Source organism: Dipodomys merriami, unplaced genomic scaffold (assembly GCF_024711535.1).
Source record: "Dipodomys merriami isolate MVZ:Mamm:240054 unplaced genomic scaffold, mDipMer1.0.p SCAF_151, whole genome shotgun sequence".
Taxonomy (NCBI): Eukaryota; Metazoa; Chordata; class Mammalia; order Rodentia; family Heteromyidae; genus Dipodomys; species Dipodomys merriami.
In genome coordinates, this window is record NW_027202838.1 from 2,975,601 (window position 1) to 3,177,800 (window position 202,200).

At 44.2% G+C, this 202,200-nt stretch overlaps 3 protein-coding genes and 1 pseudogene across 9 annotated transcripts; 1 reads left to right on the plus strand and 3 right to left on the minus strand.

Moving 5' to 3' along the window:
- Positions 1 to 735: 735 nt before the first annotated feature.
- Positions 736 to 51,324, minus strand: LOC138827148 (meiosis-specific kinetochore protein-like). Of its 5 annotated transcripts, XR_011371998.1 has the most exons (15): positions 51,260 to 51,324; positions 50,798 to 51,024; positions 50,526 to 50,622; positions 49,226 to 49,313; positions 42,701 to 42,761; positions 35,508 to 35,648; positions 30,293 to 30,412; positions 29,150 to 29,189; positions 24,895 to 24,959; positions 21,322 to 21,392; positions 18,337 to 18,417; positions 10,638 to 10,754; positions 8,307 to 8,430; positions 2,303 to 2,384; positions 736 to 757 (listed from the first exon to the last, which is right to left on the minus strand). XR_011371998.1 is itself a non-coding variant. In XM_070022626.1 (14 exons), the coding sequence occupies exons 1-14, from the start codon at positions 51,286 to 51,288 to the stop codon at positions 2,353 to 2,355; spliced, it is 1,293 nt and encodes a 430-aa protein (XP_069878727.1). In that variant the 5' UTR covers positions 51,289 to 51,324; the 3' UTR covers positions 2,146 to 2,352. The 5 variants fall into 5 exon arrangements, 3 of the variants coding, with proteins under 3 accessions (XP_069878727.1, XP_069878728.1, XP_069878730.1); XM_070022626.1 differs by lacking the exon at positions 736 to 757 and having other exon boundaries at positions 2,146 to 2,384; XR_011371999.1 differs by lacking the exons at positions 8,307 to 8,430; positions 10,638 to 10,754 and having other exon boundaries at positions 747 to 757.
- Positions 51,325 to 60,033: 8,709 nt separating this feature from the next.
- Positions 60,034 to 121,945, minus strand: LOC138827201 (long-chain-fatty-acid--CoA ligase 6). 3 transcript variants are annotated; one of them, XM_070022710.1, is made up of 21 exons: positions 121,855 to 121,945; positions 103,330 to 103,550; positions 99,455 to 99,569; positions 98,712 to 98,776; positions 98,363 to 98,464; positions 97,770 to 97,869; positions 97,103 to 97,281; positions 95,993 to 96,025; positions 94,218 to 94,269; positions 86,162 to 86,235; positions 83,832 to 83,909; positions 82,034 to 82,168; positions 81,262 to 81,396; positions 80,253 to 80,348; positions 78,692 to 78,764; positions 75,243 to 75,331; positions 74,234 to 74,350; positions 70,723 to 70,866; positions 69,440 to 69,541; positions 68,101 to 68,172; positions 60,034 to 60,489 (listed from the first exon to the last, which is right to left on the minus strand). In XM_070022710.1, the coding sequence occupies exons 1-21, from the start codon at positions 121,901 to 121,903 to the stop codon at positions 60,352 to 60,354; spliced, it is 2,169 nt and encodes a 722-aa protein (XP_069878811.1). In that variant the 5' UTR covers positions 121,904 to 121,945; the 3' UTR covers positions 60,034 to 60,351. The 3 variants fall into 3 exon arrangements, with proteins under 3 accessions (XP_069878811.1, XP_069878810.1, XP_069878808.1); XM_070022709.1 differs by lacking the exons at positions 83,832 to 83,909; positions 121,855 to 121,945 and adding exons at positions 83,697 to 83,774; positions 108,956 to 109,204; XM_070022707.1 differs by lacking the exon at positions 121,855 to 121,945 and adding an exon at positions 108,956 to 109,203.
- Positions 121,946 to 174,741: 52,796 nt separating this feature from the next.
- On the plus strand, positions 174,742 to 177,228 carry LOC138827149 (granulocyte-macrophage colony-stimulating factor-like). Its single transcript, XM_070022630.1, has 4 exons — positions 174,742 to 174,900; positions 174,990 to 175,031; positions 176,043 to 176,168; positions 176,931 to 177,228. The coding sequence occupies exons 1-4, from the start codon at positions 174,742 to 174,744 to the stop codon at positions 177,036 to 177,038; spliced, it is 435 nt and encodes a 144-aa protein (XP_069878731.1). The 3' UTR covers positions 177,039 to 177,228.
- A 15,653-nt stretch (positions 177,229 to 192,881) lies between these two features.
- On the minus strand, positions 192,882 to 193,094 carry LOC138827150 (protein kish-A pseudogene; annotated as a pseudogene).
- Between the last annotated feature and the right edge of the window lie 9,106 nt (positions 193,095 to 202,200).

Consider the following 202,200-nt stretch of genomic DNA (forward strand, 5'->3'; position numbering starts at 1 on the left):
GTAACAGTAAAAGATTGTCTCAAAAACAAAATCACAAGGTCTAGATCAAATGGTAAAACGCTTGCCTAGCATATATAAGGCCCTGCATTTAATTCCTAGAACTGAAAAAAGAAAGTAATATCCTGATTCTGAAACCTTGAATGCCTCTTTTAACTTCTTCCTCTGTCTCATTCTCCCCTGTATTATATAGATTTACACAAGTCAATTAAGACAAAATTACTACACTCTAGTAGTTTTGTCTTCAAATCCTATTTTTCTCTATCGTTTTCTAACCTCTATCATTATGGCCAAGTGTTTATGTCTCATATATTTTCCTTATTAGTAACATGAAACTATCAAATGTTATGTCCTCTTATGTGACCAGTCCCAATCCAAGAACCCAATTCAGGAATCCACTATCGGATCAGCAACTATCAAATAATTCATTCTCATTCTTTCCCTTGGATTGTTAACTCCTTCAAGGCAGGCAACAAACTTTCTATATAATTTCTTAGTCTCCTATTGCCTATCACAGCTCTACTTTATTATACAAGTTTCTCACTAAGTTGAATACTGATTTGAAATACAGGTCTAAATTTCTGTGTAAGCTCTGCTATTAATGTTCTTTTCTACATTCCTCACCATACATACCAGTGTTAAAAATAACTTCAGTTGTGGTTTAAGGTCTTATTCAATCATTTACGATGGGTTGGAGATTTAGCTCAGTGGAAGAGCCCTTGGCCTGCCAAGTGCAAGGTCCTGAGTTCGGTCTTCAGCTCTAGAAAAAAAAAAAAAAAGCTAAATCATTTACAAGAACATCTTCCTAAGGCTCACTTAAAAATAAATATTATGGGCCAGGCACTGGTGGCTCATGCCTGTAATTCTAGCTACTCAGGAGGCTGAAATCTGAGGATCATGGTTCAAAGCCAGCCTGGGCAGGAAAGTCCATGAAACTCTTATCTCCAATAAACCACCAGAAAAACGGAAGTGGCATTGTAGCTCAAGTGGTAGAGTGCTAGCCTTGAGTTGAAGAGCTCAGGGACAGCAGTCAGGCCCAGAGTTCAAGCCCCACAACCAACAAAAAAAAATATTATGGAACTGGGAAAATGGCTTAGTGGTAGAATGCTTGCCTCGCATGCATGAAGCCTTGGGTTCCATTCCTTAGTACCATATAAATATAACAAGCCAGAAGTGGGGCTGGGAAGGTGGCTTAGTGGTAGAGTGTTTGCGTTGCATGCATGAGGCCCTGGGTTCAAATCCTCAGCACCACATAAGCAGAAAAAGCTGAAAGTGGCACTGTGGCTCATGTGGTAGAGAACTAGCCTTGAGTAAAAAGAACCTCAGGGACAGTGCCCAGGTCCTGAGTTCAAGCCACAGGACTGGCACAAAAAATGAAAAAAAAAATTATACAGGTTACTTAACCTCAAATTACCTCTACATATTATGATTTTCCTTGATAATGAAGCAGCTTTGAAACTTTCTTACTTTTATGTATAATGTAAGTAAAACCATCAGAAAACAAAACTCAACAATTTTATAACTTCCACTCACTGACAATAGAATTACTCCGTGTGTGTGTGTGTGTGTGTGTGTGTGTGTGTGTGTGTGTGTGTGTGTGTGTGTGTGTGTGTGTGTGTGTTAAGAGGAAGGGCAATGTCTAGATGCCACGAGTTTTATTACCAAACTACTACTAATATTATTCCTATAGATAGTAATAGCTAAAGAAGGCTGGTTGGGATGAGATAATATAGCAAATGCTTAGTGTATGATTGACTGTACATATTGTATATTCCCTTACTTCAGCAAATCCTGAGTATAGAGTTTCTTTTAGTCACACTTGGAATTATGTCTCTCACTCATGTGGTTTCAATTAAGTTCTGTTAAAAATAGCTTGTAACATAAGCATTTTCACTTTTAGCACTTCAACAACTTTAATACTTTTAGTCTACACAAAGAATAGACATTAGGGGAAAAAAACAATCCAAGGAAGTTACAAGTACACTTGTGCTGTCTCTTTCTGAACAGTTAAACCATTTTAGTATATACTCTTCTACTATCAGCTATTAGGTTATTTTACAATACAAATACATATATTTATGAAGTATATTTAGACATATATTTAAGAAGAATTTCTTTTTTTAACAAAGAAAAAATCTCTTATCTCCCTTTCCTTAAGTTCATAACAATATTTTTTAACTAATTAAAAGAAAGAAAAAGAACATTAATACATTTTTTCACATAGAGATATAGCAGAAGTAATTAGAGAATTTTAATTCTTCATTTCATATAATTTCAGGTAGGCATTCTGCTTGTACAGACTGACTTCATATTCATATCTTCAAAGCAGTGAAAATTCAAATTCAGACACAGCTGTTAAGTACCGCCATTCGTTTGCGTTATAATATCTGGAGAAAGATATAACAATAGGTTACTTCATTCAGAAGCAAGTGCTGAACAATTTTGAATAACTAGTCCCTGGAAATGAGAGCTCTTGTCCAGGTCACTGTAGTTCAACTGCATCATGCCTTTAGGCAACAAATCCAGAGACTACTAAAAAAAAGAAAAGAGTCAGATGCCTGTGGCTCATGCCTAGCTACTCAGGAGGCTGAGATCTGAAGACTGCAGTTCAAAGCCAGCCCAGGCAGGAAAGGCTGTGAGACTCTCATCTCCAATAAATCACCAGAAAACTGGAAGTGGCACTGTGGCTCAAGTGGTAGAGCGCTAGCCATGAGCTGAAGAGCCCAGGGACAGCACTCGGGCCCAGAGTTCAAGCCCCATGACCACCACCACCACCACCACCAACAAAAAGGATTACCTGGCTCACCCTTTATTGAACACATGGAGATTTTATATGTGTATATATATATATATATATATATATATATACACACATATGTATATATATATACACATATGTATACATATAATATATAATATATATAATATATAATATACACATATATGTATACATATGTATATACACATATATACATTTTTTTAAATGTAAGGAAGTCTTCTCAATAATATTCAAAAGGAAAGCCAACAACAATTGTCAGTTGCAATTGCAGAGCCTGTAATCTCAGTTTTGTAACCTGAAAGACTGGATCCAGCTGTGCGTTCATCCTTGTCCTCTTCAGTACCCCTAGGCAAAAGCCCCCACATTCTATCCTTTGCCTTCTATTCTTTGTTGAATCCAAATTTGTCCCCCCAGGTCTTGTACCAGGAGATTCACAGAGCTAGTTTTACCTATTGTCCACTTTCACATTAAGATACATCTTACTCCTTTACCTAATCAGCCACTACCCATGGTACTGAAATTTTGTTGCACCTCGGAATTACATGAGATTAAAAAAAAAACAACCCTGAATCTTGGTTACACTTCATGCCAACTGGATCAGAATCTTTGAGCGAGGGGTCCAAGTACTAGACAACCAAGACAGTGTGGGGTGCACACTCTATCTTTGATCTTCTAGGATCTGTGGACATTAGCATCACTTAGAATATTGTTAGGAAGCCGGGCGCTGGTGGCTCACGCCTGTAATCCTAGCTACTCAGGAGGCTGAGATCTGAGGATCGCGGTTCAAAGCCCGCCTGGGCAGGAAAGACCGTGAGACTCCTATCTCCAATAAACCACCAGAAAACCGGAAGTGGCGCTGTGGCTCAAGTGGTAGAGTGCTAGCCTTGAGCTGAAGAGCTGAGGGACAGCGCCCAGGCCCAGAGTTCAAGCCCTACGACCGACAAAAAAAAAAAAAAAAAAAAAAAAAGAATATTGTTAGGAATGTAGAATGTCTCATTCTAAATCTAATTATCAAAATCTCCATCTGAACATGATCTTCAAATGATTCATAAGTACACTAGGACGTTTTCCCTCTCTTACTCTCTAGTCTTTTCTAAGTTCAGACACCATTTATTTATTAAAGGCTTTGTCCGTATCAGTGCTGGCTAATTTTCCAAGTGGGTGCCATCAGTTCACTCAACTATCTAGACTTCACATTCCCTTTAACTTCTCAATGTCCATATGTACAGCCTTTATTTTGCCACCATATTATAGCATGCTAATTTCCAACTTGATAATACTAAGGACTTATAAATCTCCTAATCATCCTTCTTTACACTACCCTGCTCAGTTAGTGACGAAGGTTTGTAAACTATAGGGCATACATGCATATATGTGTGTGATTATATATTAAATGTTACATATATTTTAGACTTTAGTTTAGACTTGTTCTCAAACTTCAGAACTCCTGAATCAGATTGCTGAGGCAATGTCCTGGTAATTTTCATTATAAATTCCTCAGGTGGTGTGAATACCACTCTGTGAGATACTCTATCCTATGTGTGCATTTCTCAATTTTGTTCATACAGACTTTTTCAAAGCTCACACCTAGCCTTTCTACTTTCAGTTCTTTTCTTTTCAAATCACCTCCACACTTCTTGCCAAAGTGACCAAATAAAAAAAGAAAATTTTACCAGAATAAAATGAAAAGTTAACATGTCATAGGAGGTTCTCCAATCATCTGCTCCCAATTACTACTTGACTCAGTAGCACCTATTGTACTACTCCAATCTCCATTCAAGCCCAATATTCTTTAGCTGAGATGTCTTTAAGCCATTGAAGCTTTGTTGTTGATTGTTTTGATGTTTCTACCCTCATAGCTGACATTCTACTACTTGAGCCATGCCTCCAGCCTAGTACTCTGGCTGGTTAATTGGATATAGAACTTTCAGATACATGGTGGCTTTGAACCACAATTGTTAGATCTCCGTCTCAAGAGTAACTAGGATCACAGGTGTAAGCCCATGGCACCCAGCTAGCCACAGTGGTTTTAAGTTGACTCCTCTTCCTAGAAAGTCTATCCCAAAGATGTCCCTGTGGGCCTGAGATGATCTTCTAGAAGATGCCCACATTCACTGTGAATGCCAACAGATTCCTGCATATATCGCTGTTAAAGCCCTTTGGACCTTTTTTTATCTATCTGACTACCTTAAGAAAGTATAAACATTCTGAAGAGGGTAGCTATGTCATTATCTTAATATTACCAACAACTATTTGCATGTATTTAGCATGTGACAGCCACTTAATAATTTTTTACTGGATAAATCACTTGTGCTAATTTTCCTTTAATTAGCTTAAGGCCAGTTATTAAAAATCAGCCTACTGCACAGGGTCTTAGACCATCAAAGTGAGCTTCACCTTATAACTCTGATTAGATTACTGCCAAACTAGCTAAAACATTAAATGCCAGGACTAAAAATATATATATTTAAAACAACATGATCACAAGTTAGCTTGGGTCTTGGCTATTTTTACTAAAGGAAGGCAGAGACAAGTGGCCAGTAGTTGAAAGGGAATTACTTAGGTGAGGAGGCTACTGTTAGGGTGAGAGCCTAGAAAGAAGCCAGGAGGTGGCAGCATTAGCTCAACATTCAAAAAACATTGGGGGGGGGGCTGGAAAGGTGGCTCAGTGGTAGAGTGCTTGCCTTGCATGCATGAGGCCCTGGGTTCGATTCCTCAGCACCACATAAGCAAAAAGAAAAAAGCCAGAAGTGGCGCTGTGGCTCAAGTAGTAGAGCGCTAGCCTTGAGCTGAAAAGCTGAGGGACAGTGTTCAGGCCCCACAACCGGACCCCCCCCCAAAAAAAAAACAAAACAACAAAAAAAACATTGGGAACCCCCCCTGCCCCCTCCCCTCCCACTACATTTTGATTTAGATTTGTTGCACACTGAAACCCAGAATTTTGGCAAGATCTGACATCATAAACTAATCAGACAGATCAAATTAGGGGTTTTATATTTTGACTTGTGAACATTGTGTGTGTGTGTGTGTGTGTGTGTGTGTGTGTGTGTGTGTGTGTGTGTGTGTGTGTGTGTGTGCGCACTCAAGGTTAGTGCTACCACTTGAACCACAGCTTCATTTATCCATTTTATTCTGCTTAATCAGAGATAAGAGTATCACAGATTTTTCTGCTCTGTCTGGCTTTGAATCATAATCCTCAAATCTCAGCCTCCTAATTTGCTAGGATTATAGGTGTAAGACACTGACACTTGTCACTTGTTAACATTCTAACACATCATACACACACATATCAGATGTTCTGCTAGTTGCATTAAATGGCCCATCACACCCACTAGTGTCTGAAGAGTCAGTGACAGAGATGTTATTTAGAACCTTTGACAGGTCCCTTATAGGTGAATCACAATATGGACTCAGGATTTTGGAATAAAGCTGTCATTCTCAGAGGATAAATAATCTTTTCTAAAAATATCATCGGGTCTATTACTAGCCTTAACGGCTAACCAATATGATAGTGGTGTATATAAGAATGGACTTGAACATGTACTGCCAGCACAAACAAACTATATGAAGAAATAGCCTGAGCCAGGCACTGGTAACTCATGTCTGTAATCCTAGCTACTGAGGAGGCTGAGATCTGAGGATCATGATTCAAAGCCAACCTCGGCAGGAAAGTCTGTGAGACTCTTATCTAATTAACTACCAAAAAACTGGAAGTGGTGCTATGGCACCCAAAACTGACCAAAAAAAAAAAAAAAAGCCTAAATGTCACAGACACCATTTTATCTAGACTACTATCTCTCAGCCTGCACTTATGATGAATTTTTCTCTACAATCAGTAGAGAAAAATATGGAAGAGAAAGCTCAGGTTTGGTTTACATATTGTTCTGACAGATCCCTGAAGGAGACTGATGAAAAGAAATCCTTCAGGTGAGAACTTTGAGTAGTGTACCTGTTTGCTTTATTGGAAAGAGAAATGGCCAACTGTTGGATTATATTGATTCACAGATGGTATAGCCAAAAGTTTCAGCAGATAGGATGAAAAAACAGAAGAAAGGTAAAATGACCCTAATGCAATTAAGTGTCAAATGAAGAGTACTGAGTTAAATATTCTAGGAACTTATTTAAGAAGAGGTCTCTGTGGACATAAAGAGTGTTCAGGGCAGGCAAGATGGAGGAAATGAGAACATAAGATAACATAAATGATAACATAAGACAGCTTGGAGACATCAAAGTTATATAAAAATCTCAATCTCAGTTTTACTGGTTGCTTCCTCATAAAAAGGTTTCAAAGCTCCACTAAAGAATCAGATTGGGGGGCTGGGAAGTTGGCTCAGTGGTAGAGCGCTTGCCTTGCATGCCTGAGGCCCTGGGTTCGATTCCTCAGCACCACATAAGCAAAAAGAAAAAAACCTGGAAGTGGTGCTGTGGCTCAAGTGGCAGAGCGCTAGCCTTGAGCTGAAGAGCTGAGGGACAGCACCCAGGCCCAGAGTTCAGGCCCATGACCGGACCCCCCCCAAAAAAAAAAAAAAAAAAAAGAATCAGATTGGGGCTGGGAAGGTGGCTTAGTGGTAGAGCGCTTGCCTTGCATGCCTGAGGCCCTAGGTTCAATTCCTCAGCACCACATAAGCAAAAAAAAAAATAATCCAGAAGTGGCGCTGTGGCTCAAGTGGTAGAGTGCTAGCCTTGAGCTGAAGAGCTGAGGGACAGCGCCCAGGCCCAGAGTTCAGGCCCCATGACTGGACCCCCCCCCCCCCAAAAAAAAAATCAGATATTCAGGGTAATTAAAAATACACAAGAAAAGCACATTATTTTGAATTTAGAAGCTTTGAAAGAGTGAACTTCTTTCCACTACCTAGTAGGTGTTAGATAAACTGTGGAGCTCTTTAGCCTTTAGTATTAATATATAAAATGGAGATGAGAGTACACATCCTATCTATTATGAAAAAGTAAATAGGATAAGGGCTAGGCACAGTGGTTCATACCTGTAATTCCAGCTACTTACCAAGACCCTATCTCAATTAGTAAGCCAACAGGTAGGCTGGAGCATGTCTCTTGTCCTAGCTACACATGAAACCCAAACTGAAAAATAACTAAAGCAGAAAAGGGCTGGTGACCCAGGCCCAGAGTGCAAGCCCCACGACTGACAAAGAAAGAAAGAAAGAAAGAAAGCCTTGGGTTCGATTCCTCAGCACCACATAAGCAGGAAAAAAAAAAGTTGGAAGTGGCGCTGTGGCTCAAGTGGTAGAGTGCTAGCCTTGAGCTGAAGAGCTGAGGGACAGCGCCCAGGCCCAGAGTTCAGGCCCCATGACTGGACCCCCCAAAAAAAAGAAAAGGAAAGAAAAAAAGGGCTGGTGACATTGGCTCAGATGATACAGTACCTGATGAGATGTTTACAACTTTATCATCATTTCTATTTTGTGCAAGAACTCAAAATGTAATTTATAAACCAAATTTTCTGTGTAGATAAGGATTTACAATGGAAAAAATACACATAATCCAAAGAATAAGCTCTGTATTCATGTTACTATACCTTGAGGAACATCCTTAGGAGGGGAATATTTCTTCTTCTTTATAATAACATCTTTATTTTTAATTTGTCTAGTTCCAGGTGATGCCCTAATAATGTAACACATTTCTGGTTCATCTAAAGGAAACTAAAAAAAAAAGAAAAGAAAAGCAGTGATTGAATTAACTCAGGGCTATGTTTTTATTCTATTTTGTTTCCAATGTCATAGATATTAATAGTTGAGTGTTTTTTAAATGCTTACTCCATTCCAGACACTAGCTGGCATGTGTTCACCCGATTTAATATGGGTTCTGCATTCAATAGAGAATGACTATAAAACACATGATATACTGTAGGTTGGTATTGGGTTCTGATACTTTCCTGAGATAAATAATATTACAAGTGTTTGTGTGTTCATGGGTGCCTTTGTGTATGTAGATTCATTCAGTTTGAAATCTGAAACTGTCCATGCTCACTTCAATATTAAAGACTTCTTGTGTGTATGTGCATGCATGCATGGGCGTGTCTAATTTATAATGCCCTGCTTTCTTTTTTTTTTTTTTTTTTTTGGTGTGGTCGTGAGGCCTGAACTCTGGGCCTGGGCGCTGTCCCTCAGCTCTTCAGCTCAAGGCTAGCGCTCTACCACTTGAGCCACAGTGCCACTTCCGGCTTTTTTCTTTTTGCTTATGTGGTGCTGAGGAATTGAACCCAGGGCCTCAGGCATGCAAGGCAAGCGCTCTACCACTGAGCCACCTTCCCAGCCCCTATTTTCTATTGTTTGCATACAACTTTTTCTTTCATAGGTATGGTATCTTTTCCTGCATCTATATACACTTTCATCCTATCACAGAAATTGAGAAAGTGGAGCTGAAGCTAAAGTTTATAGGAGACAAGGTGCAGAGAAGATAAGGGCAAAGGAAACAGGGGTTATCAGCAATGAAAGGCTGATAAGTAGTTCATCAAAGTACTTTGTTTGAATTGTGGCTTAAAGTAGAAGTTACAAAATGCAATAGAAATGCAGGAGGTGGCTTCCAACTACATATATGTGTATGTGATGACTGTGTACCTGTCTCCCAGGGCCACAGTGACATTTATATTTTGTTTTACATGTTCCCTTAAAATAATTTCCAATTGTGGAAATCTGAAAGTTATATTTAAAAAATACAAACTGAAGGATTTCAAAATGAGAAATCCAGTATCCAGATCCTTGAAATTCATGTTGGACAGTTGGAAATGGGTTGTGGTTGGGAGCAATGTCATGCTCAAGTCAGTTTCACATCACAAGTAATAAACTATAGTTAATTTCAATTGGCAAATTGTCCTAAAGATCACTAGAGACTACTTGTGTTATTCTCAACTGTGTGACAACTGTCTTATTGCTAAATTATACAAAATACATTTTCTTTGGAAACTTTTGTCAGTTTATACAACAGGACAACAAAGGTTTAGATAAACTTAGTATTTAAAATGTCATTGTTACTATTTAAATGTAATTTCTAATAGATGCTAGAATAAGAAAGCCTCCAAACAGGACTAATGACCTCTCTCTCCTACTCCTCTCCCAAGAAAGAACTTTGCTGTCGGGTGCCAGTGGCTCATGCCTGTAATTCTAGCTACTCAGGAGGCTGAGATCTGAGGATCACAGTTCAAAGCCAGCCTGGACAAGAAAATCCATGAGACTCTTATCTCCAATAAAGCACTAGAAAACTGGAAGTGGCGCTGTGGCTCATGTGGTAGAGCGCTCACCTTGAGCTGAAGAGCGTTAAGTACAACGCTCAAGCCCAGAGTTCAAGCCCCATGACCAATAAATAAAACAAAACAAAACCTTTGCTAAATATTCACTATTAAAAGCTTTTCATCGCAGAGATGGTGGCTCATGCTTGTAATCCTCGCTACTCAGAAGACTGAGATCTGAGGATGACAGTTCAAAGCCAGCCCAGGCAGGAAAGTCCATGACACTTTTGTCTTAAATTATTCATCAAAAAATAGAAGTAGAGCTGTGGCTCATCTGTTACATTCCCTTTATTCTTTATTGTTATTGAGTAATCTTCTCAAACTTATAATAGTTTATGTGTCAATTTATGTAAGTATGCCTACTCTTACTTTCTTTTGGTTATCATTTGTTATTGACCACGAAAAAAATAGATAATTAGACTTCATGTAAATTTAAAAGTTTCGTGCATCAAAAGACCGTATCAATAGTGGAAAGGCAGTCCACAGAGTTAGAGTAAATATTTACAAATCATATATCTGATTCTTCATCCCACATAAATGATGTTAGCCTCAACTGAGTTAGACTTCTCAGAGTATCTAATACAACTATTTCAGTAGTTACAGGTAAATTGAAAATGCTACCTCATTTGAATTTTCTTGTGAACTTGATATAGGAGTGACTTCATCTGAATTAACATAATTGCTGACATTTGGAAACAGTTCTTCAAAAGTTGCTTTTCGCACTGAGGACAATTCAACCTATAAAAGAATAGGTTACGGATGGTAGGGGGAAAACAATGGAGGGGGTAACAATGTTCAAGAGGAAGTGGAAGTGTACTCATTACCTCACTCATGTAACTGTAACCCTCTGTATAGTATCTTTACAATAAAAAAATTAAAAAAAAAAAAAAAGAATAGGTTACTCTTTTGTACAAGTTTCAAAAGCAATTATTTTTTAAGTAATTAAGCTAAAGTTAAAAATACTATAAGCTGGGCGCTGGTGGCTCACGCCTGTAATCCTAGCTACTCAGGAGGCTGAGATCTGAGGATCGCGGTTCAAAGCCAGCCCGGGCAGGAGAGACCGTGAGACTCCTATCTCCAATAAAACCACCAGAAAACCGGAAGTGGCGCTGTAGCTCAAGTGGTAGAGCGCTCGCCTTGAGCTGAAGAGCTGAGGCCCCACAACCGGACCCAAAAAAAAAAAAAAAAAATACTATATTATTGGAAGCATTTTCTTGTGAATTTGAGTTATGAACAATTTCATATGAATGAATATAATTATGGATGTTAGGAAATAATTTTCCAAAAATGTTTACCTGTGTACAAATCAATGTAAAGAAAGATCCTAATGATTTTTTATCTTAAAGTTACTTCTCTTTTTTGGGGGTCTGGTCGTGGGGCCTGAACTCTGGGCCTGGGCGCTGTCCCTCAGCTCTTCAGCTCAAGGCTAGCGCTCTACACTTGAGCCACAACGCCACTTCCGGCTTTTTTTTCTTTTTTCTTATGTGGTGCTGAGGAATTGAACCCAGGGCCTCTAGAGCATGCAAGGCAAGTGCTCTACCACTGAGCTACCTTCCCAGCCCCTTAAAGTTACTTCTCAAACAGAATTTTTTGCCTTAGTATAAATCTATTTTAATTCATCCATCCATTATATTTACTGATTCTTACTAATGAAATTTGACTACCTGGCAACCATGTCTCCCACCGTGTGTGTGTGTGTGTGTGTGTGTGTGTGTGTGTGTGTGTGTGTGTGTGTGTGTGTGTGTGTGTGTGTGTGTGTGTGTGTGTGTGTGTGTGTGTGTGTGTGTGTGTGTGTGTGTGTGTGTGTGTGTGTGTGTGTGTGTGTGTGTGTGTGTGTGTGTGTGCGCGCGCTTGTGTCTTGACCTCAGGACCTGAGTGCTGTCCCTTAGCTTTTTTTCCCTGAATGCTGGAACTCTACAACTTGAGCCACAGTTTCATTTCCAGCTTTTCTGTGTGTATATGTGTGATTGACTGGAGATAGGAATCTCATGGACTTTTCTTTGCCAGTGTAGCTTTGAACCTTGAACCTCAATTCTCAGACTGCAGCCTTCTGAGTAGCTAGGATTACACACGTATGAGCCACCCTGTACCTGGCTTCCTTGTGTTTAAGTATAAACATACTCCAGTGTTTTGTTCTTTCCTCTTCTTATCTACCTAGGTGAATTTTTAAAAAATATTTTTTATTGAGATTAAGTGATTACATAAATTTCACAGTATTATGAGATAGTGATACTTAAAATCACAAACACATTTTAACTTCATAAGGAAAATTGTCATTATCATGGTCTCTGATGTTTGTGAATTCTATGAGATTTAATAATATAACTATTAGCCGGGCGCTGGTGACTCATGCCTGTAATCCTAGCTACTCAGGAGGCTGAGATCTGAGGAACGCGGTTCAAAGCCAGCCCGGGCAGGAGAGACCGTGAGACTCCTATCTCCAGTAAACCACCAGAAAACCGGAAGTGGCGCTGTAGCTCAAGTGGTAGAGCGCTCGCCTTGAGCTGAAGAGCTGAGGGACAGCGCCCAGGCCCAGAGTTCAAGCCCCACGGCCGACAAAAAAACAAAAAAAAAACAAAACAAAAACCTATTTCTTCCATATTGGGTAGTATGTACATTTCTTTCCTTTTGCTTAAGCTGTTCCCTCTTTCCTTCTCCTTCCCTCCTTCCCATCACTGCCCTTGAGTTGCTTCATTCGTTTTCATCAATGTCTAGTGCAGTTGATGCGCCCCTCTGTTGTATATTTTCCCATTTCCCTCTGATTCTGTGCCCTCCTCCTAGCTCCCCTCAGATGTGCTCATATCTATACCATATATGTGTTCAAAAACATGGAGTCACTTAGAAATGATATGACAAATTGAGTGTAAGTCCTTTGTTTCTTGAGTACTCTTTACTTTGTCATATCTCCTTGCATTTTGGGGAGACCATGTGCCACTTGTTTCTCTGCTCTTAAATAATATTTCTCTCTCTCTTTTTTTTTTTTTATCAGTCATGGAGCTTGAACTCTAGGCACCACCCTCAGCTCTTTAGCTCAAGGTTAGAGCTCTACCACTTGAGCCACAGCACCACTTCCCAAGGTGAGTTTTTTTAAATGTCTATCTCCAGAAATAGAACTGTCTTCTGAGTGCTATATTTGTCTATCTATCTATCTATCTATCTATCTATCTATCTATCTATCTATCTATCCATCCATCTATCTATCATATTACTGAAATCACCATGTATTTATGAATCAAAGTTAAAAATACCTAAAAGTATGTTCAGGATCTATAAACTTTAGCTTTAAGAGGATTAAGCATGTTGACAAGCTAGATCTGACTAGGGTAATCTGGTCTCAACCTAGGCTACACCACTTTCATAGATGCCTAGAATAGATTATCAGACACACTGGGTGGAAGCTAAGAGATAGCTACTCTTACTTACATTCTCTTGCTCTTAGGAGAACAGAAAATTTTCATGCTTCTCCATGTGTGCCTTAGATACTCTTACCACTGTCATACTAAAATGATATCCTAGAGAATTAAGTTGTCCATAGGTCCTTAACAACTAGCCGTCTTTAGAGTGGGTACCTAAGGCTGAGAGCTTATATATGAAGGGTATTTGTGTGTGTGTGTGTGTGTGTGTGTGTGTGTGTGTGTGTGTGTGTGTGTGTGTGTTACTGCAATCTGTGGTTGAGCTTATATATGAAGGGTATTTGTGTGTGTGTGTGTGTGTGTGTGTGTGTGTGTGTGTGTGTGTGTGTGTTACTTCAATCTGTGGTTCAACCCAAAAGCAATTATTAGTAGATTAAGTTGGTAATAATATTTGGGCCAAAGTGGGGCACCAGTGGTTCAGGCCTGTAATCTTAGCTACTCAGGAGGCTGAGATCTGAGGATCACAGTTCAAAGCCAGCCCAGGCAGGAAAGTACGTGAGGCTCTTAGCTCCAATAAACCACTAGAAGACCGGAAGGGGCGATGTGGCTCAAGTGGTAAAGCACTTGCCTTGAGCTGAAGAGTGCAGGGACAGCGCCCAAGCCCAGAGTTCAAGCCTCATGACTGACAAAAAAAAAAAAAAAAAAAAAATGGGGCCTAAAAATGCCAAGTCATTGAATATTCTCAAGGAATTTTCTGGGCCTGGGTGCTGTCCATCAGCTCTTCAGCTCAAGGCTAGCACTCTACCACTTGAGCCACAGCACCACTTCCAGCTTTTTCTGCTAATATGGTGCTGAGGAATCAAACCCAGGACCTCATGCATGCAAGGCAAGCACTCTACCACTGAGCCACCTTCCTAGCCCTTTTCAAAGTATTTTTAAATACTTTCCTAGTATGTGCCCACAGAATGGGAGAAAAGAGGTGCATCTTGCTGCATTGGAAGCAGCTGCCAAGGCACAAACAGGAGGGAGAGACTGGAGGGGAAGAGGGGAAAGCAGGTGGGCAGGAGGCATTGGGAAGAAAGGGAGTGGAAGGCCAGGAGAGAAGAACCAGGGAAGAACATGGAGACGGGGAGGAAGCCGAGACCTGGCTGCAGCACCAGGAGCCCCAGGCTTTCTGGGCAGTGGGTAGGACTCAGAAAGTAGATTAAAAAAAATAAAAGAATGGGAGAAAAGATTTGCAGATAAATAAGGATCTAGTATCCAGAATACATAAATATGCTGGTGGTTCAGGCCTATAATTATAGCTACTCAGGAGGCTGAAGTCTAAGGATCACATCAAAGCCAGCTAGGGCAGGAAAGTTTGTAAGACTATCTCCAATTAAGTAAGATATGCAAGATCACAATCACAAAGAGCTATCATTTCACATCCCAAAGAATGGATGATGATAGGAGAAATCAGAACACTCATATGCTGTTGTTGGGAATGCTTTTGTTTTGTTATAGGGCTTGAATGTTTTTGTTTCAAAATAAGGATTATCTGTATATAGCCCAGGCTAGCCTCAAATGCAAACTTGTTCAGACACATTTTGGAGAAAGTCTGGAAGTTACTGAAATCAGTTTTCATATAATATAGAAGTTCCATTTTTAGGTAAATATCAAAGACAAACAAAAACATCCATCCACATAAAGTTGGTAAACAAATGAGATGTTTATAGCAATGTTATAATAATTATAAATGGAAATAACTGAAATTTCCATCAACATATTACGCAGTCTTAAGAAGGAATGATGTATTGAAGCATGATGCTATAGGTAAATCTTTTTTTTTTATTGTGAAAATACTGTTACAATTACATGGGCAAGATAATGAGTACATTTCTTATCAAGCATTGTAGCCTCCTCCTTTGTTTCCCCTTCCCAACCCTTCCCATACCCCCCTCCACCAAAGTTGTAAAGTTCGTTTTTGACATAATGACTTGTACATCTCATTGTTGCAATGGGTCCACCTGTATCCCTATTTAAACAATTTGTTTTTTCCCTTCCCCTCCACAAATTATACCAACATCAAATACAGTGAAAGCAGGGGTTATACTGTGGGGGAGGGACATACAAAGCAACAAAGAAATAATCTTATAAATGTGTTAGAAACAATTGCCTGAAAGAAAAAAACATTTGAATACATATCTTAGGGTTCATTTCCCTAACATCAACTTATCTGACCTTTTCTGCTTGAGCTATAGGTAAATCTTAGCAACATTGTACTAGGGCTTGGGTAGCTTAGTGGTACACAGCTTACCTGGCTCACATAAATCCCTGTGTTTAATTACCAGGACCATAAAAACATTATGTGAAGTGAGAGAAGTTAGTCATAAAAGAGACTATAATATTTTATTCCATTTGTGTGAAATGTCCAGAACAGAACTGAAGGAAGAGCAGGGTGAAGAAGCAAGGGGTGTAAGATGTTAAGGATGTGGAGATTTTTTTCAGTGGTAATTAAAAATATTCTAAAATTAAATATGATGACAGCACATATGCAAGACTAAGCTACAAAACATGGAATAGTACACTTTAAGTTGAATGCGCATTATATCACTTAAAAAAGTAAAACTTGGGCTGGGAAGGTGGCTCAGTGGTAGAGCACTTGCCTTGCATACTCGAGGCCCTGGGTTTGATTCCTCAGCACCACATAAGAAAAAAGCCGGAAGTGGTGCTGTGGCCCAAGTGGTAGAGTGCTAGCCTTGAGCTGAAGAGCTGAGGGTCAGCGCCCAGGCCCAGAGTTCAGGCCCCACAACTGGACCCCCCCCCAAAAAAAGTAAAACTTTATTGGGCACCAGTGGCTCATGACTGTAATCCTAGCTACTCAGGATACTAAGATCTGAGGATAGAGGTTCAGGAAAGATCGTGAGATTCTGATTTTCAATTCACTATCAAAAAGCTGGAAGTGGAGCTGTGGCTGAAGTGGTAAAGTGCTCACCTTGAGTAAAAAAAGCTCAGGGATAGTACCTAGGACAGGCACCAAAAAGAAAAGAATAAACAAAAATTTTAAAAGCCCACTTCAAAAAGTTATTAAACCTATATAGTTAGTTATATGAACCAGCAATTCAACTACTACTCCTAGGTATATACTAAAGAAACCAACATGTTTTCACACAAAAACTTACACACAAACTTTTATAGCAATCAAAATAGATAACAAGAAGAAACAAACACCATAAACTGAGTTGGTAAAAAAATGTGGTAGATCCATATAGTAGAATATTATTTAATCAAGGAAAAGTAATGAAGTCCTGGTGATGCTACACAACATGAATTTTAAAAATATTATGTCAAGTGAAAGAAGCCAGGCACAGTAAGCCACAAGTTACTTACATAAAATATCTAGGAAGAGCAAACCTATAAGGATAAACTAATCTATTAGCTTTAGAGGCTGGAGGGTGGGATAGGGAATAAGGAGTGACTGTTAATGAGATGATAAAGTGTTCTTGAATTTGATTATGGTGATGGTTACACAATCTTGTGAGTGTACAAAAAACACAGTTTTACATATACTGTCGCATTGTACATTATACAAAATGTGAATTAGAGTTCAAGTTAGAAAATGATAGCCTGTAACCCCAGCTATGCTGGAAGCTGAGATCAGGAGGATAGAGGCTCAAGACTAGTTGTAGGGCTGGGAAGGTGGTGGCTCAGTGGTAGAGTGCTTGCTTTGCATGCAGGAGGCCCTGGGTTTGATTCCTCAGTACCATGTAAGCAGAAAAAGCTGGAAGTGGCGCTGTGGCTCAAGTGGTAGAGTGCTAGCCTTGACCTGAAGAGCTCAGGGATAGCGCCCAGGCCTAGGGATCAGGCCCCATGACTAGCAAAAAACAAAAAACAACTAGTTGTAGCAAACAGTTAATGAGACTCCCTAGGTCAACCAATTTCTGGGTTTGATGGTATGGGCCTGTCATCTCAGATATGTGGGAAGCTGCAATTAGAAGGATTGCAGTTCCATGTCAAGGCAAGAATGTCTAAGAAACCCCAAAACAGCAGAAAAAGCTAGCATTCATCTATCATCCCTGCTACTGTGGGAAATGTAAATAAAAAGATGACAGTCTAGGCTGGCCTGGGCAAAATCTCAAAAATAGCTACAATAAAAAGGGCTAAAGCAACTGCCTTAGCAAGCATAAAGCCCTGAGTTCAACCCTCCAGGACTGCCAACAAACAAATTAACAAATCAAAGGACAAATAATACAGCTTCCTGAGCAAAAGAAGCTCAGGGACAGGGACAGTGCCCAGGCCCTGAGTTCAAGCCCCACGGCTGGCAAAAAAAAAAAAAAAAAAAAGAATGGTAGTTACAAGAGGCTGAATGAGGGAAGAGGCTGGGGAAGAAAAGAATAGGGAGTTACCACTTAATAGGTTACCATTTAATAGGAGTTTCAGTTTTACAAGATAGAAAATGTTCTAGAATTGGATTGTGGTGATGGCTGAATGACCATGTGAATATACTTGAACTATGCTCTTCAACAGCTAGGATTTTAAATTTTATATTACATATATTTTGGGATAAAAAGAACAGTGGTGGGCTGGGAAGGTGGCTCAGTGGTAGAGCGCTTGCCCTGCATGCCTGAGGCCCTGGGTTCGATTCCTCAGCACCACATAAGCAAAAAGAAAAAAGCCAGAAGTGGCGCTGTGGCTCATGTGGTAGAGCGCTAGCCTTGAGCTGAAGAGCTGAGGGACAGCGCCCAGGCCCAGAGTTCAGGCCCCACGACTGGACCAAAAAAAAAAAAGAACAGTGGTTGGTGATACAATGTACTAATTTCTTCACATATGTAAAGCATATAAAGTACTTTTAATGCAAGTATGTTTATGCCTAATGAACATACAGATGTTTTTATCTTCAAGCAATATGTCCTTGGTATGACAGAAACAGAAGAACGGGGAGAGGAGTTAGAAAACAGATACCATAAATGCCAAAGGCTAACACTCACCACAAAATCGACTTTCTTTGAAGATGGAGTACTTGTTAACAGGCATCTGTTCTTCTCATCAAGAATAACAGCATTTGTTTTCTATAAATGTTTATAAAATAGGGGTTGGGTGGCAGAAAAATACTTTAAACTACAATTAAAGTTAGTTGACTGGATCATAATAAACCAATAAAATCTTCAATCTGTTAATTTTAAGCCACTGGACAGGAAACTAAAGAATTTTCTGGTATGAGCTAGGTGAAACAGCTCCCAAGAAAACTGTAAGGGGCCTAACAACTATATGAAAATATTCTGGTTGAAATTACTATTTTTTTTTTTTTGCCAGTTGTGGGGCTTGAACTCTGGGCCTGAGCACTGTCCCTGAGCTGCTTTTGCTCAAGGCTAGTGCTCTACCACTTGAGCACAGCACCACTTCTGGCATTTTGTGCTTATGTGGTGCTGAGGAATCGAATGCAGGGCCTCATGCATGCAAGGCAAGCACTCAGTGGAGCCACCTTCCCAGCCCCAATGCCTAAATCTTTATTATTTCTTTCTGCCTGCTTGCTTTGGAATTGGCTTGTTCTTGGCTTTTTTCTCTCTCTCTCTTTGGCATTTTCTTATTACCATACAAGAGTGTTTCATTGTGACATTGCCATATACTCATATAAGGCATCTTGGTCAAATTCATCCCCTCCAACACACCCTCAAATACACCTTGTCTCTTCTTAAAACAATTTAAATAGGTTTCATTATCCTATTTTCATAAAAGCAAATAAACTACTTAGACACTAGTCATCCTCATTCACCCTGTTAGCCTTTCCCCCTCCTGATGGTACCCACATCATCAACACTGTTCGTGTTTTTCTCAGAGCTTAAGGTACATCATTAGGTTATTTGAGATTGCTCTGTTATTTTGATCTAAGTGCTCATAGCGATAAATGTTTCTCTTGGCATTGCCTTTGCAGTAGTATCCTTGTGATTTCAGCATGTTGTGTTTTCACTTTCATTAGATTCTAGGGACTTTGGATTTCCTCCTTGAATGACTCACTGGTCATTGAAGTAATGTACTGTTACTGTTCAGTCTCCATGTTTGACCACAATTCTCCTGATGCCTGTCTCTATACCTGAGATGACAGGTTAATGCTATTATACTCACCTTTTTCTTTTGAGATGGTGTCTTATGAACTTTTTACCCAAATGGCCGGGACCATAAAACTATCAGCCTCCCATGAAGCTTGGATGACAGGTGTTTACCATTAGACCTAGCTATTGGTTGGAGGTATGTCTTAGAAATGTTTGCCTGGCATATGCAGGGAAATGGATGGAGCTAGAAGGAATCATGTTGAGCGAGGTAAGCCAAGAGCAAAGAGACAAACAGTACATGGTCTCCCTGATAAGTGGATGCTAAATCCAAAATGCTAGGTGATACGACAAAATTAACAGGACTTAAGGAACAAAGAACTCCCACTCATCTGGTCGAACCACTACCAAATATCCCCATGCTGCTGATCACATGTATGGTGTATAACATGTGTACACCGTTATATGTTATAGACTGTGATAGACAATTTGCTCCAGGAAAGTTAGAATGAACTTGTAACTTTAAATGAGCATCATTATTCCACAATACTGTGAAATTTGGGAAATTATGTAATCACTTAATCACAATTAAAAAAAAGAAAAGAACCTCGGGGAAGGTAGGGAGGATAGGGTTGGTAGGGGAAAAACAATGGAGGGGGTAACAATGCTCAATAGGAAGTGTACTCATTACCTTGCTCATGTAACTGTAACCCTCTGTATAGTATCTTTACAATAAAAAATTAAAATTAAAAAAAAAGAAATGTTTGCCTAGGCTGGCCTTGAACCACAAGACTCCTGAGCTCCATCTCCCAAGTAATTAGGATTATAGGCATAAAACACTAGCAGTTGGCTTTGTTTGCTTTCTTGATGTTAGCCACTCAACTGGGATGAGATGAAATCTCAGTATAGTTTGATTTATATTTCCCAGATGGCTAAAAATGTTGAACATTTTTATTGGTTATTTGTACTTCTTTTGAAAAGTGTCTGGTGAGTTCATTTGTCCACTTAATGATGAGTTACCTATTTTTTGGTGTTTAACCTTTTTATTTCTTCATATATTTGAGTTCTTTATATATTCTGGATAATATTCTTGTCAGGTGACTGTTTCACAAAGACTCTCTCCTGTTCTGTGGATAGTATATTCACTTTGTTGATTGTGAAACTTGGAAGCTTTTCTTAGCACTTCTTACTCCTTTTCCTCTCCATCTATGGACTCTGCAGGCATATCTATCTACAATCCATGTATGTCTTCCTAGCTCTCCTATAAAATGTCCTGATCAAAGCCAATACAAACCCTCACCAGAAAATCCTTGTAACTTCTTACTAACGGGTCTCCTTGCTAACATTTTTGCTCTTTCTGTTCCCTAATCTATACAATGTATGTTGAAATGGGAAAAGTATGGTTTTAGATCAAGAAAGTCTTGCCACAAGCTCCTAAATACATGATGAGAATCTAAGCTTCAGTTTTCTTGGCTATCTATCAGTTAAATAAGTTACTATTTATCTCACTGAAATGGTACAAAGAAAAGATAGAATTAATGAAAAGCCATTCAAAGTTCAGAGATCTTCAGATTCTAACATATTGCCTAACATTGACTCACAAGTAATCTTCAGCATAAAATGATGCTCTGGATACATACTAAATTTCTCATTTACAACTTAAATTAATGATTAATGGAATCCAATCATTCAAAGAAGAGTTGAAAAAATGTAAAATACATGCTATTTCTTTCATTAATTTTACAAGCAGTACATATGCATGTGTATACTGCAGTTTTTCATAAAATAGAATAATCTAATTGCCAAATTTTTAAATGCTTTTAATTATTGTCTTACATATTTAGAATTCCTATAAAGCATTACTTAAATGTATATACTTTATTAATGTAATTATGATTTATATGGTTATTCTACTTCAATACTTGCTTTTTGCTTTGTATTTTGAAGGGTTGGAAGGCAAGTTTTCTCAGCAAGTAAAGCCTCACAAGCTGCATTACCTATAAATAAAAGAATAGTTTAATACTTTATTAACATGTCCCTATAAATAAAGACAAAGCAAAATAAAAACCATTATTTTAATAACTGTACTTTTGTAATTGTTTAGGCAAAAATAACAACACGTGTTAGATAAACTCACTTGCCTCAGATAGGAGAAAATATCCTTAAAATACTTTTTTTTTTTTTTTTTTTTTTTGGGTCCGGTCGTGGGGCCTGAACTCTGGGCCTGGGCGCTGTCCCTCAGCTCTTCAGCTCAAGGCTAGCACTCTACCACTATGAGCCACAGCGCCACTTCTGGCTTTTTTCTTTTTGCTTATGTGGTGCTGAGGAATCGAACCCAGGGCCTTGAGCATGCAAGGCAAGCGCTCTACCACTGAGCCACCTTCCCAGCCCTCCTTAAAATACTTTTATCTCCAGAGCTTCAGGTTTCAGAGAAGCAATACGTGAAGTTCTTTTTTCCTCTCATTTAGTAGAAATGTATAATTAAAATTCTTTGTTCATTATTCTATCATTTCCTCTTTCCTGTGTTTCAGGCTTTCCCTTCTACTGCAACTTTTCTGTCAGTGTTTGTTTGTTTAATATTTGAGACAGGGTCTTGTTCTACTGCCCAGGCTGGGCTCAAGTCATCATCTTGGCTCACACCTCCTTGAGTAGCAGCGACTATTGATATTTTCCACTATACCTGGTTCTATACTCATTTAATGCATACTCAGGCCTTGCTTATCTTATCCAAACCTTTTATCTCCTATCCTGCTATAGCCCTTCTTTTGTCAATAGTCAAAAAACTGTCTGTCTGTCTTTGTTATAGACCACAGGAATCTTGAGGGCAGGAAAACCATCATTTCCTAATGCCCTAACATTTAGTAAATAGTCTGGTACACAAAGAAAACACAGTTGAGTTTGCTGACTTAATATGTAAAAAGAGGGAAAAAACAGGGAGAGTGTGAGGGAAGGGGTAACATTATTTAAAAAAAAAATACACTCTTTACCTGACTCATGTAACTGTAACCCCTCTGTATATCACCTCTGTATCTAACAATAAAAAAAAATTTAATATGTAAAAAATACCTAGGAAGGGTTGGGAAGGTGGCTCAGTGGTAGAGCGCTTGCCATGCATGCCTGAGGCCCTGGGTTCGATTCCTCAGCACCACATAAGCAAAAAGAAAAAAGCTGGAAGTGGCGCTGTGGCTCAAGTGGTAGAGCGCTAGCCTTGAGCTGAAGAGCGCCCAGGAGTTCAGGCCCCATGGCCGGACCCCCCCAAAAAAAAATACCTAGGAAGTCAGGCTCTGGTGGGTCATGCCTGTAATCCTAGCTACTCAGGAGACTGAGATCTGAGCATCACGGTTCAAAGCGCAGGAATGTCCCTGAGACTCGTATCTCCAATAAACTACCAGGAAACCAAAAGTGGTGCTGTGGCTCAAATGGTAGAGTGCTAGCTTTGAGTTGAAGAGCTCATGGACAGTGCCCAGGCCCAGAGTTCAAGACCTATGACTGACAAAAATAAAACAAAAACCTTGGAGTAAAACATGATTTAATTTTAAATTTCAGGAAAATCAATATATAAAAGAAAACAAAAGCATGCATAATTCTAGATGATCCTAGATGCTTTATAAATAGTACTTCCATCAGAAGCAAAACTTTCAATTTGGCAAGACTTAAGTGAAAAGATCATGGCTTTTATATACCTTTACCATGTTTCCTTTCTTTTTCTTTTTTTTTTTTTCAGGAGCAATTATAAAAATTTATTATACTCTTTTTAATAGAAAAATCTAAATTAGAATTTCTTTTTACAAAGAAGTTCAATCATTTAGCCTAATTTTGTTAAACATCAGTAAAACAATTATGTTAACTACAGTGATCCAATTAGATAAAGTAGATGGAGGTTTCAAAACAAAACATTATTTACTAAAAAATATGCTAGACAACACACACTCCTTATTCAAAAGGGATCCAGACCATTGGAGAGGTATTCATAAAAGTCCAATTCCTCATCTACAAGGCATCTTTAGTTCAAATCTAAGGAAAGCAGTGCACACGAGTCATCATCCTGGCATGTTTCCTTTCATTTCTCATCTTTTCTTGCAGTCCCTTTATTAGTTGATCTATAAAACAAAGCCTCCTAATGTTTACCCTCTAAAGTTGAAGGTACTTTAGTCCCTCCAAGGATTAGTGATTTTGCAAGTTCAATTTTGGTCCTGAGGCTTGAACTTGGGGCCTCTTGCTTTGTTTAAGGCTGAAGCTCTACTGCTTGAACAACACTCCCACTTCCAGCTTTTGGCAGGTTAATTGGAGATAAGAGTCTCATATTTGCCTGGTGCTGGTGGCTCACGCCTGTAATCCTAGCTACTCAGGAGGCTGAGATCTGAGGATCACGGTTCAAAGCCAGCCTGGGCAGGAGAGACCGTGAGACTCCTATCTCCAATAAACCACCAGAAAACCGGAAGTGGCGCTGTAGCTCAAGTGGTAGAGCGCTCGCCTTGAGCTGAAGAGCTGAGGGACAGCGCCCAGGCCCAGAGTTCAAGCCCCACCACCGACCAAAAAAAAAAAAAAAAAGAGTCTCATATTTGTCTGCTCAGGCTGGCTTCAAATTCAGCCTCAGTCACTAGGATTATAGATGTGAGCCATCAGCACTGAATATGACCATCATTTCTATACTCAGCTCCTAAAGCCTGGCATTTAGTAAATGTTTAATGGAACTCTTTCTTAAAGATTGTGTATGTGTACATTTATATACTAGTTCATGCAAACATTTTAAACCATTTAATGTCCCTTGAAATAGCAATTTATTATTCCCAAATAGCACAAAACTTGGAGGAAATTTAAAAAAAAGAAATGTGAGATGTAGCAGAAGTTAAAAAGGATATAAATATCTTATTAAATTTATTCAAATAATAAAACAAATGAAAGAATGATAATAATGCAAGATACTTTGTTGATCCTATTAGTTTTCAATCATCACATATGACCATAATATATCTATTTGCATATTATCCTCTCCTACTATTGAAATCTACAAGCGAAGAAAAGGGTTTCATTTCCTAGTATACATAACAATGCCTAGTGTAGATATTCAGTAAATATTCAATAAATAAATAAATGAGGCATGTTATAGGAATAATTAAGATCCACTTTCTAACCCATACATCTTTTTTTTTTTTTGTTGGTCGTGGGGCTTGAAGTTGGCCTGGATGCTGTCCCTTATCTCTTCAGCTTAAGCCACAGCACCACTTCCAGTTTTCTGGTGGTTTATTGGAGATAAGAGTTTCATGGACTTTCCTGCCCAGGCTGGCTTTGAACCGTGATCCTCAGATCTCAGCCTCCTGAGTAGTTAGGATTACAGGCGTAAGCCACTGGCAGCCAGGTAACCCATACAGCTTTATTTCTCAAATACAACCAAGGTTAAAAAGTCAGTTTCCTGGAGTACCTAGTTTATTAATACATGCTATACTGTAGTAGAAATAAATACATAATAATGAAAATAATAGTGTTATTATCTATTACCTGATGCTGGCTTTGAAGTACACTTTGAATTTGGAGAAATATCTTGATCTGCTAATGTCATCAATCTATAATCAAAACAAATTAGTGGTATTTACTTAACTCTCAATCACTTTTCAGAATCCTTAGGTCATATTTTTAAAAATAAATTCATAAAAATGATATTTATATGGAACTGATATGGAATATAGTGAGTTAGAGAAATTATCTGAAACATGTAAACATACAAATAATCTTTCATCTTTAGGGACAAATAGTTTAATAAAGGACAGTATATTCATAATTTATCAATGTGAGACAACATGTATAGAAGACAAGGCATAGTATTTAGAATCATACAAACTTGAGTATAAACCCTACCTTTGCTACTCACACTTGAAGGTCCTTGAGAAAGCTACTTAACTTATCTTGGGTCTTGTTTATCTCATTAATACAAAAAATATCTGAGAATGTGGCTTAGTGGTAGAGTGCTTTCCTAGCATGAAGCCTTGGGTTCAATTCCTCAGTACTACATAAACAGTAAAAGCTTGAAGTGGCGCTGTGGTTCAAGTGGTACAGTGCTAATCTTGAGCAAAAGAAGGTCAGAGGCAGTGCTCAGACCCTAAATTCAAGCCCCAGGACTAGCAAAAAAACCCCTCTCAATCCTGTTTCTAGGATTATTGTAAGGATTTCATATATAAGAAACAATTTTTGAAATGAGTATCTTATTCTCTCTCAATTGCCCTTGATTTTTATCTAAGTGTGCATGAGAGGATTAAAGAGAGAATTAGTATTTGTCCATCAAAACAAGATCTGAGCTGGGTGCCAGTGGCTTATGGTGGTAGCTACTCAAGAGGCTGAGATCTGAGGATCCCAGTTTGAAGCCAGCCTAGGCAGAAAAGTTCTGTGAGGCTCTTTTCTTCAATTAGCCACTGAAAAACTAGAAGTAGAACTATGGCTCAAAGTGCAGAAGGCTATCCTTGAGCAAAATAGCTCAGTGACAGTTCAGAGTTCAAGCCCCATGACAGAAAAAAAAAAAAATCTGAGCAAAACAACAAATTTCTGAGAAAGACAATGAATTGAAAACAAACTGTGAGAAGAGAATTTTCCAGATTAGTGACTGATTAAATTCAGTTATTCAGTAAACAGAATAGTTTTACTCTTTCATATTTCACTTTAAATTTATACTGTCCAAATACTTTCTTGCTTTTGTTGTTGTTGTTGGTTGTCGGGGTTGAACTCTGGGCCTGGGCGCTGTCCCTCAGCTTTTCAGCTCAAGGCTAGCGCTCTACCACTTGAATCACAATGCCACTTCCCTGTCCCTTTTATCCCTGTCCTGGGGCTTGAACTTAACCCTCGGTGCTGTCCATTTGTGCTCAAGGCTAGTACTCTACCACTTTGAGCTACAGTGCCACTTCCAGCTTTTTCTGAGTAATTTATTGTAGATGAGAATCTCACAAATTTTTTCTGCCCAGGCTGGCTTTGAACTGCAATCCTTAGGTCTCAGCCTCCATCCTCAGGTCTCAGCCTCCTGAGTAGCAAGCGAGGATTACAGGTATGAGCCACCAATACCTGACATTTTTTTCTTATTATTTACAGAACTGAGGATTGAAGTTGGGGCCTTGCTTTGGCCAGACAAGCACTTATACCAACCATGCCTTCAGTCCCTTTTTGTGCTGGTTATTTTCTGTAGGGCCTCACTTCGTGCCTGGGTAGCCTTGTGCTTCCCCTAGTCACTGGGGAGATAGGCAAGAGCCACTTCACACAGGCATTGTGTGTGCCCAACTATTAATTGAGATGGGGTCTCAAACTCTTTTTGGGGGGGGTTGATCACGGGGCCTGAACTCTGGGCCTGGGCGCTGTCCCTCAGCTCTTCGAGTCTCAAACTTTTATGCCTGGGGTAGCACCCTCCCCAACCTTTGCTTCCCACATAACTAGGATTGTAGGTTTGAGCCACTCTGCTTGGCTTTATTACTTTTCAAATAACCTGGAGAAAGATATAGATGCTTTATTTTTAGTATATTTTACTCCTACAAAGAAATAGCATTTGGACTACAGTTTACACTCATGCCAATGATATCTATGTCAGGGATGCTAAATCAGTGGGAAATGTTCCTATTCCCCTGATAACTCAGAAACACCAATGTAGAATTAAGAAATTACATAATTAGTTGCTTAATTGAAGAAATAAAGCAATCAATGCAGAAAACTGTTAATATGATAAGAACTATTTCTCAGACAGTTAACAGAAACTTTCAGAAAATATAGTATCATTCCAGATTCATCAGGACAAATGCTCTGAGGATGTTTTTTTATTAGGCAATCAATACCAGATACCCTTTAAGCTACAGAAATAGAAAATAGGTCCCTATTAGTAAATCTGGCCTTTGACATTTTCAACAACTAGGTTTTAATGGAAGATTAAGGGAGGTCAACTACATGCAGAGAAGCAGGCCTAATTATTTGCTAAATAGCAAGGTCAGGTACTGGCTATGATTATAGAATTTCCCTCTAAAGGATAACCCAGAGAAATTCTAAATGGTAGGTAGAATTTTCCTCAAAGAATAACCCAGGGAAATTCTAAATGGTAGGTTGGTTCTAGTAATCCAAAGAGGAAATATTATAGATGTGGAGAATCAGGGCATTGCAAAGCCAAATGCTCTATCTAAGAAGGGGCCACAATATCCAGGCACATGCACCCTCTGCAATGAGGGAACATACTAGCTATCCTGCTAGTTCTACTTTCAAAATATATCCAAAATCTGACCATGTGTTACCATATCTGCTGTTACCACATCTGCTGTTACCACATCTGCTGTTAACACTCTGGTCCATACTCTAATATCTCTTATTTAGATTAGTAAGATAGTATCCTAGCTATCATCTTCCTAATTCCTTCCCTCCCTATATTTTGTTCTCATCGCAGTAGTTAAGGTGATTCCTTGAAAACACAAGTCATTGCACTCTTCAAGAGTCCTAGAATCCTTTTTTTTTGTTGTTGTTGGTTGTGAGGCTTGAACTCTGGGCCTGAGTGCTGTCCCTCAGCTCTTCAGCTCAAGGCTAGCACTCTACCACTTGAGCTACAGTGTCACTTCCGGTTTTCTGGAAGTGACATAAGAGAGATATGAGAGAAGATATAAGAGATAAGAGATGAGAAGAGAGATAAGAGTTTAATGGACTTTCCTGCCTGGGCTGGCTTTGAACCGTGATCCTCAGATCTCAGCCTCCTGAGTAGCTAGGATTACAGGCATGAGCCAATGGCACCTGGCTGAGTCCTAGAATCTTTACTCTCATTTCTTATATGGGGAGCAGAAAATATTTCACCCCTATTCCACTTATCTCTTCTTTATCCTGTTAGACTAAAATAGATCCTTGTAAAAACTTAAATGGGGGCGGGGGGGAAGGCTTTATCTATTCTTTCTACCTAGAATGATCTTTCACTAGTTTCTATGAATCTTTTTTTTTTTGTCAGTTGTGGGGCTTGATCTCTGGGCCTGGCTGTTGACCCTCACCTCTTCAGCTCAAGGCGAGTACTCTACCATGTAAGCCACAGTGCCACTTCTGGTTTTCTGGTGCTTAATTGGAGCTAAGAGTCTGACAGACTTTCCTGCCCTGGCTTTGAACTGCGATCCTCAGATCTCAGCCTCCTGAGTAACTAGGATTACAGACATGAGCCATGGGCGCCCAGCTTGAATCAATCTTTATACAACTGTTCAAATAATGCTTTTTCAGTGAAGATTTTCCTGAACAGACTTCTTAAAATAGCAAACTACCACTCCCATACTCCTTCAGTCCCTCAAGCTTTATTATTTATTTATACCATTCAAGACTAAATAATACAGTATAAATTTACTTGTTTGTTTACTATTCATGTATTCCAACTAGAATGTGGTCTCAGAAAGGGTGGAGAATTTGTGATCATTTTTTTTTTTTTTTTGCCAGTTCTGGGGCTTGAACTCAGGGCCTGGGTACTATTCCTGAGCTTCTTTTGCTCAAGACTAGCACTCTACCACTTGAGCCACAGCGTCACTTTTGGCTTTTTCTGTGTATGTGGTACTGGGGAATCAAACTCAGGGCATTGGGCATGCTAGGCATGCCAACATGTACCAAGCTAACTTCCCAGACCCGTGATCAATTTTGTTTACATGCAGTGATTAGAACAGCTCTTACACATACTTTTTAAGTCCTAAACAAATGAAGGAACAATCCTACTTGCTATATAAATTTTTGAATACAGAGTTTTCAAAGGCACAATTACTTTGAAATTCTTAGCTCTTACATTTTTCTATGGCTTTTCTGAGAGTTTTCCAAAAAGGTACCTAGGAAAGGAAAAAAAATCTATTAGAAGTAGAAACAATTCAAAGAGGCTAAAAGTACTATAGGTAAAAATAAGTATTTCCAGAACATATATAGTAGCAGTACAGTTTTTTATTGTTTTGTTATTTTTTTGTCTGCTAGTTTAATTAAAAATATTTTCAAAATACCAAAGTAAAACTAAGTGTTTAAACTGTTGAGAGTTACAATAATGTGACACTGAACAGTCTTCACAATTTGAAATCTTTACAACTATTAGTCTTGAAATTCTGAGTCTTAGGGTTCTTATAATAATCCTGTCAGTCAGCTATGCTAATTTATTATCCCCATTTTACATAAGAGAAAATAATAACTGACCAAATTATGAAATTAAACCTAGATACCTGGACCTTAAACTTAGATCATCTGGTACTGACTTAGTCCAGGAACAAACATCTAGATATGCATTGGTTGATTAGTCAGGAGACATTCCCTTTCAGCACTATACTGCCTAAGCACACTAGGATATTACTAGGAATATAAAGAACCATGAAAGTATTCTTCTGAGGAAGTTAATATTCTTCAGCAACCAGAGCACCTTGCTTATGTCAGATTAAGATTTTAAAATCATAACAGTTAATCAGAGGCAATGTACATTTGTACCTTCCAAGCATTTTCTTGGGAAGGGAGGTCCTCAAAACATAGGGCTCCAAACAGTTAACATCTAGCATCATTCATTCTCTGCTCTTGCTGATAGCACTCCCCTAGTCCAATTCCCAATAAGGGTCTTGTTCCCATCTGAAACCTCATGAGGCTGGCCTTCAATATCAACATTTTGGTCTCTGAGCTCTCATTAGAATCACTCATTCATTTCTGCTCACAATTTCTTGGCTTTCTCTAGCCCACTCTTCAAACTCTTTTAAGCACCTGTCAAATACCAGTTCCAAAGCCTTACGGATTGCATGATCAGGTTTAGTTACAACAGGCCTTGACATGATGGCCAACTAATACACTTAGCTTAGGAATTATTCAGGACACACACAAAAAATACTGTTTTTTTTCTAACAGTATTTTCCAACAGACAAAGAATTCGTCCCGCAATAAAAGGAAAATATATATGAAAACTCACCCACAATTGCAGAAAAGTTTGAAAACTGTGTGACATTCTCTATCGCTACTGCTTTACTGATATCCAGAAGAGTGGAATTCTTGCACTGTCTATGTTCTTTTGAGTTGGGACATTCCCAGTCTAAAAAAGCAGGCATAAAAGAATGGCAAAATTTGTGAACAGCCTACAAGTGGCAGGTTTCCTTTTCCCTCCCAAGTCCATTTGAAATCATGATAGTTAAAGTTTGGGATATATAGAACAAAAAAATAAGCCATGAAAGAATCAAGTTAAGAAATAATCTATGTCCATTTCCAGTTCTTCTCTTCCTTCCTAGGAATGATCTAGCCAGGGGCTGTTGGCTCATACCTGTAATCCTAGCTACTCAGTAATCTGAGAACTGAGGACTATGGTTCAAAGACAGCCTGGGAATGAAAGTGCATGAGACTCTTAATTCAAATTAACCACCAAAAAGCCAGAAGTGGAGCTGTGGCTCAAGTAGTAGGGTACTAGTGTTGAGCAAAAAAGCTCAGGGACAGCACCCAGGCCCAGAGTTCAAGTCCCAGGACTGATACATATAGAAAAAAACCTGATCTGGCCAGGCACCAGTGGTTAACACCTGTAATCTTAGCTACTCAGGAGGCTGAGATCTGAGAATCTCCATTTGAAGCCAGCCTGGGCAGAAGAGTCCCTGTGAGACTTTTATCTCCAATAAACCACTCAAAAAAGGCAGAAGTGGCACTGTGGCTCAAGTGGTAGAGTGCTAGCCTTAAGCACAAAGAGGCTCAGGGATAGCACCCAGTTCCTGAGTTCAAGCCCCAGGACAAACAAAAAAAAGTTTAACCTAAGGGACAGACAACATACAAATAACTGAATGACTCTTATATTTTATAGATTCCATATCTCTATATCCTGTTAAGTATATTACTAAGTACATAGTTATACTACTTTTACCTGATATGTTTTAAGCTTTCTATTGACTTACACTGTGGAAGAATGGAGCTATTCCCTCTTTCATCCCTGGTCCCCATCTTTCTCACTGTTTCTACTTTCTTCACACTGTTATATCACATTTAGTATAGACATTATGATAAAATGCTAGATAAATAATATTCTTACGATATGCCATTATCGTATTTTTTCCTGAAATCAATCTCTCCCTGCTTCAATGGCTTAGTTTTCTATTTTTCATCTATTTCATTTCAAACTTTACCAAGTTATATAAACCCATTCAATTTGGACCCTTATGATCTAAATTTTCAGTGCTGAATATCACATTATCATTGTCCTTTCAATCTGGACACTCATATCCTTTAGTTCTAGAAAAAGTTGGGTTTTTGTTGTTGGTGATGGGGCTTGAACTCTGGGCCTGAATGCTATCCCTCAGCTCTTCAGCTCAGGGCTAGCTCTCTACCACTTGAGCCACTGCACCATTTTCGATTTTCTGAGTGGTTTATTGGAGGTAAGTTGTCTCACTGACTTTCCTGCCTGGGCTGGCTTTGAATGGTAATCCTCAGATCTCAGCCTCCTGAGTAGCTAGGATTACAGGCATGAGCCACTGGTGCCTGACAAAACGTTTTTTTTTTTAAATTAGTTGACTTTATTGTTATTATAAAGGTGATATACAGATGGATTACATGAGTCAGGTCATGAGTACATTTCTTTTCATACAGTATCTTGTTTAGCAAATGTTCTTGGATTCTTTCCCTGGTATTTTTATTCCCTCTGTTTTTTTCTCAACTTTATCTGGAACATCTATTTTGTAATGTTGTCTTAATACATATTGTTCTCAAAATTTCTCTATTTTCCTTTTTCTTCTTTCTGGTTTGCTTTTTATTCTTTTTGGGAAGTTTGCCTCAACTTTGTTTTCCAGTCTTCCCAGTTTTCCATGTCTTATTCTATCTCATTTAACAAAATCTTCCCTTTTTATAGCATAATATTTAATAGAGGTAATATGTATTTTCTTATCTCCACTGAGGCTTAAAAAATATTGTTTTCATGTTGCTTCTTGTAATACTAGTATTTCTGCTGGAGTCCTTTTTGTTTCTTTTTTTCTTCAATTCCATGTGGTTTTGTACTTTAATAAGCTTTCATGTTGCCGTTTTAGTTTTGGGTTGTAACTTGAAGTGTTTCTTTTAGCATTTCTTCTAGGAAGATCTATGATGCTGAGCTCCCTTAGCTTTTATTTTGGAAAATTGTTTCCTCATATTTGAAAGACAAGTTTAGCTGGATATAATATTCTTGGGTGATAACTTTTTTTTCACTGCTCTGAATATACATATATTCCAAGTCACTTTTTTCTTGCTACTTTCAAAGTTTTTTTACTTCTTGACAACGTGATCATAGGGTATCTTGGTGTTGACTTCTTGATTCATTCTTGATTTTTCTGGGATTCTTAGATATGGATGTTCATTTCCCAGATCGGGAACATTTTTAGCCATTATTTAAGTTTACTGTCTAGCTTTTTCTTCATTCCTAGATGTCTTAAAATACATTCATTGTTCTACTTCACAGTATCACACAAGACTTGCTTTCTTCATTCTTTTTGTTCTCATTTATTTCCCTGATTGTATAATTTTAAATGTCTTTGAGTTCACTTATTCTTTATTCAATACATACCTCCTTACTGAATTCTTTTGGTAGTACTGGGGTTTGAGCTAAAGAACACAGGGACAGCACTCAAGCCCAGAGTTCAAGCCCCATGACCCACAAAAAAGAAAAGAAACAGGAGGGGAGAAAAAAGAATGAAGAGCTTCCCCCCTAATATCTTGTTAATGTAATTCATATATTTTGTTCTCTATTTTTAAATTTGAGATGCTTTTCTGGCATTAAAGTATGAGCCGGGGTTCCTGACTCATATTTAAAAAGGAGCCCCAGTACTAGAGATGTAGCTCAATGGCAGAAACCTTGGGTTTCATCCCCAAGACTGCAAAACAATGGGAACCCTAAAAGGCTAAGTGCAATAATCCTTATAGCCCATTTGGTGCTTGTCACATAGTTGGCTTCATTACAGTATGTTCTGACTGGTAATTTTCCACTGTAGCAATCGTAAGGTCAGTATCTTTAGATACTTTATTCTGGCTTGTTCAGGTTCCACAGTAGCTTAGTGGTAAAGCACTTGCCTAGTATGAATAACACCCTGAATTTACTCTCCAGCATTACAAAAAATACTTTTAATTCTCCTGCCTAGAAGATTCATGTTAGGGAAACAATATTCCAAAAGTTGAGCAGAGAAATGGAATGTTGGGTTGGGACAGGAACAGGGATTTGGTGAACTGATTTCACAATTTAGGATGAATACTTCCATTTAATTTTTTTCTCCTTTGTATTTAGTATAATACATGTAAGTAGTCAATTTCTGCTTTATAGTGAACAACCCCCAAATCCAAGTAACAGAACACAAGTAGTATTTATACACTCTTCCCACATCTGTTGGTTTAATCAGGAGTCTCTGCTTCAGATTACAGGTGTTAAGATCAGCGAAAGCAGTTCTCTGTACAGTTTTCTTGCTTTGGGCTGATCTGCTTTGTACCCACCATTCCAGAATCACTTAGTAGAAGCTAAGATATATATATGTTTCTCATGATGGTAAGATTACAAGAAGATATATCTAACCATTTTAGGTACATTCTTAAGTTTTTTTGTTTGTTTGTTTGTTTCTTTACGGATAGCCTATGACCCAAAGCAAGCTACACAATCTGCCCCAAAGTTAAACAGTGGAAAATTTAGTAATGAGTAATTGGGACCAACATTTCAAACTATCACCCTATCTCTACTATTATGTTCAGAATGTTCAAAACTCTGTTTTGAATCAGAGGGACTTGGCTGACAATCCCAGCACTCAGGAGGTAGAAGCAGGACTACCATGGATTCAAGGATAGCATGAAACACATAGCAACTTCCAGGCCAGCCTGGTCTATAGAGCAAGACTCTGCCTCAAAATAAATAAATAATCTTCAGGCTCTTTTAGGTAGAAAAAGACTAATCACCATATTTGCCATTACTAATTGTATACATCAATAGGTTTCATTGTGACAGCTCCATGCTTGTGTATATTGTGCTTTGATCGTGTTCATTCTCCCTATAAGTAGTTCTTGCAATTTAGGATGAACATTATAATTTCTTTTTTATACACACTATAGTACATGCCTCTCTTGCTCCTTCCTCCCATCTCCCCTCAATTCCTTTCCCATTCCTTAATAGTCCTTCATCTACTTTCAAGTCCTCGCCCTCCCCCGCCCTCTCTCTCCCTCCATAGTTTCTACAAATTAAGAGAAAATATTTAACATTTGTCTTTCTGCATCTGACTTATTTTGCTTAACATGATATCCTCAAGTTTCACCCATTTCCTGGAAACCATGTAATTTTCTTTTATTTCTTCTTTTTTTCCAGGACTGAGGACCTTGCGCTTGCCAGGAGGGCGCCCTTCTGCTGAGCCAGCCCCTCATTTTTTTTTTTTTTACAGATGAACAGAACTCAATATATATGCCCTTATTTTCTTTACCCATTCAACTCTGACAGGCACTTAGGCCAATTCCAGTTCTTGGCTATTGTGAACAATGCTTCAATAAACATGGGTATTCTGCTATATTTCTGACATCTTTTTACAAAGATTTGGTGCAGCAGAACTGTAAAAGAGTTTAGGGTATATTGTATAAATTGACTTATTTCAGTGTTGTTCACATTGTTGATTTAGGACTCAAGTGTCCTTAGGCCTTTGTGTCAGACCATCTGATTTCTAGCGTCTCAAACTTTATGCATTCTTCTTTCCAATTCACTTTGTCCTTATGGGTTTTTTTAAAGGACAGTTTGTACAATGGCAAAGCTATATAGGAGAGCATGCATTCCATTAGCCATCACCAACCAAAGGCTCTATTTGTAAGCATAAATAAATGTAACTATTAATTAGTAAAGAAAATTCAAGAAGGGACTTGGTACAGTGAACATGTATTATGTGCTACAAGGGTATAAAATAAATAGGTAGCATATCAGACCAGAGAACAGACATACAGTGATTATATGATTGGATGTACTGCTTGACATTTTTTCATTCTTCCTGACCTGAAGGCTTTATCTCTGTAATACTATGTGACTAAGCAAAGGAATAAAATAGGAGAGGAAGGTGCTGGTGAAGAATGAAAGTATTTCTTCTCAAAAGAAGCATCTATTTATTGGAAAATTTGTGGACAAATGAAAAATTCTACAGTGGAGAAAATTAAGAATGAAATTATATTCTCACCCAAACAATCAGACCTTCTAAACTGCTCAGGTGATGAGAAGTTACTTATACTCTCTTCAGTATTGCTTCTGAATTCTGTATAAAAGTCCGTAACTGAAGAGCTCAGGAAAGAACTGGGAGTATCATGTAGCAAACTTTGTCCTATAGAAAACAAATCCAAACAAAATAATAAACTTTGAATAGATGACAAAAGTGAACTCCTCAAATTTGTAGGAATATTCATACAGATGCTCTGCATGCAAAATTGATTCCACATACAACAGAAAGGTATATTACAGAACATTTTAATATGAATCTTAGAAAATAATTGTCATAAATGTTGAAAAATACACTATTATGTTCCCATTGTTTTTCAGTTTTAGTGTCATAACTTAACTCCTTTCTTTGGTTCACTTGTGATTCTTGGCTCAAAAATTCAGGTTCTAAAGTCCAGGTGTAAGGTTACATGACTGTAATTTTAGCTACAAAGAAGACATAATTAGAAGGATCACAGTCTGAAGCCAGGCCAGGCAAAAAAGAGACATTATATCTGAAAAATTAAGCTAAAGCAAAAGGGGCTTAAAGACATTGATTAAGTGGTAGAGTGCTTGCCTGACAAGCATGAGGCTCTGAGTTTAATCCACAGTACAATAAAATAAAATAAATAAAATGACTACAATTTTTAAAAAATTTAAAATTTAAAATATTTAAAAATTGTAAATAAAAGCCGGGCGCTGGTGGCTCATGCCTGTAATCCTAGCTACTCAGGAGGCTGAGATCTGAGGATCGCGGTTCAAAGCCAGCCTGGGCAGGAGAGACCATGAGACTCCTATCTCCAATAAACCACCAGAAAACCGGAAGTGGCGCTGTAGCTCAAGTGGTAGAGCGCTCGCCTTGAGCTGAAGAGCTGAGGGACAGCACCCATGCCTGGAGTTCAAGCCCCATGACCGACAAAAAAAAAAAAAAAAAAAAATTGTAAATAAAAATAAAAGGCCAAGTCCAGTGGCTCATGGCTTTAATCCTAGCAACTCTCAGTAGGCTGAGATTTGAAGATTGTAGTTCAAAGCCAGCCCACGCAGGAAAGTATATGAGGTGCATATCTCTGATTAACAAGAAATTAACTTTAAGTGAAACTGAGGTTCAAATGGTAAAGCTCTAGCTTTGAGTAGTAAAGTTTAAGGACAGTACCTAGACCCTAAGTCCAAGCCCCAAGACAACACAAAAATAAATAAATAAATAGACTTTTTTTTTTGTCTGTCCTGGGGCTTGAACTCTGGGCCTGAACACTGCCCCTCAGCTCTTCAGCTCAAGGCTAGCACTCTACCACTTGAGTCACTCACTGCACCACTTCTGGTTTTCGGAGTGTATTACTGGATATAACAGTCTCACAGACTTTCCTGCCTAGGCTGGCTTTGAACTGTGATCCTCAGATCTCAGCCTCCTGAGTAAGATTACAGGTGTGAGCCACTGCACCTGGCTAAACAGACATATTCTAAACATAATTCTTTAGCAAATGAGAGAAAAGGTAAGTCTAATTATTATGGCTATCTAAAAAATAATCAGCTAGCCAGGCACCGGTGGACTCATGCCTGTAATCCTAGCTGTTCAACCACCAAAAAACCAGAAGTGCATGTGGCTCAAGTGGTAGAGCGCTTGTCTTGAGCTGAAGAGTTGAGGGACAGTGCCCAGACCCAGAGTTCAAGCCCGATGACCTACCAAAAAAAAAGAAAGAAAGAAAATGAGCCTACATGTTGACAAACAGAACCAAAGAACTGAACAAACAGCCCAGAAATAACTCTTTTTGAACATAGACTCCATGAAGCCAACAGATATAAAATTCATTTAAGATCTAGACAGAACTTTCTAATCCATAATGAGGATAAAAAATAGTACTGGGGCTGAGAAGGTGGCTCAGTGGTAGAGTGCTTGCCTAGCATGTATGAGGACCTGGGTTCGATTTCCACATACACAGAAAAAGCCAGAAGTGATGCTTGGCTCAGGTGGTAAAGCAATAGCCTTGAGCAAGAAGAAGCTCAGAGACAGTACCCAGGCCCTGAGTTCAAGTCCCAGGACTGGCAAAAAAATAGTACTAACAGCTAAGTAAAACCAAAAGATTTAGTAAGAAAAAGGTAACTGCACAATTCAGGAGCCAGTGGCTCCTGCCTGTAACTCTGTCTACTTAGGAGGCTGAAACTGGAAAGATGGAGGTTGAGAGGCCAGTCAAGGCAGAAAAATTTGTGAAATTTGTGCTACCAATAGCTGGTAGCACAGGCTTATAGAAAGCTGAGATGTAGAAGAACCTGGGGGGGAAAAGTCTACAAGACTCTATCTCAGTGGATAAAGCTGGGCATGCACAGTGAATGCCTATTGGCCAAGCTGTTAGAGGAAGCCTAAAATTGGCAGACTGAGGTCCAAGTATGCACCTGGCTTGGAAGTAAGACTGTATCTTAAAAACTGGTGCAAAAAATAGTATCAAGTACCTGCCTAACAAATACAAGGCCCTCAGTACTGTCCCTTAAAAGAAGGGGAAAAGGGGGTTGGGAAGGTGGCTCAGTGGTAGAATGCTTGCCTTGCATGCATGAGGCCCTGGGTTCAATTCCTCAGCACCACATAAGCAGAAAAAGCCAGCAGTAGTGTTGTGGCTCACGTGGTAGAGCCTTGAGCTGAAGAGCTCAGGGGCAGTTCCCAGGCCCAGAGTTCAGGCCCCACAACTGACCAAAAAAAAAAAGGGGGGTGAGAGGGAAAGATACTATTCTGTCTTTCCTTACATTTCTCAAAATTTCATGAATACCACACGTAACAGAACTATTCCAGGACTCAAGCTCAGAAATAAGGAAAACCCTGCATTCATCACCTGGACAGATGTATTAAAAAATAATAAGGATTCATGCTGTATCAGTGGCTATTTCTTACTAGTGAGAAATATAAATACATTAACAATTATATTTTTAATTATTCTTTATATATTTTAAAAGCTAAATATCTCTAAGAGGCTTAAAACAAAAACTGTAATCTCTTATTTCACACCTCCACATAATTTCCAACTCTAGCGACAACTCCTTTTAACTCTACTGCTTCTTTTGATGCCACAAAACTCATCCCTTTAAAGGGTATAATTCATAGGCTTCTGTATATAATCAGAGTTGCACCATCATTGCCAATATTTTATTATCTTTTCTTCAATGTTTGTTCAATTTTCTAAAACACTTCCTTAAATTTATCATCTAATTCTACAGAATGTTTCAATTTTTATACCAAAAATTCATTTTCTAGCCGGGCGCTGGTGGCTCACGCCTGTAATCCTAGCTACTCAGGAGGCTGAGATCTGAGGAACGCGGTTCAAAGCCAGCCCGGGCAGGAGAGACCGTGAGACTCCTATCTCCAATAAACCACCAGAAAACCGGAAGTGGCGCTGTAGCTCAAGTGGTAGAGCGCTCGCCTTGAGCTGAAGAGCTGAGGGACAGCGCCCAGGCCCAGAGTTCAAGCCCCACGACCGACAAAAAAAAAAAAAATTCATTTTCTCTGCTTAATTTACAGTAGTCTGCACTTGTTTTATGTAAACATTTTTCATAATTGAGTATACTGACACTATGTTTTTTGTTGATTTGTTTTCCTTTGTCTTGAGATAGGGTACCATGTAGCCCAGGCTGTCCTTAAACTTACAATTCTTCTGCCTCATTTCCCAAATACTTTGATTATAGGCATATGCCACCATACCCAGCTCAAAATGATGATTTTAAAAAGAGATTGTCCTTTGTTGTCTGTATGCTTCTAGTTTCTTTTTGTTATCTATCTGTTCATTTAGATGTTTTCTTCAAATACCAATAATTTTTGCATGTTCAAGAATGAAGCAGTTAGAAATTCTTATCTACAATCCTACTACTAGAGGCTGAAACCTAGAGGATCACAGGATTTGAAATCAGTCTGAACACAAATCTTCAATTAACCAGCAGAAATGCCAGAATGGAGATGTGGCACAAATAATACTGTGCCAGCTGAGTAAAAAAGCCAAGTGAGAGCTCTAGACCCTGAGTTCAAGTGCAGGTACCAACACACAATACAAATAAAATAAGGCACTAAAATGACATTCTGAACAGAACTATACCACTGTAGGCTCTTACTGAGGGTATTTAAACAAGAACCAGATCACAATTCATAAAATATAGGTCTCCTGGGCAGAAGCTTTCAGACGACAAATCCTCCAATGTCCTACCTAGGGTATATGTGCCTGAGTGGGAGTAGACAGCAGGGGTTTTACCAGTAGGTATACAGACCTATTCCTGTCCCCCTTGCTTCCCTGCCACTGCTAGATTTCAGTTTAAAACCCCTGCCCTGAGTAGTACTTAGCATGTGAGATCAGTCTTTCCATTTTCTTGTCTCTAGACTGCAAGGATGGGTAGAAGAGCAGTTGTCTCATCACAAGTGTGGATTGAAACACCTAATTGCCACTTTAAAAATTTTCCAAAGTAGGGGCTGGGAAGGTGGCTCAGTAGTAGAGCGCTTGTCTGGCATGCATGAGGCCCTGGGTTCGATTCCTCAGCACCATAAGCAAAAAGAAAAAAAGCCAGAAGTGGCGCTGTGGCTCAAGTGGTAGAGCGCTAGTCTTGAGCTAAAGAGCTAAGGGACAGTGCCCAGGCTCAGAGTTCAGGCCCCACGACTGGACCAAAAAAAAAAAAAAAGAAAGAAAGAAATCTTCTAAAATAGGGCTGGGAAGGTGGCTCAGTGGCGGAGTGCTTGCTTTGCATGCATGAAGCCCTGAGTTGGATTCCTCAGCACTATATAAGCAGCAAAGGCCAGAAGTGGTACTGTAGCTCAAGAGCTAGAGCACTAGCCTTGAGCTGCCCAGGCCCAGAGTTCAGGCTCCCTGACCAACCAAAAAAAAAAATTTCCCAAACCTCTATTTTCAACAAAATCAACACCTATTCCTTTAGGGATATGTGATGCCTCCAATTCCTAAACCTACAGCCTGAAGTCAATTTACTTCTCAGTCTGTCTCTACTCTAAGAACCTAGTTTTCAGCACTTTTTTTCCTTCTATTGTAGGAGTTGAACTCAGGGCTGGGTGCTGTCCCTGAGGCTAGTGCTTTACCACTTTGAGCCACGGTTCCACATCTAGTTTTCTGGTGATTAATTGGAGATAAGAGCCTCACAGACTTTCCTGCCTGGGTTGGCTTCAAACCTTGATCTGCAGCTCTCAGCTTCCTGAACAGTTAGGATTACAGGCATAAGCCACTAGTGCCCAGCTTCAGTATTTTTTCTAAAGATCTTTAAGTCAATTATAATTCTTTCATTTAACTTCCAGATTCTGAGGTCTCTTTTCTGCCCAAAAGCTTCATGCCTTTACTATTCCTTTATGCTTTGTGAGATTTGTGAGATTTCAGTAAGAAGTAAATGCATTATGGCCAGTCTTACAATAAATATGAAATCTTGAAATTATTTTTCTAAACGAACATGTTCATGTAGACAGATGCCATTTTTCTTGGGGAGCAGTTTTCAGGGTTTTATCAGACATAGTTTTAGCAGACACCGGAGCCATCAGTATTTCCAATGTAAGAGGGTGATAAAAAGAAAGGAGCCAACTTTTTCAAATTGTGTGTGTGTGTGGTATTTGGACTTCAACTCAGGACCTCATGATCTCATGCTCTCATTTGACTTTTTCACTCAAGGCTGGTGTTCTAAGTTTGTTAAACCTCTACTTCTGACTTTTGCTGATTAAGAGTTTTAGGATTTGTCTGCCTGAGTTGGTTTTGAACCACAGTCATCAGATCTCAGCCTCCTGAGTTACCAGGATTTCAGGTGTGAGCCACTGATGGCTGTCTTCTCTACTCTTGATCTACTCATCACTTTGATCTCATCTTCCATGCTTTAAATAATCCCTTTATACTTCTAGTATGCTAATAGCATCCTTTCTTATTTTAAAAATAAATTTAATTGTACCAATATTTATATTAGTCACAAATTTTTATCTCCATCTCTCCATGTCCTTGTTTGACATTGCTAGGGACCTCAAAAGACATACATAACTTTACCACCTCCCCAAATTAATATCAATACTTGGACATGGAGTACCAGGCTTCCAGATGATTACCTACTTTTGTCCTGTAATCACATTCTTGTTATTCTCTCAACTGCCCAGTCACACTGGCCTTCTTTTAATTCATTGAACATATAAGATTGGTTCCATGGTAATTCTGTGTGTGTGTGTGTGTATGCATGTGTCATAATGAAGTTTAAACCCAGAGCCTTACACCTTCAAGGCAGGCATTCTACTATTTGAACCATATCCCCTGTTCTTTCTGCTTTATTTCTGAGACCGGGTTTCTCATTTATGCCCAATTTAGCCTGGACCTCTCATTTAGCCTGGACCTTGATCCTATTTTCCTGTGTAATTGGGATAGATAACAGGGATCTAGGCCATGCCTAGCTGTTTTACTGGATGAAATGGACTGTTGCAAACTTTTTGCCTGGGCTTCCCTTGAACAACGATTCTCCTGATCCCCACTCTCCTGAGTAGCTTGGATTACAGGTGTGATCAAACACAGCCAGATCCCATGGTAAGGTCTTTATTTGTCTCCTTGTATAGTTCATTTCTAGTCACTTTTGAATTTCAGTTCATTTGATAATCCCTCATGGAAGCATTTCCTAATCTAAATTCAATTAATTAAACTGAACTGTCTCTCTTTTGTAATATTTATTAAAATTATAATTTCATATTTACTGATGTGTACTTATAAACTCTGAAAATGAGGTCTAGAGTACTCTATATCAGAAGGACTCAAGTTAGACTAGAGGGAGACACTTCTTCATTGAAATAAGAACACATGTATGGTGTATATGTGTACACCGTTATATGTTATAGACTGTGATAGACAATTTGCTCCAGGAAAGTTAGAATGAACTTGTGACTTTAAATGAGCATCATTATTCCACAATACTGTGAAATTTGGGAAATTATGTAATCAATCACAACTAAAAAAAAAAGAACCTCGGGGAAGGTAGGGAGGGAAGGGATAATAGGGGGAAAACAATGGAGGGGGTAACAATGCGCAATAGGAAGTGTACTCATTACCTTGCTCATTTAACTGTAACCCTCTGTATAGTATCTTTACAATAAAAATTTAAAAAAAAGAAAAAAAAAGAAATAAGAGACACAATGGTTGCTTATTTTTGAAGGAAAGGCAGAAAAGCTGAGGAAGTTGAATATGATAGTCTTACCTGACACTAGATCACTATTTGATGAACTACTGTCAACCTGGAAGTCATCAGTCACTGATTCCTATGTGAAATAAGAATTAAAGATACAAAACAAATGATGTGATTGGATATTTTCATATCATATTGATTTGGTTTTTCTGAAAATAAAAAACTGATGTTTACTTTGTATATCAGTTTCATAATTATGATATTTTTTCAACTTATTTGTCAGAAATGTAATTTATTTAATATTGAATCCAAAATATTCTAATACTATGAACATATCTAGGGAATTGACCATGTAATCAACACACTATTATAAAACAAAATAGTAAATAAAAGATAAAGGTGAACATTTTTCTAGTTAGCTAAGAAAGATTAGTTTTTGTCCTCTAAATATAAATGCAATTAAATAAAAATAAAATAAAAAATTGATAGATAAATCTAAAATACTAAAATTCAGGACAAAAAATTGAAATTATTTGTAAAACTATCTTTAATATATCAGCTATATTACAATCTGTAATCCTAGCTACTCAGGAGGTTGAGATCCAAGGTTTGCAGTTCAAAGCCAGCCTGGGCAGGAAAGTCCATGAAAATTCTTATCTCCAATAAACCACCAGAAAACTGGAAGTGGCACTGTGGCTCAAATGGTAGAGCACTAGCCTTGAGCTGAAGAGCTCAGGTGCAGTGCCCTGGCCCAGAGTTCAAGCTCCGTGACTAACCAAAAAAAAAAAAAAAAAAAAAAAGATATATTACACTAAAAAATACAAATGACAGTAAGGAAAGAAGTACAAACTATATTAACATTCAAAAAATGCAAAATAAGCTGGGTGCCAATGGCTCATACCTATAGCCCTAGCTACTCAGGAGGCTGAGAGCTGAGGACCACAGTTCAAAGCCAGCCCAGGCAGGAAAGTTCGTGAGACTCTTATCTCCAATTAACCACCAGAAAGCCAGAAGTCGTGCTGTGGCTCAAGTGGTAGAGCACTAGCTTTAAGCTGAAGAGCTGAGGGAAAGTGCCCAGGCCCAGAGTTGAAGCCCCATGACTGACAAAAAAAAAAAAAAAAGAAAAAGAAAAAAGAAATGCAAAATAAACATGATACATGTAAAGCTAGACCAGACAGGAAAATCTGTGAGGCTATTATCTCCAGTTAAACACAAAAAAAGAGGCAGAAGTGGAACTATGGCTCAAGTGGTAAAATGCTAGCCTTGAGCACAAAAGCTCAGGGGCAGCTGTGTTTAAGTCCCAGAACTGGCACTAAAAAAAAAAATCTGAAAAGAGAAAGTAAGTTACACACAACAGCAAGCCCATCAGAACAACAGATTTCTCAACACAAGCTCTAAATGCAAAAATAGAGAGATAGCATGGAAAGACATAATCCAAGCCCTGAAAGATATAACAATTGTCAACCTAAATTAGTATACTAAATAAAGCTGTCCTTAATAACTGGAAGAGAAAGAAATTCCACAATAAACAAAAACTAAAGGAATCATGACTACTGAACCAGCAATATAAAAGACAGTAAAAGGAATTCTAGCCACAAAAGAAGACAATTAAAAACAGGAAATATATTGGGTGGCCAGTGGCTCATGCCTGAAGTCCTAGCTACTTACGAGGCTGAGATCTGAGGATTATGGTTCAAAGCCAGCCCAGACAGAAATGTCCATGAGACTCATCTCCAATTAACCACCAGAAAACCAGAAGTGATGGCATGGGTCAAGTGGTAGAGTGCTCGCCTTGAGCTGAAATGCTCAGTAACAGCTACCAGGCCCAGAGTTCAAACCCCACAACAACGACAACAATAACAACAATAAAACTAAACCAAGAAATGTAGGAAACAATAAATCCCAGTCAACGAAATTACCAAAGGAATAGGAAAGAAGCAACCATCCTAAAAACAACAAAATTTAAGGAAATATAACATACTTTTCAATATTACTATTGAATAATAATGGTCTTAACTCTCCAATCAGAAAACAGAATGGCAACTTGAATTAAAAATCAAGATCCAGGGCTGGGAAGGTGGTTCAGTGGTAGAGTGCTTGCCTTGCATGCATGAGGCCTGGGTTTGATTTCTCAGCACTACATAAGCAGAAAAAAATGGAAGTAGCACTGTGGCTCAAGTGTAGAGCACTAGTCTCAAGCTGAAGAGCTGAGGGACAGAGCCCAGGCCCAGAGTTCAAGCCCCACGACCGACCAAAAAAAAAAAAAAAAAAGATCCAACCACCTGCTGCAGGCAAGAAACACAAAGACAAAGATAAATACCGGTCTAAGTAAGAGGATAGAAAAAAATCTTACCAAATAGTGAACCCTAAAATGACATTAGTAGAAAATAATTGGTTTTTCTCTCTTTTTGTGGGTGTGTTTGTCCAGATTTTTGTTATTTGTGGCCTGGCTCAAGTGGTACAGCACCAGTCAAACAAGTTCAAGGCAATGAGTACTGGTAAAAGAATCCACTCCAGTACTGACAAAAAAAAATCTGTACATTTTCTCTGTTTTGTTTTGTTTTTTTGTTTTTTTTGTCAGTCGTGGGGCTTGAACTCTGGGCTTAGGCACTGTCCCTCAGCTCTTCAGCCCAAGGTTAGCGCTCTACTGCTTGAGCCACAGCACCACTTCCAATCTGTACGTTTTCTATGTACCAATAATGAACAGGCTGAAAAATAAAATCAGAATAACAATTCCATTGATATTAAGATTGAAAACAATAAAGCACATAAGTATTAATCAAGGAAGTAAATGATTTCTATAAAACATAAAACCTTTAAGAAATGGTAGGAGACACAAGATGGACTGGCAGAATATTATGAAAATGGCTCTACTGCCAAAAACAACCTACAGAATCAAAGCAACACTCATCAATGTGTCAATATCAGTTTTTACAGAAATAGAAAAATCTCAATCTAAAATTCCATATGTAAACAAAACAGACTCCAAATAGCAAAAGCAATTCTGAGTAAAACCAGCAATCTGGTCTTCAAATTATACTACATAGCCATAGTAACAAAAATAGCATGACACCAAAACAGACCTCAAGTTCAATGGAATAGAAGACCTAGAAATAAAGGCACAAAACTACAGTCATATAATTTGATAAAGGAGCCAAAAATACACACTAGAAAGACAGCCTTTTTCAACAAATGATGGTGACAAAACTGGTTACTTGCAAGAGTCAACAACTTGGCCCTATCACCTACCCTGTACAAAGATCAATTACCAGTGTCTTAATGTATTAAAAGTAAACTCTGAAACTTTAAATCTACTATAGGAAAGCACAGGAAAACTATGGAAGTTCTACATATAGGTACTTACTACTAAATACCACTCTGATTGCCTGGTAAATGAGAACAAGCATTGACAAATGAGAAATCAAATTTAAAATATTCTTGGATGGATGCTGTTGACCCACACCTGGAATCCTAGCCACTCAAGAGGCTGAGCTGAAGTTCAAAACCAGCCAGAGCATGAAAGTTTGTGAGACTTGTATCTCCAGTTAACCACCAAGGAGACAAAAGGGGAGCTGTGACTCAAGTGGTAGAACATCACCCTTGAGCAAAAAGGGAAGGGACAGTGCCCAGGCACTGAACTCAAGCTGCAGTAGCACTGACAAAAAAAATTAGATAAAAATAAAAAGAGTCTACACAGAAAAACAAACAATTATCAAAATTGAGAGACAATCTATGGGAATTGGGAGAAAATGTTCAACAGCTATTCAACAGATAAAGGATTAATTTACAGACCACACAAAGAATTAAAAAAATTAAACAGCAAAAGAACAAGGGATTTAATTAATAAATTAGCAAGCAAATTGAATACAGAAGAAATAAAAATGGATTACAGATACCATGAAGAAATGTGGTACATCATCCTTAAACATAAAGATGAAAATTAAAACTATACTGAGATTCTCTCTTATTCCAATCAGAATGGCAATCATCAAGACAGTAGACAAGTTCTGGTGAGGATTTGAGGGGAAAAGGAGTCCCCCATGTAGTATTAGTAAGAATGTAAACTAATTCAGCCACCACGGAAATAAGAATGGAGGTTTCTCAAAAAAGTTAAAACAGATCTACCATATGACTCTATCAAACTTCTACTGGGCTATACAGTGTTTATTGCAGTACTGTTCACAACAGCCAAACTGTAGAGATTGCATAAGCACCAAATAACAGATAAGTGGATATAGTATGGAATAATACCTAGCTAAGAGAGAAAAGTGAAACCACATCATTTGAGGAAAAAAAAGAAAAATAGAGGACATCATATTAAATGAGATAATGCTCAATAAGTCAAATATTGAGCATTTTTGCTCATTTCTGGAAGTTGGATCTAAAAGACATACAAATTCATGGCCATGTAAATCTACTACATACATACATATACATATAGGTGTACACATGGAACATGATTCTATTTATGAGGCTGTTTGGGCTCAAAATTTAGGGGGGGGGTGAAGATAATGAAGAAGGGAAAAACATGGACAATGAATAATTTTAAAATAATTGCAACTATGTATGTAGATTGCAAACAAAATAATCTTAAAAACTAATACAGAAGAATAGAAAACAGCTTGTAAATGTTTTCCATTTCACAAAGGAAAATGAGCAAAAAACATACAAAAATGTGAAGAAAAATTTCAACTTTATTTTTAATAGTATAAGAGAAAACATTACCATATATTATTAAGGCCAAAGCCTTTTTTGTTGTTGTTGTTCATGAGGCGTGAACTCTGGGCCTAGGCACTGTCCCTGAGCTCTTCAGCTCAAGGCAAGTGCTCTACCACCTGAGCCAAAGCACCACTTTTGGTTTTTCAGGTGGTTAACTGGAGATAAGAGTCTCACAGACTTTCCTGTTCAGACTGGCATTGATCCAAGATCCTCAGATCTCAGCCCCCTGAGTAGCTACAACTACAAGGCATGAGCCACTGGCTCCCAGTTGAGGTCAAAACCTTTTCTTTTTTTTAAATTTTTTTTTTGGGGTCCGGTCGTGGGGCCTTAACTCTGGGCTGGGTGCTGTCCCTCAGCTCTTCAGCTCAAGGCTAACGCTCTACCACTTGAGCCACAGCGCCACTTCCGGCTTTTTTCTTTTTTGCTTATGTGGTGCTGAGGAATTGAGCCACCTTCCCAACCCCTTTTAAATTATTTTATGTTGAAACTGTCATTCCTTAATAACACTGTAGAGAAATATAAGCCAAATTGAGAATTTGATTGTCAAGCTTAATATTAACGTCAGATGAATCAGGTTTTTTTTTTTTTTTGGGGTCTGGTTGTGGGGCCTGAACTCTGGGCCTGGGCACTGTCCCTCAGCTCTTCAGCTCAAGGCTAGCACTCTACCACTTGAGCCACAACGCCACTTCCAGCTTTTTGCTTATGTGGTGCTGAGGAATCGAACCCAGGGCCTCAGGCATGCAAGGCAAGCGCTCTACCACTGAGCCAACTTCCCAGCCCAGATGAATCAGTTTTTAAATCCTAGTTTCCCCAAATTACTGCTCAACATCTTTAAAATATTGTAGAAAATCCCTATGAAATACAATACACTGAGGATATATCTTAATTCTTCATTGTTAGTGCAAGCGTGCAATCCCAGCACTCGTGAAGCAGGGAAATGTAGCCTCAGCTACATAGTGAGGCCCTATGCGAAAGAAAGAAAGGAAAAAAAGAAAGAAAGAGAGGGAGGAAGGGAGAGGAAGAAAGAAAAAGGAAAGAGGGAGAGAGAGAAAGAAGAAAGAGAGGAAGGAAGGAGAAAGGAAGGAAGGAGAAAGAAAGAAGAAGAAAGGAAGGATAAAGAACAAAAGAAAGAAGGTGGAAGGAGGGAGGGAGAGAAGGAGAAAGGGAAGGAGAGAGGGAGGGAGGGAGAAAGGGATGGAGAGAGGAAGGGAGGGAGAAAGAGAAGGAAAGAGGGAGGGAGGGAAAAAGAGAGAGAGGGAGGGAGGAGAGGGAAGAAAGGAAGGAAGGAAGATAAGTTTCTTTCTAATAAAAGTAGTAGATTCCTCTGTAACACAGCATGTTTCTAGTTGTTAATGGAAATCAAATGGAAATTGTGAAAATGAGCCAGTTGCTAGTGGCTCAAGCCTGTAACCCTGAATACTCAGGAGTATTCTAGATCATGGCATTTCAAAGCCAATATGGGCAGAAAAGTTCAAGAGACTCTATCTCCAACTAACAAGCAAAAAGCTGGGCTGGAGGTATTGCTTAAGTGGTAGAGTGCAAGTTAGGCATGCACAAGGCCCTGAGGTCAAACCCCAGTACCAGTGCAAAAAAAAAAAAAAAAAAAAAGTTGAAGTACTACCAGAATATAAACAAGATAAATAAGGTTTTCATAGCTAAAATTAATGACACACATCTCCAATATTTGTTAGAGACACATAGATGCATGGCTATGAACCTTTCTGAGTCAGGAACTTAAGACCCTAAAGACACAAGTGTTTACAAAAATACTAGAAATCTATGTAATTGCTGTGGAAGAAAGACTATTTTATTCTTTCATCAGCTACTGCAGGTCTGTTTCCTAAGTCTATCCAGAGACTACAGGAGACACATACATACACTCAGTGGCAGGATCATCTCATTTGGGGTCGCTTCTCTCATGCTATTTTCTTTTCGAGTATCTTCTCCTGTAGCTTGTAACTGAGCACTAACAAACAAACAACACAATTAATTTGCACCATCTGAGCCTGACTCTCCATATATGTGTGTGGGCTCTAAAGAGTTCTTTAGGGGCATCCTCAAGAAAGTGATGATTTGCATCAATACCCAAATGGTGATAAGTTTTATCTCACTTTTTTTTTTTTTTGTCGGTCGTGGGGCTTGAACTCTGGGCCTGGGCGTTGTCCCTTAGCTCTTCAGCTCAAGGCCTGGGCGTTGTCCCTTAGCTCTTCAGCTCAAGGCGAGCGCTCTACCACTTGAGCTACAGCGCCACTTCCGGTTTTCTGGTGGTTTTATTGGAGAAAGGAGTCTCACGGTCTCTCCTGCCCTGGCTGGCTTTGAACCGCGATCCTCAGATCTCAGCCTCCTGAGTAGCTAGGATTACAGGCATGAGCCACCAGCGCCCGGCTTATCTCACTTTTAATAACCTTCCCCCTTCTTTTTTTTTTTTTTTTTTTTGGTTGTTGTTGGTGGTGGTGGTGGTTGGGCTTTAACTCAGGGGCTGGGCACTGTCCCTGAGCTTTTGTGTTCAAGACTAATACTTTTTCACTTTGAGCCACAGCTCTACTTTTTTATTTTTTTTTTGTCGGTCATGGGGCTTGAACTGGGCCTGAGCGCTGTCCCTCAGCTTTTCAGTTCAGGGCTAGCACTCTATCACTTGAGCCACAGTGCCACTTATGGTTTTCTGATGGTTAATTGGAGATGAGTCTCACAGACTTTCCTGCCTGGGCCAGCTTTGAACCGCGGTCCTCAGATTTAAGCCTCCTGATTAGCTAGAATTACAGACATGAGCCATCAGTGTCAGCCGTCTTTTCTTTCTTTTTTCTTTTTTAAAGAAAACCAAATTTGAGCTGAGCACTGGTGTCTCACGCTATTTAGGAAGAAGATCTGAGGATGGAAGCCAGCTCCAGCAGGAAAGTCCATGAGACTTATCTCCAATTAACCAGCCAAAAGCCAGAAGTAGAGGTGTGGTTGGAGCTGAACATGTTAAGGGACAGCTCCCAAGGCCCCGAGTTCAAGCTCCAGTACCTACACAAAATAACAGAAAACTAAATTTGTCTGAAGTCAGTTTTCTGGATCTTGGTTAGGAAAAAGGAGAAACCGAGAGTAATCCATTTTCTTCGTGCACACATAGCAGAACAGGAGAGTTGACGTTTTCTAAGAAGCCAGGTAGCTCAGAGCCCGGAGTCCAGGCACGCACCTTGGCCCCGCAGAGCCACCACCTCCGCCTAGCCTGCTCTGTTCCTCTTTCTCGGCAATCTTTAGCAAACCATTCTCTTTGACTTTGTCTTCCAAGCCTGCAAGGAAGTGGGGGAGGAAAAGGGGGACGGGCAGCAGTGTCAGAGCAAACGACAGGGAATGGTGGGGTAGGTTGTCCCTAGGCCAGGCCCGGCCCACCCTCCTGTCACCCGGCCATGCCGCCCCTCCCGGGGCGCCTGCGCGTCAGTCCTCAATCAACCGGGCATCGCTTACAGCGCGGGCCCCGCCTTGGGCCTGGTGGGGCTTCGGTGGTCTTGACGGGGAGGCCTTGGTCTAGCGCCGGGGTGAGGTTGAGCCTCTGGCCCACCCGCTTCTTGCGTGTGTAGACGCGGAGTGGCCACAGGGCCATCCTACTCCCTTCGCGGCCCTCCGGGGGGGCCTTTCGGGTCACCTTCCTGAGGAGCCGCCCAGTGAGGCCTGGGCGCGTCCTACGCCACAGCCTGAGGAGACAAAGAGACAAAAGAGCCCAGGGCGGCCCGAACGGGAGGCCCCGCCCGCTCCCGCCCTTTTATACCAGCTGGGTGCGCAGTGGTTTCTGGGAAGGCAGCGGAACATGGCCCCGCCTCCTCCAGGGGAATCTCGCGAGACTTACGTGCTTCCCTCAGGCCTGGCCACACCCAGGCTCGCTGGAAACTCGAAGCCCACGAAATGGAAGGCCTAGAATAGGCAACACACCTGCCACCCTGGGCCTCCTGGGCCTCCATTGCTCTCCTTATCAGTTCCTCTGCGGAAGGCTTTAGTAATGGAGTTTCTCAGCACAGAGGCAAACTGGGGATCAACCTCAATGCAGGAAGGCCAAAGGGGAACGAATGCAGTTTAAGGCAACAAGGAGTATATAGTTGAGAAGTCAACTTAATACCCACTGCCTCCCCACTTCCTCCGAATCCGAGGGGTGGGCACTTCAGAGAGGAGCCAGGCCTTCCAAGATCCTGGGCTCCAAGAGATGCCTCAAGGAAAAGCAGGGTCCCTTAGCCTCTGCCTGGGAGTCATCTCCTAGACCTGTTTTCTAGGTAAAGGATGCTACAGGGGTTTCCTTTGTGTTGGGGTCAAATGGAGATAGCATAGGAATGATTTTCCACTCTGTTTGCCTCGGTTGAACTATCTGGCTACATCTGATCATGAAATAAGGATCTTGGATTTAACCGGTGCCATCTTGGCTACACGGTGGATGATAGGGAATTGGGTTTAACTGGTGCCATCTTGTCTTCATGGTAGAGGCAGGGAAGTTCCACCCTCAGGTGATAGGTGTGCTTGGATTCCCAGAGCCCAGGGGGTGGGGACTTGGCTGATAGATTACTGGACCTGTCAGTCCTGTGATTTGAACTGAGACTCTGGAGTTTTCCTGTGACCTTGCCCCCTGACCTTGACCTTATTTAGGCCCAGATGAGCTCAGGCGTCAGGACACCATGCGTCATGTCTTGTGTCTCCTGGTTCTTCTCTGGTCACCATGGTGTCTCATGCCAGCTGTCTATTGGAGGTGATCTGATTTGTTGGTATTTTCTGCTTTTTCTTTCCTCTCCTGTTCTTAGGGCACAGGTTTCTATCAGTGTTGAGTATTCAAGGGGTTACAGGTCTTTGAGACAGGAGTCTACCCGCAGTCACTGGCTCTCCAATAAAGACTCCCAATTTGACTTCTGAAAATGTCGCTTCTCTGTTTCCTCGAGACTGAGTTCCTGTACAATATTCATTTTAAACACATAACAGTAACCATCTTCTTCTAAAGGAAAAAAAAATTAGCATTTCACACATTGAAAAGGACAGTCTTTAGAGATGAAATTACAGGAGCGTGCCAAGATTTTCCTGAGACTCCAGTATTACATGTGTATATAAGCGCCTACATATGCACAGTATTTCCATAGTAAAATGTACTTAATTTTTAAAAGCTTAAACTCAGCTCATGACAACAGACTTAATATATCATCAACCGTCAAAACATGACTTTGTAAAGGAGAAAAGGGTAGGCCTCCTTGCCGATACTTTGTCTATATCTATCTACACTGGTAGATATACCAGTGCTTTTGTCACAATCTAGCTGGTTAGGAGATATATATATATATATATATATATATATATATATATATATATTCTCTACTTAGCTAGAAATCCTGGTTAGACAAGAAGCCAATTGTTTAAGTTCTTGGTGGTGGATGTTTGCAAGCAACTGAAGTGAATGACACCAGTCAGCAGCAGGTGGCTATCTCTACAGTCACAGCTCTTGTGCATCACATTTGAGAGGTCTTTGACAACTGTGGCAGAAGCCCCAAGGTTCCAGGGCTAGGATCCTGCCCAAAGCCAAAAGTGTTAAAGGTCTTAATCACCTAGGTTGGGACAATGGTGGGAGGTGGCTCTCCCACAGCTTACCCATGGTTGTTACTCATTTCCTCCTAAACTACTTCAGCCTCCTTTTTTACCTTGTTGGAGGCAAACCCAGTTTCTGCTGATGGGGCAATCCAGGATAATTGCACCCACCAGGAGGCCAGAGTCTGCCTCAGAGATTTCTGCAATACAAAGGATCCTGGCCTAGCTGGGCTCTTCTTGCTGAAAGGCCTCTGGACACCCACTGCTTCTTTCCTTTTTTTGTCGTGTTATCAGCTTGGCCCACAGTACTAAAGGTGAGAACCAATAGTAGGCAAGACAGACAACTCAAGAGAGGTCTTTATTGGGCCTGCTGTTGCAGTGGAAGGGGGTGGTAAGAGAGCACACAGAAGGGTATCTCCAGCCATGTTAGGAGAGATGGGAGCAGTTTCCTCAGCTGCAAAACAAGGGGGCTAGAACATCTTTAATGATTTTTTTCTTAAATTTATTTTTATTTTTAGTTGGTCATGGGGCTTGAACTCTGGGCCCAAGGTGCTGTTGCTTAGCTTTTCAGCTCAAGCTTAGCACTCTACCACTTGAACCACAGTGCCATTTCTGCCTTTTTCTGCTTATGTGGTGCTGAGGAATCAAACCCAGGGCCTCATGCATGTGAGACAAGCACTCTACCACTGAGCCACCTTCCCAGCCCTGAAGGATTTCTTTAAATGTGTTGTATATGTGTTGGTATTGGGACAAAATCAAGGCTTCACACTCTTACTTGGCTCTGGTGATCTAACAATTGAACTACAACTCCACTTGGAGCTTTTTGCTGGCCATTTGGAGAGAAGAGTCTCAGATTTCAGCCTACTGGGCTTATGGGTGTGAGTTATTAGTGCCTGGCTGAAGGACCCTTATGGCTAAAGAAAAAATATCAAAGTTTTCAAACCAGGTTTCAACCTTATGCAGTCATTCCCACAAATCTTCACTTGATGATACTTCAGTGGATCTAATTCAGTACAGTAGGGCAGAGTTTTAGAGAACAAGACGATTAAAGAGCAGGTCAGCTTTTAGTTTAATTTGTTTTTATTTTCGATGTTTCTTCCATTTCTGGGCCAAGTGCCTCTGGGATCCAGACCTTCCAAAAGTAAAAGTAAGTAATTTTTAGTTCTTGGTGGCAAGGGGAAGGGAAAGGACTAGAGTCACAAAAGGAAATCTATTTAAACTTCACCTAAAGCCAGTCTATAAAAGGAAATGTGGCCGGGTGCTGGTAGCTAATGAATGTAATCCTAGTTACTCAGGAGGCTGAGATCCGAGGATCATGGTTCAAAGCCAGTCCAGACAGAAAAGTCCATGAGACTCTTATTTCCAATAAACCACTAGAAAACTGGAAGTGGTGCTGTGGCTCAAGTGGTAGAGTACTAGCCTTGATCTAAAGAGCTGAGGGATAGCGCCTAAGCCCAGTTCAAGCCCCATGACTGGAAAGACAAAAAAAAGGAAATGTGTGTCCCATGAGGTTGATGTCACTCCTGCCCATCTCCCAAACTTTAGAGTGGTGAAAGCACCAGATATGAAGGATACATCAAATGTCTTCCACTTCCTTCACTGGACTAATCCCACACCCACACCCAGTACTCTAGTACCAGTGTCATAACTTAACACATTGTGCCTTAGAAAGGGCCAGAAGAGCTGCTGGTCCTTGTGTATGCAACTGGATAGACTGAACTTTATCTTGGAAACTGGAAAGTCATCAAAAGGAAATGAATTGCTTGGCTAAAATGTGCTGGTGAAATCTGAGGAAACTGAGGTAAGAACCTGAAGATAGCTTAACAAAGCACTGTAATTTCCAGACACAAGATGAAGGTAGCCAAGTGCCCATGGTCCTGTCCCATCTGCCTGAGAAGCTGAGATTGGGAGAATCATAAATTCTAGGCCAGCCTGGGTAGAAAAGTTTTCCAGACTCCATCTCAAAGGAAAAAGAAGGTAGGTGTTGCTGTGTGCTAGTCATCCTAGCTATAACAGGAAGCCTAAAATAGACAGATATGAGTCTAAGCACAGGCCTGGGGAGGAACTGAGATATTCTCTCAAAAAATAACTAGTGCACAATAGGACTAGAGGTATGGCTTCGCAGGGTGAGTGCCTGCCTAGCAATCATGAGGCTCTTAGTTCAAATCCAGTACTCACCTGCCTTTGCCCCACACTCCATGAGGGTGGCTCCAACAGCTGTGAGGAGAGAGGAGCAAATGATAGCAAGGATGTAAAGGGAGAATCTACAGACCTTAGAACATAGTAGACTATGCAATTATGAGAAAGTCTACCCTTTAGTTTGCATAGGATTAGAAGACATGGAGTAGTTTTCAAAGGCCATCATGATGGAATATTTGAAGTTATTTGTTCCTTTGTGTATGTGTCTATGTGTGTGTGTGTGCACTAGTCTTGGGACTTGAAGTCAAGGCCTAATCCTCTTACTTGGTGTTTTCCTCTTAAGGCTCTGCAATTTCAGCCATACCTCTACTTTCAGCTTTTTGCTGGTTAATTGGGGACTCTCATAGATTGGTTTGCTCAGACTGGCTCTGACTGAATGTGATCCTCAGATCTCAAGTCTCCTGAGAAGCTAGGATTATAGACATGAGCCACCAGCACCCTGTTATTTGTTCTTTTGAAAGTATGAAAATGATCTAAATCCAGGACACATCTGGAGATGAAGAATTCCGAGAGCCTTCCTGGGTACACCAGAAAATTTGGATTTATGGGGGAACATACAGAGAGTGACAACAATGTAGAGTTGAGCTGGTGATACAGCTCAATACTCTGCTACCAAACATACCACAATGGATGATTATCCAACATAGTTGTAGGATTATGTTGTATAAATAGGTAAAATAGCCATTATAAGCAACTTTGAGAAATAATCCTTTATTTTTTACAAAAGTCTTCATAAATGCATTTTATATTTTACATGCACGCTATTATAACAAAGCAAATGAAAATATAATTAACAGTTAAGATACATTTAGGCATATGTAAAAAGTAATGTTTTAATCCCCTCAATTTTTTAAAAATTGAAAGTAGAAGCAATTCTTCAAAAATAGCCAGTTTTTTTCTTCCATGCAATCACTGTGATGATTTAACAAGGAAACTTAATCAATCAAATGGATATTGAAATGCTGATGTTACTTCATGTAAACCCTTCTTGTTTGGGACCAGATTAAGAAAAGCTTGTATTCCAAGTATTTATCTATTGCCTCTGTATTAGAACCATTAAGAGTTCTCACGAAAGAGTATCTCATTTAGGGTCCTCTCTTGGATATGAATCCCATTCTTATTGTAGTTAAATGCAAATTCAGGCAGGCTATTGCAGCATACTTAAGAAAAAATTTAGACTAGCAGGATCCTTTGTACTTTCATTTAAATGCTTCCTTAAAATAAAAACTGGCAAGAAAATACAGTCAACAACTTAAAGTTTACTGATTTTACACATGATTATTCATTTTTTCCTGAGATATTAAGCAAGTTTGTGAAGTAGCCTGTTTTCATGCAAAAATACATCTCTTCTCATTCTTTACATTCATTTTTGTAGTATTTTGTATCTTAAGGAATTATATCACATTTGTGCTGTGTACATTTGGAACATTGAGAACCATTCATTTCCTTCCCGTCCTCATCAAAATTAAAGATCACTGGTTCTTGGATGGGTTTTTACAATCAAATTAAGTGCTCATTTCAACTTGCTAAAACATTTCCTGATTTTAAAAAATCCCATTTGGAACTCCTGTTTTTTTTTTCCCCCCCTCTTCTCATGCTTGTAATTTTACCTAAATTTACAGTGGAAGTGATTTTTGTATGTGTGTGTGTGTGATTCAAAGTTTGGTTTATCCTGGGATTTCTGAGTTTCAGTTCTAACACATGGCTTAGGCCTGTATAATACACCTGGCTTGGAAGTGGCGCTGTAGCTCATGTGGTAGAGCCCTAGCCTTGAGCTGAAGAGCTGAGGGACAGCGCTCAAGCCCAGAGTTCAAGCCCCAGAACCAACAACAACAACAACAACAACAATAAAGTAATACACCTGGCTAGAGTAATTTCTCCCAACCAGAGGGAAATATCAGTACTATATGAAGGTATTGTCCATGGCAAAAGGAAAAAAAACCCCAAAACAATATAGGTATATATCCTATTGTATATTGTACACAACAGGTTTTGTACGAGAATTAATAACCCTTCAGGTTAAAAGGCCAAACATTAAAAAATGTATTTATGCTTAAGAAACTGATTCCTTGTAATACATCAACACTTAAACAGGATTTCATTCCCAATGTGACCATGACTCTTACATACAAATCCTTTCATTATATTGGTTAAAGAGGAATAGACACCCTCTCCCCCACTCCAAAAAAAAAAGCACAAAGGAACCTAAGACTAGGAAATCTGAAGCAACAGTATTTTCTCATTACTAATACATATTGTTTAAATTCTCCTTTATTACAAAATTATATGGAGTTAGAGGAATAAATTGGACATGCAATGCATTTAGGGCTTATCATTTAATTTCTCAGCACATTTGTTGGCTCCAAGGTGAAGCTTTCCATATAATTCTGGAAGTCCAGTGGAAATGTAAAGAATTCTCTGTCAGTACTGAAGATTAAATTCGAGGCTTTATGCTTATTAGTCAGGCATACTAGTGCTTCAGCTACATCTCTAGCCTTTTTTTTTTTTTTTTTTTCTGGATAGTCTTTGAGATAGTCTTTTTTATTTTTGCCCAGGCCAGTCTGGACCATGATCTTCCTATTCCATGCTTTTATGCTGTTGCTGGGATGACAGGTACACCACTACACCCAGATTTTTCCTTTTTTTTCTTTTTTTTGTCAGTCGTTGGGCTTGAACTCTGGATCTGGGTGCTGTCCCTCAGCTCTTCACCTCAAGGCCAGTGCTCTACCACTTGAGCCACAGCGCCACTTCTGGATTTTTCTATTTATGTAGTGCTGTGGAATCAAACCCAGGGCCTCATGCATGCAAGGCAAGCACTCTACCACTGAGCCACCTTCCCAGCCCACAGCTTTTCTTTTGACCTGGGGTTGCATGATGTTTTCAGTCAGGTTGGTCTCAAAATGTGATTCTCCTCATCACTGCCCTGCAAGTAGCTAAGATGTCCAGGTGAGACAAAGTCTTTTTGAGTGACAAAAAGAAGAAACTTGAAGTTGTCCATAGTTACTCATTTCTAAGTGCTATATAAACAGAATCCAAATAAGTTTAAAATAATTTGTTTATATTGTTCAACATTCTTTTGGAAGCCAGGCACAGTGGTGCATACCAGAAATCACAACACTCAGGAGGCTGAGGCAGGCAGGAGGTTTGTGAACTGAAGGCCAGTCTTGGCCACATAGTGAGACTCTATCTCAAAACAAGGGTTGGGGATGTAGCTGAGTGATAGTATACCTGCTTAGCATGTGCACGGCCCTGGATTTAATCCTCAGGACTTAAAAAAAAAATCACCAGTCATCCTTCTAAAATTATAGCCACAGATGGACTGTAGGGAGGTGGGGGGAGCTTCCTTTACTTAGTTTTTTTTTTTTAATAATTATATTTTTTATTTATTGTGTTTATGTGGTGCCAAGGAATCGAACCCAGGGCCTCATGCATGCTAGGCAAGCACTCTACCACTAAGCCACATTCCTTGCCTTTACTTAGTTTTTTGAAATGTGAAGCTACTTGCCCTTCAAGTACTATGAATGACCCATTCCGGTATGCTGATGACATTAAATGAAAAGCCAGAGCTATACAGATATAGCCTTGGACACTAAGTCAGAAAGACCTTTAACAATGTATATAGGGCCAAGTGTGCTCTGGGGTAGAGCATTTGCCTAACATGGGAAAGATCCTGTGTTCAATCTTCCAGCACCACAGAAAACAATTAATGCACACAGAATTAGCTCATTTACTAACTGTCAAATTTGTAAGTTCAACAGTGGGTCTTCAGATACTATGCTCAAGGAATACATTAAAAAAAAAGAATAAATGCACCAAATGAAGTTGTGGTCCATTTTTTGCTGACTGATAATCACTGATAATAGCCCAAAGGATGGGGCAAATTTTAATGGACAGAATTCATTGAGAAACAGCTGGACCCAACTGTGTGTTCATGTGAATGGACACATGAATCACTCATGAATTGTTCATGTGCTCTCTCCTATCCCTACAGGAAAAAACAAACAAATAAACACCAGTCTATGGATCATGCCTTCTTTGGATGCTTGGAACTGAATTGCTCTCCATGGAACCAGAGCTTTAGTTATATCAAATTCTTGGCACTCAGGTGTATGTGACCTTGGCACCTATAGTGCAAGAAATGAGTTTTTATTCTACAAATGGCATCAAGCCATTAGCAGGTATTTCTATACACTGGGATCTGTAAAGTTTTCTAGGGCATGGTAAGAAGGTTCTCCAAAGTGATGTCTTTGGAAATAACATCTACTCTTCCCCACAGGCTGTCTTGATAATCTTATTGAAAGAAAGTGAAATGGTTCAGAATGACAGCCATATTGTTTCTTCCATGTTCAGCATGGACATATTGAAAATGGAAGAGGGAAAGACATTGGCAAATAACATAGGTACATTGATTGCTTCCCACCCTGAGAAATTACGGAGTTTCTCCCTCTGGGCCTTCACTAAGATCCATTCACTGTACAGTCCAAGGACATCACTTAAAATTCATTATAGTAATAAATCCATGAACATAATCATCCTATCCTTAAATAGTTTTACATTACATTTTTATAGGTAGTTCTTGAACATTTCAGTGCACATAATAAATGAGAAAACTTACTAAAAGATCTTTGTAAGTTGTTATAGAAATATAACATTTGCTTTTAAGAATATTTGAATTTAATGAATTCATTTTCCATGAATAAAAGGAAAAAATCAGAAGAAAAAATCCTACATCAGTAGGACTGTTATATTTAAGGAACCTGAAGCCATGTATGAAGCCATGTATAAAGCGAGTTATGTTTTGTTCTAGCATGATTTTGTATACCTAGTTTTCATTTTAACTCATTTAATTGTAATGTTGACATCAGTTATTGAATGAGGTAGTCCACAATTTGCCTATATTTTTCTCTATCTGGTTATTATTCCACAAATAATTAAGTACAATATATCAGTGATGGTTTTCTCCTTTATGTTTAATAGGAATTTGTGAACATCGAGAATATATTACTTTTAGTGGTACACAGTTCTTGATTTTTACATTGCCATTTGAGACCTTTTTAGCAGCGTGCTACAATATCATTTTAATAAAAAATAAAGTGTACTCAGTGATGATAGCGAAAATATTGTTAAAGACCTCTTGGGACAGAAAAGGCTCAGTCATAAAAATCAGGTGCTTATTCATTTTCAGCTGTATCATTTTGATTCATTACTTTCAAGGATTACTATAATATTGCTGCACAGTCCGTTATACTGAGAAGAACTTTCCTTGACCTTCACATGGGGATGGAATAAAGCTCTTCTATTTGTGTTTTGAAGTACTCTTTCAGTTCAGGTCTCTTAGCCTTTAGTGTTGGTGTCAGTAAGCCATTCTGAACTGAGAACATTTCACAATGGATGTAAATGGCTTTAACCTACAAAAAACCAAAATGCAGAAAACATCTTTTAACAGGAACAAAACACAGCATTCAATAGATACAAGGTAAGAGCATGTGTATTGTGTAAGAGAATGGGATACCAGAAGAACAAAGATTCCTATAGGAATAGATACACAGGTCATGTTAAATCCACATTATGTTAATAATACTTTAGCCCATTTGACATGCCTCAAGGCCATCCAAGTATTTCTCTTCCTACTTATTCAGTTAATAAGTCAATAAATGGAAACAAACTGTTCGTTAATATTCAGTGCCAAGCACTGAGATTACAAAAAGGAATCAGGAATAGACCTGTTTTCAGGAAGAGCATATCTGTATCCAGTACACAGAGAGACACTGGACAAGTATTAGCAAGCTGTATGAAGGACAAAGGGAATCAGTGGAGCTATTTGTGTGCCGAGGGAGAAGCAGTCGGAAAGACTTTCCAAACCAGGCAAGTGTTAAAAAACCAAAAACAAACAAACAAAAAACCAAAAAATGTCAGTGGCTCACATCTCAGGTGGCTGAGATCTAAGGATCATGGTTCAAAGACAGCCTGGGCAGGGAAGTCCATGAGACTCTTTATGTTCAATCAACCACCAAATAAAACCAGAGGTGGAGTTGTGGCTCAAGTGGTAGAGCGCTACCCTTGAGCAAAAGAAGCTCAGGGATAGTGCCCAGGCTCTGAGTTCAAGCTCCAGGACTGGCCCCCCCCCTCCAAAAAAAAAGTCAATGTGTCAATCAATGGTTGTTCAAAACCACTGATGTTAGTTAACAAGCTAGTATCCTGTCTGGTGAATAAAGATGACCAGGAATTCTTTGTTAGAAAAACTATCACATTCGCCGGGTGCTGGTGGCTCACGCCTGTAATCCTAGCTACTCAGGAGGCTGAGATCTGAGGATCGCGGTTCAAAGCCAGCCCGGGCAGGAGAGACCGTGAGACTCCTATCTCCAATAAACCACCAGAAAACCGGAGGTGGCACTGTAGCTTAAGTGGTAGAGCGCTAGCCTTGAGCTGAAGAGCTGAGGGACAGCGCCCAGGCCCAGAGTTCAAGCCCCACGACTGACAAAAAAAAAAAAGAAAGAAAAACTATCACATTCACTTGATTTTTCTTTTTGAATACTCGATATAAAATAAGGAACCCTAAGACAGCGATATTTGCAACTTCAACAATTAAAAAGCTTCTAAGAAAAACAGTCTAATAAATTCTAGCATTTTACCCATATGTTTTATTTATTTATTTTGGGTCCGGTCGTGGAGCCTTGAACTCTGGGCCTGGGCGCTGTCCCTCAGCTCTTCAGCTCAAGGCTAGCACTCTACAACTTGAGCCACAGCGCCACTTCCGGCTTTTTTTCTTTTTGCTTATGTTGGTGCTGAGGAATTGAACCCAGGGACTCATGCATGCAAGGCAAGCGCTCTACCACTGAACCACCTTCCCAGCCCTTTACCCATATTTATAATTAGAGAATGGAAACATTTTCAAAGGAGCTCAGAATTAATAAATCATATTCATTCGAAGACACAGACACTTGTCCAAATAGAGGGTTGGAAGATCGCTAGCCAATGAGCAAAAGCAGCAGGTCCTGAGTTCAAGTACTAGTCTCGAACCAAAAAACCCACAAAAAACCCAAAACTTGTTGAAATGAAGGGTTGACTGTTGCCTTAGCAACAGCACGTAAGGGAAGTAGGGGTGTGGGATTCTGTGCTAACTCTACAGCCAGTGTTCTAGCTGCCAAAGTTTCCACACATCTTGGGAGAATTGCTACTTGGATACCCAATCTAAATACCTGGAATTCCGAGGCTCTTGGCTAAAGATGAGTCTGACAAAGCATTTCAAAATTAAGTTCTTATGAAAAAAATGTGAGGTACTTGGTCAGGAATAGGAATTACTTTTTTTTTTTTTTTGGTTGTGAGGCCTGAACTCTTGGCTTGTGTACTGTTCCTCAGCTCTTCAGCTCAAGGATAGCTTTGACCTACAGCACCACTTCTGGTTTTCTGAGTGGCTTATTGGAGATAAGAGCCTCCTGCCTGGGCTGGCATTGAACCATGATCCTCAGATCTCAGCCTACTGAGTAGCTAGGATTACAGGCCTGAGAACCACTGGTGCCCGGCTACTTCTGGCTTTTTCTGCATATGTGGTACTGAGGAATTGAACTGAGGGCTTCATGCATGCTAGGCAAGTGCTCTACCACTAAGCCACATTCCCAGCCCTACCCTGCCCTTTTTATATGGAATTAATAACAATTTTAGAAGGGTAATGCAAATGCTAGGATGCCATTTCTACAGTCCTTACAGCTTAGGTCTCAGCTCAGCTGGATTTCTAACAGCATGAGAACACTGTGATTAGGATAAGAGTCTATGTCCAGTCCCAAATCTGAAAGAACCTGATCTTGGGATGAAATAAACAAAAATATTTTGAACTTCTGTCAAACCTGCTCCCTGCAGCAAACTGAAAGCGCTCGAGTGTGTGTGTGTGTGTGTGGAGGGGGGGGGACAGGTGGGAAGGGGAGAGGAAAAGGATGTATAGGTCACATGACTGTCTTTCCCCACAGTCCTGAGAAGAGACTGTCTCATCAAATTCAGCCTTGTAGAAGGCCAGAACACAGCTCCCTTGAAAATCCTTTAGTGAGAAGATCAGAGTGACACGGCTGCTAGGCTGTCAGTCCATGCTGTAGTCTGACCTACAGCCTTGGGTCCATTTAAATTCTGCCCCAAAATATCCTGAATGGCTGACTTGAATGAATAAAAGTCGAAGCAGTAAATGGAAAAAAAAAATGAGTTGCTTAACACTGACCTCAACTGCAGGCCCCAAATCTCTATTTTTTCCCCTAGAAGTAAAGCAACAATAAAATGCATTTGTATGTTCTATAATTGTTTTCTCATACATAACCAGTGTCTAAATGTGAACCAGCAAAGAGCATGGGAATCCTTATTCTCTACTTTTTCCATTTACACCATGAAACTGGCTTTCTAATTGTGTGTGTGTGTGTGTGTGTGTGTGTGTGTGTGTGTGTGTGTGTGTGTGTGTGTGTGTGTGTGTGTGTGTGTGTGTGTGTGTGTGTGTGTGTGTGTGTGTGTGTGTGTGTGTGTGTGTGTGTGTGTGTGTGTGTGTGTGTGTGTGTGTGTGGTGGGGCTTGAACTCGTCCTGAGTGCTGTCCCTCAGCTCTTCAGCTCAAGGCTAGCACTCTACCACTTGAGCTACATAGCGCCACTTTGAGTTTTCTGGTTGTTTATTGGAGATAGGAGTTTCATTGACTTTCCTGCCTGGGCTGGCTTTGAACAGCAATCCTCAGATCTCAGCCTCCTGAGGATTACAGCCGTGAGCCACCGGCGCCCAGCTTGGCTTTCTAATTTTTTTTTTTTATTTTTAGTATTTAAGTATTTTTTTTTTGGGGGGGTCAGTCGTGGGGCCTGAACTCTGGTCAGTCGTGGGGCCTGAAATCTGGGCTTGGGCATTGTCCCTGCGCTCTTCAGCTCAAGGCAAGTGCTCTACTGCTTGAGTCATAGCGCCACTTCCTGGCTTTCTAATTTTTAATGTTTTTTTTTTTTTTTTTTTTTTTTTTTTGCCACACCAGGGGCTTGAACTCAGGGCCTAGGCACTGTCTCTGAGCTTCTTTTGCTCAAGGGTAGCAGTCTACGTCTTGAGCAACAGCGCCACTTTTGTTTTTTTCTGTGTATGTGGTACAGAGGAATCGAACCCAGAGCTTCATGCATGCTAGGCAAGCACTCTACCATTAAGCCCACATTCCCAGTCCCTTTAATAAGTTTTGTTTTGTTTTTGTTTTTTTCCCCAGTCATGGGGCTAGAACTCTGGGCCTGGGTGCTGTCCCTCAGCTCTTTAGTTCAAAGTGGGCGGCTCTTCAGCCACAGCGCCACTTCTGGTTTTCTAGTGGTTTACTGGCAATAAGAGTCTGTTCACAGACTTTCCTGCCTGGGCTGGCTTTGAACCACGATCCTCAGATCTCAGTCTCCTGAGTAGCTAGGATTACAGGCGTGAGCTTTTAATAAGTTTTTGTGGAAGAAAGAAGAAAGGAAATGTTTTTATCTTAGCTTCCTTCTAGAAACCACACACTTGTCACTGAGAAGAGATTGTACAGACCTTTTTCTTAATTTTGAAATACTGTAGTATTTAAATATATTAGAGTAAAAGACCTCAGAAGTCTCCATTTGTGCCAATTCATAAAAGCATTAACTTTTCATAAATTTGAAGTTATGTAATATTTTATGGTTTTCGGAGGTATTAATGAGTGAAATATATTTAATTCAGTATTGCTTATAGGTAATATCCACCAAATGAATAATTTAGGAAGAAGAGATACAGAAAAAACCCCACACATTTTAGGGAAATTATCACATTTAGTCCTGACCAGGCAGAATTTGGAAAACATCAAGTGTCCAAGTTCATTTTACACTGCCTATGAAATTAGGCAATGCAATTATCAAAAATATTATGATGTTATAGTTAAATGTGCTCAAATGCTTACAAGGTACCTACCTATTTTAATTATGATAGAAAAATGCTTCCTATTGCCAGGTGTCAGTGGCTCACACCAGTAATCCTAGCTACTCAGGAGACCTGAGGATCAGAGTTTGAAGCCAGCCTATATAAAAGCCTATGAGGGGGCTGGGAATGTGGCTTAGTGGTAGAGTGCTTGCCTAGCATGCATGAAGCCCTGGTGCCTAGCATGCATGAAGCCCTGGGCTCGATTCCTCAGTACCACATAAGAAAAAGCCCAAAGTGGTGCTGTGGCTCAAGTGGGAGAGTGCTAGCCTGGAGCAAAAGAAGCTCAGGGACAGCGCCCAGGCCCTAAATTTAAAACCCATTACACACACACACACACACACACACACACACACACACACACACACACACACACACACACACACACACACACACACACACACACACACACACACACACACACACACACACACACACACACTCACTCACACACACTCTGTCCCTGAGCTTCTTTTGCTCCAGGCAAGCATTCTACCACTTGAGCCACAGCACCACTTCTGGCTTTTCTGGTAGTTTACTGGAGATAGGAGTATCAAGGATTTTCCTGCCCAGGCTGGCTTCGAAGTGAGGTCTGTAGATCTCAGCCTCCTGGGTAGCTGGGATTACAGGTGTGAGCCACCAGCACCTGACAAACAATTCATCTTTGAGGAAGGAAAGGACAAGCTGACAATAGAGTGCTGATTAACTGGAAAAACGTATGTTGCACTCTGGCTTCCAGCTGGGAGCACACGCTCCTCAGGCACAAGCCCTGCTTGTTCGCTCTCCTGTGGTTGCTGAGGGCACACGTTACCGTGGTGGGACAGATGCTACATAGAAAGGAAGAGAATGAGACAGAGAGAAAATCAAGTGGTGATAATCCTAGTAATAAAATTAAAGACTCCTGGCTCACCACATGGCTTCCTTGTATTTGAGGTTACCATGGTGAGGGAAACTCACTGGAGTAGACAATGTGTAAGGAATGGGAAAAGTCCAGATCTATATCTGGTCTCATTAGAAAGCAACAGGTAACGCTGGAAACTGTCCTTTCCCCAGCACATCCCAAGGAGAAGGATCTGAATGTTACCAATCTTTTCTTGTCCTGGGGTTGGTAATACACGCTAGCATCAGCAGAGGGCGTGCAGGCCTTAGGAATACACAAGGGTATGGACACATGTTCCCAGGCTATTGACAGCCAGCCCTTGGCCTTGGCCTGGGGACTATACAGGGTCACAGAGGATTTAGTCACACAACTCCCCATTAAGGAAGGGAATGGAATCAGTTCTAGCATAGACTTAAGTAATAATGTGCCAAAAAGGACCCCGCATTCAGATACATATATGTTTGTCCCCTGAATGTTTCAGATTTGATTGTTTTAAAAAATAAAGACTCAGGCTTTAACTGCTGTGAAATATACTGACAAATGAGGGTAAAGCCGAGTTTCTTTCAAACTGGATTAATATAAATATCTAATTCAAAAGAAAAATGATAGTCTTAGATCCTGATACTACGTTTAATTTTCCTCAGTTCGAAATTTAAAAATTTTAAAATCAATTTATGAAAATTTTGTATGTGTGTTATGTTGTAAGTACTGGGGTTTGAACTTGAGGTCTGGCTGCCGTCCCTGAGCTTCTGCTCTCCTGCTGTTTTCTGCTTTTTCTGAGTAGTTTACTGAAGATAAGAGCCTGGTGCAGGTGGCTCATGACTGTAATCCTAGCTACTCAGGAGGCTGAGATCTGAGGATTGTGGTTCAAAGCCAGCCCAGGCAGGAAAGTCTGTGAGACTCTTATCTCCAATTAACCACCAGAAACCAGAAGTGGCCCGGTGGCTCAAGTGGTAGAGTGTTTGCCTTGAGCTGAAGAGCTCAGGGACAGCACCCAGGCTCAGAGTTCAAGCCCCACAACCGGCAAAATAAAAAAAGTAAAAAAAAAGAATGTCACAGACTTTCCTGCTGGGGTAGCATACATAGAACCACAATCTTCAGCCTCCTGAGCAGCTAGGATTACAGGCATGAGCAAATAGCACCCGATGAGAAATGGTAATTAAATGTTGCAAAATTTTAGGAGGATTACAGGCGTGAGCCACTGGCACCCTGGAAATGTTTTAAATTCCCAATTAAAACATTACAAGAATTTTGTGTTTAAGTGATTTTAAATATTCTTAGGTTACCAAATATACATATAACATTTCGTGAGTGTTTTCTTTTAATTTTTTTTTTTTTTGTGCTACTGGAGTTCAAACTCAGGGCCTCTTGCTGCTCTACCACTTGAAATATATCTCAAGCCCTTGAACATATAAAAATTTTAAATTTCCCTATGCTGACTACTCATCTTATTATTCAGGGGAACAAAATGTTATGAGAAACAATTATTTTCAATAAAGACAAACATTTAAGTCTATATTGCTATTTTCTGTGTGCAGAATTTTAAATATATTTTAATATATTGACATTTTTCTTTCAATGTTCATTAGGGAAGATGTGTAGACCACACATGTAAGAATTTTTTCTTTCAATGTTCATTAAGGAAGATGTGTAGACCGCACATGTAAGTGGGCCATGTGTGCTTGTGCAGTAAGAATCCCAGTTCTGCAGGGTCTGAGAGGGCTTGGAGGTCTTTGTCCTCTCCCTGTGAGCTCATTCTTTGCTCCATGTTGAAGAAAGCATGCTGGGCTGACAGATCCCTGGCCCGAGAGGAACTGAGTTTTCCCATGTCCCACTAGCAAGCAAACTCCCTGCTGCAAGCCAAGAAAACTGTCCCTCATAAAAGTAAAAATAAGGTAGGGCTCTAGTCTGTAGCACTGCAGGCAGCTTGGGAGATGGATAGTGTTCACATGATCTACTAGTAACCGTGAGGCTAGTATTTCAGCTTTAGGGAAGTCTGTGATTCTTAGAACGGCGAATGCAGGCTCACTTATCCAATGACCTATTTTAGTTCAGGGGCAGGCTGCTGAAGCCAGTCTGAAACAGGCCTTTAGGGGGGGTCTGTCGGCACCCAGCCTTCTGGCTGGCTGTGCCATGGAGAGGAAGGAATCTAGGTCAGGGGCACCATGGTTGAAGTTAATTTTCATCACGAAGAGCTGTAACTAGTATAGGGAAGATAGCAATTACCTGTTCAAAAGAATAGAGTCCACTTTCTTTTCCTAACCTCACCATATCGTCCAAAATGGCTTTCTTCAACTCCTGAAGGGAATGACAGAAGTGAAATTACAACAAGAAGACATTTCAGAATGGGGGAGGGGGAAGGGAAGAAAACAACATGCTTCAAGTAAAGTGTTAAGCAGTGATTGTGCAGATAGGTGTTCCCTCCTCTGCTCAGGCTGACATTTCTACACACCAATAACCACCTCCCAGCAGGCAAGATAGGGCTGCAGACGCCCAAAGGAGTCATTGTGAGCAGGCTAAGGAATCACAAGGTTTTGTTTTGCTTTTTTCTTCTTGTTTTTGCACAGCAATGAAAGTTAACGTTCAAATCACAAGATAAAATATTTTCATTTATGTGTCTTTTACACTCCCTGTATAGTCAAAGTTACAGTATCTTCATGAGTGCTTTTTTTTTTTTTTGCTTTTTTGTTGGTCATAGGACTTGAACTCTGCGTCTAGGTACTGTCCCTGAGCTCTTCAGCTCAATGAGAGAGCTCTACCACTTGAGCCACAGTGCTACTTCCAGTTTACTAGTGGTTCACTGGAGGTAAGAGTCTCATAGACTTTCCTGCCTGGGCTAGCTTTGAACCATGATCCTCAGATCTTAGCCTCCTAAGTAAGTAGGATTACAGGAGTGAGCCACCAATGCCCAGCTGTGGGTGCTTTTCTTATATGGTGTATCCCTCTGTTTTGGTTTTTTGGCCTGGTGACTCTAGCATTGCCAGCTGAGCCCACAGCCCTGTGGGAGTGATGGGGTCTATGGCTCCTGCAGAGAAATAGACCGTGAAATAGGGGCTGCTGCTGAGCCAGAAAATAGCAATTCTCCTGTGTGTCACATGAGGTTTCCCAAAGCGGGGAACATGAGTCCCTCTGCATAGGAAGAGGTGTTACTGCCTCAGTTCCATCACTATCTTTGTGAAGCCAGTGGTACAGCCAATCCATCTTTCCCTTGGAAAGAGTGTGTGGCCTGGGATTGAGTCTGAAAGCCTGAGCTCATATGTGACTCTACTGGGAATCAGCTTGTGTGGCCTTGGCCAAGTTACCTCCTTCCTTTGACTACTCTACTCCAAACTGCAAGAAAATAGGGCTGGAAAATAAACTTTCTGTGATCTCCCCTGGCTGGCTCTAAAAAAAAAAAATCTAACAGTGTATCAAATTGCTAAGAAGAAATAGGGATTTTTTTCAACAATAACAAGATAAATCTCTGGTATCGGAGTCTCACCGTGGACAAAGTAATATTACAAATTCCCTCTGGGTGCCTCTCATTTTGGATTCTCCTCTGGGGAAACAGCCTCATGATACTGACCTTTCTTGTGCAGAGCTCTGCATACTCCCCTTCAATTCCTCTTTTCTGGGCCCACGAAGGCATGACTTCAGGGTCAGGCACTACAATGCCCACCAAAAAGGCCTACAATGTTCACCAAAGGAAAACATAATTGTGGTCAAGCTTTTAAAATGGTTGGTCATGATCCCATATTAAAAATAATCTCTTGGTAGTCTCAGACTCCACCCTTTTCTAAAAATAAATACATGCTTATGAAACATGTTCACAGGCTATAAAACTTTTCCACCAAAAGATCACCCATTCTTGGCTGTAACTTTTCTGATAATCCCTGCTACCTCTATGGGAAGGAATTTACCGATGTCAAGTCATTAAAATGAGATAGATGTGACCTTGGATTCTCATGCCAATCTTAAATCTGCACATCTTTTGGATGTGCAAATAACTCTGTGACCAAATTCTATAAATCACTATACATTTTCCAAAATTTCCAGGCCATTTTGAAATTCTTACATCAATGTAGTCTTCATGCACGAAGAACTCTTTTAATCTTTGTGGCATTTTCTTCCAAAATAATTTAACATTCAGTTATATAAATGAAATAATTAGCAGAATAGATTCAACATTTTTGATATCATAGAATATATTCATAACATATATGACCTCTAATCTAAATGATGTTGACAGCAAAATAAATCCAATCTTCTCAAAATAATATAACCATAAGCAATATTACAATCGGTATCATTGTCTGCAATACTTATACCCATTTATCTGAAAAATTCATCTGCATAATAAGAATCAAATCGTATATTTGTGGGTATATTTCAGTGGCAGACAGCTAGCCTAGCACACACAAAGCCCTGGCTTCAGTCTCCAGCAAGACACACATATGCATATACACACATAATAGTAGAAATTCTAAAGTTTGATTTAGCACTTTACCCTAAAAATTCTTCTTGGAAGTGAGTGGAACATAAGTTGAAAGTAGCAGAAATGTTTATTACTACTACTTTAAAGCAACTAGTTTGACCTAACTATAACTTGAAAATGGATGAGAAGGAAGTGGTGCTATGGCTCACAGTAGTAGAGTGCTAGCCTTGAGCAAAACAGCTCAGGGACAGTGCCCAGGCCCTGCATTCAAGACCCATGAATAACAAAAATAAAAATAAAAATGAAAATTTCAAAAAAAAGTTTTTTTTTTAAAGGATGGGATATCCTGGTGTTTGACTGGAGAACCATATTGAATCTGGATATTTTAGCAGGCTAGTTCCATGTCGGAGGGTTTAGGGCATGGAGGGCCTCACCTTTAAGCTGTCCCCATGAACATAGATTTGTGCCACAGGTTCACTTCGGATATAGATGTTCTCAATCTTCTCTGGGGCCACGTATTCTCCCTGAGCAAGTTTAAATATGTGTTTTTTCCGATCAATAATTTTAAGAGTTCCTTCCTGTGGAGTTAAGACAGACAAGATCCTATGAAAATGTCATTCCAAGCCTCAGCCCCTTGCCCTGCCCACAGAGAAGTCCTTCAATCACAGCACCTTGTGACTCCCACCTGACCACCTACCAAACAGTGCCTGGAGCCCTGGCCCACCCCCCTCCAAGGACCTCTACAGGGCAGGGCAGAGTGTGTGTGTGGGAGGTGGACAGTGAGGACTGATGTCATGGGCCTCCAGAACCTCTACTCACTTCCTGGACCCCAGGACTCTGATTATCTGGATGGGCGGGGGGAGTGCTCCCTCTTTTGGCTCCATACTGGGAACATTGCTCTCTCCTGGCTCCACTAACATATCTGCCAGACTGTACCTCTCAGGCATCACGGCCCTCAGCATGCTGCAAAAACTGAGTTGCTTGTCCTCAAAAATGCAACCCACCCCGAATGAGGCTTGGAGCTGTCCTCTCTCTGTCCCTGTTCCAAAGCCCCAACATCTGGCCTTGCTGTTTACTGCTTCTGAGGTCTTGAGTGGTCAACCTCCCCCAACCATCCTCACTCACTCTCAAATCCTTCTCTCACCCTCCTCCTCCTCCCATCAGAACGACATCCCCAGCAGACTTCTGCCTAAGCTTGGTCCCCACTCCATCCATCTGATCCAAAGCAATCTCTCCAGAATTAAAAAAACAACACATAAGCAGGCCTATTGTGTTCAAAACCTAAGGTGGATATTAGATATTTTTTCAACATTAACTCCTTAGGCCTTCATGATAATCCCCCCCAAATTGGGTCTTGTCACCCCTATTTCACTGATTGGGAAAATAAAACCAGAGAATTTAGTGAACTCTTCTCTCCCAAAGCCAGATAAGAAATAAGGTACTCAGAATTTGAATCTAGGTTCTTCTGAATGATAAGACTATGCCTTTTCCTTAGTCTATATAATAGAATAAAATAACAATAATAATTTGTGAAAGTGCAAATATATTCGAAGATGACTTCTACCTAAATTTCAGGAATAGATCATTGGAATCTTGCACATGGTCCTCCAGAAAACAGGGAAAATAACCAATCATTCACAACCCATTCAATAAGCTGACACCAAAACTGTAACAGAGTTGAACACCAAAAGGAAATTATAGATCAATCTTAGTCAGTTATGAAAAAAATTAATCCCATTATTAAGGTTAAGGTGGGCTTGTGCCAGGAATGGACCATTTCATCTTACACGAGAGAAACAGGAAAAATAAACATAGCTGTAAAGTATTTCTAATTATAATCCAACAATGGTGTACAAATGACAGTGCCCTTGGGGATTGCTCTCCATTGAAGTATGATATATCAGTGGCAGATCTAGGGTTTATGGGCTTCAAGATTTTACTACTTTTTCAAGCCTTAAGAAAAAGAGTACAAAATGAAGTGTAGGGTCTTGGAAGGAGCGCAGGCAAAGAAGAGGCCCTGAATTCTCCCCGTGAAGTGTCCAGGGACTGCTGCTTTTCTGGCTTTTTTCCCTATACAACGGGCCTGTCACTGGAAGCCCTTGCCTTAAACCCCTAACATCTGTACTCCGCTTGTGCTGTTACCCTGGCCTGAATGCCTTTCCCAGTCTTCTGTGTGTTCACAGGAATGGGATTCATCCTGAGATTCAGGTCCAGGATGAGCCAAGGCACATAGGCTCACACCTTATTTTTCCCCAGGTAGGCATGCCCCAGCGCATGCCCATCACATTGGGTAAGGAACTGCCTAAAGATGTATGTCTTCCCTGACCAGAGTTCTTGGCCCAGGGTAACACTGGGGACACAGGATATCCTTGTGTGCCACAGGCCTGAGGGTTTCTCAAAAGGAAACACATAGATGTAAGTGGAGGTGAATTATAGTCCACAGAGTGTCTGGGAGAGCTCAGCATCATTCATATGCCTGATAACTTAATGCTTCAAATTCCATGCAAACTGTAGAAATTTTACAGAGATGCAGAAGTTCCCTGAAGGCAGGGGCTTTCTGTGTCTGTGACAGAGGCTTTTTCTGGTCAGAGCATTCACCTAAGTATCTCTTACAGACCAGGCGCCGTGCTAAGTGCTTTACATACATAACCTCATTCATTCCTCCGGACAATAACTAGAGAGGCAAGTAACATTATCGTCCCTAGTTTAAAAATAAGAGAATGGACAGACACGTCTAGAGATGTGTTTTGCTAATCTGCTAGGCATCTCTCAATCCAATAAATTCCACAAGATTAACTGCTACAAATAATATGTTTAAAAAAATTACTATGTACCAGGAAAAAGTATACAAAGGAACTTTTGAGGTGTTCTATGTCTTGATTGAGGTTTTGTTTGTTTTTTTGTCGGTCGTGGGGCTTGAACTCTGGGCCTGGGTCCTATCTTTCAGCTCTTCAGCTCAAGGCGAGTGCTCTACTACTTGACCTATAGCACCACTTTGGGTTTTCTGAGTGGTTTATTGGAGATTAAGAGTCTCATGGCCTTTCCTGCCTGGGCTGGCTTTGAATGGCCATCCTTAAGTTTCAGCCTCCTGAGTAGCTAGGATTATAGGCATGAGCCACTGACATCCAGCTTGGTTGAAGTTCTTACACAATTTGTGTACAGAAATTCTATATCCTACTGCCCATGTAATTGACTCCTCTGTACAGTATGTTCACAAATAAAATAAAATTAAATTAAAAAAAAAGAAATTCTATATCCTTGGGTGAGTAATGTGGCTTAGTGGTAGAGTGCTTGCCTAGCATGCATAAAGCCCCAGGTTCAATTCCTCAGTACCACACACACAGAAAAAGCCAGAAATGGTGCTGTGGCTCAAGTGGTAGAGTGCTAGCCTTGGAGCAAAAGAAAGCTCAGGGACAGTGTCCAGGCCCTGAGTTCAAGCCCCAGGAGTGGCAAAAAATAAAAAATAAAAATAAGAGAATAAGGCAAATTAGTTGGGAGCTAAAAGCTGAGGGCTATAGTCCAAAATACACTCTGAGGGCTTGCTCTGTTATTTTACAAGTGCATCAATGTGGAAACCAAGAGAAGGGCCAGGCTTCGCTCAAGGTAATGAGAGCAACTATTGGCAGAGCCAAAAGGACTGAAGTATACTCCCAGCTCTGAGATTTTCCCCTTCTCTCAGCGGAGAGCCTATATCTATGCCCTTCTCAGGTCTCTCAGAGGTATGCACCTCCTTCTACTCCATCAGACTCCAAACACTAGCAGATCTGTTTCTGGCAGACTGCGAAGAATGGGGAGATGGTCTCCAGCTCTCCCCTCTAATAGGCTCATGGTCTTCACTAGGAGGGAAGGAAGAGGAAGCTGGTGATTCCCATCTTACTTAACTGGATCACATCCCTTCCCACTGCCAGAACATCTGGGACACATCAAGGTTCCCAACACACATACCGGCAACCATTTCCCAATATCTCCAGTATGAAGCCAGCCATCGCTGTCCAGAGCCTCCTTTGTCCTGTCTTCATCTTTCAAGTAGCCTTTGAACACGTTTGGTCCTCTCACGCATATCTGTGGGAATGAACACCACATTTTCTCTCAGTCACAGCCTAAAGGAGACAGCTGGGGGAGACTAAAGAATTGAGTACACTACCTCTCATGAAAGCCACTGGGGATACCGTGGGGCTGGATCCCGAGGACAAGGAATGGTTCCTGTTTTTTCTGAAGCAGTATCTTCCCTATCTGCCTTTTCACCCTGTCCTTCTTCTTTGCCCCTCAGTCTTGGCCACGCACTATTTTTTGATATGCATAGGTCTCAGCACAGAATTGTTTTTCTTTTGCCAGTCCTGGGGCTTGAACTCAGAGCATGAGCACTGTCCTTGAGCTTCTTTTGCTCAAGGCTAGAACTCTCTACCACTTCAGCCACAGGTCCACTTCTGGCTTTTTCTGTGATTCATTGGAAAAGAGTCTCTTGGACTTTCCTGCCCAGTCTGGCTTCCAACTATGATCCTAGATCTCAGCCTCCTAAGTAGCTAGCATTATAGGTGTGAGCCACTGGTACCCAGCTTTCATCATTGGTGCTGCTCAAGTCTCTTGCTTCTAACACCAGGAGGTCAGTTTCCCATCTACTATCAAGGGATGACCTGGCTTCCTCACCTCATCAGGTCTATTTGTACATGGCTGTTTCCTTGCTGGAGCAGATTATACATAAGTAGACCATGTCATGATTAGGAAAAAAAAAAAACCTCTATAGATTTTTATTTGTTTTCAGTTAGGGAATTAAAAATCTTTACTTAGATCCAGTGAGTTTCAGCATAAAGGGCTGGTTGAATCAAATGAATAAGTTACTTAGAATTACTTTACACACAGGTGAAAGGAAAATAATTCCACTCTGTCTTTGTTCATTCATTTTCACTTACTACACCGAGGATCCAGACATGAATGGCCACATCCTTAAGTTTACCTCTCCCTCTCCTTTGTGGGTCCAATAGTTTAGTTCTTCCACATCCACAAGCTTGATAAGATTGCAGGGCAGAGGTGCCCCTACATGTCCTAGAACACACAGCAAGATGGCACTTGGTTTCTGACACACCTTTACCATGAATAGGCACTAATAACAAAACAAAAGTCAGGCCAACCTCTGCTAGGCCTTTGTTTTACATTTGATCTTTTTGTTTGTTTGTTTTTTGGTTGGTCCCAGGGCTTGAACTCAGGGCCTAGGCACTCTCCCTAAGCTTCTTCTTTTCAAGGCTAGTGCTCTACCACTTGAACCACAGCTCCACTTTCAGGTTTTTCTGAGTAGTTTGTTGGAGATGAGTCTCATGGACTTTCCTGCCCTGGCTGGCTTCAAATGGTGATCCTCAGATCTAGGTCTCCTGAGTAGCTAGGATTATAGGCACAAGCCACCAGCACCTGGCTACATTTGATTCCTAAAGAGTAATACTGGCACACACACACAACCCAGTACTGATCTGTACAGGAGTCCTGGGCAATATGGGAGTCTTGCATTCAGATCAACCACCTGGTCAAGATTACTTTTTTTTTTGGTCAGTTGTGGGGCTTGAACTTTGGGCCTGGGCACTGTCCCTCAGCGCTTCAGTTCAAGGCGAGCGCTCTACCACTTGAGCCACAATGCCACTTTTGGTTTTCTAGTGGTTTAATGGAGATAAGAGTCTCCTGGACTTTCCTGCCCGGGCTGGCTTTGAACTGCAATCCTCAGATCTCAGCCTCCTGAGTAACTAGGATTATAGGCATTAGCCACCAGCACCAGTCAGGATTACTTTTTACAATGGTACCCACATTAAAACCTTTTTCTACTATAGTCAGATCAGATCACATGTCTTGCCTTGGGATCATAAAATACAAACATCATTTTCCTTTAGTCACCAGACTGTGGATTAATGAGTATAGAACTGATCTAGAAATCTTGTTAAATTGTAGACTCTGCTGTAGTGGGTCTGGGAGAAGGCACACGATTCTATTTTTCTTATAGGTACCTGGATGATACTGATCTACACATTAAACTTAAGAGTAACAAAGGAACAAAAAACTGGGACAAGGTAACTTGATTCTCCCTTTCCCATAAGAGTTTATATGTTCTTGGTCTTATATACTTGTGTGTGTGAGTGTGAGTGAGTGTGTGTGTATGTGTGTACATGCTGTTCTGGGGCTTGAACTCAGGGCCTGAGCACTGTCCTTCAGTCATTTTGCTCAAGGCTAGTGCTCTACCAATTGAGCTACAGTTTCACTTTCAGCATTTTTTGGTGCTTAATTGGAGATGAAGAAGCTCATGGACATGCCCAGGCTACAGTGATCCTCAGATCTCAGTCTCCTGAGTAGCTAGAGTTGTTACAGGAATGAGCCATCAGCACCCTGCCTTTATGTACTTTAAACACTAAATTATATCTAAGTAATTTTCCAGTCATTGTTTGTGGTTATTAATCCAATTCATTGGCAAGTAGAAGGGCTTTTTAAACAGGAGCTGGCCAAAGTCCTGAAATAATAACAAAAACTAAAGCTATGACATTTTGGTTTAAGACATGTTGCCAACTCTTACAATATTGTACAGAGATACCAATCCTCTCATTTCCAATAACCTTAAATGCTTTGGGTTTTTTTTTTTTTTGTCAGTTGTGGGGCCTGAACTCTGGGCCTGGTGCTGTCCCTCAGGTCTTCTGCTGAGGAATTGAACCCAGGACCTCATGCATGAGAGACAAGCACTCTACCACTGAGCCACCTTCCCAGCCCAATGTTTTTTTTTATAGTAAAGATGAATAAACACTCAACAGTTTTCTATAGGAAAATGCAGGAGATGATCTAAGAGGGAGAAAGGGGAGTGTCCAGAAGGAACCTGAGAATGGAGGCCAATATGATGGCTGCAATAAAGAGAAAAGTAGTGTGGAAGGACCTCAAAAATGGTTACTAAAGGACAGTCGGCAATGGCAGAGTGACTCAAGAGTTTATATACAGAACAGGCTTTATTCAGCTAAAGTTTAAGGAGATAAGAATCACACTACACACCAAAAAAGGTCTATCCTTGGCCAAATGCAATTCCAACTTAGAATCTACCTATCATATTTCTCCTGACTATACTGACTACCTCAAGGTGCTCTGAAAATAGTACTGCATGAAGGAGTATGTAATTTTTTTGCATGCACATCATCCCAAAATTTCCATTTAGTGTTGCACAAACTTAAACCCAAAGAGTGGCCCAAGAGGAAGTTGGCTCACAACTGGAACTATTTACTCAGCAAAAGGCTTCTTCTGCTGAGTGTGTTTCAGACTCTTTGCAATCTCTGTTCTGAGTCTCATGAAGGATAAGCCATGGGCTCCCCACCCCAGGCCTGTTCCCCCCACCCTCAAGGATGCGTTTTCTCAGAATGAAAGTGTGATTGGGAACTGCGTCGTTCTGAGGTTGTCACTAGACACAGAAGACCACTGCTTCCAAAAGGCATCTAAAATGGCCCTGTATGAAACAATATATTGGCCAGGTGTGGTAGTACAACGTTGTCATTCCAGCTACTCAGAAACTGGAGGCAACAGAATCAAGAGTTCCAAGACAGTTTAGGCAAAGTTAAGGAGACTTCAAAAACAAAATACAAAACTAAAAAGGTTGGAGAATGTGGCTCACAGGGGCAAAATACAAAACTAAAAGAGTTGGAGAATGTGGCTCAAAGGGGTAAGCTAGCATGCATGAGGTCCTGGGTTCAGTCCTCAGTACCTATAATCCATGTAAACTTTCCTCTCCTTTACATGTCATATCCAATTCACAACTTGCTTTTTTTTAATCCAAAATTTTGGGTAAAAAAAACCTATAGGCAAGGTTGTTCAATATCTACAATCTATAAAACTCATCACACACTGGTATTTTAAGGATTTTACCACCTGAAGCTCTATGTTGTGATCTAGTTTTTGTGTATCTTCTATCTATCTATAAAAGAAATAGGAAAACAGGAAAAACCCCACAAACATTTCTAACAAACATCAGATCCAAAAATAACACAATTCAGACATAACCACCATTAATTTTTTCATTTTTCTCTCTCTCACTTTTTTTTTCTAGTTGTGAGGCTTGAACTCTGGACTTGGACACTGTCCCTCAGCTCTTCAGCTCAAGTCAAGTACACTACCACTTGAGCTACAGTGCCATTTCTGGTTTTCTGATGGTTAACTGGCGATGAGAGTCTCAAAGACTTTCCTGCTCAGGCTGGCTTTGAATGGAGATCTCAGATCTCAGCCTCTTGAGTAGCTAGGATTACAGGTGTGACCCACGAGCGTTGGGCATCTTTTTTCATTACTTTGACTTTTTCCTCTAAGTGTCCATGCAAATTCACTCCCAGGATGGAGCTGCACAGCCAGCTGTTTTAACTTGGTGTGGCTGGGGAGCATTTCTGTATCTGCAGCCCATCTTACCTGAGGTCCAGTCCCCGGGTGTGGTGAAGGTGCATCCAGCTGTGCACTCAGTTTGGCCATAACCTTCATAAACCTTCAAGCAGAACACAGAAATCACACTGGCACCCACAACTTCCAAGAGCTGAATGACTGTCATTTTCAGTTACCTAACTTCTCACTGGACATCTGGCTATTCCCCAGGGAGGATGGGTGGGGTAGTGCTCTGAGGGTAGCTAATTCCAGGTGAAGCTGAACATTGTGTAGCCATATGTGCTTGGAAAAATGGGCTGTTTTCTTTTTGTTTTATCACAGACAATTGGCAGATAAGATTATGTAGTAAGAGTTCAGGCCTATTCTCAACCACGGGCTCAATTTTTCCATTGGAATAATATGGATTAAAGATAAGCATTTTCAAATCTTCTAAAAGATTTCTTCTCCAGAGTCCCTCTTGCCTACCTCACTGCAAATGTGGGAGAATCTGCCTTGAAAACTAGTCAAAGGTTGGGAATGTGGCTTAGTAGTAAAGTGCTTCTCCAGTATGCATGAAGCCCTCGGTTCCATTCCTCAGTACCACATAAACAGAAAAAGCCAGAAGTGGTACTGTGGCTCTAGTGGCAGAGTACTAGCCTTGAGCAAAAGAAGCTCAGGGACATGCCCAGGTCCTGAATTCAAGCCCCAGGACTGGCAAAACAGATAAACAAAAAACTGGACAAGCCATGTCAGTCTCTAATAGCAGAATAGTGTGAGAAGCTATGGGTTCTATAGCATAAAAATTTAAGCATGCACAATTATGAAACTGACATATTTATTTAATGCCCATGCCCATAACCACGTCACAATACCCTGCCTATGAAGGAACTGACTATATTTTCATGGACTGGATAAATGGAAGAATGATTTTTTTTTTTGGTTGTGGGTCTTGAACTCTGGGCCTGGGTGCTATCCCTCAGCTCTTCAGCTCAAGGCGACCACTCTAACACTTGAGCCACAGCACCACTTCCAGTTTCCTAGTGGTTTATTGGAGACAAGAGTCTCATGGAGTTTCCTGCCTGGGCTGTCCTTCAACTGCTATCCTCAGATCTCAGCTTCCTGAGTAGCTAGGACTACAGGCATGAGCCACCATTGCCCGGCCAGAATTGTTTTTAATGATAGTAAAATCTGTTGAATTAAATAACACAGAACTGGGTTTTAGTCCTCTCTCAGCACTCCATTTCCACATCAGGAGGTACTTTGCAGGCTGGAGAAGGTATAGCTGTAAGACATTATATACAGGTTCTCCAGCATACTGAGGATGTGAATATAGTGTATGGGGTCTGTTTGCCTTTTGCTAAAAACTTCCATGGGCCCAGGTAAAGGAATCGCTCAGAGCGGAAATACCTGGGCTTCCCAGAATGTGGGTGGCAAAGCCATCCTAGCTTTCAATGGCTCTGGATTTTCTTTTTTCAATCCTCAGATGAGGAGGCTTTTATGCCAAAGAAGTCTTGGCTCTAGGATCCTTTCCTATACAGTCAAGAATATAATCGCTTACCTGCCTAATGCATCCCTGTTGTCCGCCCCTATGGAAGGCCATGTGCATTAATACCTGGCATCCCAGAGCTGCCCGGAGGAATCCTAGAACTGTTGGTGATGCGGGGGCTGCTCCAGTAACAATCATCCGCACCCGGCCGCCAAGACTGGCCTGTGGAAAGAGACAAGAACCTGCCAACGTTTGTGATGGTCTTCATTCAAGGGCAACATTCACCAATGCTAGGACGCAGGTTAAGAAACAAGACCCTGAGCTGAGAAAGTCCCTTCCTCTTATAAATGAAGAGCCCTATCAGTCTGCAACTCAAGCCACACAATGACCAACTCTTTTATGTCTTTTTAGATAAGTGTCATTAGTTTGTACAGAATGCTATGATTATGATTCCTCTCCTTCCATAAATTATAAAGCGGTTCCCTCACTCTTCCATCATTCATAAGCATCCAAAACAATTACTTAGGACAATTTCTTCCAGCTCTCATTTTAATGGCATTGCCTTTTTTTCATGTACAAATCAATACTCTGCTTTATTTACTATGCATTGCAGAGGGTAAAAGATACTTGAAACATTTTGTTTCTGTAAGTTGAGCCAAGAGAGTTTAAATATTAATTTTTCACAGCTAAAAATAGAATAGCAAGAAAATTAGTAATGCCACTAATCAACTACATATTTCTTGGGCAATGCAGGGTCTGAAGATTTCAGTGGAGATTCAGAAATATGGAATTCTGGGCTGGCCTGCTTTAGGAGAGGCTGCAAAGACAGAAGAAAAGAGGAAAAGATTGCTAGTCATCTGGATAGAACCTGATGCTAATGGAAAGCCACTGTGTCCAGGCCCTGGGAGCCATAGGAATATCTTGTGAAGCATCCACTCAAGGGCAAAGCTACTATGATGGTCAAGGAACCTATTTTCTTGCTGGTTGCCCTTTGGCAAATACACATTTCCAATTTCTTTTAAAGACCATTTTCAACTTACACTTTGATCTGATGAGCAAATGTTACTATTTCACAAGATCGCAGGCCACTAGATACAGATATTACTCTACAATCACCTGTTGTCCTTGTTCTCACCTGAATCTTATTAAAGAAGAGTTCATCCCAGATACTATTATTCCTGATGATTCCACTCCGGACCTCAGCCTGCTTGCGCTTAGCTGCAAACTCCAGGAGCCAACGTTTTAATGGAGTGTCCGCCTGAGAGAAGATCTGAGGAACACAAGTTGGAAATAGCGGTCAGGATCTGAATGTATCACTTCTAAACATGTGTCTTACAGGAAGACAGCCAGCAGAGAAGCCATTGTACCCTGTCATGGATTATGTGACATCCAAATGAAGGCTATGGCCAGGAGCCAGTGGTTCATGCCTGAAATCCTAGCTACTTACGACTGAGATCTAAGAATCACAGTTTGAAGCCAACCCCGGGCAGGAAAGTCCGTGAGACTCTTAACTCCAATTAACCACCAAAAAGCTGAAAGTGGGGATGTGGTTCAAATGGTAGAACACTAGCTCTGAACAACAACAAAAATCTGCTCAGGGACAGTACCCAAGCCCAGAGTTCAAGCCCCAGTACCATGGGAAACAAAAAAGCACTAACACTGCCAGGGTCCAGGGACATTGTATAGATGTAGGTTTCTTTCTTTTTTTTTTAAGTCTTCTCAACCAGGCTTTTGGAAACTAGGGAGAAAACAGAAAGAATCAGAGGATACAAGAAAGGAGGCAACTTTCTGGTCATGGTGTGAAAGTGTGGAAAACCTATATGAGGTTTCTGCCTAATAAACGGATTCTGTCCAAATGAGCTGATACACAGCCCCTCACTCTGGCCAGAGACCCCCTTGGACTTCACCTTGTCATACATCCGGTTCAGCAGTCGCGGGACCACAGGGAAAATGGTGGGTTGCAGAGCCTTCATGTCATCTGAGAGGAGGCGGATGTCCCCCTGGAAGAAGCCAACACGTCCCCCGTGGCAGTAGACAACAGACTGGAGAGAGAGGGTAAGAAGGTCCTTTAGTCTAGGCAGCCCTGGGCTTCAGGTGAGAGCTATCCAAAGTTCTACCCTCAGTGACCCCACCCCTACCCGAGCCCAGTTATAGCTGCTGTTGGGAGACACTGAAGAATACTATGTGAGCTATCTCTCACCCCTGACTCCCCCCCGAATGATTGCACTAAGTTTCACTCCATCACAGGGAGAAGAAATGGGGACAGAGTTCTGAGCTCTTAGAAGAGACTAAGATAGGCATTCTCATCGATGCCTGTCCCTCACACCCACTCTAAAACCCTGGACATGAGCCTACCTGGGAGCTCAGCTCTCTGAAAAGCACTGCATCCTTGAATGGGTCTGCTTCAAGTCTAGATAGTCTATCAGTTTCCCCAGGAACATCTCGACAACTATGAAAGGAAACCTCCATCCCCATGGGTACTGGAGCTGTTACCAAATTTGGCTGTGGGTCATGGTTGGTGAGAGGCCATAAGGCCTTTCAGGACTAGGAGTACACTGGGAGCCTTAGATCTAATCCTTTAATGCTCACAGAACCCTATAAGGAAGGCAGTATTCCTAACAACCCTTTCCTTAATGAAAAATTTAAAAATCAGAGAGGTAAAGCAACTTGCCTAGTGCCACAAAACAATTGCCAGTAATTGCTGGCATTCAAAGCCAAGCTTGAAAAGCATGCCCTGAGGCAAAATAGGTAAAATTTAAAAGGTGAAGTTTATGAGCCACGGCACCATTGGCTCATGCTATAATCCTAGCTACTCAGGAGGCTGAGGATCGTGGTTCAAATGCAGCTCAGCCAGGGAAAATATCCAAGACTCTGATTTCCAATTAACCAGAAAAAGATGGAAGAGGAACAGTGGCTCAAGTGTTAGAACACCAACCGTGAGTTAAAAAAAAAAAAAAAAGCTAAGGGACAAGTGCCTAGGCCCTGAGTTCAAACCCTAGTGTTGGCACAAACATGTAACAACAAAATGCTGCTTATTCAAAATGGTTCTTTGCGTGACACAGGAACAGCGAATCCTTTGTTCCAATAATCAGATATGGATTCCGCCCTTCACTCACTCTGTACTACCACAAGGCCTGTCTCTGAGTCAACATACCATCAGCCCCCACCTGCAGCCTGAGGAGCCATGACAATCTGATGCCCTGACTTTACTGCTCTCTTATGAGTTACAAAACAGAAGCCTATTGGCTGTACATAGAGAAGTACTTACTGCACAGAGCTTGGATGGCAAAGCACTTGTGCAAAGTTGCAAGGCTCTTAGAGCAGTTGCCACTAGCAGGGGTCGCTACCAGCTGAGTGTGTCCTTCAGCAAGACACAGCAGGCCTGTGGGGTCTTCCCTGAACGATGCTGCCAGGAGGGACAAGTGCCAAGGTCCTTGGATTCCCCCTGGCTTCTGTGGTACTTTCTGAAGAGAGGGTATTTTAGTCTTCACGCTACTAGCGGTAAGTGACACCCTAACAGGATTATGGGTTCTAGGCATGGCTTGTGCCTCCTGGATGCCAGGGCCTTACCTGCACCATTCGCTCAAACATGTGTGCTAAAGGCAAATAGGAAAAGTGCACATCCGCACAAGTGGGAGCCCACTGACTCTGCAAGAAAACAGAAGGAGCCCAGGCAAGTCCCAATCAGTCAGGTGGGCGTCTTACCTGAATCACTCTCTCAAACATGTGAGCCAGAGGCAGGAAGGAGATGAGCACATCGTCCTGTCTCGGAAAGATCACTTTCTGCAGGTGATGGGCATGGGAGACAGAAAGGAAAGAAACACTGACAGGAAGACAACAAGAGAGTCATAAAACAATAAAGAGAAAAATGATCCTGGATGGGCGAACAGGAAGAGGGGGGGATGGGGAGTGGGAGGGAGGGTGGGACAGAAAGGTGAGATGAGAGGGGAAAAAATAAAATGAGAGCCAGAGAGGGATGGGGAGAGGGAGAGGATGGTGCAGAGAGAAAGGGAGGGCAGCATAGGAAGCGGAGTGTTAGGTCGCAGCGCCAGTGGGTCTGAGTTATCTGCAGAAGCAAAGAGCCACATGAAGCACATATAAACCAGCAGAGCCGAGCTCCGCAGGGAAGTCTCCTTTCAGGAGGGGCCTGCACCTCACTTGCAGTCAGTCGGCGCCAGCCTGGCTCCCCTCCCTGCCTCCCCACAATGGTAGAACCCCAGTCTCTTGGGGCCACTTGAGCAGAAAAGTCAGAGGGTCCTAGACTATCAGCACTTTCTAGTGCTTCCGGAGAAGGAGGCCCATAGAGCCCCACGCCTATGTCAACTGTGGGTGGTGGTGAGACAGGGAGACCCAAGCCCCAGACAAAAGTAGCTGAACCTGGCCTCACAAGCCACAGCCGGGAATCAGGGCTTTTAAAGGAGAATGCCAGCCAGGTGCTGGTGGCTCACACCTGTAATCCTAGCTACTCAGGAGGCTCAGATCTGAGAATCATGGTTCGAAGCCAGCCTGGGCAGCAAAGTTCTCAAGAGACTCTTTATCTCCAATTAACCACTCAAAAACGGAAAGTGGAACTTTGGCTCAAAATGGTAGAGCACTAGCCTTGAACAAAAGAGTTCAGGGACAGTGCACAGGCCCTGAGTGCAAGTCCCATGGCTGACAAAAAAAAGAAAAAAGAAAAAAAAGAACACGAAAACAAGGCCAGCTACACCCACCAGCCTGGGCAGAATGCCAGCCCAATCAGTCTTACAATTGGGTCTGACCCTAGAAACGGGTTGCTCTGACCAGGCAGAGGCCTGCACAAGGAGGCTCAGCTTTTGTGAGCCTGCCTGCTTTTTTACTTTGTCACAGAAGTGTGCTCTCTTGGTCTGTCCTGTTTTGGTCCTGTTTGGACAAAGCCTGGAAACATGGCTCATGGTTCATAATCTGAACCATGAATCTAAGCATCTGAGGGTGTATCTTTTATAATGTCATGTAGCATGCAAGAGGGGGTCTCTACTAGGGAGAAAAGGCCTGGTTTCAATGGAAAGATAATTTGTTTTCTCCTGAAGGCAACTTCAGAATCTACTTACCAGTCCCGGGGAGATCCTTCTTTCTTAGCCTGTTATAAACACTAATGTACTTTTGTCAGGCCAAGATATATGGCTTTTTTGACTTTACATTTACCTGTAAGTATAACCTTATAAATCAGCAGCTGCCACTGTTTCTCAGACTCTAGTAGTCCTTATACACAAAATGACTGAATTAAACCCTGGCCTCCTTAAAGAACAAGTTAACAAGGATTACTTGTTTTAATTAAAGGGACCCATGCAAAAGCAAAGGGATCTCAATTTTTGAAGTTAAAAAAAAGGAAATCAAGCCGGGCGCTGGTGGCTCACGCCTGTAATCCTAGCTACTCAGGAGGCTGAGATCTGAGGATCGTGGTTCAAAGCCAGCCCGGGCAGGAAAGACCGTGAGACTCCTATCTCCAATAAACCACCAGAAAACCGGAAGTGGCGCTGTAGCTCAAGTGGTAGAGCGCTCGCCTTGAGCTGAAGAGCTGAGGGACAGCACCCAGGCCCAGAGTTCAAGCCCCACGACCAACAAAAAAAAAAAAAAAAAAAAAAAAAAGGAAATCAGGTTCACATGCTTTTCTGCGATCTCAGCTCTCTAAATCAACTGAATGTTTGTTGAGTATTGGTCATTTCACTGTTTGGGGTTAAAAGCCATGCATGGTGGTGCATGACTTAATCACAGCACTTGGGAGGCTGAGGCAGGAGAATCATGAGTTCAAAGCCAACCTTGGTGACATTATGAGATGTGTGTCAACTGAAAATCAGACAAGCAGAAAACTCAACCAGTGTCTGAGGTTAGAAGTGGCTGTCAGATGCAATTGCTCTATTGAGTACAGAAACTCCTGCCTCTTATTGGCAGCCCAGATTTGATCAGGGGAGGAGAAAAAAAAAGAAAAGAAAAGAAGAAACAGCATTTAAAACCCCTCTAAGACTTGAGGTTGTCCTCAAAGAGACACCTGCATGTAGTAAGTTTACTTTATTCACCTCTGTCACTTTCAGAAAGCCGGAGAAATCAGCAACCACATTCCCATGGGTAAGCATCACACCTTTAGGGTTCCCTGAAAACAGATGGAAAGAAGGGACATTAGTTGGGAGGTAAAGGGCCACTCCCTGAGAACTGTGCCAGAGGCCAACAGTACCAGACATCAGGCTGGCCTCCAAGTCTCTGGTACCTGGCCTCAGTTACCCTGGAGATCCAAGAAGATGAATGCTACATCTAGGAACCTCCACTTGATAGACCCTTTAAGACCACCAGGAGGCTCTTGACAGGTGGCTAAACAGGAGGACTGTCTTAAAGGCTGAAGCGTTTACCATTTGTTGCACTTTAGCCTTTCCTGCCTCCTTCAGAGCCCAACCCTGGGCCTCCAGTTCCTTCAACATACATCGCTGCTCTAGGCTGCTTTGTGTCTGCTTGGATACATCTGATTCACTGAAAACCTCCAGGTTCAGGCTCAGGCCCGGCCAGAGAGGCAGCAATTTCTGTCTGCTCATTCACAGAGATGGGACATACTCTTGCTTTGTTGAATGTGACTTTTCAAGGGTGATCATGAGGCCTGGTCTTTGGGAACCTTGAGGAAGCGAGGTCATTGACCATGACTCACAGGATAGAGACTGGTTGGGGTCGGGACAAAGATGGGCACAAGGCCAGAGGGAGCACCATTTCACATCTGGCTGAACACAGCCCTGATACTGCTTCTGTATGTCTGATAAGGCTCAAATCCTAGTCTTCTAGCCAGCATGTCAGCAAGCCATTGCTCCCCACCCCCTTCTCTGTTTCCTTACCTCTAAATCAAGGACAATCGTGCCCACTTCACAGGGGTGCCTGCTATAAGGATTAGGGACATGATCTCAGTACAACAGATGTTAAACTAGATGTTCCCACTGAGGCAGCAGATACAGTAGATATGAAACTCCAAAAGGAGGGGATCAGATTCACCTGCAGAACTTACCGGGGAAATATTAAATCAATCAGCAATGTGGGGAGGCAGAAACAGGCAGATCACAACCAGGCCAACCCAGGTAGAAAATGAGACCTTATCTTAAAAATCAAAGTAAGCCAGACACTGGTAGCACACACTGTCATCTTAGCTACTTAAGAGGCTGAGATCCAAGCACTGCAATTTGAAAGCAGGTCCGGGCAGGAAACTCTGAGACTTTTATCTCCAATTAACCAGCAAAAAGTTGGGAGTAGAGCTGTGGCCCAAATGGTAGAGCACAAACCTTTAGTAAAAAATCTAAGGGACAACTGGGCACTGATGGCTTGTACCTGTAATCCTAACTACTCCGGAGGCTGAAATTTGAGATCCGAGGATTGAGGCTGAAGCCACCTGGGACAGAAAAGTCTATGAGACTCTTATCTCCAACTCATCACCAAAAAATCAAATTTTCTTTTTTTCTTTTTTCTTTTTTTGTTGGTCGTGGGCTTGAACTCTGGGCTTGGGCATTATCCCTCAGCTCTTCAGCTCAAGATGAGCACACTACTGCTTGAGCCACAGCACCACTTCCGGTTTTCTTGTGGTTTATTGGAGATAAGAGTCTCACAGACTTTCCTGCCTGGGCTGGCTTTGAACCGTGATCCTCATATCTCAGCCTCCTGAGTAGCTAGGATTACAGGCTTAAGCCATCAGCACCCGGCCTCAAATATTATTTTTTTAAAAACAAGCTGGAGATGGAGCTTGGTTCAAGCGGTAAAGTGCCAGTTGCTGAGAACAAAAGAGCTCAGGGACAGGCCCTGAGTTCAAACCTCAGGATTGACACACACGCGTGTGCATGTACACACACACATACACGTAACAGACAAAACCTAGGCCTTGAGTTTAAGTTCTAGTATCGGCACATACAAACAAAAAATAACCAAAGCAGAAATGCTGGCAGAGTGGCTCAAGAGGTAGAGCATCTGCCTAGCAAGAATGAGGCTTTGAGTATGTGGGGGAGGAGAACTGACAGATATTTTCCTTAAACCATCTCCCTGTAAGGCCATTTACTTCAAATGTGACAGAAGGCTCTTCTAGCAAGCTGGAGGAGGAGGAGAAACAGCAATGCAGAAAAGAGGAAAGGGATACCACTTCCTCACTGTTAAGCTCCCAACAGGACCTGCTGCGGGGAGAGAGAGGTCTCAATGAAGACCATAGATTCCTAGGTTTGGATCAGCACTTGATTCTGAAATAAGACTATGATGTATACCATGGGACTTTTTTATTGCCTAAAACTGATCAGGGGCTGGGAAGGTGGCTCAGTGGTAGAGCGCTTGCCTTGCATGCAGGAGGCCCTGGGTTCGATTGCTCAGCACCAGCACCACATAAGCAAAAAGAAAAAAGCTGGAAGTGGCGCTGTGGCTCAAGTGGTAGAGTGTTAGCCTTGAGCTGAAGAGCTGAGGGACAGCGCCCAGGCCCAGAGTTCAGGCCCCATGACCAGACCCCCCAAAAAACAAAAACAAAAACAAAAATCAAACACAGCCTGGACAGGAAAGTCTGTGACACTCTTTTTTTTTTTTGGGTCCGGTCATGGGGCCTGAACTCTGGGCCTGGGCGCTGTCCCTCAGCTCTTCAGCTCAAGGCTAGCACTCTACCACTTGAGCCACAGCGCCACTTCCAGCTTTTTTCTTTTTGCTTATGTGGTGCTGAGGAATCGAACCCAGGGCCTCAGGCATGCAAAGGCAAGCGCTCTACCACTGAGCCACCTTCCCAGCCCAGTCTGTGACACTCTTATCTCCAATTATCCACCAAAAAAAAAGGCTGGAAGTGGAGTTGTGGCTCAAGTGGTAAGAGTGCTAGCCTTGAGCACAAAAGCTCAGAGACAGTACCCAGGCCCCGAATTCAAGCCCCAGGACCAAACACAAAAATAGACCTCCCTAAACTGCCAAAACATAGGAAGTGATTCTGGGAGTAAAGAGGACACATAATTTTAAAAGGTCATATTTTTATAATAGGTAGTTATTAAAGTACCTTCATTTTGGAAAGACTATCTTACCTCTACCTGTCCTTTAATTCTAGCACTTCCTCAAACCCTGGCCCTTATTAAGACATTTCCACCAATTGTCTCTTAAGATCCAAAATTCCTGGGGCCCACAAAATATTTTCAGTGTTGTCTCATAAGTTTTACCTATGAATTCTCAGGTTTCTAGAAGTTTCTAAAGAACGCCCCACACACAGGGAAAGGGATAGAACTAGAACAAATCATTTTGACTGAGGTAAGCCAAAAGCAGAGAGACAAACGGCACATGGTCTCCCTGATACGTGGATGTTATGACAAAGTAAACAGGACTCAAGAAACAAAGGACCTACACTCAATTTGTCATATCATTTCTAAATGACTCCATATTCCTGACCTCATATATGGTATTATACATATATATGTATATATATTTATATTTTTATATATGTATATATATATTTACATATTTACACATGTATATATTTATATATATGTGTGTATATATATAGGCACATCTGAGGGAAGCTAGGAGGGGGACACAGAATCAGAGGGAAACAGGAAAATATACAACAGAGGGGCCCATCAGCTGTACTGGACACTGATTTAAACAAACTAAGCAACTCAAGGGCAGCGATGGATGGGATGGAGGGAATGAGAGGGAAAGAGGGAACAGCTTATATACTAAGCGAAAGGAAAGAAATGTACATACCACCTGATGTGGAAGAAATAGCTCATAGAATTCACATACATTATAGACCATGATGATGACAATTTGCCTTGTGAAGGTTAAAATGTGTTTATGACTTTAACTAAGTATCACTATCCCACAATACTGTGAAATTTGTGAAATTTATGTAATCAATCTCAGTAATTTTTTTAAATGAACACTCCTCCCCTCCCACCCCAGATAGCAGATATGGAATCAGGATTGTCACAAAACAGGAGCCCACTGCCATACACAGAACTTTAGATCTGTGAGGCTGGCTGGCTTCCTCACACCTAACATAACCTCAGTGTGGAGGGTCTGAGGATCTTGAGAGAAAGTTGTCTTTATTGATTAAAAAAAAAAAAGCTCAATTCAGTTCCTGCCCAAACAATGACTGATGGCAGCAATTATTCAATTATACTGAGTTTCGGTAAGCCTTTCCTTCTCCAGCATGATGCAGAATGTTCACACATCCTCTGGATACAACTTAGCCGCACAGTGCTGACAGCGTCTGTCCTGTGTTCTCTTGACTGCTTCTGCTCTGGCTCTTTTTGGAACTCTTGTGCCATCATTCTTCACATACAGCACTTCCAGGCTGGGCCGGCTCCTGGCCCCTGCTTTTCCTCACTCAATCTGCCTTCACAGCAATATTCTGTCTTGCTGTGGATTATTTGGGCATGCTGTCATTGTTATGCTGTTCCCTCTCTTAGGAACCCCCTTTTCTCTCTTTATCTTTTATTCCAACTACTGACCCTTTAGTAATCTGCTAGATTGGAATTCTATAGGAATCCTTTGTGTCCTGCTGATCCGACATCTCACTGGCAGGGTACCCTATGCAGCCTGCATGCAGACCCTCAAGTAATAACCAAATTGTACTGCAACTGCCTGATGATGTGGGCTGTGAGCTTGTGAACACATACATGTCATGTGGGCTTTCTCTTATCCATTGCTCGACGGTAGGTCTAATGCACAGTGGGTGCTCAGAAGAACAAGCAAAGGCTGGGAGCTGGTGACTCACGCCTGTAATCCTAGCTACTCAAGAGGCTGGGATCTGAGGATCTCGGTTTAAAGCCAGCCCAGACAGGAAGGTCCCTGAGACTCTTACCTCCAAATAATCACCAAAACAAAAGCCAGAATTAGAGCTGTGGTTCAGGTGGCAGAGCACTAGCCTTAAAAAACTCAGTGACAGTGCCCAGGCCCTGAGTTTAAGGCCTGGGACCCCCCCCCCCCCACACACACAGAATGAACACATACAAACTAGAAAAAATGTCAAAGACACAAAATGAGGAGAAAGTGCTTCACAAGACCACTGCTTTTCATCTTTGGAAGGAAGACGACAAAACTCCTAAGGATACAGCATCTTAACTAGCATTTAAGGAATCTAGTTTCTTAAAATGTTTGGAGAGATAGGTTCAGATTCATTGCTGGCTAATGGTTACTTTGAAATGCATAATTAACCATATATCTGCCCTAGATACAAAGAACAATCTCTCTCCTCCTCCTGGGTCTTTTTTTTTTTTTGTCAGTTGTAGGGTTGGAACTCTAGGCCTGGGTGCTGTCCCTCAGCTCTTCAACTCAAGGCTAGTGCTCTAGCTTTTGAACCACATTGCTACTTCCGGTCTTCTGAGTGGCTTATTGGAGAGAAGAGCCTCATGGACTTTCCTGTCCGAGCTGGCTCTGAACCACAATCCTCAGATCTCAGCCTCCTGAGTAGCTAGGATTACAGGCATGAACCACTGGCACCCAGCCCTCCTGAGTCTTCCTGGCATGGCTAAGGGATCCAAAACACTAGCTTATTTTAGGTTTCCTCAGATGTATATACCACATGCTAGAAGGAAACTTTCTTAGAATAATTCCACCAGAATCGAGGGCCAATGTCAGATTGAGATCATAATTTCCATCTTTGCTCATCAGAAGAACAATGTGGCCTGATCAGGCTAAAAGCCAGCATGAAACCTCAGCTATGATGCCAAGGACACATGTGGCTGACAAGCTGACATCAGAATGAATATAAGAAGCACAGCCCAGGCTTACTCTAAAGCCAAGGAAATCCACTGGCAGGGTGATATTGGGCCAAAGATCTAGTTACTGCCCTAGCTCTGTCCCAGCAACAGCCACAGCAGGATTGGGACTCTAAATCACAACTCATTTTCCAGGCTCCATGCATTCCGTTCCACTGCACGGAGCTTGCGTAGGACAGCTCAGCGTTTGACTGGCAATCAGTCTGGAAGATACTGGACATGACGTCTGTCCTATCTAGCCAGACCAGCACATTTCTACTTCCGGAAGTCCTTTCCTAGGTGTAGGGCATCATGACCAAGTATCATGGTAAAAGCCTTGAAGGCACTCGTAGAAGGCAGAGGTCCAAAGCTAAAGGTCACAGCAGTGAAATACTCCCCCAAATATTGTCACTATGAAACTCATACCAAAAACAAAACAAACAACAACAACAAAAAACCTGCCGGTGGCTCATGCCTATAATCCTACTTACTCAGGAGGCTGAGGTTTGAGGATCATGGTTTAAAGCCAGCCTGGGCATAAAAAATCCCTGTAAGACTCTTATCTCCAATTAATCACTCATAAACTGGAAGTGGAGCTATGGCTCCAATGGTAGAGTGCTAGCCTTGAGTAAAAAGAGTTCAGGGACAGCGCCCAGGCACTAAGTTCAAACCTCATAACTGGAAAAAAATAAAAAAACAAAAGCCAGGCACTGGTGGCTCACACCTGTAATCCTAGCTACTCAAGAGGCTGAGAGCTGAGGATCGTGGTTCAAAGCCAGCCAGGGTAGGAAAGTCCATGAGACTCTTATCTTCAATACACCACCAGAAAACCAGAAGTAGCAACCGTGGCTCAAGTGATAGAGCACTAGCCTTGAGCTGAAGAGCTGAGGGACAGTGCCCAGACCCAGAGTTCAAGCCCCACGAGCAACAACAGAAACGTTGGAAAGCTTTATTTAAAGTGCAATGTAAGCCTGAAGGGTATTTTTAAACTGGACTACCTCTGGATATATCAACTTCTAGTAAGTTTTATTTCTTTTCTGAGTATGGTAAAAAATCCTTAAGCCAACCTGAATAAATAACAAAAATCCATTTCCATTCAATAAAGCCATGTTTCTCATGATCCATTGACATGGAGAATCTGGGTTCTGGAGCTGGGTAAAGGTCAGCCAAATGTCTTAGAAGCTCTTTTTATAGCGGGGGGAAGCAGGGGGGGAGGTGTGGACCTCCAGAACTGTTGTCAGGCAGGCCAGTCCTTAGTCTGGAGAAAGTCTGGAAACCTTTCGCTCATTCAGGACAAAGCAAATAACTTCCCAAGTCATCAGATAAGACAAGAGTGACAGACAGTGGCAGACAGACTGGGTGGGGAGTTCTGAGAACAAGGCACAACTCTTTTTTTTTTTTTTTTTTGTCACTTGTGGGGCTTGAACTCTGGGCTTGGGCACTGTCCCTGCACAATTCAGCTCAAGGTGAGCGCTCTACCACTTACAGCGCCACTTCCGGTTTTCTAGTGGTTTTTTGGAGATAAGAGTTTCACAGACTTTCCTGCCCCGGCTGGCTTTGAACTGTGATCCTCAGATCTCAGCCTCCTGAGTAGCTAGGATTACAGGCATGAGCCACCGGCGCCCCGCTAAGGCACAACTCTTAAGACCTCCATTTGCTCGTGTCCACTTGGGGCAGGCTCAATGTGGAGCTGCTTACAACACAGACTCAGCTGAGGCCCTAGCAGCACACTGAGAAGGTGGGGCGGGCCCCTAGAAACTGCAAAGTACAGTGCCTGTACCATAGGCTTCATGTCCACTCTGTCTCTGCTCATGCTATGTGTGCACCCCATGGTTGGTGCCACGCACAGGTTGTGCCATTTCTTCCTGACAGTCATGCCTGTTGCTGCAGAGCACCTGCACTGCCCACCTGTATCCTGCTCCATCTCCCACCTGACACCTAACCATCCTGCTCATAGGTGAGAAACTGAGAACAGGGATGGCAGAGAGAATGAGTGATGGGTTCATAGCAAGTGTGGAGATGAGACTCAAACTTAGCCTCTCAGAGACACAAAATGCCATATCCCTTCCCCAGTTCCTGGTGGGGAGGCAGGGCCAGGAAACAGTGGAGTGACAGGTGTTTCCCATAAAGAAATGACTGCTGTGGGAAAAGTCTTACCCCAGCATGTGGTCTAGATACCCAGGGCTCTACTGGCTCAGCTCTGGGAAGTGCAAGGTCTACATGACCCGTTTGTCCATCTGCAGCTGGTCACCTGGGTCCTGTCTAGTCCAGGTAATGGCACTAGCTAGGCGAGGACAAGGCTCAGCCTATCTCATAGAGGCACCACGGGCTCTTGGAAGTCAACTGCTAGGCTTCCAGGAAAAGGTGAAGATAGATGACCACAATAGTCATCTCTACTTACCTGTTGTGCCACTAGTGAAACACACAATGGAGAGGTCATCAGGCTGCGGGGGCTAGAGGAATGAGAAGAGCTGTGTGTTAGGAAGACCCTAGGGCCAAAGATACCAGGGCCAGCCCCATGCCTGTGCTGAGGTGAGTGATGTGGCTATGGGCATTGCTGGGTCTGCATGAATGCCCCTGCATGTGATAGTTGGAAAGGTGGGCAGGTGAGCTCTCAAGAAAGGGGAAAGCTGGGTGCTGGAGGCTCATACCTGTAATCCTAGCAACTCAGGAGGCTGAGATACAAGGACCACAGTTCAAAGTCAGTCCTGGCAGGGAAGTCCATGAGACTCTTATCTCCAACTAACTACCAAAAAGCCTGGAGTGGAGCTGTGGCTCAAGTGGTAGAGCACTAACTTTGAGCTCAGGGAGAGTGCTCAGGCCATGAGTTCAAGCTCCAGAACTGGCACACAAAAAAAAAAAGAAAGAAAAGAAAAGGGGGAAAGAGGTGGAGCGTACAGACAGGTTCCACAAGCCTGACACATTCCTGTTGCTTTGCCCTCCTCCAGTCTGAGCTGAATTCTCAGGATGAGGTTGGGCTACAAAGGCCATATCCAGGTTTCTACTGAAGACCTTACCTATCTAATAAGTATGGTTCACAGTTGATTATTTTCTCCCAAACATTTGAGGTTAGTCTCAGGAACATATGTGGCTCAGTAATTGAGTCCATTGCATCCCCAAGACGATTGTATCCTGGTACTGGGCACATGGCTCTTGCTTGGGTTACCAGGAAGAAGCCCACATAGTTGGTCTGAACAGAGAGGACAGTTTCTCAAAAGAGATGACACACGAGGTGAGTTGAAAAGATGAACAAAATTTCTTCAGATTAAGTTAGGGAGGGGAGTGAGCCTATGATTCCTCTCTGGGAGAGGAATAAGCCCGTGCATAGGCACAGAGGTGGAGAAGAGGAGACATGCTGGAAGTCAGAGGGCAGTTCTCTGTGGCTGAAGCCTTGCATATGTGAGTAGACAAATACATAAGGGTATAAAGGAGACCCTGAGAAGAAGGGCTGAGATCTACTCAGCCTATTAGTGAGGAAGCTCAGCAGGGAGGGTGAAGCTTAGAAGGGAAGGAGAGTTGGCAGAACACCTGGAGGCCAGAGGCCTTGTTAGAAACTAGAACCACCTTCATGGTCCAACCCAAGGGACAGCTATGACTCAACTCCAGCCACTATATGTGAGGCCGGCACACAGGAAAGTTTGCAGCCCGACGAGGAACAAAAATTTAGATGCCACAGACCAGTAGGCCCAGGCATCCATTTCTGGTTCTGTTGTTGCTTCTTCCCAGACCATACTCTCTGGGGAATTTACTACATTTGAGGAGATAAAAATAAGACTTCCCAGAAGTGGCACTGTGACTCAAAGTGGTAGAGTGCTAGGCTTGAGCTAAAGAGCTCAGAATAGTACCCAGGAACTAAGTTCAAGCCCCATGACTGACAAAAAAAAAAAAAAAAAAAAAAGACTTTCCTAAGAAAAAGTTACTAGAGAACCAAAGGTAGCCTGGAATGGCTACTGCTTTGTCTCTCTCCCAACATCTGACTCCCGTTCCAGGTCCTTTCCAGGGCACTCAGCCCATAGAAGTTCTGGGCAACTAAACAGACATTCCTGAGTCGAGCACAGAGGGCTCACTAACAAGGAGGTGCTTGTCTGGTCTCTCTCCTGAGCTCTGTGAACAGCAAGGGCCTCTGGTCCTACTCATCATCTTGCTCAACAAAGGTCTATTAGAAGATCAGCTTACCACAGGAGCTTGGCGATTCTCTTGGCCACAATCCTAAAAGAAGAACATACTTTTTTGAAAAAAAAAAAAAAAAAAAAAAGCTCAAAGTTCTCATCAATTGAACATTAAACAGCACAGTAGGTCTTACTCTTGTACTAACCCACAAGTTCAGGACACCTTACCTATATAGACATGGCAAATATCATCTGAGTGGCACTGCTTAGTCAAGGTCAGAAAGAGAGAGAGAGACAGAGAGAGAGAGAGAAGAAGAGAGAGAGATGAGGGAGAAGAGAAAGGGAAGAAGGAAGGAGGGAGGTAGGCCCTCATTTTATATAGGGAGCCTGGAGGCCCAGAGAGAGGCCAGATGTACACATGCCAATGAGTTTTGGACATGCTGGGCTGAGAACAGGCACAGGGGAGTGGCTTGTGATCTAAGTGTCTATGAGCATTCAGTGCCAAGGGACAGGCAAGGGAGGCCTGTACAGGTGTGTCTGTGTAAGCTGCGAAGGGGTGCCATTGCACAGGTATTATGGGTACAGTGAGGAGGGGACAGGTAGGCATGAGAATAACTGCTGGGCACAAGTACCCAAGTTCAGTAGAGCATAATTACTGTGGGCCAGCTGCTACTGAGCAGGGACTGAGACCCTAGAGGCCAGGATGCCCTGTACTGCCCTAACAGGCCACAAGCTTCCACCAACCTGTTGTCTTCAGGGAGGTCAAGAACAGCACAATCACTTCTGCTGGCTGCTGGGGAGCTGGGTCCTATTAGTTGGGTCTCATTAATAAGAACCTTTCCAAGATTCTTGGAACTCATGGCTACAGTACTTAGACACAAATAGGCTCCAAAGGCTGTGGGAATGACATCCAGGTTGGTACTACTGTCCACCTGCTTGTGCTTGATGCTATTAGAGGTGCCAGTCAGAGCTTTCTATTAAAGGATGGCTGGATGCACCAACTCCAGGCCTTTCTTCAATGCCTCCTTCTGCCATTCCCCCCCCCCCCCCCCACGGACAAAGCCTGCCTTGTCCTGACACAGATACATGCTGATCCACGGCAGGAGAGGGGCAAATAACCAGCAGCTCTAACTCAGTCAGCTATGGCCCAGCAAACAGCCTGGACATGGACTCTTACCTCCATAGACTGCATGGACTTGATGACCACCCCACTCTTCTGCCCCCTCTCTCTCAGGGCTTCATCGAATGGCTCCATGAGGATGATCAGGTTGAGCCCTGGAGTCTCCTTCCTCTCCACATGCTCTAGCAGAAGCACTGCCTTCTGTGGCTTATCCACAATCACGGTGCAAATGCCCGCTGCAGGACCATCAAGGAAGAGTCGGGCTGTGACTTTTGATCAGCATGGGCTAGGCAGCCACACCGTGGACCGTGTGTGCCACAGCATGTACGTAGAAAAACATGTCAGGCAGGCTTTGGGGGTCATGTGTTGTATGCTCAGGCCTGTGTCATGGAACTAAGGGCAGAAGGCCAGGGAAACTCCTGCAGTGGATGCCTCTGCTTTGCTTCAGGCTTGGGTCTGTCATCCGAGGTCTGTCTAGAGTGTTTAACACCACCAACAAGGATGCCTTAGAATGTCACAGCCTGTTGGAGGTTTGTACAGAGGTTTTTTGGTATCCCAGCCCTATGGAAGGAATCCCCAGGTGATACCTAAATAGAGTTGCCTAAATCTCACTGTATGCCTTTAGTGTTTTCTGAGCTCAGAAATGAAGTGCTTTCTCTGACATTCAGCTCAGAGGCAGGTAGGACTGGTTGTCAGTGTCAGAAGGGAGGGCAGTGGGGCTTACCAGTATTGATGATATAGCGGATAGCCCCAGGGCCCAGGGTGTCATAGAGTGGGACCACCACCATGGAATACGTGTAGCAGGCAAGCTCTGCAATGATCCACTATGGAAACAAAAGGTCAGCGGGGGGGGGGGGGGAAGGAGATAAGAAAAAGAACTGTACTGCCCCATAGGTCCAGAGAGACCACAGTCCCTACTTTAGACCCTATCCCTGAATCTCTACACTAAAGCAAGGATTCTATAAGACAAATGAGTTGCTCCTGCTCATCCACAGCCTTCAGACTGCACTTGCCCTATGGAATTCTCTAACTCCTGGATGTCAGGTCCAAACAGTGCCAGAAGCACTTCTAGGCCCTGTGTGGCTTGAAGGACAGCTGTTTATTGGACTGGGTACAATATGGATGGATGTTGGATGAAGTGTCTAATGCTGATGCAGAGCAGAGCTGGGGGTGAGGGAAAAGGGGGTGCTATATGGCCCTTGAGTTTCCTTTTTTTCCCCTCTTGTCCCAGACCCTACAAAGGGTGGGAAGACTGTTTTGTGTACCCAACCCTTACTCCATAGATAGCTCTTAAAACCACTCAAGACAGGTTCTTACCTCTGGCCGATTTTGTGCAAAAACACCAATAAACTGATCTGTTTGTGCTTTACAGTTGTGCTGGAGAAGTCCAGAACCCAGAAATTCGGCCCTGTTGGCCACCTATGCACAGATGTGGGGAGAGATGAGAGGAAAACAGGCTCTCAGCACAGGAGAGTTCTATAGGTCTGACAGACCTCCCTGCCTCCCTACCCAGGTAAGCTGAATCCCCCAAGGCCGCTGCCAGGTGTTGGCCTGTCTAGGCCAGAAAAATTACAAATGACCCTCTGAAGCCCATCCGAGTGTCCACAGGCTCTTACCTGCGAGTGCCAGGTATGCCTGGGTGGACAGGGTGGTCTCTATCACTTACCTCCTGGTAGGATAGCCACTGGTAAGGCTGCTTGGGCTTCCTGAAGCCAAGGCAGGGCCCATTCCCTGCAGAGAGACAAGCAGGACTTGTGCCAGGGAGGAAGACTGGAAGCTATGCCACCTGCTCCTGCCTCTCAGGCACCTGGATGGACATCCTGTACTGGGTGTGACCATGTGCCCAGTAGCATCCCCCTAGATGCCTGCCTCACCTGCTTGTAGCCCAAGGTCTAAAGCAGGCGACAAGACATGATATGACATCTCCCCAGGGATTAGGCAGTCTTAGGAAGGGGACTGATACAGTGCCCAGTATGACTTGTGTGACAGCTTTTACTACTGCAGACCCAAAAGGACACAAGACACTCGGGGATCACCAGATTAAGGTGGCAATCTGCCTGGGACCACCTCCCTTCACCTTAAAACATACTGCATGGCATGTCAGGGGCTCAGGTTCGAGCCAAGGCAGTCAGTGGCCTGACAGCTCACGAAGGTCTGTTCATGGAGGCAGGGAGTATAGGCTTTGAAACCTGGTAGGTTCAAGAATTGAAGCAAAGCCAAGATTAGCCCTGCACCACACAAGGAAGCTGTTTCTTTGACTGCTGGGAAGAGGTCCAGGAGTGGTTCCTTTCTGCTGACCTGAGCACTGCGCACATGTCCTGTGCCTGACGCCTTGCTGCATACCTACTACACCCTTGTACCTGCCTGATGTCTGCCATAGCCCCTTCACACCTCCACAGTCCTGCTCACCTGAGATGCTAAGCCCACGGTGGAACACTTGGTACATGGTCCTGGCGTCATCATAGTAGTGGGTAAGCAACTGAGAGCTACCCCAGATCACAGATCGCCGGGCTCCACCACTGTCCTACAAGCCAAACACAGCCAGAGAAACTGTCTGAGTCAGGAATGGATGTTAGGAATAGGACCCCTGGATGCTCTCCTGGTCTACCCAGTCGGGGCTGAGATGTATTCTGTGTACACTCACACACATGGCCTGTGAACACCTAAACAAGGAGTCACTCTATCCGTATCCACCTAAAAATTGGCTAATGCACACAGGCAGGCCTGGCATCCCTGTAGATCACACCCACATACATCCAACACACACAAAATTCACACAAAAATCAGGTCAGCCTATACTGATTGTCCAGAATTTTCCATAAATCTTCCTGCCCACCCATACAGTAGAATTGGGAGCATTTGTTGGATTCAGCTATCTCTTGCCAAGGTAACTCCTACCTGTCACCTACTGATCTACCCCATCTACCTCTAGGTTATGAAATCATGTGAGTGGAGTCTTTAGCTTAGAAGTCTGCCATCCATCACTGACACACTGAATCGGTTGATGACTATGCTGAAGGTACTTTCCTTTCCCAGAAACAGAAGCCCAGGAGGCTGTGAAGGGAGAATAGGCTGGATTATTTCCAATGGGAGCAGGTAGGGCAATGTGAGCCTGGGCCCTCAAAAGAGCTAATCAATCAATCAATCAATCAATCAATCAATCAATCAAAGCAATAACCAACCCAGGGTTGGAGGTGTGGCTCAGCTGGCAGTGTCAGCCAGTGAGTGGAAGCATCAGTTAACAAGTGTGAGTCCTGGCTTAAACAACAACAAAAAAGGTGTGTGTGGGGAGGTGCGGGGGGAGTGCAGAATCCAGAGTGGGAAATAGCAAACAAACTCTACTCCGAGGCAAGGGAAGGAACTTAGTTTCTTCTCCTACCTCTTCTTCCACTTCAAACCTGCTATCTCTCCCTGGGCTTCCCAAACTCAGAACTCTCTTGTATCACAGCTCTGCCTGTTCTCTGAGTTCCATTTAAGCAGCCCTGGGCTGGCCCAGAGCCTACCACTTCTTGGAACATTGAGTCTGAGGAAATATTGTTTGCACTACACAGCAAACAGCCAAACTCAAAACCACAAGCAGCTCTTCACTGTTTTGGAGTGGAAAGTTCTGTTTGGCTAGTACTTTCTGGGCATAAGTCCGGAGAACAAGACTAGGAAGCTGGAAGTATATACAAATCACATCTAGTTAGCACCTAGGTGACAGAACATAGTGAAAGACAGGGACATAGGAGACTGGAGGACACACATGTAGTTTTATTGGAGATAAGAGTCTCACAGACTTTTCTGCCCGGGCTGGCTTTGAACCGTGATCCTCAAATCTCAGCCCCCTTAGTAGCTAGGATTACAGGCATGAGCCACTGGGTCCTGGCTCTGTGAATAAACCACCAAAAAACCAGAAGTGGTGCTGTGGCTCAAATTGATAGGGAGCACTAGCTTTGAGCAAAAAGAATTCAGGGACAGATTGCAGGCCCTGAGTTCAAGCTCCATGACTGACCAAAAAAACCAAACCAAAACAAAATGAAACATGCTATCCACCCTGTGGGCTCTGTGGCTTCTCCAGGTGAACAGTAATTTTTTTTTTCCAGGGCTGAGGACTGAACCCAGGTCCTTGCTTGTGCCGGGTGGGCACCCTTCCGCTGGACTAAAGCCCCAGCCCCGTGAACAGTAATTATTATCTTAACCAAAACACTATTCTTATCATACCAGATCCTTACCACACCTTAGGAAATAACTGCTCTTTCGATGACCTATTTAAAAACCAAAAACATTGAGACTCAGAAGGTTAAGAAACTGCCAAGCCGGGCGCTGGTGGCTCACGCCTGTAATCCTAGCTACTCAGGAGGCTGAGATCTGAGGATCGCGGTTCAAAGCCAGCCCGGGCAGGAGAGACTGTGAGACTCCTATCTCCAATAAACCACCAGAAAAAAACGGAAGTGGCGCTGTAGCTCAAGTGGTAGAGCGCTTCCCTTGAGCTGAAGAGCTGAGGGACAGCGCCCAGGCCCAGAGTTCAAGCCCCACGACCGACAAAAAAAAAAAAAAAAAAGAAAAAAGAAACTGCCAAAAACCACACAGCTCACAAAGGTATACTAGGCTCCAAGCCCAGGACTGCTGGTCCTCAAAGGCCACTTTATTCATCATCACTCTGTCCTTCTCCTCTGCCTATCACCAACACAAGTCACCATCTCCCCACCCCAAAACAAAAATCAAAACTGGGTTTTATCCATACTTGTGCCTCTCTACACATCAGTCCTATCGAAAGGATACTCTTGAGATCCAAACCCCTATTTGGCCTGTACCTTCCTTACCAGCAAAACACTGCCCTGTTTATGATCACCAAGATGTACTAAAAACCAAGGGTTGGGCATGTGGCTTAGTGGAAGTGCTTGCCTAGCATGCATGAAGCCCTGGGTTCGATTCCTCAGTACCACATAAACACGAAAAAAATCAGAAGTGGTGCTGTGGCTCACTTGCTTGAGTGCTGGCCTTGAGCAAAAGAAAGCTTCAGGACAGTGAGTTCAAGCCTCAGGACTGGCAAAAAAAAAAAGAGCAAAGTCAAGATGCACAAGAATGTATATATGTCATGATAACATTTTTTCTTTTTTCTTTTCTTTTTTGTCAGTTGTGGGGCTTGAGCTCTGGGCTTGGGCGCTGTCCCTCAGTTCTTCAGCATAAGGCGAGCATTCTACCGCTTGAGACATAACACCACTTCCAGTTTTCTAGTGGTTTACTGGAGCTAAGAGTCTCATGGACTTTCCTGCCTGGAGTTGGCTTCGAACCTATTCCTCAGATCTCAGCTTCCTGAGTAGCTAGGATTACAGACGTGAGCCACCGGTGCCAGGCTCATGATAACATTTAAAGCTCATGACAGAACCACAAACCGAACTGGGAAACCAGTATGAGAAGCAGAAGCTTCTGGTTCTTTAGTTTCTAATGGACTGTGTGAATATATTATCAATGTGAATAGGATGAAAATTTAGAGGAAAAAGTAAAAAAAAAAAAATTAAAGGCAAAAATTTTTTCTTTCTTTCTTTTTTTTTTTGGGGGGGGGTGGTCCGGTCGTGGGGCCTGAACTCTGGGCCTGGGCGCTGTCCCACAGCTCTTCAGCTCAAGGCTAGCGCTCTACCACTTGAGCCACAAACGCTACTTCCAGCTTTTTTTTTCCTGCTTATGTGGTGCTGAGGAATCAAACTCAGGGCCTCATGCATGCAAGGTAATCGCTCTACCACTGAGCCACCTTCCCAGCCCCAACAAAAATTATTTCTATAAGCTTAATAAAGAAGCAGCTCTTACTGGTCCTTTAAATGTACCTGAAACACTCTCATCTGCTGAGCCACGGAATCTTCTTGTGAATTTCAGTGCTCTGCAGGCAGAGCCTTCAGATGGGCTCAGCTTTGGGTCCCTGCACCAACCAGGACTGGAACACACAGTACTTTGCTAAGTCCTTTCACTTTGGGCCTTGGTGTCTTTCTTGGTATCTTTAGGAGGAAATTTACTTGGCAGCCTGAGAACCTGCTTAGCCTACTGAGACAACAATAGGCCAACGCACCTTACCCAAGAAGCACACATCCCCGAGGCCCAGTGCAAGGTCAAGGACAGTTCCTGGGAGAGGCCGAGGAGTCTCTGGTGGGAGACCCTGCCCAAAGCTGCTACAGAACTTGTTGGCTGGCAGAATTCTCTGGGCCACTTGAGGTCAAACAAACCGTGTGTTTGGCTTCTTTCTACCTTCAAGATGCCCACTGTCAGCCAACTAATTGGTAGAGCCTGACTCCTCCCACTTTGCTTACCTCCACCTCCTCTGATTGCATCTGGAGGTCGCATGGTGGTTGCAAGGCCTTTGGACGGTGAGCGAGCCAGTAGGCGAGGACGGCAGCCAGCGCACCCATACTCACGAGGGTGGTGGCTGAGAGGCTGCGGAAGAACTGGCCCAAGTCATCCAGCTCGGGCAGCCGCAATATCTTCAGGATCTCCTGGGTCTGCATCTTCTCCAGAAGTGAGAGGATAAGCTCTGTAGGAGACAAGACGCAGATGAGGCAGGATCCCCAGTGGGCAGAGTGGCGAGGCCATGGCCCAACACAATGAGGGGCAGTCAGACCTAGGCTAGTTGGGATGTTCAGTCTCCTGGGGCAACATAGCATACACCCAAATGGGTGAGAGTCCAGGGCCTCAGCTCTCGTCTGTGACCATGGGCCGTGCTTACATTTGGGCTGATGGGTGCTTCCATATTTTTCAGGGGCAAGTTCTGCTCTGGCAGCTTTGGACATAGTGTCTCTTGGGAGCCTGTTCTGTCCTCCTTGGGCTCTTCAGAGGTAGCAGAGGGAAACAGAGCAAGATACCAAGGCCCAGAGAGAAAGGGCTTTAGCAAAGTACTGTGTGCACCAAGCACCTCTTGCCATGTTGCAGACAGTGGCCAGGGTTCATCATCACTTACTGCTGCTGCTGCCCCAATTGGGTATGGTGGGCTTCTCAGGGAGACACAGGAGATACCCCTGGCTAGACAGTGACAAGACTTCTGGTGACTAATTTCCATTCCTGAAGGTCGTAAGGAGCTCCCATGTCCTCCAGTTAGCCACTAAGTAAAGAAGTATCAAGAGAGTAGAGGTACATAGCCAACCAGGTTCAGGGCTCTGCATGTTGTCTAGGACCGAGGAAGGTACCCAGGGTGGGTCAGGAGTCAATGCTGGCATCCATACAGGACCCTTTTGTTTTGCTACCTAGGAAGATGTGAAGTAGAAGCTTCAAGGCATGGCAGGGTGGGCTCCAGGTTGCTTCATAGTACCCACAGTCTCCCTCCCTATGGGTCCTCTGCCCTTGGAGGCAGTCATTGTTTCTTCTTGGGAAACAAAAAGAAATGCAACAGTGGCCACTCTGCAGTCACTGGACAGAAGCCAAACAACTGCTTGACCCCTGAGGGAGGAGAGATCTGCTGAAATTCCAATAAATGGTATTTGTGCTAAACTGTAACATTACCACACGGGCAATGAGGTCAATGATGTGCAAAGTCACTGCAGAGAAAAAGAGAGAGACAAAGAGGAGGGAGGGATGGAGGGAAGAAGAGAGAGACAGAAAGGGAGAAATGGAAGAGGACTTCATTTTAAGTCCCTTCTGCATCATTTATCAGCTGGGCACAGTTGGACACATTCCATGTTTTCAAACCTCCACCTCCCCAATTTTAAATGGGCACAGTACCACATGGGCACAAAAAGTTCCTCATACTGCATCTGATAGGATCCTAGTCCCACCCAATGGGACTGCCCAGTCTAGGAAAACAGAGAGAAGGTCAGAGGCAGGCCTGGCCCAGGCTGGTCCAAACACTGGGCAAGAAGCAGTTGGGCCCAGGCTATAGCCCCATGGGAGCTCAGGCTTTACAGATGCACCTAACGTTGTCTGAATAGCTTACCAAGGCCCCACAGATGTGGGTACTCTTGGGGAGCAGTCAAAGTGAGTTCTCTAGTGCTGCTGGTTCATACCTGTAATCCTACCTACTCAGGAAGCTGAGAGCTGAGGTTCACAGTTCAAAGCCAGCCTAGGCAGGAAAGCTGGTAAGACTCTCATCTCTAATAAATCACCTAAAAGCTGTAAGTGCAGATGTGGCCCAAGTGGTAGAGTGGTACCCTTGGGCAAAAAAACTCAGGTCATGAGTTTAAGCTGGGAGACTGGCATCAAAAAAAAAAAAAAAAAGGAAAAAAAAAAAAAAAAGAAAGAAAGTGAGCTCCAACTAGGAAGGCATCCTTCCTGAGCTGCTGGGCTAGAAGCCTTCTTAAATGGGGCACACCCACAGGAGCACCCCACTCCATCAATCAAATTAAGGTTTGTTTTGTTTTTGTTTTTATTTTTTTGCCAGTCCTGGGACTTGAACTCAGGGCCTGGGAACTATCCCTGAGCTTCTTTTGCTCTAGGTTATCATTCTACCACTTCGGCCACAACACCCCTTCTGACTTTTTTTCTGTTTATGTGATACTGAAGAATTAAGCCCAGGGCTTCATGCATGCTAGGCAAGCACTCTACCACTAAGCCACATTCCCAGCCCCTCAAATTAAGGTTTTATATAATCAAATCAGAGGCCCTGCTATGAACTACATGGAATCCACCTCTTTAGGGAGGGTTCTAGGCAGATGACCAGCTGGCCTTCTTGGGACACTTCTTGGGAAAACCAGGTTGAAGCCAGGATTTTTCAAATAAATGATTTAGTGGAAAATTTAGGCATGCTCACCAGCTCTTAGCATGGACTCTTAGTTGGCTGATCTTTCCTTTGACAAAATGAATTGACTCAATGGGTTGAAAAACCAAGGCCCAAGAAAAACCAAGGCCCAGCACCAGCTACATGGTGCAAAATGTTTTAAGACAGAACCTGGAAGACTATCTCATGGCCACAAATGCCTGGCCCTTGGCAGTCGCTCAGAAACTCTAAGCTGCAGCAGAAAGTGAGTATCTGTGGCAGTGGATAATAATAAAAGTTGTTATAGATCATATCCCAGATTGGCCATATGTCTATCCATCCACCTACCTACCCACACATCCATTCATCAGATAGACCCTTGTGTGGTCTCTGCTCTTGCCTAACTCAATGCTGGGTCTGCTGTTGGAATGGTGGACATGAGGAAACAGGTCGTGCTTTACAATGTGGTCTAGGCTTTGATCAGGGAGCCAGAGGGAATACCTGTCTTACGTAGAATGAATCAGAGTAGGCTTCAGGCAGGAAGTGGCACTGATATTAAGACTGAAGGACCAAGAGGAAAGGGTTTCTCTCAGGCAGAGGGAAATAAATATGCGAAGGCTGGAGTTGAAAGAGTTCATGGAGCACTCAGGAACTGAATATTCTGTCCAGATAAGAAAAGTCTTAGATCCATGAAATGCTGTACAAAGGTCAGCAGCCTAAGTCTGTGATGCTGGCCTCTGGGACAGGCTGAGCTTCATAGTACAATCTTCCATGGAGGCAAAGCAGGCCTTGTCTAAACTTCCTGCTGCCTGGAAAGCCTTTTGCTACACCTGGCACCGTTTGATCCTCAGAACAGCTCTTATGTGTTCACTTCTGGAAGTGGAACATGGGGATTCTCTCTCTTCAGTGAACAGACACATGACAAGCCACACAATCAGAACTCAAGCTGAAAGTCACTCCTTTGTGTGGTTCATCCACCCCCAGCCAACGCTGGAGCCTCGCCTGCCACCCATTCTCTCTTTCACGATGCTGCTAAAACCACCACAACAAAAAAGAAAAACCTAGAGCCAAGTGCAGGTAGCTCATGCCTGTCATACTAGCTATCAGGAGGCCAAAATCTGAGGATTGTGGTTTGAAGCCAGCCCAGGCAGGAAAGTCTGTGAGACTCTTATCTCCAAAATACTCAGGAAGAGCCAAAGTGGCACTGTGGCTCAAGTGCTAGAGTGTTACCCTTGAGCACAGAGGGGCTCAGGGACAGCACACAGGCCCCAAGTTCAAGCCCCACAACTGGCAAAAAGAAAAGATAAAGAAAAAAGAAAAACCTGGCTTCAGTATGCTCAGAAGAACCTTGGCCCAGGGTCCTGAGATGTGCAGGGCCACCAGAGCTTGAATGTTGAGTCGGGTAGGGGGGTCCATCATATCTTGCTTGCCCTGTGTACACCATGGGTGGGCTCCCTCCTGGCTGTCATCAAGAATTTGCTGTCTTTTCCTGGCTGCATCTTCCTCCCATTTGGGATGCTGGAAGGCAGTGGGTGAGAGACGTGGCTGTCTCCTCCTCCTCAGGTGAGGAATCCATCCTACGGAGGCATTTGCCAGGGACTGCGGCTGCATGGCTTCGAGGCGGGGTCTGTGCCCCTCCTTGGCAAGTAGGGGATCCCATACTTCCAGGTTTGTTGCCCTACTCGAGACATTCAGAACCAACTTGCGTTTGCCCTGAGATTCTCTCCAGACCTGGGAGCCACTGTTGGGCAGAACTGTGAGTCCAGGTCCTCTGAGGACACTGGTTTCTGAGCCAGCCCATGCCACCGAGTCCTTGGCATGAGAGAAGGCAGAGACTAAGTCTGGGAGTTTGGTCTCCTCTCATTGTTTCACGGGGCCTTAGCCTCCTCTGACCTTCTCTCTGCTGATAGGGTGAGGTGAGGGGGGGTCCCTGGAGTTCCAGGCGTGGCTGCCTCCTTCCATGCCCAGGAGGCTCTCCTGGTTTGTAGCAGTTGTGTGGGGAGAAGGTGTGCAGACAGCACCCAAGGGGATCCATGGAGCTGGCGTTGCCAAGCTAGCGGCTGTGTTTGTAAATATTCACCTGGCAGGAGGGCACAGCCTCAGCGAGAACAAGCCTTCCTCCCCTCCCCACATACCCCGAGTCTTTCTCTCCAGCACAGACCCTGTTCATAATACCAAGTGGTGGCACAGGCTGGAGACACTGGGACTTCCTTCCACCTTCCCGTTTTCTGTGCTGATTCAGATTGCATGGAGGAGAGTGAGCGGTGAAAGTGATTGCTTTTACGATCAAGGACAGGAAAAGAACAGCAAGAAGGGGGCCATGGCAGGAAGCATACTGGCTACAAGGCAATGGAGTAGCAGAGGCGAAGACTGAGAACATAGCCCTGGTAGAAAAGGGTCCCGGGTCAAGTGGCTCAGCTCTAAGAATCCTCTCTTGATAAACCTCCCACCTAGTACACCAGGCCTTCACAGTCTAGCCAATGGCTCTGGACAGAAGGACTACTTCCTAAATACCTCTCAAAGCTGACCCTTTCCTCATCCAAAGCTTCAGGCCTAATCTAGAAATCATCACTGGGTGCAACCCAGATACACACACCAGACTATAACCTGTGCTTTCCGTGACATCTCAGTTGTTTTTCTGATACACAGCTATGACCAGATCATACCACTACTCAAAAAAACTTTATCTGGCTCCCTATTTTGCCTTCGGACCAGACTCCAAACTCATCATGCCAGCCCTGAGACCCTCTGGGTTCCTTCTGATTCTTTCTTTCCTTTACAATCACCCCCATGTCAATCTGCATCAGGCTGGGGTAAAGGTTCTTACAAGAGGGTTCTGGACCTCTCCAAACCCCTGAGGTCTCTAGAAATAATAGGGAACCCAAGCTAAGCCACTGAATGGCAAAAAGAACTTCATCTCCAAGTAAAAAGCTCCCCAAAGAAAAATCACAACTTCTCTCCCTTGCCCAGTGTCCTTAACACACAAGTTTGGACAAAGCTCAGAAAGGAGATTCTGGTGCAGGACTAACCTGACTTAGAATTTTGTTAGCAGAATGGCCTCAGGCAAGTCAGTGCATCTGTCTGAATCATATCTTATACAAAACCATGGGCAAAGAGAGAGCTCAATGCCAGGCACATAGCAAGAAAAGCAACTCAGGAAATAGTAGTTACTAAAGTGATTACTCCATCTCTTTGCCAGCCAAAGAGGCTCAAAGACAAGATGCAAAAAGAAGACAACATTCACATCACCCTACCTTTCCAGCAGGCTCCTGGCACTGAGGAGGTGACTGAGCTGATCCCACTAGAACCAGCCTCCATTTATAGGGCCTGTGGGGCCCAGGGAAAGAGGTTACCACATCTCAGTCAGAGCACAAAAGTGGTGAAGGCCCTGCCCTGGAGACAGCCGATAGCAACAGCCGCCTGCTCTGAGAAGCCAGGTGGTGGTAGAGACGTTGTTAGTGGTGGTAGGAGCTCCCTGGTGGCTGTGGGAGCAGGTCTGGCAGGGACTAGGGCACAGAGCAGCTCTTGTGAGGAGTTACTGGCCCCTCAAGGCTCCCACTGTCCCCCCCCATCTGCCCATGGGGCGGTGCTGGCTTAGATCAGCTCAGACCAAGCAACCAGCCTTAACCCTCCCTCTGCCAGTGTGCCAGGGCCTCAGCCACACCCCTTTGTATCCTCCCCACCCCCCACTGATCTTCAGCTCTGAAGGAGAGTTTGCCAAGGGGTTTCTTACAGGATTCTCTCCTTACACATCCATCTGGACACTGACTGGGGTCCAGGGGCTTCAACCATGCAGTGGGGATGTGCCCTAAGTATGAATGTTGGGGGGGTGGCAAGTAGTGGGGAGTGTCAGGTGGGGTTGCCAGATCTCTGGGGCTGAGGGAGGAATGCATCATCCCCCACTTCCACTCTCCACCCCCACAAGGTCACAACCGGTCTACAATGGGAAAGGAAAGAAACGGGGCACAATCTCAGATAAAATATCTGCTCAGGGATGCACCCAGGAGTGACTCCAGGCCAATGATCAGGCTCAAAGGCAGAAGCCACTAGCTCATCTTCTTATAGATTGTGAGGCAGCTCTCATCAGCCAGCCGCTCCCCCAAGCCTTCTCTGAAAGATACTGCTTCCATCCTGCAGTTAGAATTGCACTCCAGGCCGGGCACCAGTGGTTCACACCAGTAATCCTAGCTACTCAGGAGGCTGTGATCTGAGGATCACGGTTCAAAGCCAGCCCAGGCAGGAAAGCCCATGAGACTCTTATCTCCAATTAACCACCAGAAAACCGGAAGTGGCGCTGTGGTTCAAGTGGTAGAGTGCTCTCCTTGAGGTCAGGCCCAGAGGTCAAGCCCCATGATTGACCAAAAAAAAGGGGAAGTGGCGTTGTGGCTCAAGTGATAGAGCTCCAGAGTTCAAGCCCCACAACTGACAAAAAAGAAAAAAGAAAAAGAATTGACACTCCATTGTGTTAGAAACAATCTTGAGCTCTGAATTCCTACGTGGCTTCAGACTGTAATACCCACTGAGGTCCCAAGACTCCCTGGGAAGGAATATCTTGCCTGGCAACTCTGGAGCCTGGAGACTTGCAACACCTTCTTGGAGCTGATGAAACTTTTTTTAGTAGTGCAGCTTGAACTCTGGGCCTGGGTGCTGTCCCTCAGCTCTTCAGCTCAAGCTGAGCACTCTACCACTTGAGCCACAGCAACATTTCCGTTTTTCTGAGTGGTTTATTGGAGATAAGAGTCTCACAGACTTTCCTGCCTGAGCTAGCTGGCTTTGAACCGTGATCCTCAGATATCAGCCTCCTGAATAGCTAGGATTACAGGTGTGAGCCACTGGTGACCAGCTGTGGTCAAGCTCTTGACACTGCTCATTCCACCATCTGGGAAGTGGTCACCAGTGCCTCAGTGGTCCTCACCTGGAAATGGCCCCAACACTCTCCAACCTACCATGATGAACACATCTGCCTATGGCCCCTCATAGCTCTTCCCCCTTCTTCTTCAGCAAGATCTCTACTGTTATCCAGACGTCGTCAAAAATATCCTCCAAATTTCCTTTAAATGCTTCTCAGAGATGCTTTTGGGGCAGGAAATCCAGTGGCCACATCCTCATTCCTACTTGGTAGAAAACCATGGAAGAGGCATAAAGCTGAGGGAATGGTTCTATCCCGGGGAAGTATATGGTCTGTGGCCAGGCCAGCATAAGAAAAGCACAGGCCTTACCATCCTACCTGTGCAACCCTGACCTGTAGAGTCACACACTGGAGACTGCCACCTACTCTATCCATACAAGAATTCAAGCCTGTCCCAACTGAGATAAGGGCTTTCCCTTTTCCTCTTTGTATTTATTTTTTTAAATGTGCCAGTCCTAGAGCTTAAACTCAGGGCCTGGGCACTTCCCTAGGTTTTTATGCTCAAGGCTAGCACTCCATTCACTTAAGACATAGCTTTACTTTTGGCTTTTTGGTGGCTAATTGGAGATAAGAGTCTCATGGACTTTCCTGTCCAGGCTAGCTTTGAACCATGATCCTCAGATCTCAGCCTCCCGAGTAGCTAGGATTACAGGTATGAGCGACCAGTGACTATCTCCTCTTGGGTGTTGATTAGATTCACAGATGACTGGGACAGAGATGGGCCAAGGACCTCCCCAGCTTGGGAATTGCCAGGAGAGACCCACTACACATCCCCCATGAGATAGGGCCAGGGCACGGGGTTGCTGAGTTACGTGGTGGCTCACCGCCATACCTCCCTGCGGAGCCTGATTATAGCTCTGAGGTTTGAATTAAGCCCTTTGAATGAAGCTTTGCTCTAACTGGCTATTTGGTGGGCACCTTCCCCACCTCCCCAAAGTCTCATAGCTCCTTTACCCGCCTCCTCATGAGGATACCTCTTAAGAAGTTCACTTGTCCCACACTCCTACCAACAGCACCAGGAACTCAAAAGTATGAACAACCTTGAGAAATAGAGGAGGTAACACAAACACAGTGTCTTTCCCAAGCTTGGAGATAAAAGGTTGTCCAACAAAATTCTCAGAACAGAGGGATGACAGAGGTTAAACTACGGAGGTGGTAGCTCCTTTGGGAACATTTAGAGAATAAGATGATGACCAGGACTGCTGGCCTTTGGATGACGCAAGGTCTCACTGTCCTTTCTTCCACACCACACCCTGGGGCAGGAAGCAGAAGCCCAGGGATACTGGAAAAGGGTGTGATCACCACACAGGCAGAGGGATACCCCCTGGCTAGGCCATACTGTGCAAGGAGCCAAGTCCTGTGGCTGCAACATGATCCCTTCCCTCCCAGACATGTCCACAGTAGGAATATCAGTATCTTGGCCTCAGAAACAGTGATCCATTTCCTCACTGTACCAGACTGAGGACATGCAGCAAGCCCTTGGGTTCGAGCTCAGCAAGGGACACATCAGCTGCTTCTAGCAGGACTGTACTGTCAGAGTTCAAGAGCAGGTGTCCTGGGTGTAGGCAGGACTGCTTCCTCCAGCTAGGAGAAGGTTCCTTGAGGTAGGGAAGGTCTTGGCAAGAGATGGTTGGGGTAACTGAGATAGAAAGAAGAAGAAGGAAAAAAAAAAGGGATCTGCTTGCCTCTTTACTTAGAAACAGGGAGATGCACAAGACAGGGAGAAATGCACAAAATACAGGTAACAAGAACATGCTCCTAGCAGGGTAGGACAGGATGAAGAGCAGTGTGGCAGAGAAATGGCGGGTTGAGACGTCACAGGGAGTCTATAAGATACTAGGGCACCTGACAGGAGTGCACCGCAGGGAAGGAGACCCAGGCTTGGCTGGCAGGATGGCATATATAGGCCTCATCTGTTCCGCGTCACTGCCCACAAGCCAATGGCTGCCTACCAGTTCACCTGACCTAGCACCCTGTAGTCTGGAGAGGTAAAAGGCTTCCAGGTAAGCTTATGTCCCTCTGTCCCTGCCACAGGGACTGCTGCTACAGCCAGAAGCCTGCCAGGATCCTTGACTCACCACTCAGATGTCAGAGAGTGTGTGTGTGTGTGTGTGTGTGTGTGTGTGTGTGTGTGTGTGAGTGTGTGTGTGTGTGTGTGTGTGTGTAAATATTTGGTTTGCCTTCAGTTCAGGCTACATTTATTTTCTGGTACATTTGATAAATAGCTTCATTTTCAGACTGTCCCATACTGTGACAAAATTTCTCCTGAATGCCACAGGAAAACACACACACACACACACACACACACACACACACACACACACACACACACACACACACACACACACACACGAATCTCCCCCAATTCAGCAAAAGGTAGTGCTTTCTGCCACCTCTGAATCTTCCCTCTGAGGTCAGAGCTTGGCCAGCAACAGCCAAGGCCTGTCTGCCTGTGAGAGCATCCACAGGGTTAACAGGAGACACAAGCAGGCAGGCCCTTCGCAGGGGCCAGAGAAGTGGGAACTCAGGCCTCCTTTTCAAGGCCAGGATGAATGGGGAATATGCAAATGGTGGGCTCCCTAGGAGCAAGGAGCAGCAGGGGAGGGCCTGCTCTGGCAGTCCAGCCTCACTCCACTCTGGAGCCTGTCACATGAAAGGGTTTGTACTCCTGCTGCTGGCTCCTGCTCCAGGTCAGGCTGGGGCTGTTCTTACCAGAAAACAAAAATCTCTTTCAGACCAAACCTCAATGAGGCCCCAGCTGGCCCAAGAAGACCGTTGGACATTGTTCCCGCTGACCAACTGCGAGCACCCATCCCTTGAGTGCTCACTTTTCACCTACAGAAAGAGCCCACCATCTTTGGAGATGGCGTTGGAGGCCTCTTGATGCCATGGAGGACAGCACTTTGTAAAGTTCAGGAGGCTGGAGCAACGAAATAAGCTGCCCCCTCGCCTTTTCCCAAGGCTCTGTTTGATTTATGTCCTTTTCAAAAGCAACAGTCACTAAGAGTGGGATAGCAATCTTTATCTTGTCTAAGGAAGACCCCTGGAAGTCTCACAGTATTCAAGGTAAATGTGGAGAACATGGGAAGAAAGGACTGAAAACAGTGTCAGGAAAGAAAAGGACCTCGTCGTGCACAAGAGATAATTTTGTGGGTATGAGTGTATGAAAGTGATGGGAAAGTTTCTTAGGAATGGCTGAAAGTAGGTCATCTCTAGGGTGAGAATGACAATGGCCTTTACAAAAAAATTTAACCTCCCACACACTTATTAAAGTCTCAGGGGCTTGAAGTCTCTCCTCAGGACTAGCCCACAGACAGAGGCACAGCCCCAAGGAGGGGGGGAGATTGTATTTGACCCCTAAGGCTTGGTTTACAGGCCTGGGAAGTAAGTTAAAGGTCAAACTGTTCCAGAAACGATTTGTTAACCTACCTGAGACTGGAAAGAAGCCCTTCATTAATATGTAGGTGGGCGGAGTACTCAAATTCAACTGGTGGCATTTCAGGACCTTGGTGGGCTGCAGAACTTGAGATCTCATCCTACGTTTAAACTTACCTTTTCTTTCCTCTTCACTTCTGGCTCCCTATCCCTGTCCACTCCAGGACTCAAGACCCTGAAATCTTTTAGGGAATGGGAAATTGACATCTGTCATTCCCTACATCCTGTTTGTGTGTTGTAGGCCTAGGTCTGAGCTCTCTTGGTCTTGTTCAAACTGGGGGTGGGGGGGAAAGGAAGAGAGATAGAGAGAAAGGGAGAGTTGTTGGGGGCTTGAATTCAGAGTCTGGGCACTGTCCCTTAGTTTTTTTTTTGCCCAAGGCTAGTGCTCTGCTACTTGAGTAAGCTCCACTTCTGGCTTTTTGCTGGTTAATTGGAGATAAGAGTCTCACAGAGTTTTCTGCCCAGGATTTCAGCATCCTGAGTAGATAGGATTGCAGGAATGAGCTACAGGTGCTTGACCAAAGAAGAATTTTAAGAGCTGTTTATCATCAACTGGTGTCCACAATACTGATGCCCATCTGTGCCCTTGAGCTGTGTGGGTGTGATTCTGACGGAGACAACCATCACAAGGTCAGGCTTCAGACTTTTTCACACTTCGGAGGCAGGAATGTTATTTCTCTGGCACTCCTAGGTACCAAAAGCTGTGCATTAAACACTGCATGAATCTCACACCCCCACAAGACTCTCACTAACATTAGACAATGACACAGCAAGACCATTCAGCCTAAGAGGACATATAGGACCAGCTCACTTAGGACCTGATTCTGCAATGGGAGTGGTGGCAGGTGTTGTATAGATCTCCTACAATTCTAGGAACACAGGCTTTGTTGGCTTCATAATTCAAAGAAAACACTTCAACTCTGGTGAGCCACCATCCACTACCACTTCCCTCCCCAGTTCTTACTGCTATTATTATTATTATTATTGTTATTATTTTAGAAGTACTAGCATTTGAACTCAGGGCCTTGGGTTTGCTAAGTAGTTATTCTACCACTAGAGCCATGCCCCCATCCTGTTTTTAGTTGGGACCACATAGTATGCTCACAAGACTAAGATACCAAACATGTTTCTCTTTTTTGGGGGGGGGGGTCCGGTCGGGGGGCCTTAACTCTGGGCCTGGGTGCTTTCCCTCAGCTCTTCAGCTCAAGGCTAGCGCTCTACCACTTGAGCCACAGCACCACTTCCGGCTTTTTTCTTATGTGGTGCTGAGGAATCGAACCCAGGGCCTCGAGCATGCAAGGCAAGTGCTCTACCACTGAGCCACCTTCCCAGCCCCCAAACATGTTTCTGAGAATTCAGAGAAAGGAGAAATCAAAAGGTCCAGGAAGTCAGGCACTGGTGGCTCACACCTGTAATTCCAGCTATGCAAGAGACTGAGATCTGAGGATCGTGGTTTGAAGCTAGTCCAAGCAGGAAAATCTGAGACTCTTATTAACCACCCAAAAGTTGAAAGTGGGGCTGTAGCTCAAGTGGTACAACACCAGCCTAGGGCAAAGAAGCTAGGGGATAGTGCCCAGGCTAAGTTCAAGCCCCAATACTGTTGTATATGTGTGTGTGTGCATGAGTGCATGTGCACACACACACACACACACGCAGAGGAAAATAGAGTTTATTTCAGACTAGATCCAGAAAAAGCAGGTCATAACCTATCCTGTGTTTTGACCTATCATAAGGAAACTGGGGACCCATGCAACTAAATCCTCACCTGCCCACTTGCAGAGGGAAGACCTGCCTACTCAGCCAGGCTTGGAAGGTAGCCTGTAGGCAAGGTGGTGGCTGAATATGGGTGAGTTAAAGGAGCCTTCCAGAGAACCACATTCGATCTGCTAGAAGGTCGGCACCAACCACACTGAAGTTCTCTGGCCACTAGAACTGGGGTCTAGTTGGCCCGATGGCTTCATGAAACCCCAGCGCTAGAAGAACAGTGTGGGGCAGAGGTACTGCTTCTTCCAAAATCAAAGGGGCATTCTAGGCCTGGATGGGTCCTAGCTGTGTCCTCCCTTGATAAACTTGCCTTTCATGGGCCTCAGAACACCACTGACCACCTCTAGCCAAGCTCCCTGTCTAGTCTTACCCTATTTTGATGTTCTACCTCAGCTCTGATGTCCTTGCCATATAGCTTCTAGCTGACCTTGCTGTCCAATCTCTGGCTGACCTCACAGTTAATTGGCCTTTCTGCCTATTCATTGGGATCTGTGGTCACTGCCCAGAATGGTTTCCAGGATAGGGGTGAGTGGGCAGTGGAAGAGTCTAAACCTCAACAGTCCACATGTTGGAAGGGAAAGTAAAGCAGAGTTGTGTATCAGAGGCTTGGTTTCTTGGGATTCACCCTCTGCCCAAATGGGCAAAGCAATCTCTACCCACCCCTACCCCCACAAAGGCCACTGATCATCAATCACTAGGTCTGTTCCTAGTCCCAAGAGGCGCCAATTCAGGTTTGCTTGTGCCACAATCTGAAAACTGAGGAGGGGATTGTTTCCTGTGCAGGCTTAGTTTCTAGTTATGAAGCCCCAGCTATCTTGAAATGCAGACCTGACTGGGCAGAGGGAAGGCCAGAAGCTAGTTGCCGCCCCCTCCCACCCTCCCACTCTCCGAGGATACTCCCTAGCTGAATACCTGGACCAGGTGTGGGGAGAGGAAGGGAGTGTTTGGAAGAGCAGGTGAAAAGGGTCGGGTGGGATTACCTAGAATTTGAGATCTTGAAGGATTAGACATTACTGATTTATTGTCAGGATAGCTCAGTTTGGCTCCCATAGCTCAGCTCAGTTCTGTCCCCACTCACTTCCCCACATCCCAGTCCCCAGTCTGTGGGAATTGGGGGCTGCATACACAGTGAGACAAGAAATGACCACACCTACCAGGGAACACCCAAGCAGGCAAGTAAGTAAAAGATAGAGAACTACCCTGGGCATCCCAAAGGGCCCAAAGCAACCTCTCCCCCACAGTTTCCTTCTGTCTCTCTGCCTCTGCCTCTCCCCCCCCGCCCCCCCCGCCCCTCTATCTCTGACATTGAGAAGTAAACCAGGGTGTCACACTAGGCTCTATCACTTGAGGCACATCCCCAGTCCTTTTTGAGTTAGTTTGTTTTTCAGATAGGGTCTGTTTTCCCCTGCCTCTGCTTCCCAAGTAGATGGGATTACAGGCATATACCACAATGTCCAGTCCATAGCTGCTTTACCTTCTTAATGTAACCACAACACAGAATAAAGTCAATAGGGCTTGGCCTGGCATTTTAGGCCTTAAGAACCCATCCTGGCTGGGCACCCGTGGCTCACGCCCTATAATCCTAGCTACTCAGGAGGCTGAGATCTGAGGATCTCGGTTCAAAGCCAGCCCAGGCAAGAAAAGTCTGTGCATGACACTCTTATCTCCAATAAATCACCAGAAAACCGGAAGTGGCACTGTGGCTCAAGTGGTAGAGCGCTTGCCTTGAGCTGAAGAGCTCAACGCCCAGGCCTGGAGTTCAAGCCCACGACTGACCAAAAAAGAAGAACCCATCCTGGTGAGCCAAGCATATTTTGTCCCTCAACTCCTCGAATGCCTTTTCTTTCTCTGCATCTCTGCATGTTGGAATCCAAACCCACTTCTGCCCTGCAAGTTGGAAAATGTTGGCTGATTCACCGTTCTTACAGGTAGATTTCTCATTAAATTTGCCTGGGTGTCCATGGCTTACCTAGTAACTGGAATAATGGCACCACATTTGCACCATTGTGGGATGATGGGAAGAAAGCTTGAAGAGTCACTGTGGTATACAGTAGTAGGGGCTCAGTGAAAACGCAGCTAAGTCAACATGTCTGCAGCCACCTCACCACTTCCCCACAGGTACCTGAGTGAATTCTGAGTACTTACTATGTGCTAGGCACTGTCTAGATACCCAGTACAACTCCTGGAATATAAATGCTCTTCCTGCAAACAAGTCTGTCTATGGGACAGCCCCTGGTCATATCAGGGGCTGTAGCTGAGCCAAATTCAGTCTTCTGAAGGTCAAGAGTCCTTAGAATCCAAAACAAAACAAAAACGAACCCAGCCGGAGCAGAGGCCTGATTCTGCTGCCCCCTGGTGTCAGTGGTGGTGTCAGTGGTGACAGTGAGCTTAGACTGAAGGATCTGTCATTCCTAGCCAGGGACCTGGCAAAAAGGTCCTGAGGAAGCCGTGTGCCCCTGGCTCACGCCTATAATCCCAACTACTCAGGAGGCTGAGATCTGAGGATCAAGGTTCAAAGCCAGCCGGGGCAGAAAAGTCATGAGACTCTTATCTCCAATAAACCACTAGAAAACCGGAAGTGCGCTGTGGCTCAAATGGTAGAGCTCGCCTTGAGCTGAAGAGCACAGGGATATCGTCCAGGCCCAGAGTTCAAGCCCCATGACAAAAAAAAAAAAAAAAAAAGTCCTGAGGTGAAATCTTCCCACATGGTAAGGGACTTATATGAATTCTAGACAGCTGCCTATATTCTTCTGAGAGCTCCACCCCTGGTCCCAATTCTTCACTGCCCTCTTGGATTCCTAGATGGACCCAGACCTCATGCTAGGCCTTTATTGTGGATCCTGTGGGTGGAGGACAGAATCTGAAGGGGCTGAGCTGAGTCAGAGTGTGCAAATCTGCCCCAGTATAGCAACAAAGGCAACTGTCAGATTCCTGTCATCATTCTCTGGTAGCCCTGGTTTACTCCCAATGGAGCCAACCCTCCCATAGGGCAATGAGCAGGGTTAGGGCCTTCATCTCTTCCTTTTCTGGAGAATTGTCTCAACTGAAGCCACATCCATTCTGAATTCATAACATCCTAACACCTCCCTCCCGCCCCGCCCCGTATGCCCCCTCCCCCATTACCACATTCCTGCCTCTACCTACGACTCATTCTGGCTAATGTGGCTAATTAAGAAGGCTCCTCTGGGTCTCTCACCTGGGTTCCCAAGGCATAAGACCCTGAACCATCCAACCTCATCACAGTTCTCTCTGCACACTTTCACTAGTCTGACTTCCCTAATTGGAGTTTGGCCTATGTGCTTCTGACAAATGCTCCTGTGTCTTGTAAGATGGATGTCTCCAGGGGTCAGGTATGAACTGAAAAGACTTGAGCCCTGTACAAGGACCTGGGGCTGCATCAGCCTAGACGAGATAGTGCCTTCCTCTCGTGGTGGTTACATTTTTATCCACCATGAGTGGTGCCTCTTTCCGGTTTGTACAGTTAGGCACAAGCTCCAGTCCAATGCTCCCATCATTCATCCATCCTCACAGGGAGGGCATATTTTCTTATGCCAGGCCCAGCATCTGACTCATTCTGAACCTATTTGTCTCCCTGTTTACTACTCAACATACAGATGACATATGAGCTGGTCCAGGTCTCAGTACAGCCCAGAGCACATGGTGCTTCCCACAGTAGACAGTTCCTCATCCAAGTGGCTTCCTTTCTCTCCCCCTTTCCCATCATTTTCTCCCCAAGGGCAGCTCCTGTGTTGTTTCTCAAGAGCCAGGTTGGGTGGAAAGAAAAATACATAATACTATTCAAAAGTGGCATTGCATCAGGAACGCTTTCCCCCTCCTACCCCCCTTTCTGGGGAGTGGAAGGGACATAGCAGCTGCTATAGGCTGCAAGAACAAATACATTCATTCTGTTATGCTCACTAAACACTTAGTTCTTAGCCCAAGAATCCTATCTGTCCCCTCTGCTTCTAGAGGTCAGGAAAAAGTTGGGGTCCAGGCAAAGTAAAAAGAAAAGAAAAAGAAAAAGAGGGTAGAAATGGTGACCTACAAAAGCCCCATCATGCTTCTGGGGTATTCTATCCAGCCTCAGCCTCTTATCCTGCATTAAAAACTGCTGACCAGTGGGCACCAGTGGCTCATGCCTGTAATCTTAGCTACTCAGGAGGCTGAGATCTGAGGATCATGGTTCAAAGCCAGCCTAGGGAGAAAGGCCGTGAGCCTCTTATCTCCAATTAAGCCACCAGAAAACCAGAAGTGGCGTTCTGGCTCAATTGGTAGAGTGCTTGCTTTGAGCTGAAGAACTGAGGGACAGCGCCAAGGCCCAGCATTTAAGAAAGCACCAGAGCACTTTGGGAAATGCTCCACAAGGAGGAAGGCCAGAGGCCAGTTTGAGTCAGGCACAATCCAACCTTGCCTGTAGATAAGGGCCCTACACAGTAAAGGGCTTCTCCCACCACTCAGGTTGATGATGACCTCTTTCACAAGGAACTCTGTTACCCACAGACATTCCCTCTGCAGCCACAGAAGACCAAGGCCGTGGAAAGCTGCCTCAGAGCCATGGCTGAATGGGGTCCACCAGATGGTAGGACAAAAGCATCCTGGCACTCAGAAGGGACTCTAAGACCGCTTCATCACTCAGACGATAAATGTGTTACCAATAGCATCATCATTGTCATTACTCCTCACCCTAGCTTTAGTTCTGTCCTTGTCTGTTATGTGTGCATCAGGACTGGTGTGGCTCTGCACAGCCTGTCATCAGACACTGGCAGACAGAAGGAGCTTAGGGCGCTGAGGGGATTAGAGAGGCCTTACTCTCCCCATCTCAGGGGAAGTGTCCCTGTGGCCTAACTCAGGGGAGGAGAGGAGTGAATGCCTGGCCCACCAGTCATCTAGGTTCAGATGCAAACAAGCACTTAGTAGCATTCGTTGATCAGTTAAAACCTCAGATGGAATCTCAAGTCAGCCAGTTATTAACCACGTGACAATGGACAAGTCAATGCATCCCCTGACCTCAGTACAAAGAGACAACACCACTGAACTCCTAGGAGTTGCTAAGAATAAGAAATAACACATGCAAAAACCTCAAGTGAGGATCTATCTCAAAAAGATCAACTTCCTCCCTCTCTTGGGCTCTAAAAGAACTTTATCCACTTCTGATGTGTCATTTCAATTTGAAATAATAAGCAGCACTCACATTCTTGAGCGTTTGCTTCCGGGCTTTAGGCCCTGTGTAAACCCAATTTAAAGGTCAAGCACTTCACTTACATTTATCAGGCTTAATCTGTGGGGAAGGAGGGAGTGGCTGGAGGAGGGGGGTAGTGGAGACCCTTGAGTATTCTATACCCGAGGCTCACAGAGAGGAAAAGGCCACCTCAAGCAGTAGAAGTGGCCCTGCAGCCAGCCTGTGGAAGACACCCCCCCCCCAAGTGTGTGTATAATGGGCCCAGAAAAGTTCTGGGCAGGGATGGGGCCGGGATCTGGTCTCAGAGAGATGAGGAGGGGGGGTGAGGGGTGGCTCCCCTAAGGGCAGGTGTGTATGGGTGGGTGGGGGAACAACCTTGGGCAGAGCAGAGAGGGCTTCACAAAAGTCGGGTACTCTGGCTGAAGAGCCGGCAGGGAGGGGTTCCGAGAAAGCCCCGGTCCCAGGTCGGGCATCACGGTTGACCTGCGAGGGCACCTGGCGGGAGGGGGTGGGGGTGGGGGTGGTCGACCCCCCCCCCTGGGCTTCTGGTGAGGGACAAAGACGCCAGGAGTCTGTCTGTCCCAGCCTGGATGGGGGGGCGGGGCCTGATGTGATCAGCGGGGCCGGGAGGCGGTGGGGTCGCGGTGGCCGAAGCCCCCTCCCGCATCTCCGCAGACGCAGCTGCTTCCAAAACGCGGCCTGGAGCTCCCGCGGGGACTGCGGGCGGCCCCGGGACCTTGAAGGGGCGACGGCTCGGCCGCCGCGGGGCGGTGTGAATCACCGGCAGCCGCGGGCCGAGTCCCCAGGCTTTCCTTGACCGGCGACCCGAGGTGCGGGGGGTCGGGTGGGCCCGGGCGAGGACTTACCCGCAAACAGCCAGAGGGAGCCTCCGGACACGAGGAAGAAGGTCAGCATGCCGGTCGGCCAGGGGCCCGGCGGCCCCGCACGGCCCCCGCAGCCCACAGCAGCCCCGCCGCAGCCCCGCCGCCCCGCAGCAGCCGCGCTGTCCCCGCCGCCGCCGCCGCCGCCGTCCGCCGGGTATTTTTAGCCCCCGCCTCCCCGCGCCGCTGCGGAGACGGCGGAAGGGGGGGGGGGAGGGCGGCGCGCACGCACGCGGCCCCGGAGCCCCCGCTCGCCGCCCCGCAAGAGCCCGGCCGGGCCCGGAACCGCCGAGCCCGCGCGGGGGAGGGGCCGGGCCGCGGCGCCAGCCCCGCGCTCCGCGCCCCCCGCCCAACGTTCCGGGGGGGTGGGGTGGGGGGCCGGCCCCGCCCCGCCCCGCCGACGCGCGCGGCCCTCACCTCCGCGCGGCCCGCCGCGGGGCCGGGCTCGGGGCTGGGACCCGCTGATCCCGGGAGATGCACCGCTGCCGCCGCCGCCGCCGCCGCGAACCCGAGGCTCAAGGACGCCAGTGCCCCCCTCCTAGGGCGAGTCCGCAGACGCGGGAACCTCTGCCAGCCGGTGCGGGGTGGGGTGCGGGGGTGGGGAGGGTGCGGGAAGCCGGCCGGGAGGGTGGATCGAGGTTCTGACGAAGGGAAGCAGGCCGACTGCGGGGCGTAGGGGGGGTGGGGTGCCCAGGTGAGCTGGGGCTGCGCCAGGGCAGGCCTGAGTCTGCACGAGGTCGCGGGAGGCTGCTTCTGGGACCCAGCGGTCCGTGGGCTTCGCCCGTCCGCCCGAGGGTAGGTCGCACGAAGGCACAGACACCCCCCCCCCCCAGAATCACGGTGTCCCGCGAGGGCGTGGACAATCACAGGCTTCCTATGGTTCCTCTGTGGCACTTAAGGCTCAAGCCCGTCCGACCCCACACAGCCACCCAAGTCAGGCGGTCACACTGCTGGGCTGAAGGACTGGAGGCCCTCCCCTCTCCGTGACTGACAGGAAGCCCAAGTTGCACTCTTTTCCTTCCTCTCTCTTCTTCCCCCTCTCCCTTCCTCCCCCCCCCCCCCCCTCAGTACTGGAGAGTTTGAACTCACGGCCTTCATGCCTGGCTGGAGAGCTCTACCACTTGAGTATTACCTCCCCTCCCACCAGGCTTTTTGCTGTTTTGGAAAATGGAGTCACTTGGACTTTGCTGCTTAGGCTGACTTCAAACCATAAACTTCACCTTCCAGAGTAGCTAGGATGACAGGCATTAGGCCACTGATGCCCAGTCCAGGACACATTTTTCTGAAGGAATAAGGATAGGCATTTTGATGGAGACTCTATGGACATCTGGAGAGCTGCATTTCAGGATCACCTAACCAATGCTCTTAATTATTTCCCTCGAAAATGCAGTAGCCCGTATAGGCCTCAGCACCGAGGACAGCGCCCAGGCAGCCCAGCTCTCTCTACAGTTCAGTACTCCCCGGGTACACACTGGCTAGGAACCATACCCCCAGGAAGACAATAGGAAACTAGAGAACAGAGATCAGGTAGCAGAAAGTCTCCAGGGGAAACATCCACCCGCACTCCTCCCCATGTGTGCAACTGTGTTGCAAGTGGGGGTGGGGTAGGGGACTTACATCTGTAGTATGAATATATAGCATGCGTGTGACCAGACCTGTCGGTGGGAAGACTATAGAACTGTAAGTCTACAGATGTGTCACTTTTGAACCTTATAATAGGACCCTGTTCCCCATCCCAGGGTCTAGATACTGGGATAGTTGCTTTTGCTTGAACTCAGGTATAGCCTAGCAAGGATGTTGCTGGAATCTCAAACTTGGCAAGGCTTCTCCACGAAGGTGTTATGGGCAGTGTGGCAGGATCCCTCCCAGCAGGTGACAAGGCTATTAGAATCTCACCTCACCCCTCACTGGCTGCAAACTAACTGAAAACCTGCATGTATCTTGATTGGCCTAAGGAAGTGGGCAGACATTTCTCTATAGGTCAGGGAAACAACATGGTGTTCCTTTGCAGAGCAGAAGGGGCTCAGGAGCCAGGCAGCAAGACCCAGGCCCAGGCCTCCTCCTGCAGCACTTCACTGCAGGAGGAGGCCCTGTGTGGCTCCTGGCAGCCTCCTCTCCAGAGTGATGTCATGGGACACATTTAGCCTGGCCTCCTGCAGAATGTCGCATCCGGTTATTCTTCCTACAGATGTCTCTGGGACTTGTGAATATTTTAATTTAAAAACCTGTGCTGGAGCTGTGACTGATTACAGCTTAACTGATTGTATTTGTTTTTTCCCTCTCTGAGCATGACTTAGCTTCTGCTGAGGGACAGAGACAAGAAGGCTCTAAGCTGGCTGTGGGATCATGGCCAGATCTCTTTCCTCTCTAGGTCGGTTTCCTCCCTGGAGTAAGGATACTTGCGCTTTGCTTCCCTGGATTCCCAAGGTGTCTTTTCTCCTTCTAGGGAGGTCTTCATTCATAGACAATCTGTGAAGATGAGGTGCTATGACTCTGGGGCCTCTAGACTTAATGCCCAGAGGTTATAGAACTCAGAGATCAGAACTCAGGACCCAGAGATGCTCAGACTAAATTGGGAGACACTTGTCTCACATTACAGAGCATTCTGGCCTCCCTCCCTCCCTTCTTTCCTTCCTTCTTTTTCTCTACTTACTCTTTCAGCTAACATTCACTACTATATACTCTGTGGTCTGGCCCCCTGATAGGTACTAGGAGGCAGGGGAAACAAATCAGAAGCAGCAATAACATCAGCCTAGTATAATAAAGCCTCAGGACAGAAAGAAGATCCTAGACAAACTCTGGGAAGACATCCTAGAGGAGGAAATACTCAAGCTGAAGTAAGGGTTTACCTCATGTCATGGTTTGGGTATGAGGAGCCCCTCCAAAATGCTTATGTGTTGAGGGCTTGGTCCCCAACTTGTGGCACTACTGCAAGGTGATTAGATCAGGAGGGTGTACCAACTTCATCCATGGATGAAGTTCAATAGCTGAAATACAGCTTATCTGGAGGGAGTAGGTCACTGGGATTGTGACGTTGAAGGGGGTCTTGTTCCCAACCTCTTTCACTCTCTTTGCTTCCTGACCATGTGCACAGCTGTGTTCCACCATATCTCTCCACCATGATGTTTTTCCTCACCACACATCCACAGAACCAAGCAACCATGGACTGAAATCTCTGAAACCTTAAGCCAAATAAAACCTTTAAGCTCTTTAAGTTATTTCCTTCCAGTATTTTGTCACAACAAAAAGTGAACCAGCATGTCAGGTAGCAAAGCAGAGCAAATGACACCTGTCTCACCCCTAATTCTGTCATACCAGGTAGCCCTGGTTAAAATTCTGCCTCTTTCTGTGTTCACTGATACAAAGAGTACATCATAACCTACCTAGGAGGCTGAGGTTTGAGGATTGAGGTTCGAAGCCAGACCAAGCAGGAGAGTCCCTGTGAAAGACTCTTATCTCCAATAAAATACTCAAAATAGCCAGAAGTGATGCTGTGGCTCAAGTGGTAGAGTGCTAGCCTTGAGCCAAAGAAACTCAGGACAGTGCCCAGGCCCTGAGTTCAAGCTGCAGATCTGAGAAAAAAAAAAAAAAAGCTGGGTACTGGTGGCTCACTCCTGTAATCCTAGCTACTCAGGAGACTGAGGTCTGAGGATCGCAGTTCAAAGCTAGCCCAGCCAGGAAAGTCCATGAGACTCTAATCTTCAATAAACCACCAGAAAACCAGAAGTGGTGCTGTGGCTCAAGTGGTAGACTGCAAGCCTTGAGCTGAAGAGCTGAGGGACAGCACCCAGGCTAAGTTCAAGCCCCACGACCAACAAAAGAAAAAAAAAAAAGAAAAACAACAAAAAAGGAAATCCTAATGGGTTTTGGGTAGATAGACCTCTGCACTCTAACCTACTCTGAACCATTGTTTAATAATTAGGAGCTTCTACAGTGGTAGAGTGCTTGCCTTGCATGCATGAGGCCCTGGGTTCGATTCCTCAGCATCACATAAGCAGAAAAAGCTGGAAGTGGTTCTGTGGCTCAAGTGGTAGAGCACTAATCTTGAGCTGAAGAGCTGAGGGACAGTGCCCAGGCCCAGAGTTCAGACCCCATGACCAACATCATCATCATCATCATCATCATCATCATCATCATCATCATCATCATCATCATCATAATAATAATGAGCTTCTAGAAGATAAGACCAGTGTATTTGTCCAAACCTAGAAAGTATAAAAGCAACAGTTAGGAGCCATTATCTTGAGTCTTTAACTTCCTTCCTGAGGAGCAGGAAAATGTTTTTCTCTTCTCCATTTCTCCTACTTTCTTATACTAAAATAAACCCATGCTAGCCTGATGCTGGTAGCCCATGTGTGTAATCCTAGCTACTAGATGCTAGAGCGGTGGCTCAAGTGGTAGAGTGCCAGCCTTGAACAAGAAAGTGAAGGGACAGCCCCCAGACCCTGAGTTCAAGCCCTAATACTAGAACTAAATAAATAAATATTCTTTTTTAAATCTTTCACTTTGTGAGACTTTTTTTGTGAGATATGCTAAAACACTTTTCATGAGTGGATCTGAAACTGGGAAGCTGAGGGAGTCATATCTGGTGACAGACTGACCACCCTCCTAAATATGCAAAGGCCTACAAGTCTATTCTGTATCTGGTTCCCTGAAGGCCATAAGAAATGAAATGAGATAGCTTTACCCACTGTGGGCTCAGATTCCCCATGCATATAGGATAACAGGGCAATGATCCTCTCACAGTGTAGATCTTCTGTATTTTTAAGCCCTCAACCATTTATTTCTGGTACTAAGGATGGGATCTAGGGCTTTGTGCATGCTAAGCAAGTATGACATCCTTGGCCCTGCTTAACATTTGAATACCTTCCTTATATTTTGATAGTTTCCCACACTGAATTATCTCTTTAACGTGAAATCCCTCAAATTTACATTTCCAGCCCCCATTGCACATCAACAGAAGTGGATAAGTGACTCAGATGATGTGTTGATAAAACGACTTCATGAGCTTTGATCCAAAAAGCCAGCTATGAGTGGCAGAAAGTCCCTACCTGTTGCATCCATCTTGCTGACATGGGGAGTCCACAGAAGCAACAGGTGGTAGATGATTCTGGGAGGTGCTAGCATTCTTCATTGTATTCCTTCTCTGTTAAATAATATGAATTTTGTTATTTGCAGCTCAAAATTCACACTGATATACCTCAGTGTCCTAGGCTAAAAGTATCTCAAATTATCTTAAATCCTCCAGAGATTGTGGCTAGAGGGCTGGTCACTCAATATGACATATGTCTTGTTCCCTTATCCTTATACTAAGAAATGGAGGCTCTGGTTGGTGGGGCTAGGTGAGCTGAGATGGATTTTTGTTTGTCTTTATTCTGACAACCACAAACTTGGAGTTCTGGGTTCTGGGCCCAAAACTGCCCCATTTGCAACAAAAGCATCTTAAGATAAAATGAAACAGCTGGAGAATTAAAAACAATGTTCAAGCCGAGCACAGATGGTTCATGCCTGTAATCCTAGCTACTCAGGAAGCTGAAATCTGCCAGCCTAGGCAGGAAAGTCCTTGAGACTTATCTCCAATAAACCACCAGAAAATCGGAAGTGGTGCTGTGGCTTAAGTGGTAGAGCACTAAGTAGCCTTGAGCTGAAGAGCTCAGGGACTGCACCCAGGCCCAGAGTTCAAGCCCCGCAGCCAACAACAAGCAAACAAAAAACCAACAAAGTTCAATGCATAATTTTGGGACAGTAGTGGGCTTTTTTTCCTGATTAATAAAATTGGTCATGTAGAAATTTTGAAAAATATAAAAAGGTATAAAAGCCACTTTTACCCAGCACTTGTAGCTCATATACAGCTGTAATCCTCACTACTCAAGAGGCTGAGGATCGCAGTTGGAAGCCAGCCTTGGTAGGAAAAGTCTGGAAAACTTTTATCTCCAATTAATCACAGAAAGCTGGAAGTGGAACTGTGGTTCAAGTGGTAGAGTGCTAGCTTGAACATAAAAAGCTAAGGGACAGTACCTAGGCCCTAAATTCAAGCCCTAATACTGACACACATATAGAAATAACTTGTAATTTGGTCCTGCAAAGATAACCAATGTTGTCTTTTGCACTGATAATAACAAGGACAGCTAACATTTACATGGTGCTTAGTATGTGCCAGGTTTTCTTTTTTTGTTGGTTGTGGGGCTTGAACTCTGGGCCTGAGCGCTGTCCCTTAGCTCTTCAGCTCAAGGCAAGCGCTTTACCGCTTGAGCCACAGCGCCACTTCTGGTTTTCTAGTGGTTTATTGGAGATAAGAGTCTCATGGTCTTTCCTGCCCGGGCTGGCTTTGAACAGTGATCCTCATATCTCAGCCTCCTGAGTAGCTAGGATTACAGGCGTGAGCCACCAGTGCCTGGCTAATGCCAGGTTTTATTTCTAAGTACTTTATATATGTTATGGACTGACTTGTGTCCTCAATTTATATGCTGAAGCCCTAACCCTCCATGTGACTGTATTTAGAAGAGACTGTAAGAAGAAAATTAATGATAAATGAGGAGAAAGGTGAAACACTACTATATAGGTCTAGTGTCTTGATATAGAAAAGACTGTGTGAGAATGTAATGGGCACTTAAACTTTTGTTTTGTTTTGTTTTTACTGAATGGCACTGATTCCTTACTTGGGCCAACAAATTAGCTAAAAGTAGGTGAAAAGTCTGGTACCCCTTTCTGCGGTTTTGCTGGTTTAGAGCTGTTCATCTTGCAGCTACCTTGGACAGCACTTACTCAGCACACCTTTGTCAAGAGGGATAGAGGAAATTGCCCTCAAGGAAAGGAAGAACAAATTTTCCTCTGGTTAGAGCACCTGCTTGCAAACCAGCCAGACCAGATGCAGACTGAGATAAAGACCAAACAGGCCTAAGGAGTAACTAGGACTGTTTTTTAATGCATACCTTTCTCCCAGTGCCCTAATTATCTTTGTAGTTAAGCCCACAGTCCAGATGACATTGATCAAAAAGCTTTGTAGTTAGAAACTGATTTAGAAACTGCCCCTTTGTGCAACAACTTAGATATAATGACAACAAGAAGAATGAGACAGTCAAAAGATCTTGTCTGTGTTATAAGATAGGCTGAAATGTTTACTTTGCATCTCCCCCATGTCATGTCTGGGCTATGAAATAAACTCCTTTCTCTGCCCTTCACTTCTGGGGCGAGTGGCCAGACCTGACATGTGGAACCCTTGGGTGTTTGGACCTGGGGCATAAAATTCATCTTTCAAGGACACAAAGAGAGTTGGCCATTTGTAAGCCAAAGACAGAGGTCTTACTAAGCAATCAACTATACCCTCACACTGATGTTAGTCTATATTCTAGAACTGTGATGTTTTTATAAATTCAGTTTACCAGCCCCAAGATGTCAATTTGCAATTGAGGGTTGGGTTTGCGGGGGGGGGGGGGGAGAAAATAAGATTTATTATTTGCCATATGAATAAAGAGAACAGAGAAATCCAAGTCTCAAATCTCTGTCATTCTACTTATAAGAGCAAAGTTCTGCTTTTGTAAAGGGCTAGCTCAGAAGCTTAGTTCTGGGATGTGTGATGGATGCATGCCCTGGACTACGTGCTGGCCTTGGTTCTGGCTGCCTGGCTTACTAAAGCCATATGTCTTGTTTGACTGAGGTTACATGCTTCCCTGGGTCAGAGAAAGAAAAAGGGAGAGGACAGAGATTGTCTGATGTTAACTTTGGGCTTCTCGACGTGAGGAGAGGTTTGTGTAATTATCAGTCAATCAATCAAGCAAGCAAGCAAGCAAGCAAGCAATCAACCAATCCTGTTCTTCCTGGATTATAAGATGGAGAGAATGGTTTAGGCTGGGAAGGTAGCTTAGTGGTAGAGTACTTGCCTAGCATGCATGAAGCCCTGGGTTCGATTCCTCAGTACCACATAAACAGAAAAAGCCAGAAGTGGCATTGTGGCTCAAGTGGCAGAGTGCTAGCCATGAGCAAAAGAAGCTCAGGGACAGTGCCCAGGCCTTGAATTCAAGTCCCAGGACTGGAAAAGAAAGAAAGAAAGCAAAGGGGCTGGGAAGGTGGCTCAGTGGTAGAGCACTTGCCTTGCATGCCTGAGGCCCCTGGTTCTATTCGTCAGCACCTCATGAGCAAAAAGAAAAAAGCCAGAAGTGGTGCTGTGGCTCAAGTGGTAAAGCACTAGCCTTGAGCTGAAGAGCTGAGGGACAGCGCCAAGGCCCAGAGTTCAGGCCCCATGACCAGACCAAAAAAAAAAAAAAAAAAAAAAAGAGAGAGAAAGCAAAGCAAATCCTTCTTGGTGAGCAATCTGGTTTTACTATCTTCAAAGAAATTCTAGCTGGGTGCTGGTGGCTCATGCCTGTAATCCTAGCTACTCAGGAGGCTGAGATCTGAGGATTGCAGTTCAAAGCCAGCCCAGGCAAGAAACTCTGTGAGACTCTTATCTCCAATAAACCACTCAGAAAACAAGAAGTGGCACTGTGGATCAAGTGGTAAAGCCTAGCCTTGAGCTGAAGAGCTGAGGGACAGAGCCCAGGCTCAGAGTTCAAGCCCCACAACCAACAACAACAAAAAAGAAATTCTCAACCTTTGACAACCACCTGTGGGTTTCCTTAGGAATTAACATAAAAAGGGACTGTCAAGAACTATTTTCAGATTGTCATTGCAATGTTACTTACAACATGTGCCCAGCTAGACAGTATCTTAATGCCCAATCAAAAGTCAAATCCATTTTTGTATGTATGTGTTCTTTGCTGCCTGTAAAAATGATGATGCAGAGCCGGGCGCTGGTGGCTCACGCCTGTAATCCTAGCTACTCAGGAGGCTGAGATCTGAGGATCGCGGTTCAAAGCCAGCCCGGGCAGGAAAGACCGCGAGAATCCTATCTCCAATAAACCACCAGAAAACCGGAAGTGGCGCTGTAGCTCAAGTGGTAGAGCGCTCGCCTTGAGCTGAAGAGCTGAGGGACAGCGCCCAGGCCCAGAGTTCAAGCCCCACGACCGACAAAAAAAAAAAAAAAAAATGATGATGCAGAAAAACCGCACAGTGACACAGAGATGTCCATGGCACATGGCCAACTGAAAAATGCAGATTCTAAAGCAGTATATTCGGCATGATCTCCATAATGTTTAAAGGGATTTATGTGCTCATGGTGCGGGTGGGGAGGGAAGGAAGGATGACTGATAGTGGTTATCAATGGTGACATTAGTTTTTTTTTTTTCCTTTGCGTTTTCCTTACAGCAAGGGAAATTATACCGTAGTTCAACCCATTTCCATAGGCCTTGTTTGGTTTTAGAAAGCACTGGGATACTACAGAGAGAGAAAACAGGTCACTGGAAGATCATGAGAGAAATCTACTTGATAGAGGGCCACTGCCATCAAGACATAGCACCTCCTCACCCTTCAGTCTCTTGGCATCTGGTCAAGGCCTCCCCTTCTGTTGTACCACTAGAGGACTTCAGTGAGGTGGGGCTTTGGAGAGGGAATAGTACTGGAGCTGGCCATAGCGACCTGTGGGTGGCTCATGTCAGCCTAGGAAGACTGGTGGGAGATGGAAGGAGGGCCTTGAGGAGGGGCCAGCTGCCAGGGACATCAAAGGAAAGGAAAATTGTCAAAGAGAACTTGGTGCTTGCCCTGGAGGCCAGCAGGATGTGTCCCACTCTCAGAGTTCCTCACAGTGAACTAAGACAGCCCAGGTTGTACTCAGACCCTGGGAAAACAAGTGTAAGCCACCAGTGCCAAGCCAGAGAATGTGTATCTGTAGAGAGCACGAGAAATGAGCAAACATACCCAGAGAACAGAGATAAAAGACAAGAAGGACTTCGTTGCTGAGCTCTTTACAGGGTACATGAAAGGTAGGGAGATAGGTACAAAGAAAAAAAAAAGCATGCACAAGTGGCCCATGATTGTAAGTCTAGCTAGTCAGATACAGATCAAACTTAGCCCTGGCAGAAAGTCCATGAGACTTGTCTCCATTGAAGGGGTGGCTCAAGTGGTCAATCACCAGCAGAGCAAAGTAAGCCAGAGGCAAGTGAACCAGAGTTCAAACCTCCTGTGGGGGATAAAGGCTCATGTCCACATATGTTATATCTCAAAATAAATCGCAGGTAAAGGTTTTTAGCAGGTCCAAAATGGAGCCTAAAGTTTTAGATGGCCCTTATCTTCCACTGTGCTGATTCTACAAGGCTCAATGATCCTCTGAGCCCTTTTTAGTCTTTAGCTGGTTTAACATAGCTATTGTAGCTTATGGTCACCTTCATGAACTTTTTTTTTTCTTTTACAGATGAGGAAGTTGAGGCTTCAAGAGTGAAGTGTCAAAGACCTACGGCTGGCCTGAGACTTCAACCCAAAGCCACCTCATTCCCAAACTCTGTGCTTTCCATCATACCCATTAGCAAGAAACTTGACCAAAAATTTTTTAAAAATCACACAAAGAGGACATCACAATTCCCCATCCTTTCTCCGTAAAATCTCTTAAAATTAGGAATAGAAGGTTGTTTTATGTAAATAAGGAAGAGTATTTCATTGGGGACAGCAGACCAGAGTCACCAGAGGCCTTGTTCTCGTCCTTGAAGTCATTCCAGCCTTCCTTCCTGTAGTTTGTAGGGACAAACCCCAGAGTGAGGAAAAGTGCCCCCTGACATTGTAGAAACATAAGGGCCAAACACAAGCACTTAATGGTGGCATAGCGACAGGAAACTCACCTCCAATCCTAGTATATCCTACTTGCCAACCCCACAGAAACTATTCTCTCGGCTAAAAAAAATTTTTTTTAAAAAATGAAATCTCCAAACAAGGAGGAGGTAATGGAACAGATCGTAAAACACCCAAGATCCACATGTGGGGTGAATATGACATCAAGAAATGACAGTTTCATAAGGTGAATTCCCAGAGGCAGCAGAGTAAGGAGGGAGGGAAGTTGATTTGGCCACCAACACCTTAATCAGACTGAAACCTACCAGGCCTCGTCCCTCGACATCTCATAGTCACCCTGGCCACTCAGCACTCCGCCAGGCATCTTTCCTGGCCATCTGACACTCAATAGAGTTGGTGATGTAGAGTCCTGTAATGAAGGAGAAATTGTAAAACAGATGTAAACATCTTTATACCATGCTGTGGTGCAAGTGAATATGACTCACCTTAAAATCATGCCAGCATGAGACTTTGGGGTGCAGGGAGGATGGCCCTCAGATTTATGCCATTAAAAAGGACCAGAAAGCTGGGCGCGGGTGGCTCACACCTATAATCTTAGCTACTCAGGAGGCTGACATCTGAGGATTGAGGTTCAAAGCCAGCCCGGGCAAGAAACTCCATGAGACTCTGATCTCCAATAAACCACCAGAAAACCAGAAGTAGTGCTGTGGTTCAAGTGGTAGTGTGCTCGCCTTGAGCTGAAGAGCTGAGGGACGGTGCCCAGACTCAGAGTTCAAGCCCCACTACACACACAGACACACAGACACACACAGACACACACAGACACAAACACACACACACACACACACACACACACACACACACACACACACACACACACACACACACACACACACACACACACACAGTAATAGCAAAGGAAAATACATAATAATGCCAAAAATGGTTACCTTGAATTAAGTGGACATTTTATTAAAATTTTAAATGATTCTTTTACATGCTATTAAATTTTAAGTGACTTTATTAAATTATTAAATTCATTCTTCAATCAAAAAAAATTTTTTGGGTCTGGTCGTGGGGCCTGAACTCTGGGCCTGGGTGCTGTCCCTCAGCTCTACAGCTCAAGGCTAGCGCTCTACCACTTGAGCCACAGCACCAATTTCGGCTTTTTTCTTTTTGCTTATGTGGTGCTGAGGAATCGAACCCAGGGCCTCATGCATGCAAGGCAAGCGCTCTACCTCTGAGCCACCTTCCCAGCCCCATCAAAAATTTTTATGAGGAAATAATCTTGTTATTGGCCCAGGCTGGCTTAAAACTCACTAGGTAGCTCAGGATGGCTAACCTCCTGCCCCAGCCTTAGGAGTGCTGGGATTATAAAGGCATGTGCCGCTGTGACCAGCTCCACAAACAGAGTGACCACTATGTTCCCATGTAAATTTGCATTCTACTATGAAACAAATAAGAGCATAAAATATTGTCCCAATTAATAAAAAGATATGAGTGATTGAAAGGGATCAGGTAAAGACACCTATGTGTCAAAAGTAATTACCTCTGAACTGGAGACACAGTGGTTTTTGTACTATTTGTTTTTAATGCTTTCCTGAGTTCTTTCAACTCTGTGTGTTTGTGTGTGTGTGTGTGTGTGTGTGTGTGTGTGTGCACGTGCACATGTACATGTGCACGCATGCGTGCGCATGCACAGGTCTTGGGGCTTGAACTCAGGGTCTGGGCACTGTTCCTTAGCTTTTGTACTCAAAGCTAGTGTTCTTTTGCTGGCTTCACACCACAATCCTCAGATCTCATCCCCCTGAATAGCTAGGATCACAGGTATGAGCCACGTGTCCTTGATTCTTCCAACTTTTTTATTTTAGTGCTGGGGCTCAAACCCGAGGCAAATACCTAGCATTTCCACTGAGCCACATCACTAGCCCACAAACGTTTTGTAATGAATATACATGAAACACTGGTGGCTAGAAAGAACAAAAAAGCTTATCTTTGTTTTGAAGAATGAAAGTTGAGACATACATCCTGGTTGTTGTTGTTTTTCCTCAAAATCTCAGGATTTGTTTCTCTGTGGATCCATTGCCCCTCATTGTGGAGAAGCTGGGCTCCATGGGGTGGGAGCTGGCTCTTCTGCAGGTAGGGTTGGGGCCTGTCAGAGAAGTGGGTGTGGGATGCTAACAACAGGATGAGTCGTGGGAGGAAAGAAAAGTCCAGGCAAAGGAACATCTTGTGAATCTTTCTTGCATACCCTCCCCCACAAAATCATACTGATCCTGATCACAGCGTCTTTCCCATGAGTCAGTGTTATCTCATCCCCAGAATCCCCTGTGCAGCTCAGTGGCTTGATTTGATCCTTCCTATCCTGCCCTTTAGTTTTCCTTTCCTTCCCTTTGCTTCCTTTCTCCTCTCTCCTTCCTTCCTTCCTTCCTTCCTTCCTTTCTTTCTTCCTTCCTTCCTTCCTTCTTTCCTTCCTTCCTTCCTTCCTTGTTCCCCTTCCCCTCCTCTTTCTTTCTTTCCTCTATTACCTTTGACTATTTGGAACTGGGTGTGTAAATTGGTCAAATTTATTTATCAAATGTATCTATTTGAGCACATTCCAGCCAACGGGTGGCTAAAGGTTTTTTTCTCATACCTGGAACATTATAGACTCTTGCATCTACCACCCACATGACAATCAGACCATACCTATCCAAACCTTTCCAAAGAGGATTCAGGCCCCCCCTGTCTCCCCTTTGTTCACCTGCAGGGGCACTGCATAGTCATATCGCAATAGCCTGACTCCTGTAACACCTTACCTCTCAAGTTATGCACCTCCTCCACTCTCTAACATTCATGACCTCTCATCCAGCCCAGATTTCTCTTCTACAACTCCTTCCTATGCCTTCTGGGCTCCAGAACACTCCCAGGAAGTTTCCACAGACTTGTCCTCCATCTGCCTCAAGCTTGAAACACACTGCATTCTTGATGTCCTCAACAGGAAATTCATAGGCCATATGAGGCAGGTTTGGGAGGTAGGCAGGAAGGAAGCAGCAATCAATTATCCATTCCCACTTCTGACCTCTGCCTAGCTGCCGCGGACCTAGCCATTCCTGATCTCCTGGAGCAGGTGGTGGTTCTTCCTAGAATGCTGTGCCGACTGAAAGGAGTAGACCACTGGGCTAAAGTTTGGTCTGCTCCTTTCCCATCACCTGGTGACCTGAACTCAGGGCTTTGCGCTTGGTAGACAAGTGCTATACCACTTGAGCCATGCTTCCAATCCTTTTTGCTTTAGTTATTTTTCAGATAGGGTCTTGTGCTTGAGCTGGCCTTGGACTACAGTCCTCCTGCCTAGGCCTCCCACGTAGCTCATAGGCATGTACCACATCTAACTTGTTCTTTGAGACCATGATCCTCCTATCTCTGTTCCAAATAGCTGAAATTACAGGCATAAGCCACAGCCTCTGGCTGGAGTTTCTCATTGTGTGTGTGTAGCACAAGTGAAGCAACAACACAATTCAGAAGGGGGTTTATCCCTGTCACATGGTTGGCTTGGCACCAGCTTTAGGGCTTCTCCCAGGTCAGGTATTACCATCTTTCTAAGGATGATCCAGACCCAGGTATGTTCCTATTCTCTCTTTCCAGGCCAGAAACAATGGTTTCTGGGAGCCTGTCACCCTTAACCTCACAAAGCCTCACTCAAGTACACACGCTTGAGGCCATGGAGCCTCTATTGTCCTTTTACCTTCACTCTCATTCTTGTTTGGAAACCCACTGATACCCAACCTGCCACCCCATCTGCTGCCACCCCATCCCCCATTATCAATCTTTTTTTTTCTCTCTGCCCTTGACACAATGAATAAAGCTCATTCACTCCTCCACTTCATGGTACCCAGCCCTGGGCTAGCCTGGGCTGCAAAGAGGCAGATGTGGGTGGTTCCAGTGAGGCAGACTGCATGCTCTAACACAGGAACACCAAGGGGCTAGGGACAAAGAGGAGCTCCTTGTCTGGGAAGGCTCTAAGCTCAAGGTCATCCCAGGACACACAAAGGACATGAATGTCTTGAGGCTTTGGCTGTTCTTCTTGGGCCATAGCTACAGACACCAAGGATACCAAGATACCAGCCATGCTAGGTTACTTCTTGCTTGAATCCATGCTCCTCCCTCCAAATGCACCCCCAAATCACTCGCCCTTACCATTCCCAGTTCTTCACCTTATAGACCACATAATCTCATGGAGGGGTGACACTGACCAAAAAGCATTGTACTTGTAATCTGACTTATGGAATGGTAACTTCTTTGTACAACTATATAATAATAATAATAATAAAGCCTTATGGATATTTCTACCTAGGATGGTTTCAAACCTTGAACCTCAGATTTCAGCCTCCTAAGTAGCTAAGATTATAGGTATAAGTCAACACAGCCCAGTATTCCAACAATTTCTTAAAGTTCTATTAACACACAGACACACACAGACACACAGACAGGCACACACACACACACACACACACACACACACACACACACACACACACACACACACACACACACACACACACACACACACACACACACACACACACACACACACACACACACACACACACACACACACACACACAGGGCAGAGTGTGGAAGCACATGCTTTTAATCTCAGCATCTGGGAGGCTGAGGCCTGAGGATTTGAAGTTCCAAACCAGCCTGGGTTACACAGTGAGATCATGTCTCAAAAAAGAAAAAAAAAACTATCAAACATTGAGAGGCCATTCACTTCTTACCACCCCAGCCCAAGCCATGGAAGTCTGTCCTACATGACTGGAACAGGCACTTCCAGAACTCAATTCTGCTTCCACTTTGGTCTACTCATCACAGCAGCCAGACTAATCCTTGAAATAATCAAGTTGGATCATGTCACTCATCTGCCTGGGAACAGAGTGCAGTCATATCATGTAGACAGGGCTAGATTTCTCAGACAGTCCCTTTTCCTGCCCCCTCCCTCATTTTGCTGGCTTTCTCCTAGGATCCCTGGTTACTCCCACCACAGGTCCGCCACCTTCCTATGTCATACTGAGCTCAGATATCCTCTTCTCAGGGGCGAACCAATCACATGATGCCCCCCCAGTCAAACTCTGTCCTCATCCAGTTATTAATAACACATCATTGTCTGAACTCCTGTTGGTACATGTGTTCACTTCTTTTTTGTCCGTCTGTCTCCCTCTCCTAGAACTCCTTCTTGGCATAGCTAGTCTTGCTCCTTGTGATATTCCAGATCCTAATATGTATTTGGACAGAGTGAATTCCAGCAATGGCTGTGGATATCATAGAAGCAGAAGTCAGGTGAAGCTTTGCTAACAGTTACATTGGACCCTCTGCCCGCAGTGGAAGCCATAGTTCTCAGCCAGGCCTCTGGGCAGAGCAAGAGTGCAGAGGCAGGCAACAGGGTTTGGGGAAGGCAGGAGGGGGGTAGGGAAGGGGGACCTGCAAGTCTGTCAGAACATGGGGTTTACATCAGTTCCCAGCTGCTCTATGGAAAAATCGTCAAGAGAGAAGAGGCCCAAGAAATTCTGTGGCTGCAGTCATGAAGAGGCCAGGGGGGCCAGGGTGTTACCCCAACCAAGGCCTTTGGTCACAGATTCCATCTGTTGGAACTCCGGGTCCTGATACCACAGTGACTACCTTGACCACTATGGGGGCGAATGATGCCATATCTGGGAGATATTGCTACTGTGACAGGCCTCACATCAGACCAGAGACAGCTGGACTGGGGCTACTTAGGCCCTGGTCAGGGAGGGGCTGCTGTGCACGTTTCCTGGCATGACTTCCTTTCTCCTGCTTTATGGCAAGTATTGTCACTGGGGCCTTGGCCACAGCTTCCTGTCTCCTTCTGAGATCACAAGCCACAGCCGTAGTCACAGTGATTGCTCCACTAGACTAGTCTTGGTCCATAATGGGTTATAATACTCTAGAGATAGGGCTGGCCATGTGATGGTGACCACCTTAGGCCCCTGCCCTGTTAATTTTTTTCCCTAGTGGGCACTCTATTACTCAGGTGGGTGAGCTGTTGTTTTGGGGGAAGGAAAGCTCTGGGTAGACCTGCTCTCCACACAGATGTGTTTGGCACCCACAGGCTCTGGCTGGGTATGGGCACTGAAGGGCTGCCTGTATCCTAACATCCCTGGCCTATGATTGCTACCCAAACTCTCATGGGCCCTAGAGTGAATATTTCTCCTTCATGTTCCCTGCTCCCCTGTCGATTGCTTTTCCTGGACCATGTCCTCTCTCTGCCCCAGCCTGCTGCCCGTGCTGGTCCATCCTTTTGATGTCACTTGGCTGACTTCGTGTCCTACCTAACACTCAAGAGTAAGTTCATGGGGCCCTTCTCCTGGGAGCCCTCCAGCCAGGCAGAGGGCATATGTCGGTGCCCCCCACGTTCTCCTGTACACTGTAGTTCTCAAGGCTGCCACCAATCCCTTTAAAAACGACCTTGGAGCCAGGTGCCTGTGGCTCATGCCTGTAATCCTAGTTACTTAGGAGGCTGAGATCTGAGGATCTAGGTTCAAAGCCAGCCCGGGCAGGAAAGTCCGTGAAACTCTTATCTCCAATAAACCACTAGAAAACTGGAAGTGGCACTGTGGCTCAAGTGGTAGAGCGCTTGCCTTGAGCTGAAGAGCACAGGGACAGCGCCCAAGCTCAGAGTTCAAGCCCCACGACCAACCAAAAAAAAAAACTACCTTGGCCACTATATTTAGCATCATTATGCCCTTTCCTCTCATAAAATCCTGGTTGCCTTATTCAGCACTACTTTTTCCAAAGTAGATTTGTCTCTCTGTTCAGGTCAAGGTCAAGATGGACTCTGCTCTGCATAAAATGATGTCAATTTTTTTTGTCCATTGTGGGGCTTGAACTCAGGGCCTGGATGCTGTCCCTGAGCTTCTTTGTGCTCAAAGAGCTCTACCACTTGATCTACAGCACCATTTCCAGCTTTTTTGAGTGGTTAATTGGTGATGAGCCTCACAGGGACTTTTCTGTCCCAGCTGTCTTTGAACCGTGATCCTTGGATTTCAGCCTCCTGAGTAGGTAGGCATGAACCACTCATGTCCAGCGATGACATCTATTCTTTTTGCCAGTTCTGGGGCTTGAACTCAGGGCCTGGACACTGTCCCTGAGCTTCTTTTGCTCAAGTCTAGCATTTTACCACTTGAGCCACAGCACCACTTCAGGGTTTTTCTGTGTATGTGGTACTGAGGAATCGAACCCAGGGCTTCATGCATGCTAGGCAAGCACTCTACCTCTAAGCCACATTCCCAGCCCCAAAAATGCCTATTCTTTTTGTTGTTGTTGTTGGTCATGAGACTTGAACTCTGGGCTTGGGCACTGTCCTTCAGTTCTTCAGCTCAAGACGAGTGCTCTACCACTTGAGCCACAGCACCCCTTCCGGTTTTATGTGGTTAATTGGAGATATGAGTCTCATGGACTTTCCTTGCCTGGGCTGGCTTTGAACATTGAGCCTCAGATCTCAGCCTTCTGAGTAGCTAGGATTATTGGCATGAGCCACCCACTGGCACCTGGTGATGACTATTCTTGAACAAAGGATTCAAGTCCTGTACAATATTCCCACTGCTATCATCCAGTCATTGACTAGATACAGTGATCATAAAAGGAAATAAGACATAGTCTCATAGTATAGTTGGGCAAGTGGCAATTAAAAGAAGATAAATTCTACAACCTACCCAATAAGCACAAGCACTTGCAGAATGCAGAGCAGGAATCTGACCCAGCCATGAATGTTTCCTGAAGAAAGTAGTGTATGAGCTAAGAGCTGGAGAAAAAGATGGGGGTGATCAGCATTCCAGAGTGAAGGAACAACTTGTCAAGGCCTGAGAGAAAAAGAAACCTGAGTTGTTCAGGCTGAGTGAGCCCAGGATGGAAGGACATGGGGAGGGATGGAAGGTCAGGCTGGAAGGTCAAAGAGCCACGATCTTTAAACAGCAAACAGCCCAGAAACTTCGAAGCATTTTCATAAGGACAATGAGAAGACTGCAACCACATTCAAGAAAAATTGCAGCTGGCTATTGGCTAGAGAGGAATGGACAGGGCATAAGGAGAGGGTAGGGATTTAGCTGCAACTGATATCCAGGTAAGAAGCTGTGGGGATGAGTAGTGGACAGAGGCAGAAGAAGTTTCCCTTTCAGGACCGAGGGAGGCTGGGGGGATAGAGGTAAAGTGAGCAGGCAATATGGAAGTGAGCAGAGGGGAGGAGAAGACAACCTAGTGGCTTGGGTGTTTGGTGGTGCAAATACTGGGAGAGAAATGTTATGGAAGGAGAAGGATGCACCAGAGGAGACGGACACAGTTAGAATATGATGAACTTTGAGTATTCTAAGGGATACTTTGACCTAAAAGTGATGCTAATGTGGGATGTTAACTGTCCTGGTCTAAGAAAGAGAATCCCATGACCATTTTGAAGGCTAGCAGAGGGAAAGGAACAAGTTATAGACAGAAGGGAGACTTGGCTCTCAGAAGCTGATGAACAGCAACAAGGATAAGAATTCTGAAGCCCTGGGAAGGAGCAAGGGAAGGGTTGGCATTGTCCAGAAAGAAATGTACTCTTTCCATGCTTATATAACTGTAACCACTCAGTACTTCACCTTTATAATAACAATTTTTAAAACCCTTCCTTTTTGCTTGTGGTCCCTAGGTTCTGTTCCTTACAACTTTCCTTACTTCCCAAGAAGAAATGAAAGTGTGGAGCACATGGGCAGCAAATATGGCGCTGGGAGGGGGTTGAGTGGGCAGAGCCTAATTTACTGTAGAACACATGGCCAGCCAAGATGGCTCTGGGAGAGAGTAGAGTGGGCAGACCCCAATTGATCTTCTGATCAGTACCTAACCAGCCCGTGAAGGCTCAGGTGAATGATAGGGTGTGACCTTGACAGTGATTGGTTCCTCTTCCTCCCTTACCATACCACCCACCCTTTTTGTCTTTAAAAGGGGCTGCTCTCTGTTAATAAACGAGTTTTTCTACCTGCTGGATTTGGCTCCCCGCTGTGTCTGATTGTCTCCTGGGCTGAGGGAGGCTAGGGAACGGGCGAGCGCCGCTCTTACCTTTCCTCGGACCCCGTCCGTCTTTTGTGGGACGGACGAAGACCCAACATGAAAGGATGATGACAGTTATGTAAAAGGAAACTTTTGGGAATATTAACCCAGGGTGTCTTCTTAGTAAGTTATGTTACCCACAAGCCCTTCCCAATTCCCGCAGCTGGAACATGAAATATCCACAGCTTCCAGAGAAGGGTATTACCTAGAAACAGTGAAATCCTTTCTGCATCATAAGGGATCCAGAATACAAGGAATGCATGCAAAATAAAGGTTCCCTAGACTAGTGACAAGGAATTTGTTGGGGCAGGGGGAGAGTGGGGGGAATAGAAACAACTGAAGAACCAAGGTCTCTGAGTCCTTTTACATAGTCAGCAGCTTTTAAGGGATTTCTGTGCAGTGCACACCCTTGTCCAGTAGAGACGAAGGTTAGTGAATCCCAGAATAGACGGATGGCCAAGTTCCCAGTAAGCATTTAGCAACAGAACCATCTTCCCTCTGCCCCAGTGGAATAGTACGTGACCTGTAGTGTATGGACCTGAGAGAGGGTCAGAGAGAAGAGCCTGTGTCAGGAATGAAGGAAGATTTTGCTGTGACATATAATGACCAATGTCTGGAGGCAAACACAGACTATGATGATATAGCTGGTTGCCATCCCTGCTTCTCCCTTTCCTCATATTTCCAAATGACCCCAGAATTTAGATATAATTCAGGAAAGGAAGGAAGAACCCAGGAGAATTTATCAAGTATCTCAAGAGGCTTACAAATAAAGAGCAAGGTTTATTCATAAAAAGAAATGAACAAGCCATGCACCAGTGGCTTACATCTATAATCCTAGCTATTCAAGAGGCTGAGATCTGAGTATCCGAGGTTCAAAGCCAGTCCACACAGGAAAGTCCCTAGACTCTGATCTTCAATTAACCACCAGAAAACTGGAAGTGGCACTGTGGCTCAAAGTGACAAAGCACTAGCCTTGAGTGAAAGAGCTCAAGGACAGTGCCAGCCCTGAGTTCTAACTCCATGACTGACAAAGAGAGAAAAAAAAAACCCTGAAAGAACATATTTTATTTCCAGATATATAGTAGGCTAGATTGAAGTTTCTTTTTTTAATACATTTTTATTGTAAAGTACTGTACAGAGGGGTTACAGTTTCCTGTCAAGCATTGTTACTTCCTCCTTTGTTTCTCCTCTACCATCCCTTACCTCCTCTACCATCTCCACAACTACACTCCCTCCTCCCCCTGACCCCCTCCACATATATTGCAAAGTTCATTTTTCAACAATGTGTCTTGTACATTTCATTGTTACAATGGGTCAACCTGTATCCCTATTTAAGCATTTTGATTTTTCCCTTCCCCTCCCCAAGCTAGAGGAGTGTATATACAAGATGCAGGGCATCAACATCAAATGCAGTGAAAACAGGGGTTATATGGTGGGGGAGGAACATACAAAGAAACAAAAAAAATCACATAGTGCATCGCTACTAAAGATCTGACAAGGCAGAAAGTGATAGGTAGCAGTTAACCATGAAGCAATGGAGATACGCAAGGAAAAAAAAAAACTAAAATGGAAAATTCTTCAAAGCCTCTAGTCCTAAAAAGAAAAAAAATGTTAGATAGCCAAGAGACATAAGCTGCTGACCAGGAGAGGAAGAAATCACAAGGTATCTTTTACTGTATTGTACTAAAAACTTCTGACTCATGGCAACCCCAGCCCTGTACATTAGATCTAGGGATAGGAATTTCTTACAAGCAAACTCAGTAAGAGATCAAACCTCAAAGACTAATGTGGTTCTCATACCAGAGATAATCTAAGTCTGTTGAAAGTATACTGTAACAGGTGCTTAAATTATTTTTGCTGTATGAATTATCTAAAAGCAGGAATACAATTTAAAAAAATAGAAAAAAATACAAGCAGGAGAAGAGCCTGACATCTCTCCTTTCATTTTGTTTTACCTTACTACAAATCATTCTCTCTTCATCACTTTGTGATCACCTTGAGTTCCAGGAAAGATAGAACGGATCAACAGCATCTTTTGAAATCACACTTAAGGAGCAGCAGAGCCTTGCAGGACAGAAAGAATATCCTCAAGTGAGGACAATCACCTATAATTATCAGGCTGCATGCATCCTGAAGCCAGAAGAATCATCTCATGAGAACCAGATTGCTGCCTTCAAGTGGCAAGTTCTTCTGGAAGCCAGGAGAGCCAGAACTGGGATAGTGACATAGCAGACCACACTGGAAAGTGGTACTCTTAAACTGTGCATACCATTTTCTCCCATCACTAACTCTTCTTCTCTTAGGGATGGTGTATATCCAGCTCATAGGCTATATAAAGGCCCCAAATCATTTGGTCTGGACCTGCCAATGCAACTGCACGTGGGAACTGAAATTCAAAAACTTAAATAGTTTTTGTCCAAGAAAAATTAAATAAATCAAGGTCTGCACATGACATTATAAAAATGCAAATTACCATTGGTAGAAAAAAATTTCTCCATCCAAAGCCTAATGCTCATATCTGTACCCTGAGGATGATCAAAGATGATCTGAAGTGCCATATTCCTGTGGCATCATACAACCTAATAAATCTTTCCCAATTATATTTATTTCCTAATAAACTTTACTATCACTTTCACTTGAACTCTTCTCTTGCCAGATGCAAGGCCTGAGGTATAGCTGCACTGATTTTTCGGTAACAGAAAGTATCAGAGTAAAAATTAAGGGAAGTTACCAGAGTAGCAGAGGTACTAGGGTAAAAGCTGAAAGGGGAAACACAGGAGAACAAAACCTAAAGATGTATATAGAACACTGAAGACACTTCTGCTGCCAGGTGCTGGTGGCTCACGCCTGTAATCCTACTCAAGAGGCTGAGATCTGAGGATCTTGGTTCAAAGCCAAGTCAAAGTCTGTGAGACTCTTATCTCCAAATAGCCACCAGAAAACTGGAAGTGGTGCTGTGGCTGAGGTGGTAGAGCATTCACCTTGAGCTGAAGAGCTGAGGGACAGTGTCCAGGCCCCAGAGTTCAAGCCCCACGACCACCACGACCACGACCACCACCACCACCACCACCACCACCACCAACAACAAAAGACACTTCTGCCATGACAGGCAGAATGTATAGTCCTGGACATTCATTTACAGTGCCCAGCTTCCATTCTGATGACTCACAGAGCAAGATATCATAAATGAAGATGTAAGCTGTCCCTAGGTGGGGGTCCTATGGAAGACTGTGCTTCCCTCACTTCACTGGCAAGGGAAGAGGGCGTCAGAAATAAACCTGGAAGAAACTAATTAAGTCCCCTTTCATCTGAGACCTCTGTTATCCAAAAGAGTTTCTGAGCCAGGTGCCAGTGGCTCACACCTGTAATCCTAGCAGCTCAGGAGGCTGAGATCTGAGGATCATGTTCAAAGCAGGCCCAGGCAGGAAAGTATATGAGGTTCTTACCATGTTTCTTAGGCAGGTACTCAATCATTTGGATCACACAAGCCCTTTTTGCTTCATGTTATTTTCCAGATAAAGTTTTGCTTTGTGCTCAGGGCCAAGCTGAGGATGGCTGTCTGAAGCCAGCTCAAGCAAAAAATTCTGAGACTCTTATTTCTAATTAGCAACCCAAAGGCTAAAAGAAAAACAAGACATATTATAAGCAATTACATATAAACCTTTCTCAACTCTAGTAGTTCAGAGGAAAAAAGTTAAATGAAAAAATAATAGTTTTGGGCTGGGAAGGTGGCTCAGTGGTAGAGCGCTTGCCTTGCATGCCTGAGGCCCTGGGTTCGATTCCTCAGCACCACATAAGCAAAAAGAAAAAAGCCGGAAGTGGTGCTGTGGCTCAAGTGGTAGAGTGCTAGCCTTGAGCTGAAGAGCTGAGGGACAGCACCCAGACCCAGAGTTCAAGGCCCCACGACCGGAACCGCCCCTCCGCAAAATAATAGCTTTACTTAAGGCTTTATTATGCTTTGATGTTTAAAATATCTTGCTCTTGTTAAATACTTTGAAAACAATAGTGCATACAAATAAGATGCCATATAAAATATACAAAATATTTTGTTTTACAACAATAAAAACTCAAGAATTTCTACACTGAAACAGAGAAGCAATCACTACTCAGAATAATAATTTCATCTACAAGATTTTAAATATTAGAGTTGTCAGTCTAGATTGCAAGATTTTAAGAAATGAATCCGGGCACTAGTGGCTCATGCCTGTAATCCTAGCTATTCGGAAATCTGAGGATCATGGTTTAAAGCCAGCCTAGACAGGAGAATTCATAAGACTCTTCTCTCCAATTGACCAGCAAAAAGCAGGAAGTAGAACTGTGGCTCAAGTGGTAAGCACTACCCTTGAATGAGAAAGTTAGGGACAGTGCCCAGGCCCTGAGTTCAAGCCCTAACACTGGCATAAAAAATGTGGTTTATACATACAATAGAATTTTTATGTTTTTACTCAGATATTAAGATTAAAATTATGGTTAGGAGCGATGGGTGACAATGTTATCAGACACTTTGTATTCATATACTGTTTTGTAGAATGGGAACTTCGTACAACCATTTAAAGAGAATAAATTTTTTAAAATATTAAAATTATGGCCAAGTGTCAGTGTCTCACATTTGAAATGGACTGGTTCTCTAAAGACAAGAATAGTATGCCTGGGGCTGGGAAGGTGGCTCAGTGGTAGAGCACTTGTCTTGCATGCCAGAGGCTCTGGGTTCGATTCCTCAGCAGCATATAAGCACAAAGAAAAAAGCTGGAAGTGGCACTGTGGCTCAAGTGGTAGAGCGCTAGCCTTGAGATGAAGAGCTGAGGGACAGCGCCCAGACCCAGAGTTCAGGCCCCACGACCGGACACCCCCCCAAAAAAAGAATAGTATGCCTTCTATTATTTGTGGAAGTCTTTTTTGGGGGGAGGGGGGTCTGGTCGTGGGGCCTGAACTCTGGGCCTGGGCGCTGTCCCTCAGCTCTTCAGCAAAAGGCTAGCGCTCTACCACTTGAGCCACAGCACCACTTCCAGCTTTTTTCTTTGTGCTTATGTAGTGCTGAGGAATCGAACCCAGGGCCTCAAGCATGCAAGGCAAGCGCTCTACCACTGAGCCACCTTCCCAGCCCTTGTGGAAGTCTTGGAGGGGGGGCGGGGAACAACAAAATGACCAAAACCATGAAAGTAAAAGGGAGACTACTGAGAAGATAGAAAAGGAAGGAACAGGGGAAGGAGAGATGAGAAAGAATAATGGGGTTGGGAATATGGCTTAGTGGTAGAGTGCTTGCCTAGAGTACATGAAGCCCTGGGTTCGATTCCTCAGTACCACATAAACAGAAAAGCTCAAGTGGCATTGTAGCTCAAGTGGTAGAGTGTTAGCCTTGAGAAAGAGAGGCTCAGGGGCAATACCCAGGCCCGAGTTCAAGCCCTAGGACTGGCAAAAAAAAAAAATAATAATAATGGGTAGCTCACAGCTGTAATTCTAGCTACTCAGGAGTCTGAGATCTGAGGATTGGGGTTCAAAGCCAGTCTGGGGAAGGTCATCTCCAACTAACCACCAGAAAGCTGAAAATGGATTTGTGCTTCAAGTGATAGAACACTAGCCTTGAGTAAAATAGCTTAGGGACAGTGCCCAAGCCCTGAGTTCAAGCCTCAGAACTGGCAAACAAACGTTTGTGTGATTTCACACATTAAAAGATTAAGGAAAAGCCATAGTGGCTCACACTTATAATCCTAGTTACTCAGAAGGCTGAGATCTGAGGATTGAGGTTCAAAGCCAGCCTGGGCAGAGAAGCCTGTGAGACCAATAAACTATCCCCCCCCACAAAAAAAAAGCCAGAAGTGAAGCTTTATCTCAAGTGGTACAGTACTAGCCTTGAGCAAAATATCAGGGGGAGTGCCTAGGGCTGAGTTCAAGCCCTAAGACCCCAACCCCCGCACTCCTCACCCCCTCACACAACCGATTAAAGAAGAAAACACATGATCACTTTACTATATATGGGAAATTTTTTGTATGAAATCAACATCCATTCATGATAAAAAAAATTCTTAGAAAACCTCAATCTGATAAAGCATATCAGAAATTTGAAGCTTATACTTAATGGCAAAACAATGAAGTCTTTTCCTTTGCGATCTACAATAAGACAAGAATGTCCAATATCATTACTTCTAGTAACCATTATACAGGACATGCTAATCTGTGTAGTAAGTAAAGAAAAAGAAATAAAACATATAAAAATAAGAAAAGAAGAAACAAGTTTCACTATTTATGGATGATGTACACCTGTAGCAAATCCAAAAAGATCTGTAGATAAGGTTTTAGCATGAGTAAGAGTTTAGCAACTTCGCTAGATATGACACCAATATATACAAATCAACTGCATTTATACCAATAAAAGACATTTATAACATCATGTTTGTTGTTGTTGTTTTTGCCAGGGATCTGAACTCAGGGTCTTGATCTTGCTTAGCTTGTGCTCTACCACTTGGGTTATGCCTCTAGCCAGGCTTTTGGCTGGTCAGCTGGAGATACAGTTTAGTGAATTTTTCTGCCTGGGCTGGCTTTGAACCTCAACCTCCTGAGTAGGTAGATTAGGTTTGAGTTATTAGCAGCTACTAACAATATCATGTTTTTGTTTTTGTTTTTTTAAGTCAAGATATCAAGATCCAAATATAGTAAGCTCTCTGCTGAGAAATATTTAAACATTATTGACAACTATTGAAGACATAAGAATAGGTATAACTATGTTCATGGACTAAGAGTCAATATTTTAAAGATACAAGTTAATTTAATTTATAGAATCACTGAAGTCCCAAAAGTCCTAGCATTTGGGGGAACGGGGAAGAGATACAAAGATGAAGAGATAGACAAACGGATTTAAAATTGATGTAAAGTCAGCCAGGCCTGTAATTCTACCTAGTTGCGAGGCTGAGATCTGTGGATAATGGGTCAAAGTCTGTGAGACTCTTTTCTTCAATAAACTACCAAAAAAGTCAGAAGTGGAGCCATGACTCAAGTGGCTAGCCTTGAGCAAGAGCTCAGGGTTCAAGCGCCAGGACAGGTGCACACAAAAACAAAAACAAAAACAAAAAAAAGGAAAAAGACAAAGTGGTACAACTTTATCTATCAGACATAATATAGTTACAATCTTTCAAGGAGAGATAAATGAGGCAATGGAACATAATAGAGACTAGAAAGAGACCCACGCCTACACACATATGAACCCTTGAAATATGATAAGCAGCAATGCAAATTTTCAGGGAAAAGGCAGCTTTTTAAAAAAATGTGCTGGAACAAATGACTATTTATGGAAACAATGAACTCAGAGCATAGCTACTATAATACCAGATTAGTTAAATTTATCAATGAGCAAGGCAAAACCACAAAGCTTTTATATAGTTTAGAAAAAAAATCTCATGGTCTTGAGGTAGGAAAGGGACTTCTGTATAAAATACAAAAAGTGCTTGGCACTGGTGGCTCCTGCCTGTGATCCTAGCTACTCATGAGGTTGAGATCTAAGGATCACAGTTTGAAGCCAGCCCAGACAGGGAGGTCTATGAAACTCGTATCTCTTAATTACCTACCCAAAAATCTGGAAACAGGCGAAGCCAAAGTATACTGTTTAGGAATACTGTTCATGGCACTGGTGATAAAGCTACAAAGAAAAGCAAGGAATCAGACATCATAAAAGATTAACTAGTCAGTTATCTCTAAATTGGAGAGAATCATGACCTCAGAGCAAAAATGGGGAGATTTCTGGTGTTTTGTTTTGGACTCATCTTGTTTTTAAGCCTGAGCATTGGTTAAATCAGTGATTGGTTTATAATTATTTGATCACTTGTGCATATATGTCTTATGCACTCTGTATCTTTTAAATATAAAAAATGAAATAAAACAAGGGGTAACATTGTACAAAAAGAAATATACTGAATACCTCATTTATGTACCTGTTACCCCTCTTATACATCACTTTTATAATAACAATTACAAAAGGGCTGCTCAGTGGTAAAGCGCTTGCCTTGCGTACCTGAGGCCCTGGGTTCGATTCCTCAGCACCACATAAGCAAAAAGAAAAAAGCCGGAAGTGGTGCTGTGGCTCAAGGGGTAGAGCGCTAGCCTTGAGCTGAAGAACTGAGGGACAGCGCCCAGGCCCAGAGTTCAGGCCCCACGACCGGATCCAAAAAACAATTAAAAAATAAAAATAAAACAAAGTAAAGTAAAATCATCCCCCAAAGACTAAAGCAGTGATTATGTACATTGGTGCACAAATATAATCTGGATATCTCATAGGTCAGAACAATGACAGAGACCAAGACTAGACAAGAGACTCATGGGCTCTGAAATCTACCTCCTACTTGTTGTTGGCGACCTCATGGCCCAGCTGACACTGGCATTTAGGAAGAAACAAAATGTGATCATTCTATGCCATATGCTCTTAATCATAGCTAAAAACTTAACCCTAGCCTCAATGGAACACTGGATACATTCAGTTTATATTCAAGAATATAAACACAGTAGTTCAACCTGAAAGCTTTAAGAATTGAAAAACCTACGGCAAACCTGTGAGACTCAATATACAAAGAAAGGCTTAGAAAACATGAATGCTTAATAATAAGCAAGCAATAGTTTCAAACTAACAAAAATGAAGGTACATTAGTTAAATCAGATGCAGGGCTCTGCATGAAATGGGAATGGCTCAAGAGCTTCTCTTTCAGATGACCTGCTTATCCAAGTTTGGCCAAGACAGTCCTAGCGCGCGCGTGCGTGCGTGCGTGCGTGTGTGTGTGTGCGACGCATGCGTACACACACCAGTCCTAGGGCTTGAACTCAGAGCCTAGGCACTGTCCCTAAGCTTTTGTACTCAAGGCTAGTGTTCTAGCACTTGAGCCACAGCTCTACTTCTGGCTTTTTTGAGAACCAACTGAAAATAAGAGTCTTACTGACTTTACTGACAGAGGTGCCACACTCCTCAGATCTCAGACTCCTGAGTTGCTAGGATTACAGGTGTGAGCCACTAGAACCTGCCTCAGTCCCAGCATTTTAAAATCCTTTGCACAAATCTCCTGTACCCCACATTGCATTAGAGATGTTTCTACTGACAAGGAGAAATGTCTAGTGTTTTACAGAACAGAATAACTGCTGTTGGCAAGTAACTATATATTTATTTTTGGATAACAGTATTCATTTGTTCCCTAACATCAAAAAATGATAAATTTTTTAAAATGCGCTTTTTATTGTAAAAATACTGTACAGTGGGGTTACAGTTATGAGTAAAGTAATGAGTACATTTCCTATTGAGCATTGTTGCCTCCTCCTTTGTTTTTCCCCTACCATACCTTCCTTCCCCACCTCCCAAACTACTCCCCTCCCCCCCAAAATGATAAATGTTTAGGGTGACAGATATGCCAATTACACCATTTGGTCATTATGTATTATATATACATATTGAAATATCACACTATACCCCACAAATACATGCTATTTTTATATGATAATTAAAACCTCTTTTTGTGTGTCTGCTCCTGGGTATTGAATTAAGGGCCTGGGCACTGTCCCTGAGCTTTTTTGGTCAAGGCTAGACTTGATTTCTTGAGTCATAGCTCTACTTCCTGAGGTTTTGATGCTTAAGTGGACTTTCCTGCCTGGGCTGGTCTTGAACTGATCTCAGATCTTCAGATCTCAGATCTCAGCCTCCTTAGTCACTAGGATTACAGGCATGAGCCATTAGCACTCAGCTGAAACCATTTTTTAAAAGGCATCTCATTGCTCTTGCCTGTTGGTGTCTACAGAGCTTACACAGTGTGCAGTTACCCTCTACAATCACAGAGAAAAGAGCCGTGCAAACTAAAGGACAGTTACAACTATAAAGACACTCTGTGATAGCACACAAAATGTCTCTGCATGATGGAAGAAAAGGTATCTATGTGGATAAAGATGTGAAAGATGCTTTTCCCCTGGCTTATACATCTTGTGTGTGATTTAGGCTTCAACATCTGGCTTTCTCCTTCCTCTACAAAGCTCAAGGCCCTCTGAAATCATGCCCTGATGGCTATAGGGAGTGAGCCATGTTCTCCAAGAGCTCTCAGTAGGGGCTGAGTGAGTGCATCCTAGACCTCAGGTGAAACCTGGAGCTTTGCAGCCACCTGGAACCCATGTCAGGAGGACACTTAGTGTGTTCTCAGGATCCTGATGCTTTACCTGAGTAGTGGGTTCTCCAAACCAAAGCTCTCACAAGGTGGTGCAGTAAGACCTATCTTGTATGGTCAAGCCTGTCATAAAGCCGTGGGCCACTCTGCCCTTCTACCTAATCACACACAACCCAAGCCACCAGACTGCTGGGACCAGTCAGTACTTCTATGATCCAGGGCTCTGTCAGCCCCTCTTTCTCTGCCTGTTACTCAGAACTCTTGGCATTTCTGTTCTGATCTTCTTGTCATCTCTCAACATAGCTATACACTATGTAGACTAAAAACCAAGGACTATGGGATGGGCACTGCTGCTGTATTCACATGCTCCAGGTACATAGTCTGGCCTAAGCTAAGCTCGGACCTTCCCTGGGGACATGAAGGTGCGCGTGTGCATGTGTGCACAAAGCTGGAGATCTCTGGTACCTTTCTGAGCAAGTCTGGGAGAAGGGCTTTGTCTGTAGGAGTTGAAGGGCTTCCCAAATAAGTATCCCCAAAGGAAGATGAATGTGGGTCAAAGATTAAGCAGTGAAAATTGATCTAAACTCTCAGCCTCAGGGGACTACCACTCCAGCAGGAAAAGGGCTTTCCTCACACCTGAAAGTCTGTGGAATGGGTTAGTCCAGTTCAGGACATCTGCATTGGGAGGTCAGCATAGAGGAATAACTGGTTTTGAGTGAATGCAGCTTCAGCAGGAATAGCACATAGCTCCCTTAGGATACTCTTACACCTGCAACAGGACTGTGGAACACCTGGTACAAGGTGAGACACAGATGCCATCTTCATTTATTTTTCCCCCTCTGAGTTTCTTCTTGAGTTAGTCAGCTTTGGTGAGACAAAATACCTGAGAAAAATCAACTTAAAAGGAGGAAAAGGCCAGGAGCTGGTGGCTCATGCCTGTAATCCTAGCTACCCAGGAGGCTGAGATCTGAGGATCATGGTTCAAAGCCAGCCTGGGCAGGAAAGTCCATGGGACTCTCATCTCCAATTAACCACCAGAAAACTTGAAGTGGTGCTGTGGCTGAAGTGGTAGAGTATTTGCCTTGAGCTGAAGAGCTCAGGGACAGCGCTCAGGCCCTGAGTTCAAGCCCTACAACCAACAAAATAAAAAATAAAAAATAAAAAATAAAAAGGAAGCAAAGGCTTTTTTGGCTCATGGTTTCAGAATTTCTAGTCTGTGGTTGGTTGGCCCTGTCTCTTTGGGCCTGTAGTGAGGCAAAACATCCTAACAGGGAGCATGTGGTGAAGCTGAGCTGCTCATATCATGGCAGCTGGGGAGTGAAAAACAGATAGGAGGGCCTGTGATCTCACTATCCCCTTCAGGAGCCTAACTTCCTCCCAGGAGGCTCCACCTCTTAAAGGTGGACCAAGATCTGAAAGTCAACATTTCCTACTAGAAATAATTTCCATTATTCCTAACCTGGTCAACACCTTGAGTAGATTACTGAAGAAGAAGAAAAATCAGGGCAGCTCAGAGCCTTAAGTCTCTTTTCCAATGTGGTGCCTATCTCTTCTTCTCTTGGTGTGTTAGTTTTTTTTATTGCTGTGACAAATATTGAGAGAAAACAGCCAAAAGAAGGAAAGCTTTATTTTGGCTCATGATTTCAGTCTATGGTTAGCTAAGTCCATCATTTTAGGTCCATGGGAAAGGCATGGCAGAGGAAAGCTGCTCGCTTTATGGCGGCCAGGAAGCAGAAAGGAGTAACAAGAAGGGACCAGGGTGAGACTGGATTGAAAGACTCAGAAATCAAGTTGACCCTGGAAAGGCACACCCTAATAATTCACTTCTTCAAACTAGGCCCCACCTTCTGCAGTTCTGCCACCTCTTAATAGCACATTCAAATTTTGAATCCCTTAATGGGTTAAACTATTGATTAGGTCAGAGCCTTCACGATCTAATCATCTTTGGAAATATCCTCACTGACAAGCACACACAGAGGTGGGCTTTATTAATCTTCTAGGTGTCCCTCAATCCAATCAAGTTGATAATCAAGATTGATCACCAATGCCGGACTGGTCTGGTCTGTACAGAGAGCCAAAATGGAAAGGATGGAGAAGGACACCTTCTAATCGTTCTTATCTATATCCTCTCTTCTTTCCTCCCTAGCACATTTAGGATAGGGAAGAGGTTAGAAAGAGACCCATGTTTCTCATATGCCAGGTACCATAATCATCTTCTTTGTGTGCTTCTAGGGACAGGCTTGTCTTGCTGTGATATGCTCTGTCAAAGCAGGTCCCTTGGATATGTATTCTCTAGGAGCAGGGAGGTACATTCTTCTCCCACTGAGGGAAACCCTTTGCCACCAAACTGTGGGATAGTAGAAGGTTCTAAGGCCTTCTGTCTTGACTATCTTCTCCTTAGTTCAATGAGACAAAAGGTAGGGTGCTGGCTTGTCTCTTTCAGATCAATAGAAGTCAAGTCCTACTTGGCATCCTGTTACATTATCCTCTAATCTTCAAGGAGTAGTTTAGTAGCTTCTAGGTGATACCTAACATGGAAGAAGGTTTCACGGAGTCTATTAGAGTTGCCTCGTATGGAATATCATGGGAGGGTTTTAGAATACAGAAGAATGAGACTATGGTTCACATTATTTAATGTGGCCTCCCAAGAATTGGAAATATGGCTCCCAGAGGAAGGCAGGAAGGATGAGAGATAAAGTCTACAATCAGAGTGAGTGAGTTTGACAATATGAAAAGAATTGTTCTCAGGACTAGAAGGAGCCTTGTCGGAATCTTCAGTATGAATTCCTATGGGAAGAAGACTGTCCGAGAGGAACAGTCATATGTCACTTGAGGGAAGAGAGGGACAGCAGCAGAGGTGTGGTGGACAGAACATGTGCTTGGATGGTTGTTGACAGGCAGGAGTTGGGACAGACTGTGGTGGAAATACAAGTGGGGTGGGGGAGAGGGAATGGGGTTGCCACTGGGGATACTGGGAAGAGGTAGAGCCAGGAAACCTTTTCCTGAGGTTTTTGTTATTGTTGTTGTTCAGGTGGACTCAAGATATTGAGTCGAACTGCTAAGCTAGCCAGAGATCCCTTCATTGACTTCTGTAGTGACAAAACCAGGCCATGTGGTCAGGGCCACCAGCGGAAGCATGACTGAGGTCACAGGCAGACAAAAATCTGGCATGTGATGCTATGGAATGGTGGTAGGAAAGCTTGTCATAGTGACTGAAGCGTAAGTCTCCACCAGTGGTGAGCACCCTCAGATTATTTCATGAAGTCTGTGGGGGTGGGTGATGAGCATGGACTTCTGGTTGGATTGGGCCCCATGGGCCAGGATTTTTGAACTATGTTCTACTACGTGTGAACCCAGCCAGGCTCAACTCGAGTCTTATCAGATGAGACTCAGAGGCTTCACTGGTCGGGCCTGACGCAAACACTAGGAGTGGAATCACTGTCTTCAGAAGCCACGGGCCTCTCTTGTGGTTGGGGGGAATGTGTTGCTCAGGGAAGGGAAGTAGGTTCCTGTGATTTCACCCAGAGCAGCTCCAGTGGAGTGAAGGCAGACTTCAAAGGAGACTCCCAGAGAGGTTTAGGTTCTGCCTCGTTCTGTGTGGAAGTGGAGGGTGCTCAATGGGCTCCAGAAGAGGCATTTGTATTCTAGAACTCTCCATTCCTGCTGTTCCTTAAAGAGCAGCAGGTTTTATGCGACATTCATAGGGTCTCCCAGTGGGTGAACCACTTCCGGCCTCCCTCGGATGACTCTTTCCTGTCTCCACGCCCATCTCTGGCTTCCATTCCTCTTGTCCATCAGAGATCCTCTCATCCTCCTTGCCTTGCCACTGCCATCAGGGTTACCCCCAGGCTATAAAGCCAGTCTCCCCTCATGTTCATCTCCCCAAACTCTCAAGAGTTGACCTTGCCTGCTACCTCACAGGGGAACAGAGCCACACCCATGCTGTATCCCCAACTCTAGGTGACGGAGCTCTTCAAGTGGCCCTTCCCTGAGGTCTCTTCCTAGAGAGACATCTGGTGCTGGGACATTCCTGGGCTAATCCATCAGGTACCGCCTTGCCTGTGCTGGCTAGGCCGGCCAGCCATCTTGTGCACCCTTGGCTGGTCTCCAACAAACACACTCAAGAAAGGGTCTCTTATTTATTTGTTGGTCCTAGGCCTTGAACTCAGGGCCTGGGCTCTGTACCTGAGCCTTTCTGTGCTCAGGGACAGTGCACACTTGAGCCACAGCACCATTTCCAGGGTTTCATGCATGCTAGACAAGCACTCTACTACTAAGTCATATTCCCAGCCCCTGAAAAGGTTCTTTTCTGACACTATAACTCCTCTAGCTGTCTGCACCTCCCCTTCCTTACAGAATAAAACCTTGAAGATTCTTCTGTCCTCTTTCTAACCCTCACTCACTCCTCAGCCCATCATCACTGCCTTCTGTCCCTGCTACACATCTTATCCTTATCCTACTGGCTTCTCCTGCCATGATGTAGAAGTCCCTACCACCCACCAGGTCCCCTGTCATGGTGTTAAAGGTATGCTCAGCCCTCTGGATAAAAAGGATATGTTCAACACTCAATCCTGCCGGTATTAACTCCCAGGTCCACAAACCTAGCTCCAAAAACTGAGCCTCTGTTTTCTCATCTGTCCAATGGGGATAGTAACGGTGCTGTCTCAAAGGTCCATTATGAGGATAAAGCCAGTGAACTCAAGTAAGGAACTTCATTCACACATAGCATAAGACATCAGCTGCGAGAGCTCTTGACTCCGTCCATTTCTCTCCATCTCTACCGAAGTCCAACTAGCCCTGCCTCCTTGACAGCTCTGGCTCAGAGGACCCCTCTTAGCCTCATCACTGGCTATCCTTTGAGCTCTGTGGGGATCTCTAGGAATCCCATACCACACCACACCTTCCCCGGTTGGAAACTCCATGAGTTTCTTTTAGCATGGACCCTCACCTTTTTCCTGTAATAAACTTTATTTATTTAAAAATTATTATAACAAGCCAGGTGCCAGTGGCTCATGCCTGTAATCCTAGCTACTCAGGAGGCTGAGATCTGAGGATCGTGGTTTGAAGCCAGCCCAGGTAGGAAAGTCCGTGAGACTCTGATTTCCAATTAACTACCAGAAAATTGGAAGTGGCACTGTGGCTCAAGTGTTAGAGCACTGGCATTAAGCTGAAGAGCTCAGGGACAGCACCCAGGCCCAGAGTTCAAGCCCCCAAACCGACAAAAAAGATGTCATTATAACAAGTACTTAAGAAACTGATTTTGTTTAAAAGCACCAATTCCTGGGGTACATAGGTTGACTAGAATAAGTATAAAAAGCTCCGCCTCCCTGCCTCCATCTTACATCTATCTTTGCTCTGAAACATCACTTTGGAGTCACCTTGGAATCCAGGAAGATTGGTATGGATGGATGGACAAACACCTTTTAACAAAAGTAAAAACTACCCTCAGGAACAAGGCCTTTCTTATCACGAGCAGGGGCCACCTGGGCAGGCCGGAGATGAAGATCAACTCAGTTAAATTGTAGACAGGTCCTCACTAAGTTGCCCAGGGTGGTCTTAAATTCCTAGGCTCAAATGATTCTCTCATCTCAGTCCCTAAGATTATAGGTTTGAGCCAGTATATCCAGGCTTGTAATTATTTTTGCAAGTGACAAATACTATGAATGCCAACATCTCTCATAGTACTGCTCAGGATTTTTCATTCCAACAGCGCAACATAAAATCAGGAGTTTTATTGAAAAAAAAAAAGCATACAAGCTGGGCACTACTCAGGAGGCTGAGATCTGAGGATTGTGGTTCAGAATCAGATCAGGCAGGAAAGTCAATGAGACTCTTATTTCCAATAAACTACTCAGAAAAAAGCCAGAAGTCGTGCTGTGAGTCAAGTGGTAGAACACTAGCCTTGAACACAAAGAAGCTCAGGGACAGTGCCTAGATTTTGAGGTTAAGCCCCAGGATTGGCCAAAAAAACACAAAAACATGCAAGAATAGTAAGTCTTGCCATATGCGGGTGACTCCTGTCTCTCTAAATCTAGCTATATCAGGAGGCTGAGATCTGAGGATCATGATTCAAAGGCAGCCCAGACCTTTAGAAAAGACCCCAGCAGAGTCTTATCTCCAATTAACCACTCAAGTAGGACTGTGGCTCAAAGTGGTAGAATGTCTTTTTGGGTTTTTTTGTTTGTTTGTTTGATTTAGATCCGAGCCTGGGCACTGTCCCTGAGATCTTTTGCTCAAGGCTAGCACTCTACCACTTGAGCCACGGCACCACTTTTGACTTTTTCTGAGTAGTTTATTGGAGATAAGAGTCTCGTGGACTTTCCTGCCAGGGCTGATTTCAAATAGCAATCCTCAGATCTTAGCCTCCTGAATAGCTAGGATTACAGGCATGAGCCACTACAGCACAACTGAGTTTTAAAATTCTTTCAAAAAACCCAATTACATTAAAAAAAAAAAACAGAAAAATAAGGATCCCCAAAACTGTTACACAGAACACCAAATCAGAATGGATTTTGCAGATCACCCAAAAATCTTGTCCACATGAATTTATTTATTTACTTAGGTGACAATCCTAGGGCTTGAACTCAAGGCCTGTGTACTGTCTCTGAGTTTTTTTTTTCTTTTTCTCAAAGCTAGCATTTCTACCACTTGAACCACAGATCCATTTCCACCTTTTTGGTGCTTAATGGGAGTTAAGTCTCACAGACTTTCCTGACTAGGCTGGCTTTGAACCATGATCTTCAGATCTCAGCCTCCGGAGTAGCTAAAAGTATAGATGTGAACACCAGCGCCCAGGCACAGGAAATTTTTGAGCTGGAAAGCCTGGACTGCGATTCAGAGGGCCACACTTTGAAGGATCGATCCTACAAGTGGGCATTGGTACTGCAAGACTACTGGAAGAGAGCAGAGTTTTCACTCTGCATCTCCAAGACTGAGTTCTTAAGGGAGGCACCATGCCCACTTTATTCCTGGTGCCTACACACACCAAGTGTCTAATGAAAGTTTGTGAAACTGATCGTGCTCCCTGGGAGTACCCAGTTTGGTCCTAAAACTCCTACATGCTCTCCTGTGGGTTCTCTTTGGTTCTGGAGGAGGCTCTGGTCATCCTAGGGTACCCTCTGGTGCAGGGTTTGACTCCTAGCTGAGCTGGAAGGGTATTGCTTTACACCTGCCTCCCTTACAAACACACCCTTATCTTTGGCTTCACATCTGCTCCTTCCACGATGCCTGAAGCACTCAAATTCCTCTGTGGTGGCATAATCTGCTCATCTCCCAACACTGATCACATCAGAGCACACCCCAACCCAAACGCTGGCCTCTTCGTCCTGCTTGCTTTCCCCATCAGCTCGAAGAACTTTTCTTCCATGCTCGTCACAGTCATCCTTTACTCAAACCCCCATGCCTCTGGCCTCTCCCAGGGAGACCACTTCTTCCTTCAGGGGCTGTCCCTTGGGCCCTCACCCTCTTTGTTTGCCCACTTCCTCTCTGGCTGTGGCTTCTCAGGTCCTTTGTAGATTCCCCTATAGTTTGTTCCCATTGCTGGCCATCTCTGAAGACTCTTTCCTGGGCCCCACTCACTGCCTGCATGGTACAGAACAGAGTGGCATCTGGAGCCTAGCAATGCAGCTTTCTCCTTTCTATCACTGCCCCCAGTGCCCTGAGGTCCAGTCTTCAAGCACAGCATTGCCCTCTTCGCTTCCCTTGAGCACCCATCCCTCATCCCTTGCTAATTCCATCTCCTAAGCCTTCTAGGCCAGGCCCCTCCTGCAGCAACTGGTAACACTGCCTCAGTGGCCATCTTGAGCTCAACAATCTGTGCAACCAGAGGGACAGCCTGGGTCCTTCGGCAAGGTCTCCAGCAGGGGTAAAGCCCCCCCACAATGCAGGGCACAGATTGTGCTTCTATCAGACCAATGAAAGAATGATATCCTGGGGGCTGAGCTCCATCTACCACCCACCAGGAACAGGGTTAAGGAGTTTTCCAGAACTAAGGGGCAAACCACTAAGGCTACATACCAGTAACCCAGTATCAGAAGGGGTGTTAGGACATGTACTCTGTGAGGGTGACCCCACAGGTGGATAGCTGGCTGTGAGACAGGCTGCCAGACAAACCCTAGTCTGTTTCAGTAAGCTTCCACTTGGTCATCCACCACACCAGGCAGCACCAGGCAAGATAGGCAGTCTGGGTAAGGTCTTGTGAAGCAAGCAGTCTAGGCCAGCTCAGACCCAGCCTGTCTTACCTGTCAGGAGTCTTCCTCAAAATACCCCTTTCCCCATTTTGCTGATCTTGAGTACCAGAAAGTGATAACTGTGATAAAGTGTGGTTTTTCTATAGAGGTTCCATGCCAGATAAAGATCCTTCTGATGCCCTCCCCCTCCCTCGTCTCCTCCCCTTTCTGCCCCCATCCCACCTCTTCTTCCCCCTTCGGTCTTGGGTTTGGGACTTATATAAGGCAGGGGCTGTGGTGGACTCTTCAGAAGACGAAGGACAAGGACAAGGCAGAATGCAGCCTACAAGCCCCAACTCGAGCAGCCTCCAGATTCTGCTCTTGCTACTGTTCCTGTTCCGTTCTGGGTTCCAAGCTCCCACCACGCTTCAAGATACCACCCAGCCACCTTCCAACTCAAAACCCATGAATTGCAGCTGGTTGGTCATTGAACTTGAATACCTGATAGATAACAAATCTTCAGAAGTGAGTAGCAGGAACAAGGCTGGGCTGGGGGAGGGAGGGACGCGGGGGTTACTCCTAACCTACAGCTCTTACAACTCTTTCTTTCTTGGTGTTCCTACAACAGCCCATCATCAGCGAATTCGAGTTACAACTGATGGTAAGAACTTAGCTCCCTACTTGGGCACACCTGGGTGCCAATTATTTGCCTCCCATTTGGTGATGTCAGTCTTGTTACTCCACCTTACCTAGCCTCCATATATTTCTTTTACCTGTTAAAAAGTGTCTATCTCGGTGGGCTTGCTATGAGAATTGATGCAAAGTGCCTAGTGTGCCCATATCTGTACATGGTCCCAGCCATGGCTATAAATAATGAAAGCTGGTTTTTAGGTTGTTAAATGAAAAGGCAGCTAGCTGTAGAGGCTGAATTTTTGGTGGGGCATTCCTTGAGCTGGCAGACTAGAATTTTCCCTGCTGCCTTCCTTTCCCTTTAACAAAAAGGAGTGTTTTCTGTTCTCATTTGCACTTTTTTTTTTTTTTTTTGTTCTAGTCAGTTGCAATAGCTCTGTCTTGCCTTTGTCTGATGGACATAGGTGGTGTCAAACAGGAAGCTGAGGTGTTTCCCGAGTTTACTGGCCATCTGCATTCTCTTCATTGGAGATGCTTGCAGCTCACATGCTGTATCTATCCCCACGCTGAAGTGCTTGTGATTTTCTTCCTGATTTCTGGGAACTCTTAGTTCAGTTGAGGGATTCACCTTGACATCTGGCTTCATAGCCACAAGTATTTCTCTGGGGCAACTCTGCCTTTTCCACAGATGCTTTTGGGAAATGTATTTTTCTCAAGTACAGAAAGATCCAACTAGGTCCTTTATGTAGCTCATATACATGGAGCCAGGAGCTGAGGCTTTGTACTTAGGGAGAAACAGGTCCTGACAGGGTGTATATTCACTTCTAGGCTCGCGCCTTGTGGCACAGTTTAGGAACTTACCTGGGGTAAAGAGGGAATGAGGAGCAGGTTATCCAAAGATGCCCCTAGCAGCAGGCTCAGAACACTGAGGATGAGCAGCGTGGCCATGGGAACAGCACTCTCCAACTCCCCAGCTCTTATGTGGTTTCTTTGTCCTTTTAGGATATATCCCTGCTAAAGCCCAACCTGTGTGCATTCCTGGAAGCTGCAAAAACATTGAACAATGTCACGAACATAGAGAGGATCAGGAAAAATCTTAAGGTATGTGAAGCTGTGGAGGATTTTGGGAACCCCTGCCTTGGCCCTTCCCATACTCTGCAGAGGAAGGTAGCAGGGCTTGCTTCTTGAAGAAACTTTCTGACTGTCTTGCTTTGATCTCTTCCCACAGGAACTTCGACAGTGCCTGCCTGAAGCCACCCCCCTTCTGATGGTAAGATGTTCCTCTAGATGCCCCCACAGGTGGTCCCTCACCCATAACCCCCATCATCACCCTCGACAGCCAGCATTCTTCTAATACTATTTTTCTGGCTCTTCACAGGGAGGACCCATTTTCATCACCGAAGATGACCCCAATGATTTCCGGAAGAAACTGAAAAGCTTTGTGAGAGTCCTTTCTCAACAGACGGAGGAGACTCTGAGCTTTAGAAACTCCTCTGTGACACCCACCACTACCCCTGGGTCTTCTCACCATGAGTGGGGGAAATGTTGAAAACGAAGCATCGGAAGTTTCTGGGTGTCTTTCACACAGTCCAGGACTAGAAGGCTATTATTAGTTGTCTCCTGTGATGTCAGATGAATCATTAATTTATCATTAATTTATTTCTGAAATGCACAGCTTCCTTTTGGTCTTCTATAATGATGTTCTCATTTTTACTCCAGCAAAACCGTTTATTTATCTATTTATCTATTTATTATCTTCTGCAATGTGCAGTATATTTATTTTTGCAGAGGAGTCACATCTTGCTTCTTCTGAAAAAAAAAAATTCCAAGGGAACCTGAGGGGAGTGCTCATTTGTTCTTCCTGTTTCTAGATATGAGTGAAAATAAACCAGATTTTGAACAAAATGCTTGGTTCTGAGTATCTTGATTTGGCTCAGGTCTTGTTGACCGTTCTAGATGGCTTTTATTACTGACCATTCTAGATGGTTTGTGTGCTGTCAGTACACTGAGCTGCAGTGTGGATGCGTCCAGGTGAACTACTCCCACAAGTCCCTACAGCCACCCCATGCTCAGAGCAATCACAGTTAGCCACAGAGCTCTTACCATAACTCAGGCATTACTCTAAGCATTTTACTTGTACTGGCTTTAACTTATTTCTCACCCCAGCTGAGAGCATGTTATTTCTGTTTTATGAGAATAGTTGCATGGTTAAGCAACTTTCCTAAGTACAACAGCTTGAAAACTATACTGGTAGGATTTGATTCAGGCTAGGTCCTGAATCTTGTGAAATGCTTCCCCAAGTGGTCACTTTAGAAGTTGCAATAGTACCCCAAGTCCTAGCAGCAAACAAGCCCTGCCTGAACAGCCAGCTCTCTGGATAACAGGCCATCCAGATCTAGGGACCCTACCCCAGCCTGGGCCCCCTGCTCTCTTGCCTGATAATTTGGCAGCCCTAGTAGACCATATTGCTGCAAAGACTTGATGGTAGAACACAAATCCTGGCAAACTGTAGTCTACTGGGGAGGGAGCCAAGACTGCACTTTAAAAACTGCAACTCTTAAAAAAAAAAGGGGGGGGGGGCTGGGAAGGTGGCTCAGTGGTACAGCGTTTGCCTTGCATGCCTGAGGCCCTGGGTTCGATTCCTCAGCACCACATAAGCAAAAAGAAAAAATCCAGAAGTGGCGCTGTGGCTCAAGTGGTAGAGTGCTAGCCTTGAGCTGAAGAGCTGAGGGACAGTGCCCAGACCCAGAGTTCAGGCCCCACGACCGGACCCAAAAAAAAACAAAAACAAAAACAAAAAACTGCAACTCTTACTATATTGGTTTGATATTTAGTTCCTCGATCCTTAGCTTATTCTGGGCTTTGTCTACAGGTCTATATCCTCAGAACCTATCTCTTATCTGTGGACTCCATTTCCCCCCATGGCTTTCAGCTTCATTAATGGTCCAGCCAATAGAAGTGCTATGTGTGGTCTCTTAACTACGCAGCTTTGTCCATATCTCTAAACCCTTCACTCACCTTCAGCTCAGGAAGGCAAACCTCCTTCTAGATCCACAAGATGAGATCTTACTTTATAGAGACCTACCTCTGGATTGTTCACACTGACTACAACAAGGACAGGCAAATATGAACTAGCCTGGATAGCTGGTGTTTGGATACCACTAAGCATGGCTCAGTTGCTGCCTGACCTTTTGACCATGTGTTCCTTCCTGTATGGAATCAATGTACCCTACCTGGAGCACCTCCTATGGGGGCGGAGTGAGTCTTCCTGGTGCTGGGGTGCAAGCAATACTATCCTCCCTGACTCTTCATGAGTCCCACAAAGGACTGGGGTACTGATATCAAGACACTGGGGAACCTATCCTCCTTTTGTCCACTTTTGTATCTTGATCTATTCTTCCCCTGGATTTGTAAGTAAGGAACTAACTGGTTGGCTTGAGTGGAATAGGAGGTAAGAGATTTACTGGGATGTTCCCAAGAAGGAATTCTCTTTTCTCCTTGTCCCCTCTCTCCTCATCCTGGCCCATTGTAGTTAGGGGAGGGGTAGGAGAGAGAAGGGGACAGACAGGACATCCCCAGGGAATATTGATTGTTAAATATGATCCCTGGAGGAATTGAAGATGTACTGCAGTTTCTAGAAGTACCACGAGGTGGAGCACCTTCCCTGGTCTGTGGTTGTACCAATTCTGAAGAGAGCAATGTTGAGAGAAGCTGAACTCTAAGACAGGGTTTTCCAAGTTTCCTGCTGAATTCCCCCCTTCCCTCCCCATCCCACCTACTCTCTCCCTCCCTGCGCCTCCCAGCTGGTACTATTTTCATCCTGGCTGAGGCAGCATTTAGGTACCACTCCACGTTCCCACGATGAGTCACTGCTTGTCACTCTTCACTGGAGAGAGGGTCAGAGCAATTGTAGTCTTTCTGCCTTAAGCCTTGGGACCCAAAAGCCAGTGGTGAGCTGGGACCAGTGCATACTGACTCACAGAGCCAACTGTTAAAAAAAAAAAAAAGGCCAACCAGTTATCAGTAGCTTGCCATTGGTCCTTGTGGAAGTAATTACATAACAGAAATCACAAAGCCTCTTTCCCTGGGAGTCTGTTCATCTACCTGATATAAAGTATGGACAGGCAATCAAGTAGTGTACTGTTTTGCTGTTGCCTGGAAATCTACCCCCCCTTTTATTTGCTGGTCCTGGGGCTTGAACTCAGGGCCTGGGGCACTGTCCTTGAGCTTCTCTGTGCTCAAGGCTAGCACTCTACCACTTGAGCCATAACACCAATTCCAGCTTTTTTCTGTTAATGTGGTACTGAGGAATCGAACTCAGAGCTTCATGAATGCTAGACAAGCACTCTACCACTAAGCCACATTCCCAGCCTGGCAATTCCCTTCTTAAAGGACCCTATATTAAAACTCATAGTCCTTGGTCTTGGAACCACATTCTTCTCACTGCAGGCTGAATGGAGCTAAATATTCCCTCCAATGCCTTGTGCTCAGTCAATGCATTGGCTGAGTACCTTTGTGACAGGCCCTCTATTGGACACTGGGGGTACAGCAGCAAATGGACAGGTGGGGGTGGAGTCTGGAGGTTGCTATTTTATTTGTTTATTGCTGTACTTGGAACTGAACCCAGGGCTGTACAGATGCGGGACGAGTGCTTTACGACTTAAGCTATGCCTCCAGCCCTGAGAGATTGTCTTATATAGGGCTATCTGGGAAAGTGTCTGGAGGAAGTGTCATGTAGGCTGAGACCTGATTAAGAAACTGCCAGACATGTGACAATTACAAGTGTTAGGTCTCCGAACAGAAGGCATAACAGAGACTGAACCTGGCTGAGAGTATCCATGCAACAAGAGATCTATGATGGGAATGAAGTCTGGTAGAAAGCTTACCACTCTCCTTCAGTCTCTCTCCCTTCCATTCCCTATCCTGGCCATGGAAGGCTGCTAAGCAGCTGATGCCTGCAGTTGGCAGGGGTAGAGGTGGGATCAGACACAAACCCAGTGCAGGGAGAGGAACCCGTATAAAGCAAGGTCATATAGACAAGAGCTATGGTAGAAGAGGGAGTATGGGTGGAGGTACCACTCTGAGATGGGAGAGATGATCTCCTGTCTTCAGATATTCTGGTGGTTCACCATTGTCCTCTGGTATTGTTTATTCTGCATTCTAGAGCCAGGCTGGGGTTAGGGATGACCTGGCCAGGTCCACTCAGGCTTACCCTTGACCTCAACCCTCAGACCCTGCTGAGGGCACCAACACAGCTCTGGACTGGAGCCCAAAACCACTTAGTGGTCAGTTCCTGGTCAGGTTGAGGAAATTTCTACATGCTGTAGACTGAAGCTGAGTGTTTATATCCTCTGAGAGGCCTATGTTGAAACCTAATCTCCAAGGCAATGGTATTTGAAGGCGGGGTTTTGGGGTGGTGCTTAAGCATGAGAGCAGAGCCCTCTCAAATGAGATTTAATGTTCCTAAAAAAGGGAGGGACCCTGATCCAGTGGTTCATGATTGTAATTCTAATTACTCGGGCTCATATCTAAATGATATCTAAAGGGTCATGGTTCAAAGCCAGCCTGGGAAAAAGCTAGCCTATCTCTTCTCCAATCCTATGCCCTGTTTTCTGCACTATCTATAAGGTCAATTAATCTAGTTGGCACCAGGGGGCAGCAATGCTCCATCGTGAATCCTAGGATGTCTTCAAGGCCGGCATGCCTACCTTCCACACCTAAGTAGATTATACCAGTCTACTAGAATTTTCTTTTTTCTTATTTATGCATTTATTTTTGTACTGGTCTTGGGGCTTCAGATTTTTGGGGGCTCCAGGATAGCACTCTACCACTTGAGCCACAGCCCCACTTCAGCCTTTTTGGTGGTTTACTGGAGATGGTCGAACAGACTTTCCCACTGAGGCTGACTTTGAACCAAATCCTCAGATCTCAGCCTCCTGAGTAGCTAGGATTATGGGCATCTGGCTTCATTTTAAATTTAAAAATAGAATGTTTCACTGTGATGGCAAGTTGGTAGAATATTTATCTTCCCACTAAAGACTTTGGAGATGCACAAATGGAACAAGGAGAAAATTGCCAGAGTGGCAAATATCTGGGGAAGGCAACATCAGAGAGGCTGTGCTAAACGCATCACATCCTGGCCTCCAGCCCCATTTGAAGCAGTGGAACAAACCCCAAGAACTTCTATGCTTCCCCATGCTGAGGCTAGGTTCTTTTACTGTGTTGAGTTGGTTGGCACAGCATAGAGGATTCTTTAGACTAAATGGGTGATGGGTGAGTATGGATCTTGTCAGAGGTGCTTCCTATCAAGAGCAATGGACAGGGCTCTTGGGAGAGGAGTTTTAGTCTATTAGGCTTGAGTAACCTAGTAGGGTTGGGTGCCAAGTGACCAAAATAGTGGAAGGGCCCATCCATGTGGGTCTTAGACCCCTTGTGGGTCTCAGCTGGTCCTTCTTTCCTCGATTCTTCCTTCCCTTACCCAGGCTATCCAAGTCTGCATGATCTCTTGAATGACTATGGGGGAGGGGGCAGGGGAGTGAAGGGTACACACAAGGAAAAAGATTAGGATTGGCCTATTGGCTGTGTTTTCTCATCTTCTTTTTATCTTTTGACATCTATTGAGAATTGAACTCAGGGCCTTGCACTTGCAGAGCAGGTGCTTTACTATTTCAACTGCATTTCCAGGCCCTTTTTTTCTTTGTTATCTCTGAAGAAGGGACTCGTTCCATGCCAGAGGTGGCTTGGGCTTTGATCCTCCTATTTATGCTTTCCCCTATCACTAGGGAAAAGCCACAGAGTGTCTGCCTAGCAAGCAGGAAGTCCTGAGTTCCAACCCTAGTTCTGCCAAAAAAAAAAAAAATTAAAAACTGAAAAAAAACTCATCAATATCACTGGAGTTAGTATACTTCTCCACATCTTGGATAAAAGACATGCAGCCAGCCGGGCACCGGTGGCTCAAGCCTGTCATCCTAGCTACTCAGGAGGCTGAGATCTGAGGATCGTGGTTCAAAGCCAGCCCGGGCAGGAAAGTTCGTGAGACTCTTATCTCCAATAAACCACTAGAAAACCAGAAGTGGTGCTGTGGCTCAAGCGGTAGAGCACTCGCCTCGAGCTGAAGAGCTGAGGGACAGCGCCCAGGCCCAGAGTTCAAGCCCCACGACAAGAAAAAAAAAAGACATGCAGCCATTGAGATGAAATTTCATTGGCTTACATGTCCAGGCTGGCCATTAACCACCATCATTCATCTCTGCCTCTTCTGTAGCTGGGATTATAGCTTGAACCACAGTGCCTGGCCAAACACTGTGTTTTATACCAACAGCAGAAGTCAAGGCAGAGGAAGAGGAATGTGGAAACAGAACCTGGGACAGCAGAGTGGAACCCCGCCCCCCAACCCCCACCCCAGGGCTGGGAGGATGAGAGGACGCACAAGGGAGAGAAGGAGACAGGCATGGTACATTCTCACAGAGTGAGTTGGAAGATCCAGTCAGGCTCATGGAGGACAGATCAGGTGAAGTAACTGGTCTGAGAAGAAACTCAATGATATCTCAGCAATGGCCTGAGGAAATCCAGGATTACCAATCTCAAGAACCTCTAAATCCTTAAGTAACAGCAATTCTGCCAGTATTCACTGAGGCACAAGAATCCTTCAGTCTGAGCTGAAAACCGGTGGCTCAAGCCTATAATTCTAGCTACTCAGGAGGCTGAGATTTGAGGATCACAGTTCAAAGCCAGCCTGGACAGAAATGCCTGGGAGACTCTTATCTCCAATTAACCACCAGAAAACTAGAAGTAGTGCTATGGCTCAAGTGGTAGAGCATTCGCCTTCAGCTGAAGAGCCCAGGCCCAGAGTTCAAGCCCCACAACCGCCAAAAAAAAAAAAAAAAGAATCCTTCAGTCTGACCAAGGGGCCTCCTTGGCTCTCTCCCTACTGAGACTTGATACCTCACAGCCCCACAGCCTCCTAACTCTGACCTTGAATGTACATCAGTACCCACGGCTCCATCTTCCATTCACCTCCCACCATGTTTACTGTTAAAACTTCTATGTGCCCCTCTGTCCCCTCATCCTATCCACCCCCCACACCAGCAGAGCTTAGATCCATATCCTAGTCTATGTCCCCCAGCCCCATGCCTCAAGGAGTTAAGGGAGATGGCACTTATTCACAGCTGCCCTCCACCTCCACTGGTAGCCATGGGTTCCTTCAATTCCCACACAGCCTCAGAGACTTAGGCTCTACTTTCAGCCTAGGTCACACTATGACATTCTCCCCCTCCCCTTCCCTGGCTCTTCTGTTCTCGCAGCCTTCAGCAGGACTGTAGCGACCGTCTACTCGACCAGCGAGAGAAAACGACCACCACACCAGGAGTCTTCTCAGATCACGCTTTATTGGAGAGCCTTTTAGTTGTAGGAGAGCTTGGGCGCGAGAGAGCGTGCACCCGAAACATGGCCACTTATATAGGGAATAGGAACACGGGTCTTTCTATCATTGGTCGTCTGCCTTTCACCGTCACCAGGTGCCACGGGATTGGCTGGGGACTCTACATGGCTCGCGCATGCGCAAAGCCCAGGACCCACCGTCCCGCCAAGCACCGCCTGAAAGGGAGTGGTTACCTCAAAGCTGCAAGGGAGTGGGCGCCATCTTGTAATGGCGTTTACCCTGGCTCCCTACACAGGACTATGTACTTGGCGTTAGAGAAGGGAGGGTGAAACCTCCAAGGTTGGCAAGGGGTATCTGAAAAACGAAATGCTGCCTGTTCTCCCTAGGGAAAGGGAGACTCCAGCACTGCTTATTCTTAAGAGTGTGGCCCTGGTCCCCTGGGGCTACCTCCTCCCTAATCATGACAGGGATCAGGACCAGAAAGAATGGCCTTTCTCTAGTCCTCATTTGTCCAGTTGGCTCTTTCTAAGAAAATATGTGGCCCAGTCACTTTACGCCCGGTGGTCCAGCAGCCATCGCCTCCTGGGGCTGTGTGTGCGGAGGGGTCTGCATTGAGGATGATCCCCATGAGGGAAGAAGCTAAATCTACTGTACCTCCAGCCCAGGGCAAAGATGCTCTGAGATTGTATGGACCCTGGTAACCATTCTCCTTTCTTTGACAAACAAGGAGATCAAAGCTGGAGGGAAGGCTCCCCTCCCAATCAGCCAAAACAGAAAATAGCCCTCCAGGAGGCCCAGCCAGCTCTGGGTAATACTTATGAAGCTCCTTTACATGCCAATCTCTGGACAACTCCCCAGCACCCTCAGAAATCTCCTCCCCTTGTGGAGATGAGCCAGCTGGGGCTCAGAGTAGCAAAGAGCCCAGCAGAGCTAAATGACAGTGGTCTGAGAGCCACCAGCTCTGTGATCCTCACTTCCAGGGAACTATACCTCCCAGGAGGTGATACAAGGAACTGGGCACAAACAACCCCTACTAGGATATAGCCAGAGGGGGGTGTGTTTTCAGGAGGAAGAAGTTCAGAGCTGATGGCCCTAGGGGTGGAATGAGAAGATCCCCGGAACTCCACACTTCCAGAGGCCCAGAGAGGCAGGCCCTCCTAATTCAAAGTCACCTTTACCATCACCCCCATTGGCCTGCTGGCCTGATAACAGTAAGCAGCTGTGAGCTCTGTGAGGGACTATGAGGTCCCTCAGGTGATTCTGGGATGGAACAAGGGGATTCTGTCCATACTCAGCTCTGTTTCTGCCTGAACGGGGTCTCAGTTAAGTTTGGAGGAGACTGGGATGATCCAAACATCCAGGGGGAACTGTAACCCAGAACCACTCATCCTGGGATAAACAGTGATCTCTGTCACTTTGTCTATGGCCCATCAAAAAGGGGAAGAGCCAAAAAGGGTCTCAGGCTCTCCTGACCCCTTGGCCTAGATTACAGCAACCAAACACAGGGGTGGGAAGAGGAGCGCTCTGGACTCCGGGAAGCTATAAAGGCTTTTAGTCTCTCTCTCTTTTTTTTTTCTCCTTTTAGGTGGTTTTTTTTTTTTTTTAAATGTAACCTCCCAATATTCTTTACAAGGAGCAGATAAAAGCAGTGGGCCTTCTGGGTATCTCATGATCCCCTCAGCTGGGCTAAGGCTTGGAGCAGGTTCAGGGAAGGGGGGACATTTCCTGTCCTGGAGGTAGTGCTTGGGGTAAGAGGTATAGATGAAAAGAGAATGTGAAGAGCAGGCCTAGTGCTCCCATGGGGTGTATGCCCATGGGACTCATCTATCTGAGAGGCTTTGATATACCACTAGATCATGGGGGAAACAGCAAATAGTCCCAAGAGGAGGTAACAAATCACACAGGATGCCTTATTGGCTTATCTTGCCCTTAAAAACTGATGTCCCAGGTCATTACCCACAGCCTGCTCGCCTCTCGCAGCATCTCTGGTGCTGGGTCCCCTCTTTCCCAGTGTCCCAGGTCCTGACTTTGGTCTCCCAGCCACTACTGACCAAATCTTTCGCAGAGGTTTCCCCTGGCCTTTCAAATTTGCCATATTCGGTTCAGTCTGTCTGATACTCATACCTTAGGTCTCTTGTACTACAGCTAACGTCTACCCAACTTCCCAAGCCAGGCCCTGAAAACCAAACTGCTTGCTTATCCCCTGCCCTACATCCACACCCCAACCGGCACCCTCAAAGCCTTCCTGTAACTTGTCTTACTCTCATTTCATGACCACGTCCTTGTGGCTGTTGTTTCTTTGTGCACATCTTGGTTGGCACCATTACAAGCTCTCTGAGGGCAAGAAGCTTGAGAACTTGCTGTATTGTCTACCCATGGTTAGTGATTAACCATCCTCAGATCCTTCCAGATTGGTCAGGATCACCAATGCTAGAGACCTAAGGGACATCCAGGGAAAAGACCAGAGAGGTCTGGTCTTTTGGGAGTAGATCCTTGGAGCTCAAGATAGGAGTCAGCTGGAAGCTGATACCTCAAAGGTCATACATGCTTCTTCCAAATGTCTGCTGGGGCCAGGAGTGAAAATAATGCATTCTCAAGGAAGGACGAGCCCCTGGAAGTGATGTGTTATACTGGGAACCTTCAAGGCGAGGTAAGATTGGATGAGCTTTGACTCTAGATGAAGGCTGGTCTCTCCACCTCCCCACATCTTTACAGAAAGATGCTCCCTGGGGCTGGGATGAGACAAGGAGCAGCTCTCCTGCCAAGTCTGGGCCTCAAAAACCTCTCAGAGTGAGGGAAGATATCAGATCATTGCCTCCTCCCCGAGCTTCCTGGGATGGGCAGCAGTTTCCTCTGAGAGGCAGCGGAAATTAACCCATTGTGCAGATGAGGCAGCTGAGGCCAGGGAGGGGGCGCTTTCCGGGGTAACCCAATAACCCAAGGTGATTGAGTAAGCTCAAGATGTCTGGATGGTAGCATATGCTGGGGGAAGTTCTGTCTTCATTCCCTAGATGATTCTGGGATAGTCACAGGCCACTCTAATCTCCCTCCCCAAACCTGTTAGAGCCTAGTACAGCTGCCCTGAGTGGAGTAAGCATGCTAGGCTGATTCCTTTGCTAGTCCAGCATGGTGACCAGCATTTCCTGACTTTCTAAGCCCTGAAATAGCAGAAAACCTAAGTAGCAGGACACATTCAAGTTCAAGTCTTGACACTCTTGTCATCCTGCTCTGTGTGAACTGGGCTAGAACTGGTCTTCTAGATTTGATCTCCAAGATGGATAAGGACTTCCCTAAGTGGTGGGCAGACACTAAGAAGGATCATATCATCTGAGATGCCCATGTAGACTTCCCATGAGGCGTGAGGGAGTTAGGTGCTAGTCTGCTTTCCACTGTGGTAAGGATCATGAAGCAGCCACAATCCCTGGTGCTTTCAGGGCTTAGAGAGAGGGACACTCACAAGGAGGATTTTTCTTTTGGCCTAGTGGGCCAGGAGGTCAAAGAGCGGTCACACCAACTATTTGGTCCCCGCCCTTAGCCTTACCACAGCCCTATTGGAGCCCCTGAGTCAGCCAGATGCTATTGACTGTCATTTCTTTCCATGTATGTAATCTAGGAATATCTGTCTGTATCATGGTCTTGGCTTGATGTCATCTTTCCGAAAGAAAGATATGTATCTGCTCCATAAACTGTATCGACAGGCACTTCAGTTCTGCCCTATGTGGACAGACTTTGGCACCTGTAGGCCCTGTTGCTGGATCATCTCCTCTAATACTGCTTTCCTCCCTCCTTGTCATGTTCCAGGGTTCTTGGTCACTGGCCTATCACCTGCTAGGCCCAGAAAGCTTGCTTTCAGCCCTTAGACACGGAAACTCTGGCCCTCAACCTTTCTTCCTTATTAATTCTTGTTGCCTCAGCCATGAGTTCTACCTGCTCTCTAATGGCTTGCCCACCTGACCCCAGAAGAATGTCCAAGGTTATGTCTGACCTCACCAGTCTAGGCTGAATCAGCCTCTGGGGCTCAGAAGCGTGACACCCACCATGAAGAGCTTTTCTCATATTTAATGGGCATCTCCAGAGGCCTGGCACCATGATCAAATGAGATGACAGGAACTGGGGCTCACACAGATGCATGCATGAAGCATCTTTCTCTTTAAAACACATCTGTGCAAGGGAAGGGGTGACAATGTCCAAAAAGAAATGTACTTTTCACCTGACTTATGTAACTATAATTCCTCTGTACATGATCTTTATTTTTATTTATTTATTTATTTATTTATTTATTTATTTATTATTTATTTATTTGGTCTGGTCGTGGGTCCTGAACTCTGGGCCTGGGTGCTGTCCCTCAGCTCTTCTGCTCAAGGATAGCACTCTACCACTTGAGCCACAGCGCCACTTCTGGCTTTTTTCTTTATGCTTATGTGGTGCTGAGGAATCAAACCCAGGTCCTCATGCATGCAAGGCAAGCGCTCTACCACTGAGCCACCTTCCCATGACCTTTACAATAATAATTTAAAAATTTAAAATAAACCCCACCTATGCAGACAGATGCAAGCAACCACACATACAGAAATGGACACGTGTGCAACTCTAGTCCTGTGGCCTTGAAACTCCTGGCATGGGACAGCTTGAGCCGAATCCCTTGCGCAAGCATCAACTCTTGCTGTCTTCTCCAAAACCCATTGTGAAAACCAAACACTTGTCAGCCCCTCAAGAGCCTGTCCTTTTTTCCAGAAGCAGTTTCTGCTTCCACTGGAGCTGGAAGTGAGTTAAGGCTGGAGCTGTACAGGAAATTAAGCCTGGAATACCTTGCTAGAGAAACTAGGGCCCCCTGTGTCTGGTATGGGACAGCTGTAATGCTGCAGCCAGAGCCCCCCCCTCCCCCAGCTCCTATCCCTGCTGGGGGTGTACAGATTGTGGTGGTGTTCTTGACTCAAAGTGACTGACTGCATGACTGAAGGCAGTGAGACTTATGTAGTTCAGAGAAGAGTCACTCCAAAAAGCAGTGTCAGAGCCAGGATTCAAACTTGGGGTCCTGAATTGCCCCCTATGAAGGTCCCAACCCAGCTCTAGGGTTGAACATGGCCCTATAAACTAGAGCCGCTTAACATGCTGGCTGAGATCTCACTATGCGAATTAATATGCTGTAGTCTGTCTGGCTGTGCCTATGGGGTCATTCCTTTGACTCACAGGGGTGGGGACCTTGGCTGGGCTGATGATGGCTCTGGGTCCTTGGTGGGGGCCTGCGGGAGCATCACAGGCCATTTGGCTGGACTCTAAGCAGATGATGAGACAGACATGTGAGAGTTTTCCTCACAGTCAAATCTCATAGTCATTCAAAGAGAAAGAGGCCAGTGAAGCTGGAATGGACCTCCATAGTGGGAAAATCCTTCCCAAAGGTGATCTGGGACAACAGACTGGATAGGGAGCCTGGGTATAGGAGTCTGGGTGTCTCCTAAGTCCCTCCCTGGCCACTCCAGGCCAGGAAATCCAAGGTATGCCCAAGGCTGCTCAAAAAGGAAGGAGTAGCCTAGGGCTATGTCAGACTGCACCAGCAAGGCTAGAGAACACCCTTTCAAGAAAGAAAGGCAGGTGAGATGCTAGCTAGTTCTTGGAAAGAAGGGCCCATTAATGAAAACCCCCGAACCTGACCACCTAGGGAGAAAGGCTCACCGTTCCCATATGCAGCTGATAAGGGCCAGGAGATTCCGTAGTTCAGGTAGTTCCCCCGCCTCTCTGGAGTTTTGTGGTCATCATTAATCATTTCCTCTAACTGTGTATATAAGAGCCTTTTTGCCAGTGAGCCCAGTAGTCAGAGAGAAAGGCTAAAGTCCTCAGGAGGATGTGGCTGCAGAACTTGCTTCTATTGGGCACTGTGGTCTGCAGCATCTCTGCACCCACCCACCCGCCCAGTCCTGTCACCCGGCCCTGGAAGCATGTAGATGCCATCAAGGAAGCCCTGAGCCTCCTGAACCACAGTAATGACATGCCTGCTGTGATGGTGAGTGAGGGAGGGAATGTAGGCTGTGTCTTGGTCACCAAATTGGCCTTGCCTGTCACTTTGATAACATGACATTTTCCTTCCTACAGAATGAAACAGTACAAGTGGTCTCTGAAGAGTTTGACCCTCAGGTAAGATGTTCCTCTTTAAACACCTTTTCCAGATGCCTCTGCCCTGGACCCTCATAGGGCTATCCACTTTTTTTCCAATCAACTGGCTGCCAGGAAGAGAGAGGTGGTATCTGGGTGCTCAAGAGTCCACTGTGGCAGTCACGTGGATTCCTTTATCAGCTCAGCCGCCAAGGATAGACATAGTGCATTCAAAGGCTAGAAGTCAGCAAGTCACTTGATAAGAGGGGTCTGGGGACTTGAGGATACTCATGCTCTGAGACCAAGCCCCATAGAGACAGAGTGCTGGCTATAGAGGGGCCTAGAGGGACTTCAGGAACAATGCTTACTCATGAAGTAGGTGACAGGTACCCTGCTTAGTCCCTTCTCCTAGAATAGTAAAGTGGTGTGTGTGTGTGTGTGTGTGTGTGTGTGTGTTGGTTGTGGGGCTTGAACTCTGGGCCAAGTGGTGTGTGTGTGTGTGTGTGTGTGTGTGTGCGCGCGCGCGTGCGTGTGTGCGTGTTGGTCGTGGGGCTTGAACTCTGGGCCTGGGTGCTGTCCCTCAGCTCTTCAGCTCAAGGTAAGTGCTCTACCACTTGAGCCAGAGTATCATTTCTGGTTTCTGGTGGTTATTTGGAGATAAAAAGTCTCACAGGCTTTCCTGCCTGGGCTGGCTTTGAAGATCTCAGCCTCCTTAATAGCTAGGATTACAGGTATAAGCCACTAGTGCCTGGCCTTTTTTTTTTTTTTTTTTTTTAACATGGGGACCTTCTCCAGGTACCAGACTAAGGGAATGTGTCTATGCCAGCTTAGGACATCCTGAGACAGGCAGAGAACAGCTGAATGTTTATGTTAGTCAGATTAAAATGTATGACCAGACCCAGCCTCAGTCTAGTCAGGAATCAGGCTGTGTCTCTTTGTGGCCTTACTCTTGGGGGGACAGGGAATGGGAGCAGGAGAGAAGATTGGAAGGGTAGCTGATGCCCACTGAGGACACCTGTTCTCTGCTAAATGGATCATGAATACTTCCTATAGGAGCCAACATGCCTGCAGACTCGCCTGGAGCTGTACAAGCAGGGCCTGCGCGGCAGCCTCACCAAGCTCAAAGGCCCTTTGACGATGATTGCCAGCCACTATAAGCACCACTGTCCCCCAACCCCGGTGAGTGCCCACAGCCAAGCCCCAAGCAGGAAAGTATTAGCCTGGAAGCGTAGGGACTTGGTGAGGAGAGAAACCCCTGGCTGTAGCTGCTCAGGACCAGGAAAACTAGTTATGATATGTAATAATGAGCAGCAGAATGGGGAAACCTCCAACCCCTTTCCCAGCCTTAAGAATTTAACACTGCAGAGCTCTGAAGCTCACAATGCTCTCTAAGCAGGAACTGCTGCCATCCTTGTTATTCTGGTCATTCTCACCAATGAGGTCAGAGCTGAGGCAAATCCCAGGAAACTCAGGGCCTGCCTGAAGTCCAAAGGAAGCATCACCTCCTGTCAGGACTTTCCCATGGGGTGCCTAGATGGCATAAAAGGAAGAAAGGGGCCCCTGGAATGGACAAAGGTCTCAAACCCCTCTTTCTTTCTCCAGGAAGAAAGTGAAATCCATGGCCTTTTGGGGGCTGGGAGAAAGATGGCCTTAGATTGTCTCAGGACAGTGTAGCCACTGTCAACACACACACACACACACACACACACACACACACACACACACACACACACACACACACACACACACACACACACACACACACACACACACACACACACACACACACACACACACACACACACCATGGGCTTTCTGTCCTCTGAGTTCTCAAAGGCTACAAAAGGCTACAAAGAAATGTACTGCTGCTTCTCTATGTTACCCATTCACTTGGACTTAAGTGTTTTGTTCTGGTTTTTTTTTCTTTTATTTTTTCTTAAGGAAACTTCCTGTATGACCCAGATTATAACCTTCAACTATTTCAAAGAGAACCTGAAGGGCTTTCTGTTTGACATCCCCTTTGACTGCTGGGACTCAGTCCAGAAGTAAGGCAGCCCGTCCAGCCCAACATGCAACCTCACAGACTGCTGCTTTCTCTCCCCAAATGAGCCACAACTCATGATTTCTGTCTTAGAGGGACCAATGGCTGGGCCACAGCCACACTAAGGGAGGATAGGGGGATGGCATGGACCTGCCCTGGACCATACATGTCCCTAATATGGACATGACGGTAGAGTGGGAGGTTATTTTATAGTAATATTTATTTATATATTTATATTTATATTTTTATTTATTTATTTAATTGTGTGGTCTGTATTTATTTGATGTTTTACTGTAATAATAAATTATTTAAAGTATTCTTTGATTTGTGCAGTTTTCTGGCTTATTTTCAGAGGGGAAGAAGCAGGGAGGGGGAAGGGAGAACTGAGGGTCCCGTGGTGTCCTGTACTGTTGATGGGCAATGCTGCCAGAACCAAAGGGAGACAAGAGTGGAAGCTGGGTGCAACTCAAGGGCTCCCACCCCAGAAAGTGAGTTTCAGGTTCACTTGAAAGTCCAAGCAACCAATTGAGGAAATCTTGCCCTAGAGAAGAACCATCATCCTTCCTTGGGCAGCCTGGGGCTGCTGGTATTGACTGGCAGATGTCTGAATAGGCCTGCCCTGGTGTTAGGCAAAACCCCTTATGCTCAGAGCTTCAACAACTCTCAAGGTAAATCAGCAAACAGACAGCTGTTCAGGGAAAAAGAAACTAAACCACAGGGGTCAGAGCTCAGCATATTTACCCAACTTTCCCCAAAATAGGTGATCTTAATCTTTTAGCGGCAGAATATAAGTCCAGAGTATGCTGGAACATGACTGTAGGGTAGCGTATTTCTGAAATGGTTTCTATTTTTAGATGATGTTTTAATCTAATATATGCTTTCTCCCTAAATCTATTGCCTTTGGGCTGAGAGAGAAAAGGAGTGCTCTTTCCTCCTTGCTTGACAGGCAAGCTGAAAGCTGTATTCTGAATCTCTTCCCCTGTGTCCCTTCTGGGAACTCTGAGGAAATGTGTCCCCATACCTTTCTTCATACAGGTGGGCTGGGGGCAGATGGCACTCAGAAGTTGCACACTGAACAGTGTACCTACCATCCCTAGACCACCTCTGCTCCAGGGTGCAACTGCAGACAGCTCCAATTCTAGCCAGACACCTGACCCACTCAGGCAGGAAGGTTACCACTCCACATACGATCACAAGTAGTCTTACAGTAAGCCTAAGTTTCAGCACAGAAAAGGATCCATACTGGGATGTGGTCATTGATAATGCTTGAAAAGCACATTTTGCCCAGTGATAAGGTCCTCTCTGTCTTCCTTGGAAGCCACAGACTGACAAGAGGTTTGCATTTCCTTAGACCCTTACCCTCTTCCCAAAGAAATTCTGTCAAGTCTACATTTAAGTGGCTGACAACCCTATTGAGTAGTATGTGCTCCTGGGTCTTGTGCTCTGGGATCAGAAAGCTACTCTGTCCAGATAAAGGTAGCTACTGTAACTTTCCAGAAAAATCATACCTCACTCTATGATGAAGTGCCTGTGGCACTTCATGCTTCTGACCAAATTCTCTTGCTTGAAGGGTGACTTCAGCAGACCCCAGAATACCAGTGAGGTAAAGAACACCTACTCCCTTGCCTCCTTCTGATCACATTCAAACAGGGAGAGAGCGTTTGCCTCAGCAATCTCTGAATGATGAGAACGAGGGATGCTGGAGACTTTGAGAACTTGAGGACAGAACCTCCAGCTCAGCCAATAGATGAGCTTTGCCAGTTCTCTGACTACTTCCCTAAGGGCAACCCTGAACCTGGGGAGTATGTAGGAGTGGCAAGACACCCACTGTCTCTACTGCAGTGCTACTAGTCCAGGGCTCCATCAGGACAGAGTGACCAGGGATGGATGAGGAGAGGAGTCAACGGATACTGATATTGCCATGTACCTCCACAATTGCTATGGGTTTACCAATTTTCCTGCACCTCCACTCTGAAGAACATTTCAGAAAAATACAACAAACAGAATCCACACATAACAAGGGTTTTGTAAGGACATGAAGGAGCCCACAGAAATTTGCACAAAGCTGGAAGTAAATGGCTATTTGCTGTTAGGGCAACCTGGGGCTTCGTTACCCTGCAACATAGCCAGGGCCCAGTGGGGACAAAGTGAGGCTTCAAGGAATATTCTTGGACCATGCAAACAACTTTTTTTTGGAGGGGGGATTGTCTCAAAGTCCAAAGCAATCCACTCATGACAGGGGATGGAGGATGGGCAGAGGAGGACTGTACATTTACCTGTACATTTAAGGGTAGTTCTGTGTGTCCTTAGCCACCTCCCTCACCTCCTATGGTCAGTGTAGAGCAGGTCTGAGTCAAATTAACAGAGGCTGGCCATGGGCTGAAGGGGAGGGCCTCTCAGTGCTGATTCTCCACCCACTGGCCAGCCAGTCTGGGCTTACTCCAGTTTGCTGTATTCTTGGGGCCTCTTCTGCTATGAGAAGCCTCATTAGAGTCCATGATGTGGGGATGGGCTGCAGTATAGGAGAGCATGTCTGGGGAAATGACTGAGTTGTTCTTTCCCTTTGCCCCTACCTTGCAGGGCCCACTGGGTACTCCCACCTTATTGTACTGATGACCTGGTCCTGAAAAGCTATGGGATTTGCCTAAACCCTGCTGGCTTCCTCTGGTGGCTGTCGATGGTCCTCAGACTCTGGGCCACACTTTTTCCAGGTGGCCTCCATTGCTCTTGTTCTGTTCGTGAAGAGGGGTGGAGGGGAGAAAACCTCTAAGGGTTACCCAACTCCCCAGATCCAGCTAGGAGGTAGAAGGGTGTGTGTGTGTGTGTGTGTGTGTGTGTGTGTGTGTGTGTGTGTGTGTGTGTGTGTGTGTGTGTGTGTGTGTGTGTGTGTGTGTGTGTGTGTGTGTGTGTGTGTGTGTGTGTGTGTGTGTGTGTGTGTGTGTGTGTGTGTGTGTGTGTGTGTGTGTGTGTGTGTGTGTGTGTGTGTGTGTGTGTGTGTGTGTGTGTGTGTGTGTGTGTGTGTGTCAGTCATGGAACTTGAACTATGGGCCTGTGCGCTGCTCCTGAGCTCTTCAGTTTAAAGCTAGCACTCTACCACTTGAACTATAATGCCACTTCCATTTTTCTAGTAGTTATTTGGAGATAGTCTCATGGGCTTTTCTGCCTGGACTTGTTTTGAACTGTGATCCTCAGATCTCAGCCTCTGGAGTAATTAGGATTACAGGCGTGAGCCAGCAGTGGCCGGCTTATTTGTAATTTACTTATTTGTAATTTACTTTTTATAAGAGTTTATGGGCTGGGAAGGTGGCTCAGTGGTAGAGCGCTTACCTTGCATGCCTGAGGCCCTGAGTTCAACTCCTCAGAACCACATAAGCAAAAAGAAAAAAGCCGGAAGTGGTACTGTGGCTCAAGTGGTAGAGCGCTAGCCTTGAGCTGAAGAGCTGAGGGACAGTGCCCAGGCCCAGAGTTCAGGCCCCAGGACCAGACCCCCCCCCCCAGTTTAACATGTGCTTAACATGTTTCTTATTTAGCCAACACAGTCCAAGAGCTGTGCTATTGAGCAAAATGATTTCTCCAAGTTCAAGGAACCCTACTGCATGGTTGGTGGGAGTATAAACTTGTTCAACCACTTTGGAAAGTAGTATGGAGGTTCCTCAAAAGACTCCACATAGAGCTCCCCTATGACCCAGCAATTCCACTTTGGGGCATTTACCCAAATGATCACAAACAAGACCATACTAAAGCTACCAGCACAACTATGTTTATTGCAGCATTATTTACCATAGCTAAGATATGGAACCAACCCAGATGCCCCTCAGTAGATGAATGGATCAAGAAACTGTGGCATATATACACAATGGAATTCTATGCCTCCATCAGAAAGAATGACATTGACCCATTTGTTAGGAAATGGAAAGACTTGGAAAAAATTCTATTAAGTGAAGTAAGCCAGGCACAAAGAAAGATAGGTCCCATGGTTTTCCTTATTTTCAATAACTAGTACATGTCTGAGACAAGCAGAAATGGTCAGATAAGTTGATGTTAGACGAAATGAACACCAAGATAAGGACTCAAATGGTTTTTCTTTCTTGCTACTGTTTCTAACATATTTATAAGATGATTTCTTTGTTGCTTTGTATATCTGTCCCCCAGGGTATAACCCCTGTTTTCACTGTATTTGATGTTGGTATAATTTGTGGAGGGGAAGGGAAAAAACAAATTGTTTAAATAGGGATACAGGTGGATCCATTGCAACGATGAGACGTACAAGTCGTTATGTCGAAAATGAACTTTACAACTTTGGCTGTGGGGGGAGTGGGCAGGGGGGAAGATGGGAGGGCAGGGATGGTAAAGGGAAACAAAGGAGGAGGCAATAATGCTGATAAGAAATGTACTCATTACCTGTCTCATGTAATTGTAACCCCTCTGCACAGTATTTTCACAATAAATAAAAAAGTATCATCACATCCATAGAAGGATGGAAATCAGGCCAGAAGATCAATGGGAAGTCTTTGGGGCTCTGTCTTTTCCTAAAAATAGAGATGCAGGTAATGACTGGAGAAGACTTGGAAAATACTTTACTGTCTGGGGGGCGGGGGTTGAGTTTGCTGAAGACAAGGCTGTCAGGTTAGGTGGGTACCTGAGAGTGGCACCTGAGGACATATGTGGCTGACAAATTAGCTGGGGCCCCATGGGCTAAGAAAGAGAGAGAGGGGGTTCTAGCAATCTCCTGACCTGAAGGCCCAAGGGTCTTCTTGGAGAGGTCTTTGGCCTTGAGGGGGCTGGTAGGGATCCACCCCATCTTTCCCTTGCTGCATCTCCGGCCTTGGGCACACAGGAGGAGTTCCATCCTGCCTGACTCCCTCCTCCAGAACTCTGTTGGATCTTTCCCAGTTCCCCTCCCCGAAGCACCAAACAAAGCTCAAAACTTCTCTTTGCTCTTAGCTGAAGTTCCTGGGGAGCTCTAAACATAATCTGTCCTCACCCACCCTTTGGGCTCAGTTTAGAACCAGAAATGTCAGTCTCAGTAAAAGACTCAGAGCACAGGGGCTTTCAGGTCACCCATAGAGGACTGAGTATAGTGTGGGACTTGTGCAGGAGGGGTGTTCACAGAACCCAGGGACATCCTCTAGCCCCTTGCTCCATCTGTCATCAACAAAGGGTTATCTAAACTGAAAGTCCCCTTCCTTGACCTTTTAGAAAGTTTGTGGTGTGACAGTGTGTCTCTTACCATTATACTCCCCCCCCCCACACACACAAAGAGTACTAGGCCCCTGCCTGAGGCAAATGCACAGTTACTCAGATCCTGCAGTGGTGGTAGATGGGGCTGCTAAGCTCCAACCTCCAACCTTAATTCTAACCTCTACTCTAACCATTTGAACAACTTACTGGGGATGCCCGGGATTCCTCCACAATCTAGACCACTTCCTACAATCTACCACAAGCTTCTTCCACAGAGGAGGACAGATAAAGACCTAGATATCATACTTGCAAATACAAGTTGGTCCAGACCAGGCTGTCAGGAACCTTCAATATCTGCCTGATGACAGGCTTTGTCAGATGGATAGTGCTGCAACAAGTACACGCCAACTCCAGATGCACATCTTCATCCCTTGCTCTAGGATCCCTAGATCCTAGAGCTTTGCCATTTCCTTGAGAAGCCATATCAGGCTTCAGGTCAGTGAGTGTGACTGAGCAGTTATTCAGTGACCTCAGAACACAGAAGGAAGTCTTGTTGCTCTGGATCAGTCGGAGGTGCTCTGGGGTAGGAGCCAAGAGCAGTTTGAGCCTGGAGAAAGTCCATGGCCCAGTCACTGAAGGCTATGCACTCTTGTCCCTTCGGTACATTGCATACATGATGCTTAGAATTCCTTGGGCCAGGCCTTTGTAATGGGAAGAGTTTGGAGAAGGCTGTTGTGATACCTCGTGGAAAAACCTATCATTTTACTGCCTTAGACTCTTAGTCAGCCTGAGACTCCCTAAACATGAGATCCTAAAGCCGGAGGCATCTGACAGTAGAGGGTTAGGACTGTATGTCTCTGTCACATTCAGGACAGCAGAGGTTCCTCAGTCTCTCAGCCAACAGCCCCAGAGGCAAATATAGATCAGAGCCTAGGCTCAGCCTTTGTCAAGATGCAGAGCCTCAGAACATCTGGCTCAATGCTAGAGAAACTGTGGTCAGAGAAGCTGACAGAGCACTTCTGGTATCTCTGCTGGTGAACAGGGAACAGGTGGGAAGATGGATGTACTACTCAAAATGACAGTCCACATCTCCATGGCAGCTTTAATTAAGCCTTAATCAAGGTCAAGCAGCCATCTATGAAAAGATATCAGTAGGGACACTTGAGTTTTCTATGTGATCTAGTTTTACCTCCAAAAAAGGCTTCGCTCTGGATACAGTGTCAGAGAGGCTACTGGGCTGGACCCATGTGGATACCATGCTTCAGGGCAGACTGAAGCCCACGGCTTCCTGAATTTCTGTTTGCACTGGATCTAAAAAGGTACAGGTATATTGAAAGGCTGGAATTCTAAAATAGACCCTTGGGCTCAAACATGACCTTGACCTCCTCAATTGGCTAGGACTGGCCCTGGATACTCCCTTTCTTTGAGGGATCAGTGAACAGACCCGAACTATCACTTCCATAGCAGGTTTCCATGGGTAGAGTTGGCCCTGAGGACACACTTCTTGAGTTCGCTGGGCCTATTGTTAGCCCAGGAGGGAGAGCAGGGCTGGCTGCCTGAGGAGATAGGTTCACTCAGTCTCAACACTTCCCAGGATAGTGGAATAGTCCCTATTTCTCAGGCACCTTCCCAACTCTATCACCTCCTGCCTCCTGAATGACCCTTTCTCACAAAAACCAGTGTTATTAAGGTGAGAACTAGGAATCTAAAACTCATAAAGACAGATGTGTAGGCCCCTTTCATGCTATGCCTTGAGATCACATCAGCCATGGGCAATACCATGTACTTTCTTCCAGGACCTGTGTGGCTTTGTCCTTTGACTCAGGACTCATATCCAGAGAGGTCACAAAAGAAAGACACTTCACCCACAGGAATGGCTGATCTGTCAGATCAAGAGATAGACACAGAGCTAACGTAGCAATTTGGAAAGGCAGTCATGAAAGTTTTCCAAGGCACCTATTCTGGGCTTACCCTGTGTGGGGTGATATTGGAGTGGTACAGTGGGTGATTTTCTCTGATGGCTCTCTCTGTGGAGAGAAGTTATTCCTAGGTCAGAGGACATCATGAGGTATAAGTGTTCAGAGAAATTTTGCATCCCTGAAGTCAGCTAAATGAATGTGGTTCTCAGTGGGCTCTGTGGTGCATCAACTGATTTCCAACATCAGTTGTTCAGTCAAGACAGTAGTGATCAGGTAACAATGCATAGTTCCTACAGAAGAGGCCCATTTCTCCCCTCCAACAAGCAGCAAGAAAGCTCTCAGTGTGTGCCTGGAAAGTGGGTGAGATGGGTCTAGGCATCTTCAGCTTCACTTGTTAATAGCCTAATACTCTATGCACAGAGTCATAAATTGGCTTCCAGTCTAGCCTCTTGTATACACCTCCAAGTGTGTGGGATGGGGACCGAGGCCAGGTTCACTGTGTTCCTGGGTCCACTCTCCTTCCCGTTCCTGCACATACCTGTGCTTGGTAATTCAGATCTGCATGAGTGAAGTGGCAGTCCGCACATACTGCACCTACTCAGCCTCTGAGCAAGCTGAGGAAGGCATATAGCTGGTTATGTCAGACCTGAAGCTCCTGCCCTGGAACTTTCTACAGCTACCTGAGCTTTACAGTTAGGAAACTTGGCACTTACTTCTCTGGCTTCAGCTTTCTTAACAGTGAAACATGGCGGGAATGAGTGGTCATGGCCTCAGAATCTACCCCAACATAAAAAGGTTCAAGAAGATGCTCACAGCAATCAGGTCTACAGAGAACAGAGCAAGTAGACAGCCCCCCTGGGTCAGCACTGGAGGGGAGACAAAGTTATTGGGCTTTCTGTTTTTCTGGAAGCTCCCCACCTTTAAAGCAGTCCTTAAGGCCCAGAGAGGGTGGGACTTTCTGAGGATCACACAGGAGGTAAGTTGGACAGACCCCCTCCACAGAAGCCCTCTTTCCAGGTCTTCAGAAGAGCTTTTGGGCTCAGGCTTGGTCCTCAGAAATGACTGAAAGATTTCCCTCCTGTGCAGAGCCCTTAGCTAGACTACCAGGAAAGCTGCAGCTTCACAGTTATTTTTCACTGTGGTTTGAGATAAGAGCAGTGAAACAGTTTCATGTTGCTGCCACTGATGTTATCGCCAGCCCAGACCTGCTCTTTCAACCTGAGAGATGATTAATTGAGAACCTTTCTCCCTTTTTGCTTGCTCAACTTCAAGGGAAGATCAGCACAAACTGCCCAGGCCCTGCCCTCAACATGCCGCTTGGACCTCGCCCCAGGGAAGCCAGCAGCATTGCTTAGAGCCTGCTGCTCTTCTGGGGATGGAAGGAGGACTTTTTTTTTTTTTTAACAAATTGTCCTTGGACAATAAAATGGGCAATTTACAATTTTTCTTTAATCATTTTCTTAATTTCCATTGTACTGGAAATTGAACTTGGAGTCTTGTGTTTGCTAGGCTGATGGACAGTTAGAATGCCACTGTTTTGTTTTTTTTTTTTTTTTTACTAATATTAATAAGATTGCTTTGAATTTTTTTTTTTTGGTCAGTCCTGGGGCCTGAACTCTGGGCCTGGGCACTGTCCCTCAGGTCTTCAGCTCAGGGCTAGCACTTTACCACTTGAGCTACAGTGCCACTTCCAGCTTTTTCTGCTTATGTGATACTGAGGAATCGGCAAGCACTCTACCATTGAGCCACCTTCCCAGCCCTGCTTTTGGTATTTTATACTCAAGTTTTGGTCAAAATTGTTTGCGTTTCTGTTGGAAATACTGATAATGGTATGGAATTGTTAGGTCACAAGATATACAAATTTTAGCTTTAACAGGTACTGCCAAACACTTTTCCAAGGAACACTTTATATTATTGGCTTTGCTGCCCTGTGCAAACACTGCTTATCTACTTAAAAGCAGATCTCTCCTTTCCCTTCCTGTGATCTAAGCCTGCTTCCTAAACACCCTCATCATCATTAGAAATTCTTCTCTATATGTCCACTCTTTCCCAATGATTAGCATTCTGACAAGTCAAGTGTTGGGAAACAAATCCAAAGTGACTGAGTCCCAGGTCAATATACAGCTGGCTCAGAGTCATGGGGCCTGCCTTGGAGAATGGGTCTTGGTGACTACAGTAAAACATGAACATCAACAAGCTGTGATGGCTGTCAGGAGCTGCCTCTAGTTCTAACTTCTCCTTTTTGGGGAGTCATAATGGGACCATGAAGGGTTCCCTGATGTGAGTATGACTTTCAGAGCTGTGTGATGGACTGTCCATAGACTCTGGCCTCTGAGCTTTCTAAGAGGGCCTGAAGAACTGTGATGTGCTTCTTTTTGTCTTATGCAGAGGCCCTGGCCAGCCCAGAATGCACCCCAGTCAACATCTACTGGATGGCGACATCTGTTAGATGGCTAACAGCTCAGCAAGGTAGACTAATGTCCAATGGGAGGTAGAGAAGTTTCCTCCATTCAGTATGTTCTCCTCAGCACCCACTCTGGGGTATGCCTACCCAACTTCTAAGCCATGTGATGCACTGTCATCTGCTCCTCTGGAAATGCTGAGGACTACTTACTGCCTATCCCTCAGGTCTTTAGAGGGCTCCTCACCATGTAAGTGCTAGGAGTGGCTATATCTAAAGTCTGATAAATGTGAGCTTCTTGCTGGACATGGTACATTCCTAAAATGCAACTACTTGGAAGGTAGAGACAAGAGGATTCCAGTTCAAGGCCAGCCATTGGTAGACTATACCAAGCAAGGTACTCAGGACACAGCTAGGAATGTTGCTATTGTAATCCTTACCAACAATAGAATATTAAAGATGAGACAGGTAGGTGCCCTTGATCCTTACCAATGGCACCAGAAAGCCAACACCGGCACAGCAATCTGCTCTTTTTTTTTTCCCTGCCAGTCCTGGGGCTTAAACTCAGGGCCTGGGCACTGTCCCTGAGCCTCTTTGTGCTCAAGACTAGCACTGTACCACTTGATCCACAGTGCCACTCCTGGTTTTTTCTGAGTAGTTTATTGGAGATAAAGAATCTCATGGACTTTTCTGTCCGGACTGGCTTCAAACCATGATTCTCATATCTTAACCTCCTGAGTAGCTAGGATTACAGGCATGAGCCACCAGTGCCCAGTTTCAGCCTGCTCTTTTTCCTACTTAACGGACTTAGTAAGCATCTCAACAGAAGCAGCACAAGGGAGGGAAGCCCAGCTCTTTGGCAATGTGTCACACTTCCTTCAGCACAGAGGCTGGGGCAGCCCCAAGCTCTCTCCAGAAGGAGATCTTGGTTCCTGCCCTAGCATTTTCCTCCAGCCAGGGTGAGATCATATGCTGGAAGGGGAGGCCAAGGAAGCAACAATTGCTGCTGGAACAGCATTCTCAAGTCATAAATGACATAACAATAGTACAATGATCAAGACTTTAAGGGATTCTTAGAACATTCCTTTCCAGAGTGACAATCCTCTCAGCCCCATGAGTCCCACCAAAATTGTGGCTCTCATGGTCCCTAGAGCCAAACACAAGAATCAATCCAATCTCATTTCTTCCTCCTCTCGTAGCCTTGTGGGAGAGGGAAAGGCCTGGACCCTTCCTGAGCCACCTGCTCTTAGCCTAGGGGATATATTTGTCTTGCAAAAGGTATGATCACTGAGTATAGACCCTGTGAGAAATGGCACAATGGGAAGTGCCCAGAAGAGACAGCAGTCTGGAATCCCCATGGTCAATGGGATGTCGGGATATGTCACGGTATAAATCCTCTCATTACCATTGGTTTTAAGCTACCAGTGGTTTAAAAACAGGCTGCTAAAAAATTCAGCAATGGTCTTTCACAAACTTGTAGTTACCACTAGCACACCCATGATTCCAGTGGGGTTTTCTTGGAAAGGGAAGGTTAGTGATGACTAATGTCATTGTTGTTGTAGCTGATCTGCAGGCCACGACTGATACTTAATCACCTCTTCTATCAAACTCTTCCTTACTCTTGGTTAGCACCTGTGCTCATCCGAGGACCTTGCATGGTAGCATGGTCTGATGCCATCTCATGCTGAAGTTGCCACACTTGTCAATGTACTGTGAAACAGGAGGACAGGGCACCAAAGGAGCATTGAAGCAGTTCACCTGGAAGCAAATGTATTCCTCCTCACTCCTATTGTATAGTCTGACCTCCTGATGATCAGGCCTAAATACAATGACAAGATCATAGCTCTTCTCCATTCTTCTGGTCCCTGGATATAAGGAGGTGGAAATAACTGACAGCAACCTTCTATGTAGTCTAATGGGATTCTTGCTTAGGACCCTGATTGAAATGCTTATAAGCCCATAGCCCACAGCCCAGTGGCAGGAATGGAAAGCACAAATTTTCCAAATAGGCCACTGAGGATAAAAGGAGCCACTTTTTATTTTATGTCTTGGTTCCAAGTTATTTGAATTATATCTATTAGAATACAGCTGTATTAGAAATTATACCTTTGAAGAAACAGCACACATGCGTGTGCACGTGGGAAAACTAGATGGCCTAATGGAATGACTGTGCAGCAAAACTATCCATGATAAACTTGTTTTGTCAGACTCACTAAGCTATAAGGTCAGGTAAGCCCTGTAACAATTCATAATAAAATTAAAGTGGTACATTTGAAAGCTGTGTCCTAAGGACAGCTCACAATCTTGCAAAATACCACCAAGGTGCTTCAATTATTCCTTCAACAGGCTATTGCCCAACACTCTATCAGAGTGAAGGCACTGAGTAGAACATTACTGATATACCCAATAAATCCTATGGCCATGGCCCTACTCTTCTATCATCTCTGTTGTAAAGTAGATCCCTTGATCTGACATGATGTTTATATGGAGGATCCCATGTTGGCAAATCAAAAATTCTAAAAGCCCTTAGGATAGCAATGCTGGCTGGATCCTCCCGGAAAAAGAATGGCAAAGCAATATCTGGAATGTATGTTTACTCTCATAAACATGACTCACTGGCAAGTAAGAGAACTAAGGCAGTCAACTAGAAATCAAGTGGCCTGTTGATCTTCTTGGTGTACAGTATTGTGTCTGGATCATTTTGTGAGCATATTAACACCCAACATTCCATGGGATCACCCATGCAATCATAGGTGTGAGCTGGGCGAAAGGTTTTGGTGCCATGGAGGCAGTTGACACAAGGTTACCTGCTTGTAAGGCTCACTTGTGCCTCCAATCCCACTGGACTCATTCAGATGTACCACTTCCATGTTATAATGAATGATTGCTAGGCTCACCTAACCGTAAGCTTAGTAGGCCTACCAAAACCCAACTTACCATGGGTAGTTCTTGCCACATGTTCATCTCATCAGGCCCTCCAGATCTACAAGGGCTTGCAAATATGTCAGGAGCTATTTTTCAAAAGGTGTATATAATATCCAATACAGGTGATAAGACTTTTATCTAGGACTCTATGAATAAACTATTTTCCAATGGCCAATGCTTTTTAAACCACAGAATCTGGTGATTAATAGAGCTCACATAACAGAACTACTTGTACTGTAGGCTGAAACTGTGAGAGAGCCCTTTCCTGCTTTGGGCACCCCTCAAACATGACAGGCTCTTATATTACTGACAGGTATATGGGTCAGAGTTATATTTCCAAATATGTGACAGGTAACATTCATAACCCAAAAGTCCCACCAAAGTTGTGCTTCCATCAGAAGTACAAGATGTAGTAGTTGGCCCTATATTTCATAGGAAATTTCTTGACTTGATACCTAAAAAGTTTACTGATATGCCAGGCTCTGAATGTTCATAAGGCTTATCTATACCTAAGTATATGTATTTTAACATGGCCACTGATATTATCTGAGTGGTCTAAAGTGATCAATAGAGTATTTAGGAGGTCCAGAAGGTCTGGGTCACTTAGAACTCTATTAATTCATAGGGTAGGAGAGTTAATCTTGCCTTGGAAATTTAAACTGTTGCTTGTCTCAGGTGAATAAAAATGATTTCTGATAGGGGTGAAAAGAAATTAGTGGCCAAATACTGTATGACTGAGGTCAGATTAATCTAATGTGGAAAAGATACTACATCTAGCTGGGTACTGGTAGCTGACGCCTGTAATCCTAGCTACTCAGGAGGCTGAGATCTGAGAATCTCGATTCAAAACCAGGCCAGGCAGGAAAGTCCATGAAACTCTTATCTCCAATAAACCACCAGAAAACTGGAAGTGGCACTGTGGCTCAAGTGGCAGAGCACTAGCCGTGAGCTGAAGAGCTCAAGGACTGCACTCAGGCCCAGAGTTCAAGCCCATGACTGACAAAAAAAAAAAAAAAGATACTACATCTAGTAAGCACACTGGCTGAAACTGAGTCTACAATTTGTTGAACTGTTGGTAGCTACCTAGCCATCTTCTGGGGTTTTCTGGTCAATAAAATTACTCCCTTTAGGTTACCTAAGTGTTAGCTTCTTCTTCTGGTGTCCTTAGAATGTGATCTTGCTTTATTATTTTTGCTAGGATGAGGAATACTGTGGAGACTTCTACTTATTTTTGTTTAGTGAAAGCTCTCAATGCACAGGCCCAATGGTCCAATGTAAGGGTTGTGCTAATTACCAAGTATATTTATCTGATTATGTCACTGAGTGGGAGCCTTCTATGAGCAGAGTTCTGGCCAAGAACTCTGTCCATACACACCCAATTCCATCAAAAGAGTTATGGTGCTATGAAAGGTCCCCAGGTAACAATATTAAGTCAAGTCCTGTGTTCAGTGGTCCACAAAATAATTTTTGTTATTCTCCAATTGTATTTTACTCTTTTCATTTTATGAAGTTTGTCTTTTTCCCAGAATGACTGGTCACAGTTGTGCTTAAGACATCTATACTTGACCACAGACCTTAGAGGCTACTATACTCACTGATTTTTTTCAACTTTTTTTTAATGTTAAATATGAACAGCTTCTTGGTACTTCTTTAGATCACATCTCATTTCTCTTCTTAAGAAATGCACATGCTTGGGCTGGGAAGGTGGCTCAGTGGTAGAGCGCTTGCCTTGCATGCATGAGGCCCTGGGTTCGATTCCTCAGCACCACATAAGCAAAAAGAAAAAAGCCGGAAGTGGCGCTGTGGCTCAAGTGGTAGAGCGCTAGCCTTGAGCTGAAGAGCTGAGGGACAGCGCCCAGGCCCAGAGTTCAGGCCCCACGACCGGACCCCCAAAAAGAAAATGCACATGCTCATTTTAAATACTTTTAACACCTGTAATCAACTACAGAAGTTGATAGAAGTAGAGGTATACTGGCTAATGATCAAGATGTGTACAGAGGAAAAGTAAACATCACTAAATGAATGTAACCCTTATCAACACAAAATTGGACCATTTTTTTCTCAATAAAAAAAGGCTATTCAAAAGACAACCCTGAGATACCACCTTACCCCAGTCAGAATGTCCCACATCCACAAATCAGCCAACGACAAATGCTGGAGGGGATGTGGAGAACGAGGAACGCTATTACACTGCTGGTGGGAATGTACACTTATACAACCACTTTGGAAAGCAGTCTGGAGGATCCTTAGAAAGCTAAAGATTGACCTCCCTTATGACCCAGTCATACCACTTCTAGGCATCTACCCTGAACAACAGGAACCAATATACAAGGACACGTGCACCTCCATGTTTATTGCAGCACTGTTCGCAATAGCTAGGATATGGAAACAACCTAGATGCCCCACCACAGATGAATGGATCCAAAAATTGTGGTATCTATACACAATGGAATATTATGCAGCCATTAGAAATGACAAAATAATGGCATTTGCAGGGAAATGGATGGAGCTAGAAGGAATCATGTTGAGCGAGGTAAGCCAAGAACGAAGAGACAAACAGTACATGGTCTCCCTGATAAGTGGATGCTAAATCCAAAATGTTAGGTGATATGACAAAACTAACAGGACTTAAGAAACAAAGAACTCCCACTCATCTGGTTGAACCACTACTAAATATCCCCATGCTGCTGATCACATATATGGTATATAATATGTGAGCACCGTTATATATTACAGACTGTGATAGACAATTTGCTCCAGGAAAGTTAGAATGAACTTGTGACTTTAAATGAGCATCATTATTCCACAATACTGTGAATTTCCAGAAATTATGTAATCACTTAATCACAATCAAAAAAAAAAAAAAAAAAAAGAACCTTGGGGAAGGGAGGGAGGGAGGGGATGGTAAGGGGAAAACAATGGAGGGGGTAACAATGTTCAAGAGGAAGTGTACTCATTACCTCACTCATGTAACTGTAACCCTCTGTATAGTATCTTTACAATAAAAAAATTTTAAAAAAAAGGCTATTCAAAAAAGGGACTCCTTTATAAAGATTTGTCATTTTTAGGAATTTGAAAGGAACTTGAGTATAAATTTTGTTTTCTACTATGTACCTTAAGGACACCTTAGGAAAAAATTAGTGTCTTATACAACAGAATGGCATTTGCAGAACATAATATTAAAATGACAGTACTGGGGTTGATTACTGCGGACTGTAAGACTCTTTGTGTATTAAATGGTTACATCTTAACAATGTATTTAGAACATTGTTCCAATAACATAAAAATAGAGGAAAAGCATCTGGAAATTTATCTCATTCAGTGTTCAGAGATAAAAAGGTTAACATTCTTTCCATTATTTCCCATAGGTAAGTCCTTGTTCACACTGAAATCTGATGGTAATTACATTCTGGCATTTTTCTAAACTATTGTATGAAGAAGATGCTGAAGGCCATCACTATACAGCACACTGCGACATATGGACTCTTTCGTTCACCAGTTCTGGCGCACTTCCAAAATATTCCCAACAGTCCAGTTTTATTTCTGTCCAGGATGCTGGACACGTACATATAAGCACACGTACATATAAGCAGCAAGATTACAGTCAACACACTCTGAAAATTGAAAATGGCAGACATAGTGAGACCAGAGATATCCCAGCCACATCACCCTTCCAGACCCCAGGCACCACAAAATATTTCTGTACTCTCTTTTTCTTAGTATATACACTTAGCTAAGTAAATAGCTACAAGCTTCGTTGGGGGAGAGCTATGAAAGTCAGTATAATAAACATTTGTTGTGGTTGTATGGCCTCCATCCTTTGGGGAGATCTGAATGTTTCTCTAATCAATAGATTTAGAGTCTATAAACTGGATCAGGTATGGACATTTGAAAGGAGACTTTCTATTAGAGTGCCAGGATTCACCATGCATAATGGATTTAGTGCCTTCAAATATTCCACTATTTCCATAATTCTAAGTCAGACTTTCTTTTTTTTTTTTTTTTTTTTTTTTGTCGGTCGTGGGGCTTGAGCGCTCTACCACTTGAGCTACAGCGCCACTTCCGGTTTTCTGGTGGTTTATTGGAGATAGGAGTCTCACAGTCTCTCCTGCCTGGGCTGGCTTTGAACCTCGATCCTCAGATCTCAGCCTCCTGAGTAGCTAGGATTACAGGCGTGAGCCACCAGTGCCCGGCTTAAGTCAGACTTTCTTAACTGTCACTCTAACCTTGCCACTCACAACTGAGCTAACTGACTTACGAGAGTTGTGTACTCCCACTAGGAATCTATTATGTCAGAGACCCTGTTGCTAACAGTGAACCAGTTATGTGAAAATACAGCCTACTACAAGTCATAGCTTACAATTATGTTAACCCTAGTTATTAGCCTGTGGCTTTTTCTGCTAAAGGCTGGTGCTTTACAACTTGAGCCATACCTCCTTTTTCTAGTTAATTGGAGATAAGAGTCTCATGGACTTTTCTGCCTTGGCTGGCTTCAAACAGCAATATTCAAAACAGCCTCCTGAACAGCTAGGTATGAGCCACATAAGGCTGCTATAATGCAGCTTCTTGCATTATATTATTAAAGTAAAAGGCCAGCTTCGGCTCTTAACAGAGATGAATAGGTTACTTCTGAAGCCACAGAATGCTTAGGGGAGTCTGAAGATACAAGATTTTCTAGTCAACAGAGATCTCTATCAAGGGAAGGTCCTATTCTTTCCCCATGGGGGCTCTTTTCTTTGGCATAGGAGACCTGCTTCAAGTTGGAGTTTAACTATTCAAGTTGGAGATCAACTATTGTATTAGTCAGCTTTTACAACTGCCATATATAACAGAATATCTAAGATTTGCTATGTTATAAAGGAAAGAATTTTATTTAGCTTACAGTTTTGGAGATGAAAATCCAAACAACATAGTGTTAGTGTTGGCAAGCCCTCCATCCCTCCAACCACACCACTTTATGGTATCTTGGCTGGTTTATGTGCAACAGGGAAGAGATCACATGGCAAAAAAGGAAGCCAGAAAGAGATTCGTGGACCAAACTTACTCTGTTACAATGCACTCTTGTGAGAATAAATGACTCACTTCACGAGACCAGCATCAATCCTTTCCAAAGGCAGCACATCTATCTGTGATCTAATTACCTTACACTAAAGCTCTATCTCTCCAACATCTCTACCACCTCCCAACATGACCACACCAAGGACTAACCTTCCTCCAATATTCGGGACATAGTCTAACCATATTCAAAATAACTACTTCTACAAATAAATCCTAGACCTTGTTCTTAGCTTTTTCTCCTCTTTTCTTGTAAGAGATAAAAGCTCTTTATATGCACTAAAAAGGCCTGTGGCTTTTCACACTTGGCTTTCCATTGCTAACTAATCACGCTAAGCTCATCATTATCTTTTTATTGAGATTTAGTAATCTCAGTAATTCCCCTATTTCTCAATACCTGATGTAATATACCAGCTAATGCATACTCAACAAGAGCTGAAGTTTTAACAACTGCATTATTACTGTGTACCACAGGCTGCCTCATTTGCCATTTGTGATGGGGTCTTCACTGGCAGCAGGCAGTAGGTGATCTAGCTTAAAAATTCCTGTTTCACATCTCATTGTCTGGAACCAGACAACATAAATTGGGTGTTATAGGCAGCAAAATCTAAGTCATGCAGGACCTTTACAATAAAGTCAGCACCTGTGGGAAAGAGGACTGAAATAGGATTTAATCAGAAGAAGCCAAGTTGCCATGCAATTTCTACCAAGATTCTAGCTGAGCTCTTCGTACGATCGTTCTTTCAAGTTTCCCCAAGGTGGGGAGGTACTAGGTCTTTAAATTATCACATTTATTAGTCAGAGCTCCCCCAGAAGTAGATGTGACCTAATACAAGGCAATTTTCTAAGTAGAGGCTAGCCCCAAAGAAGGCTGATAATGGGGGCGTCTTCTGGAATCTCTCCCAGCAGCTGACAGCATCTTTCATTCATAAAGAAAGATCTATGATGTCCAATCTTGTGGGCATCTATAAGACTATCTTTAAATGCCACAAACAAATTTAGCTCCTGAAAAAATGGGTTTGAGGCCTGATGCTTAAAAACCTATCTCCAAGATGTGGAAACAAGAGGTTTGTATATAAGTTTATCTGATTTGGGGAAGGGAAGGGGAATCACAGAAAGGGGGAGACAAAGGAAAGGACAAAGGGTGAACCAATACAATAGCAATATTCACAAGACACTGTGTTAGAAATGTGTTATAACTGGGGGGAGAGGAGTAGGAGAAAACAAGGGAAGGGGTAACACTGTTAGACAAGAAATATACTCATTACTTTACTTATATAACTGCAACCCCTCTGTATATCACCTTTACAATAAAATAAAATTTTAAAAAGAAACAACTTAAGTGTCCATCACCTGGTAAATGGATAAAGACAATGTGGTGCATATACACAATAGAATACTGTTGAGCCATGAAAATAAATCTTGCCATTACAATATGAATGGAAGTAGAGATCGTTATATTAAGTAGACTAAGCTAAGCACAAAAAAAAGAGTACCACATGATCTCACTCATGTAGAATTTTAAAAATTCTGATCTCATAGAGTGTAGAGTGGAGGTTGGGGACAGAGTAAAGACTCTGGAAAAAGGAAAAAAGTGACTACTAATTTATAGACAGGAACAAGAAAGAAGCTCTAGGGTACTTTAGGTCACTATGGATAAACCCAGAGGAGGTCCTTGTTCTGACATTCTCAGATATTAAACTCCTCAAGAAAAATGGCTTAGCTGGGTGGTGGTGGCTTATGCCTGTAATCCTAGCTACTCAGGAGGCTGAGATCTGAGAATCACAGTTCAAACTAGCCTGGGCAGAAAAATTCATAAGATTCATCTCCAATTAACCACCAGAAAACTGGAAGTGGCACTGTGGCTCAAGTGGTAGAGAGCTCACCTTGAACTGAAGAGCTGAGGGACAGTGCCTAAGGCCTAGAGTTCAAGCTCCATGACTGACAAAAGAGAGAGAGAGAGAGAGAGAGAGAGAGAGAGAGAGAGAGAGAGAGAGAGAGGAAGGAAGGAAGGAAGGAAGGAAGGAAAAAAGGAAGGAAGGAAGGAAGGAGGGCAGGCAGGCGGGAAGGAAGGAAGGAAGGAAGGAAGGAAGGAAGGAGGGCGGGCGGGCAGGCAGGCAGGCAGGGAGGGAGGCAGGCGGGAAGGAAGAAAGGAAGGAAGGCAGGCAGGCAGGCAGGTGGGAAGGAAGAAAGGAAGGAAGGAAGGCAGGCAAGCAGGCTTCAGAGTCCCACCTGTACCATAATAGCTTTTTTCTGTGTCTCAGCCACCAAACACTTTAGACAAACATTGGGTAGCCATTATCTCTATTAGCTCAGTTCTGTCTGGGTTGGGGTGGAGGAGTCATGTACAGCTACTTGTGAAGGAAGGCAAGGAGGTAGTAGCCATTCTTGGGTTGCAATGCCTTAGACAGAGATTTTTATTATGCAAGGTGGCCTGGAGAGAAGCATATCATGGATAGGCTGAAGTTAGACTAGAGAATTTTAGACCCAGTACTGACAGGGTAGCTATAAAACAATAAGAGCTTCTGCCAAAGAGAGGCTTTCAGAACTGTCTGGAAATACCACTAATCTGAGATGCTGAGTACAGAGTGGCACGTAAAGAAAAGTCAGGAATCCTGTTTGGAGCAGCAGGCTTTGATTTATCTTTAAGGCTGAAACACTCAAGAGTAGCCAAAGTAAGAAAGGACCAAGCCCTAAGGAATCTGCAAACCTAAAAGGGTGACAGAAAAGGAGTAAGCTGCTGAAGAGCCAGTAAGAATCAATCTTGGGGGAAAATGAGAACTAAGAGTAGTGACATCATGGAAAGGAGGCTAATTCTTGAGGGAGCAGGTCAGTGTAAGAATGAGGTGGCATCTGTCAGCAGGAATCCTGAGGAAGACAGTGGGAAACAGAAATGATGTTAAGTGGAAGTAGTCTACAAAGTTCAAGTACCTGGAGGCAGGGACCTTTGGGTAGGCTGAATATTGAGCAAGATTCAAAGATCAGCCTTGTACCTGCAGATCACCTCAGCTGCCCCTTCTGAGCTCTTCCCAGGGCCTTGCCAAAGCAGGATGGACAGGAACTGTACTCAGGTTGTCCAAGTGACAGCTCATGCCTGGGTTTCCCCAAGGCAGAACTCTGTTGGGTCCACCCATCCACTCTGGTAGCTCTAAACTCTTCTTAGGCAGGGCCACATCCATTCGTTTTTAAGGGCCTTTCCAATAGGCTATACTGTTTCCTATAGGAAAACCCCAGCTCTGGGCAAACAGACCCCTGCCTCTTGACTAAGGCCTTCAGAATCTGGGCCAGAGGCCAGGGTGAGGCGAGTCAGAGTCAAGACAGAAGTTTTCTCGTTTCCTCAGTTTTTGTCCCTAAACATCTTCTCCTGCCCTAGGAGATGACTGTGGTAGCAGTGAGGAGCTAAAGTCCACAGTCACTAGGGTAACCTGTTATTTCTTTAAAGCTCACTATAATTGTGTGAGAAGGAAATTGTGATCTTCCTTTCACAGATGATGTAATAACAAAAGAAATTGATTGTTTAGGGTCACATAGTCAGAGAGTGGCAGAGAAGAGATCTGAACTGAAGTCTCTGAAACTCTGTATTAGGTGCTCTTCCATTACCCTCCTGCCACTTGGCATAAACCAGTCAAGCAAGACAAAGCTCTGAAAGGGATACCAGGCCTTTGTTATATTTCATCATAGTGCTTAACAGACTTTGGTCTCAAGTATCTGCCCTACATCTGCTTTTCAACCTTCCACTTGAACTCTCCACAGCACATCCTCCCCTCTGAGTTGCCTCCTAAAGCCAGTATCTCAGCCTTTCAGATCCTTACTTCTTCTTGGGACTGAGGTACCAGGACACCAGTTCTTCCCAGAATTCTCAGGTTTCTCACAATCACCAGGGCAGGGGAGCCCACCATCAATGGGGAAACTAAAAACACAGGGGCATAGGGAGCCAGGGCTGGGAAGCACATGGGTCTGATACTTGCCCTAGACAACCCCATGTCCATTCATGACAGATAATAGGGACAGCAGCCCTGTGTCTCAGCCATTTCACAGAGGATTGGGGCAAAGCTTTGGGGCAGCCCCAGCTCCAGGGCCTTCAGAGGGGATCTCCTCTCCTTGTTCTCCACAGGAAGCATGTGGTACTATTGGCCAGCCACAGCGATCTGGGCATCCCCAGGGAACATCACAGAGGTGGCTGACAGCCCCCATCCTCTACCCTCTGGCCCTCTTCCCACACCTTTCATTAATCTCCAGAGCCTGGCTTCCTGCTGCTTCTAAAAAGTCACATGGTCTTCTGGTTAGCTGCCAAGAGGCCAAGAGGCCCTTGCCTGGTGTCTTCTGAGGCTATGGAATGCTCCTGCCCGGCTCATGACAAAGGAGAGGCTTTCTCCTCCCACTCTACACTTGGATCACCTGAGGACCACCCAGCAGCCTAGCAGTTGGCAATATGGCTCTTTGGAAGAATGGGCTTGTCCATTCATACTTTCAATGAGTATTTATTGAGTATTTATTGAGTATTTTCTGTGTATCAGACACTGTTCTGGGCACTGAGGCAAAGTAGGAAACAAGATGAATTCTCTACCCTTCTGTTCCTGACATTCTGGTAATAGACAAGCAGTTATCATATGAATTCCAAAGGTAGTATCAAGCAAAAACAGTGGAAATGATAAAATGGGTAAAACTTTAAAGTAGACATGACAGTTGGCTGACGGACTCCTTTTTTTTTGGGGGGGGGGGGGGGGAGGTTGGTCATGGAGCTTGAACTCTGGGCCTGGGTGCTGTCCCTCAGCTCTTGAACTCAAGGCAAGTGCTCTACCACTTGAGCCACGATGCTGCTTCCAGTTTTCTGGTAATTTATTGGACCTAAGAGTCTCATAGACTTTCCTACCCAGGCTGGCTTTGAACTGCGATCCTCAGATCTCAGCCTCCTGAGTAGTTAGGATTACAGGCGTGAGCCACTGGCACTGGGCCCTGACCGATTCATTTTTAAAGAACTGGACAGGTTAAATTGCTGGCCAAAAGCCAATGGGGGGAATCAGTCAGGAGGCTGTTATAGGTGCCCTGTCAGATGATGGCCTGAACAGGAAGGCACAATACAGAGGGGTAGAAGTGGTTGGAAAAGAGGTCAAAAGGAAGAGAAAACAGAGGCTGGGGCACAGGAGGGAGATAAGCTGTACTTAAGGGTGCATGTGGAGGCTCCTTGCTTCAGCTTCCCTAGTCTCTGCTCCTCATCTGGCCTGGGTTTTTAGAAGCTACTGCCAAATGCCCTGGATTGTGCCAGAAAAATTAAGAAGGAAATGAGGTACAGGTGGCAAGGAAGGCCTACAGTCTTGTCCAATGGGCTGTTATCAATTTCCCAGACAGGTTTTTAATTTTACTGGTACCAAGTGCCCTTCTGCTGGAGCTGCCCTACTTTGAGTTGTCAGAACTCTGAAGGGTATATACAATAGCTGCCGCCCTTGACAGACTGCCATTCATCTCTCAGCCTGGCCATGATCCAAGCTGACACTCAAGAGGGTGATGCTCACTGAAGCTGTAGCACTCTTGGCATCAGATGCCCTAGCTAGTGTCCTCTGTCTGGAATAGGGCTTCTGAGCTCCTAGCCGGTGGTGGTAGGAGCAGAGAGTAATGTTTCTCAGAGCTTTTCAATGCAGGGTTGGTAGAAAATGGCTGCCACAATTGCCCAGGGCCAACAGCCTCACTGTTCATTGCCTGTTCAGCACTAAGGAGAGCTCATCTCTGTATAGAGCATCCAAACCCCAAGGATTCCAAAATAAAGGGGACAGAAATGAAAGCATAAATGGCAGTATTACAGAAAAGGAAGAGGCCCTGTGCAGATATTTTTGTGTTGGGGTGTAAGTGACCCATTGAAGTCCTCTCACCAGCAGACTTCAGCGGCTTGGGCAAGTGGATGTCTATGACCCATCTAGTCATATTACCTTTAGCCAATTTTTGACAGCCTGATGAAATGAGACCCCAAGGATCAGGAAGTAGAAAAACTGTACTGCACTGAACTCCAAGAATGAGCTCAGAGAAAGGATGCTGGGTCAGTACAACACTAGGAATCCTATGGAGAATACATCTCAGTCAAAGGCAAGTACTTAAATGCTCCGCTTCTGAATGATTTCATAGCTTTCTTGAGAGATCGTTTGGGAGCTTGTTCTGGGCTTTATTTTAAAGGCCAATGATGCGTAAGTATTTGGGATTTACTTGCTAATGGACACACTGCTGGATGCCTATGAGTAAACCTTGCAGAATTTCAAACAGAGTGAAGATGAGGTCCCTTTTCTCATGTTTGCTGGTTTTACAAGAAGCCATCAAATAGAACTTTTGGAAACAAAGACTGTTTTATCCTGTGCTATTAAAGATGTCTCATGATACCACCAACCAGTACAGAGAGGAATAATACAACTCTCAAGCTGTTCACACATGTCTAAAATGTGTAAAGGTTCTTGCAGAAATGAGCAGGCATGTGAAAATGAGTCTTGCTTTGGGTCTGAGCAATCTCCAGCCTTGGTGGATGAGGGAAGACTAAGCACTTCTACTGGAGGTTGTCTATTTTCCTAAGAGTCAACAGTTCATGTATCTGCCCTGTTTGGCTTGTGCCATCACAAAATCAGCTGTCCCTCACTGAAGCAATGTAACCACTCAAAACAGCTAATCACAGGTCATACACGTATCTTCATGGAGCATTTCAGACATTTAAAAAAAGTTAGCCAATTGTCTGAAGAAAGACGCTTAAAAAAAATCAAGTAAAGAAAACAGTAGCATTCCATGTATAGATTTTTTTTCCCCCTTTGGGCAGTGCTGAGGACTGAATCCAAAGTCTAATGTGCTAATAAGCAAATGCTCTACCACTCAGCTATATACATCCCAGTCCTTAGCACTCTATATCTAGAAAGGGCACTTCCACATACCTCACTTTCCCCACCCATTGAGTCAAGTACACATTTAAAGACTAAATATGTACTTTTCCCCCCTGTACAGAAATGTTTCTACTGTATTAGCTATAGTCTTTTTGTTTTGTTTTAACCATTTAGCAACTGTAATGCGCCACAGGTCTGAATATTGTTCTTATTTTTATTAACTCTGAATGTGATTCAGAGTAAGTGATTCAAAGTTCACAGAAACCTGGAGCTTAATGTTATGTCAGCTAATTATCTTTTGATTATGAAAAGTGTAACTTGTAAAGCAACTCCTTCCCTTTCTGAGACACACAGCACATCTTCTTGAACTACAATGATACTTACTAACAAAATTAGCACTTATCAAACATTTTTAAGTACTGGGCATGCCATTTCACATGTACTAAATCACAAGTCACAAACGTTTTTTAGTTTTTAAAATTTTTGCTCTCCATCTATAAAACGGGAATAACAGTACCTGACTCACAAACAAGCAACTTGTCACAAGCCCCACAGCAACCTGATGGCCATGAGAGATATGGATGTGGGTATATGTCTATAAAGATAATCTCTGGCCTACTGTTACGAGGTCAGTGGCTCTCGCTCAGCTGACTCCCACAGTGACTGACTAGGCCAGAGGAAGTGGGGATGTAAGGTCTGCCCAGGGCCAGGCGGGCCCTGGCTTCCCTACTTCCTGCATGTCTCTGCCCAGTACCTGCATTACCTAGGTAATTGCCACACCTGGGGGAAGTCACCTCCCTCTTCCTCAGAGGTCACATCCTGGGCCAACCTTATCACC

What these genes read in the sequence shown, in the direction of transcription:
- LOC138827201 (XM_070022709.1), bottom strand. Translation starts at nt 109,019, where the DNA reads ATGGAGGCTGGTTCTAGTGGGATCAGCTCAGTCACCTCCTCAGTGCCA. An exon ending in TGAACCGGATGTATGACAAG is followed by an intron (nt 81,397 to 82,033) that starts GTGAAGTCCAAG and finishes TGTGTTCCTCAG; the next exon opens with ATCTTCTCTCAGGCGGACAC. An exon ending in CAGAGCTCTGCACAAGAAAG is followed by an intron (nt 68,173 to 69,439) that starts GTCAGTATCATG and finishes CATTCCCTTCAG; the next exon opens with GAGTTGAAGAAAGCCATTTT.
- LOC138827148 (XM_070022626.1), bottom strand. Translation starts at nt 51,288, where the DNA reads ATGGAGGCCCAGGAGGCCCAGGGTGGCAG. An exon ending in GGTGGCTCTGCGGGGCCAAG is followed by an intron (nt 49,314 to 50,525) that starts GTGCGTGCCTGG and finishes TTTGTTTGTTAG; the next exon opens with TGCTCAGTTACAAGCTACAG. An exon ending in TTCAAAATACAAAGCAAAAA is followed by an intron (nt 18,418 to 21,321) that starts GCAAGTATTGAA and finishes AAACATTTATAG; the next exon opens with AAAACAAATGCTGTTATTCT.
- LOC138827149 (XM_070022630.1), top strand. Translation starts at nt 174,742, where the DNA reads ATGTGGCTGCAGAACTTGCTTCTATTGGGCACTGTGGTCTGCAGCATC. An exon ending in ATGACATGCCTGCTGTGATG is followed by an intron (nt 174,901 to 174,989) that starts GTGAGTGAGGGA and finishes TCCTTCCTACAG; the next exon opens with AATGAAACAGTACAAGTGGT. An exon ending in ACCACTGTCCCCCAACCCCG is followed by an intron (nt 176,169 to 176,930) that starts GTGAGTGCCCAC and finishes TTTTTTCTTAAG; the next exon opens with GAAACTTCCTGTATGACCCA.